At 44.6% G+C, this 283,297-nt stretch overlaps 9 protein-coding genes and 1 non-coding gene across 17 annotated transcripts; 8 read left to right on the forward strand and 2 right to left on the reverse strand.

The window, feature by feature from the left end:
- Positions 1-31,271: 31,271 nt before the first annotated feature.
- RIC3 (RIC3 acetylcholine receptor chaperone) lies at positions 31,272-92,729 on the forward strand. Of its 8 annotated transcripts, none has more exons than XM_019975333.2 (6): positions 31,272-31,458; positions 65,107-65,333; positions 66,512-66,587; positions 68,801-68,894; positions 79,143-79,291; positions 90,460-92,729. In XM_019975333.2, exons 1-6 carry the CDS (start codon positions 31,335-31,337, stop codon positions 90,894-90,896), a joined length of 1,107 nt encoding a protein of 368 aa, XP_019830892.2. In that variant the 5' UTR covers positions 31,272-31,334; the 3' UTR covers positions 90,897-92,729. The 8 variants fall into 8 exon arrangements, with proteins under 8 accessions (XP_019830892.2, XP_019830893.2, XP_070659821.1 ...); XM_019975334.2 differs by having other exon boundaries at positions 31,274-31,458; positions 79,146-79,291; XM_070803720.1 differs by lacking the exon at positions 31,272-31,458 and adding an exon at positions 40,922-42,094 and having other exon boundaries at positions 90,499-92,729.
- A 2,791-nt stretch (positions 92,730-95,520) lies between these two features.
- TUB (TUB bipartite transcription factor) lies at positions 95,521-162,451 on the reverse strand. The gene is given in 14 exon segments (XM_070803717.1): positions 95,521-100,119; positions 100,564-100,735; positions 100,949-101,047; positions 103,279-103,396; positions 104,256-104,368; positions 104,630-104,827; positions 105,264-105,391; positions 106,593-106,760; positions 107,946-108,089; positions 111,087-111,243; positions 111,700-111,751; positions 161,709-161,756; positions 162,280-162,392; positions 162,395-162,451. Coding segments are annotated over 14 exon segments (1,686 nt in total). The 5' UTR covers positions 162,437-162,451; the 3' UTR covers positions 95,521-99,985.
- On the forward strand, positions 151,854-151,926 carry TRNAE-UUC (transfer RNA glutamic acid (anticodon UUC)). The gene has a single exon. It is a non-coding gene; the product is annotated as a tRNA-Glu (tRNA).
- A 33,234-nt stretch (positions 162,452-195,685) lies between the features above and the next one.
- Positions 195,686-204,025, reverse strand: EIF3F (eukaryotic translation initiation factor 3 subunit F). The gene is made up of 8 exons (XM_019975413.2): positions 203,601-204,025; positions 199,367-199,437; positions 199,050-199,129; positions 198,485-198,622; positions 197,051-197,142; positions 196,534-196,670; positions 196,302-196,415; positions 195,686-195,921 (listed from the first exon to the last, which is right to left on the reverse strand). The coding sequence occupies exons 1-8, from the start codon at positions 203,998-204,000 to the stop codon at positions 195,844-195,846; spliced, it is 1,110 nt and encodes a 369-aa protein (XP_019830972.2). The 5' UTR covers positions 204,001-204,025; the 3' UTR covers positions 195,686-195,843.
- A 16,893-nt stretch (positions 204,026-220,918) lies between these two features.
- NLRP10 (NLR family pyrin domain containing 10) lies at positions 220,919-223,873 on the forward strand. Its single transcript, XM_019974211.2, is given in 5 exon segments — positions 220,919-221,006; positions 223,048-223,382; positions 223,385-223,540; positions 223,542-223,842; positions 223,845-223,873. Coding segments are annotated over 5 exon segments (909 nt in total).
- Positions 223,874-238,995: 15,122 nt separating this feature from the next.
- On the forward strand, positions 238,996-239,940 carry LOC109569372 (olfactory receptor 10A3-like). The gene has a single exon (XM_019974720.2). The coding sequence runs from the start codon at positions 238,996-238,998 to the stop codon at positions 239,938-239,940; it is 945 nt and encodes a 314-aa protein (XP_019830279.2).
- A 12,729-nt stretch (positions 239,941-252,669) lies between these two features.
- On the forward strand, positions 252,670-253,614 carry LOC109568833 (olfactory receptor 10A3-like). The gene has a single exon (XM_070803144.1). The coding sequence runs from the start codon at positions 252,670-252,672 to the stop codon at positions 253,612-253,614; it is 945 nt and encodes a 314-aa protein (XP_070659245.1).
- Positions 253,615-262,210: 8,596 nt separating this feature from the next.
- On the forward strand, positions 262,211-263,155 carry LOC109569461 (olfactory receptor 10A3-like). The gene has a single exon (XM_019974822.2). The coding sequence runs from the start codon at positions 262,211-262,213 to the stop codon at positions 263,153-263,155; it is 945 nt and encodes a 314-aa protein (XP_019830381.2).
- Positions 263,156-268,278: 5,123 nt separating this feature from the next.
- LOC109569476 (olfactory receptor 10A3-like) lies at positions 268,279-269,223 on the forward strand. The gene has a single exon (XM_019974837.2). It carries the CDS (start codon positions 268,279-268,281, stop codon positions 269,221-269,223), a length of 945 nt encoding a protein of 314 aa, XP_019830396.2.
- Positions 269,224-277,979: 8,756 nt separating this feature from the next.
- LOC109568835 (olfactory receptor 10A3) lies at positions 277,980-278,930 on the forward strand. Its single transcript, XM_019974212.2, has one exon. It carries the CDS (start codon positions 277,980-277,982, stop codon positions 278,928-278,930), a length of 951 nt encoding a protein of 316 aa, XP_019829771.1.
- Positions 278,931-283,297: the final 4,367 nt, after the last annotated feature.

Below are 283,297 nucleotides of genomic sequence, written 5' to 3' on the forward strand. Positions count from 1 at the left end.
GCAACATGGCCTGCTTGGGTCTGGCTTGAGTTTCCTCAAATGTGAGCCTGAGCCCATTGACAGGTATTTGCATGGCTGGCCAGAGTCCCCCACCCTGTTTTGCTGGGAGGTTGAATCAGGTCTTTGTAACCGTAAGTGAGGTCCCTGGACCTGCAGCATCCATCACCCCGGAGCTTGTTAGAAATGCAAATTCTTGCTGCCACCTCAGGTCTTGAATCTGAATATCAGAAGAGAAGGCTTGGGAATCTAGGCTTTAATCAAGTTCTCTAGATGTCTCTGATGCTTGTTAAAGTTTGAGAAGCAGTTGACAAGACCAGAGTTCCCACTCCTGGCTGTCTTAGAGTTACCTGAGGTGGGGGATAGTTAAATATACAGATTCCCACTGAAGCATGTGTCCTGAGCACTAAGGTACTCTGGGAACACAAGAACTGGCCAGCAAAAAGGCACAGAAACAGGCTGCCATGGTCAAGGCCCTCCAGGGGTAGGGTGCTGGGTAGGGAGGACTTGTCCAGCATGGAGCAAGGCTGCAACAGTGTAGACAAGCTCTGGCTACATGGGGTTTGGGCTCCAGGAACCCACTTGGGAGCCATTCTCTATAGAAATGATGTTCCTCATGGGAGAATGTGTCCCTAGACACTTTGAGACCCATAGTGAGGCTGTCTCAGCACATCTCCTTAGCAGAAGGGGCCATGGGATGGGGAAAAGAAGAGAAGGAAGTAGAGCTAGAGGAGAAACGGATGGAAAAGAAACTTGTCAGTTCTCTTCTCTGGGCTCACAACATAGAGTCGGGCTTTAGGTGCTCTCCAAGTGGGCAGGTTCCTCCATGTGCCATCCTCCCCCATCTTCTCTCTTCACCCTATGGGGCCATTCTCTATCATCATATCCTCTCCAGTCTGCCTTCGTATGTAGGGCTCAGAGTCCCAGCCTTTTGAGGCCTGCCCTCTCTGCAGTCCAGACACATATGTCCAGAGTCCCAAGTACTCAGGGAGCAACATGGTCATGTCTCTGCATATGAAAGAGTCATGAGGATAGAAGGGCTTTGGGGGACCTGGACTTGGAGCCCTCCTAGGATAAGGTGGTTGGGAAAGTCCCCTGCCCTTATCGCACCCCACCTTCTCTCCAGGGCTGAGTGAGAATTAGCCATTAATTAGCAATAGAAACCAGGAGGCCACAGGGAGGGCCAATCACCAGGCATAAGGTTCAATGCCCTGATCCCATGCAGTGCAGAAGGGATCTGCAGGTCGAGGAGCTTGGTGGTAGGAATTCACAGCCAGGGCCAGGTGCAAGGAGGACTGAGCATCAGCAGGCAACAGGGCCCCAGCCATAGGGGCTGTGGGCAGGGCTGGTGGGGCAAACTGCTCTAAGCAATGAGCAGGACCAGGTGGAGCCTCAAGCCTCATAACACGTTAGGATAGACAGCTCAGCCCAGGGCTGGAGGCTGAGGCCCAGTGAGACCAGAGGGATGCCCCCTGGGCCCACTGAGGCCACAGGTGCGGTCAAGGGGCTGATGAAGGGAAGCATCGAGCAGCCAATCCAAGCAGTGCCTTCGTCTTTAATGTGGCTCAGCAGCAAGGGCTCAACATGCTGTTCCTCCCTGGTCATTTCCAGGGGCCTTTCGACCCCGGGGCCTTCTGGGCCTTGACCGCTGTGTGAGAGGACTGACAGGCATTTCTAGAGCTGCCCCAGGCCTTGGGGGAGGCTCAGACATGTGCTCCATCTGTGTGGAGGTTACTGGCATGCCCCACTGGAAGAAGAACAGCTGAGACTTGGATTCCTGACTAAATGCTCCCCATCAGTGCCTTCTCTGGGGCTCCTGGTGCATTGAAAGGCTGTCGAAGAATAGCAAAGGTAAACACCCATCACCTGTCACTCTGCTAGGTTAAATGACTGCCATTTTGATATTTGTACAAACCCGAATAAGGAAAATAACTTTCTGTTAAGTAAGCAAACCAGTGACTTGAACCCATGGATTAACCCAGGCCCTAACCTACTAAGTGAATAGTTCGCTTCTAAAACTGCCCAGTGCAATGAAACAGTGCCTTGCTTCCCCTACACATGTGCACACACATGACTTTTGCCTTTGTGGTGACCCTTAATCCCTCACTGAGCAAGTTTGCTCCTCTGGGCAGCTTAGCTTTGGCCCATCTCATCAGATCTTGGGACTGGAGGCCAAATGTGGGCTGGGCTGTACACTCCCTTTGGGGAGTGAACATGTGATTCCAGGTCAGGGGTGCTGCCTTGCATGAGCTGGTGCAAGAGCAAGACACCTCAATCCTCCTTTCCTAGATCAAATCTGCTCTGGTTTCAAGAGGGCCCTGAATGCTGGCCTCCTTTGGAGAGGCCTCCATAGCCAGCTGTTGGCGGGAAAGAATGAGAAACAGTGAGAGACTCAGAGACAGAGGAGAGGGTCAGAGGGAGCTGGTTGGTTTGTGTGAGAGTTGGGGGGAGCACTCATCATTGGTTAAATTATCTGGACTCTCCTTTGGCTGCCCCAGAGACTTGCTGTGTCTATGATGACAGTGGTCAAGGTACAGGTCATAGCAGGCTGGGACCTTGCATGCTTCCCAAATCTCTATTCTGATCGAGTCACTGACTTCCTTCAAACTCAAAGTGAGTTCTTTCTTGAGCAGGTAAAAGGCTGAAAAGTGAAAGTGCAAGTCACTCAGTCATGTCCAACTATTTGCCACCCCATGGATTATACAGTCCATGGAATTCTCCAGACCAGAATACTGGAGCAGGTAGCCTTTCTGTTCTGCAGGGAATCTTCCCAACCCAAGGATCGAACCCAGGTCTCCCACATTGCAGGCAGATTCTTTACCAGCTGAGCCACCAGGGAAGCCCAAGAATACTGGAGTGGGTAGCCTATCATTTCTCCAGTGGATCTTCCAAACCCAGGAATCAAACCAGGGTCTCCTGCATTGCAGGTGGATTCTTTACCAGCTGGGCTACCAGGGAAGCCCAGGAAAAAGGCTGAACTTACTCCCAGTCCCCTTTGCCACTTGTCCTTGAAACACTAGACTATTGGGAACCTCAGACCAGCGTCCACCCCAATTTACAGATGAGGAAACTGAGGCTGCCCAAGTACACACTACACACATGGGGTCAGGGCTGGGCTGGGCTGGCACTCTAGGAACTCTCTCTTTCACCTTTATCCATCTACCTACTGCCCACCTTCTCACACCCTTCACGGGTCTCCATGGCGGGGGAGTCCAGGCCCCACCAGCAGCTGAAAGGAAGTCCCACTCCCCTGAAAACCAGCCAGGGAAGCAGGAGCTCTGAGTGCTCCTGCAGAGTTTGGAGCTCCCTCAACTTCAGGACTAATTGCAGAGAGGCGGTGGGCGGGCTCTTGGCAAGCGATTAGCTGTCCCACTGCATGAATAATTTGCATAGAAAATGCTTTATTTTGGCAATCTATTAAAGGGCCCACAGTGCTGTGGCTTATCTCCGTCTCACAGCAAGGAGAAGGCTTGGCTATCTCGTTAAGTTCTGTTGATGCATAACAATTTGAAATGGGCACAAGCTAGTATGACATTTAAAGATGCCTTCACTTAATTATATTACACAAACATGGGGTTGTTTATCCTTGGGAATAAAGTCTTTTTGAAGTCGAAGTTGGCATGTGCATAAAGGAAGGCATTTTAACTGATTTTTTCAAGAGGGGGCCTCCTCACTTCAAACTTGGGGGGTTGCATTTCCCTAGGGCCTCGTAACACAGAGGGCTCTGTGGCTGAGATGCAGGCTTTGAGATTGGTTCTCTCCTTCTTCTTCTCTGGGGGTGGCCTACAGTTTGGCACTTAATACAGAATTGTAGAAAGAAAAGCTTATTAGAGCAAGGAAAAGAGATGTGCTGTGTGACCTTGGGCGAGCCCCTCCCCTTCTCTGAGCCCCCAATGTCTCACGTGCAACATGTTGGGGTGGGACTCTCCAGCCCCAGGCAATGACTGCCAAACCGCAGTGCAGTTTTGCTTTCTCTCTGCCTCTGCTTGTTGACTCTGTAAATAAAAATACAGCCTCTTTGGTAAAAGTCAAATGAGATTCAGGGTCCACGTCATACTCTAAGGACTAGAAACGTGCTGGAAGAGGGAAAATAGGAAGGGGCTTGCTGCTGCAGCAGGTATCGGTATGTTTTTGCTCTGCCAAGCCCGAAAGCCCCAAGAGACTCCAGAGCTAACAGCCTTGCCTCAGTTCCCTGACAACTAGGAATTGGGCCCTGGCTGGACGAAATGCAGGGAGAGCCCTAGGACATTGAGAAAATCCCTGAAGTCCTGAGAAGCCTACCTTGCAGACCTGGGGCTCTGCATCAGAGCAGAGACGTGGGAGGAGCCCTGGACATGAGGTTAGGCGGGCTGGTTTCTGGCACAGTAGGGTCTTTGATGTTTCCAGTGACTGTGCTGCCTGAGTAGGTCACTCGAGAGAAAAAGATGCAGAGAAAGGAGGCCTTTGTCCACAGCCCTGGCTTCCGGGCTCTGTGTTCCTCCTGGATTCAAGCTTTCTGGAAAGCAGACTCTCATCCCTCTGTCCACCTGCTTTCTTGCCCCTCCAGGACTGAGGACTGCATTCTTCTTCACTCACAATGAACTTGCTCCTGCTTCTACCTCTTCTTGGCTTGAAAAAAATACATGTGATTAATGGACGTGTTATCTGTGATTAAGTGTAGAGACAATTCCCATTCCATTATGATTTTCTGGAAATACAACTCTTAAAATAATTGAGGATATTAATTAGCATTAGTAGTTAACTTTATATTTAACTGTGCACCACTTTGAATAAGACCTAAAGGAATGTCAACTCCAAGGCACAATTAGGTAGCTCCCTGGCTAGTCTTTAGCTGTGGCAGTCACTGCCTGCTCTAAGGTGATTGTCTCCAGTCTTGCGTAAAACAAATCCACTGAGTGTGTAAACCTTGAGTCAAAACCTTCCTGGTGGTGCTAGAAAGAGCCTCCTCTCCAAGTATCAGCATTGACAAACAGTTGAGGTAAAGGAATTAACTGTTAAGCCTGTACCTTCTGGAAAATAAGAAGTGAAGGTACTGCTTACCAGCAATTGTTCTGTACCAAGTCCTGTGCTAAGTGTTTTGTTAAGTTAAAACTGTATGTCATTAGTGTTCTTGTGGTTCAAAAGGGCCAGCTGGTGGCAATTTCATATTGTTCAACCTCAGATCTCGTTTGATCCTTCCTATGGTTATTACTCTTTACATATTACATATTAGGAAAATGAGGCGCAGAGAAATGAAATAATTTACCCAGATTACGGAGCAAGGCAGTGGGGCCAGGTGCCATCCAAGAGCTCTGATTCTGTAGGCATCCATCTCTGATACTTCACTTTTTACCAAAATGTTCCCACAAGTAGTTCACATTTCAATCAACAAAAGTGGTCAGAATGAACCTGGTGCATATTGTGTGCTCAATAGTGCTTATTAAATAAGTGGCTGAATAAATCCAGGCCTGACTGCAGGGGTGCCCAAGGCTCCAGAATCAGGATGGTGTGCAGGAAAGGGGCTGCTCGGGTCCTGCCGAGCCATTGAGTGCTAGACTGTGATTCCTCACACTCTGTTCTCCCATTCTGACCCCCCACACTAGGTTCACTCCAGGAGTTAAATACAGATCAGACACGGCTGGAGGGGTGGAGTAGAGAGCAGACAAACCTAGAAGCTTCCTATCAGGGCACAGCACTAGAACTTAGGTCTTTTTGGAGGAGAGAGTGAGAAGAACCATCGTTCCATGAGATGTGTGCTTCAGCTGGGAGAGATACCACCTCCCTGGATCTAGATTCGCCCTCCAGATCACCTGCAAAAGGCTGTGAAGTGTCCGTGAAGACATAATTATATGCAACTGAATGACTTCGGATAACAAGAAACAGACGTACTTAGCATACTATAGCTTTTGTTTCCGTGTGACGTAGTGTTTCAAAAGGGAGTGATTGATTAGCAGATACTGGTGTGGTGCATTGCTCTCCCTTTGGGTCATCAGCAACATTGTACACAGTGATGATAACAGCAGTCCAGAGGAGGCAGCTGGTGAAGAGGGAGGTTTCGGATTCCAGGCTGTTTGCTTGAGGCCCAGATAGATGGCTGCATGGGTGCCAAAGCAGGAACAGCTAATCCCCCGGAGGGCAGCAGGATGCAGAGCCTTGCCTTCTTTGGTCACTGTGCATGTGTATGTGCTAAGTCTCTTCAGTCATGTCTGACTCTATGAAACCCTGTGGACTGTAGCCTGCCAGGATCCCTGGGATTTCCCAGGCAAGAATACTGGAGTGGGTTGCCATGCCCTCCTCCAGGGGAATCTTTCTTACCCAGGGATCGAACCCGTGTCTCTTATGTCTCCTGCATTGGAAGGCAGGTTCTTTACCACTGAGCCAGCCACCAGGGAAGCCCCCTAGGTCACACTAAGGGTCTTTTGAAGAAAGAAATTTAGTCCTGCTCGACAACTTACTCAGCATCCATGAACTGCAACAAGGGCAGTGGGAAAACAGAGGTCAGTGGGGTTAAGTGTGTTGACAAGACAGTGGTAAAAGTGATGGATCACTGGAAAGATCAAGAAGCAATAAAACCAGGATATGACTGAAAGACTTCTAGGAAGAGGACTTGAAGAGCTGCCAGGCACAATAAGGACCAAGACAGTAGAAGCAGAGGCAAGGACACATGAATACCCCAAAATATGAGGTTGTGGTCCGAGACGAATACTAGAGAACAAGGCTTCAAAAAGTAAAGCAGTTGGGGTAAGAGCAAGGTTAAGAGTGTGCCTATAGAGAAGGAGGGTGTAGGTGAGGGATGGCATGACGTGCAGACAAAGGAAGGAGGTGGAGACACCGAGAGGCCAGGGTATTGACCGGGTCCCCATAGATATTAGAGTTTCTCACCTGATCCCCATGATGGCTAAGCATGTGTTCTCAGGGGCATCAGTTTCAGGGAGCCGTTGACAACTATGAGCATTTCATGTATATGAATTGTGAGAGCAAAGTCGAAGCACTTAATGAAAAAAAAAAAATCTCCTTGGTTTCCTTTCCCACCACTGACACCCGGTTAAGCCTACATCTAAAAACACTGGATCTGAATACAAGGCTTAGGAGCAGTTGCATGTATTTCTGAGCATAAGAGCTCCCTTGGGCTGTGCATAGGTCCCCTTTGGTCACCATTTCTCTGCCTGCAGTGGAACCTCATGGTCAGAGTTGGGATGTATGGTAGGTTGTAAACACGGCTGCACATTCTTCCTCTATTTGCCCCTTTGAAATGCACTTTGCAGCACCTCCCACCAAGAGTCTTTTTCCCTAACCCTTGAATCTAGGGTGCTTTTGTGACTCACTGGCCAAAATAATATGGCAAAAGAGATGTTGTATGAATTCTGAGCCTAGACCAAACCTTGCAAGCTTCCACTTGATTTCTTTGAAACTTGAGCAGCCATATGGACAAGTACCTTACTAGCTGATGACAGACATGTAGCCCAGTTGCCACTGTTCCCTCAATGACAGTCTTCCAATGTCCAGAATCAGAACTATCAACCATGCGAGTGAAACCATTCTGGGTTATCCAGCCCATAGCTAAGCCTCTAGCTGAGGGCAGACACATGAAGAAGCTTAGCCTAGATCAGTGAAACAAGGTGCAAATCATCACAAACACCCAGGAACTCATGAGCAATGATAAGTGGCTGCCATTTTAAATCACTAATTTGGAGGACTGTCTGATTCAGCTTGAGCTGAAAAGACCAGAGAACGGATGGCTCAAATTGCAAGTTCATATTTCTCACAGTGCTGGAAGCTGAGTTGTCCAAGATCAAAGTGCTGGCTGACTTGGTTCCTGATGAGATTCTCTTTCTTGTCTTAGGTGGGTGCCTTTTTGTCATAACCTCACACGTGGGAGAGAAATCATCTCTTTGTGACTCATGATTATGGCACAATCTCATCATGAGGGCTCCACTCTCATGACCTAATTATCTCTCAAAGGTCTCACTTCCAAATGCTATTACACTGGACACATTGGGCTTCAACATGTGAATTTGGAAGAGAAACCATAGCATGAAGAGTTGGTTCGTTATGCAGCAAAAGCTAGCTGATACAGGGTGGTATGAAGAATAGATAAGAGATGCATTGTCCTGAGTGATAAAAAGATTATGTGCTAATCACAGTATCTGATGGAGCCACTTTTCTTCAGCTAGAGGCTTCCTTCCTCTGGGCTGGTGCAGCCCCATACAAAGCTGTATGGTTTGCTCAAGAGTGCGGATGGAACGTCAGCCCCCTTCTGCCCCTTTGGCCAGGCACTCTTGGGCAGGACCCCCCTCACCCAACCATAAGCAGCCCTTTTGCATGCCATCCCAGTGTCTGATATCACCCCCTCCAGGCAGCAAGTGTTGTGCTGTGTAATCTCCCAACACAGCCAACTGGACAAGACTGGTATCTGACCAGGAGATGCTTTTGGCAATCTGGATTATAAAATATGGAGAAAATCGCTTTGTAGCAAGAGTAAGAAGGTAAAAAGATATATCCAGAAAGGCCTTGCAGTAGAGTGTGAGGTCAAGAGTCCTGAAGGCCCATTGAGGGTTAAGGCAAGTGAAAATTCAGAAAGTACAAGTAAAGAGGAGCTGGAAGCTCCGCGGGCATACAGATGGTGTGTGGGAGAGGAGATGCAGACACACAGGGTTAGCGATGGAGCCTTATAGTGAGGGATGTGAAGATCAGCCACACGGGACCTGACGCCTCCCAGGCCAGGCTCCTGACACCTTGCACCGCTAGCATTCTGTCCTTGTGTTGCCAGAAGATAGAGATCCCCTGCTTTTTGGCCTTCCTTATTTGGATGCTCGGTTCCTTCTGCACTAAAGACTACTGAGTAAGAGAAAAGCTTATCCTCCACCATCTGAGGCCTCAAAGTCAGATGGACTCCACCACTGCTCATCCGTTACCTCCTCTCTGGTCCAGGCTTGGGGGCCAGTGCGGGGCTCCAGGGGCAGGACAACAAGAGCCACTGTTTGCTTCTCTGGGCCCATTTTTCAGGGCACGATGGGGGACATACAGATTGTGCCTAGGGAAGGGGTTCCTGAGAACAGGCTAAGGGCCCACGACCCACCCATGCTTCAGGACATGGAGTGGATGGACAGAGAAAAGAAGCTTTAATCTGAGAGCTGGGATGCATCTGCAGCCTCAGAGCTAGTACACAGGGGCAGGCTTCCCCTAAGTGGGGGTGCCCTGAAGGCCTGTGGCCAATCCTGACCCCACTCAGGCCCACACTCGCCTAAGCACTGGACAGGGCAGGTGGGGCTGACCCCTGAGAAAGAGAGAAGGGACCTGCCATCATCCGGCCCAGCACCCCTGGACAAGCTTCCCCTTAGCAGCAGCTCACCAGGGCAGTTGGTGTCTCTTCAGCAGGATAGAAGACCCCTTAACTGGTTATTCAGCTTTTTGCCAAGAGGAACAGTGGTCCTCTTCCTGCCCTCTTGCCTGCAAAATTGCTGGCTGGCAATCCCAGAAACTGTTGCGTTGGTTCCCATACGCACAGTGCCATCTGCTGGGAGGACGGAGAAGTGATCCAGGGGCTGCCCGGCGCTGGGCACAAGCCAGAAGTCACATCCTAGGAAAGCCCCTCTCTCCTGACAGTCCATCTGGAAAGTCCCAGCTTCCCTGCCTGCTTCCTCTGGCCTCCCAAACCGTCTCTCACACCCGCTCTGGGTACCCACCGGTCTGTCCTGGGTTTCTCTCCCCTCACTCCTTACTTTATATAGTTGCTGCCTGAGGATGGATTCACACTCAAGCATGGAGGCAGAGGCTCAGAGTAGGAGCTTCGGGGCACGTGGCCCCTCGGGCAGAAGATGATGTCTGTCCCTCTGTCATGCCAGACCAGGCCAGGCAAGGGGCAGGGAGCCACAGGGTTTGACCTATCACAGGTCTGGAGGGAAGCCTACAAGGATGTGCTGCCTCCAGTCAGCCCACGGGCTGCCAGGCCACAGGTCCAGGCCCGTTCTAGAGCCAACTGCAGCTGAAGCTGGGAGGGGTGAAGCAGAGTGTGCCCCCGATTGTGAACTCTGCCAGGAAGTCAGGGGGGTCAGAGCCACACAGTAGAGCAGGAAAGAGAGGGAAGAGACCTCTGAGACTTCCCACAGCCCCCACTTTATGGATGGGAAAACTGAGGCCCAGAAATAGGGTACATCACACTAAGCTTTTGGATAAGAAGAGCTAGGAAACCACGTTCCTGAAGGATTCAGAGGACATCTAGTCTAATCCTTTCCTCTATGGATGTGAAAGTGAGGCCTGGAGGGGAGCAGAGGAGAGGGTTGCTGACCCACTCCAGGTTGCCCTGCTAGTTTGTGTCTGTCCTGGGCTTTTCTGTGCCCCAGCCTGCCCCAGGTGGAAGAGGTCAGCTCCTATTGTAGAAACTGCTTGAAGACAGGGGTCTCGGGGACAGGAGGTGGAAGGCCTCCTAGCCTACTGGGGAGGAAGAGTGCTGAGGCAGCAGCCACCGCCGGCTGCCCTGTCCTGCTGTGAGTTCCTAGTGGTTTCCTTGCTGCTCAGAGCAAGGCCAAGGTGGGAGGCTTATTTATTCCTGTGCTTTTATTTATTCATCTTTTATTCATTCCCATCCTGTCAGTGTATATTGTTTACATTATAAATCATATGTATTCTCACACTCCCTCTTAAGGAAAAGGCCCAAGAATACAGATTGTTGAAAAGCTGTGAAAATGGTGGCAGCTGCAGCACTCTGTCTGCATCCCCCTTAGGGGCTCCCTACAGGGCTGTGGAAAGCCGTCATTATACCAGACTGAGGGCTGGGACCATCTAGGCCTCCCCAAGCACCCACTCAGTGCAGCATGCTCCCAACAGAGAATGCACGAGAAGGAAGAGGAATGAGAGTAGATGGCGGTCTGCAGGGGAACCCAAGGATGGCATTTTTCCCCACGCCTCCTTCCTGAGCTGGCCGGGTTGGGCTGGGGCACCGGCTGCTTGAAGCCATCTGGAGGAGTGAGCCACATCCAAGGTTGTCTATAGAAAAGCCTCAAGTCACCAGAGACATAGATTGCAAATGCCAAGGCCAAAGGAGAAGTAGATTTGTGAAGAAGAGATGGGCCTAGAACTGGTAACCTGGCAGGGCATGGCATTCAAGCAGAAGCAAGTAGGCACAGAAGCAGCAGGCTAGGGAGGGGTCTGCTCGGCTATCACACTTTGCATTTACAGACTGACTTGAGTGGAGGGACGACCTAAAGTTCTGGCCAGACTGGGATTTGAAGAACTAAGCTGAGCAAATGTGTCTTGCAGCTGTGAGACTGAGCAAATGGGACCTGTATCTCTGAGCAGGAAAAAATTCGGTATTTTAATTGCATATCAAAACATTTGAATATGTCTAAAGCTATACTCAGAGGAAGAGTCATAGCCTCAAATACATTTCTAGACAAGTAACTAAAAGCTATCACTACAGGCAAACCCTCAAATTGCAGTGGTTTAACACAATAAAGGTTATTTCTTGTTCACACTACACGCCTGTTTCAGTTACTTGGGGATGCAGGCTTTTTACAGGACCTTTTGTCTTGTTGCTGAGCCATCCAGAATACAAGGCCTTTAAGACTATGATAAAAGCATAAGGAAGAGGAGGGAGAAAACATACTGGCTCAGTTCAAATAAAACATATATCACTTGTGCTCACAGTCCATTGGCTAGAGCAGCAAATCAAGTGGCTGAAACCAAACTTCAAGGGCTCTGTGATAGATGAATAGCATATATGTATCCAGCGAGCACTGTCTCAGCTACATGTTAAACAATAGACAAGAAACAATTAAAATAAATGACTTAGGCATCCAACTAAACAAACCAAGAAAAAATATCCTAAGAAAAGTTGCAAGAAGAAATTAATAATAAAAGTAGAAATTAATTCATTAAGAATGAAGGAAGGAAAAACATAAATATAGTATACTAACGCATATATATGGAATTTAGAAAAATGGTAACAATAACCTGGTGTATGAGACAGCAAAAGAGACACTGATGTATAAAACAGTCTTATGGACTCTGTGGGAGAGGGAGAGGGTGGGAAGATTTGGGAGAGTGACATTGAAACATGTAGAATATCATGTAAGAAACGAGTTGCCAGTCCAGGTTTGATGCGCGATACTGGATGCTTGGGGCTGGTGCACTGGGACAACCCAGAGGGATGGTGTGGGGAGGGAGGAGGGAGGAGGGTTCAGGATGGGGAACACATGTATGCCTGTGGCGGATTCATTTTGATATTTGGCAAAACTAATTCAATTATGTAAAGTTTAAAAATAAAATAAAATTAAATAAATAAATAAATAAATAAAAAGAAAAAAATAAAATACACCAATACCTGGTCACCCCCCCCCCAAAAAAAGAATGATTTATTAACTGCCCAATTGACAAAAAGACTAAAATAAAATAATCAGGTTTAAAAAGAAATATTATACAAAACAGGGAAATAACCACAAATAAGTATAAAATTAAAGTAATTCTAATTTTTAAATGTTATAATTATATGCTATTATATTTTTAAAGTTGTGAAATTACTTCTAGAAACTATTATAAAAATTGACTAGCAATATAATAATCATAGAAAGTATTGAGAAAATTGTCAAAAAAGAGATTCTCCTGTATGTATACACACACTTGCATGTACACAGCTTCAGAAGTGAATTTTTTCCAACCTCTGAGGAACAAATAATTCTGGAGTTGAACTGTTCCACTGCATAAAAAAAAAAAGGAAGCTCCAGGTTATTTGTAACAAAGCTAATAAATTATTGATAGCAAAATAGGACAAGGCACAAAAACAACTATAAATTAATCTCACTTTTGAATAACAAAGCAAAAATCTTAAATAAAATATGAGCAAATAGAACTTAGCATATACTACACGATTATCAAGTGAAAGGCATGCCAAAAATGCAAGTGTGATTTTAAATTAGAAAATACAATTTACCATATTAACACATCCAGATATATGTTCTCAAACTAAAAGTTAGCATCATTTTTAATGTTGCTTACTGTTTGACAATAGAATAATTTCTATCAAATTAAAACTAAGACCAGAATATACTCTAATACTACTACTTTTTAGCACTGTTGTGCAGTTATTGACTAATAGAAACAGATTGCCCATCTCCACTTCACTTAGTGGCTCTTCCGGGGTTTTATCTTATTCCTTCATCTGAAGCATATTCCTCTGCCACCTCATTCTAAGTTGTTATTTGTATTTTTATGTCTGTGGTAGGTCAGCTCTATTTCTCGTCCTTGGAAAACTGGCCCTCTGTAGGAGGCATCCTACACATCCCAGCAGTGCACTCCCCTCTTCTCCCCCAAGCTCTATGCTCTTGGGCTCCCCCTAAGAGGGCGATGTGGGTCCTTCTCTTGTGCTGGGCTGACTATGTGATGTGGGTGGTCTGGTGGGCTTGGTTGACCCCTAGTCTGGTTGGTTGCCAGGCTCTGCCTCCTATGCATGTGGCTGGCTGCTGTTTAGCAGGGCCTGGCCACAACGTGGCTTGTTGTGGAACGTTTGGGGATCCTGGGGCTAGTACGGGCTCACTGCTAGGCAGAGTCAGGGTCCTGGAAGACTTTGGGGCTGCTGCCCACCCACTGGCAGGTGAAACCAGGGCCCCGAGTTAGTGCAGGACTACTGGCAGGCAGAGCTGGTTCCTGGAGTCTGGCTACAAGCCAGGGATTGCTGTTGTTCAGTTGCTCAGTAGTGTCCAACTCTTTGTGACCCCATGGACTGCAACATGCCATGTTCATCATCTCTTGGAGCCTGCTCAAACTCGTGTCCATTGAGTCAGTGATGTCATCCAACCATCTCATCCTCTGTTGCCCCCCTCTCCTCCTGCCTTCAGTCTTTCCCAGCATCAGGGTCTTTTTCAATGAGTTGGCTCTTTGCATCAGGTGGCCAAAGTATTGGAGCTTCAGCTTTAGCATCAGTCCTTTCAACGAATATTTAGGGTCGATTGCCTTTAGGATTGACAGCTTTGATCTCGCTGCTGTCTGAAGGACTCTCAAGAGTCTCCTTCAGAACCACAATTCTAATTAGGCCCTGCTGGCCATCAAAGCCACGTGTCCTGGGGGTTCCTCCCCTCCCCATGCCAGACCCACAGGCTGGGGAGCATGACATAGGGCTCAGAACTCTTACTTCTATGGGAGAACTTCTGCAATATAACTATTCTCCAGTCTGTGTATTGCCTACCTAGGAGGTATGGGATTTGACCATATTGCAAGTGAACCCCTCCTACCATCCCACTGTGGTTTCTTCTTCATATTCTTGGATGCAGAACATCTTTGGGGGCAGGCTCCAGTCCTTCCATCAGTAGCTGTTCAGCAGTTAATTGTCTCCCTGGTGTGTTAGTGAGAAAAGATGAGCCCAAGTTCCCTTAACTCCACCATCTTTGGGGGCTAGAATTGACCAATACAAATAGCCAAGAGAAATTAATACAAGATAAAATTGGAAAGAAGAGGTAAAATTATGGTTATTTTTAAACAATATGAAAAATCCAGACAATTCAATGGCAACAAAAAATGGTAAATGACAATTAGAAAATTGACATATAAAATCAGATTTTTCCTATGTGAAAAACAACAAGTTAAAGAATAATACCAGGGAGAAGTTCACATTCAAATAATAACAAAGAAATACATGTAAGAGAAAATATTCAGAACTATAAACTTCACCTAAGGAATTAAAAGACTAGAATGAATGATACAACTAGTATACTGGTATTTGGCTGGAAAAATTCAATTTTATAAAGATGATAATCATTAATAAATGAATTTATACATTAATTGTGATACCAATGCTAACAATCAGTTTAGAAAATGATTCTAAAGTTAATCTGGAAAAATATAAGAATAGGCAGTAAAACTCTGGATAACAAGAGAAAAGAGAATTAATCAGCTCTACCAGAAAATAAAACATAAAGCTTTGGTAAATAAAACAGTACACTACTGGCATAATAGACGATCATTGGCCCAGAATGGAGAGTCCAGAGAGAAGTCAAAATATATATCTACATTTATAGTAAAGCATTTTGAATCAATGATTAAAATATTGTATTATTCAATAAAGAGTGCTCATCCACTAGCTAGTCTTTTCTTGGGAGTGGGTGGGGAGGAGGATGGGAAGAAGAAGCAGGATTCCTGCCTCATTCAATTAGCAAAGTAAATTCCAGGTGGATCTAACATAATTGTGGAGCATAGAATCATAAAAGTACCAAGAGGAGACATGGATGGATGCTTTTCAAATTCTTAAAGTGAGGAAAGCTTTCTTAAGCATATAACCCCAAAGCCTTAGATGAAAGTCTAATAAATCAGGCTATTAACAAGACAAAATCTATTCTTCAACAAAATCTGGTTATTTCCAAGTAGCATAGTTTGGAGTGGATATTAGCTTTCTTCTTTGTACCCTGCATTGTTTCTTAAAATAGACATATATCAGTTTTATAAAAACAAAATCCCTATCTTTAAAAAATGATTTACTTTTTTTTTTTTTAAAGATCAGATCAGATCAGTCACTCAGTCGTGTCCTACTCTTTGTGATCCCATGCTATGAGTTTATCTTTGTGTATGGTGTTAGGAAGTGTTCTAATTTCATTCTTTTACATTAGCTATCCAATTTTCCTAGCACCATTTATTGAAGAGGCTGTCTTTGCCCCATTTCTTGCCTCCTTTGTCAAAAATAAGGTACCCATAGGTGCATGGCTTTATTTCTGGGCTTTCTGTCTTGTTCCATTGGTCTGTATTTCTGTTTTTGTGCCAGTACCATACTGTCTTGATGACTGTAGCTTTGTAGTATAATCTAGAGTAATGGAAATAAAATCAAAAGTAAACAAGTGAGACCTGATTAAACTTAAAAGCTTTTGTACAGCAAAGGGAACTATAAGCAAGGTGAAAAGACAACTCTCAAAATGGGAGAAAATAATTGCAAATGAAACAACTGACAAAGGATTAATTTCTAAAACTATACAAGCAGCTCATACAACTCAAAACCAGAAAAACAAACAACCCAATCAAAAAGTGGGGAAAAGACCTAAAAAGACATTTCTCCTAAGAAGACATACAGATGGCTAACAAACAAATGAAAAGATGCAAACATTGCTCATTATTAGAGAAATGAAAATCAAAGCTACAATGAGATATCACCTCACACTGGTCAGAATGGCCCTTATCAAAAAGTTTATAAATAATAAATGCTGGAGAGGGTGTGGAGAAAAGGAAATGTTCTTGCACTGCTGTTGGGAATGTAAATTGATACAGCCACTATGGAAGACAGTCTGGAGACTCCTTAAAAACTAGGAATAAAACCACCATAACCCAGCAATCCCACTCCTAGGCATATACCCCAAGGAAACCAAAATTGAAAGAGAAACATGTATCCTATTGTTCACTGCAGCACTATTTATGATATTTAGAACATGGAAGCAACCTAGATATCCATCGACAGGTGAATGGATAAAGAAGTTGTGGTACATATACACAATGGAATATTTCTCGCCCATAAAAAGAAACACATTTGAGTCAGTACTAATGAGGTGGATGAACCTAGAACCTATTATACAGAGTGAAGTGTGTCAGAAAGAGAAAGATAAATACCGTATTCTAACGCATATATAAAGAATTTAGAAAAATGTTTACAGGGCAACAGTGGAGAAACAGACAAAGAGAATAGACTTATGGACATGGGGAAAGAGGAGAAGAGGGTGAGATATATGGAAAGAGTAACATGGAAACTTACATTACCATATGTAGAATAGATAGCCAACGGGAATTTGCTGTATGGCTCAGGAAACTCAAACAGGGGCTCTGTATCAATCTAGAGGGGTAGGATGGGAGGGGATGAGAGGGAGGTTCAAAAGGGAGAGGATATATGTATACCTAAAGCTGATTCATGTTGAGGTTTCAGAGAAAAGAGCAAAATTCTGTAAAACAATTATCCTTCAATAAAAAATAAATTAAAAAAATTAAAAAATTAAAACTACAAACAATTAAAACAAATGATCACTTTGAAATGTCAAGAATTAAAAGCAACCATATAAAAAATGAACTCAAAATAGGTAATATACATAAATGTAAAACTATAAAACATATAGAAGAAAACAAAATCTGCTTGACCTTGAGTTAGGCAAAGAGTTCCTGATATAAAATCCAAAGGACAACCCAGAAGAGAAAATATTGATAAGTTGGACCTTATCAAAATTAGAAACTTTTGCTCTGTAAAGGATACTTTTAAAAGAAGAAAAATATCAGCCACAGGTTGGCATAAAATATTTGCAAATCATATACCAGATAAATGGCTTGTACCCAGAATATGAAAAGAATTCTGAAAACTCAACAGTAAGAAAGCAATATAATTGTTTGTTTAAATGGCAAAAGTTTTAGATAGACACTTTGCCAAATAATCACATGAAAGGATGTGCTTTCAATACCACTAGTCATTAGATAAATATAAATTCAAAATATCATGACACTCTAATATATACAGAATAGAGTGCATAAAGTTAAAAAAGAAAAACTGACACTACCAACTTCTGATGAGGCTGTGGAGCAACTAGAATTCTCATACATTCCTGGTAGAAAAGCAAAATAATACAACCTTCTGGAAAACCTAGTGTAGCAGTTTCTCAGAATCCCATTTCTTTGTTTTTATCATAGAGAAATGAAAACCATGTTCATACAAAGACCTGTACAAAATTGCTTATAGCAACATTTCTTAATCACCAAAAACTGAAAATAACTCGTGTCCTTCTATGGGTAAATAGCTAAACTGTGCTATATCCACATAAGAGAATACCACTCAGCAGCAAAAAGCTATGAACTATGACACACACACCAACTTGGACGAATCTCAAATGCATTTGGCTAAGTGAAAGAATTCAGTCTCAAAAGATTACTGCCTGGTTCCATTTATAAGACATTCTGAAAAAGGCAAAAGCATAGAAACAGAAAACAAATGAGTAGTTGCCAGGAGAAGGTACAGAGTGAGGATCTGAAGACAAAGATGCAGCACACGGGGATTCTCTGGAATGCTGGAGCTGTATCCCGAGGTGGCGGTTAGAAGAATCTACATTCCCTGGTAGCTCAGACAGTAAAAAATCACCTGCAATCTGGGAGATCTGGTTCAATCCCTGGTTTGGGAAGATTCCCTGGTGAAGGGAATGGTAACCCACTCCAGTATTCTTGCTTGGAGAATCCCATGGACAGAGGAGCTCGGCAGGCTACAGTCCATGAGATCGCAAAGACTCAGATACAGCTTAGTGACAAAACACACACACACACACACACACACACACACACACAACCCTGTAAAAACTCATAGGAACAAAAGTGAATTTTACATCTGTCAATTTTTAAAAACAAACCAACCAACCCAGTGATTCAGTTTTCCACATTCAAAGCCCTGATGGAAATGAACGGCTGTATCAACCCAGAAAGTGAGGGAGAGTATAAACATCTATAGGGTACCAAGACTTTATAAAAACACGAGACTGTCTCCTTGTGGTGGCAATAGCTTATCCATCCACATAGCTGCATCAGTTTTATAAGAAAAACAAAAACAAAAGAAGACCACCCAAATAATTACAATTTCAAAAAGTACTGAAAGCAAGGGCTATTGAGAGTTTCTGCTACTTACCAGTTTTGGCACCCAATTTATTTCTTCCTTTTGTTTTGATCACATAGTAGTCAGAATATTCTGATGCTAGAGGAATGTAGTGAAAATGACAATATATTTTAAGTTCACCTTGCAACCTCAAGATAATCTTCAATTAACCCGTTTCAGAAGCTTGAAAGTAAACAGTAGAAAACTTTTTTCAATAGAGAATCACCAAAGTTATCTGTTTGCATTCCTTATTGAATAAAGTGTCACAAATGAAGAACTCCAAACTTATCATTTTTATGAACACATTTATAAGAAGTCCAAATATATTTATATCAGTGGCAGAAGAATGAAGAATCTTTATCCTCAGGCTATACTTCTTTAGAATGAGTTAACTTGACAGTGCTCATTAACACATCAGAAATTGTCATTGTATTCAAATTTAATGTATACTGCATTCAAGTCTGTTCTATTCTCAAATAGTCAAAAATATATTTAAAAATAAAATTCAGAACACACATCGAAGGAAGCCCTGCAGCACCTGAATTTCTACAGAACATCGTTATAAACCACCCAGCCACAGCACGAGGGCTTCCTAGGTGGCTCAGTGGTAAAGAATGTGCCTGCCAATGCAGGAGACACAGGTTTGATCCCTGGGTAGGGAAGATGCCCTGGAGAAGGAAATGGCAACCCACTCCCATATTCTTGCCTGGAGAATCCTATGGACAGAGGAACTTGGCGGGCTACAGTCCATAGAGTTGCAAAGAGTCAGACACGACTAATCATGCACGCATGCCTCCCAACCCCCACCCCAGCCACAGCATGATACACACCATTTGAGTCAAACATGAGAATGTGGATAATCAATCATTCACTGTAAACCTGTTACCACTTTATTTACTCAGTTGTGGTTTTCAACTGGTATATAATAGGCATATAAACTGATTTCCAGTCAATTTAGGAGTTTTCCCAAAACACATCTTCATTCATTCATCCAAAGATTACTGAAGTTTACCATGTGCCAGGTACTGTTCTAGAAACTGGTTATGCAAAAGCAAACAAACTCCCTGCCCTCATGCAGCTTGTACTCTAGAAGGGAGGGGCAGGAGACAGCTGAAAGTATTTATAATAAGCTGAAGAATGTGATAAGTTAATGTGATAGATTGAATGTGCTCACTGGCTTCAGTCATGTCCGACTCTATGCAATCCTATGGACTGTAGCCCGCTGGGCTCCTCTGTCTATGGGATTCTCCAGGCAAGAATACTGGAGTGGGTTGCTGTGCCCTTCTCATAGACTGAATGTGTCCCCCTGAGATTCATATGTTGAAACCTAACCCTCTATGTGATGGTATTTGGAGGTGGAGACTTTGGGAGGTAATTAAATCATGAGGGTGATGAGTTTCATTAGTGAGATTAGTGCCTTTATAAAAGAGACCCCCAAAGAGCTCCCTTGCCTCTTCCTCCCTGTGAGAACACAGAAAAGACGGATATCCATGAACTAGGGAGCAGGCTCTCACTGGACACCACATCTGCCAAGGCCCTGTTCTCAGAGCTACAATCTCCAGAGCTGTGAGAAATAAAGTTCTGTTGTTTCTAAGTCTCTGGAACTTTCTTATAGCAGCCTGAAAAGACTAAGACAAGTGCCATAGAGGAAAATAAAGCAGAACAGGGGCTAAGGAGTGTTTTACTTTAAAAGGATTGGCCAGGGAAAGTCTTACTGATAAAAGTGACTTTTGAGCATAGACTTGAAGGAGGTGAGGGGTCAAGCCATGCAGATATCTGGGGCAAGACCATCCCAGCAGGGAGCATGGGGCAAGGGTTCAGGGTGACACTACCCAGGCACACGTGAGTGACAGCCCAGAGGCCAGCGTAGCTGGTAGAGACTCTCAGGAGATGTGCTCAGAAAGGTGAGGATTTTATGAACCCGGGCTGCTTGGGACCCCTAAGCTCATAGCAGGATCCAGTCCCTCTCTTTGCCTCTTCCCTTGAGGGGTCACCATCTTCCCATGCATTTGGGAGAAGCAGAATTTGTCTTAAGTGCATTCTTGACCAGACACACTGCAGCCTGCTTCTCTGCATTCACCTGACTAGCCTGCAGCCCTGCAGGCTCATTGCTTCAGGTCACCTTGGCTGCTGTTGTTTAGTCACTAAGTTGTGACCGACTCTTTGCAATCCCATGGACTACAGCCTACCAGGCTCCTCTGTCCATGAGATTTCCCAGGCAAGAATACTGGAGTGGGTTGTCATTTCCTTTTCCAGGGGATCTTCCAGACCCAGGGGTCAAAATCACGTCTCTTGAGTCTCCTGCATTGGCAGGCAGATTCTTTACCACTGAGCCAACAGGGAAGCCCTTCCTGTCACCTTAGCTGTTGGGATTAGAATTCTCCCCTGATACAATGTTGCTACCTCTGCTCTGGCCTTACAAAATGACAGTCCCTGCTCCAAGTGGGGCACAGCATCAATGACACAGACGTGGTGTGTCACAGACTTTTCTAAAGGCTTGAAGAAATCATAAGAGGAATCAGTGCAGGAGGAAAACTAGGATATCACCATACTAAATCCATAGTCTACCAGGCATCGCCCGTCCCAGGAGTTTTTTCCCAGCTAATTCTCTATTAACCCAAGCTCCTCCACAAATCACCAACCTTCAAATATTGTTTTCTTTTACCCAGACCTGAAGCTATAAAATTCCTATCTTTGGGCCACTAGAAAGAGTCCCAAATTTTACAATATAGCAACCTCTCATTGAAAGAAAATACCACTTGAATTTATTCGGAGAAGCCGAATAAATAACCTGCTTGCAGGTTGGACTTTGAATAATAATTATAGGCTGCTGTTGCTAAGTCGCTTCAGTCGTGTCCGACTCTGGGCGACCCCATAGACGGCAGCCCACCAGGCTCCCCCATCCCTGGGATTCTCCGGGCAAGAACACTGGAGTGGGTTGCCATTTCCTTCTCCAATGCATGAATAACAATTCGTCTTTATTGTTTCAACTGAGTTCAGACTACTCTCTGGGCCTTGCCTGTGCCTAACTAAAAGTTTCATGGAAGCATTTTTCCTCTGCCAAGATCAAGTCTTCTGCCATGCCCAAAACACACACACATCTGCTGGCAACTTTTCTAAAAATGGCAACATTTTACTTCTAGGATGCTTGATACAATTAAAACCTGTTATATGTGATGGAAAACAGAAAAAAAGTAGCAGCTGCATTACTAAACATTCAGAAAACTAAGATCATGGCATCCGGTCCCATCACTTCATAGCAAATAGATGGGGATACAGTGGAAACAGTGTCAGACTTTATTTTTGGGGGCTCCAAAATCACTGCAGATGGTGACTGCAGCCATGAAATTAAAAGACGCTTACTCCTTGGAAGGAAAGTTATGACCACCTAGACAGCATATTAAAAAGCAGAGACATTACTTTGCCAACAAAGTTTCGTCTAGTCAAGGCTATGGTTTTCCAGTGGTCATGTATGGATGTGAGAGTTGGACTATAAAGAAAGCTGAGCGCCAAAGAATTGATGCTTTTGAACTGTGGTGTTGGAGAAAACTCTTGAGAGTCCCTTGGACTTCAAGGAGATCCAATCAGTCCATCCTAAATGAGATGTCCTGAGTGTTTATTGGAAGGACTGATGTTGAAGGTGAAGCTCCAATACTTTGGCCACCTGATGCAAAGAGCTGACTCATTTGAAAAAACTCTGATGCTGGGAAAGATTGAAGGCAGGAGGAGAAGGGGACGACAGAGGATGAGATGGTTGGATGGCACCACCGACTCAGTGGACATGAGTTTGGGTAAACTCCGGGAGTTGGTGATGGACAGGGAGGCCTGGTGTGCTGCAGTCCATGGGGTCGCAAACAGTCGGACACGACTGAGCGACTGAACTGAACTGAACAGACCATTACTAAAATGTTTTAATTTCTCTTAGAAGGAAAGAAGAATTTTTAGGTAGAAAGTGTCTTTATATTTTTTTGGATGCACTGTTTGGCATGTAGGATCTTAGCTCGCCAACCAGGGAGCGTGGAGTCTTAACCACTGGACTGCCAGGGAAGTTCCCAAAGTGTCTTAATATATCATACTAATGTATTTGTCTTTATAGCAGTGCAATCATAAAACATAGTTTAAAAATTTTCTTTGGCAGATGGGGCTTTCAACAGTCCTGCTGTAACCATGCAGCCAGTCAGAGCTGCCATGACTTGAACCTTAACTGGGCATTCATGCTGAGAAGTTTGTCTAAACCATTCAGATCTGGTAACAAAATGACAGCAAAACCAATGTGATCCTTAAAAAAATAGAATAATATTTAATTGCTTGTTGTCAGTGATCAATAAGAAGACATTAAGGCTATAGTTATTGATTACATAAATATCTCCCAGTGAGAGAGAAAGTGCACATCAATCCAATCAAGTTATGAAAGAAGACAAAAGGGAGGGAATTAGCTAGAATTAAACTGACTTCTTTATGACTCCTTTCTAGGCTCTAGGTCATTGATCCATAGTCATTTCTGGAAGCAGGTTAGACTTTGAATAATAATTATAGGCTGCTGCTGCTAAGTTGCTTCAGTCGTGTCCAACTCTGTCTGACCCCATAGATGGCAGCCCACCAGGCTCCCCCATCCCTGGGATTCTCCAGGCAAGAACACTGGAGTGGGTTGCCATTTCCTTTTCCAATGCATGAAAGTGAAAAGTGAAAGTGAAGTTGCTCAGTCGTGTCTGACTCTTAGCGACCCCATGGACTGCAGCCTACCAGGCTCCTCCATCCATGGGATTTTCCAGGCAAGAATACTGGAGTGGGTTGCCATTGCCGTCTCTGAATAATTATAGGCACTTAATAATAATAGCAGCAGTCATGGTAGTAGCATTTAAACTGAGGCAAGCTCTATTCTAAATGTTTTGCATGCAAAGTCACTTGTTGGTTGCAAGAGTCATAGTACTTTCAGTTTCAAGAGATGGAAGTCCAACTCAAGCAAGCTGAACACACACTAAAATATTGGTTGATATTGAAGGAAGGGTTCAGGACAGACCAAGAAATCAAAGGAGGAGCAGAAGCAAGGAGAGTCCTGGGGCAGAAGCAGGCTCAACGCCAGTAGGTTCACTTGCTATCCTCCCCATTTCTGCCCATTTCCTCTGGTTTCACTCTCCTCCTTCAGACAAGCCTATTCCACACAGTGGAGAATAGTTACCTGAAAACTCCAACTGTGCATCTATCTTAGTTTGGGCTCCCCCAAAGCAGACCCTGGGGCTTCCCTGGTGGCTCAGAGGTTAAAGCGTCTGCCCACAATGCGGGAGACCCAGGTTCAATCCCTGGGTCGGGAAGATCCCCTGGAGAAGGAAATGGCAACCCACTCCAGTATTGTTGCCTGGAGAATCCCATGGATGGAGGAGCCTGATAGGCTACAGTTCACAGGGTCGCAAAGAGTCGACTGAGCGACTTCACTTCACTAAAGCAGACCTCAAGGCAAGAGTTTGGATGCACTGTTCTACTGGGGAGATGATCTCAAGAAGTATCATGAGGGAGTGGGGAGGTGAGACAAAGGAGGAGAGCCGCCACATGCATGTGTGGATGAGCAGTTACAGCTGGGGATGGGAGCTCTCTAGCAAACCTAGCTTGCTCCCCAAGCCAGAGAATGGCCTTATGCAGAGAGACGCAGAGATACCCAAATGGTGTATAGGAACTTCAGCAGGTGACCTCGAGTCACCGTATCAAGGGATATGGTGGCACACTTGTAAGAGCCACAACAACTCTTTCCAGTGCCATGGCCCCCAAAGCAGTGTGGAACTGCTTCTCTTCCAGGTCCAGGCCCAGCGAGCCCTGGAGGAACCCTGATCTAGCTGGCTTAGGTCACACGCCCACGATGGACCAGTCACAGGTCCAGCAGAGGGCTGCGTCCTAGGAAGGTGAGGAGCTTCAGCTGTTGGAATGGGAAAGGTTTCCTTGGTCCTCTCCTCCATCCTCTTCAGTTACCAAAAGCCATTCACTACCCAAGGACCAGGTCATGAGGAGAAAGTCAGACAGGCGCAAAACTGCCTGGTTCTCCAGGTTTCACCAACTTGATCTCCCTGTAGAAAGAAAACAGTCATTATCAAAAAGCCAATTGTCATTCTGCCTCTTTAGAGAAATTCCCATTAAAGATAAAGCAAATTTTAATTAGATTAAGTATCCAATTACTGTAATTACATTTTTTAAAAATTCACATCATGAAGATGACCCTTTTTAAAAGGGTTACAGGAATAATTAGTGTATTCATATTAACTAAAATGTATTGGATAATATTTATACCCAGAAGACAAAGTACATTACACACATTTCACCTTTGGGGAAAGCCTGCAAATGTTTTGGCAGTGGCATGAATATTTATAGGCGAGAGTGTGCTTTAGCAAGATTATGTGAGGAAGCATTTAAATGCTCACCAATTTTTACCCAGGGGTAAAGTATACAGAAAATGTAATGCACAGATTATGGATATGCAAAGTGTGACTTTAGTGGGGAATTTCTATCAGTTTGCTTAATTAGTTGGAACCAAAGACTATTTCTTCTCATTGAAGGCAGAGAGGCCCAAGGTATCCAACTGTGACCTCTCTCTGCTCTGTGTCACCAGAGGCAGGGGCCAGTAAGGAGCACAGACAGCAAAGCAGGAAGGACATTTTCACCTCGACCCCTCGCCACCAGGAAGTACGGATCTTCATGTCCTTGACCTTGACCCGCGCAGTCCCATTTGGGTAAAGCTTCAGGGTGAGGAATATGGGCCTTCTAGAAGCTTCCTCCCTATACATTTCCCTCCAAAACCATCTACGCTTTCCTGATTCCAATTTGTTTTCACTGGACTCACTTAGAGCTGTAGCTCCTACTGCTGTTTTTGTCTCACGCACAGTTGCCTTCCAGGCTCCATCACATTTGTTAGCTCACAGGAGGGAAGAAGACGAGGGTGGTGGCATAGACTCCATTTCACAGGTGAGAAAACTGGGGCTCTGAAGCTTGGAATAACCCCCAGAAGTGGCTGGAAATAACTCCACAGAACTAACCTTGAAAGGGAGCTGCCACTGGCCCCAGACCTGTAGGGCCTCTGCTCTGCCTTTAGGAAGCTACTTAGGGCCTCCACCAACTGCAGGAATATCCACTCTGCTACCACTTACAGCCATCAGAAAAAACAAGACAGCCCAGAGACAACCCCAGTGGCCCAGTGGTTAAGAATCCACCTTCCAATGCAGGGGACTCAGGTTCAATCCCTGGTCAGGAAACTAAAATCAGCCATGGGGCAACTAAGCCCACGTGCAGCAACCTCTGAGTGCACGCTCTAGAGCCCTCATGCCACAATGAAAGATGCTGCACGCCACAAATAAGATCTGAAGCAGCCAAATAAGTAAATGTATGTATATATATATATATATACATACATACACACACACATACATATATATATATATACATACATACATATCGGAGAAGGCAATGGCATCCCACTCCAGGACTCTTGCCTGGAAAATCCCATGGACGGAGGAGCCTTGTAGGCTGCAGTCCATGGGGTCGCTAAGAGTCGGACATGACTGAGCAACTTCACTTTCACTTTTCACTTTCATGCATCGGAGAAGGAAATGGCAACCCACTCCAGTGTTCTTGCCTGGAGAATCCCAGGGATGGGGGAGCCTGGTGGGCTGCCGTCTATGGGGTCGCCCAGAGTCGGACACGACTGAAGCAACTTAGCAGCAGCAGCAGCAGCAGCATACATACATATTTTAAAAAGCAGCCCAGGCATTGATGTTTCCTCTCATAGATAACTTCCAAGCTGAAATCTGGGTTCATCTGACTGGGAAACAGAGTTATGTATCTACACCCCAGTGGCCAGGGGAAATACAGTTTGTTGGATTCAACATTGAGAAAGTGAGGTTCTCAATGTGGATAACATCTGACAAAGAAAGGGTATTCAAAAGGTGTTTATCAAATCTCCTTATCCCTGATAGAAATGTCACCCATCTCTAAATGCCCTGGTCCAATAGAGCCTCTTGTGTGTGTCCTGTCCCATCTCTTGCCTGCCTCCATTAGCCTTTCCATTCTGTGCTTTGGAGTTACATGCTTTGCTCCCTTCTGCTCAGTGTTCTGGATATTTGGGTATCACTTCCCTGCTCACCACCCTGATTTCTGCCTTTAACAAGGTCTATGACTCTACAGTGGGGCTGCCATGGTTCCTTATAGGCTCTTTAAAATTGTTTTCAGAGGCCAAGGTATAGCCTTGGAATCTCCCCTGGGATAAAGAAGCCGCAAAAATAGAAGAATTACATTTTCAGAAATAGCCAAAGTCACTGTATTAAAGTTCCCCAGAGAAACAGAGCTAACGGTATACTCCTCAGTACATATTTCACTCTGACTCCATCTCCTATCCTTAACTTCCCAAACTTGCTCCTTACTGTGCTTTCTGGATTCAAGATCTGTCATCAGAAAAAAACCAAGTTTGAAAATCACTAATGTAAGTCATAGAAGTAAGTCAACAGTTTATTGACAGCAGGCTAAACATTAGGTTATGATCAACAACTATGAATATGACTTCAGGCTGAGTGACTTTTTGATGTCCCTCATGGAGGAACAGTTCAGGGTACCTAGGCGGGCTCAGTTGGAAGCAGCTGTAGTTAAGTGGCTCTAGCTGCAGGGCCTTGAGGGACTTATGTCAGGGAGCCCTGCCGGTCATCACAAAGCAGAATGGAAATAGATTCCAAGGAGGAGGCAAAGAGAGGTCCCCTCTTTTGCGGCCTAAGGCTGAGAGAGCCCCTCTTAACCACTTACTGCACATCAGAGGAAGGCAGGTTCTCTTCCCTGGATCTTGTGGCCTATGAGCAGTTTGTTTCTGTTCTGAAATTGGGTGTTAAGAATGACGAAAGGAGGTAAATCAGGAGTATTGGGAAGGTAGTTATCACGAAGGTAAGAATGCCAGCAACATAGGAGGAGCTGCTAGGGAACAATTTACAAGTTCCTCAGCAGTGAGATTGCAGGTGAAAGGGAAAAAAGTTTGTTCTCTGTGTAAAACCATGAACAATAGAATTAGTTACTGACAGTGCTTCCCAGGTGGCGTTTGTGGTAAAGAACCCACCTGCTAATGGAGGAGACTTAAGAGATGTGGGTTCAGTCCCTGGGTGGGTAAGATTCCCTGGTGGAGGGCATGATAACCCACGTCAGTATTCTTGCCTGGAGAATCCCATGGACAGAGGAGCCTCGGGGGCTACAGTCCACTGGGTTGCAAAGAGTTGGACACTTCTGAAATGACTTAGCATGCATGCATGCGGGTACTGATAAGAACTTGCATGTATTCAGGAAGTTCTGTATAAACGTCAATGTATTTTTGTACATAAAGCACGTAGAAGTATGCCTCTGAGTGGTTACTGCAGCCACTGCTTGTTGTTGTTTAGTTGCTAAGTCATGTCCAACTTTTTGTGACCCCATGGACTATAGCCCACCAAGTCTCTCTCTCCATGGGATTTTCCAGACAAGAATACTTGAGTGGGTTGCCACTTCCTTCTCCAGGGGATCGTCCTGACCTGGGGATCGAACCCACATCTCCTGCATTGCATCCTTCACCACTGAACCACCAGGAAAGCCCACCACCACTGCTACACGTCCTCTAAAAACCAACTACAACTCCTTAAAAGAGAAGGTCATCTGACTGCTCATTATACTCTCTGTTCCTGTCACCTTCCAGTGTCTTCATTCATTCAAGACTTTAACACCTGAATCACTGTCTTCTTTTCCATCCCACTTTTGTCATAATACTTGGTAACTTCAACAAAAGGGTGTAACCCAAGTTTCCATTGTGGCTTATCATTTACACGAGCATTCTGGCTGATCTTATCTTCTCCCAGACTTCATTTACAATTGATAGACTGATCATTTCTATTTTTATTTCCAGTCCAAACATCTTTTCTGAGCTTCAGACCCATCTATCCAACTGGATAGCTACCTCCAGGCTCCTCTGTCCATGGGATTCTCCAGGCAAGGATACTGGAGTGGGTTGCCATGCCCATCTCCAGAGCATCTTCCTGGCACAGGGATTAGACCCACAAGTCTGCCTGCATTTGCAGGCAGATTCTTTACCACTTGTACCACCTGAGAAGCCCACCTGGACACTTCATGGACCCTCAAACTCAACTCATCAAAATCTGAACTCTCACAAATTTCTCAGAAATCTGATTCTTCTGCTCTCAAAATCTTATTATATGAAGTCAATGTCTATCCAATCACCCAAGCAAGAATTTGGGGGTAATCTGAGATTCCTCTATGTCTCTTAGAAGCTATATCCTATCAGTCATCACCCTCCTAAGATGCATCTGCTCTCTGTGAGCCCAGAGCTTCTCTGGTTCCCGAAAGCAAAACTGGTAGTTAAGAGAGCAAGTCCTGGAGTAAGCATGCATGCCCAGTCATGTTCAATTCTCTGTGACCCCATGGAATGTAGCCCAGCAGGCTCTGTCCATGGCAATTTCCAGGCAAGAATACTGGAGTGGGTTGCCATTTCCAGGAGTAAGCCTGCCTGGATTCAAATAAAAGCTTCCAATGTATATTGTGCAGTTGTGGGCAAGTTACTTCAGCTTTCTGTTCCTTAGTTTTCTCATGCGTAAAGTGGGTACATAATAATATTTCTTACTTCATAAAGTTAAGAGAATCAATTGTTATGGTATGGAAAATACCTGGACAATAGGAAATGCTCAATAACTTTTAGTACTATTGATGACATCAATAATGATGATGCCCGAGTGATGCTAGTAGGGGCATCCCCCTGGCTGCAATAATTGAGGATTCCGACTTGGAGGATATCAACTGCTTCTTCACAGACTTTCAATCATTCTTTCTTCATTCAATCCCACTCCACATCTTTGTCTTTAAAGGAACTCAGTGCTTTAAATTCCTAATACTTTATAGGTTCTGAAAGCCAAATTGGTTTGCTTCTTAGAGTCTTTCTCTCTGTAGGCACTTCACTTTTTATTCTCTAAACCTGCACTGTTCAATATGGTAGCCTCTAGGCATATTGCTACCAAGTCATTGAAATGTGACTGACTAGTGTTACACATGTGGAAATAATAATATTTGGGATATTTTGGGTTAAATAAATTAATTTCACCTGTTTATTTTCACTTCTTAAATGTGTGGCTACTAGAAAATTTTAAATTATTGATTGACTGAAAATTTTGTTCAGGTTTTTAATCCAAACAAAGTGTTTGACAAACCCAATACATAAGTAACTGGCATTTTATTTCTATTGGATAATGTTGCATCTTATAAACATTTTGACATCTTTATCTGCTGTCATGTTTTCTCCCATCCTCTTCAGTATTTTAGTTGATACACTTTTTTTTTTTCATTTTTGAGGTGTCTGGAGAAAGCAAAGATAAATGGGTGTGTTCCATCTGCCATGCGTGTGTGCACATGAAGTTGCTTCAGTCGTGTCTCTTTGCGACCCCACGGACTATAGGCTCCTCTATCCATGGGATTTTCCAGGCAAGAATACTGGAGTGGGTTGCCATTTCCTACTCAGGGGATTTTCCTGACCCAGGGACCAAACCCACATCTTTTGTATCTCCTGCATTGGCACGAGCACCATAGTGGTACTCCGGCACCACTAGGAGCACCTGGGAAGCCCTCCATCTGCCATGTTCAACTGGAAATTATGTCTAAGCTTCTCATAACCTAGTTACTGCTATATTGTCTTATCACTTTATGTCACTGACCCTAAATGAATTACAACCAAAATGAATTACTAATAGTTTTCACAGCACATAAGGAAGCTTCAAGCTTTCACGTCTTTGCTTTCTCTGCAACCTTTTCCTGGACTATCCTTCGAACTCCTCTCACCTGTCTGCCTAGTAACTTCCTCATTCTTTAAACACTCACTCAAATTTCACCTACTTTAAAAAGCTCTTTCCTTATTTCTCCTCCTTTCAGTTGAACTGAGTGATCTAGAGTCCAGAATATTTGCTGCATTTTCTTGTTTCTATGACTATCTACCCTATAGGGAACCTATTGTATTCGTAAGAACCAAAAGAATGTTTGTTAAAGAAATTTATAAGGACAGTAACAAGAACTGTGGGGACACAGAGGAAAGAGAAGCTGGCTAAAAATGTTTCATGAAGGCAGTACTTTTCAGCTGTTCTTCAGAGAAGTTTTTAGCAGTGGAGATGTGTTAGGAATTTTCCAGGCAGTGTGAACAGGATAAGCAAAGATTCCCGGAAAGCAAGAAATATGTTAGGGAAATAGCAAATGATATAATTTGAGCATTGGTAAAACCACATCAGGGAGGGCCTTGAAGTCACAGAAAGCAGTTGGACCTTTCTATGAGGATAAAGGGGAGTTTTTCAAAGATTTGAAGCTATGGAGAGCTTTAAACGCATTACACCTGAGTTTTAGTATTATCACCTTGGGCTTCAGATGGAGAATGGATGTGCGGGGTCTTCCAGAGGGGCTGGAAGCTTAACCAGTTAACTGATGGGCGGTTAAGGAGGGGAGTGAGCAGTGTGGTGATGAAGATGAAAGGAAGGGCGCGGCCATCCGTAGTTAAGGTGTAGAACGCCCCTGTGGGCGTGGGTTACAGGGAGGAGTTTCTAGCTGGAACGAATGAGAGGGCGCGGGTACCATTCAGCGCACCTGGAGACCGCGCGGGAGGAGCGAGTCAGCCCCACGCGCCGTGCTCGCGTGTCCCTCGCGCGGCGCCGTCCGCGCAACGCTCGGTGGGGTTGGCGGAGGCCGCGGGCGCTGCGGTTCCGGTTCCGGCGGGAGCCCGCACCTGCGGCGGGGGCGGGCGGTCATGGCGTACTCCACGGTGCAGAGGGTGGCCCTGGCCTCGGGACTCGTCCTGGCTGTGTCGCTGCTGCTGCCCAAGGCCTTCCTGTCCCGCGGAAAGCGGCAGGAGCCGCCGCCGGCGCCCGAAGGTAAGCGCGGGCCGGCTCCCCTACCCCGAGCCGCAGGGCGAGCACGAGCGCCTAGAGCCCTGCTGGAGGGAGGGCGGCCGCGGGGGTCCCCGGCCCCGCGGAGTTTGGGAGGTGCCAAGCGCCAGGGTTCTCTTGGCCCCAGCGGGCAGCGGCCGGACCAGGTCCCTTCAGGCCTCCCCTGCAGGAGCGCACGCAGACGAGCGTGGACGCACTGTCCGGTTGCTCTCACCTCTTCCCCTCGCTGGCCTAACTCGACTAGTCACTATCTGCCCAAGTGCTTTGAGTCAGGAGGGCTCCCACTTGAATTCCCCTTTTTAGGGTGTCCGTGTGCTTTCTCTCGTGCTTTCGAATGGAATAGTTGGACTGGGTATTGTTAACCTTAATTTGTTGTGAATTTTCAGTTTGGTGTCGAGTGCTCACTGTTTCAGGCTCTTTTTGTGCCTTCGTAAATATAACGTGAAGATTTTAATAATCCGAGTTTCAGTTACTGAGATGAACATGGTTCTGCCTTCCCGTTACGTGAACAAGTATTTGTTAATCCTTTGTTACTGGCATGATGTATGTGGTGGTTAAAAATCCACCCTGTGGTTTGCATTCTGGGGCTTTTGCATAATGGGTGAGTGTGACAGGGCAGGAATGCCAAAGGCTGGGAGAAGAACTACAACAGTTCTCTGTAGATTGTGAAGTTCTGGTAACTTTTTTCTGGAAATTGTCTGTGTAACATCCTTGAGACACGGTTTTACAGTTTTCGAGCTTCCACTAATATTCAACCTGTTGATGTTGGACAGCTCCTTGAACTGAAACTCATTTCCCTCTAATTTGTGCACATTGACTAACTCCACCCTCTTGTACATCATAGATTATAAATACAAGAAATGCAAAACATCAAGCTCTAGGGGTGAAGGGCAGATCCAACCCAGCATTCTGTTCATAGACTTTGCTTGATAATCTTTATGTTTGTAAAACTATCTCTCTGGGAGAAACTTCTTATTAAAAAAAAAAAAAGCAAACTACCTCATTTGTTGGGTTTTCTTTTCTTTTTTTTCCCCTTTCTGTCTTAGTACAAAACTCCAAAGGTTTTACTCACTTTGTCTAATGGTGAGGAAGAGTAAATTCACGATGACCCTAAGCGGTTAAAGATTCGTCTACAATAGTGTCTTACCACGTAAAATTTTCATCATGCTGAATTGTCTTGAAAGTTCTCTTCAATGCGAGTGGGAGATACTCTTCTAAATGTTGTGTAGAGAGACGATCAGAGATGGCTTTTTCTCCTAAGAGCTCAAGTAATAATAATCAGTGTTCTTATCTTAGAAACTTTGCAGTTTCTGTTCTCTTCATTCCTGAAGTGTTAATTTCTTTGGCATCCTTCCCATTGCTCAGCTTAAATGTAATCTCCTCAGAGACTTTCCCTGATGACTCTAACTAAAGTCACTCTTTACACTCCCATCATTTCCTATTCCTGTGCTTTATTTTCTCAATTGAAGGTGTTATTGTATCATATGACATTTTCTTTTATATTTTATTAGGTTGTTTTTTTTTTTTGTCTCCACTTTGTAGAGTGTAAGCTCCTGAGGGCAGGCAGTTTGTCTTGTTTACCACTATTTAGCAGTTGGCATATAATGGACAGTATTTTTAAATGAATAAGATGCTCTTTTTGCATTCATTATCAAAGTAGTACAATCTAGGTAAAAGTAAGTTAGTGTTAGTTTTTCAGTCATGTCCAATTCTTTGCAACCCCATGGACTGCAGCCTGCAGACAGCCCCTCTGTCCATGAAATTCTCCGGTCAAAAATACTGGAGTGGGTGGCCATTCCTTTCTCCAGGGGATCTTCCCCACCCTGGGATTGAATCCAGGTCTCCTGCATTGCAGGCAGATTCATTACTGTTTGAGTCACCATAATCTATGTAAAAACCTACCTTAACTGACGTATTCCAGTAACTGAAATTTGCTAACTAAAATCCTTGTCTTGGTACACTGATATTTTAAAAACGGTGACTTCTAACCATTATTGGGTTATATACCCATTTGAGAATCTAATGAAAATTATGGATTTTTCCCCCAGGAAAAATGCCTATACTTTTTGTACATACATCGAGAATTTGAGTATCAACTCAGAGAAACCACAGAATCCAGAAACCCCTGCTCTGAAGAAAAGGATAGCCCTGATTATTTGAAAATTAGTGTCATCCGTGTCTTAAAATTTGTGTCATTATAGCTTCCACCTCTGCCCATTGGGATATATGAAATGAGCATTGTCCCTTTCCCACATGACAGCCGTTAAGGTAGTCTTCAGCAAATATTTATGATGTACCCTTTAACATAGCTTACACACAGTATAGAAATACTATTTAATTCTTTAAAAAAAAAAAAAAGAGCCAAATCCCTGCCTTGAGGAACTCACAGTTTAGTAGAGGGGAAAAGACATTGAATAAGTGCAAAAAAGTGTCAATTGCAGATACTCAAATCCTTGCAGGGAAAGGAGGAGACACATGTTAGAATGGTTAGTTTTATTGGTGTCTCAAGAAAGGTCTTATGGAAGAGAAGAGCCTTTTTTTTTTTGGTAATAGCTTTCTTGAGATACAGTTCACATACCATGCAGTTCATGTATTTAAACTGTATGACTGAATCAAAAGATACTCAACATCGATTATTATTAGAGAAATGCAGATCAAAACTACAATGAGGTATCAACTCACACTCGTCAGAATCAGTTCATTTCAGTCACTCAGTCGTGTCCGACTCTTTGCAACCCCAATGGACTGCAGCACTCCAGGCTTCTCTGTCCATCACCAACTCCCGGAGCTTGCTCAAACTCATGTCCATCAAGTCGGTGATGCCATCCAACCATCTCATCCTCTGTCATCCCCTTCTCCTGCCTTCAATCTTTCCCAGCATCAGGGTCTTTTCCAGTGAGTCAATTCTGGTCAGAATGTCCATCATCAAAAAATCTGCAAACAATAAATGCTGGAGAGGCTGTGGAGAAAAGGGACCCCTCTTGCATTGTTGGTGGGAGTGTAAACTGATACAGTCATTATGGAAAACAGTATGCTATGCTAAGTCACTTCAGTCGTGTCCGACTCTGTGCGACCCCATAGACGGAGCCCACCAGGCTCCCCCGTCCCTGGGATTCTCCAGGCAAGAACACTGGAGTGGGTTGCCATTTCCTTCTCCAATGCAAGAAAGTGAAAAGTGAAAGTGAAGTCGCTCAGTCGTGTCCGACTCTTAGCGACCCCATGGATTGCAGCCTACCAGGCTGCTCTTTCCATGGGATTTTCCAAGCAAGAGTACTGGAGTGGGGTGCCATTGCCTTCTCTGGGAAAACAGTATAGAGATTCCTTTAAAACTAAGAATAAAACTACCATATGCATAAGGATGCAAAGCAACTGAAACTCTCATATTGCTGTTATCGATGTAGAATGGTACAACCACATTGGAAAACAATTTGGTAAATGCATTTTAATAAAATTAAACATATGCTTCAGTTCAGTTCAGTTGCTCAGTTGTGTCCGACTCTTTGCAACCCCATGAATTGCAGCACTCGAGGCCTCCCTGTCCATCACCAACTCCCAGAGTTCACTCAGACTCACGTCCATCAAGTCAGTGATGCCATCCAGCCATCTCATCCTCTGTCGTCCCCTTCTCCTCCTGCCCCCAATCCCTCCCAGCATCAGAGTCTTTTCCAGTGAGTCAACTCTTCGCATGAGGTGGCCAAAGTACTGGAGTTTCAGCCTTAGCATCATTCCTTCCAAAGAACACCCAGGACTGATCTCCTTTAGGATGGACTGGTTGGATCTCCTTGCAGTCCAAGGGACTCTCAAGAGTCTTCTCCAATACCATAGTTCCACATTAAAAAAAACAAAACTACCATATGACCCAACAATCCCACTACTGAGTGTATGCCCTGAGGAAATCATAATTGAAAAGACACATGTACCCCAGTGTTCATTGTAGCACTATTTATAATAGCTAGGACATGGAAGCAACCTAGATGTCCATCAACATATGCTTGGGTAAAGAAGCTGTGGTACACATACACAATGGAATATTACTGTGTCCATAAAAGGACACACAGTTGACTCAGTTCTGTTGAGGTGGATGAACCTAGAGCCTATTATACAGAGTGAAGTAAGTCAGAAAGAGAAAAGCAAATATCATATATTAATGCATATGTATAGAATCTAGAAAATGGTACTGATGAACCTATTTGCAGAGCAGCACTGGAGACACAGACATAGAGAACAGACTTGTAGACACAGTGGGGGAAGGAGAGGGTGGGACACATTGAGAGAATAGCATGGAAACATATACACACTACCATGTGTAAAATAGATTGCCAGTGGAAATTCACATGTGACACAGGGAACTCAAGCCCGTGCTCTGTGACAGCCTAGGGAGGTGGGATGGGTGGGAGGTGGGAGGAAGGTTCAAGAGGAAGGGGACATGTGTATACCTATGACCGATTCATGTTGATATATAGCAGAAACCAACACAATATTGTAAAGCAATTATGCTCCAATTAAAAATAAATAAATTTTAGAAAAAGCAGTAGCCATTTGCAGCAATATGAATGGACCTAAGAATATGCATAGTGAAAAAAGTCAGAGACAAATACTATGTGATATCACTTATGTGTGAAATCTAAAAAATAACTCGAATGTGTATGCAAAATAGAAACAGAACCACAGATATGGAGAACAAACTTGTGGTTACCAAACAGGAGAGGAAAGGGGGGAGGGGTAAATTAAGGGTATGAGATTAACAGATAAAAACTGCTATGTATTAAATATAAAATAGATAAGCAACAAGGATATACTGTATAGCCTGGGGAATTATAGCCATTTTCTTGTAAAAAACCTATAATGGAGTATAATCTGCAAAATGTGGAATCTTGAGCTGTACACCTGAAATGAATATAATATTGTAAATCAACTATGCATCAATAAAAAAGTAAGCAAGAAAAGAAGTGTGTGAATGGTTTTCAGCATGGTCACAGAGTTGTGCAACCATCGTCACTATCAATTTTAGAACACTTTATCATTCCCGCTCCCCCCCCCCGCCGAAACCATCTTTAGCCATCTTTAACCTCTTTAGCCATCACCCATTAACAGTCCACCACCCTGAGCCCCTTCAGCCTTCAGTTCAGTTGAGTTATTCAGTTGTGTCTGACTCTTTGCGATCCCATGAACTGCAGCATACCAGGCATCCCTGTCCTTAGCTCAGAGCAATCTCCCTGAGTTTGCTCAAAGCCATATCCATCAAGTTGGTGATGCCATCCAACCATCTCATCCTCTCTCGTCCCCTCCTCCTCCTGTCTTCAATCTTTGCCAGCATCAGGGTCTTCTCTAATGAGTCAGTTCTTCACATCAGGTGGCCAAAGTATTAGAGCTTCTTAGGCAACCATTAATCTGTCTATAGATTTGCCTGCTATGGGCATTTCATGTAAATGGAATCATACAATATGTGGTCTCTTGTGACTGGTTTCTTTCACATAGCATGTTTTCAGGTTTCATCCATGTTGTAGCATGTATCAGTGCTTCATTACTTTTCATGGCTGAATAATAATCCATTATGTGGAATATTCCATCTACATTTTATTCATTTATTAGTTGGGCATTTGGGGTTTTGATGATTATGAGTAATGCTGCTATTAACATCCCTGTACACATTTTCGTGTGGATATATGCTTTGATTTCTCTTGAATATATGCATTTGGGAAATGTGAACATTTTAGTGTGGCTGGAACTAAGAGTGGAATTTTGCTCATATTATTACTCTATGAGCAGTTTTGAGGAACTGCTAGATTGTTTTCCAAAGTATCTATCATTTTACATTCCCACCATTAATATGTGAGGGTCCCGGTTTCTCCATATTCTCTCTGATGTTTGTTATTGCCAGCCTTTTTATTATAGCCATCATAATGGGTGTGAAGTGCTATCTTTTTTTTTTTTTGTATTTCCATGATGACTAACAACTTTAATATATTTTCATGTGTTTATAGGTTGTTTGTGTAACAATTTAGAGAAATGTCAGTTCAGACTTTTGCCCATTTTTAAATTGGGTTTCTTGTCTTTATTGTTGAATTATAAAAATTCCTTATGCATTTTAGGTACAAGTTCATTATCAGATATGTGACTTGCAAATATTTTCTTCAACTCTTCACTTTCTTGATGGTGTCTTCTTAAGAAAAGTTTTTAATTTTGATGAAATCTGACTTATTTACCACCTTCTCTTCTTGATATCAGACCTAAAAAAATAATTGCCAGATCCAGGGTCATGAAGATTTATGTCCATGTATCCAAGTTTATAGTATTTACTCTTATATTTAATCCTTTGATCCATTTTGAGTTAATTTTTGCTTTTGATATGAGGAAAAGTCCAACTTCATATGGATATACAGTTATCCCAGCATCATTTGTTGAAAAGAATATTCTGTTTACAATGAATTGTTTTAACACCCTTGTTGAAATTCAGTTGACTAAGTGTGAGAGCTTATTTCTGGACTCTCAATTCTGTTCCATTGACAAACATCAGATATAGAATATATACCTGTCCTTATGTCAGTACCACACTGCCTTGATTACTGAAGCTTTGTAGTAAAATTTTGAGATCATGAAGTGTTAAGTCTCCAAACTGTGTTCATTATCAAGGTTGATTTCTGAGTGCTGTGGCTCAGGATTTCCATACACATTTAGGATTAGCTTGTCAGTTTCTGCAAAAACCAGCTGGGATTTTGATTGTGTGGAACCTGTAAATCATTTTGAAGAGTAGTGCCATCTTAATAAGTCTTTTAATCTATGAATAGGATTTTTAAAATTTTATTTAGGTCTTTAATTGATTTCAGGCTTCCCTGATAACTCAGTTGGTAAAGAAATCCACCTGCAATGCAGGAGACCCCGGTTTGATTCCTGGATTGGAAAGATCTGCTGGAGAAGGTATAGGCTACCCATTTCAGTGTTCTTGGGCTTCCCTTGTGGCTCAGCTGGTAAAGAAACCCCTTGCAATGCGGGAGACCTGGGTTTGATCCCTGGGTTGGGAAGGTCCCCTGGAGAAGGGAAAGGCTACCCACTCCAGTATTCTGATCTAGAGAATTTCATGGACTGTATAGTCTGTGGGGTCGCAGAGAGTCAGACACGACTGAGTGACTCTTGGTAGTTTTCAGTGTACAAGTCTTCTTTTGTTAAATATATCCGTAAGTATTTTATTCTTTTTGATGTTACTGTAAATTGAATTATTTTATTAATTTTAAGACTATTCATTACTCAGTTTTAGAAACACAATCTTTGTGTATTAATACTGTATTCTGTAGACTTGCTGAATTGTTTATTGGCTGCAATAAATGATCGTGTTGTCTGCTGCTGCTAAGTCACGTCAGTCGTGTCCGATTCTGTGCGACCCCGTAGACGGCAGCCCACCAGGCTCCTACATCTCTGGGATTCTCCAGGCAAGAACACTGGAGTGGGTTGCCATTTCCTTCTCCAATGATCGTGTTGTCTCCAAACAGAGATTGTGTTACTTCTTTCTTTCCCATCTACATGCTTTTCTTTTTCTTGCCTAACTGCCTGGGCTAGAACCTCTAGTACAATGTCAAATAGAAATGGTGAAGAGTGAACATCCTTGATTGTTCCTAATCTTAAGAAAGCTTTCATACCATTAAGGATAGTGCTAGCTATGGATGCATTAATAGAACTAAAGAATTTTTAGAAGGGGGTCTGTTGAGTATTTTATTATGAAGGGATTGAATTGAATTTTGTCAAGTGCTTTTTCTGTCTATTAAGTGACCGTGGGGTTTTTGTCCTTCATTCTATGGATATGATACATTACATAATTGATTTTTGGATGTTAAAACCTTGCTTTTTTTTTCTTTTTTCTGTTTTTTTTTTTTTTTTTTACTAAATTGAGGAGGTAACTCTAATGTGTTTTTATTAGCCAGATTAACAAGGATATTTCAGGCAGAGAGAACACAGCAAAATCAATACCCAGAGCTTTGAAATAGCTTTAGAGTTGTAAGAGATGAGACAAGGGGCCAAACTGTAAAGATTTTTTTCACGCCATACTTAAGGAGTTTGGATCTTATTCTAAAGATCGGTGAGGCCATTATGAGTTTGTTAGTAGAAAAGAAACTTACAGTCTGAAAGGACATCTTGGCAACAGTGTAGGGGCTGTATCAGTGAGGGTTTCTTCAGGGAAAATGTTGCAGTAGTTCTTTTGAGACATCATGAACATCATTGAGGCAGTGTGTTTGGGCTCATCAGTTTAGGATTCTCATGGTAAGTAACAGAAAATTTAGCTGAGTTGTCAAGTTGAAAGCAGGATGTATTGACTAGTGCACATGAAAAGACTTTGTGTGAGAATTGGCTTCCTGTGTGGTTTGATCCAGAGGTTCACAGTCCCATCAGGGCCTCTGTCTGAGTTTCTTTGTCCTTTTTACTTCTGGGTTCCTTATGTTGGCTCTGTCCCCTGGCTTCTCTCTCAGGCTAGCAACACTAGTTGCAACGATTCCAGATATCACTTCCTCACATTTAATTGTCCAGAGAAAGAATGCTTCTTTTCTTTTGAACTCTTCCTTCACTGCCATCTCACTTTTATCCGCCCACCCCCAGTTCTTTCCCAGTAGTTCCAGCTAACATATCCACCCATCTTACTGACTTGAGTAAAGTTATTTGCAGTGCTCTGGGTAGAAAGAATATGCTGATCCACTGTGGAGTTGAGAGTGGTTCCCAGAGGGAAATAGGGATACTGGAGGAAGAAGGAGTAAATGGAGCAGGGGAAGTGTCCACATTGAACAGGAGGGAAAAGAACAATTTTCACAGACATTTTAAACTAGAAGTGGAATGTGAGGCAGAGGGAGGCATCTTGAATTATTCTCAGCTTATTGGCTTAGGTGACTATACCATGTATACTTTTACCAATATAGTAATGAAGCAAAACAGATTAAAGGGGAAAGACAAGGAGTTCAGAAATTTGTAGAGTAGTATCACATCCCCTTTTTCCATCTTTTTTCATCTGTGACATCCCTAGGTCCCACATCCATTCCTCATGTGATGTAGTCACAAGTATGTAAGTTGGCCCTCTCAGAAGGCAAACAGTAGCAAGTGTGAGCCAGTTAGCTCATGGAAGAGCAGCCTATTGCATCCCCCATCCCCCTTTTTAGGGGGTTCCCTGGTGGCTCAGCAGTTAAGAATCTGCCTGCCAGTGCAGGAGACTCACTTCCCAACCTGGGGATAGATATTGGAGCAGGAGGAAGTGGCAACCTGCTCCAGTATTCTTGCCTGGAGAATCCCATGGACAGAGAAGCCTGGCAGACTACAGTCCATGGGGTTGCAGAGAGCTGGACTTGACTTAGTGACTAAATGCATATCCCCCTTTTTAAAATTCTTTAGTTCTATTAATGCATCCTGGGGATTGCTTTAGACTTTGGGTGTTTTACTTGCTGATTTTGCTGTGTATTAGAATTTTAACTTTTTTTTTTTTTTTAAAAGGAGGTACTCCTATAGGTTTGTCCATTTTGTACATTCACTTGGTGTTTTGGAACCAAATAGAGAAATATAGCTTTCCTTATTGCATTTGATCAAATTCTGGATCAATTTGATCCAGAATTCTAGCCTCTTTTTTCCAGAACATTTATTGTTTCATTAATTGTATTTGTTTTTACCATCTCTCTCAGCTATATATCATTCTTGATTTTTAAACAACCTTTTTTGTTAAAGACATTTTCAAACATAAGAAAAAGTGAAGAGAGTAGTATAATAAGATGAATCCACGTCATCCTTCTTCAGCAGCCATCATCTTGTATCATGAATATCCCCACTTACTTTCCCCCCTATGCAAATACCAAATCCCAGACATTGGGATTTCATTTCATCCTTAAGTATTTTTGTATACATCTCTAAAGCATAAGAAAATAAAAATTATTTTAAAAATATAGCCGCAATATCATTATCACACCTGAAAGTCAGTAATTCCTTAATGTCATGAAATCAGTATTCAAATTTCTCTCAGTGCCTCATATTTTTTTTTCGTGATTTCACCCTTGATTGTGATTCGCATATCTTCTTGATCATTCACATTATCCAAAAAAAAAAAATCTGTCCGTCTTTTGAAACTGCTCTTAAGGTCACCCCATTCTCTTCATGGAAACCCATTTGTGTACAGTCATTAAACCAGTTGGTTTGATTGCTTTATTCCATCTTATTCTGCCCAATATAGGCTTATCTGCATGCTTCCTTTCTTCCCCCTTCATTGTATTTTCAACGTAGAATCCATACTAACCCTGTTAAAGCTTAAGTCTCCCTCCACAGAACCCTCCAATGGCTTCCTGACTCACTCAGATGGAAAGACACAGTCTGTACGTGATCTACTGCTGCTGCTGCTGCTAAGTCGCTTCAGTCGTGTCCAACTCTATGCGACGCCATAGACGGCAGCCCACAAGGCTCCCCCGTCCCTGGGATTCTCCAGGCAAGAACACTGGAGTGGGTTGCCATTTCCTTCTCCAATGCAGGAAAGTGAAAAGTGAAAGTGAAGTCGCTCAGTCGTGTCCGACCCTCAGCGACCCCATGAACTGCAGCCCACCAGGCTCCCGTGTCCATGGAATTTTCCAGGCAAGAGTACTGGAGTGGGGCTCCATTGCCTTCTCCGGTACGTGACCTGCAAGGCCTGCTTAATCCTCTTCCTGTTGCCCTCTTTCCCATTTTGCTTTGGCCGCACTGGCCACCGCCTCACTATGGTTTGAACGTTCCAGCTGTGCTCTCGCCTCAGGGCCTTTGCATTGGCTGTTTCCTCTGCCCGAAATGCTCTTCCTTAGATAGCTGTGTGCATTTCCTTTATCTGCTTTACATCTTAACTTAAAAGACATCTCCTGAGCCTTCTCTGGATACTCCTGCTAAATCTTTACTTTCCCCCAACACATCCTATCCCCTCTGCCTACTTCGTTTTTTCTCTTAGTATTTATCATTACCTTGTGTATCATCTCTTTTCTGGTTGAGATAGGAGGCTCCATGAGGGTCAGGATTTTTGTTTTGTTCATTGCAGTATCTCCAGCTTTAGATCAGGCCCACACATAGTAGAAAATCAATTAAAGAATTTAATCAATAAATTAAAGAATTAGAATTAAGTGAATTAATGAATTCGCTCCCAAGGATCAGGGTTTCCTCTGTTAGCATTTATAAGCCATTATTGTTTAGTTGCTAAGTCATGTCCAGTTCTTTTGCAGCCCAGTGGACTGTAGCCTTCCAGCTTCATCTCTCCATGGGATTTCCCAGGCAAGAATACTGGAGTGGGTTCCCATTTATTATTATTTATGGCTGTGTGAATTATTGTGCATCCATATGATAGACTATTATGATTCTAGTACGTTATATTCATGAACTACTTTTTTGTGTGTGTGGCCAGGTTTTTTTTTCTTTGAAATCAAAATATCGATTTCTCTGGAATCACTAAACCAGTGGTATTGATTTATAAACAGGGTGGACAATACAAATACAGAATAAATTATACCCAAATTTGAAATCTGGTACTGTGCACCTATTTTTTGAGACTATTTTAAGTATAGTTGACTTACAGTATTGCACTAATTTCTGCTGTTCAAAGTGATTCAGTTATACCTGTATCAGTTCAGTCAATCATGAACTGCAGCACGCCAGGCCTCCCTGTCCATCGCCAGCTCCTGGAGTTCACCCAGACTCATGTCCATTGAGTCGGTAATGCCATCCAACCATCTCATCCTCTGTGTCTCCTTCTCCCCCTCAATCTTTCTCAGCATCAGGGTTTTTTGAAATGAGTCAGCTCTTCGCATCAGGTGACCAAAGTATTGGAGTTTCAACCTCAACATCAGTCCTTCCAATGAACACCCAGGACTGATCTCATTTAGGATGGACTGGTTGGAGAGTCCAAGGGACTCTCAAGAGTCTTCTCCCAACACCACAGTTCAAAAGCATCAATTCTTTGCCACTCAGCTTTCTTTATAGTCCAACTCTCACATCTATACATGACCACTGGAAAAACCATAGCCTTGACTAGATGGAGCTTTGTTGGCAAAATAATGTCTCTGCTTTTTAATAGGCTGTCTATGTTGGTCATAACTTTTCTCCCAAGGAGTAGGAGTCTTTTAATTTCATGGCTGCAATCACCATCTGCAGAGATTTTGGAGCCCCCCAAAATAAAGTCAGCCACTGTTTCCACATCTATTTGCCATGGATTGATGCGACTGGATGCCATGGTCTTAGTTTTCTGAATGTTGAGCTTTAAGCCGACTTTTTCACTCTCCTCTTTCACTTTCATCAAGAGGCTCTTTAGTTCTTCACTTTCTGCCATAAGGGTGGTGTCATCTGCATATCTCAGGTTATTGATATTTCTCCCGGCAGTCTTGATTCCTGTATATACATTTTTAAATATTCTTTTCCTTTTCAGTTTATCCTTGGATACTGAATATAGTTCTGTGTGCTGTAAAGTAGGACCTTGTTTATCTGTTCTGTGTGTAATAGCTTGCATCTGCTAGCCCCAGCCTCCCACTCCATCCTTCCCCCAACCCTCCCCCTCAGTAACCGCAAGTCCGTTCTCTATGTCTGTGAGTCTGTTTCTGTTTTGTAGATAGGTTCACTTGCATCATATTTTGGATTCCACATGTAAGTGATATCATATGGGGTTTGTCTTTCTCTTTCTGAATTCACCTAGTGTGATCATCTGTAGGTCCACTCACATTGCTACAAATGGCATTACTGAGTAGTAGTCCGCTGTATATGTGTACCACGTCTTTATCCGTTAATCTATCAGTGGACATTTAGCTAGTTTCCACGTCTTGGCTCTTGTGAATAGTGCTGCTATGAACATAGGGGTGCATGCATGTTTTTGGATTAGAGTTTTGTCAGGATATATGCCCAGAAGTGGGATTTCTATATTTCAGATATTTTCTCCCATTCTGTGGGTTGTCCTTTTTATTTATCATTTCCTTTGCTATGAAAAGGTTACAGGTTTGATTAGATCTCATTTGTTTATTTTTGTTTTTATTTGTGTTGCCTTGGGGGACTGACCTAAGGAAACATTGATACAGTTTATGTCAGAGAATGTTTTGCCTGTGATCTCTTCTAGGAATTTTATGGTGTCGTGTCTTATGTTAAGTATTTCAGACATATTGAGTTTATTTTTGTGTATGGTAAGAGAATGTGTTCTAACTTCATTGATTTACATAAGGCTGTCCAGTTTTCCCAATACCACTTGCTGAAGAAACAGTCTTTTCCCTATTATTCTTGCCTCCTTTGTTGAGGATTATATATAGTGAAGTCGCTCAGTCGTGTCCAACTCTTTGCGACCCCATGGGCTGTAGCCTACCAGGCTCCTCTGTCCATGGGGTTTTCCAGGCAATAGTCCTGAAGTGGATTGCCATTTCCTTCTCCAGGGATCTTCCCAACCCAGGGATCGCATTGTAGACATACGCTTTACCCCACCAGGGAAGTCTGTTGAGGATTAATTGACCATAAATGTGTGAGTTTCTTTCTGGGCTCTCTATTCTGTTCCATTGATCAATGTGTCTGCTGCTGCTGCTGCTGCTGCTAAGTCGCTTCAGTCGTGTCTGACTCTGTGCGACCCCATAGACGGCAGCCTACCAGGCACCACCATCCCTGGAATTCTCCAGGCAAGAACACTGGAGTGGGTTGCCATTTCCTTCTCCAATGCATGAAAGTGAAAGTGAAATCACTCAGTTGTGTCCGACTCTTAGCGACCCCATGGACCACAGCCCACCAGGCTCCTCCCTCCATGGGATTTTCCAGGCAAGAGTACTGGAGTGGGGTGCCATCGCCTTCTCCAATCAATGTGTCTGTTTTTGTGCTAATACTATGATGTTTTGATTACTGTAGCTTTGTAGTATTGTTGGAAGTCTAGGAGAGTTACACCTTCTATTTTGTTCTTTTTCCTCAAGATTGCATTGGCAATTCTGAGTCTTTTATGGTTCTAAATAAATCTTAAGATTATTTGTTCTAGTTCTGTGAAAAATGTCATGGGTACTTTGTTAGGAATAATGTTAAATCTGTAGGTTACTTTGGGTAGTATGGCCATTTTAACAATATTAATTCTTCTATTTCCAAGAGCATGGGATATCTTTATGTTTCTTTGAGTCATCTTCAATTTCCTTTATTAATGTTTTATAGTTTTTAGTGGGTAAGTCTGTCACCTCCTTGCTCAGATTTATTCCTAAGTATTTTATTTTGGGGAGTACAATTTTGAAAGTTATACATGGACATCACCAGATGGTCAACACCAAAATCAGATTGATTATGTTCTTTGCAGCCAAAGATGGAGAAGCTCTATGCAGTCAGCAAAAACAAGATGAGGAGCTGACTGTGGCTCAGACCATGAACTCCTTATTGCCAAATTCAGACTTAAATTGAAGAAAGTAGGGAAAACCACTAGACCATTCAGGTATGACCTAAATCAAATCCCTTATGATTATACAGTGGAAGTGAGAAATAGATTTAAGGGCCTAGATCTGAAGATAGAGTGCCTGATGAACTATGGAATGAGGTTCGTGACATTGTACAGGAGACAGGGATCAAGACTATCCCCATGGAAAAGAAATGCAAAAAAGCAAAATGGCTGTCTGGGGAGGCCTTACAAATAGCTGTGAAAAGAAGAGAAGCGAAAAGCAAAGGAGAAAAGGAAAGATATGAACATCTGAATGCAGAGTTCCAAAGAATAGCAAGAAGAGATAAGAAAGCCTTCTTCAGTGATCAATGCAAAGAAATAGAGGAAAACAACAGAAGGGGAAAGACTAGGGATCTCTTCAAGAAAATCAGAGATACCAAAGGAACATTTCATGCAAAGATGGGCTCAATAAACGACAGAAATGGTATGGACCTAACAGAAGCAGAAGATATTAAGAAGAGATGGCAAGAATACACAGAAGAACTGTACAAAAAAGATCTTCACGACCCAGATAATCACGATGGTGTGATCACTGACCTAGAGCCAGACATCCTGGAATGTGAAGTCAAGTGGGCCTTAGAAAGCATCACTACGAACAAAGCTAGTGGAGGTGATGGAATTCCAGTTGAGCTGTTCCAAATCCTGAAAGATGATGCTGTGAAAGTGCTGCACTCAATATGCCAGCAAATTTGGAAAACTCAGCAGTGGCCAGAGGGCTGGAAAAGGTTAGTTTTCATTCCAATCCCAAAGAAAGGCAATGCCAAAGAATGCTCAAACTACCGCACAGTTGCACTCATCTCACACGCTAGTAAAGTAATGCTCAAAATTCTCCAAGCCAGGCTTCAGCAATATGTGAACTGTGAACTTCCTGATGTTCAAGCTGGTTTTAGAAAAGGCAGAGGAACCAGACATCAAATTGCCAACATCCGCTGGATCATAGAAAAAGCAAGAGAGTTCCAGAAAAGCTTCTATTTCTGCTTTATTGACTATGCCAAAGCCTTTGACTGTGTGGATCACAATAAACTGTGGAAAATTCTGAAAGAGATGGGAATACCAGACCACCTGATCTGCCTCTTGAGAAATTTGTATGCAGGTCAGGAAGCAACAGTTAGAACTGGACATGGAACAACAGACTGGTTCCAAATAGGAAAAGGAGGACGTCAAGGCTGTATATTGTCACCCTGCTTGTTTAACTTATATGCAGAGTACATCATGAGAAACGCTAGACTGGAAGAAACACAAGCTGGAATCAAGATTGCCGGGAGAAATATCAATAACCTCAGATATGCAGATGACACCGCCCTTATGGCAGAAAGTGAAGAGGAACTAAAACGGCTCTTGATGAAAGTGAAAGTGGAGAGTGAAAAAGTTGGCTTTAAAGCTCAACATTCAGAAAACGAAGATCCTGGCATCCGGTTCCATCATTTCATGGGAAATAGATGGGGAAACAGTGGAAACAGTGTCAGACTTTATTTTTTGGGGCTCCAAAATCACTGCAGATGGTGACTGCAGCCATGAAATTAAAAGACGCTTACTCCTTGGAAGGAAAGTTATGACCAACCTAGATAGCATATTCAAAAGCAGAGACATTACTTTGCCAACAAAGGTTCGTCTAGTCAAGGCTATGGTTTTTCCAGTGGTCATGTATGGATGTGAGAGTTGGTCTGTGAAGAAGGCTGAGCGCTGAAGAATTGATGTTTTTGAACTGTGGTGTTGGAGCAGACTCTTGAGAGTCCCTTGGACTGCAAGGAGATCCAACCAGTCCATTCTGAAGGAGATCAGCCCTGGGATTTCTTAGGAAGGAATGATGCTAAAGCTGAAACTCCAGTACTTTGGCCACCTCATGCAAAGAGTTGACTCATTGGAAAAGACTTTGATGCTGGGAGGGATTGAGGGCAAGAGGAGAAGGGGACGACAGAGGATGAGATGGCTGGATGGCATCACTGAGTCAATGGATGTGAGTCTGAGTGAACTCCAGGAGTTGGTGATGGACAGAGAGGCCTGGCGTGCTGTGATTCATGGGGTCGCAAAGAGTCGGACATGACTGAGTGACTGATCTGATCCGATCTGATTATTATTTTTTACATTCCCTTTCTGATATTTCATTATTAAAAGAAGTACATCTGATTTCTGCATGTTAATCTTATGTCCTGCTACCTTGCTGAATTTCTCAGTTCCAGTTTTTGTATGGAGTCTTTAGGGTTTTCCATTAATATATATAGTATCATGACATCTGTATATAATGACAATTTTACCTCTTCCCTTCATCTGAATACCTTTTATTTCTTGTCTGATTGCCGTGGTAGGACTTCCAGTACTATATTGAATAGAAGAGGTGAAAGTGGGCATCCTTGTCTTGTTCTGGATTTTAGTGGGAAGGCTTTCTGCTTTTCACCATTGAGCCTTGTATTGGCTGTGGGTTTATCATAAGTAGCTTTCATTATGTTGAGGTACGTTCCCTCTATACCCACTTTGGTAAGAGGTGTTTTTTTTTTTTTAATCATGAATGGATGTTAAATTTTGTGAAATGCTTTTTCTGCATCTGTTGAGATGATCATGTGGTTTTTGTCTTCTCATTTATATGCTGTATCACATTGATTTGTGTATGTTGATCTATCCTTGTGAACGTGGAATGAATCCCACTTGGTTGTGGTATATGATCTTTTTATGTGTTGTTGAATTTGGTTTGCTAAAATTTTGTTGAACTTTTGCATCTATATTCATCAAAGATATTGGCCTATAATTTTCTTTTTTTGGTGGTGTCTTTGTCTGGTTTTGGTATAAGGGTGATAATAGTGGCTTCATAGAAAGAATATCTTTGGGAGTGTTCCTTCCTCTTCAGTTTTTTGGAAGAGTTTGAGAAGTTCTTATTCATATGTTTGGTAGAATTTGCCTGTGAAGCCATTTGGTCCCAGACTTTTGTTTTGCACAGAGTTTTTAAAGATTCTATTTTACTTCTAGCGATCAGTCAGCTCAAATTATCTATTTCTTCTTGATTCAATTTTGGTGAGCTATTTATTTCCAGAAACTTACCCATTTTTCCTAGGTTGTCAAATTTGTTGGCATATAATTTTTCAAAGTATTCTCTTAAGGGTTTTTGTATTTCTGCAGTATTATTTGTTAAGGCCCCTTATTTCTTGTTTTGTTCTTAGTGAGCCTGGCCAGAGGTTTGTCAGTCATGTTTACCCTTTCAAAGAACATGCTGTTGGTTTTACTGATTTTTTTTCTTTTGTTGTTTTTTTTAATCCCTACTTTATTTATTTCCTCTGTGATCTTTATTTCCTTCCTTTTACTGACTTTAGATTTTGTTTGTTCTTTTTCTAATTCTTTTAGTGAAAGGTTAGGTTGTTTATTTGAGATTTTTTTGTTTCTTGAGGAAGGCCTGTATCACTATGAATTTCCTGATTATCACTATGACTTTCCTCTTAGAACTGCTTTTGCTACATCCCACAGATTTTGTATGGTTGTGTTTTCATTGTCATTTGTCTCAAGGTATTTTTAAATTTCCTCTTTGGTTTCATTATTGGCCCGTTGGTTTTTTAGTAGCTTGTTTTTAGTCTCTGTGTAATTGTTTATTTTCTCATTTCTCTTTTCTGTGGTTGCTTTCTAGTTTCATGACATTGTGGTCAGAAAAGATGCTTGAGATAATTTCTATACTCTTTAATTTGTTGAGGCTTATTTTGTGCCCTACTGTGTGGTCAGTCTTAATGAATGTTCCATGTGCACTTGGAAGAAATATGTATTCTGGTTTTTTGGATATAATGTTTTGGAAATTTCAACTAAGTCTAACTAGTGTATTGCATAATCTAGGATCTCTGTTGCCTTATTGAATTTTTTGTCTAGAAGATCTATCCGTTGATGTGAATTGTGTTTTAAAACCTCCTACTATTATTGTATTCCTGTTATTTTCTCCCTTTATGTCTGTTAGAATTTGGTTTATGTATTTGGTGCATATATGTTAACAAGTGTAAATTCCTCTTTTTGTATCGATCCTTTTATTATTGTATAATGTCCTTTATATTCCTCTGTGGCCTTTGTTTTAAAGTCTGTTGTGTCTGATATGAGTAGTGTATCTCCCACTTTCTTCTCATTTCTGTTTGCATGTAATATCTTTTTGTGTCCCCTCACTTTGATTTTGTCTGTGTCCTTTGCCCTAAAGTGGGTCTCTTATAGGCAGCATATTGTAGCTGTTGTTTTTTCAATCCAGTCTGCTACTCTGTGTCTTTTGATTGGAGCATTTAGTTCATTGACATTTAAGGTAATTACTGACAAATATGAATTTGTTGCATTTTAAGTTGTATTTTCCTGTTAATTTTATATTTATTCTTTTTCTTTTTGCTTTTCCTTTTGTGGTTTGATTTTCTTTTGCATTATACTTAAGTTTTCTCTCTCTCTTTTTTGTTTTTGTGAATGTGTTATGTGTTTTTGTAGTTATTCTGTTTTTCAAGTATGTTAATTCCATCCTTTATCTGTGTACTTTAGACTGGTCATATAGGCTCAGACACAGTCTAGGAAATGAAAAAAAAACTACATTTTTTACTCTTCTCTTTCATTTTGTGATTTTGATATTTTCTTGTACATCTTCGTATTCATCCATTTGTTTTTCATTGTGGTTATCATCACTTTCACAGAAATTTTGAATTTTTAAAAATCTGTACACTGTCCTTATTTATCTTTTTTAAATTGTAATATTGAGGTTTTTTTTAATTAAAAAAAATTTTTGACCATACTGCACGGCTTGCAGGACCTTAGTTCCCCAAACAGGAATCAAGCCCAGGTCCCAGGCGGTGGAAGCCTGAAGTCCTAACCACTGGCTCACCGGGGAGTTCCCCGTGTATTGCTTATTTATTAGGTGATTTGCTTTCCAAATGACGTAAATAAGTGATTTAGGTGATTTTGTCTTTCCTATATATTTATAACTTCATTTCTATTTAGAGAGGATCTTTCAATATTTCCTTTAGGATAGGTTTAGTATTGCTGTGTTCTTTTTATCTTTTGCTTATCTGAGAAATTCTTTGTCTCTCCGATTCTAAATGATAATCTTGCTTGGTAGAGTATCCTAGTTTGCAGATTTTTCCCATTCAGAACTTTGAATATTTCTTGCCATTCCTTTTTGGCCTGCAACATTTCTGAAGAGAAATCAGGTGATAGCCTATCGGAGTTCCCTTGTAATTAACTCCTTGTTTTTTTCTTGCTACCTTTAGAATCCTATTTTTAACTTTTGAAATTTTTATTATTATATGTCTTTTTGTAGGTCTGTTGGGGTTTACCTTGTTTGAGACCTTTCTGTGTTTCCTGTACCTAGATATCTGTTTCCTTCTTTAAATTTGGGAAGTTTTCAGCCGTAATTTCTTTTAATATATTTTCATTCTCCTTTTTTCTTTCTTCTCATGACAAGTTCTAAATAATATGCAAAAATTGTATGCTATAAATAAAAAGTAAAGATGTGTTCACTCTGCATAGTCACTAGAAAGAAGCAGATCAACATTTTAACAGTGGTTATTTTAGGAATTATAGGTGGTCATTATTTATACTTTTCTGTATTTTTTCAGTTTTCCATAGGTATGCATTTCTTTTACAACCAGAAAAAAAAAGTTTCTTCCTTCTCATGTCCACTCCATAAAAAAGAAAAGAATCATTTTTAGAATTGAGCCCAAGAGCTACACAAGATGTTCACTTCTCTATTAGTTGAAAAGTCCACTGTCCAGCTTCTGCTTTTTGCAAACTGGAACAATAGTTATCTATTGCCATTCGTTCAAAATTTTTCTTTACCAATTTAATTTCTAAATTTTTTTTTTAGTTCAGTGACCTTATTTGCAAGTTTTACCAGTCTTCCTGGAGGAAATTATTTAGTGAATGAACTTATTTTCCTCACCCATCTGGGACATTTTCCCCCTCTATAATTGTTAATTCTCTTCCATTTAACCCTAAATTCATATCCTTTGATAGAGAATATGGAAGTAAAATAGAGGTTCTGCTTTCTCAGCATTACATTTTATCATCAGGTAAATTTGCTTTTTTTTATTGGAGGATAATTGCTTTACAGTGCGTCGGTTTCTGCCATACAACAACATGAATCGGTTTTGTGTATATGGGCTGGGCTCCCTGTGTTACGCAGCAGCTTCCCACTAGTCATGTATCTTACACATGACTGTGTGTATAGGTCAGTGCTACTTTCTCAGTTGGTCCTGCCCTCTCCTTCCCCTGCTGTGTCCATAAGTCCATTCTTGATGTCTGCATCTTCATTTCTTCCCTGTGAATAGGTTCATCCATATTATTTTTGTAGATTCCATGTATATGCATTAATATGTGATACTTGTTTTTCTTTTTCTGACTTATTTCACTCTGTATAACAGGCTCTAGGTTCATTTACCTCACTAAAACTGACACAAATTTGTTCCTTTTCATGGCTGAGTAATATTCCATTGTATATATGTACTACATCTTATTTATCCATTCATTTGTCAGTGGACATTTAGGTTGCTTCTATGTCCTGGCTGTTGTAAATAGTGCTGCAGTGAACATTGGGGTACATATATCTTTTTGAATTGTGATTTTCTCAGAGTATATGCCCAGTAGTGGGATTGCTGAGTCATGTGGTAGTTTTAGTCCAAGTGTTTTAAGAGATCTCCATGGTATTCTCTGTAGTGGCTGTATCAGTTTCTATCCCCACTAACTGTATAGTAGGATTCCCTTTTCTCCACATCCTCTCCAGTGTTTATTGTTTGTGGTTTTATTTTGTTTTAAGTCTTTTTATTTTGGGTTGGGATCTAGCCAGGTAACAATATGGTGATAGTTTCAGGTGAACAGTGAAGGGACTCAGCCACATGTATAGAGGTATCCATTATTCCCCAAACCCACCCGCATCCAGGCTGCCACATAACATTGAGCAGAGTTATATGTGCTGTACAGTAGGTCCTTATTATCCATTTTAAATATAGCGGGGTGTACATGTCTATCCCAAGCTCCCTATAAATTTTGTATTTTCACTCTAAAAATACCCCTTTTGCTTTTGCTAGCCTTTTGTAAACTTATTTTGAACCTTGGCCTCCTTGTGTGGTTCTTCCAAGTCTTGCTACTCTTTCATTCTGATTTCTTGTGTGTTCTTCTATTCATCTTCTGTCTTTTCTTTTAGAAGAACTACCAGTACATGTTTCCCAGGAAAACAGTAGTTTTCTGTTTCTGTACCAGTTTCTATACCAGAAGTACTGGTAGCTCTTCTAAATATCCAAGCAAAAGTGCATTTCAAGAGCTTTCTTCTTAGAGTTTCATGCCATGGAACTATATGGCTTTATTTTTAGAACTTCTTAATTCTGCCTTACTAGAACCTGTGCCACATAACCCCTACATTATTGCCACAAATTCTAAGATGGGACGGTCTCTTTTTCCTATGGTTCTCCTTTCATTTCATCAACCAGTTTCTTCTTTGGCCAGAATAGCCATTCTCCTACTCATCTTAATCACCCGTGGAACATGAAAATGTCAGCATACTAGGTCGGGGGCTTGTCAGTTGCTCCCAGTTACCTGACTAAGACTTTGCACAGGTGCCAGAGTGTTTGACGTCTTCCACAGTGACAGAGTGCTGCTTCTGTGCTAGAGTTGACCCCAAGAGAGTCCTGCCCTCCGTCTCTGTTGGCTGGGGCCCATGGCGCTCAACAGTAATGTCACACCTGGCATCTCTCCTGCTGACCCTGCCTGCCTGTTTTCCATTGAGCATCTCACTTTGAATGCCTATAAACAGGGTTCCTCATCATCCCCCCCTCAGGAATCCTGTTTCTCTGGAATAGTTCAGACTCCTCTCATCCCCGGGTTCTCCTCAAGTGAGTCCTACTCACTGACTCTTAATCTCATGTATACATATGTTAGGTATGTATATAACATCGACATACATACATAATTGTAAGTGCCTGAAACAAATTATTTTGGTCCCTTACTTGTTCTTCTCCTAAGGAAACATCAGGCATCTACTCTGAAAGTGTACACAAAGAAGAGAGGAGACAATTTGAGAGACTGTGAGTGCATGTGAATTAAACACTTTTTCAAATTCAAAAACTCAGAGGTGTGTGGGTGTGGAGCACCTTGATCAGTCACCCTGACAGCTGTTTTCTTTTCTCAAAACTGTGAAGTTGAAAACACTCAGGATAATGAAGTAAACGTTTAGCCTTGAGAGTAACTGGGCTGGGTCTTGAGATTCCAGAAAGGGCCAACAGGCCTGTATAAGTCATTCAGATCAGTTCAACAAAGTGTATAGCATGTGAGACCCAGAGCATGCCCTGTAGGCATAAAGAAAATACTAGACTTTTATTCAAGAAGTTCATAGTTTATCCTCCAGCCAGGGTACCAGGAGTGCACCTGTAGTTGAGTAAATTGGATTTATTACCTGTTCAGCAAAGGAAGATGTGTACCATGACGAAGCATGCAGTATCTCAGCAAGAAGAGTGTTAGAAAAGTCTTACTGTAGAGATTGAGGCTTGTGGTAGGTGATTTTGAAGAAGGTTCAAGGACGTGGGGCTTTGCTATGAATTGGGTGCTGTCAGAAAGTTGGGTGAATTCTGTGACTGTGTGTCTTAGTAGAGTTTATGTAAAGAGAGATATAGCTATAATTAACAAAGTGGCAGCAGTCAGCAGTCACTCATTATCTAGGAATAGGGGCTGTTTTATATATATATATATATTTCTTTGGGCAGTGCTTGTGTTTTATGTGTGTTCAGACATTACAGAATGTTATTATTATTTTTTTTTTTTGCTTTGATCCATCATGGTCACAGAATGGGCTTGTCTGCTGTTGATGTCTGAAATTGCCTACAGTTAAGAGAACACCAAGCGCTAACTGTGAGTGCCAGGCCAGCTGGTAGCAACGCCAGATCTTTTCTTGTTCTCAGATGTGGTTTGTAGGTTTCGATTAGCACTAACTAAAGTTGAGTAGAAATGGTACTTAGTGGGAGTTGTTACCCATTTCTGTTCCAGTCCATTCAAGTAGGACCTATAAGACACAAAATTTCAATATAACTCTTGATTAAGGCCAGGTGTGATAAGTGTAATTAAAGAAGTTCAGACAGTGTATTCTTAGCAATGGAGATGATAAGAGAAAATGCTTCAGGGACAAGGGCAGCATTTGGCCTGGGCTTAGAATAGGTTGGATTTAGGTATGTGAAGTTGGACGGAGAAGCAAAACCATTGGAATAAGCAGATTTTGGGGCTAAGAGGCAAGACATCAGAAGGCAGGCTCAAAGCATGGTGAGAAGTCTAGTTTGGCTGAATCGGGGGTATATAATGGGAAAGAAGTGTGAAGAGGTACTTTTGGGCTAGATTATGGAATTTGGTTGTTTAGGAGTTCAGGTTGTAAGGAGGGAAGATCAGAATTTGTTAAGTACCTACTGTGTGTGCTGGGTGCTTTGTATATGTTATCTTACTTAATCTGTAACCCTTGTAACAACTCCAAGAAGGAGGTCTCATGATAGCCATTCTACAGATGATGAAACGAGCTCTAGAAAGGTTGATTTAGCCTCCACTCAAATGTTGGGTGCACAGTGAGAATCTCTGACTAAAGTGGTGGTTCTCATTTTACTTCCCTCTGCCTCCTCCTGCATGATGCAGTCCCTTGTCGATAATGGGAACCATTGAAAGCTTTTGATCAAAGATATGGCAAGACTAGTTAGAATTTTGCTTCAGGAAGATTACTCTGATAACAAACAGTAATGGTTAACATCTATTGAGTATGTGGACCAGACCCTGTGCTAAGCAGCTTAGACCCACAAATATCTCCTTTAGTTACATGTAGTATGAATTGGGAATGGAGAGGTTGGTAAGAGATGAAGAAAGAAATCTGACTAAACAGGCAGAAAACATTAAGGAAGTGGTCAGCAAAGTAGAGTTAGGTAGGAGGGGAATGTGACAAGATGGGCCCTCCGAGGAGACTGGTGAGAAACAGTCAGCTATTGTTGGAGCCGCCACCTTAAGTAATGCTGAATTAAATATGGCCTCGAGAATGTCCTCAGTATTTCGGGAGAGGCTTTCATATCTTAAAGGACTGGCCATTAAGACCTTTCTTGTATTGTGGTAATCAGAAATATAAACACATCCAGTTCTTTATTGATTTACTTGCCCTGAGAATGAAATGCTGCAGATGGTTTAATGTTGCTTTCAGAAAGCTCTTTTGTTAACAGCGCTAGAGTTTCTGTTTTTGTTTTTAGCAGTGGGGCTGGTTATTAACAAGGGAAAGTAGAGCTTCACTCTGTAAAATCCATTAAGTTTTTAGTCAAGCTTAAATGATTTGCTAAGTGAAATTTTAATAATTAAATAAACCTAAATATGGGGAAAGCTTTCAATAAACAATTGGGATTTGGTCAAGTCCACTTTATAGAATACTTAAGTACATATAGAGATAGGAAACACAGCTGTTTTCTATTTTGGAAGGTCTGCAATTTTAATGTTCTGACATCTTTAATGTTCTGATCTCTCTAGCTGTTTGTTTTAAAGCTTTTTTTTTTTTTAAAATCACAAATCCCAGCTTCCTAATTTATCCCTCTCCTCCTCCCTTTCCCTTTTGGTAACCATAACTTTTCCTATGTCTGAGTTTCTGTTTTATAGATAAATTCATTTGTATCTTTTTTAAAGATTCCATATATAACTGATATCATATGATATTTGTCTTTGTCTTTTTTCACTTAGTGTGATAATCTTTAGGTTTATCCATGTTGCTATAAATGGCATTATTTCATTCCTTTTTATGGCCAAGTAATATTTCATTGTGTATATATTGCCATATACATGAGATTAGTATGTGCACACTGCTGCTGCTAAGTTGCTTCAGTCATGTCCGACTCTGTGTGACCCCATAGACGGCAGCCCACCAGGCTCCCCTGTCCCTGGGATTCTCCAGGCAAGAACACTGGAGTGGGTTGCTGTTTCCTTCTCCAATGCATGAAAGTGAAAAGTGAAAATGAAGTTGCTCAGTTGTGTCCAACTGTGCAACCCGATAGATGGCAGCCCACCAGGCATCCATCCACGGGATTTTCCAGGCAAGGGTACTGGAGTGGGTTGCCATTGCCTTCTCCAATATGCACACTACTATATATAAAATAACCAACAAGGACCTACTGTATAGCACAGGGAACTATACTCAATATTTTGTAATAACCTATAAGGGAAATATGAAAGTGTGTGTATATGTGTTTATATATATATACACACACATATGAAACTGGTTCACTGTGCTGTATATCTGAAACTAACATGACATTATAAACCAACTATATTTTTAAAACCCACAAATCCTTCTATAATGTAGCTGTAAAGTAATTTTAATATTTTGTAACATTTATAATAGTGGAAAATTGTGATAAGATATATAAGGAGATGCTATAAAGCAGTTTGAGTGAATGAACTAGAGCTACGTATATTGATCTGGTTACATTTCTAGGTCAAAATATTAATCCTCACCCAGAAAAAGCAAAAAGAGTTGCAGAAACATCAGTACAGTGTGATACTGTAATATAAAGGTTTTTTTAATTGTTAAAATATACATGACATTTATCATTTTAACCATTAGGTATACTGTTCAGAGGCACTAAGTATATTCACAGTGTTATACTACCAGTATCCATTCATCATATAAAGTTTTAAAATACTCAGACAATATTGTGTATTGTTCATGGATGTATACTTGCATAGTGAAGCATACATTCTGATAATAAGCATAATAAAAGCATACATTCTGATAATAAGAACTAAATTCAGAGATGTGGCTATCTCAGTGAGGATGGGAGGAAGAGACACAAGGGGCTCCAGTTAACATCTGGTGGTAGGTAGTAATACAAGTGCTCATGTATTATCATCTGTAGTTCTTTTTGTATACTTGCGGTCTTTTCTTTAAATTTTTTTCTTAAAAAAATCATTTCAACCAGACATCTCCAAGTGTTTGCTTGCCATTGACTTTTTAGGCATCCTGGACTGTTCAGTTCTAAGAAATGTGGTGGTACCAAGATCTAAGAGGTCAGGTTACTCCCTATTGAGAACAGTTAACTTTATGGAAAAATCTATTCCAGATTCAGCATTCTGAACTTAGCCTGCCATCTCAAGTGTACCTTTGGTTACAGGTGTCAGGGGTTATAGATCCAAAGCCTAATTGACTCTACAAAGAAAAGAAAATACAGGAGGAGAGCAGGTTTTGAAAGGTGAAAACGAATTTCATTTCATAGCTTTGAGTTGATAGACACACCAAAGGATATATACTAATGGGATTCAGAGATAAGAGATAAGAGCTTGGAGGAAAGGTTAGAACTAGAGCCTGTACATTTTGGAAATTATAATGTATGCTTTGAGAATGAATGAATTTACCAAAGGAAAAAGAATGAGGAAAAAACAAAAGATGAAACTAAATCTTGAGGAGAGAGGATTAAAGAACAGGTGAAAGAGATGGAAAGAAATAGGTTGACGGACAAGTCAGTGGGCCAAGATCAGGAGAGTGATATGCCACAGATGTCAAGGCAGGGAAGTTTGAGAGATTTGTTCAGATTAATCCAGTATTTATGGAACGACTGCGGTGATCATTTTTTTGTGTAGCAGAGGAATCTTATCAGTGAGAATTGAGTAAAAGCCATTGGACTTGATAGTTACGGTATGTTACCCTGTTGCTGTAACTATACTTCTTGTCTATAATCTCTTTAAATGCAGAAGTTCTTTTTATTTATTTTAATCTGTGTCTGGCATATTGTTAAGTGTTCAGTAGTAAATATGTAAAATGTTACATTGAATATAAAATGCACAGATTTATCCTAGGACATAAAATATGTTTTCACCGTGTAGCCTCTCTCTTCCATTGCTGTCAATTCCCCCTCCTGCCTTTGAAAATAGTATTCTCTACTTTTTCAGTGTTTTTCCCTAGGGATCTTAGTTCCCCAGCCAGGGGTCAAACCTGTGCCCCTCATAGTGGAAGCAGAGATTCTTAAGCGCTGGACCACCAGGGAAGTCCTTTTAGTGCTTCTTTGATTCTAATTGTAATCTCCAGTTTGTGTATGCTAAGTTGCTTCAGTCACGTCTGATTCTGTGCAGCACTATGGACTGTCCAGGCTCCTCTGTCCATGGGGATTCTCCAGACAAGACTCCTGGAATAAGCTGCCATGTCCTCCTCCAGGGGTCTTCCTGACCCAGGGATTGAACCCACGTCTCTTAAGTCTCCTGCATTGGCATGCAGGTTCTTTACCACTAATGCCCCCTGGGAAGCCCATAAACACCAATAATCTCCTTTAAAATCAGTTTTATTATGTTTCTCTACTTCTGGCCACATCCTTCAGTGTTGCTTTTTAAACCCCTGTATTACACTTCCTTTCTTCCTCCCATTCAGTTCAGTTCAGTTCAGTCGCTCAGTCGTGTCCGACTCTTTGTGATCCCATGAATCGCAGCACGCCAGGCCTCCCTGTCCATCACCAACTCCCAGAGTTCACTCAGACTCATGTCCATCGAGTCAGTGATGCCATCCAGCCATCTCATCCTCTGTCGTCCCCTTCTCCTCCTGCCCCCAATCCCTCCCAGCATCAGAGTCTTTTCCAATGAGTCAGCTCTTCGCATGAGGCGGCCAAAGTACTGGAGTTTCAGCTTTAGCATCACTCCTCCCATTACTCACCCTTTAACCCAATATAAACAAGACAAATCTAACAGTCACGGCTGTACAGAGGTGGCATGGGCTTCCTGGGGGGCATACTGAGTTTTCTGTTTGGTATTTGGCAGAATCATGACCGCCGCTTAAGGGAAGTTGAGGGTATTGAACACAGGTGGTTAGATAGCTCTTTTAAAAAATGTCAGCCTTACTGAGATATAATTCACATACTGTGTTACATAATCAGTGGTTTTTAATAATAGTCACAAAGTTGTACAACCATCATCGGAATCAATTTTAGAACATTTTAATCATCACCCCTCAAGGAAAAATAAAACCCATACCTGTTAGCAGTCACTTTGTTCTGCTCCCTCTCCACCCTCCTTCCCTCTCTCCACCAAGCAACCATGAATCCACTCTGTCTCTGTGGATTTGCCTAATCTGGACATTTCATATTAATGGAATCATATGTGGTCTTGCATGACTGACTTTTTTCCCTTCACTTAGCATTATGATTTCAGAGTTCATCTCATACTGTAGCATGTGTCTGTACTTCTTTCCTACTGTATGGCTGAGTACTATTCCATTGTATGGATATAGCACATCTGTTGATTAATCAGTTGATGCACATTTTACTGTTACGAATAATGATGGCTTTAAACATTTGTACATAAATTTTTTGTGTAAGCACATTTTGGCGGCATTCTGGCGGCGGCAGCCTGAAGAGGCTGGGTAGAATTGCTGGGTCACAAGGAATTGTTTACCTTTTTGAGGAACTGCCAGACTATTTTTCAAAGCAGCTGCATTATTTTACATTCCCATCCAGCTGAATATGATAGTTCCTTTCTCCACATCCTCCCCAACCCTTTTTATTATCTTGTCTTTTTGATTATAACATCCTAGTGGGTATAAAGTTGTATCTGATTGTAGATTTATTTACTTTACATTTCTTTTTCTTATATATTTGGATACTTGACCTTTATGAGATATGATGTTTTCTTGCATTTAGTGGATTGTCTTCACTTTTTAAAAATGGTGTCCTTTGCAGCACAAAAGCATTAAAATTTGATGAAGTCCATTTAATTTTCCGTTGGTTGCTTGTGCTTTTGGAGGCATATCTAAGGAAGTGTTCCCTAATATAAGGTCACAAAGATTTATGTTTATGGTTTTTTCCTAAGACTTTTATGGTCTTGGCTCTTATATTTAAGTCTCTATTTTGAGTTAATTTTTAGAAATTTAATGTGGTGTGAGGCAGGGGGTCCAACTCATTCTTTTCTATGGATGTCTTGTCCCCATAGCACTTTTTGAAAGATTGGATGGCTTTTAAGGCTCCTTCTGAGTCTGAAGTTTCTATGATCCTTTGTATCATAGTGATTTCTGTTACTGCCATTATTATCCAAACAGATGTACAGTCAAGATTTCATATGTTGGCCATCCTTTTCCCAAGAATACATTGTGTCTAAAAGCAGGGATAACTATTATTAGTCTTTTATCAGTTTGTTCTAGATTTCTCAGTTGCTTTCAAGTCTGTCCTCCTCTGACTTTTCTGATACTGGTTTGCTTCTGGATGCCTTTGACCAGCTAAGGGTTTTTTTTTTTTTTGTTTTTTGTTTTTGCTCCTTTTGCACATAACTTTCACATATCCCTCCACCGTTTTTTGGCATGGGGACTGTTCACTCAACTTAATTTTATTTATTAGCTGTGTCATTTAGATAGCACAGGGTTTCTTCTCAAGCCTAAATACAATCAAATAAAAATTCCCTCTGGATGTGCCACCAACACCTAGAATTTAACATGTGCAAATAGGTGTTCAGTCTTCCCCTAACCATAAGCCCTCTCAGTTTTCCTCATTGTTCTCTCTTGGTATCTTAAACCAACCTTTAAGTTTTCTAAACTGTCCCCCTCATTCATTCTTAAATACTGCAGATCATTACAAGGTAAAAGCCCTTGGATCCATTCTTTCCTTTCTATAGGTATAGCTGTCACCTTGCTGATTTTCTAGATCCTAGTTTCTGTGTTTGGTCTTTACTCAACTGCTAGAATAATCCCCCTCAAACACCCTTCTTGTTAAATCGCTTCCCTGATCCTAGACCCACAGTATTGAATCTGTATGACACAAGTTAGCATTTAATCTACCTGCTTTCCTTTCCTTGCCTCTTGTTGCTTCCCTAGAAGGACTTGGTAGTTGGCCTTGTTTATTCTGTCTTTCTTTGTTCGCACCCTTTTCTCATTGCACACATTCCTCTTCTAGTGTGCTTTTGCTTCTCTTCTCTTCTGAACCTCATTCCCTCCAATGATTGATCCCATCTGACTCCTTTCCTTTTTTTGGCATTCTTTGAATACTTAGACATTTAGTTTGTCTGGTAATAAGATCCATGATACTCTGTTCATTTTTTGCTGTTTGTTTTGGGTATACTACTTTTTAAAAGCCTTGCTTCATGTGGGAACCATTGTTTCTATTTCATTTATGTCTCTCCTCCTTTCCTACCTACAGTACAGAGTAATAATAGCTGTCCAGTACATCTTCTTGGTTGATGGAGCTATATAAGTTTTGGGGGGAGGGAAATGTGTGATGTTTTGCATCATCATCGTTTTTCAATTTTAGAAATGCAAAATAAAGCCTTTTGTGCCATTACTTGGTTTTAATTTTTTATATTTTGTTTTATGCCAAGTTTTGAAAATGGTGTTCTCAGTACAGTAAGATGGAACTCAACAACATATTACTACAGACAGTAAATCTACAGTAATCTCCAGCTATATCAGATTCACTCAAGAAGATGGTTAGCTTTTTGGATGCTGGCTAAGTATTTGTTCTAAGTGCGTGATAGCCTTAAAGCTAGTAGTCACCATTTAAACTATTAAGATCCTTGACAGTTTAATAGCAAAATAGTCACCAGCACCCAGAATAAACTTCCCAGGTGGCTCAGTGGTAAAGAATCTACCTGCCAATGCAGGAGACCTGGGTTCGGTCCCTGGGTTGGGAGGATCAACTGGAGGAAGAAATAGCAACCCACTCCAGGATTCTTGCCTGGAGAATCCCATGGAGAGGGGAGCCTGGCAGGCTGCAGTCCATAGGATCTCAAGAGTCGGACACAACTGAGTGACTGTGCACATGAGCACGGCACCCAGGATAAGGGGTAGTGACCTGCTGTCTTTCTTCTATTGTCTGAAGCTGTGGTTTTGTTGCTGACCTCCTCTTAAAAAGAAGCATTGCTTCTCATAATTTCCATGTCATCCAAAGTCATTAACAGGAGGGAAAAGAGGATCATTGGGGTGGAGCTTGTCCAAGAGAAGGTACAAAGCAGAGGGCAGCTCCTGGCCAGTGGCTAGCTGTCCACTCTGTGCCTGCCCACTCACTCTCTCTCACCTCAGGAGCAGCAGGTTGACTTAAAGATAGTCCTCAGTTCATCACATCTGATTAACATAGTCAGTGCAGGCTTGCTTTCTTCATTATTTTCTTTTTAATCCTTTACCTTCAGTCTACATGCCTGTTCCTTTCTCCTGTTCATATGCACCCACTCTAATGTGTCTGTTTTATGTTCTTATGCCTACATATTTGTTTGAAAGATAATGTAGTATAATTATGGTGTGTCTTCAGCTTACACATGGTATTTGCTTATTTATTGTTTAACTCAGTGCTGTGCTTTTAAAAATATGTTCATGCTTCTGTAGGTACATCTAAAGTGTGTTTTCTGAAAGCTACATGAAATTCCATGTTTGTATCTACTCCATTTTGATTTTACATTCTAACAGTTATGGAGATTAAAGTTCCTTCAGGCTCCCTACTACATCATCACAGGGAACATTCTCACACAGGTCTATAAAGCCTCTTGCTTGAATTCAGATATAGACAGCCTTATCTGAGAATTTCTCTGGAACTTATCCATCAGTGTGGGATCACTGGATCATAGGATATACCCTTAACATCACTAAGTACGGCCGTGTCACTAATAGAAGCCTGCGTCCGTGTACATTCTTACCCATAGTGCACGAGCGTGCTTGCTTCCCACATCTTGCCAGTACCTGCTCTTACCCACCATTCTGATTTTTGCCCTTCTGATAGGTATAGTGCTATCTCATTGTTTAAATTAGTATTTTTCTTGTTGGTTTTACTTTGATCATCTATTAATATACTTGTTAACCATTTGAGCTTCTCTTTCTGTGAGTTCCCTACTCATATCTTTTGGGCATTTTTCTATTGGGCTTCCTCTGATGTTCATATTAAATTGTAGGAATTCCTTGACTATTCCAGAGGTTTAATGCCTTGTCAAGTTTAGATACTGCAAAAGCTTTTCCTTCTGTGTCATCTGTCTTAACCCTGTTCATGGTATTCTTTATTGAACAGAAATCCACAGTTTTATTGAAATCAAATCCACCAGTTTTTTTTTTTTTTACCATATAGTCTGTATTCTCAGAGCCTGAATCAGGAAGTCTTTCTGCTCCTTAGTCTTTTCTGTCAGTGGTTTATCCACAGAAGCCTGTTTACATGGCTTTTGAAGACATGACCTTCCTTTATTTCTCACCTATGACTTGGAGGAGGCTTGACAGTTGGTGTTTATGTTTGGTTCCCCGATGGAGGAAAACTGTGAGAAAATTGATGTGCGCTCCTTTCTCTAAGCCCTGTTCTTCCACCCACAGAGATGAGCCCCTGTGACCCTGTTTGTACTACACGAATCCTGTCTGCTCAGCTGCCGCTGATTGGAAAGTGTCACATACCTACCCAAGCTAAGCCCTCACAATCTTCCTGCAGGGAATTTGGAATTATGACCAATCTGCTGACCCCTTGAAGGACATGCAAATTGAAGGGTTTGGGGGTAAACATCTTCATGTTCAAGGAGAAGCTAGTACAAAGTAACAGAGAAAAAAACAAAGTAACAGGGAAAAAAAGCCTTCTGGCCCCATAGAGAGGGGGAATGATTGAGGTACAGTGTGAGAGGAGCTGTCTTGAATCCTGATGGCTTTCCTATTTCCAGTTGTATTCTCTTCTGAGACCAAAATTATATATATTGCATTTCCTTACATGTATTAGTTGGGGTGGCTAACTGCGCTAATAGATAGACTCTACAGTATATCATGGCCCTAACACAATAGAAGTTTATTTCTTACTCACATGAACAGGTCCAGATGGTGCTAAGTTGGTGGGATGGCGACAGTGGAAGGCTCTGTGCCACACAGTTATTCAGGGACTTGGGTTGATAGAGGCTCTGCCGTTTTCAACACTTGACTCCCAAATGCCTCCCTAGGTGTCAGCATCCAGCCTGAAGAAAGGAAATGAACACAGAATTCAATACATGAGAAGTTGTATAGCCCAGGCCTTGAACTGGCACCTGTCATTCACTTTGCTTTGACTGGGTCTCATTCACATGGCCGTATTTAACTGTATGGGAAGCTGAAAAATGTCATCTACCTGTGGACCAAAAAAGGAAGAAAAAATGGGTTTAGTGAATAGCTAGAGATTGCCACATAGTGTTTATTACTCTAGTGATACCTGTAAATCCTTATAATCAAGTTCCAGTTTTTTCTTAAACTTGTTTGAGTTGGCTTCTATTATTTGTATCTCAGTATGTGACATGTTTCAAAATAGCTGTATTTAAAATAGTAGAAGAAATAAAGACTGATTCATCTATTTTCTCAGGGAAGTTGGGTCGATTTCCACCTATGATGCATCAGCAGCAGGCACCCTCAGATGGCCAGACCCCTGGGGCTCGTTTCCAGAGGTCTCACCTCGCAGAAGCCTTTGCAAAGGCCAAGGGATCAGGTGGAGGCGCTGGAGCAGGAAGTGGTGGAAGAGGCCTGATGGGGCAAATTATTCCCATCTATGGTTTTGGAATTTTTTTATATATACTGTACATTCTGTTTAAGGTAAGTGGAATCATCCTGATTGTATTACATCAGTGAAAATCTATTATCATCATAATGAGAATCATTGTCAGCATTAAAACCCTTTGTATTTCAGAGTCCTTTTTCAAATCTACCGTCTCTTTAAATTTTGTCTCTTCTTTAGAAGATACTTAAGATAGCTGTTATCTCAGTTTCATAGATGAGAAAATCTTCACTCAGAACCCAAATAATTTGCCCCAGAATTCACAACTAAAAATGTAGAAGCAGGGCTTGAACCTGGATCCTTCTAATTCCTAATCCATTGAGCAATAAAGTTCAAAGCCTACCCTCTTGCTGCCCTACCTGGTTTTTTGACTGGGCATCTTTGCAAGCTGTAAAGGCATAAAGAAGTTCTAAGAAGAACTTTATCATTAGGGTTGGCATTGTGATTTCCAGGTAATCACTGAGGCCAAATAGTGACTGTGCCAACACCACTTTTTCCTCCTTTTACCAGGAGTGCTATTTTTAATGTCAGTTGGAGTAATTCGCTCAGTCGTGTCGACTCTATGACTCCATGGACTATAGTCTGCCAGGTTCCTCTGTCCATGGAATTCTCCAGGCCAGAATACTGAAATGGGTTGCCATTTCCTTCTCCAGGGGATCTTCCTGACCCAGGGATTGAACCCGGGTCTCCTGCATCGCAGGCGGGCCCTTTACCATCTGAGCCACCAGGGAAATCCTAATAGTAGTGGTTCTCCTGAAACAGAACTGCCACATCCTGAAACTAAGCCTGATATTTCCTAGTTCTGAGGAGACATGATTTGGGTCCTTTTGAAAGTAGACTCCTAATTAAGTTCCATGTCTAGGCAGGCCACAGGCCTTAGCGCTGCAAGCAGAGGAAGCAGATTCTTTTTGACCTCCTAACTCGAGTACGAGGTCACTTTTCTCCTGCCTAGGAATTCTACTGGCAGCCTAGGTTGAGTCTTCAGTGAGCATGGGCAAAGCACATGACTTGTGAAGAGAGTGTTTTCTTGTGCCTCAATAATTTTTTACTTGGGAACCTTCTGTTGGCTTTTGTTTTTTGAGGTGTTTCTCTAACGTTGCTGCTTGATTTGATTTCTCCCAACCTTTTTGTTTTTTTTTTTAATTTAATATGAGGGGTTCCGTGACTTTGAGGTTCTGAGCTGCTGTTGATGTGCTGTACCTCCTTCACTTCTCAGCTCTCAAGGGGGAAAAGTACTGCAGAGGATCGGAAGTGCTCTACTGCCACACCTGGAAACACCCACAGGAAAATTAGTGAGTGCCCTTTCAGTATTTCTTAAGTTTCATTGAGTCAGACAGCTGTAAAGCAGCCAGAGTGACAGTCTGTGGATATGCCTTAAAAGCATTTCTCAAAAGTTGTCCCAGTTTAATCGGATGGTGTTTTTACCTTAGCTGGCTTCCCTGGTGGCTCAGATGGTAAAGAATCTGCCTGCAATGGGGGAGACCTGGGTTCAATCCCTGGGTCAGGAAGATCCCCTAGAGGAGGAAATGGCAACCCACTCCAGTATTCTTGCCTGGAGAATTCCACAGATGGGGTGTAGTCCATGGGGTTGCAAAGAGTCGGACACGACTGAGCAACTAACAAACACACACTGGGAATTCTCAAAAGTTTCCATGTTGATATTGGGCTTTTAAGGGACAGACAGTTATGCAAAGTACAGAACTGTCAGTTCATTTTTTGTTAACATATATTACAAATTAATATTTTACACTTAGAATGGGTTTCTTCTCATTTCCAGACTTCAGAATATTGGCAGCAAATCTCTTTATTTCACATAGAGGAAAACTGAGGCAGTGAGATCAAGTCAGTTGCCAAAGTAAGTTATTAGATCTAGGGATAGAGTTTAATACTTCTGACTCTTGAAACATGATCATCAATTATTTATGGACCAACTAGCATATTCTATGCTCTCTGGAAAAATGAAATGTATATGGCATGACTCTTCACTCTGAGAATTTATAGTCTAGGATGAATGTTAGGAAGATACAACTGGTGAAAAGTTTATTGCCTAGAAAAAAGGGAGTTGGTGAAAGCCTTCTGGGAAATCATGTCTAGCTGTGGAGGAGGCCAGATAGGGAACTTGAGTAAGACACAGCCTGAAACAGGGCAGCTGTGTGAAAGAAGGCATGAAGAGTAGGTCAGTTAAGCTGTATTGTTGAAGGCCTTGGAGGCCAAACTATCCTGTGGATACTGAAGCCTCATCAGAGGTTTTTTAAAAGAAAGACATCATCAAAATGAAGAAAGGCTGCGCTACTGAAGCATCTGCCCTCAGCCATAGTTGCTGTTTGTATTTACTCTAGAGTCACTATGAAAATAGATATCCCAGTGGCTTCTGCATCCTGAAATCTTAAATATTCAGATTTAAGTGACTGTAATCCTTGCTGTATTCTTAATTGAGATAGCGTCTAACCAAAAGTGATGGTAAACACATCATAAAATTTTTGAAAAAGATTTGTGAGCTAAAGAGTAACAAATTCATAATGTCACATAATGCATTTAAAACAGAAAGAAGTAAATAAAATGAATTCCTAAGAGCAGCTGTCTTATGATGTAGTACCAGTTGTATCAACTTTTTACTCTTTGATTTTGAATCATACACAAAATAAAAATAACCCAAGCGTTTACATGGCACAGGTGTTAATTGGATGCAGAAAAATATGTTATAAAAGTACTAAAAAGCGCTTGAAATGTTATATTTTATAGTGACCCTCTAAATATATCTCTGTGGGATGACACTCAGATATGAAACAGAATGTCTAGATTATCTACATAATGAACAACATTTTATTTTCCTGTTGCTTTAAAGTTTATTTCATGTACTGATTGAGTGATTTACTTTTTTGTTCTCCTTTTAGGACCGTAGCATTAGTTTCAGTAGATGTGCTCCTTTCTGACCTTTTTTGAGAAGAGGGCAAGGTTACACAGTTCAAGCACAGATGACTGAAGTGGAAAACCTGGGGCACGAATGTGTCAGACCTAGTTCAAGTCTTTTTCTTTTGAAGAATTAAACTGTTATCTTCCATATGTTTTCAGATCTTAGGTACAGATGAAACAGTGCTCATTTCAAGGCTTTAATACCTTTTCTGAAGACCTTTACCAGATTTGGTACTTCATCCTCAAGTATTATTTGAATTAGAAAGATGATGTTTACCTTCATTTCTTCTTGGCTGACTGTGTAGGGCTGTGTTTTTCACTTGTAGGTGTTTCTTTGGCTGGTCCTGCTGTATTTCTGTGTGTAAGAGCGGGTGATTTATTCATCAGTTTCTCAACGTGTATCCTTTAGATCTTGGTACCTAGACCTCAGTACCCTTTGTGTCCTGATTGGATTAGGTGCACAGCCTGTCAGGCTCTTCTCTGAGTCTCAGGACCAGCCTGGATTATTGTAGAATGTCACAGCCAGCTGTGTTTCAGAAAAGAGCTTAAGGGGTTGTATATGATGGTTCTCAGATTGATGCTTATTTTTCAGCCAATTTTGAGCTTGTTCAACTGCAAGAAAAACTGAAGGAAACAGAGGAAGCCATGGAAAAATTAATCAACAGAGTGGGGCCTAATGGTGAGAGGTATGTTTTCACATAACAGGGATCAGACTGTTGCCCATTTAGAGAGTTAATTCAAAATTTTATTTTTCTTTGATTTCTGGCCCACTTGATTTCACTTTATATTATTGGTATTATTCATTTGCATATTATTTTTCATTTAACATTTCCATTTTCACACTTTCAAGTGTCATTTTCAAGAGTATATGTTCTCTGTTGTGCAACGTTATTGTGAGAGGGAGTAAATTTGTGAGTGGATGCCGCAAGGTAAAATGACTGGGTTTTAAGGAAGTCATTTCCTAGCTGTCTAAAAATGGCATTATCTTAAGTAAAACAAGAAAGCTATTAAATAGTGTGCTTTCTGTTTGAGACAAAATGGAGGAGCCCAGGTATGCTCAGAGTAGGCATTTGCTTTTTGTTGACTGTGCCAGAACAGAACTGGGTGTGTGAAGTAGGTGTCAGGAGCCAAACTAGCCCTTTAGGATGCACCATGGCGCAGACACACTCCTTTTGCTGCAAGGCTGGCTGAGGACCTGAAATGGTGGCTTTGGGGATTAGTGGAAGTTGGCATCAACTAAGAAAACGCGGGTGTAGGAACGCGAGAGAGGAGAAACCAGAATGTGAAATTGAGGACAGAGGGATTCGGTTCATGCTAGGCCTTCTGACAAGGATGGGGTAGGAACTGGGGTGAATGGCATGCAGGAGGTCCCATGCAGGAGGATGTCTTGAGAGGTCCCTCCTGTAGACTCAGGGGCTCAGTGCAGAGTCTTGGCCTCAGAAAACTGCTCTACCTTGGCCCCTTCTGTTTGCCATCCATGGTGCTGTTAGTGCCCCGTACTCTTTTTCCCTGCTTTCTGGCTCCTGCCTTGCCCATCTTTGGCTGGATATGAAAAAAGTAAACATCCTCAAATTATAGTCCCTTGGTTTGGCTTTTCGCTGCAATGTCTACATTGCTGCTGAAGTGACCTTTTTAAGAGTGATCCCTGCCTAGCTGGGCCCAGCACCCTTGACCTTCTTTTGGCCCAGAAAGCACAGTGACCATCTGGCCTTCTCCAAAGCAGTTGAGGTAGGTGTACATATCTATACATGAGTATATCTGTGTGAGTGAGTAATACTATTTGGTGTTATTAGCAGTTACTAATAACCAAGCTGTAAGCTAAATACGTACATTATCTGTTTCAGTGTTTCGTATGAATGTGACTAAACTAGTTTGTGCAACTATATGTTTCTGGCCTTTTCTGCCCTTCCCCTATACCACACAGTCTGGGTGGGCAAGTACCAGACTTTTATAGACCCTTGTGCCTCAGAAAATATCATACCCTGGCCTGGTCTGTTTGAAGCCCTGCTGCTGCTGCTGAGTCCTTCAGTCGTGTCTGACTCTGCATGACCCCATAGACGGCAGCCCACCAGGCTCCCCCATCCCTGGGATTCTCCAGGCAAGAACACTGGAGTGGGTTGCCATTTCTTCTCCAATGCGTGAGAGTGAAGTCGCTCAGTCATGTCCAACTCAGCGACCGACCCCATGAACTGCAGCCTACCAGGCTCCTCCATCCATGGGATTTTCCAGGCAAGAGTACTGGAGTGGGTCGCCATTGCCTTCTCCAGTTTGAAGCCCTAGGCAACACCTAAAGGTCAGAAAACTATCAGTGAGTATTTGTGGGCAGGGCCTCCTACCTGGGAGACCCAGTCACTTGGCCTTGGGATAAAAAACTACGTGAAGATATTTTCTCAGTATTATTCACTGCTGTTCAGACTCCCTTATCTCAGATCAAATAATGCTACCATGCATCCCATCTGTCCCATTGTCCAGGCTAGGGGTGCAGTACTGTGACTCCTAACTACTGTCTGTCCTCCTTGTGCCAGCCAGCATTGCGTCTCCACATTTCATGTGCAAAAGCAGAGGAGTTGTGTGTCTCCTCCACCACCCTGCCATCACCATTGCATATGGAGTTGTGCCATGATCACTGTTTGTGGGGCAACAGGCCCTAGCTCAGAGTATTTACTCCTTGTCAGATGCTGGAGTGGGGACTCTCTGAGGACACTTGGATTGCACTGCCTCATGTCAGCGGTTGTGTAAAATAAATATTTCCACAGTACCTATCAGGAACCAGGGATCAGCTCTCCTTTCACTCAAGAGAGCATAGCTTGTGTCTCCCTTTCCCAGATCTCATTTTCCAGTCCACAGGAGGTGACTTTCTCTCTGAAACGCCTTAATCTAAAACCTTTTATCCTTATGGGTAGGCCCTATGGGTCTTACATCTTCAAAATTGCAAGGGCTAGGTAGCCACATGTTTTATATTCTTGTCCTTTTTATATTTAAATCCTTTAACCTTAGTTTCTGTAGCATTTGTTCTTTTACAAGTCTGTGCTTCTAGGGTTATTAGAAGAGCCCAAAATAACCCAGTATTTTTTCTATCAGATCAAGATTTTGTCACATTGCCAGGCTTCTGGGGGTCAAGGAGAGGATTGAAGACAAAGAAGACATGTTCATTTGCAGCCTTCCAAGTCCTTTTATATAATATCACTCCATAACTGTAAGATTTTACTTAAAATTCCCAATATATGCCACTTCTAATACTTTACTTAGTGCTTATGAAAGAATCAAAATATGGGAAAACTTTTCAGACAGCTTTCCCCTGTGAGCAATATAAGTCTGCACACATTTTAAAATAATTAGGCCTCCTAGAAGGTTGGTATTGAGCCATGTTATGTCTGATATTAAGCAAACTCTCTAGTCCTGGGACACAAAGACTAAGGAAAGGATCTCGGAACCAGAACTGAGGTGTCCTTATTTCTGTCCTTGTGATCAGCAAAATTTCCTTCCTGGAGCAGCATATTCAGCTGTAATTATTTTCCTAGAAGCATGGAGCGCCCCGAGAGGAGACATGAGGGTGCAACCTCTGGCAGCAGACACCTTGGCAGGCATGTTGTATATGTGGGACTGCACGTTTCTGGCAGGCATCGTTGGGATATAAACTCTGCGAGGACAGGCTTAGTCTCTTGTCTGTTCACTGCGTTCACATAGTAGGTACTAAGTAAATACTTGCCATTGAAAGAGTATATAGTCACTTTTGAGGTGAGCATTTGTACTTATCATGGTAGAAGAGTAAATGCTACCCGTTCCCTGTTGACATCCTTCTCTTCCTTTCCTGATCTTTGTACTCAGAGTTCTGTAGGACATGTCACATAGATAGCTGCTCTTTTCCTCATCAGACAGTAAATGTCCTTTGAGTGAATGAACATCCAAAACAGAGCTCATCATCTGCCCACAGATGAGCCTATTCTACCTGTAATGTTCCCTGTCTCAGCAAAGAGCTCCACCAGCTACTTAGTTGCCCCAAAGAGAAATTAAATGTCATCTTAGATTCATCTTTTCTTCACTTCTCATATGTCATTAATTACCTGTCCTGTCATTTCTTCCTGGTTAATAAGTGTCTCCTTGCAAAACATTCTAAACTCTGCCAGGGCAGGAATCCTTCTTATTCCTGGTGCCTAGCACAGGACAGCAGTAGGCTCTAGAAAAGTATTAGTTGAAATGGAAGAATGAGTGAGAGAATGGAGAATGCCTTAACTTTTTCCTTAAAGAAATTGGTGTCTTTTAATTTTTTTTTTTTTGGTCCATGTTGTGTGCTATGTAAGATCTTAGTTCCCTGACCAGGGATTGAACCTGGGTCCCCTGTATTGAGATTATGGAGTCTTTGGACTGTCAGGGAAGTCCTGAGAATGCCTTTACTTTTGACGTAGGTCAGAACTAACTCATGTGGTTTCTTTTCCTCTAATTTGCCTCCCTTCACTTTCTGCTTTCCAAACCAGTGGATTACATCTTTCAGCCTTTCATTAGGTCCCTGTTGCTTTTGATTAAGAGTAGAATGTTTTACATGACTTACATAGTCTGGGCTCTGCATATCTCAGTTGCTTTATCTTTCCCCATTACTCTTTCTCCATGTCTGTGATCCAGCCACACTGAATACGTGGTTTTCCTCTGAAGTACCTGTGCATTTTTGCTTCTAGGACTTTGCATATACTTTTTCCCTTGGCTTGTGTGTTGCCCCAACCCCCTCCCCACAGACACTTATTTTATTTCTTAGTTGTCTTAGAGGTCTCAACTTAGTCATCATTTCCTCTGAGAGCTTTTCCCTGGACCCACAACTTGGTTAGGTGTTCCTCCTACATGCTCCCAGGCCACCTATGTTTACTGGATATTGTAAGCATCGTGTTACTTCCTAATCTTTTGTTAACTTTTCTGGCTTCCCTAATGCCTTATAACCTTCTTGAGAATAGGGAATTTTCATTATTCAGACTTGCATTCCTAATGCTGGCACATTTGACAGTGTCTGTACATGTTAAAAGAATGAATGAGGTAGATGTAAAGAAAGTACTTTAAAGCAGACATTTTCAGCAACAATTAGAATATTTTTGGTACCTATTTTGATTTGTACAACCCTCTATGGTTGTCAGTTGCAAGTATTATTTTCTCTGTAAGGCACTGCATCTCAGAGAGAAGAGGTGTGCTCTAGGAGTGTGTATTAGTTTTCTGTGGCTGCTGTAATGAATTATCCTGACCTTAATGCCTTAAAACAACACACATGGTTATCTTACAGTTCTGTATGTTAGAAGTCCTACATTGGGCTAAAATCAAGGTGTTAGCCAGACTTTTCCCTGCATTCTAGAGGCTCTGGGGTACAATCTTTCCTCGCCTTTTCCAGATTTTAGAAGCTGCCCATATTCCTTGGCTCATGAACTCTTTACTTTTCACAGCCAGCAACAGTGAGTTGAGACTTTAGCTTCTTCTGCCTTCCCCTTCTACTTTTAAGGACCTTCATAAATGCATTGTGTCCTCCCAGATAATCCAGAATACAGCCCAGACTGGTAGGAATATTATAGCATCAACCAAAATAAAGCACAGAAGAATGAAGATAAGGCTTTGCAATATGAGTCATGAGTTCAGCTTTGAGTATGGTTGAAGAAACATCAGAGCATCCGTGTATTGTACATGGATGGCTGAGTCCCTTCACTGTCCACCTGAAACTATCACAACATTGTTAATCGGCTCTGCTGCTGAGTCGCTTCAGTCGTGTCCGACTCTGTGCGACCCCATAGACGGCAGCCCACCAGGCTCCCCCGTCCCTGGGATTCTCCAGGCAAGAACACTGGAGTGGGTTGCCATTTCCTCCTCCAATGCATGAAAGGGAAAAGTGAAAGTGAAGTCGTTCAGTCGTGTCCAACTCTTCGCAACCCCATGGGCTGCAGCCTACCAGGCTCCTCCGTCCATGGGATTTTCCAGGCAAGAGTACTGGAGTGGGGTGCCATCGCCTTCTCTACCCCAATACAAAATGATATGTTTGAAAAGAAAAAAATAAACAGAACGTCCATGTATGATATATAGCAGCAATAGTAAATTGGGGTATTGTGGTCAGAACAAAGGACTCAAGTTCGGAAGTGTCCATTTGGCTGGGAGTATGAGGGGGAAAAGATGAGATTACCAAATCCTTGAAGCATGTTATGGCATGTGGCCATTGCCAGCAGTCTTCTGCTGGTCTGATTTCTTTTCTCATTTGAGTGATGTTGTAAGACACTGTTTCATTCTGTGTTTAACTCTTGGATTCAGAACTTGATGACTCCTCGGAGTTTTGAAGCATTCAAAAGTCTGAGTTGTCTCCCAACTTGACCTTTTATTTTTCTAACATCTTGGAATCAGCCATACCCAGCCTCGCCTAGCTCACCTGTTCGTGCAGTTGCTAATGATCCTGGGCCACTAGGACATGGTTTTGAAGGGTGAATTTAAGATTAGCTTTAGTATAGTGACAAGGCCTCCAAGTAGAAATGCCCAGGAGGTAACTGGAGTTATGAGACTGGCCTTTGTGTGAGAAGTCAAGATTAGAGGTAGAGTCTGAGCATCATGTATGTAGAGGTGATGGTTTAGTCTGTGAATTGGGTCTGCTTCCTGAGGACATGCCTATAGGAGTGGATAAACAGGAGCCCTAGGATTCAGCCTTCAGGAAAACCATGTTGTAGGAGGAGGACATTTCAAGGAGAAGATGGGCTGTAGTACAGAGAAGTCAAGAAGAATGAAATGTGATAAAAAGACTTTTGGACTTAAGAGTAAAGTGGTCGTTGGAGAATTCCTTAGTGGTTCAGGGGTTAGGACTCCATGCTTCCATTGCAATGAGTACAGGTTTGATCCCTGGTTGGGGAAATAAGGTCCTGTGTGCTGTGTGACAAAAGGGACAAAAAATAAAGTGGTCATTGATTTTCACAAGGTTTGGTAAAATGATGGAGTGGCAGCCAGATTTCAGGGAGGTAAAAGAAAATGGATGGTGAGGAAGTGGGGACCAGTCAAGCGAACACATTTATTGAGCACTTAAAATGTTCATGGCAGTGTGCCTATACTGTAGTGAACTTTATCTCTGACATCCAGGATTATCAAACCAAATTGAGACAATGAGGAATCCATGAAAGTGCTTATTGCAGTAAATTCAGAAGATGTAAAGTGGACCATGATTAATTGCCTAATGCATGATGCAGACACTGAGTACATTTGAGGACACTTTAGTTTGGAAATCTCTAAGCAAGCTTCTCTCTCCTGTTTCTGCTTTTCTTAGCCTACCCATATCCCTTTAAATTAAGGGCTCTGATTTTCCGTGAATTAGAAAACAAAGTCAAGATTGTTGTATTCAGTAAAAATCAGAATGTACTAAGTACAGTCCAGAGAAGTACATGTGCAATGTGTCGTGATAATCACGTAGGCTCTTTGAGCTAAGGGTGACCCAGCTGCCCCAGAAGCCTCCCACAAAATGAGTTGTCATAACAATAAGAGTTAGGGGTTATGGAACAGATGCGTAGTTAAGGTGAGTCAGGTCTCCTCTGCTGATGGAAAGTATAAAGCAGCTGTTCACATCCATATAGAACAGACAGGCTGTCCTCAGTTCATGGCTTTGAGACCATTTATTGTAGAAAAAGTGGAGCTCCTGGGGTTTTTATTTTCCTCCCACTGAGATTTGTAAAAATGTTGCACCTGCATTTTCCTCAGTTAACATCTTAATGTTGACAGGACAAGCAGTTTTTTCTTCTTACCTGTTAGTCATTAAGGGTAACATAATGTAGGTTAAATGTAAAAAGAAACGTAGGCTCGGGACTGGGAAAGACTGATGACACCTCCATGAGGCTGGTACAGAATATATCATTTTTTCCTCTTCATGGGTGTTATATTGACTTCGAGTGCTTTGGGGTTTTAAGAGGAGAATAAGTAGCCTCTGTTAAATCCTGCCAGTAGATAAAACTGGTCCCAAAGCAGACAATTCTCAGTCTTCTGAGTGGGGCCTTGCCTGCCTGTCGATACGACGCAGCGCTTCCCTCTCAAATAGTCACATGTTATCCTTGAGCCTCATCTTACTCATGCAGGCATTTCCCCAGAGCCAACACAGGTGAATGAGGGGGTCACATACAGGTTTTCTTAAACTGTGGAACTTGAGCACTGTGCTTCAAGAATTGCACCGAATGTTATTACAACTTAGGAGACTAGTTTTAAGTAGAGTGCTGACATTAACTAACAGTGAATAAATATATAATTTCTTCTCCATGGGCCTCAGTTTCCCCAATTCCTTTGGTCTAGATGATTTTTCAGAATGATCCAACTCTCACATTTTAGGATATGTCTTTATTTCTGCACAAGTAGGTTCAGTCTGGCAATTCTAGGGTTGGTCTGAGATCAGATCAGATCAGTCGCTCAGTCGTGTCCGACTCTTTGCGACCCCATGAATTGCAGCACACCAGGCCTCCCTGTCCATCACCAACTCCTGGAGTTCACTCAGACTCACGTCCATCGAGTCAGTGATGCCATCCAGCCATCTCATCCTCTGTCGTCCCCTTCTCCTCCTGCCCCCAATCCCTCCCAGCATCAGAATCTTTTCCAATGAGTCAACTCTTCGCATGAGGTGGCCAAAGTACTGGAGTTTCAGCTTTAGCATCATTCCTTCCAAAGAAATCCCAGGGCTGATCTCCTTCAGAATGGACTGGTTGGATCTCCTTGCAGTCCAAGGGACTCTCAAGAGTCTTCTCCAACACCACAGTTCAAAAGCATCAATTCTTCGGCGCTCAGCCTTCTTCACAGTCCAACTCTCACATCCATACATGACCACTGGAAAAACCATAGCCTTGACTAGACGAACCTTTGTTGGCAAAGTAATGTCTCTGCTTTTGAACATGCTATGTAGGTTGGTCATAACTTTCCTTCCAAGGAGTAAGCGTCTTTTAATTTCATGGCTGCAGTCACCATCTGCAGTGATTTTGGAGCCCAGAAAAATAAAGTCTGACATTGTACAGGAGACAGGGATCAAGACCATTCCCATAGAAAAGAAATGCAAAAAAGCAAAATGGCTGTCTGGGGAGGCCTACAAATAGCTGTGAAAAGAGAAGCGAAAAGCAAAGGAGAAAAGGAAAGATAAAAACATCTGAATGCAGAGTTCCAAAGAATAGCAAGAAGAGATAAGAAAGCCTTCTTCAGTGATCAATGCAAAGACATAGAGGAAAACAACAGAATGGGAAAGACTAGGGATCTCTTCAGGAAAATCAGAGATACCAAAGGAACATTTCATGCAAAGATGAGCTTGATAAAGGACAGAAATGGTATGGACCTAACAGAAGCAGAAGATATTAAGAAGAGATGGCAAGAATACACAGAAGAACTGTACAAAAAAGATCTTCACGACCCAGATAATCACGATGGTGTGATCACTGACCTAGAGCCAGACATCCTGGAATGTGAAGTCAAGTGGGCCTTAGAAAGCATCACTATGAGCAAAGCTAGTGGAGGTGATGGAATTCCAGTTGAGCTGTTCCAAATCCTGAAAGATGATGCTGTGAAAGTGCTGCACTCAATATGCCAGCAAATTTGGAAAACTCAGCAGTGGCCACAGGACTGGAAAAGGTCAGTTTTCATTCCAGTCCCAAAGAAAGGCAATGCCAAAGAATGCTCAAACTACCGCACAATTGCACTCATCTCACACGCTAGTAAAGTAATGCTCACAATTCTCCAAGCCAGGCTTCAGCAATGTGTGAACCATGAACTTCCTGATGTTCAAGCTGGTTTTAGAAAAGGCAGAGGAACCAGAGATCAAATTGCCAACATCTGCTGGATCATGGAAAAAGCAAGAGAATTCCAGAAAAACATCTATTTCTGCTTTATTGACTATGCCAAAGCCTTTGACTGTGTGGATCACAATAAACTGTGGAAAATTCTGAAAGAGATGGGAATACCAGACCACCTGATCTGCTTCTTGAGAAATTTGTATGCAGGTCAGGAAGCAACAGTTAGAACTGGACATGGAACCACAGACTGGTTCCAAATAGGAAAAGGAGTTCGTCAAGGCTGTATATTGTCACCCTGTTTATTTAACTTATATGCAGAGTACATCATGAGAAACGCTAGACTGGAAGAAACACAAGCTGGAATCAAGATTGCCGGGAGAAATATCAATAACCTCAGATATGCAGATGACACCACCCTTATGGCAGAAAGTGAAGAGGAACTCAAAAGCCTCTTGATGAAAGTGAAAGAGGAGAGTGAAAAAGTTGGCTTAAAGCTCAACATTCATAAAACGAAGATCCTGGCATCCGGTCCCACCACTTCATGGGAAATAGATGGGGAAACAGTGGAAACAGTGTCAGACTTTATTTTTCTGGGCTCCAAAATCACTGCAGATGGTGACTGCAGCCATGAAATTAAAAGACACTTACTCCTTGGAAGGAAAGTTATGACCAACCTACATAGCATGTTCAAAAGCAGAGACATTACTTTGCCAACAAAGGTTCGTCAAGTCAGCCTAGTAGCGTATTTTTCTCTCATTGAGGCAAGTGCTCTAGCATGTTTTCTTTTGATGACATTACTGCAGAGAAAAGTGGCTTGTAGTAATGGAGTAATGTAAGTAATGGTGAAACTGCTTGAGGATAGGGAATCGGGGCAGTGAGGTGTACTGTGAAAGAATCTGAAGGCGGAGACTTCTGGAGTCTTGTCCCAGAACTGACATTAAATCATTCTGGGACCTCGGACAATCACTTGCTCTGTTCTGGGCCCTAGTTTTCCCATTTATAAAATCAAAACATTGAACTAACATCTCTGGTTCCCATCTGTGCAGTTCCAGAATCAACTCCTAGAGTAATTATCTGTTGCTATTGAACTTCCTATTCTAGAGTCCAGACAGATCATAGTAATGTTTATGTTCATCGCCTAGGAGTATTTGCTACTAACTAGCTGGATTGTCTGCTGTTTCTAAGCAGAGCACAGACTGTGACTTCTGACCAAGAAAAACGATTGCTGCATCAGCTCCGAGAAATCACCAGGGTCATGAAAGAAGGAAAATTCATTGATAGATCCACTCCAGAGAAAGAAGCTGAGGAGGCCCCTTATATGGAAGACTGGGAAGGTAAACAGTGTTTTCTTATTTCTTTGTTAACCATCAGTCCAGAAAAGAGACCAACAGACTTTTTAAAATAAGCTTTATTACTGAGTTATAAGATATACAGAGTTCATCAATTTTAAGTGTATGGTTGGATAAGTTTTGACAGATATATAGAGTTGTATAATCATATCACAGTCATGAAATAGTCATGATACTTCCATCGTCGCAGAAAGTTACCATTGCCTTTGCTGCTAATCCCCTTCTGCCCTGGCAACAGCTGAACTGCTTTCTGTCCCTCTAGCTTTACCTTTTCCGTATAAACGGGTCATCCTGCACATGTTCTTTTGTATTCTGGCTTCACTGATTTAGTGTAATGCTTCTGAGCTTCATGTGTTGAGTGTATTAGCAGTTCTTTCTTCTAATTGCAGAGTAGTGTTCTGTTGTCTGGGTAGAGTTTGTTTCTCCATTCACCAGTTTAGGAACTTTTGGGCTGCCAACTTTGAGCTATTATGAATCAAGCTGTTGTGAACTTTTGCATACACATTTTTATTGGAACATATATTTGTATTTATTTTGGTATATCTCTAAGAATGAAATTTTTGGGTTTTATATGTGTGTGTTCAACTTTGGAAAGTAGGTTGATTATTCTAAAATTGTTCTAAAATTTTGCTTTCCCATTTTGCAGTGTATGAGAATTGCAGTCACTCCACATCCCTGGTATCACTTGGCATCATCAGTCTTTTTAATTTTAGCTATTCTACTGAGTGTGTAGTGGTGTCTAGCTTGTGACTGTGGTATCAGTTTCCCTGGCAACTAGTGGTGGTGAACATCTTTCAGTACTTATTTGTCATCTGTGTGTCTTTGGTGAAGTGTTCGTTCACACTGTGTGCCACTTTCTTGAGTTGGTCATATTTGTATTGAGTTGCAAGAGTTTCTTCTATATTCTGGATATAAGTTGTCAGTTATGAATTTTGCAAATATTTTCTCTTGATTTGTGATTTGCCTTTTAATTTCCTTAGTGGCATCTTTCAAAGACCAGAAGTTTTTTTTTTTTTTTTCCATTTTGATGGAGTGCAGTTTATCATTTTCTCTTTTATGATTCACTTTATTTGTGACCTTTTAAGAAATCCTTGCCTTACTCAAAGTTACCTAAGTCTTCTGCCTTCTTCTAGAATTGTATGGTTTTAGCTCTTACATTTAGGCCTATGATCTGTTTTTTAGTTTTTGTATATGGTGTGCAGTATCAGGATGAGGTTAATATTTTTCCATATTGATATTCTATTGTTCCAGTTTATTTTGTTATATTTAATTATCTTGGTGTGTTGGTTGGAAATCAACCAACCCTTCCCTTTTGGAAAATGGAAAAATCATTTAACCACATATAGGTGGGTGTATTCTGGATTTTCTGTTCTGTTTCATTGATCTTTGTGTGTATACTTATACTGATATCACAGTGTCTTTATATTGTCTTGAAATCTGGTAAGGCAAGTTCTTCAGCTGTTTTCTTCCAAAATCATTTTTGTAATTCTGGGCCCTTCACATTTTCATATAAATTTAAAATCAGTATGTTCAGTCGCTCAGTCATGTCCGATTCTTTGTGACCCCATGGGCTGCAGCACACCAGGCCTCCCTGTCCATCACCAACTCCTGGAGTTTACCCAAACTCATGTCCATCGAGTCAGTGATGCCATCCAGCCATCCTCTGTCATCCTCTTCTCCTCCCGCTTTCAGTCTTTCCCAGTATCAGGGTCTTTTCCAATGAGTCACCTCTTCGCATCAGGTGGCCAAAGTATTGGAGTTTCAGCTTCAACATCAGTCCTTCCAATGAATATTCAGGACTGATTTCCTTTAAGATTGTCTGGTTGGATCTCCTTGCAATCCAAGGGACTCTCAAGAGTCTTCTCCAACACCGCAGTTCAAAAGCATCAATTCTTCAGTGCTCAGCCTTCTTCACAGTCCAACTCTCACATCCATACATGACCACAGGAAAAAACCATAGCCTTGACTAGATGAACCTTTGTTGGCAAAGTAATGTCTCTGCTTTTGAACATGCTATGTAGGTTGGTCATAACTTTCCTTCCAAGGAGTAAGCGTCTTTTAATTTCATGGCTGCAGTCACCATCTGCAGTGATTTTGGAGCCCCCAAAAATAAAGTCAGCCACTGTTTCCACTGTTTCTCCATCTATTTGCCATGAAGTGATGGGACCAGATGCCATGATCTTTGTTTTCTCAATGTTGAGCTTTAAGCCAACTTTTTCACTCTCCTCTTTCACTTTCATCAAGGGGCTCTATGTTACTTTCTACAAAAAAAAAGCCTGATGGGATTTTGATTGGCATTGTATTGATTCTTTAGATCAGTTTGGAAAAGTTGACATTATAACGATAAATCCATTAACATTTTTATCTTTCCATTTTTAGATCTTGAGTTTCTCAGCAGTGTTTTATAGTTTTCAGTATTTAGGTCTTGTACATGTTTTGTAAATTTATCCTTAATGTTCATATTTTTGATATCATAAGTGATATTTAAAATTTTTTAAATTGCTTATTGCTATCTGCGTAGAAACACTATTTTTGTTTTCTGATCTTGTATCCTGTGACTTTCTTAAACACAAAGTAGCTTCCTTTTTTTTTTCTTCAGATTTTTTAAGATTCAATTTCTTTAAACTTGCTATGTAGACAGTCTCAAATTATTTATATAAGACAGTTTTACTTCTTTTTGCTATATAGGTCTTTTCTTTTTCTTGGCTTACTGCACTGGCTAGAACCTCTTTGCACAATATTGAACAGAAGTGGCGAAAACAAACATCCTTGCTTTCCTGATATTAGGTAGAAAGTGCTCACACATTCTCCATTAATATGATGTGAGCTCTTGGTTTATCATGGATGTTCTTTTTCAGTTGAGGAAGCTTCCTTCTAGTTTTACTTTGCTGAGAGTTTTTCATAATGTATGGGTGTTAAGATTTTATGAATGCTTTTTGTTAATCATATGAACTGATCATATTATTTTTCTGTTTTGGTGACTTAAGTTAGTGAATTATGCTGATTTCTTTTGTAAAGAAGAGTTTGTGTAGGATTACTTGTTTGTTCCTTAAATGTCTGGCAGATTTCTCCAGTGATACCATCTGGGCCTGGAGTTTTCTTTGTGGCAAGACTTATATGACTGAATTTAATTTCTTAACATGAATTGCACTGTATCAGTTTATTTCTTCTTGAGTGAACTTTGATAGATTGTATCTTTCAATGAGTTTACATATTTTATTCTCATTATCAAATTTATTAGTATAAAATTATTTATAATATTCCCTTATTTATTTAACATGTGTAAGGTCTATAAGGATGTGTCCTATTCTTCTCCTGATATAGGTAATTGGGCCTTTGTGTAATTTTTTTTTCCTGATTAGACTCATCAGAGGTTTATCAACACTGTTGATCTTTTCAAGAACTATACTGTGGTTTGGGTTTTTTATTTCCTATTTCATTGATTTCTATGGCTCACTTAGGGTTTGACATTCTTTTTCTAGTTTCTCAAGGTGGAAGCTTAGATCCTTGATCTATTTTTGGCCATTGTTTCATTAATGAGATAGTTCTCTTGAGCTTCTGTGCTCTCTTGATTCTCTGGTTGCATGTTTGTTAGATTTTTTTATATTGTTGCACAGATCACATATGGCCTCTTTTTTTTTTTTTTTTTTCCTCTTCAGTCTTTTGTTTCCACCATGCTTGATTTTGGATCGTTTTCCTATGTCTTCAGCTTTATTAATCTTTTTTCCCAGTATATAATCTGCTCTTAGTCTCATTCAGTGTGTTTTTAATCTCAGATATTGTATTTTCATCTCTCGAAGTTCTCTTTGGGTTTTTTTATGTCTTTCATCTCTCTCATATATTCATATTTTCTTCCACCTTCTTGAACATATGAGACATATTTATAACAGCTTTCTTAACAGACTTGACTGCTGATCTTATTTTCTGTGTCATTTCTAGATCTCTTTCTAGTTATTGATATTTTCTCCTTGTTATGGGTCCTCATTTCCTGCCCTTTATGCATGCCTGGTAAATTTTGATTGGATGATGGGTATTGTGAGTTTTACATTGTGGAATGCTAGATTTTGTCTTGGTACTTTAGTGTTGGACTTCTTTCTAATACGCAGTTAAGTTACCAGAAATCAGTTGGATCCTTCAGTGCTTGTTTTTAAGGTTGCACCCTACTCCAGTACTCTTGCCTGGAAAATCCCATGGACGGAGGAGCCTGGTAGGCTGCAGTCCATGGGGTTGCTAACAGTTGGACACGACTGAGCGACTTGACTTTCACTTTTCACCTTCATGCATTGGAGGAGGAAATGGCAACCCACTCCAGTGTTCTTGCCTGGAGAATCCCAGGGACGGCGGGGCCTGGTGGGCTGCTGTCTATGGGGTTGCACAGAGTTGGACACGACTGAAGCGACTTACCAGCAGTAGCAGCAGCAGCAAAGTGGGTCCAAAGCAACCTTTATTCTGTGGCTAATTTAGCCCTGTTAGTAAAGTAACATCTTTCACTGGACTCTGCGTGATGCTTCACAAGGTCTTTCCACTTTGGCTAGTAAGGACATGAACTGTTCCCAGCTGTGTGTGAGCTCCAGGAATTTATAGGCCTAATGCTTTTAGCATTTCTTTTCCTGGCCCTGGTTGGTTTTATCCCATATATGCACAGATCCGAACACAGTTAAAAACATTAGGAGTTCCCTCTATAGATCTCTGGAGCTCTCTTTGCGAAACTCCTTTCCTTCCAGTATTTTTCCCTATATATTCTCACTGCTCCGGTCTCCCTGACTTTGTGTTCCAAGCTCAGTGAGACCACTGGGCCCTGCTTCCCTTTTCTCAGGATCCATGACTACTTTTGTTATTAATGTTTGAAAATTGGCTCTTCATAGATTTCATTTGATTTTCTAGTTGTTTAACGGGGGAATCCTCATGCCTTCATTATTGCCAGAGCAGAAGTAAGAGCGTACATATTAACATCAGAATAACCCTAGGTATATTAAATAGTAAAGGATGGAGGGGAGGAACCTTAAAAACTAGAAAAAAATAGTTGTGAATAGGTATTTGCTCTTAGCAGGAAAAAATTTCTTGAGCATAAAAGCAGTGCAAGATCTGTTCATCATAAAAACAGAAGTTAGGACTAGAGGGGAATTTCTTCAGCTTGATAAAGAGAATCTATGAAACCTACAGTTAATGTTACATTTAATGGTGAACAGTGAGTGCTTTCTCCCGAAGATTGGGAACAGGCAAGGATGACTACTTTTATTCAGCATGGTGCTGAAAGTTCTAGGCAGTACAGGAAGAAAAGGAAAGGAAATAAAAGGCCTGCTTGCAGGTCACATGATGGTCTGATAGAAAACCCTGAGGAATCTTATTTTAAAAGCTAAAACTGATAAATGAGTTCAGCAAGGTAGATAAACATACAGAAATCAGTTGTATTTCTGTACACTAGAATGAATGTGCTGGCATCAAAATGAAAACTTTGTAATCATTCGAAAAAATGAATGACTTAGGTGTAAATTTCACAAAACATGTACAGGATTTGCATGCTGAAAAACCATACAACACTGATGAAAAAATCAAAGATCTATTAATAAATAAATGGGGAGACATACTGTGTTTTTCTCACTTGCATTCATTTCACATGCTAGCAACATGATGCTCAAAATCCTTCAAGTTAAGCTTCAACAGTATGTGAACAAAGAACTTCCAGAAGTACAAACTGGATTTAGAAAAGGGAGGGGAACCAGAGGCAAATTGCCAACATCCACTGGATCATAGAAAAAGCAAGAGAATTCCAGAAAAACACCTACTTCTGCTTCATTGACTACATTAAAGCCTTTGTGTGGATCACAACAAACTGTGGAAAATTCTTAAAGAGATGGGAATACCAGGCCATCTTACCTGTGGCTCTTGAGAAACCTGTATGCAGATCAGGAAGCAACAGTTAGAACTGGACATGGAACAATGGATTGGTTCAGAATTGGGAAGGGAGTATGTCAAGGCTATATATTGCCATCCTGCTTATTTAACTTATATGCAGAGTACATCATGAAAAATGGCGTGCTGGATGAAACACAAACTGGAATCAAGATTGCCAGGAGAAATATCAGTAACCTCAGATATGCAGATAACACCACCTTTATGGCAGAAAGTGAAGAGAAACTAAAGAGCCTCTTGATGAAGGTGAAAGAGGAGAGTGAAAAAGCTGACTTGAAACTCAACACTCAAAAAACTAAGATCATGGCATCCTATCCCATCACTTTATGGCAAATAGAAGGGAAAACAGTGGAAAGTGACAGACTTTATCTTCTTGGGCTCTAGAATCTCTGCAGATGGTGACTGCAGGCATGAAATTAAAAGATGCTTGCTCCTTAGAAGAAAAGCTATGACAGACCTAGACAGCATATTAAAAAATCAGAGACATTTCTTTGCTGACAAGTCTGTATAGTCAAAGCTATGGTTTTTGCAGTAGTCACATACAGATGTGAAAGTTGGACCGTAAAGAGGGCTGAGCACCAAAGAATTGATGCCTCTGATCTGTGGCGTTGGAGAAGATTTTTGTGAGTCCTTTTGGACTGCAGGGCTTCCCTGGTGGCTCAGATGGCAAAGCATCTGCCCGCAATGCGGGAGACCCAGGTTTGATCCCTGGGCTGGGAAGATACCCTGGAGAAGGAAATGGCAACCTCTTCCAGAATTCTTGCCTGGAAAATCCCATGGACAGAGGAGCTGGTAGGCTATAGTCCATGGGGTCGCAAAGAGTTGGACATGACTGAGTGACTTCACTTTCACTTTGGACTGCAAGGAGATCAAATCAGTCAATTCTAAAGGAAATCAATCCTGAATATTCATTGAAAGGACTGATGCTGAAGCTGAAGCTCTGATACTTTGGCCAGGTGATGTGAAGAGCCAACTCATTTGAAAGACTCTGTTGGCTGGGAAAGATTGTAGCAATAAAAAGGAATGGACTACTGATAAATGCAGCAGTTTGGATGAATTTCCAGATTATGTTGAATTAAAAAAAAACCTAATTGTAAAAGGTTATTATGTAATGTGATTCTATTTATATAACAGTCTTGAAATGGCAAAATTATAGAAATGAAACTTGCCAGAGGTTAAGGAGGGAATTAGGGGCAGGAGGGAGTAGATGTGGCCATTAAAGGGCAATATAAGGGATCCTTGTGGTGATAGAAATGTTCCTGTATACTGACTATATCAGTATTAACATCCTGGTTGTGACATTATAGTGTATAGTTTTGTAAGGTGTTATCACTAGAAAAAACTAGATAGAGAGTACATGGGGTTTCTGTATTTCTTATAACTACACATGAATCTACAATTAACACAAAATTTAAAAAACTAATTAAAAAACAATGCAAGAAATTATAAGGGAGAGGATAGTATAACATAAAACTTATATGGTATACATAAAATTTTTACTTTCTGTAGATCAGACAAGGTCGAAAAGTTTTCAGAACCAACACTAAATTGGAAAAATATCTGTAACAAATATGACTGGTAATCAGCAAAGAAGCTGATATCTTTAATATATAAAAAGTTCTACAACTAATTTAGGAAACACTGATATCCACCTAGCTATGTGGTGCACAAAAGAAAAAAATTCAACTGGCTCACAAAACAGAAGAAAAATTATTTCATTCTCAGTAGTAATCAATGAAATGAAAAATGGAATTATTTATTTTCTTCCAAATTGCAAATCTTCATTATATAACATGTTCCCAAATAAGGTAAAATTATTCTTATTTATTTTCTACCTACTACTTAGGTTTTGTTGAAATTATATAGAGTTTAAGCTCCAAATGATTTGTGTAGCTTTTAAAGATATTAGCCTTTTCTGAGAATTTAACAATGTCATTAAATTTCTAACCACATTATTAATAATTATTTTACATTGATAATTCTTACAGATTTCATCTTTTACCACTTTCTTGTATACAGTATCTTCTTTCTTTAATTTAAACTTTTGATTAATTTTTGTATGTCAGAATACTTCCTTAAGGCCCTCCCCCAGCTCCCCCAAAATAGAAGGGTATGCTTTCTAAGTATTGGACTTAACCATTTTTCATCTTGATACAAGTAATTTTTTGGATGGATATAAAATTATATGATCATTTTTTGCCTTATAAGTTTTCCCTTATAAGTCTGAAAACATTGCTTCATTCTCTACTTTCATTTGATGTTGAAAATGATAACTCTTATCCCAGTCTTATTCTTTTTCTCAATGGGCATCCTGTTTTTGGTTAGCTAGTATCGTTTTCTGTCTGGAAATTCGTATTCTTTTTATATTTAAAAGTTTGAATTTGTACAAGTTCATCAGCATATATCTGACTATGTATTAATGTATGGATTTTTCAAAGTATTTTTACCTAGCATTTATCCATCTGAAGACTTGGGACTTTTTTTCAACTCAAGAATATTTTCTTATAATTTCTTGGTATTGCTCCCATTTAATCTACCGTGCCCTCTCACTGTAGAATTGTAGTAATTCTAAGATTGGATCTTGGATAGGTCTTCCGTGCAGGTTATCTTTTTTCTCATAATTTCCATTTCTTTGTCATATTTATCTTTGTCCTAGGAGAATTCTTCACCTTGAACTTCTAATAATATATTAATTTGGTTCTCAGTCATGTCTGTTTCAACCTACTCTTTTCTTCCTTATTCAGGTTAATTTTTTTTTTTTTGCAATTAGGATTTTCAGTTTCTGACAGCTCTTTCTTATATTCTGTTTGCTCCTTTTTTTATACTGAAGCCTGATTGGTTTTATACATAATAACCAGTTGAATATTACTGGAAATGTCAGTTAAAAGCTGACTGATCTTAACTCCTGTTTCCTGCATTGACTTTTTTAAGGGGCTCTCTACATGGTTTTGGAGAAGGCAATGGCACTCCACTCCAGTACTCTTGCCTGGAAAATCCCATGGACGGAGGAGCCTGGTAGGCTGCAGTCCCATGGGGTTGCTAAGAGTCGGACACGACTGAGCGACTTGACTTTCACTTTTCACTTTCATGCATTGGAGGAGGAAATGGCAACCCACTCCAGTGTTCTTGCCTGGAGAATCCCAGGGACGGGGGAGCCTGGTGGGCTGCCGTCTATGGGGTCGCACAGAGTCGGGCACGATTGAAGCGACTTAGCAGTTGCAGTTACATAGTTTGCTTAGTTTGGTTCCCATTTTGAACTGCGGACTTCCTCGTAGGACCAGTGAGTTTTTGTTTCTTGCTTATGTTTTAAGTTCTTGCATAATCAGTACGTTGGCTGATATGGGCTACTCAAGTAGTTATGAGAGTCACTGTTTGATTTTCTTCAGCAGGCTTCCCCATCATAAACCAAGGCAGATAGTCATGAAATTCCAACATAAGCTTTGTTCTTGGTGTAGGGAGAAGGCAGAAACATGCCAGAAAACAGACTTCACTCTTAAGCATTCAGTGGCTAGGAGCTAACTAGAAGTGGACCTCCCCAGCCTCTGCCTTTGACCAAAGAGACTGTGAGGACCTTGGGTAGCTAAGCTCCAGTTCATCCAGCATACTGTCCACAGTAAGTTAAACCTGGGAACTATCAGACTGCATTGGTGAGATTCTTGACACACTACTGTAGTGCTGGTGAGGATGCGAGAAGATGGAGTTTTTTTTATCACTGGTAGGACTAAAAATTTATACCATTCTTCTGGAAAGTAATCTGGCAGAGTATAAAACAGGCTTTTAAAATGTCCATCCCGTTTGGTCTAGTTTTCATATTTCTAAAAGTCTATCTTAAAAAAATAGGGAAATGGACATGGATTTATATTCAGAGATCTTAACTAATATGAAACTTATAATGGAAAATTGGAAAGAATCTGAATGTCTTACAGAAGGGGCATGGTAAATCATGTCAGTTATGTAGCTGTATGATGGGATATTTTGCAGCCAACTTTTAAATGCCTAATAATATGAAGAAGTACTCATTATATAATGTTGAAGGAAAAGAATCTGGGTACAATATTTTATGTACAGTATGATCCCTCTTTGTTACAAAAGAGAAAAATATATGTTATCACTTGCAGTGATAAAAAGGCCAGAGGTGGTACAACACATTGTTATCAGTGATGGGATTCTAGGTGATTTGTTTTCTTTTTTAAAACTTGTCTGGGTTTTTCAGATTTTCTACAATAAGCCTGTGTGACTTTGTTTTTTCCGTCTTGATCATAAATGTTGTAAAAATGTGTCTCCACACTCTGCATGGCACCAAAAAAGACCCCTACTTTTCAGAATTTGTAGGCAAAAAAAAAAAATGGTTTATGTTAGGGTTCAATTTGCCAATTATCATAATGTGCAAATGGGTTTTGGATTCTCTGGCTTTCACGTTGTACGGTGAGCACGGCTGCTGTTGCCAACAGCGGCATATGAGCTCCAGCCGGCCCATCTGCTGCTTAGGCTCGGCTTGGCTGACACAGATTTATTTCATTTCATTCTTTAATTTGGCAACATTTTCTCTTTTCTCATTATCATTGCTGGGATTCATTTTGTTTACCAGTTTGCTGTTTTCTTTTGTTCCCTGTCGTGAAGACGAAGAAGCCAACAATGGGAATTCTGTCTTCTCAAAATGCAGTCCTTGTCCTTGGGGATCTTGGGCATGTCTTGCTAAAGTGCTCTCTATTTCTGACACTTGCAAGCCATTTCTATTGTTTTGATTAGTAGAAGGCTTTGTGGTACATTTTTCAAAGAGCTCAACATTCCTTTCCTCCTCCCCCTACCTCCCACCCCGCCCCTGGGAAGCTTTGGAAACGGTTCCAGATAGAAATTATAAACATTAGCCTTGAGCTATGCTTTCTCCATCTGGTGTTTGGCACTTTTTTTTTTTTAAACTGAGGATCATGTTGTTTGTTTAATCTTCATCACTACTGCAGAAGCTTGAGGTGTGAGACTTACACTCTGCCCCAAGCAACCTGCACTTGAGAAGGGATTTTCAGCTGAATTGGTTTGTACTTCATAGAGCTGGTGGACAGTCAGCCGGATCGCCAAGAATTTGCTCAAGTGAAACTTGAGAACTGTTAGTCATCTTAGAAATTTCTTGAATGGATTTGTTGGGATAGGATGGCTGCTGCCTTGAGAAGCCTCTTTGAGCCTGACACTGTTTATTTGGAAGAGACATTCTTTGTAAGACTTTGTGCTACTTTTTTCTCTAGGTTATCCCGAAGAGACTTATCCAATTTATGACCTTTCAGATTGCATCAAGCATAGGCAAGAAACAATCCTGGTGGATTACCCTGACTCAAAAGAGCCCTCTGCTGAAGAAATAGCTGAAAGAATGGGAATGCTAGAAGAGGAAGAATCAGACCGTGTGGGTTGGGCAATGCCTACTGAGCCCAGAGCTCAGGAAGATAATTCTGTTACCTCATGTGACCCAGAGCCAGAACCATGTTCCTGCTGGTCTCCTGAAGAAGAGGATCCCGCCGTCTTGGCAGAGAATGCTGGATTTGGTGCCAACAGTTACAGTGAGCAGGAGGAAACCACCGATGAAGTGTGGCCCTACGACTTGAGAGGTGAAGGGTCAGGCATCAGTGCAGATAAAGCGGATCCAGGAGGCATGCTGAGGAAGCGGCATCCCCAGGGTTTAGAGTGAGAACGGTTAGTCCAGGACCATTACTGTTGTCCCAAGGTGACCTTTCTCTCCTCTCTGATTTTATCCTTGGCCCTGTGCCCTGTACTTCATTGTCCGTGTTTAAGTATCATAGCCAATCAGGCCACTGCCATGGATATCATGTATCCTTCCTGGTGCTTGCACACCTGTCACCTTATAAAACATCATAGAAATTAGTATGAACACAAGACAACCTCCCTCTTTCTCTTCCTTCTTTGCTCCATCAGAGATTCGATCCACTGAGTAATTTTTGATCTATCATAATTACAGATGGGACCACTCAGGGCAGAGGTCTGACTCTCCATGTTAGAAGTAACAGATGGTTTACCTGTGATGAACATCAAATTACACATGATGAGGACTTAAGGTTGCAAGAGTGAAGATTTCAGAGTCCAGGGTGCTTTATTCTGTGGGCCTTGAGCAGGTTAGTGGTCTGCTGGGTTCAAGGAGGAGAACATTTTGTTTGTGGGGATGGTGGGGCCAGAGTGGGGACTCCTGCCTGAGCTGAAGTCCCTTACAGCGAGGGCCTTTTGCAGAGCCCCGAGGCTGCCTCAAACCTCCACTTTTCTCCGGCATAGAAGACTCTCACTGACCTGAGAATGAGCCCAGAGGCTTGCTAGTAATAGTAGTAGTAGTGTTAGACACTCAGTTGTGTCTGACTCTCTGTGACCCCATGGACTATAGCCTGCCAGGCTCGTCTGTTCATAGAAATCTCCAGGCAATAATACTGGAGTGGGTGGCCATTTCCTTCTCCAGGGACAGGCCGGGAAACAGTTTTTCTCTAATAATGCCTGGATCTTTAGCTTCCTTTGTCCTTGTTCTGCTTAACAGAACTGCCAAACATAGAAGCACCTTCATACCTCTGGTCTTCTGTGGCTAGAGGAAGCTTGAGATAGAGACTTTAGTCCTTACCCTGTGGAGCCAAGGTTTGAAGCTTCAGGAAAGGCTGCTGAAGGGTGGAAGTCCTGCCATGAGATGCTCATGGGGCCGAGGGGCAGCTGACAGAGAGTAAACCCACGCACTGACAGGTAGTCCTTGCTTAGATGCTGTTGCTGAATGTTGTGCCCTCTGGGAAATTTGTTCTTACAACAAATTAAAACAGAAACGAGGAGGATTGAACTTGTAGACCACGTGCTGTCCTTGGTCTAAGGACTTTGGACCCAAGCTATTGGGTCCCTATATTGTAGGGACCCAATATAGTAGTGCCTGGGAACAGACCATGTGTTCCATATTTGGATCTGAGTCTATTGAGAAAGTTGGGCAAAGTGGGAGGTATTAGGACAGGGAGGACTGTGACCAGACCCAAAGCCTAATTTCTGAGCTGCCATCTGTCATGTGTCTCCTTGAGGTAAGATGTATTCTGTATAGTAAGGATGAGTGCATTCAGTTTACTGGTAAGACCTGAGAGTTTCAAGAGGACATATTCCCAAGGACCACAAAATGTGGGAGACTTGAAAACTAAGACATCGTGTAAAGGTGGACCTGGCTTTTAGAGTTCCACTATGCCTGGACTGAGTCAGAGGCCAAGAAAATATTTAATACCTGTTGAATCACACATAAGCACACACTGCTGTCACAGGTACGGGACCATATTAAGATCATGTGTCAGCTGCAGCTGTGCATTTTTTGTTAATGACTACAGAGAAAAGTCAAGGAAGACTGAGTCCATAGGAAGCATATTGTGTCTGTCTCTGTGTGGAACATTGGATTCACTTGTAAAGAAAGGAGTTTAAAATGTCCTGAGAATAATCTAGATGTAATATAATGCTGAAGGTGAAAAATAACATAGGTGCTCTTTCCTGTTTCGATAAATTATTTGCCGTGTTCTCTGTCTCCATTCACAGTGGGGGGCTGATTTATTGAGGAGAGTTCTGGGCCTCTGGTTCAAGTTTCTTTTTTGCCTTAGGATATGATTCCCTTATTAGAGGTGGATATTTGTTTCCTTCTGCTTATTCTCTCATTTATTCATCTTGCAGACCACTGCTCAATTCCTGCCTTTGAAAAAGAAAAAACAGTTGAATATGAGAGCCTTATCCAGTTTATTTTTTAAAATGAACTGTGAACTGTAAAGGGGCTCAAGATGGTGAGTTCTGCAGGCAGAGAAATATTGGTCACGGTCCCATACTCGTCTGTTCTGGTTGTAGAATCTGGCCAGCTCCTTAACCCCGGGAACTTTGGCTTCCTCATTGCTAAAGCTGGGGAGTCAGAGTCCAGGTCTTACAGGGTATGAGGATTAAATCACAGTCACAGAGATTAAGTGAAATCATCATTGCCTATAAAGCAACATTGGTCCTGTCTCATGTAGGATGACCACTCAGCAAGCGGTGGCTACTTTATTGTGCAAGATTTTATGCTGTAATTGCAATACGGACCCAAATCCATATGAGCACAGAGGAGGAAAAGGTCACTTTTGCTAAAGGACTTCCAAGAAACTCCACCCTCGGAGATGGGTCTTGAGGGATGCTACGAACTTCTCCAGATGTGCAAGGAAGAGAAAGGATACAGTTGGCAGAAAGAGTGGTGGTAGAGCAGTGGGTGTGAGACTAGATGGATGTTCAGGTATTTTGGTATTTGAGGCTGGTATGTAAGGTGTCACATAACCAGCTCTTTATTTGGAATGTTCATCTCTGGGGGCAATTGGCTTGTAGAAACAGTTCTGCCCCAAGTACTGAGACCTCATGATGATTCTTGCTGCCCTGATTCTTGGTGGGCTTATATAACAGGAAACCATTTATGTATTTATATTTTAAAAAATTTACTCTTCAGTCATTTCAGATTAGGCAGTTCTTTTTGGATTTTTCAGAATTATGTTATTCTTCAGGGATGAGATTATATGTATATATACAGTCCAGGAGGACCAAAGTCATGGGCCTGGTTTTTGTCATCTCTCTTCTCCTGGTCTTCATTTCTCCAGAACTGATCTGGGTTGAGAACTGGATCAGCCCCCTGGCACTAGGTCTGCAGTGACTCCTGGGCACCGTGGCAGAGCACAGAGTCACACCTCTGGGGTCAGAGAGTTGGCCTAGGAGATAACTGCATCACGCAGGGCCATGCTTAGTAACTCAGGTGGGTGATCTGGCCTGGAGGGGCCCTTTCCTGGTCAGACCAGGCGCACAAGGAGAGCACCTCCCGAGCTCCAGGACTAGTGCTGTGGGAGCTCGGGAGCCAGGGTCAGAGAGCTGCAGTGAGGAGCGGAGGCCCGTATGGGCTCTCGAAGAGCTGCCTGTGAGCACCCCATGCACCTTCCATGGCCTGGGTCATCCAGCGACTTGTAGTCCAAACTGGGACACTTTAGGAAAAGGGAGCTTTAATAATAATTACACCAGGATAATAGCTGTCAACCAGGACTCTCCATGGACCCTGTCCAGAGCTGTTAAAGAGATCATGTTTAACCTGATCACTAAACCACAAAACCATCTTCCCTTTTTTCATAGTAGTGTCCTTCATATGCTATTTCCCAGAGGCAAGCCATGGAAAGAGGCCACAGTCCAGGTAGGTTCTTGATCTGGGGTAATAAACCAACACTACTCATTACCACATTAAATTCCCTCAACCCAGACTACATTCCAGAGGAAACTCGAACACTTCAGCTACCCAGAAAGGAGAAAAACAAAGTGTCACAGACTTTGCTTTGATGATTTTCATACAAATCTTTCTAAAATGTACCTAATGTTAGGTTTTTCCTTTCCCATTTTCTTATACAAATTAAATAGGCCAAATTTCTTTATCTTAGACTACTCCTTAACTTCTCTAAGTACCAGTTTCCTCAGTTTTGAATTGAGTAGCTCTCCAATTTTGAATTGGGAAGCTCTCCCCTTGCAGAGCTGTTGGGATGAAATGAGATGGTATATATAGCATCTGTCCAGGGTAGCCAGTGCTGGGTGCTCAGGCCAGTGCCATCAACAGCATAGCACTCACCAAGTTCCTGTGCTGCCAGGCAGTTGGACTTGATGCTCCAAGGCTATCCTGACTGCCAGGAATGGCCCAGATCCCAGGTCCTGCAGTCACTGGGTGACTTCAGTTTTGACCTCCCCATGTAGGACCAGACCTGTAGCTGTCAGGCATAACTGCAGCCTCCCTTGCTCTTGACTTCAGATCTGCCACAGGCTGAAAAGAAAAGCATGTAGCATGTCCAGGTTCTGTTCAAACAGGTTGGGCTGCTCTGCATATGGCTAGAGGAACCCAGTGGCTAGGTCTTCATGTTATTTCTACCACTTTGGCTTTCCCTGCCTTTTTTCAGCTCCACAGCCCTGCGTGTGTTCCTCTGGGCCAGGCCCACAGGGTTTACTCGGAAGCAGCAGCCTGCTCTTCCAGCTGGCACAGCTGAGCCTGCAAAGGATGCGCTAACTTAGTACTTCCTGTCCTTGCCCTTCCCAGCCTGTGTGTGTGGGTTCTGACCATCTTTAAACTTGAGGAGCACAGCCAGAAGGAAGACAGTTTCCTCCCACAGGTGACTGTTTCCAAACCAGCTATGATCCCCTTGTTACCACCACCCTCCTGCCCTCCCCTGAGGCCCTTAGGGCAGAAGGAATGAATGATGTAGAAAAAAACTTCTAGGTAAAGAAACATGTTTTCTCTTTCATAGGGGGAAAAAAGTGCACAGCAGTGTTGAAACAGTTCAAGTTTAATTTGTTGATATATGGTTTGTACTTAGACAAACATTAAAGTTCTACAACATACATAATGTCAACATGGGAAAATACCACCTTTGTCATTGCACATACCAATAAATAAATACATTTGCTCCAGAATACCAAAGAGTTTATTCAAAAAATCACTTAATAAAAGCACAGTTTTGCAAGTTTGTCTAAAACTCGATAATTTTGAACAAAAATAAAATGTCTAACCACTCCAAAATAGGAAAAGACAATCTTGTGCAAACAGACATACACATTCTAGGCATTATGCAAACTGGCTAAATGTACGCTCTCAACAAGAGAAGTGTCAGCATTCTAAGTCCCCTTTGTCACCAAATGCAGGACTAGGGAGGCCAGAGTTGGGCTTCCCTTTCTATGTCACTCTGTTACTCTCTAGGAACCTCTGGATCTCAGCCTAATCTCCAGCTCTGCCTGGATCTTGAGAGGGAAGCAGGGAGGAACGAGAGAACAGAGGAGGAAAGAGGTGTGACATCTTTCTCAGGAAAGAAAAAAGGCACAGTGATGAGCCAGAAAGTGATGGAGCAAGGACCAACCTTCATTCAGCCCGAATCCTACCGCAAGCTGTGACAGTCTAACCTTCTCATTCTGTGAGAAAACGGATCTAGAAAAACCCCACGGTTTACTCAAAATCACTTGATTACTAAGTGCTGTAGTGCTTCCTGTAAGAACCAACTTGCTTCTCAACCTGGTTGGAAAATTCAAAAACCAAACCTGTCCTAAAACTTCTGTTGGACTTTCCCCCCCATATCCTGAGATGAAAGAAAACTGCAGAACTAGAGGCATGGAAGGACAGATGACCAATAAACTCAAAAACAAGAGCCCATAGTTTGGCCTGTTGTGGGGCTGCTCCAGTTCTCCAGGCCAGGGCCCAGGGCAGTGTAGGGTCGCGGCGCTGGGCCCTGAGTGCCAGGGAGTCAGGCCCCCCTTAGCGCTGGGCGTCAGAGCAAGCGGCCTCCTTCAGCTCTCTGGAAACGTGTGCTCTGAGCGCCCCCTGGCATCCTGAGGTGACAGAGCTATCTCAGCTGGGGTAAGGAACGGTAGAGAAGGGAGGGCCAGGGTTCCCACAGGAAGGGGAAGCCAGGGACCCCACCCTGGAGATGGAATTTGTGCTTGCGTTAACAGAGCCGTGGACACGGCCAGCCCACCCACCCCCCTCACCTACTGTAAGGAAAGCACAGGCATCTTAGTTTGAAATCATCACTGGCTTGTTAAGTTCAGAACTACCTCTGAATATATGGTAAATTCATTTAGAGGTAAATGCCCCACTATTTCCAGAGGGGAAAAAAAAGACATCTGCTTCTACAGTTTTGTTCCTTTTTGTCACTGCAGGAGGCGGGCCCCAAAGGTTCTCTTCTAGCCTGTGATGATAACACTCCTTGGCTTCTAACACCTGTCCTCAACATGGGTCTGAACCTCACATGCTTGTTCTGAATTAGTATCATGATTTTTAAGGCACATTCAACTAGAATAAGTTCAAATTCATCCAAAGCACGCATGCAACACACCAATTTCTCCAGCTAATGCAGAGTGGAAACTGAAGAACTAAACTTTTCTGGATAGCGTCTTCCCAATAAGAACCTCCGGAGAAGGGGTTGGTACTTTCCCAGGTACGCTTTCTGATCAAAGGGCATGAAATGAAGGAACAAAATCCACAGGTGATCACAGCTACATCCTCATTCCTTTCCTATTCATCCACAGAAATATGATAATAGGAAACCTTGATTGTTCACCGATTGCCCTTGGCCCCAAATACACACAGAGACAAAGAGACAGACACAGAGCACCTTAGAGCCAGAAGGAAAGAAAAGCCAGGACTGGAGAAGAGTTAGGGATGTGAACCTTACTGCTCTGCAGGACTGTGTAGGGGCAGAGATGGGGTGTAGCCCCAGGAGGAGCTGGCAGCAGGAGCAGTTACAGAGGAGCTGCCTAAGGCCCCAGCTACCCAACTCCCGTGGGGCATGCTTGCTCCATCACTAAGTTCCCTGCCCAACCAAGGACCATCTGGGCAGTGGGTATGAAGGGCAAGGACTCTTAACCGTGTGAGAGACTGAGCCCAGGTGGTCTCCAGGGGTTCCAGCAGCTTTAGGAGTCTGGGCCCATGGTTAAACCAGCATCACCCAGAATGGGGTCTTAAAAAAGACCTTGTGAGGCTGGGTCTCCAGCAGGTGATGAGTGCTCTTGCCTGTCACTCAGTACCTAACAGCGTTTTGTCGTTGAGCTACCCTTTGCCACACCCAGGCTGGAACTCTGAGGCCACACTCCCGACCCTAACGAAACACCCGTCAACCCATCCTCTGTGTACTGGAGGAGTAAGCAGGCGACACGTTTTCCATCGTATGTCTAATGAATTCTCCACTCTGCCACCAGGATCCTCCATCTCACAAAGATCCAGAATCAACCTTTCTACCTTAAAATCACTGACCCAGAGAAACAGCTTGACTAGACATTAGGGGTCATCTCGCTTCTGTCATTCCAAATGTCAGCAGGTCTCCAAAGTCAAGACAGGAAGAGCCAAGCTGGGACTATGGAAAGGAGGGGAGCACAAAAGTATTTCCCTGGGAAGCGGGCCTGCTCCAGGACAGAAAGTTCCAGTGCCCTCAAGAAGGTCCCAAGTCAGAGTGGTCTAGGTACCAGACCATGTTAACAACCAGAGATGGATGCCCCAGGTGTGGCCAGGTCCCTGCTAGGGCAGGAGGCCTCGCTTTAAGCACTCAACGCATGAAAACCTAGATTCCTAGGAAATGAGAACATCCTAGTTCCACTGAAGTCAAAACAGCTCCACCACCTCACTCAGGGCCTTCCTAACATGTTTGAAGTATGACTCCTAAAAAACCCAACTTCTGTGTAGTCTTTCCAAGCACATCCATCTACTCTGAAGTGAGGAACGACTCTCGCTTGCTTTCCATTGATTTCTGATCTCCATCTGGGCCGGCAGCCTCCGTCAGGATGAATGACACATACGCCAAGTGTTCCCAAGTCTGCAGCGTAGATGGTGCCATCCAAGGAGGAGGGTGGCAGAGGGAGAGGTCAGGCCACTCACAACTACCTGTCACACCTGGATATAAAACTGGGCTGCAGCCTTGCTGAAGCCTACCCTCGGGGAGGCGGGGGGGGGCAGACACAGGCCAGTCCTGATCAGACGGATGTGCAAAATCAGACAGCTTTCAGCAGGGAACTGCCTGGTTTCCCACTGAAATGGCCTCAATCTCACCACCTCTTGACATTTCTACACCTCTTGACATTTCTAAGTCTGGAATCAGGTGCACGGGCATGCATATTGTGCCCCAGGAAGGCCAGAGACAGCAGTTTTTTGGGAGGAGAGTGGGAACAAGGAAATGAAAGGAGCTGAAATCCAAATTCTGCCCTTAATCAGCCAGGTGACTCCAGGCAAGTCCATCTTCTAGGTGATCTAAGGGTTGGTCCTGCCACCTCTGATCCCTTGTGGTTCTAACATGTCTCCTGCTCTCCTCACCCTTTCCCATTCCCAGCTCACAACTACACACACGCCCTCAGTGGCCACAGCCTAGGCTTTACTGTAGGGAGCTGAAGCACAGGCAGGAGCCCCAGGCACACCTACCTGTGTGCAGTCTGGGGCTGGCATCTTGGGGTTCCCTGGGTCAGCCGACAGGGCTCCTGGACAGCCCTGGCCCACGTGCCACCTGTATGCTCAGTCTGTATGGATCCTACAGACCCTACCTGCTAAGACGTTTGGCCTTGGGGGCCGGCCTCCTGCCGCCTCTGTGCGCACAAAGAAATCCTAAAGAAATCAAATGAGCCCCAACTGCAGGCCGCCAGCCAATTCTCACAGCCACAGCCAGGCCCTGCAACCCTGACAGGGGCCTGCCCCTCACCTTTCCACCCCAATTCCTCCCAGGCCTGGCGGAGGCCAGCTGACGCTTGAGGACTTTCTGCAGTTGTAAGAGCCAGGCTCAGCTACCCAAGCCTGTGCTATGTAAAGCTGTTGTGCCCCAACACTCACACACGCTCTCACACACTCACACATACACACACTCTCACCGAGCCCCTCACTGCTGGGGCCCGTGGTCATCGGACCCCGGGCTGAGTGGACGCTGGGCCACAGCAGCCCTGCCTTGTGCTTCCTCTCCCTCTCCACCTCTTCACGCCTCCCCTGCTGAAGGGGCTGCTCCGCTTGGCAAACAGGACTGCAGCAGGACACGAACCCGAGAGTGGGGGCACAGAAAGGATCTGTGCTGGTCCCCTCGTGCCCCCCACTCCTCTGCCTCAGCAGCAAAGGCAGAGGAGCCCGTTCCCGGATGGCTGAGCCCGGGGCCCACCGAGAGCCACAGGTTCACCTGGCAGGGGGCCTATGTACAGGGGTCAGTGGGGCTGCTCCACAGGCAGGCGGGCAGCGCCACTCCAGGCTGGGCCACCCCAGAGGGCACGAGGTGGCCTCTACTCGCAGGCCAGCTTGCTGTCGAAGCTGGACAGGGCAATGGCAAAGGCCTGCAGCGCACACAACGGGTAGTTGTAATCCATGGTGAACACGTCCTCTGCTACGCGGCCAAACTGCATCACGATGTAGTCCGCTGGAGACAGGCAGAAGTGAGGACACAAAGAAGGGCAGAACAGGGATGCAGACGGACAGACGGACACCCAAATCATGGGAAGAGAGGCCAGAAGCAGAGATGCCAAGAGGATCCCAGAGGCGGCAAAGCACAGACCAAATGGGAGCAGTGGCAGGAGAGATGAGCAGGTGACAAGATGCAGACACACAGCAGGAGATGGGGAAGGAGAGGAGGCCGTTCAGAGGTGCTCCCCGCCTGAGACTCTGCCGCGCGCACAGAATCCAGGGTCAGGGCTCCAGGGGAGGCTCTTCCAGGGCCTCCCAGTCATTAAGGTCACAAAGTCCTTTACCAACCCAATAACCCATGTCCTTAAACTCTGAGCTCTACAGGCAGGGCTGAGTGGGCTGAATCCTGAGCTAAGGGCCCCGGTGTCACGCAGTCGTGAGTCAGGGCAGAAACACTCACGGTCATTGCCGTGGATGATCTGGAAGTTCTTCACCGAGGCCTGAGTGACGCGCCCGTGGAAGTTGAGTACGTAGGACTGCGTGTCGTCGTTCCAGACGGGCGTCTTGTTTTGCAGCTCGATGATACTCTCTGTGTTCTTGTTCTGCCAGCGCGCTAGCAGCGTCTCATGCTCCTGGGAGGGCAGCCTTGGCTGAGCCAGGTGCGGGCCTTGGCCCCATGACCGCCCCAGAGTGATCTGCCCCGGGGTGGGGCTCCTTAGATCTCCCTAAGACCCCCAGGGCTTCTCATACTGTTTACACATGCACAGCCGCTGGAGCTGTGCCCTCAGAAGTGCATGCAGAGGCTGGGAGGAGGGGGAAAGCGGGTGGGATGGGTGGAGACTCACGTTGCGGGGCCGGATGGAGACTCTCTCATGAACCATGGTCATGCCCGGGACAATCACACTCATCTTCCGAGGCCCCTTAAAACCTAAGACGTTTGTCTCCTGGGAAAGAGAGAGAAGCTCACTCAATAGTGGCCATCTGAAGACACTACCTACCTGCTGGACAGACTGGAGGAGCGATAGAGATGAGCTAGTCAATCGCCACTTGAAGGTACAGGAGGCATCTGTAAACTTACCGTGTCCAGAATCGGCTCCTTAATCTCCACTTTGCCCAAACAAGCTGCTCTTACCATCTTCCTCGCTCCAGTGAACGACATCTCCATTCTTTCATCTGCTCAAACTACCTGGAGTCATAACTTAACTCCGCCCACCCTCACATACCTCTTCTAACCTATCAGCAAATGCTGTCAGCTCTTCCTTCAGGTTATACTCAGAATTCAACCACTTTTCAACCACCATCATCTCTCAGCAAGAACACAGGACCAGCCTTTAGCTGGACCCTGCATTTCCTCAGCCCCCACCCCACCTCCTTGTCATCTGTTCTCCACACAGCACTGAGCGGTCCTGGTGAGTCAGGTCATTCTTCTCAGTTCACTCAGTAAAAGATTGTGGTCTTACCTCGTGCTGCAAGGCCTCACGAAATAGGGCCCCATCACCCCCTCCTCTCTTCACCACCTACTCTCTGCTACATTCCCTGTCCTCCTTCTGCTCCCCTGACATGCCAGCATTTTTGCTCACCATCTCAACACCTGCACAGTTGGCGCTCACTTCCTTCTGGCCTTTACCCAAGCACTACCTCAGTGCTTGGTAGTGCTTGGGTAAAGCACTACCTCAATGAGGCCCTCCCTGCCATCCTTCCTAAAAGAATATTCATAGCCCTCTTCCTCTTCCGGCGTGCTGCGGTTCATGGGGTCGCAAAGAGTCGGACACGACTGAGCGACTGAACAGAACTGAGCCCTGTTCCTGCTTTATCCTTCTTCAGTTCAGTCGCTCAGTCGTGTCCGACTCTTTGCGACACCAAGGACTGCAGCACGCCAGGCCTCCCTGTCCATCACCAACTCCCAGAGCCTACTCAAACTCATGTCTACTGTGTCAGTGATGCCATCCAACCATCTCATCCTCTGTTGTCCCCTTCTCCTCCCGCCTTCAACCTTTCCCAGCATCAGGGTCTTTTCAAACGAGTTGGTTCTTCGCATCAGGTGGCCAAAGTATTGGAGTTTCAGCTTCAGTATCAGTCCTTCCAATGAATATTCAGGATTGATTTTCTTTAGGATTGACTTTGGGATTCCTTTAGGATCTCCTTGCAGTCTAAGGGACTCTCAAGAGTCTTCTCCAACACCACACTTCAAAAGCATCAATTCTTTGGCGTTCAGCTTTCTTTATGGTCCAATTCTCACATCCATACATGACTACTGGAAAAACCATACCTTTGACTAGACGGACCTTTGTTGGTAAAGTAATGTCTCCCCTTTTTAATATGCTGTCTGGGTTGGTCATAGCTTTTCTTACAAGGAGCAGGTGTCTTCTAATTTCATGGCTGCAGTCACCGTCTGCAGTGATTGTGGAGTCCCCCCAAAATAGTCTCACTGTTTCCATTGTTTCCCCATCTATTTGCCATGAAGTGATGGGACCAGATGCCATGAATGTTATGTAACTGTTCTATATCTTTCCCCCCCACTCAGGGTTCAGGTCCCAGAAGGGTACATCTTTGTTCACTACTGTCTCTCAGTGCCTCAAATGGCACCTGGGGCTAAGTATCACTTCAAGAGATTCAGACTGCCTCCCCAGAGCTGACCAGCAGGTGGCACCACTGGATCATACGAAACAGCTATGAAGTCCCAAGCTAATGGTACCAGTCCCTCATTTTGAAATTAGACGGAGAAATTCCTTGTGTTTATATCCCAGTTCGGTATCTATGAGCTGTGTGACACTGGCAAGTGACCCAACCTCCGACCTTCAGTTTCCTCATCTATATAATAAAGAAGATAGGCTTGAGTTCTTAGGTTGAATGTTCAGTGAGATGTTTATGCAAAGGGCCTTACAATTCATTTAGGAGCTGAATACTGGAGGGAAGACTGGAGGGTTGCACCAACATGAACCCAGGCCTCCTGCCTCCTCCTTCCCAGGAGGCACCCAGGCTGGGCTGCAGAGAGGCAGGCCTAGTTCCCAGAACTTGCCCGGCAGGTGGTCAGCTGTGTTCTGTCCCAGGCAGGGGCCACTCCACTGCCCTCCTTCTCTGCCCACAAAAGTAGATGGAATAGGCCACAGACAGGTAGCAAGTCCTGAGTGTCATGTCTAGCTTGAAGCCCAGAGACCCAGGGCCCACGACTCACATAGCAGACAGCAGCCAGCTCCTGACGCAAGGTTCCACTTTCCAAAGTAGAGGCTGATGCTTTCTGAGGGTTGACTCCATTGTCATACACGGTGAACTTGGTGCCCATGAGGTTGGACCTGAAGGACAGACACAACCATTGTAAGGTCGTGCATCCTCTGTCCCTGGGCAGGGAGTAGCTCAGAGGCTATCCTAGGGAAGGAAGACTCGAGGGGACCTTTGTGACCTTTGTGGGCAGACAGCAGCGGACCTGGGGGTACACTGTTCACAGAATCATCTCAGAAGGCACTTCATGGACAGAAGGCCTCGACTTGCTCCGAGTTTAATCAAAGGGCATCTCAGCTGAGCTCAGGGAAATCGGAGTTCCACAGAAGGTCTCCCTGGAGGAACTGGAGTGGCCCCCGTCATGGAAGGTGAGCCACCACAGGGGCACCTGGCAAGACTGCAGAGGGGACTCAGCACCCCATGGAGGGTGGAGACGATCCGCTCTGTCCCGTCAGCCTGGGAGTTATGGTCCAGCCCCATCTCCAGCTCTAAGCTTGAGTTATGCTCCCGAATCTGCCACACTTCTCAGCACGCCCTCCCTCACCTGAGGCCTAGCTCAGAGCCTTCGCCCCACCCCTAGGTTGGTTCCTCTTCCCTCAAGGGCTCACTCCTGCCCCTTGGCACCAACCATGAGACCAAGACGGCTCTTCCAGGGTGGCCTACATCATCCCTGACATTGTGGAGTTTGACTTGTCCCCCCTAGTGGGCCTGCGCCCCCTCTACCTGGGAGCAGCTTAGGGTAGGATGAGTGAGGCTCATCTTCAAATCTGGCTGTAAGCTAGCACAGATCTGAGCCTGTGGTTGATCTGATGGACAGAGAGAACCCTGGGAGAGGATCCAATGCTTGACCTCCTTCAGGGGCAGCAGCAGCCCTCTGCAGAGCCTGCCCCAGCCTGCCCCACCCCCGCTGGCCTCCTGGGGGCGCGCTGGTACCGCAGTTTCCCGATGTAGCTGTCCCCTCCTCTAGACAAGTCTGTAGGGTCCACGGAGATGAGGTAATTGGAAGTTTTACTCTTCTTTCTCTTCCTTCCCGCCAGGAGGAACACCTTGGGGAGTGGAGCAAAGTCATGCATGTTCCAGGCCCAGCCTCCAGTCCACATGCAATCCCAGGACCACTCACACAAGCGATCCCCTCGCTTCAGCTCTTGAACATACACATGTGCACACATATGCACCAATGGGGACACAGGCTTCTGTCTCTTTGGGGGAACTGGCAGGTCAGTGCTACAGCTGAGGCTTCCAGTCCCACTCCAGCCCCCAGGACTTCAAGCCCACAGGATGAAACTGCACGTCCAAGCCAACCTCACCTTCTTCCCGTCCTCACGGTCCAGGTGCAGGAAGTAGGTGGGGTACATGCCCCGGTCCATGCCCTTCTTGTCCCGTGTGATGCGGCACTTGATGGTGATCCCCTGGGGGGCCGGCCTCAGGGCAAACTCTTCGAGATCCTGGACCTCAACATCCACCGACGGCTCGGGGGCTGTGGGGCTGGGGGCCGAGGCTGCCTCCTACCAAGGAGAGAGGAGGAGCCTAAGACCCAGGCAGGGACCCCGAGCTGCTGAAATTGATGGTCTGGAATCCAAAGCTGCCCCCATGTGGTGGTGGTGGGAGACAGGGCTGGCACCCTGGGATGTGGGCACAGAGATCTTGCCCCTGGGCCAGCAGCTGGCTTCCTAGCTGTTCCTTCAGCTCAGCACCCCAGGGTAGGGATGGAGGGAACAGGCAGGCTCTCAGAAGCCATGCTGTCCAACTCCAGCTCCCCCGCCCTCTGGCTTGACTGAAGACTGGGAGGACAGAAGAGCCCCAGGGGAAAAAACTCTTGACAGGCACCTCGGCCCAGCCCTCGGTCCCGGAAAGCCAACTCCGCCTCACTTCACTTCGTTCCCCTCCCACCTGGGTGGCACTGCTGTCTGCCTTCCTGCTGAGCAGGAGCTCCTCACTCACCCTGGTGGACTTCCTGCTCGTGGCGGAGCTGGGGCGGGTGTTGCTATTCAGCTGGGAGGAGCTGGAGCTGTTCTCGTCCTCCTCCTCCTCCTCCTCCTCCTCCTCGAAGCTCATGCTGCTGGAGATGCCTGGGCCGGGCAGAGGAGTGGGAGGGGACGAGTGGTCACACAGGCACACCCAGTCACTCACCCGTCCACTGGCTCCAAGTCACCCATTCACACAACACACACGGACACACACACGCAGAGTGGCACGTACACACGTACATCCACGCACTCCCACGCACACATTCAGATGCACACTAGGATGCTCTCTCTCTGGTGCATATGTGAGCTGGGGCTGGTCACTGTCCCCGGGTGCAGCCCCCCGCCCAGCCTCAGCTGTCAGACCCTATCTGACAGCCAGGGTGCCCTGTCTCCTGGGTAGCAAGGCCTGAACTGAGCTGGCCCTGCCTGGGAGCCTCCGTCTCTGGCCTCAAGTCTACTGGAGGCCTTGGCTGGCAAAACCTATAAAATCTCGAGTAAGGCCCAACTCCTCACTCAGTCTGATGCTCAGGTCCACCAATCCTCTCCAAAGAAAGTGAAAGTCGCTCAGTTGTGTCTAACTCTTTGCGACCCCATGGCTCCTCTGTCCACGGGGATTCTCCAGGTAAGAAGACTGGAGTGAGTGGCCATTCCCTTCTCCAGGGGATCTTTCTGACCCAGGAATCGAACCAGGGTTTCCAGCACTGCAGGTGGATTCTTTACCAACTGAGTTACCAGGGCGGCCCATCCTCTCCAAAACCTGCCCTGTCTACATGCCTTCACATCTTCACCCCAGCTCAACAGCCCTTCCTCCAGGAAGCTGTCCCTCATGCAACGTCTCAGAACGTGTGCACTGTGGGCTCTCCCTACACCACCTCCCTGGGGCAGAGCTCACTCTCTGGGCAGCAGGTCTCCTGGGACGGTATGCCTTGCCTCTCAGCCTCCTGGCCCTGCTCCCTCTAGCTCAACAGAGTGGGGACATTTTGTAAGAAAAGAACTTTCTCAGAGGGACAAAAGGGAAAGGAAATCTGTCCCCACACCTGGGCCTCCCTGTGGGCAGGAGATGGGGATGGGGACCCAGGGCTGGGTTGTGGGCTGACTGGTTCCTTGAGCCACACTTCTCTCCCTCAACGCAGCCTTCTCAGGGGTCCCTGCCCAAGCTGCTCACTGGTCTCCAAGTGTGCCCCCAACCAGGGCCTGGGAGGAGCTGAAACAGACACAGGAGGGCCATGCTCCCTGAGAAAGGTGCACCGGAGAACCTGGGGCTGAGCTTTGGGGGGTGTCTCTGGACCCCCACGGGGCTCACCCTTCCTCTGCATCGTGGCACGGATGTCCTGCCCACCGGGCCGTGTGCCGCCACCTGTGGCCGTCTCCCCCGCGTCCTGGGCCTGGTCCGACTGGCCCACAGTCAGGATCTGCACAGGGCCTCGGGCCTCAGACTTGTCTTCAGCCAGTGCTGCTGGCCCGCCGGAGCCTGCAGGCCATGGACACTCCTGAGTCCCATCCAGGGGTGTGGAGGGGGCGGGGCAGCCTGGATCCCCAGGTGTCCAGGAAGAGGGTGAGGGAAGAACGGGGACACCTCTGAAAACTTTATTTGAAAAACCAATTTTTAAAAAAAAGAATGACCACTGTCAGCCTCTTAATGATGGATGAGCTAGGAAGGGGCACAGGCTCCATTTCTTCTGCTGTTCCCCCACATCTGCGGCTGAGGGGGGCACTGAAATGCCTCGCGTCCCTAGGCAGCCGGCTCCAGGTACATGGTGAGCAGGAGAGGAGGGAGAACGAGGCCGGGTCCAACACAGCGAGGCCACCACTCAGCTCGGACACGGCCAGCTCTGCACTCTCAGTGCCGGCCTGCTCTCTCACATGCACACACAGACTCACACACATCAGTGGAACGCACAGGGCCCCTGGAAAAAGACAGGTCGGCGTACACTCGCCTTCCCAAACGGAGGAGCTCCCACCTCCCCCATCAACCTTCCTGCCCAAGTTGCCACAGCTTTGGGACCAGAAACAAGGCCTGGCCCACACACCTGGGCTTGGCCTAAAATGCTGCAGTCACTCCACAGGCCCTCGGACCCAACACACCACTGTCGACCATGACATGGAGGCCTGGAAGCCCCCCAGGTCCAAGGGCTGAGGAGTAGGCTGGCCAGCAGAGACGGGACTCAGGGCAGGGCCACTGTAACTGGCCTTGATCTCCAGGGATCTTTTCTGGAGAGGGAGGAGCAGAGGGAACAGACTGGTCTGTGGGCCAAGAGGAAGGAAATGGGACTGGAGAAGTGAAGAAGCCCACAGGACGACTGAGCACTGCCCAAAGGGGAAACAGGCTGCCCGGGAGACACTTAGGCTCCCAGAGGAAGTGTCCTGATCAGGGTGGAGGTGCTTGGGCGGGCGGGGAGGGGCTTCCTGGGCCACAGCTGAGCTGGACTTCACATCCTCCGGCAGCGGGAGAGTCTTGCCCAGGCCCACGGGCCAGCCGGTCCCACATGAGCAGGAGGAGGCCAGTGAGCCAACTGGGGGATCCTGAGTGCCATTTGGGGCTCTCCCCGAGGACTCTCACCCAGCCCCTCACCCCCAAGCCTGGAGGACAAGCATCCTGCCAGCCCCACAGTGGGGGCCGGGCCTCCCGAAGAGGGGGCAGTAAAGGCAAGCCAACCTTTGTGCTTCCCCTTCCTCTCCTTCCTAGAGGCCCCGCCCTGGCCCCCTGCCGCGGCGGCCGCCTTGGTTCTCTTGGCTGAGGCTGGTGCTGTGGGGTGGGCAGTTCCCAGGGGCACACTGGCAAGCGAGTCGGCCTCTTGAACTGCTCAGGAGAAGGCCGGGGAGGGGGAGGGAGAGAGAGAGAGAGAGAGAGAGAAATGCATACAAGGTGAGACCAGAGCTCCAGCACAACACTTCCCAGCTCCCCCACCAGGGCCTCTGTACCATCATCCCTCCAGGCAAAGGTGTGCAGGGCAGGCCAGGCTGGAGGGAGGTGGCACCCCCCACCCCAACCCAACAGGGTGCTAAAGTCAACAGCCTGGTCTGGTCCACGACCACCCCAGAAGCAGAGCAGTTGGGGAGGCAGAGGGAGTGTGCCTGCAAGAGTGGGGCTCACCGATGATGGTGGGTGAAGACAGAAAAGGCGGCAGTGTCCAGAAGAGACCACAGTGAGGGCGAGCACCCCAGGGACTGCACTGCTCTCCTGGGACAAGCCCTCGAAGCAGAATAAATGGATCCCAAGAGCTGCCTGCCGAGTGCAAGGTCTCGGAAGGGCCACCACTGGGGATCTCCACCCTCTCCAGGCATCAGAAGCCCAATCTGTCAAGGCCCTTGAGTGGCTTCTCACTGCTCACTGCTCTTAAGATGACGACCAGTGTCCTCCCGCAAGCCTGGCCTTCCCCTTGGCCTAACTGTGCCCTTGGCACCTGTTGGGCATCCCAGGTCCCAGACACACCCCAGACTCCCTCCTGCCTGCCACGGGCCTGCTCTTGCTGTCTCACCACCTGGAGTGCCCTCACCACACAGCCCCCGCTCCCACTAACTCCCATCAGCCTGCGAGTTCCAGCTCAGACGTCACCTCCTAGGGAAACCCTGCTCCGGCCACTACTCTGCCATATACTCGCCGAGCTTGGCTTCCTTCCGCAACCCACACCTATGACAGTCTGTTTCATCCTCTCCCTGCTCCTAGATCTTAAGGTCCATGAGAGAACAGAGACTGCATCGGTTTGTGCTCACCCTGGACCCCCAGCCTCTAACCCAGAGCCTGACACAAACAAGCTCTCAATAAATATTTAAGAAATGGATAAATATATACATGAATGAACACAGCCAGTAGGTCAAAAACTCTCCACTGGGATAAAATGCTGGTTCTGATTTATCTCATCTTCTTCTGGAGTTCCCTAGTTGCTCATATGGTAAAGAATCGGCGTGCAATGCAGAAGACCTGGGTTCAATCCTTGGGTCGGGAAGGTCCCTTGTACAAGGGAATGGCTACCCACTCCAGTATTCTTGCTTGGAGAATCCCATGGACAGAGGAGCCTGGCAGTCTACAGTCTATGGGGTCGCAGAGTCAGACACGACTGAGCAACTAATACTCACTTTTTCACATCTTTCTCTGGGAATGATCCCTGTGTATTTTACATCAACAGCCAGCAGAGGGCAGAGCAGAGGCAGCAGAGGCTGCAGGGGGCATGGCTCCTGGAAACCCGAATCCCACATTGGCCAGCCTGGTGAGCAGCCTCTAGAGCTAGGGAAGCCTGGACCTGAGACGCTGCCCTCACCCCGCCTGGTCTGGAGTCTGGGCAGGGGACAGCATTCAGCTGACTGGACCTGGGAACACAGCACAGCTGCTCCAACCTTCAAAGCCCTGGGACAGAACTTTCCTCACTTTATAGGGAAGGAAACAGACTTGAGAGGGTAGGCAACTGGCTCACAGTGACAAGTGAGCAGGTGACCCACACGACCAGAAACTCTGACTTTGGCTATGCACTCTCAGAGGCGCTGCGGTCTTTCTGCAGGCCTGGCCCAGCCCAGCACACAGTCAGTGCTCGTGAAATACCTGCCAAAGTGACTGCACAGATGTGACCTGCCAGACTCTGTCTCAAAGTCTCAAGATGTTGGCTCTGGCACAAACTGGCAGGGCCTGAAGTCCCTGGAGCAGGCTCCCCTGCCACGGGCAGACTCAGATGGCCAGGTGCCAGGCTTGGCAGAGCTGGGGCGGTGATGCTGGGCTCCAGTGGATGCACACTGAACTCCACCAAACCCAGAACGGCGGGGGGCCTTCTCTGCAAGACACTGTGGCCGCCCTTGGGGCAGCACCCATGGACGAGGAGTGAGGGGAAGGCTGCCAGGTAAGGCTGGGGCTGGGGGCCGTGCCGGCTGGAGCAGCTGAGGCTGCCTCCCACAGACCATCCCCTTCTCTAAAGGGCTTCTGAGGTGGAGCAGACACATCAGCTGCGGCCCACGTGCTGAACTGAAGCGCACACGGGGGCATTACTGTGAAGGAGCCCCACGGCGAGGCAACTACCAGTCGTCTGAAGTGGCTGGAGGCCGCATATGCATATCCCGAGGAAGCCCGGAAGGAGGGGAGCCTTCCAACTGCAAAGCCAGAGGCCTGCAACCTTCTTATAGTCACTTGTCGACAGAGGAGCTGCCGTGATCACTGGCCACCAGCAGGGGGCAGTGGGGACTGAGCCTGAGTCCTCCTTTCAGGCTCAGAGAGACCCACCCTCTGCCCAGCCTGGGGTTCTCAGCAGAAAGGAGGGTCCTGAGCACTGGGATGAAATCGAGGCGTCCCTGCCCCCAGGATGAGCCGCAGAGAATTCCCTTCCCAGGAGACTCCGCTGAGAACCAATGTGTACACAGCTGGGAGCTGGAGGCTGCTGGTCATCACGGCTCCATGCAGGGACCCGTGGGCCAGAGGCTGGGCGCACTGAGGGTTTGGGGAACCCAGGAAGGGGAGGCGACAAATGTCTGTCTATCTGTGACAAGAGGCATGGGTGAGCAGCATGTGAGATGGAGTCTTCTCGAGAGACAGAAAGCTGGCGGGGAGCAGACTGTTCTGCTCCTGAGAGGTGCCTCCTGCTTTCAGGGAAATGTTCCAGATCAGAAACCTGGGCTTTTGAAGTCCCAGGCCCACAAAGCTGTACCTTCTGGCCCCACACCTGGCATGGGAGCCCAAGGCTCTAGATCCCAGCCTCCCTCTGCCTGTCCCACCACTCTGCCCACTGGGCACCCCCAACAGGATGGGCCCCTCAGCTATCCAGGCCAGCAGGAAGTCCCTGAGGGCCCCCGCAAGCAGTCCCAGGGTGGGGTGTACCTTGGTAGCCGGTGCTGCCGCTGAGGTAGGACTCCACCAGGGGGGCCTGCTCCTCCGACTGCCGGGCCCGCCGGCTCCTGGGCCGCCCGTCGGCATTGGCCTGCACCATCAGGGGCTCCTGGCGCTTCTTCTTCTGCTTCTGCTCCAGCAGGGCCCGCTACAGAGGCAGTGGACACACACACGGGTTGGCGGGCCCTGAGACAGCCGACCACCTCCCCAAGGGAAGGCGCCCAGATGAGGACTTGGGGGACCCTGCTGTCTCCGTATGGTTCCAGAGGTCACAGTGGGGTCCACGGCCCACTCTGGCCTTGTGCCCCAGGACTTGGGGTCCAAGGGAGGCAGGCACGTATCAGTCCAGGTAGTTGCCCTGGCAGGGTCACAGCACAGTGGCCTGAGCTGCCTCCCAGCAGGAGCCTTAGGTGCCAGGGTGGTGCTAAGCTGGTGAAGGAGAGAGCTCACCACTTCTCCCTGGGAGGGCCCCCTCTCTCCACCACACAGGATCACCCAGGAAGGAGGACCGCTCCCCCACCCCCCGCCCTTGGAGACCCCGCCCAGACTCCGGCCTGGATGGCGCGTGCTGGCCGCCCTCCCACCCGCCTCCAGCCTCACTCACCTGCCTATCAAGCTTCTGCTGCCGCAGGTTGCTGCCCTCATCATCTAAGACACTGCAGGGGGAGAGAGGGTCACTCAGGGCTGGCCTACGAGGAGCCAGGACCACCCAGAGCCCTCTCCCAACATATCTGGGTTCTTTCAGCTCCTCCCATCATGGCTGCTGGGCATGGGTCGGGGCAGAAGGGTGAAGCTATATTCTGGGAACTGGCTAGAGACATAGACATGAGCTGTCTTTCTGCTACTTCAGGGACTTACCTCCTACTGCGATCCCTGCTGCCCAGGGACTTCCCAGTCTACCCCGCCCCGGTTAACTGAGGAGGAAACTTTCCCGTTGGGCCCATTAGGGCCCGGCCTGACTGAGATCCAGGGGGCATCAGTCACAAGCCGGGCCCCAGGCGGGGCTTCAGACTCAAGAGCCTGCCCCTCTGGCTCAACCCCTCCATCTTTCCATCCTTCTGGTGGAGGCTGGGTCTTCTGGGGCAGACTCTCGCCATCCATTCATGAGCAACTCCTGGCTCTCCAGGTGGTAAAGCGGAGCTGCTGACACTGCCCACCTCCCTGCCCCACTTCAAGAGGACCCCGGGATTTGGAGACTGAAACTGAAACACCAGCCAGTCCCTCCAGGCACGGTGAGGGCTGGGTGCAGATGTGTGCAGGGCGGACACAGCACATCGATGCACAGCCCAGCAACCAGCCGCTGGGTCCTTCCTTGGCTGCCTACACGGAGTGGGTGGCATCAAATCCTTGAGTCCTTTAACTAAGGTCGTGGGACGGGCAACCTCATCTCACAAGGACTGGCCCTGCCTCCAAGTAAGGCAGAGCATGAGGAGGGAGCGCCAAGCACTTAAGCTTTCTTTCTAGTCTAACACATGCATGAGACCTAGACCCAAGCCTGTAGAGCCAAGGTCAGGCCAGCTGCATGGGGGCAGGGCTGGAGCCTGAGGATGCGAGCTCTGGGAACCCCCAGACTGCCCTGGCCCCCTTATTCCAGAGCCTGCCACTGAACCAGACCTTGTGTGGGTACCTGCACAGGTGTGTCCAAGTGTGCTGGGTTTGTGTGTGAGGCTGTAGAAGTATCTCATGTGTGCGCACACTGGGAGATGTCCACATGTGTAAGCATGTACCTGGATATACATGCATGCAGACACCGTGTCAGAGGTGGGTGTCCTGAGCGCAGCCAAGCACGGTCGCACGTAAGGAAGTCACATCACCCTGCAGACAAGGTGAGGTGATCCACCTCCTCCTGACAGCAGCAGCCCTTTCCAACTGGAACAATCATTGACCTGAAATGTCCTTTCAGCTCAGCAAACTGCTTGTGCTGCAGGGGCTGGCTGGGGTTGGCGCGGAGTCCACGGATTGCAGACGACCCACCACCCAGCCCGCTGGCTTCACCGCCTCCCTGGCCACGACCTGTGAAGACTGCGTATTTTGAACTAGCAGCTGTCCTACCTACTTGACATCTGGGAAGGACTTGCCCAATGCCCATGGGCTGCTCTACACACAAGAAGAGCCCGATTGTGATCTGGGGCCCTTCATAGATCAGCCTCATTCACTAAACCCTCAGCAGCCAGAGCACAGGAGAACACACTACTCAGACATGCTTCTAGTCAAGGCCTCAGTCTCCCTAAAAGAGCCTACCTGCCTAAGAGCACGCAGCTGCACGTGGGCCTCCCCAAGGGCAATGCTAGGCCCAGAGGACAGAGAATAGCTCTGAAAAATCCCAGCTGGCTGGGACAGTGAGGGTCCCGTCACAGGAGGCCACACACAGGACAGGCAGGGCAGACGGTGAGCAGGGTGCCTGGGAGTCCAGCCAGGTCCAGAGGCTACAACTCTTCTCCTGTCTCTCTGCCTCCAGCCAATGGCCTGACTGGAGAGTTCAAGGGCCACACATCCTCAAAGGCTCAGTGTACCAACACCACTGTCCTCATGGTCCATGGTGCTACCTGGCCGAGAGGAGCAACGGGGCCTGAAATCCAACTGTGCCCTGCCCTCCATGCTTTGTGCCTTGGCACATGTGGGGCAGCGGGCGTCTCAGGCATGTTGGCCACCTCTGCAAGGCTGTGCTGCCTCCCCTTCCTGCCAGCAGGAGAGGCTGTTTCCTGGCTCACCGGGATGACGTGAGCCAGTCATCTAGGTCATCCCTGGCCCTGGGCTTGGCTGAGCAGGACACAGGCAACTATTTCCATGGTGCTGACACCATGCAAGGAGCTGACGTCTAACATGAAAAGGCAACATCCTACTGAAAGGTAAGCTCACATAGGCAATGCCACCTCCAAACTGCGGATCACAGTGGTTGCTCAACTGACAAAAGGTGGTTCCTGCCGCTGTGGCCTCCTTGCCCAGTGCCCCCCACCCCACCCCAACAACCTCATCCACGTGGAGAGGACATCTTCCTAGCACAGGCACTGTCCCACTGCCATGGACTTTCCACTCCGTTCCATCACTTCCTCTTCCTCTGTCCCCACCTCCATCCCCCAATGGGGGAGAAAGACAAAGAGTACGACTACAGGTAGAATGGACTTAATCACCGGCCTTCAGAGAAAGATCAATGAATGCAAGGGTGAGGCTTCTGAAGAGATTCCAGAAACTCAGATACCCCAGAAGTGCCTGGAGAGCCACCCCCCTCCTGAGTGGAGGATGCAGGTGAGTGCGGGATGCAGGGCAGGGGGCGGCAACCGGGGAGAAGCAACACGTGCCTGGTGAGCAAGACCCATCCAGGAGGGCCGACAATCAATCCAGCTAAACGAGGAGGCTCTGAGAGCAGGCAGCAGCCCGTGCAGGGCAGCAGGGTGCTTTCTGAGAGCCACAAAAGCAAAGGGTGGACCACATCACCTGGCACCCGCCAGCTGGTAGTGGGTGGTGTTTCTGCCTGACAACAATGTACCCGGAGCACACAACATCTGTCGCTGGTGAATAACAAAGAATCCCCTGCACACAGCGCAACAATGACAACAATGGTGGCCGTCTCCAGGGAGAGCAGAACCAGAGCTCCTCTCTCACCCCGAAAGCAGCCCAGCCAGTCCTCCCCACCTCACCTCCCCCAGACAGCCCTGCCTCCTACAACAGAACCTCTCCCAGGCATCTTCTTTCCTCACTCCCCGGCCTGCCTCCTTCTGCCTCTGTTCTGGACAGCACTAAACGATAACCATGAAAGGAGACAGTAATGGCCTTTTAATGACTCGGGCTCCAATTATGGAATCACTGCCAAGCCCAGGCTGCCAGCTGCAGCCCCGCCAGGAGACTCGGACAGGAGACAGGGCACTGATGGATGGGTCTTCCAGCTGACCCCGGCGGCTGCTTCACGGCGGTAACCAGAGGGGCCGGGAAAGCACTGGCCACTAGCTCGTGAAGGCCAGAGAAACCTAGTCTGCGGTATCCATCCATCCATCTGCTCTGCCCAAGGCCAATCAAGTGACCCCTGAACCTCCCAGGAGATGGCCCCTCCACATCCCCCAGCTTCAAAGCCACCAGACAGATATCTGAGAGTGAACCATGTATGACAGCAAGGGTCAGGGACACTTCTTCCAGGGGCTGGAAAAGCCAGACTTGGCCAACGTCGCCAGGAACCCAGGTCCCCCCTCTCGTTAGACCCCACCTCCATTCTCCGGCTAGTCCACCAGAGCCGACCAGAGGCCAGGCCCTCCTCGGAGCAGACCCAGTCTCCAGGCCCACTCCCTGCCCTCTGCTCCCTTTCCTCCCGCTCAGCCACAGTGGGGCCGGCCCTTGCTGGACTCGGGCCGTCAGGCAAGTGTGTTGGCAGGGGAGGAAAGACCACCTGCTTGGCTGTGAACTCTGCCCAATGCTGGAACCTCCCCACTTCCCAGCACGTCCAGACCTGTGGCTTCTGTTGCCCAGTGGCTGCTTGGAACATTGTGGGCAACATGGTGGAGGTGGGAACAGAGGCAACCCCAGAAGAGAGAGGACCACTACTCACAAGAGCCAGCCTCCCAGGATGAGGCTTCTCCATGCCAGCCACTGGCTCCCAAACTTACCAGGTCAGTCCCAACTGCTGGGGGCACTCAACCCTGACTTGATAGTTCAGACCTGCTGGGGAAGCTGCCCCAGAATCAATCCCCCCACCTCACACTTTTCTTTTTCAAAGCCAATGACACATGGGATTCTAATGCTCAGCCATGCAAATAGAGACCAGGAGTCAGAGCTTGCGATCTCTAAAGAACAAAAAAGAAACTGAGAAGTTGCTCTAAGGCTGGAAGCATGCAAGCACAGTCTTCTGTTCAGATGCGGGAAAACATTATAGTGTGCAGAACAGGGTGGAAGGGGTCAACTGAATATCTAGACAGGATGTGACCATTAGGAGCAAGGCCAAGTACGCTGGTAGGTCAGGACACATGTCCTCGGGCCTATCAGAAAAGATGGGAGGACAGTACAGCCAGGCCTCCGCATGGAGCTGCAGGGACCGGTGACCCTACCACAGGGGCAAGACGAAGCCATGCCCGTGGTGTGCTGGGTCAGTCAGATGATAAAGGTGTTGGCAACAATCGGTCATGTCATCATCAAAGGAGGTTTCTATTAATAGCACCATGCTTCTCTTGGTTAGCAGGTTTTTCGATGACCTGACACAAGGCAGGGCTCTGAGCAGACTTACAGGTGAAACGTAGAAGAGATACTAACTGTCCACTAAGAGAGTGTGAATTCAGAAGACCCTAGAAGCCTAACAGGAAGTGGTCAAATCTTACAGGTGGGTCCCCAAACACCCCGTCTTCCCACACAGGCAGAATGGAGAAGACAGGGCTTGACATCAGCCTGATGAAAGACTCCGCAGTTTTGCTCACAGAGGCCTTGAGAGGAGTGGTCAGTATCAAAGCCACCCCCCGGGGTGGTAGGGCTGGAGGGCAGAGGTCCACTGTGAGGAAATAACACCTCACTCTGCTCGATGCTGGACATCTGGACAGGCCACAGCCAGGACGCCGCCTGCGGCTCCAGGAGTTGGAGGAGGGCAGAGACCAATCTGAGCGCATCCACAGGCTCCCTGCTCCCTGGATCGTTTGTCAACTTTGTGCTCCTGCTCCCTCCACCCCGGGCAGCAGCAAGACGACTTCCCAAAGACGCTCGGGGTGGGAGAGGAGAGAAACTCCATGTGGAACTACGGGCAGAGGGTCTGCTCTTCCCTCCTGCGGCCAGAGGCAAAGCAGCGGGCCAGAGTCCGGGCACCTCTGAGGCAGAACTGAAAGACGGGAGTCTTGCCTAATGAGCAGTCATTCCTCTCCCCGAGAAGCGGAGTGAGAAGGGCAGTACCAGGAGGATCTTAATGAGGACCAAAGGAGGGGAAGGGCTTCCTTGGTGGCTCACACAGTAATGCAATGCAGGAGAACCTGGGTTCGATCCCTGGGTCAGGAAGATCCCCTGGAGAAGGGAATGGCTAACCACTCCAGTATCCTTGCCTGCATGGACAAGAGGAGCCTGAGGGGCCACAGTTCATGGGGTTGCAAAGAGTTGGACGTGACTGAGCGACTCACACACAGAACAAGAGGAGGGGAAACCCAGAGACAGGAGTAGGCTCACTCTAAGGGAGAGTTTTCTAATGGTCTCGTCCATCGGAAGTGAGGCTGCTGGCAGGGATGCTGAGGGGAGCGTTCACACAGAAGACTGGGCAGTCTGTGAGGGCCCTTCTTGCCTGAAATTCTCCTTCTCTGACCTAGAGCTGTGCTTTGCCAGTAGCACTCAGGAAGCCCCGTTTTGACGGGAGAGTACTGCAGCCCTCAGGGGTGCTGAGAAGCCAGGTGTGGGGCCAGGAGAGCTGGGAAGTCCTACAGTCTACCGGGGAATGCCACTTTGATTCAAAGCAATGGGCACCGTGTCCATGCACGGTCATGCCAGGCATGTGCCAGGCTCTTCAGGTGCATTCCCCACTCTCCAGGAGTTCATGGCCGGTGAAGGAGGCGCCAGGCAGCGGGCACAGGACGGTGCAGACAGAGCACAGAGGACAAGGCTGGTCATCACTCCCTCCCTCCAATACACCTGCGGCCAGCAGGCTCTCCTGACTCTCACTGCTCCTCCTTCAGCCCATAAAACGTAAAATCATGAACCAGGGACGGTTAATACTCCTCAAGAACACAGGTGAAGGAAGAATGGCAGAAATAAAAATCAGTAGTAGTAATAATATGGAAAGAAAAAAAAACCCAAAAAGTTATAACAGTTGTTACACTTTATAAACTAAATGGCTCCCTTCTAAGTCAGAATGTGAGGTTAATCCATGATCATTACAAATTGAGTCACAATTACCCTTAAGAAGATTAACACCAGCTGTCACAGCTTCAAAGAAAACGCGCCAGGTCTGGGCGATGCAGGTGCAAACCACCACTGAGGCAGCAGAACCCCCACCAGGAGAGCTAACAAGATATCGACCCACCTCTGGTCCCCAAGCCAGATGATACCCTCCAGTTCCGACATGCTGTGACACGAGGGAAACCTCACACCAAAGCACGTGCACACCCGCCTCTCCCCCTCATCTCCAAGTGCATCGCCTCACCATCTTCTGCCCCAGTTTCCTCTGTGATCAGGCAGGCATGTGGCTATGACTGCGATCAGCAGCCCTGTGAGTGCAAAAGGCAATTTGCATCTGCTCCTCTGGGCCAGATCTCCTCATTCTGGAAGTCTACACCCAAGTTCAGTGCTTTCTGAGGCTCACAAAAGCTCAGAAAGACCCCAGCAAGGTGGGAGACACCGACAACTTCTAACTCCAGCTCACCTCCAGCTAGACACCTACCCTCCCCGCCACAGAACAAGAAAGAGGGTGGCAGAGCGATGGGACGGTGGACAAGGCAGGGCTGCAAGGGGGCCAAGATGTTCCTTGGGGCTGGGCTTCAGGGTGGCAGGATTCTGTGCTCCAGATGGAGTGTGTGGGCTCAGGAAAGGAATGAGAGGATGGGGTAGTTGGGCCTGAGCTGGGGCAAGTGCCAAATCCCTCTCTGCAGGATGCCACTGCCTGGGACTCGTGGGAAGACTGAGCACTCCGGGAGACAGCCCCACCTCCCTAGTGCCCTCTCCCCTAGAGGCAGGCTTAAGCCTCCCCAGTATGAGGCTGACTTTCTCTAAGACCTGAGCGCTCCCTTCACAAGTTGCTGTGGTTCTTGGCTCCTGGGAGAGGCTTCCTTGAACCACGATCTGGCCTGGTCCCCAGCCTGCGGATCCTAAACATGCCATCACATCCCAGCTCCACGCGCTGCCCCTTTTCTCCCTTCCTCGTCAGTCAGTCTGTGGCCACCAGCCTGCCATCAGCACCCTGGGCAGGTACTCCCACAGCACTCATAGCCTCTAATCTCACAGGCACTGCCCAGGCATCCCTGCTGGGTGGTTAGAAGAGGTTAATGACACTCTGTGAGCTGCAGTGTCTTGTAGAAAGCCCTCAGCACACACGTGTCAAGAAGGCCAGGATGCTCCAGAAACTACTTGCACCCCCAGCCAAGATGCCCTGTGCGGGGTGACAACCCTTCTGAGTCCACAGAGCCCCAGTCCCCTGATGGGACTGTCTCCTGGTCTATATGAGACTGCAGTGTGACTGCATATGTTCACAGGAAATCCTGGGTTGATGTGTGTGTGTTGGTGGGAGGGGCGCCCACAAAAGCTAACTTGGGAAACGCTGAAGCCCCCAAAGCAGCTGAGATTAGAGACCACAACAATTCTCAAGAGAAAAACTGAAGTCTCAGGCCAGGGACAGGTGCTTGTTTGTAGCAGGATCTACTTTTAACAAGCCTCAGGCAGTTTCAGCTGATTTCAATTTGGATGCTGTCTGGACAGACTCATCGAAGAGCCCTGTCAGAATTATTTTCTATCAGTGACTGGAATCAGGTCTCTTTAAGAGCAGGCTGTGTTACAGGCAGGTCTGGAGTCTGTGCCTGCCAGCCACAAGCATCTGCACCTGGGCTGGCAAGAACATGGTGGACCTTAGAAGTCCAGCACCCCTTTTACACACATGCCTCTCAGGGGAGGCCTGGAGATAGCCCCGTAGCCCATGGCAACCAAGGAGCCAATGGGTGGCCAAGGATCTAGTGCTGCCATGGCGATGAGCTCTTTTCCAGTGGTAATGGAGAGAATGGAGTAGAGTGGATGGGGAAAGGCCTGCACCTGTGCAAGCTCCAGAAACCGCCCCCCGACCACCCCAACCTCCACACAGGTGTGAACACTCAGCTGTCCTTGGGACAGACCACAGCATCCGGGAACACAGGCAGGCCATGCTTCCCTGAGTGTGCCCAGGGTTCCTAGGTTCGCTCTCTTGTGCATGTGAAGGCAGTTCTCATGTACTGAGTTGGTTTGTATGCAGGTGTTTAAACCAGTTAGCAAGTGGATTTCTGTGTCTTTGATAGATACCAGTGGTACCTGTGTGTGGGTAGTGGGAGGCAGGTATTCCACCAAATACAGGATGTGTGTGTGTACAGATAGGCAGGAGTACACCTGTGTGATCCCGAGAATCAGTGAGTGTGTGTGTGTACACGCACGCAGCAATACATGGAGCATGAATATAGAAGCAGCCTGTGCTTTAGGTTCAGAATGGCTGTCTCCAGGAATTCATGCTCTGACTGTGTGAACCGACCAGCAGGAGCGTCTTTGGTCCAGTGGACGTCCGATGGGTGCATGTCTGCAGATGTATGTGTGTGTGCACGCGGCTATACTGGCGTGTGACCAGTATGCTGGGCCTAGGAGGGGGCTCAGCACGGTTAACTCCCTCCCCAGGCAGCCACATGGCGCTGCCCGCCCCAACAAGGCCCATACAGGCCCAGAGAACTGGCCTCTTCCAGCAACGCCGGCCGATAAGTGGGGAGGACAGAGCAGGCAGGTTCACTGGGGGGCCCCCAAAGTTGGGGTAGGAAGGCCCAGCGTCTCTAACCCGCGCCCCTAGGGTAGGGCCAGATGGGGAGGGTACAGCTGTCCTGCGCCCCAGCCCTGCATCCGCAACCAGCCCTGCTCCCGGAGTTCGAAGTGGTGGGCATCCCGACCCAGCACCCTCGACCCTGCCCCGAGCCTTCAGCACTGAAGGGTGGTGGGCTAGTCCCGCGCCCGGGGGAGGAGTGAAGGTGGGGGCCGGCGCCCGCGTACCTGTAGGGAATCCAGTCGGAATGCGGCTTGGAAGTCATGTCTCTCGGGGGCGGGGCGCCAGCTGCGGCTCGGAAGGCCGGGGCTCTTGAGGGCCGGCGCGGGGGCCCTGCTCAGCTTCCGGGCCGCCCAGGGCCGCATCCTCCCGGGCCGGGGCGCTGGGCCCCGCCGAGGCCCGCGCTGCACGCCAGGGCCCCGGCCGCGGGTTCGGAGAACGACTGCTTGCGCCGCGCGATGGGCGAAGCGGCGGAGTGCGCGGGGCCGCCACGGGCGTGCGCGCGCGTGGAGGCGGGAGAAGTCGCCCGCACCGCCACTCGCCGCCAGAGGGGCTGGGGCCCGCGCCGGGGGCCCGGCCTTGGCGTGGCAGCGGCGGCCCGCCCCTCCTCCCTCGCTCCGCCCCGCCCCCGGCGGAGACCCCACCCCCAGATCGGCTCCGGCGTCCCAAACGCCCCCGCCCACCTCACAGAAAGCTCGGGTCCTCTGGCTCCGCGCAAGTGAGAGCGCCTGCGCCCACTTTGGGTGAATAGAGGCGCTGCCACTGGGCGGGTCCCCGACCTCCAAGCCTCAGTTTCTCCTTCTGTGAAACGGGGATAATTCTAACACCTACCTACCTGAACTACCTATTTCCGCTAAGGGATGGGAAACCGTTGCTTAAATGGGGTGAGGGAGAGAAGTACAGGGTGGGATCCAGTTGTGTAGGAAAGGAATGATGCTCCAAAAGACCGAAAGAGCTCCAAGGGGACCTTCAGGTGCCGAGCACGGAGGTTGGCCTTTCCCCTTCCAGGTAGCTCCATCCGCCTCCCCGGGGAACCTTCTTCGGTTTTAGTAAAGGAGGTGTCTTCCCACTGCGGAGGAGTCCTTCCCCTCTAAGCTATAGCCGTCAAGACAAGGATAACATTCAGTCTAGTGCATCCTTAGCCCTTAAATTTTATATTACTTAATCTCCACAGCAGCCTTGAGAGGCAAGTAGTTGCTGCTGTTTCCCAGAGAATAAAGCTTTGGGAAGGCTAAGATGTCCAAGGACAGAAAGCTCCCAGCGATCCGGCTTTAAAGGACCCAGCGTCTGTCTTCCAAAGCCCTAAGGACCACATCTAAACGGAGGCAAAACCTCTCAACAAAGATAACCTTACAGTCTCTGAGCACTGAAGTGGTTCTGGCTGTGACGAGCACCGAGTTCAAACCGTGTTGAGGTGAAGGGCAGCCAATCCACAGTAGGACTGGCTGAAGCTGGGGGAAACCCGGGGATCGAGGAGGGGTCTCCACACTACAGGTGGGTGTCCTCACGTGCACCGCTGGATTGGGCAGCTCCATCCCCCAGCCAGGCCAGGGGAGTGTCCTTGACTGCCTGGCTAATGGTGAGAGCCTGGAAGGGCAGCCCGCTGTCCTTCCATATAGGAGGGCCCCTACAGCCGCCCTGGGTCCACAACCAGGAGCCCCCATCTCAGGACTCGCCCCACTATAAAAAACAGTAACCAGGATCTTGGTGGGGTGGGGGTGGGGGGCGTTTGCTGAGCATCAGGTGCCAGCTGTATAATTTGTGTAATCCTCACAACCACACAGTGGTAGGTGCTCTTATCATGCCCATTTTGTAGCAGAAAAAACAGGCACCGAGAAGACAAAGATCTTGCCCGAAGTCACACACCTGTCAATGGTGAAGCCAGGATTCACACACCAGTGCCCACAGCCCTTGTCCTTAGCTTCCTCCTGCCTATCACAGTTCTTGCAGTGAGCATGCACGCACGCGCGCACACACACACACACACACACACACACACACACACGCACGCCGCCTCCCTCTTCAGGCTTCTGGCGCACAGGGCAGTCAGATCCATCTCTGTCTACTGCAGCATCAATGATCGCCAAAGGCTGTGACCTCTGATTATTTATCAACCTCCAGAGCTATCACTGTCAATGAGAACAGAAAGCAGACAAAAAAAAAAAAAAAAAATTCACCCCAGAGTAGGGTGCAGGGGCAGAAGATAGGGTAGTTTCCTTGTCTGCTGGGACCCTTGGCCTGGGCCTCTGTTTTCACTCCTGTCAGGTTCTAGAAGGGCTGCAGAAAGGGGCTGGTCCCTGCCCTGGAGACCAAGGCAGCACAGCAAATCACTACCCAAGGCCTCTATCTGTCAGGACCTGTGGACGGAACACTGCCTAGAAGCAAGAGGTCAGTACCACCCTCCAGACCACTAGCAGCTACCAACCACTTCAGAGATGAGCTGAGAAGACTGCCTCTTCAAGAACTTCAGGCTACTTTCCTCCTTTTTTCCCAAATTATCTGACACCTTAAAGCAATCAGAATCAAGTTGGAAGGTCTCAGGAGCCTGGAGTAATTGAAACTATTAAATAGACACTTTAAGTTCTGTCCTAAGGGAACATAAACTGGAGGCAGAGTGAGGTGCAGAAAAAAGACAGTTCTCCATGTCTCTTTCTGTGGAGGCTGTGTGCGCCCATGGGATGTGGGGGAGCCAGAGGGGCTGTGTGCCATGTATGCGTGAATGTGTGTGTGTAAGGTATCCTTGCAATCATAATGGGCCTGCACAAGAACATTTGTTAGTTGATATGTTGATATGTGTGCATGAGGAGGATCTAAGCATGTACTTCTGTGAGTTCTACAGGGATGTGTGAGTTTCACACTCAATTCAGAACTGGTGATGGGTTTTGCTGCTCAGATGACTTCCCTGGTTGACATTTTAAGCGTATGCCCTTGGCTTCTACTAAAAAACCACTCCAGAAAGGCATGAGAATATTGTGCTAAACTGTGGTTAAAATACAGCTGTGCTGTACAGTGACCCTTGAAGAAGTACCTAAGCTTTTTAAATTTAGCCCAGGAACAAGGGTATCTCTACTGAAACAGAGCAGCCCACACGCCCTCACCACCTGTCCCATTCCTCAAAGATGAGGTATTTGCTGTGAATTTAAATTCTCCTCCCGGCATGTTAGGCATTTTCGAACATGGTCATGGCTTGTCAAGGGAGAGGAAGAATACATCGGGACAGAAACAGACTGAAGGAACCTTCACCAGCTGCCACCCACCTGGAAGGGACCCTAGCGCAAGTTCCCCTCAGTAAGGCTTGTTCAGTTAAGGAAGAAGGTGAGCATGTTGGCACCTTGCTACTTCCATGTGGAATCTTAAAATTTTCTGTTCCTAATTTAACAGTTTGAGTGTGGGCCACCTTGCATCAATTTTGGAAGCAAAAGGATATGAAGAATAAATGAACATGGATTCAGATTGGGCACCAAGTCCCAAGGTGTCCTCCCAGCTTCATAGCTTGGCACAGTACCCTTGTTTTCTGAGGGAGACAGTGCAATCGACCAAACATCAACTCGACCCAACTGGGCTCAAGGGTCCTTGCAGCAATTCAGCAGGTGTCAGGCTCAAGCCTGCTCTCAGGGAGCTTTCAGTTTGGCAGGAGAGACAGAAAGCACCAACACACCGGTATCACAGTCCAGGTATACAAAGTGCTGGGAGCAGCCAGTGATTCTAAAGGGAGGGACATCAGGTTAGGATAAGCCTTCCCTGAGAATGAGAAAGGATGGCAGTTGAATTGGGCCTTGATGGATGAGGAAGTTTTTTGTTTTTGTCAGCCAGGGAAGTCCCCAGGAGGGTTTTGATAGACAGCTGAGGAAGGAATGGGTGAAGTTTAACAATTCCTGAGAGTCTATGACTGGCTTGGCATGGTTCTGGGCTCTTTTACCAAAGGGCATTCTAGACAGAGAGGATGACATGAGCAAAGGCAGGGATGTGAGAGTCTGTGACCAACGCACATGAAAATCTAAGTGCAAATCACCTAATGGGGTAGTGTGTAGGTGAGTGGTTTGGTGTGGCAGAAAGGCCTAAAAAGTTAAGGTAGGACCAGATCACATGGTCCTCAGAGCATCCGACTGGTGGGCTTGGATTTTATCCTGTAGCCAATGGGGAACCACTAATGGGTTTTAAGCCACGGGTAATCCAATCACTGTGGACGGTGACTGCAGACATGAAATCAGAAGACAACTGCTTCTCTGCAGGAAAGCGATGACAAATCTAGACAGTGTGTTGAAAAGCAGAGACATCACTCTGCCAACAGAGGTCCATACAGTCAAAGGCTACGGTCTTCCCAGTGGTCATATACGGTTGTGAGAGCTGGACTGCAGAAGGCAGAGCACCAAAGAATCGATGCATTCAAACTGTGGAGCTAGAGAAGACTCCTGAGAGTCCCATGGACAGCAAGGAGATCAAACCAGTCACTCTTCAGGGAAATCAACCCTGAATACTCACTGGAAGGACTAATGCTGAAGCTGAAGCTCCAGTATTTTGGCCACCTGATGCAAACAGCCGACTCATTGGAAAAGTCCCTGATGCTGGGAAAGATTGAAGGCAGGAAGAGAAGGGGGTGTCAGAGGATGAGATGGCTGGATGGTATCACCAATGCAATGGACATGAACTTGGGCAAACTTTGGGAGGTGGTGAGGGCCAGGGAAGCCTGGCTTGCTGCACTCCATAGGGTTGCAATGAGTCGGACATGACTGGGGGTGCAACCGAACAGCAACCTGCCCACATGCACCTTTTAGAAAAAGAGAATTGGGAACAAAATGGGGGATAAAGAGAGACAAGCCCAGAGGTACTGAAACCTGCTAGATGATGGATGGGGAAGTCCAGGGCAGAGATAGAAGGCCCTACACCAGGGACCAGTGCTTTGCAAAGCTGTGGGGCAGACATCATGGCAAGATGGCAGCACATGTGTGGGCAGCCAGAGAAGCCCTCTGAAATTCCATTCAAACTGCAGAATATATGGAGACCACTGCTCCATTACACATGATTAAAGTGAGATAAATAGGCTTACTGATGTCTGTGAAAAAAAATGTAGGGTAACCACTCATAAATTAAAAGCAGTATGTCTATTTTCCAAATCACTGCAGAAGAGAGTAGCAAATAAAAATCTTCCGAACAACAGAAATGGTCACAGTCTAGGGACTTCTCTGGTGGTCCAGTGGTTGAGCCTCTGTGCTGCCAAGACAAAGAATTCCGTTACTGATTGGGGAACTAAGATCCCACATGCTGCACAGTGCAGCCAAAACAGAAAAAAATGCTTATAGTCTAAGGGAAACATAAAACTCAAAGTATAAAACAAAGTAATAGGAAGAAAACCAAATGTAACAGTGAGGAAGTCAGTGTAAATGAGTGCCTATAAGACTGGCAGACGTGACTGTCATTTGTGGAGGATGCTCTCTATGCTGGGCACCCTCTGTGTGTTTCATAAAAGCAAAAGGGTGATGAAATGGAACTGTGTGGTTGAGGCTCCAAGGTAATCACATTCCAGGGTGAGGTGGGGCACCACCAAATGTGACATGGAAAAGAGGCTGTATCATGAGCTGGCACATCTCTGATATATATAAAATAGGCTGAAAAAAAAAAGGTTATTGGAGGTTCAACAGGAATTTTAGGAAGAGCTCCCAAGGTCCAGTGAGCCCTGAGTAGGAAGGGTGGAGAATACTATGTCCTTCATCTCCAACCTGAAGGGTGGAGCTTGATGGAAACCCCTATGAGAGCTTAGTGATCGACTCTTTGCAATCCCATGGACTGTAGCCCGCCAGGCTCCTCTGTCCATGGGATTCTTCAGGCAAGAACACTGGAGTGGGTTGCCATTCCCTCCTTCAGGGAATCTTCCCAACCTAGCAATTGAACGTGGGTCTCCTGTGTTGCAGGCAGATTCTTTACTGTCTGAGCTGCCAGGGAAGCCCAGGATGGGGCCACAGTGCTGGGGCATCTGAGTCACACCTGCCCTGATGGCTGAGAGGGTGCTGCTGCCCCAGGGTCAGCCTGTGCTCTCAGGTTAGTGGGGGTGATGGATACAGTGTGGGCCCCTACACAAGGAACAGGTGTGATTGTCTTAGATCCGAGGCCAGAGGGCCCCCTTGTTAGGGGAGGCCACAGTAGGGGAGGGGATGAGTCCAGCTGCTTTCCCCGGGCCTGAGAATGGGGCCATAGGGTGAGCCATAGAGCAGAAGCACCAGCCACATCAAAGGAGCTGTACTTGGGGAGACACCCCAGTGATGGAATGATCGCCAAGAATCCACAAAAACACCCCACACAGAGAGATAGCCCAGAGAGTGTGACACCAGCTCATCAGAATATCGTATCTAGTCAGGGGAGAACTTTCCTCTCATCTCCTCTCCTTGCTTTGTACCTTCATCTTGGACCCTGGAGAGGGTCAGAACTGCTGAGTGGACCCTTGCCTACAAGCAGCTGGCTTGAAGCAGGCTGGGGTGGACAAGAGAAGCTGATGTTATGCCGGAGTTCCAAGATTTTTTTAATCACAATAGATAGAACAGACTAATGGCTGACAGGACCACCTTTGGTTACCTGCAAATGGCCAGAAAAGTCACGGACTTACCTTCAATTTCATCTAGGTTTTGGGGAGGGGGGAACAGCATCGAAGAAAAAAATTAGAGACCACGGGAGACAAAAATAAAGTTGGCTTTATGATTCCATCTCATGAGTCATGCCTATTCAACCCAACAGCTACACATGGCTTCTCTCATCTAATCCTCACAACAACACAATGAGGTAGGTACTATTATTATCCCCATTCTGCAGATGAAGAAACTGGAGGTTACATAACCTGCTCAAAGCCCCACAGATAATAAGTGAAAGAGTTCAAACTCAGGCAGCACAGAGTTCTAGAGCTCACAGCTCAATGGCTATCATTTAGAGAAAACCCAGTGATGAGGGCTTAGCCCTTTGACTCATTAATTCCTGTCCTAGAAATTCAGCCAAGGGAAACATGCACTGGAGCCGAAGTTGATGTACAGAGATAGTCATCCCAGCTTTATTTCTATGGGGGAGATTGGCAGGAATTGGGTGGATGGGGGTGGGGTAACAAAATGTATGTCATCTGGGACTTGGTTAGGTCAACGATTCTACGTTCACAGGATGGATCTCTAAGTATCCTTTAGGAGGAATGTAACTACAGAGCAACAGGTTCATGAGGTAAGGTACAGTATCACAGGAAAGTATAACATCCTACAAAGAAGCTCCACACTAACACATGCACACATGGTCTCAGAAAAAGTTGCCCAGGCTGAGAAAGACACAGTCTAGTCCATTGCAAAGCCACCCTAGGACCACCTTCCAGGTGCTGGCTTCCGCTTAACTCTAGCTTGTGGCTCCTTGGATATCCTTTTGACCCCTCCATAACACAGACAGCACCCTGCCAGTGTGGTTAGGGAGGCAGGCAGTAAACAAACACTTGGTACACAACGGGTTTAGGGAATTAATAAATAATATTCTTAAAGCTGTACAACTGAAATAGCCTTCATCGTCCTATGTAGTATGATCTGTTACCAAGATGGCACCCAGGTGGCCACTCTCCAGTCCACGTGGGCATTAAAAATGTTTGCACCTTTGAGCTAGGTATTAGATGATTTATCTTGGACGGGGTGGGGAAGTGTGGGAAGGAGGCTTAATACCTGCTCTTGGCCCAGTGTACCAGCTCTGCTCTGAGGATCTGCTGAGCATCTTCTGCTCCGAGGACCCAGACGTGGGTGGGGTGTGGCTGGGGGACCCAGAGCCAAGGCACAGGGTCTCTGCCCACTTCCGCACAGGGCATCGAAGGAGCAGGGGCTGTTAGAAATAGGGAAAGACTCTGAGGAGGAGCAACCAGGCCCCCGTGCTCAGCCTGCAGGAGGGGTTTGTTTTATCAGTGTTATTGAATTTGCAGATAAGCAACAATGAATTAAGCTGATCAGGAAGAGAGGGAGCGAGTTCTCATTTGTTCATAATGTAGGATTTATCTAGCAGAGCTCTCTCCTTTGTCAAACAGAGAGCCACTGCCTTTATATCCTCCAGCAAAGAACATTTTATTTTGTAACCTTTCAGAAAACCTATGAGTTTGCGGTTTTGACCTTTTTTTTTTTTTCCCCCTCATCTAAGAAAACCATGGTTATTTAAAATGTGAGGTGCATTTTAAACAACCCTACTCTGAATGTGCTAACCCATCTCTCTAGCAAGAGGAATCAGACCCTGAAATGCAATTTAAACTATTTGCAAAGTTTATTACCCCTAACATACCATCTTTTCGCTCCATGGCCCTTCTCTTTTGCTGCTAATGGTTCATAAATATCAAATTCTAATCAGATTCTAAAGCTACCAGGTCACTGAAGCAGCAGTGTCCTCTAAGGTAAGAGCTATGGGATTGGAATAAAGCTGGTCTACATTTCTGGCTCAGTTTTCCCATCTCTGAAATGGAGAGAAAAGTCACCAAGACCTATAGAGGCAGCAGGTATAGGAGAAAGAACACCAGACCCAGAATTCCAGTCCTGGCTTTGTTATTAATATGCTGTGTGAGTTTGAGTGAGTATGTTGCCTCTCTGTGCCTCAAGAAATTCAGGGAGTGGGATGTTCTCCAAGGCTACCTTCCAGCACTACACATCTCTCTGATATTTTAACTCCTTACAGCAGGGCTGTTAGGAGACAAAAGAAGGTGATTAGAATTTGTCCAACTCTGAAATAAGGATAAAAGTCTTACATTTTATAAAAGAAACACACAGCAGTGAAAACACACTAGACTTGAACTGAATTCTTGTCTTCTCTGTGCTGCTAACTCATTGGATAGCCAAGGACCACTTGCAGGGCTCGCCTCAGTTTCCTCATCTGTTATGTGGGGACAATGCACATCTTGCCTACCACATAGGGTGTGAGAGACTGAACACAGAGAAGGAATGTGAACCTGCGATCACTGTTCCAAAGCACCACGGAGATGTGACAACACATAGTAATTAGAGCTTCCACTTATTGAGCCCTGGTGTGGAGCCAGCACTGTGCTGAGCGTTACCTGTATTATCTCATTGATTGCTCACAGCAACCCTGAGGAGCTATTACACGAAAGGAAGCATAAGCTCTATGGGTGGTCACAACAGCAAGGATTTACTAGCTTTGGTGGAAGCCTGGGCTTTGGGGCCTGGGCCCATCTCAGAGGAGGATGAGAACAGGCAGTCCCAGCAGCTGCTGCCCTGCCTGGGCTCTGCGGGGAGGAGAGAACCACTCCACCTCAGCATCTCTGAGCTCTGGGCAGCTCCTTCTAGACTTCCTCAGTGAGACAGTGCCCGGGGCTGGTGGGGCTGGTGGGGCTGGGTGGGGCTGGTGGGGCTGGTGGGGCTGGGTGGGGCGGAACCCACCTATGCCTTTCTCCAACTCCAGGCTGCTCCTGACCTCTCTGCATCTCTCTGCCTGATTCTCAGTCTTCCTCCCAGGCCACCCTCCTTCACATCTCTGCTGCAGGCACCATCCCCTTCCACGGCCTTAAGGCTGGCATGGGGCAGGTGGCAGGGAATGAGGGGCCCTGCTCAGCAGGACAAGGCCCTGGATTTTGGCTTGATCTTCTCAGGCCAGCTGGCTCTGTCCAGGCCCTCATACTCATCACTACTTCTGGGATCTCCTTGGAGATGGGCAAGCTGGGCTGGCCCTCAGAATGGGCTTCAGAGGTCTCCTCTCCCAAGCAGGCAGAGTTTGGAGAGGTGTTGTGTGTTCCTCTAGCTCATGTCACCCTCCACTCTTCTCCAGCTTCTTGGAACACCTGATCCAAAATCCCACAGGCCTCCCTGCTGGGTCCCACCTCTGCATACTTACACCTCAGCCTGTCTGGTTTTCATGGGTGATGGGTACCCATTTCTCTAGCTCAACCCAACCTATTTTTTACTTTGCCCCATCCCACCTCTTGGCTCTGACACACTGTAAGATCTTCCTGGGGACCCCCACCAGAGCAGGTGACTGGACACTTGCTGATGCTGTTGGCTGACATCCTCGCTCATCCAAAGATACTTTTAGTATCTTGGATGTTGGGACACCTGAATCTAAGTCCCTGGCCTCCTTTCATGACCATTGACAAATCTCTTCCCAGTTTTCCTGGCCTCAATGTACCAATCCGGAGAAGGCAATGGCAACCCACTCCAGTACTTTTGGCTGGAAAATCCCATGGACAGAGGACCCTGGTAGGCTGCAGTCTATGGGGTCACTAAGAGTCACAACTAGGCAACTTCACTTTCACTTTTCACTTTCATGCATTGAAGAAGGAAATGGCAACCCACTCCAGTATTCTTGCCTGGAGAATCCCAGGGACAGGGGAGCCTGGTGGGCTGCCGTCTATGGGGTCACACAGAGTCAGACACGACTGAAGCAACTTAGCAGCAGCAGCAGCAGCAGATGTACCAATCTATAAGATGAGGGGACTGGATTAGATAATGTCTAAGGCCCCTAATATCACTGGATTTCCAGTATCCAGGCCCCATCTGACAATTTACATGAAAAAGATGCACATTTCTCGCCTCCCACTCTAAATGCCCTGGGAGAGCTGAATAGGGAACACTCAGAGCAGGTTCACTTGGCTCTCACACCCTTAAGCAAAAGTATAAAGAGCAGAGACCATATCCCTCACCTGGCCACACACCCAGAAGATACATGGGAGATTCAGAATGGACCCTGGCAATGGATCTGAATTCTCTCCTTCCCCAGAAAACGAGTAGAGGTGATAAGCATGTACAAATAACTCAGTAGAAAAGTAAATAGGCAAGTCCCACAAAAACTCCAAATCACCACAAGTACATAGGAAAAACTGGAACCATGATATTTCCTCCCACCACCCTACCACATGAAATCCATCACCAGGTCCTGTGGCTATGAGCTCCTAAGTATCTCTTCAATTGGTCCCCTTCGTCAATCTTCCCACCATTTCCAATGCCACCACCCTGGTCCATGCTACTTCATCTGAGGTACATGGGATCACCTGTGCGCTTCAGGAGTCCACTCTGGAGCCAGATCTGTGGCTTCAAACCAGGCTCTGCCACAGACTCCCTGTGTACTTGGAGACTTAATAGTTAATATACAGAAACCACTCAGAACAGCGCCTGGCATGTTGTAAGGAGATGTATGAGTTAGCTGCTATTACATAATGAGCTGCACCCTCTTTCCCTCTGGCTCTCCTGCAGTCTGTTCTCACATGGCATTGAGAGTGATCTCTCCATAATGCAAATCTACCATTGCACCTGCTGCGTTAAATCCTTCACTGACTTCCCTTGCTTGCAGACCAAAAAAAAAAAAATGTTTAAGTGTCCACACAACAGAACAAGTTTCCATTCTCCAGCCATACTGGTCTGCTTTCAGACAAGCCAGGCTCACACTCTCCCAACCTCAGCAGAGGCTGTCTCTTAGGTCTAGAACCTACCTCCCACCCTCCCCGCTTCCAGTTCAAGGCTCTATTGCTGAGACTGAGGGTGATGGTTCAAATGGGATGCAGCCAAACCAACTACCTCAATTTTTAAAAGTTCCTGAAGGCAACACTGAGGAACAGTCATTCAGTTCAATTCAGTCACGCAGTCGTGTTCGATTCTTTGTGACCCCATGGATGGCAGCACACCAGGCTTCCCTGTCCATTACCAACTCCTGGCACTTGCTCAAACTCATGTCCATAGAGTCGGTGAAGCCATTCAACCATCTCATCCTCTATCATCCCCTTCTCCTCCTGCCTTCAATCTTTCCCAGCGTCAGGGTCTTTTCTAGTGAGTAAGTTCTTTGCATCAGGTGGCCAAAGTACTAGAGCTTCAGCTTCAGCATCAGTCCTTCCAATGAATATTTGGTACTGATTTCCTTTAGGATTAACTGGTTTGTTCTTGCAGTCCAAGGAGTCTTCTTCTAAGGAGTCAAGAGTCTTCTTCAACACCACAGTTCAAAAGCATCAATTCTTCGGCACTCAGCTTTCTTTATAGTTCAACTCTCACATCCATACATGACTACTGGAAAAACTATAGCTTTGACTAGACAGACCTTTGATGGCCAAGTAATGTCTCTGCTTTTTAATATGCTGTCTAGGTTGGTCGTAGCTTTTCTTCTAAGGAGCATCTTTTAATTTCATGGCTGCAGTCACCATCTGCAGTGATTTTGGAGCCCCCCAAAATAAAGTCTGTTACTGTTTTCATTGTTTCCCCATCTATTTGCCATGAAATGATAGGACCAGATGTCATGATCTTGTCTTCTGAATGTTGAGTTTTAAGCCAACTTTTTCTCACTTTCATCAAGAGGCTCTTTAGTTCTTCTTCAGTCATTAGTCTACTATAGTAGACTATATGTTAGCCTATAACAGTCCTTAGTCTACTATATTAGAAAGTAGAGTCATAATTTACATTGTTGCAAATGGGATCAACCCAGGGATCAAACCTGCAATAATTTACATTATTGCAAACGGCACTCTGTACTGGGTTCTTGAGAAAACTAAAGTGGATCAATGAGAAAATCTCTAGAATCAGAAAGTTCAATAAAGTCACCACATAAAAAGATGAAAAGAAAATACTCAATATTTATATTATAATTATAAAATAATAATCATTTACAGCTTGAAAGATCTCTCATCTACAATGGAAAGATTATGTGTGAAATGTTTTAAAATAATATTAATGAAACTTATTTGTGATCCATATGAAGAAATTTAGGCAATATAATTGAGATTTATAAAAAGAACTTGAATGGAGATTCCTAATATATTCCTACCTGATAAGAAGAGTATTTTAAAGATAGCAATTTTTCCTAAATTAGACTTCACTTAATTCAAAGCAAAAATTGAAGGGAATTTTGAAACTTGATAATGTACAGGGATTTCTTAAGATTCCCTTAGGTGATGACCTGAGGAAAGGAGGGCACAGGCCAAGATGGTCTACGAACCAGGCTTCTAAGACAAGAAAGGCAAAGTAGTCACTTTGCCTTGATGACTAGTGCCAATCAGCAGTGTTCCTAAAAACAGGTCATCAACAAGGATTTTCTGTAGAGCCCAGGGAACTCTCAACACTTTTTAATAACCTACATGGCAAAAGAATCTGAAAAATAATAGATATATGTATATATATATATATATATAACTGAATCACTTTGCTATATACCTAATCACTTTGCTATATAATATAGCATTATAAATCAACTATACTCCGTTCAAAATTCTCCAAGCCAGGCTTTAGCAATACGTGAACCATGAACTTCCAGATGTTCAAGCTGGTTTTAGAAAAGGCAGAGGAACAAGAGATCAAATTGCCAACATCCGCTGGATCATTGAAAAAGCAAGAGAGTTCCAGAAAAACATCTATTTCTGCTTTATTGACTATGCCAAAGCCTTTGACTGTGTGGATCACAATAAACTGTGGAAAATTCTGAAACAGATGGGAATACCAGACCACCTGACCTGCCTCTTGAGAAACCTATATGCAGGTCAGGAAGCAACAGTTAGAACTGGACATGGAACAACAGACTGGTTCCAAATAGGAAAAGGATTATGTCAAAGCTGTATATTGTCACCCTGCTGATTTAACTTCTATGCAGAGTACATCATGAGAAATGCTGGGCTGGATGAAGCACAAGCCGGAATCAAGATTGCCAGGAGAAATATCAATAACCTCAGATATGCAGATGACACCACTCTTACGGCAGAAAGTTAAGAAGAACTAAAGAGCCTCTTGATGAAAGTGAAAGAGGAGAGTGAAAAAGTTGGCTTAAAGGTCAACATTCAGAAAACTAAGATCATGGCATCCAGTCCCATCACTTCATGGGAAATAGATGGGGAAACAGTGTTAACAGTGGCTGACTTTATTTTTCTGGGCTCCAAAATCACTGCAGATGGTGATTTCAGCCATGAAATTAAAAGACGCTTACTCCTTGGAAGGAAAGTTATGACCAACCTAGATAGCATGTTAAAAAGCAGAGACATTACTTTGCCAACAAAGGTCCATCTAGTCAAGGCTATGATTTTTCCAGTGGAAATGTATGGATGTGAGAATTGGACTATAAAGAAAGCTGAGTGCTGAAGAATTGATGCTTTTGAACTGTGGTGTTGGAGAAGACTCTTGAGAGTCCTTTGGACTGCAAGGAGATCCAACCAGTCCATCCTAAAGGAGATCAGTCCTGGGTGTTCATTGGTAGGACTGATTTTGAAGCAGAAACTCCAGTACTTTGGCCACCTGATGTGAAGAGCTGACTCATTTGAAAAGACCCCGATGCTGGGAAAGATTTAGGGCAGGAGGAGAAGGGGATGACACAGGATGAGATGGTTGGATGGCATCACCAACTCAATGGACAAGGGTTTGGGTGGACTCCAGGAGTTGGTGATGGACAGGGAGGCCTGGCGTGCTGCGGTTCATGGGGTCACAAAGACTTGGACATGACTGAACGACTGAATTGAACTGATACTCTGACATAAAATGAAATTTTTTTTAACAAAGAGGATTCCTAAGTTTTGTCTTACAAAGCAGTTGGGTCGCTGATAAAATTAGGTGTCCATTCTGTACCTCAAGTAAGTGCTTTTAAGGGTAACTGGTTAATAAGAGGTGAGGTGTTAGTTTTGAGGTACCAACTTTGAGAGAGTGGGCAGTGAGAAGCAGACTCCTGCACCAGAGCACAAAGACCTCAGGGTGCAGACAGACTGCGCCCCTGCCAAGGAGGTGGGATGGCTGCAGGGCTGGCGGTGCAGGTTCAGAGGATGTGTGGGCTGGGCCTGCTCCCCCGACTCCCCACCCTACACAGGAAGCTGCCAATAGGCTCCAGGTCTCAGGCAAACCCATAGTTGCCGAGTGATCTCCCGCACCAGCTACACCCACCCCGAGGAAGCACATCTATCACCGTGCGGCCCTCCTGCCCTGCCTCCCAGGACAGGAGGTAAAGGGCAGTGGCAAGGGGAGTTGGTGTCACCACTTCCTTTTTTGCCTATTTTATCCAATCAATGGGCCTCTTTTTCATTTTCAGAGCCGTGAGTTGAGCACACAATTCAACTGATCTGTGTTGATGCCCAAGATTAGGGCAGCCTGGGATAAACTATTTTCCTGCCCTTGATTCCCCTAGGTAACCCAGGTAAAAATTATCTGGAGGCAAAGAAAAGTAAGAAAAGCAAAGAAAATTCTGATAATGATGGCTAATGAGAGGAGGACCAGTCTGACTAGATGTTAAAATATATTATAAAGCAATACCAACTAAAACAGCATGCTGACAGATAGGAATCTCACATGAAATGTCAGTGGACAAAGACAAGCAACAAAGAAATATACCCCATTTTCTATAAGAACTTAAATATTACCCCAAAAGTACTAAACAAGAAAACAGGAATGCAAACTTGTGATGACAGCTGTATAAAATGAAGTGTACATGGAGTTATCTGGAAGGGGAGAGGGAAACATTCCAGAGCCTTGAGATTTTGGCTGATTTTCAGTGGAAGGAATTGAGGTTACCACAGCACAAAGTTTATGTAGAGAAAGAGCAAAGAAAATAAAAAATCTAACAGTTCAGCAAACAAAGAAGTATGCTGGGATCTGAATTCTAGTCACAACTTCTCACTGATGAATGGCCTGGGACTAGGTCTTCCCCTTTCTGGGCCTCAGTCCAACAATTCAAAGATAAAGGATTAACATAGATGACCTCCACTGGCCCTTCCAGCTCAGCCATTCCTCTGGGATTGACAATATGGGAAATCATCCCCCATTTCTGGTTTCTACAGCAGGATATGATGGGAAAAAAAGAAAGACCCTCAGACCTTTCCTGATCCAAACTGCTGAGTGACACTGGAGGTTGGCTCTATTCATCTGAGCATGGAGACTCCCTCTGCAGCCAGCCCTGTTAGTCTCTGGCACCCAGAGATAAGTAAGACATGGTGCCATCCTATGAGAATCACAGGGCAGTGGAGGACACCGGTGAACACAGACACAACAAGTGATAATCCTGAGCAGAGTGAAGGTCTGGACCAGTGGGGTCCAGCGTTGTGGAGGCATAGGGGTGGGCAGTAGAGTCTGGCCAAGGGTCAGGCAGAGCTTTGCAGCAGAGGCACCACTCAGGCTGGATAGAGGTTTAATGAAAAGGAGTAAGGGAGACACGGGAGGCAGGAGAGCACTGGGGTGGGTGGGTGGCGTATGGAATGAATGGGGAGGTTATTCGGGGCCAGGCTGAGGTCTTGAATCTCTTAGCAGCAATAGGAAGTTGGGGAGACACATGGTCCCGCTTGTAAGGCAGATCACAGGCAGCCCTTGGAGCAGGGTCTGGGGTGAGGCAAGAGGGATGCAGAGATACAGGTGAGTGGGCTCTTCAACAGCCCAGAACAGAGGGGCCTGGCCTCTTCTGAGAAGGGGACCAGGGTGAGGGGCACAGCTGAGGTGAGCCCACTAAGAAAGGGCTCGGGTCAGGGCGCACAACCAGAGGGAAAGCAGAGCCTTTGGAGACAGCTTCTGAGGCCAGGCTGCCTCAAGCTTTTGTGTTTGGAGTATTTTTTGTTTTGGGGTTTTTGTTTGTTTTTTTTTTTTTTTGGCTAATAATCCTGGCTCTGCCATTTAGAGTCATGGAATCCTGAACTATTCATGTAACCAGTCTTGCCTCAGTCTTCTTATCTGCAAACAATTGCAACTATTTCTTAGGGATTTCAGGAGATTAAGTGATTTAATAAATGAAAGCCTTTGGAATAGTGCCTGACATAGTAAGTGCTCCATGAGAGGTGATGATGACAATGAAGATGACGGAGGAATGGCTGGAGGTGGGGCAGGGATCCCCACAGGAAACACAGTGGGAGAAGAGGTTTGGGAGGGGGGTTGGATATGTGAGTTCCAATTCAGATATGCTAGGTTTGCATGTCTGCAGGACACACATTTTCGGTAAGTGGAAGAGCATACACAGAGGATGGGCCAGGAGATGAGTTCAGGGAGTCTTGAGGGAGGAGGCTGAGGGAGAGAGGGCAGAGAGGTTGCCCCGGGGGAAGATGCAGAGAAGAGGCTGACGGAAGAGGGGGATTTTGTGGGGGTGAAAACCATCAGAGTGAAAGCTCCCAGGGCAGGGATTTCCTCAGCTTTGCTCCCCAGATTATCCCCATTACCTAGGGCAGTGCTGGAACAAAGCATATCAATATTTCTTTGCTGGGTATATAAATAAAGATAATCGTCCCTATCCACTCCATAAATTTTCTTAGGCACAAAGTAATACAGAAGCTGCTACTGCTGCTAAGTTGCTTCAGTCGTATCTGACTCTGTGTGACCCCACAGACAGAAGCCCACCAGGCTCCCCCGTCCCTAGAATTCTCCAGGCAAGAACACTGGAGTGGGTTGCCATTTCCTTCTCCAATGCAGGAAAGTGAAAAGTGAAAGTGAAGTCGCTCAGTTGTGTCCGACTCTTTGTGACCCTGTGGACTGCAGCCTACCAGGCTCCTCCGTCCATGGGATTTTCCAGGCAAGAGTACTGGAGTGGGGTGGCATTGCCTTCTCCGAATAACAGAAGCTAATGTTTATTAAACATCTACTATGTGCAAGGACCTGTGCTAAAAACCGCATCTACGGGGTCTCACCAAGTTTTTATGGTAGCCCTACACAGGAGGTACTATCAGTGTTCTCATTTTACAGACCAGGAAACAGGTTTCAAAGGTAAAGCAACTTGCCCGAGTTCACACAGCTAGGAAGGAGCAGACAGGGTCCAAACCTGGGAATCTGTGACTCCTTGACACTGGCTGAACAGGATGGGAAACTGGGAAAGGACAGCCCATCAACAGCTTCATCGCACTAACTCCCAAGTGCCCCATAAAGAGTGACAGTTCCTGGATCTTGCTGGAGGAAGGGGGAGGCAGAGGTACGAGCCAGAGATGCAGGACCTAGTTAGTGTAAGACTGGTGGGGTAAGGCCATCGACAAACCAATATCTTATGCAGCCAGACGCTGGGAGGACAGAGAAATCAGATCAGGAAATCAGAGTGGAGCTGCTGGAGTAAGAGGTTCAGAATGAAGGGCAGAAACAGAGAGAGGGAGGGGTCCTATCTTCACGTGGTGATGGCTCTGTGCATGTGTGAGTGTGTGTGTGCTGGAGAGAGGTGATGGGCTACACAGTTGCCCAGAGGATCCTGGCAGGTCCAGACAGGTCCAGGGGTGTCCTGGGGGGAAAGGGACTGAGGGCCATCTGCCAAGTGCAGGTACTGCACACCTGAAAGGGGCAGAGCTTGTGCAGGTGGCTTCACACCCCTTCAGAGTGCTTTTGTAACCACTGCTGAAGTCCTCAAACACCAGCAGTTATTACTGGTGTAATTTACAGGCTAGTTCCTAGACCAAGGAGTCCAGAACCAGGGATCACGTCTGATTCTGGCCCCTGCTGCGTGCCCAGTACAAGCACAGCACCTGATAAACGAGCACATTTCCAGAAAGGGATACAAACAGTCACATAGGCTAGACTTGCCCTGGATCTCCAACTTGCAGGTGACAGGCTGGGACTCAGGACCCTGGAATCCTCTTGCCCCAGGGCTGTGGTGCCCAGAGCAGGGGTCCTGGAGGAAGTCTGAGGCAGCTTCAACCAGACTCTTCCCAGAAGTCTGGACCCTCTACATGGTCCTCCTGCCTCCAGAGAACAGTCCACCCCCTGGTCCCCTGTGCATAGCAATGGACCAGGCCTGGGATCAGGGCTCGGGCACAGGCAGCTGACCGCACGGAACTGCCTGCCCCGCCGCGTCCTGACCCCATGCTGGGCCCCTCCTGACTCCTTCGCTGTGCTGCCTGCCTGCCTCCGGTGATGCTCCTGCAGGGGAAAGGTGGTTCCGTGCTGTGCCAAGCAAGACTTCAGCCCAATCCTGGTGAGACCTGCTGGCTCTGCCACTCTGGGAACTCCCGGTGTGAAAGAGAACTGCTGAGAGCCCGCTTTGCCCCTGGCAGGACCCTGGAGTCCCACAGGTCCCGGGCCTCAGGGCAGCATCTGGCTGTGCCCTCCCTCCTCAGCCAACTCAAGGATAATACGTTAGCCACAGACTACTTAGCCACAGCACCAGCTGGAGCACTCACCACCATGCATATACTTGTTCTCTCTGTGACCCCGGGGTCACAGAAGTGTCAGCAGTCACAGAAACCACACTGTCACATATGAATGGACCTACTATATGCATGGCTGGTGTGAGTGCTTTCCACGCATCATTGTGACTCCTCATGCGATTCTGGGTTCGAGATGTTAATAAACCCATTTTCAGATGAGGAAACAGAGGCTCAGGAACTCGCCAGGATTTAACCATCCACTGGGCTAAACTCACCATAACCCGCAGGTCAGATTAACCCAGAAGCTGAGATTCTGTTCCAGCTCTGCTCCTGGGCTTTGCCAGTGCACATGCTGCCCCCTCCCCTCCCCCCACCCCGGGCCCTCCTGCTGAGCACAGAAGCACACCTGAGACACACATGGCCCAGCTCTAGAAGCTAAAAGAAGCAAAAGGAGGGAAACTGGCATTTGTTGAGCAACAGCTATCTGTGCTGAGCACTTTCATTCATTCCTTTCTAATTCAATTCTTTTGAATTCCTCTGTAATTCAACCACCCTATAGTGAATATCCCCATTTTACAGAAGAGGAAGTGGAGGGTGGGAGATGGTAAACTAAAGTGACACAGAAACACACAGCACCAGGGTCAGACTCAGTTATCCGAATCTGAATCCACATTTCTGCTGCACCAAACCACTTCTCGGCTCTGTCTAGTTGCCATTTGGGGGTCCTGGGGCCATGTCTCGCCTGTCCATGATCATCTGCTCCAGCCCTACCCAAGCCCTGGGTCCATGAGCATTAGGCCAGGAATGAGAGGGAAAGGAGATTCATTTCTGGCCCAAAGGCCGGAGGACACAGAGCCCAGGACGGCTCCCGGCTGCACCCCCTCAGCTCCACGTCCATGAGCCAGGCCTTCTCTCAGCAGATCCAAACCCAGGTGCTGGGCTGGAACACTGATCCTGGCCAGCTTCTGCCAATTCCCCTCCAAGAGGCCGGCCCCTGTTGTCTGTATCACACACTGGCCCTGTGTCCTCCCCTCCCCCAGCATCCTGCTTCAACACAGACAGGCCCTTGGTACAGGAACTCCCAGATGCGCTTGGCTCACAAACGGTCCCGTAACTCCATCCTACCCAGGACACCCTTGAATGTCCACGTGTGACTGCGTTCTCAAATTTTCTCAGTACTTCGACATTGTGACTGCCAGCCTCACACTCTAGTTTCCACTGCCCACCAGTCAGGTCTGCCTGGACTTATTCTCCTCCCTCACTCAGGCCTGTTCCCTCTGAGATCCCAGGGTGTCCCGTGGCCCTGCCCACAACGACCACAGCACCCAGTTGCCATCACCGGGTTTTATGCCCTCGAACCTCACTGTCTCTGTCTTGAGAGCCCCTTACGTCACTGGCGAGCCCTCCTGACATGTGCAGGCCACAGTGCTAGACTCTGATGTGGGTCAAGGCTCCCTAAGACTGTCCCAAACTCAGCAAGCCTGAAGCCCAGCCAAGGCACGGCAGCCCAAAGCTTACAAATGTTCCTGGCCTTACCCAGATGGCCTTGCGGGCCACAGTCAAAGCCCTGGCTTGATAGGCAGTGGACAAACTCCTGGTGTAGCTCCCCAGGGGTGGTTGAGATCAAACAACAGGCAGGTAGACCACAAAGCCCAAGCAGAGTTTAACCCCAGGACCACAGCCACAAGCACAACGTGGTAATCTAGGCAGCCAGAAGGCCACAGCTGGGGCAGGCAGCTATGGCTCAGTCCCAGAGCAGGTGGAACTGGGATCCCGGTGCCCTACCGCGAGGGGCAGAAAGACGAAGTCTAGAAAACCAGCATTTTCCATTTCTCAGCCCTAGTCTAACTCTTTGACTCAGGACTGATCCCACCATAATCCCTGCCTATCAGGTTCTTAGGGTCCTTCAGAGAATGCTCAGCTCCACTGATAATTTCGGGAATACATATGGGAACAACTTTACTGCATGGCTCCTAGCCAATATGGCAAGACAGGAAAAATCAAATCAAAATAAAACAAACTCGTGGAGGAGGGAGGGTGGGGGAGGAATGGTGTGGGAATCTGGGATTAGCAGATGCAAACTATCACACACAGAATGGATAAACATCATGGGCCTACTGTATACACAGGGAACTATGTTCAATATCTTGCAACAGACCATAATGGAAAAGAATATGACAAAGAATATATATATTTGTACATAAAACTGAATCACTCTGTGGTACAGCAGAAAATAATACAACATTGTAAATGAACTCTATACTTCAATAAATTTTAAAAATAAAAAACAAAACATCTCCAAACAAATAAAAACAATGAATCTTACTACTGGAGGGCTGTGTAGACTGGCCACACATAATAGGCATCATGGTAAACGGGTTCAATATTTCCAGAGAACTATCTAGTAATATGTGACAAGAACTATAAAATTGTGCACATCCTTTGACCCAGTGATTCCGCTCAGGGATTGCTTCCCAGTAAAATACTAAGAAAGTAATTTGTACAGAGATATTCATAGCAGTGATATTTATAATAGCAAGAAATTGGAAAGGGCCCAAAGGTTCAGCCCTTGGGAAGTGACTCAGCAAACTGGGTCGGGTGAGCAGCTCAGAGGCTCCGCAGCCAGGAGGTGTGGACGTGCCTGGGGTCAGGGAAATGAAGGTGCAGCCCTGGGCAGGCCAGATGGGAGGCGACCTAGCTCACAGCACCTCAGACTCCAGCTCTACCATGCAAACATCCAGTTAGTTACTTTGTGTTACTTTCACCTTGATTCAGTGAAGTCAGTAACCTTCACGTTAATCAGGAGAGCTTTTAAAGGTCATTTTCCAAAAGACATTAAAAATACTAAAATTGAACTCTACTGACAAAATTCCATAATGATCCTCGGGCATGCTCGCCTTCCAAGACAAGCTCTCTCGAACCTCTATTCTCCAGTTTCTCTGCTGAAGGAGTCAGGCTCACGGGACCGGATGGGGCGGGGGAGTCAGGCTGGGGATGGGGGCAGTGCGGGGGCTGGTGTGGACCTGGGTGCCCTGGGCCCTGAGCAGGCTATGAGGACCACAAGCCTGGGCGCGAGGCCCCGGACACTCAGGTGCAGGAGCCCCATTCTTTCAGGCTTCATCCTTCTCTTCCTCAGTCTTTCTCCCTCACGGGCCCACCATATGCACCATTCTTTCTCCTCTGGGCCTCAGGAAGAGGCTCCCGAAGAGGTCTTCCACCCTTCACGTGAGATTCTGGGTGACCAGAACGTCTCCAAGAGTCAAAGCCTGAGTATCTACGGGTGGCACTGTGGGCAGGGGCCTGCCTATGGTAGGACTGGGCCCGTGTATGAGTCCTCACCCAGCCACAGAGCTCCATCAGAATCACCTGAGGGGCTTTCAAGAACTAGACTCCTGGGCCCCAACCAATACTCTGTGGGAGTGGGGCCTGGGAACATGTATAAAAGGCCTGGGAACATGTATAAACTCTCCACAGGCCTGTATGAGGCAAATCACTGTCCTAGCGCCTCTCATGCCTAAGAAAGAAGTCACGGGCCTGTCTTCCTGGGCTCCTGGGTTCTCGTGGCTCTTATCTGGACCAAAGGCCAGCTTGCAGTCAGCAGTCACGGCAGAGACCATAACCTCCCCACCTCCACACGACCCTCAAGGGAAAGCCCTAGCGCAGTAGCCTAGGACATCTCAGAAGGTCCTCCACAGGCCCCTGAAATGGGAACTAGGCTCCTTAGCTGTCCACAGACTAGTTCCCCACCCCCTGCCTTGGCCCCAGCATTGCACATCCCTGACACTGGCAGCCCCCCAGCTATCTGGGTTGCCCCATAGCAGCTGCAGCTGCTCCTGGTCCACTCCCACATCCCAGGGTGGGGCAGAGGGGCCTACGGCCCCACCCACCCAGTCCATACTTACGGAGTCATTTTATAAAGCTGCGTCCTCCTCTCAAACAGTGACCCTCCCCAGGCCCAGGGCCACACCCCGGCCACGGGCGTGGCCTGGGCAGACTCGGTCTCACTGCCCCCTGTCTCCACGACTCTCTTCAGCTTCACATTGGTGCTTGAGTCCCCCAGCCTGTTGTCAGAAACACCAAGAGTCGTCACCCCACCTCCATCCAACCACCCTGCCAAATGACAACTGCTGAAGTGGCCTCCATGGTCCTGGGAACCGAGAAAGCAGGGGAGGGAAAAGGGAGGGGTGGGGGGCTCATCCCAGGGGTCCTGGAGCAAGCTTCTGAGCCCTAGCTAGGACACTGAGAGGGTGACAGGGAGGAGGCCACTTCTGCTGAGCTCTCCCTCCAAACTGTTCCCAAGGTAGCAAGAGACCTGGGGACCCTGGAACTCCCCAAAGGCACAGCCTTCAAGCCTGGGATCCTGGGGTCCAATGTGGCCTGGTCTGGGCCATCTGGATGCCTTAGGAGGTAGGGGCAGGGGCAGTACCACCTTCCCAGCAATGGGAGGGCGGTACATGCTGGGCCATGAACTTGGGCTGAAGAAACAAGGGGCAAACAGGCATGAATGCTGGCCCCTCCCAGATGACCACCTCATGGCAGGATCCCAGAGCCAGGGTGTGGGCAGGGGCCTTCCACAGCTCAGGGGCCCTGCCTGGAGAGAGGGAAGCCAGGCATGGGCTTCTTGGGTTGTGAGCGCAAACAGGTTTGAAGGGTCTGGGTTTTCCCTAGGGGGCACTGTTAAGGCCATTTCTGCTCCTGTCTCCACTCATCTCCCTCCTGCACACAGGTCTAGGCCCAGCCTCCCTCCAGTTTGCTGACAGTGCCTAGCTTTGAGGGGCATTGGGGGACAGCTGGGTGAGGTGGGGAAGTCTTAACCAGTGGAGGTCTCCAGCACTCAGTGGGCATCATCATGGAGACCAGACTTTAGGAAGAACCCAAGTGTTCTCCATCCTGTTCAGAGAATCCCTTTGGCGCTTCACAACCAACCTCACACTGTGTTGTCCGCAGAAACTGTGGGGAAGGGCTGGTGTCACACAGACCCCTATGGAGGTGGGGCACTGATGGTTGAGGCTGGTGACCCACCAGCCAGGAGGAGGGAGCAAGCTGAGCTGCTGAAATTGCCCACAGCCACGCAGAGTCTTGGGTAAGCATGGGCATGACCACAATTGCGCTACATGGGACAACAGGCATCAAGGCTCACACAGTATCTGAGTGAGGCTATTTCGTTTCCTCATCGTGTTTTATTACCCTTCAGTCTCCACAGTGTCTGTGTGGATAAGGCTTCACAGACTTGGGATTCTCTGACCCAGTGGTTCCAGGTGGAAACCAACGCAGAGACTATAAAAGCTCTGGTGGCTCTGGACGAAGCGGGGGGAGGCCAGGGGCTGGAGTGCCTCACCCTCAGCCTCTCCCTCCCACTCCAAGGATGCCCTAGAGTTAGTTCTGGGTGACTCTGGGGCTTCAAATGTCATGTGAAAACCACTGGTCTGGTCCAACCTTCCCACTTTCAAATAAAGAAGCTGAGGCCCAGAGTGGGTAGTGATTTGTCAAAGGTCATACAGCAAGTTGGCAGCAGAACCAGGACTGGAGCTAGAACTGAGACCCTGAGACTCCTAAGTGCTGTGACCTCCTGCTCTTGTGGAAGGCAGCTGCCCGCCCATGGTTCTGAACTACTCTAGCCTCCTCCAGCCCCCTCTCTGGCTCTCTTGAATGGAGGGACCGGAGTCTGGGCCACCTCTTCCAGAAATAAGGCCAAGTCAGGCACCTGAGCTCCTGGCCCTTCAGGACTGGATTTGTTCTGTTCTGGACCTGTTCTGAGGCTCTTCTCATTGTGTGTTCTCCCAGGGAACCTCTCCAATCCCACCCCAGGCCCCCATCTACCTTCTGGGGCTCCAAATCTATATCCTGCAGGTTCCCCTGAGCTCCAAGTGTCTTGGGGTCCCTCCAGAAGCACCCCAGCTCTCCAGGTTCAAAACTGAATTCATCTCACTCCAGACCTGCTCCTCCTCCTGTGTTTTCTGGCACCATGAATGGCCCTGCCATCTACCCATTCACCCCCAAACACATAGATGCCACCCTAACTCATCTGTCTTTCACCTAGCCCTGTGAGTTCAACCTTCAAGGCCCTCCTATAGGTCCCTCTCCTCTGTCCCCCATGCCTCTTTCTGGGTTTAGGCCTCACGTGACTCCAGCCTCCTTCCAGAATCCAGGACCTCCAGTCCTGCCAGCTCTAAGGGCACCATACTTTTCCAAAGTCAACCTGAGCAAGTCGCCTCTCTGCTAACCAGGATCTTTCAACAGCCCCTCATTCCGAAGGACAGAATCCAAACCCCTTGTGAGGCTATGTGAGCGGCTCCCTCTGCCTCCTGCTTCTCCCCGCCCTCCCCTCCAGGCTGGCCCACCTCCACTTTGCTCCAGCCCCCTCTCCCCTCCTCTGCCCCCATCAAGTCTCATTCCAGATTTCCCAGCATGACTTCATCTTTCTCATCCCTCTGCCTCTGCATGCACCCTCTTCTCTCCCCAGATCAAGACTTCTCCAAGTGTAGCCTGAGGGTCATGCCACACCCAAGCACACTGCAGACTCCTGGGCACCAGATTGCCCAGACCTACTGAAAGAGTCTCTGCCTGTTTAACAGAGAGCCCATGGGTACTGTGCACCCAGTACTGAGAAGCGTCTGTATCAGGCCAGCTGCTCTTGTCCCGGCTTCCCTCCTTCTCCAGCTGGGTGAGGGGTCTCCTTTCTGCCCTATGCTCTCAAGGGGGTGGCTAGCTGGGACTGGGTGTCTCCTCCTCTGGGCTGTAAGTTCCATGTAGGCAGGGACCATGTCCTCCTCTTCCTTGGGAATGCCCAGCACCTGGCAGAGAAGGGGCTTGGGTAGCTATTGCTGAATAAATGGGGCTACCAGGTGAGCCCCAAAGCCCAGGAGCAGGAGGAGGTCACAGCTGAGCTGGTGAGCTGCTCCAGCTTGTCTGGAAATCTGAGAAGCAGCTCCCAGTGTCTCTGAGGTTGCACCTGCACTCTTCCCCTCATCCCGTGTGCCATAAGGGAGACGTGTGTGGAGGGGGTAGGACCTACTGAGAGCTCCAGTGATGCTTAACACCCGGGTCTCCAGAAAATGTCTGCATGCCTACATACATAAGTTTATCATAAATTTTGCTGATATAAAGGATGTACAGCACATAATTTACAAATAAAAATTCCATATAGCCAGTTGATTGTCCCCCAATTAATGCATTCATTGATTTCTTTTTTTTTTAATTTTATTTTTAAACTTTACAATATTGTATTAGTTTTGCCAAATATCAAAATGAATCCGCCACAGGTATACCTGTGTTCGCATTCGTTGATTTCTGCTTTCCCCTTTAGCTGGAGCCAACCTATGATTACAGTGGCAGATGGTATAGTTCTGATGCACATGTTGGTTGATGATTTTGTTTAAAAAGTAAGATGAAAGTGAAACAACAAAGACGTGTCAAAACGTCAGCCATTCACCAGTGATTTGAGTGGCTTCTTTGCTGAATTGGTAAACAGCTTTTGAATTCTTAAAAAAAAAAAAATTGTTCAATAGTTAGTGCTGTTGACAATGAAGCAGCCACAGACATTTCAAACTTGAAAATCTGATCTGCATTCATAAAACTGTTTTCCGTCCCTTTCTGAAGTCTAGACCATCAACAAAAGCAAAAATCAAGTCTTAACTTGTAGCATCTGTTGACTTCTGGGGAAGGAATCCTTGCATTGAGACATGATTGAATGTGGAGTGAGGAACAGATGCAAGGCAGTGCCTCACAACAAGACCAGCCGTAAGAGTGGCTGGACTGAAGATGCAGTCCAGCGTTGGAAAAAAACTTACAAAGTGGGGAGTTTTGAGTATTTATCACCTTTTTTTAAAAAACATAATTTAACTTTACATTTATATTATTTAAGTTTCAATAACAGCTATATTCGGAAAAGGCAATGGCACCCCACTCCAGTACTCTTGCCTGGAAAATCCCACGGACAGAGGAGCCTGGTGGGCTGCAGTCCATGGGGTCGCTAAGAGTCGGACACGACTGAGCGACTTCCCTTTCACTTTTCACTTTCATGCATTGGAGAAGGAAATGGCAACCCACTCCAGTGTTCTTGCCTGGAGAATCCCAGGGATGGGGGGGCCTGGTGGGCTGCCGTCTATGGGGTCACACAGAGTCGGACACGACTGAAGGGACTTAGCAACAACAGCTATATTTAGCAGCTGGCTTACAAAACTTTTTCTTTATTGCACAATTGATCCTCATGGAGTGTGGGAGCCAGCTCCAGGACAATAACCCTAAGGGACTGAACATGACCGGCCATAACCCACCAGCACCAGGCCACCAGAGGGGCCAGTCTCCTCTCAACCCTCAAAAGTCTGGGTTGTGAGCTGCTAGGCATAGGGCCATGCTTATTTCCCTACTGAGCTTCAGGTTCCCCAACTTGGAGAAGGAAGACCATGGCCACCAATGCCTGTCCCTTCTTCACGCACTCTCCGCATTCTCACATGCTAGTTCATTTTCGTTACTTCTCCGACACACACTAATGGACACACCATGCATGCATGCAATCTGGATCCACATGTGGCCCTCCCCCTCCCAAGCCACATATACTAACATGCCAGCTCTTCTGGCACAGTCAGGCTCACACGTGTACAGCTGCCTCCCACACGCCACCTCGGACACTCCACAAACATACTTTGCCTCCAGCTCTATTTCACACTATCCATACACCCAACTGTCACACACAATACCCACACACGCATATGTACTTGAAATTCCTTCACGTACTTCATACGCGCATACCCTCCAACAAAGACCTGTCAGCTTCCCACTCAAGGCATTTCACACATCAATGGATACCATACTAGCTCATCACATACCTCCACCGTTCCAGACACACCACACACACTTCCTTCCCCACCGCACACACACACACACACACCATGCACACATGTACACCATCACCTGCCTCATCTCTTTTCATGATCACTTAGCACAGGCACTTACACCGGCCACCCCACACACAGAGCTCATACTTCAGGCATCCTCATATCACCCCCACATTTCAAGGCAGGAGACTCCCCCCAACCCCTGCCAGAACTCTAAGCCCACCTCCTGGGTCAATCATGAGGGTGACCCTGACATCAAGGGGTGGGAAAGCTGGAGGGAGCCTCCCTGGGATCACAGCTCCATTCCTGGAGGTCAGGCCTCCTTGGGGCACAGGGACGAGGTGGGACAGGGAAGGGATGGACAAGCGCTGCTCGCTCAACACTTCTGGGTCCTTTAGACCCAGCCTCGGGCACCACGGGTGGCTGTAGCAGCCCACCTCCTTCCTCTCTCCCCAGCACCTCACCTCCCAAATGAAGACACCCCACCTGCTTCCAGAAACTCATCCCGTGCCTGCCTGGGGAAAGCCTCCCTGGGGCCTGTGGCCCTTGCTCAGGGGCAGTTAGTTCTGGGCTCAGGCTCTCCTGGGCTGGCGGGGAGGGATCAGAAGGCAGGAGGCTCAGGACCCAGGTGGGCAGGAGCAGGCGGCAAGGCGAGCAGGGAAGGACTCCCAGCTACAAACTCCACAGATGCTCACAGGACTCACGGGCCTCCCCTTCCTGAGTCTTGCCAGACTGAGGCTGTGAAAGAATCACATGCTGGCCTTGGCTGTCCCAACCCTGAGCTCCATCTGAAGGTCAGGCCCTGTCCACTTCTCCTGACCATACCCTGTGAACTCCAGCACTGTCCTTGCCACCTGGCCCATTATCAATGGAGATGAGTCTTGGGGTGAGAGGTCAGTCTCTTCTGTCGTCATCCCAGGGTCTGTGTGGCCTGGGTGGGGGCCTCCCTTTGGGCCTTGAGGGAGGAAGAACCAGTGTCCAGCAGATGCCAGCTGGACTCCAGGTCCTATGATGGGTAGATGCTAGCACTTCTGCCTAGAGTGCTTCCAGCTCACTCTAAGAGCAGCTTTGGACACCCCTTCTTACAGCACCACCCAGTGTCAACCTAGAGTACGGCACCAGACCTTAGTAGACAATGATGAAGTGGGTACGTCTCTCTTTAAAAAGTGTTTCCCTCCCTTTCTCTCTCCCCACCCCTCTCTCTCATACATACATACACACACACACACACACACACACACACACACACACACGCACACACACACCCTAGACTGGTCCCATCCTAATGCAGTCTGTTCTCTCTAGACTCTACATCCTGGTCGTCCCAGAAGATGAAGCCTCTAGGTTTCCATGGCAACAGTAGTTGGCTCCCTGATTACTGAGTTACAATGAGCCCTTCTCTCCATCTAACTTAGGAGGTTTCTAGGGGACACAGACTGGGAATCTACTCCTGGGCTCCAGATTCACCTTATGACCAGAGGCAAGACCCTACCCCTCAGGCCTCAGGGTCCCCTGGGCTCAGTGAGGATGAGGCTACACCCTGATCCTTCAGTTCTGACACACCTACTCCAGTTCTGACACACTGACTTACATAATTATCTTACATATCAGAAACATCTAGTTATAAATATAAAACAAGATATTCTAGCCTATTCACATATCCATGAAAACTTCATAAGAAATGTCTCACATATACATGAAAACATACTAAAATTCTAAAAAAACACAAGAAATCTTACCTATACAAACACTCCTGATTTAAGGAGATGAATCCTCTGTTCCTGTCTGGTATTATAATTTTGGTATTCATGTCTACAAATGAATATATAGGTTTGATGCCATTCTAATCACAAATGCAGTCGAATTTTTTTAATTGAACAAATATATCCCAAAAGTCAACTGGAAAAAATAAGCCAATATCCCCAAGATATCCAAGAAAAATTTATAAAAGAACAATAATAAGAAGGGACTTGTCATACCAGTTCTCAAACTGTATTAAAACTCTGAAATAACCAAAATAATGGTACTGGCTAGAGAATGACCAAACAGACTGATGCAGTGTGGAAAGAGACCCACGTCCATAGAGGAAATTGGTTTATGATAAAGATGGCCTTTCAAAAGACTGAATAAATGTTGTACTATTTGCCAAATGGTTTAGAGATCAATTTGCTATCTGGGGGAAAATAGTGTATCCCTACTTCATATCAGACATAAAAAAAAATAACAGATGGACTAAGGTTTATGTAAAAAGGAAAACATTTCTACAAGGAAAAAATATTAGACAATAGTGTTCTAATCATGTGTAGAGAGTAGAGGAGCTGCTCTAAGCAAGTTCCTAAATCCAGAAGCCAAACAGATTTTACAAGGTTTGAAACAGCAGTCTTCTCATATGGCAAGAGACACTGTGACTGAAGCGAGTGCAAAGCTGGTGGACATCCAAGGGGGTGGCGGGTCATCTACTGTCATATATTTCTGAATGATGCTCTTTCCATAAGAAATGTCTCACACTGATGTATCAGAGACCGTTAAAGACATTCACTCTGAGCCATTAATTTCGCTTCTCTGAAGCTATTCTAAGAAAGTAATCTAAGTGAGCATGGAAATTTACAATAAGGACGTTCATCATTGAGAATTTAGAAACTATTGAAATAACCAAAACAGGAGAGTGATTAAATAAGTTTCAGTAAGTCTATTAAAAAAGCTATTCTAGAGACACTAAAAGTTTTAAGTGTTAAATGATATGGGAAGACATGCTACAAGAAAACTTTAGATGTTAGTCTACACAACTTTGTGAAAAGGATATCTGCACACACGAACATATATAATTGTCTTGTGGATAAATTCAATCTGTATATTTTTTCAGATAATGCCCAGGAAGATTTTTCCCCCTAAAGCATCTAAAGAAAACTTAAATCCATTTTTCAATTAACAAACAATTTCTGCATAGCAACACAAAACAACCTTATTTCTAGAATTTGCTCTGCTGTGTCCACAGTTTGACTTCTACTTCACTCTGCAAAGCTTCTACTGTTCCCAGGGGAATGACAGTAACTTGTTCTGGGCATTGGCTACGCAAGGCTTCCCTCTCTCAGCCTGAATTTAAGTTTCTCCTTTGTCACAATAGCTTTTCTTTGAAGAATATTAGTGCAAAGTTTATAAAATTGCATCCCCCACTCCCAAAGATACAAATGCTGCCAGTAAAGCAAGTGAAAATTAAGTGGTTGAGAGAAGCACAGGAAGAAAGAGCTAAGAGATGTAACAACAGCAAAGCATATATTTCCTTTAAGGTCTGAAAGTCAGACAGTGTTTATTTTTAATTGACAGACTTCACTGAAGGGGAAAACAACATAGTACTTTACTCTGGTTTTTATTTAACTTTATCAGATTTTTCTTTTGTTTTATGGTTTGGGGTGTCTATCTTTTTCTGTTTTTCTTTTTAAATGAACTAAGGGTTGCCAGAGGTGAACACAGAGTAAAAGATTAAAAAGAAATACATGAAGGGTGGGGATTCCCTGATGGTCCAGTGGTTAGGACACAGTGCTTTCATTGCTATGGGCCCAGATTCAACCCCTGGTCAGGGAATTAAGATCCCATAAGCTGCATATTGCAGCCCCCAAAACCAAAAACCATGAAGGAAAAGATGCTCAACTTCAGTATTTACCAAGGAAATGCAAAGGAAAACCCCAATGTCACACACTATGCACTCACCGGGATGGCTAAAATAAAAGACAGATTTGGTGAGGATGTGGCACAAGCAGAACTCATATACTGCTGGCAAAGGTGCATTTGTAGCGCCATTTTGGAAAACTTGGGCAGTATCTGCTAGAGCTGAATGTAAAACTCAGCAATTCCACGCCTAGGTACATACTTCACAGACGTGCAAACACATGTGCGGCAAGAGAAAGGTACAAGAAGTTCATAACAGCCCTAGTCACAGTTGCCAAACGCTTTCAACTCCCTAAATGCCATCAACATTAAAATGGACATATAAACCGTGCTACAGTCACACAAATACTATACAGAAGCAATAAATGAACTACTAGAGAAGGCGATGGCACCCCACTCCAGTACTCTTGCCTGGAAAATCCCACGGACGGAGGAGCCTGGTGGGCTACAGTCCATGGGGTCACGAAGAGTCGGACACAACTGAGCGATTTCCCTTTCACTTTTCACTTTCATGCACTGGAGAAGGAAATGGCAACCCACTCCAGTGTTCTTGCCTGGAGAATCCCAGGGACGGGGGAGCCTGGTGGGCTGCCATCTATAGGGTCGAAGAGTCGGACACGACTGAAGTGACTTAGCAACAAAATACATTCTTAACACAGAAGAAGCTCACAAATATAACATCAGCAAAATAAGCCAGACTCAAAGAGGAGATAAGAAATTATCCATTTATTTAAATATCAATCATAGGCAAAATTATACAATTAATGGGGTTCTCACGGCAAGAATACAGATGCTGGGAAAAATTGAAGGCAGAAGGAGAAGAGAGCAACAGAGGATGAGATTATTGGATTGCATTACTGATCCAATGGACATGAGTTTGAGCAAACTGCGGATGAGGGACAAGGAGGCCTGGTGTGCTACAGTCCATGGGGTCGCAAGGAGTCAGACACAACTTGATGACTGAACAACAATAGGCAAAATTAACTAGTAATGTTAGAACTCGGTTTAACTGCTTTGAGCTTCCCTGGTGGTTCAACTGGTAAAGAACCCACCTGCAATGCAGGAGACCTAGGTTCGATCCCTGGGTTGGGAAGATCCCCTGGAGAAGGGAAAGGCTACCCACTCTAGTATTCTGGCCTGGAGAATTCCATGAACTGTATAGTCCATGGGATCGCAGAGTCAGACACGACTGAGTGACTTTCACTGTTAATTACTTTGGAGGGAGAAGTTACCAGAAAGGAGTTCAAAGGGAGTTTCTTGAGTGCTCTTGATGTTTTGTTCCTTGGTCTGGGTTTTGTTAACATAACTGTGTTCAGCTGTGAAAATTCATTATAAGCTGTGTCCCTAATAGTTGTGCATTTTTATGTGTACGAATATACACTTTAAAAAAAAGTTTAAAAAGAGAAATAAATCAAAATGTTAACAGGACTTGCCTCTAGGTGTTAGGATTATAGGTAATCTTATGTTTCTTCTTTATATTGTTTTATGTATTCCAAATTTACTACAAGGTTTTCTAATATTATTTTCCAATATATGTTCACACCACATGAGGCCACTATTTCTAAAAGGTAGTGTAAAGTTGGTCTGGGAAAGAACCCCCACTTCTTTTCCTAAGGAGTATCTATTTCCTCTTTCCTGAGCCTGGGCTAGTGGTTCCCAAATCAGTCTAGACATCAAAGTCACCTGGGGAGCTGTTTAAAAATTCAGATTCCTGTACCTCCTCCCTGAGGTTCTGATTTAGTTGGTCTAGGATGGGTTCCAATATGGCACCCCTCAGGTTCTAAGGGACTAGGACGACCCACCACAGTGTCTGAACTGACGAAGTGTCATCTCTCCCTACTGGACAGGGGCTGGGATGAACTGCCTGGGGCACAGGTATTCCCCTTGGATAGTGCTGTGAAGTGGGGACCAAGCCCTGGGATTTGGGAGTTTCCTGGAACAGCGAGAGCTTGGCAAGCCCAAGACAGCCCCTGCTTCAGCCAGGCTGGAGAGGGGAGTACAGCAAAGGCCTTAAGAGCACAGATACGGCGTCAAATAGCCAGGGGCTCAAATCTGGCTTTGTGATAAGCTCTGTGACCTTGGGCTTGACCTTTCTGAGCCTTAGATATACCACAGGGATTCTAACACCAATTTCACTGAATTGTGAATATTAAATAAAGCAATTTATATAAAACACTTAACACAAACCCTGTCAGGCAGTAAGATCATGATGTTAATAGTGATGATATATACTATATGTGAGCATTACTTAACACTTAATACTTACAGAATTATTACATTTAATTGAATATTTAATGTTATACATATATAATATAGAGCGACATTATTTAACATTGTGTATGGATACTCAAAATTATGGGAAGTCTGAGGTTCTGATGATTGTTTTAGGAACTACACCTTTCCCTATTGTGGTCCCCTTTTGTAGACACTATATATCAAAATATTCATTCATTCATTCAGTGATTAAGGGCACACCCCTTTGAAAGCTTGCCTCACTACTTATATGACAATGTGACCTAGACCAATTTACTTAACCACTGTGTCCCAGTGTCTTCACCTCTTATTGTGAATGACAACAGTACCTACCTCATAGGGTAGTTGCAACTTTTTATGAGTTAATATATGTAAATGGCTTAGCACTGTGTAAGTTCTCAGGAAATTTTGGTTATTATTGTCCAGTCAACGTTTATTGAGTGCTTACTGTGTACATGCACTATAGGCTGAGGACAGACAGTGAAAAAAAAACAGACATAGCTCCTGCCTTCATGGAGCTTGTAATCGAACAGCAGTAAAGTATATAAACCATTTTTTAAATGGATGAGAGAATGGGACGTTCTTAGCAGAGCTACACAGCATGGTAGTAAGACCTCAAGCAGAACATGAAAAAGACTATACCAAGATACTTCATAATCAAACTATTGAAAGCCAAGGATAAAGAGAAAATCCTATAAGCAGCCAGAAAAATGGATGTGGGGGAGGGGGGGGGGGGCAGATACTGCAAACAGGAACAAAGAAAAAAACGGCAGAGGATTTCCTCAATCTGACAAGGAGCATCTTATGAAAACCAAAACTAACATCATACATAAAAGTAAAAGGCTGAATGCATTCCCAATAGGATCAAAACAAATCTATTCAACACTGTACTGGAGGTTCTAGCCAAGATGAATAGGCAAGAAAATGAAATAAAGGCTCCAGATTAGAAAGGAAGAAGTAAAATTATCTCTATTGATAGATGACATGACTTTATATAAAGAAAATCTAAGGGATCTACTAAAAACCATTAGAACTAATAAACAAGTTCAGCAAATTTGCAGGATATAAGACCAATATACAAAATTTGTAACACTTCTATACACTTACAGTGAACAATCCAAAAAATGAAATTAAGAATTACTCAATTTACAAAAGCATCAAAAATAGTTAAGAATGAATTTTTTAAAAACAAGTATAGATTGTTCATTGAAAACCACAAACTTCTTTCAAAGAGATTAAAGAAGACCTAAATAAATTAAAGATATCCTGTGTTTATGGATCAGAAGATTCAGTGTTGTTAAGATAGCAATACTCCTCAAATTGACCTACAAATTCAACACAATCCCCAATCAAAATACCAGCTGGTTTCTTTTCAGAAATTAACAAGTTGGTCCTAAAGTTCATACAGAAATTCAAGGGACCCAGCACAGAGCCAAAACAATTTTGAAAAAAGACAAATTTGGAGAGCTCATACTTCCTAATTTCAAAACTTACTATGAAACCACAGTAATCGAGACTGTATAAGGTCAGACTCATAAATCAACACAGTAGAACTGAGAGTCCAGAAATAAACTCACATTTACAGTCAGTTGATTTTTGGCAAGGATGCCAAGACTGCTCAATAGCAGAAAAATTAGTGTTTTTCAGCACATGATACTGGGAAAAACTAAATATCCAAAATGAGAAAAACCTGGGACCCCTCTACCGCACACTATATACAAAAACTAACTCAAAATTAATGAAAGACCTTAGTGTAAGAGCTAAAACTATAAAATTCTCAGAGGAAAACATAAATCTTTGTGACCTTATATTAAGCAATTAGATACGACGCCAAAAGCACAAGCAACAACAACAAAACAACAGATAAATTAGACTTCATCAAAATTCAAAACTTTTGTGTTGTAAAGGCACCATTAATAAAGTGAAAAGCAACCCGAAGAATGACATAAAATATTTGCAAATCATTATCTGATTAAGGATTTTCATCTAAAATGCAAAAAGGTTTACAACTCAGTAACAAGACAAATAGTCCATTTAGAAATGAGCAAAGGATTTTAATAGGCATTTTTCCAAGGAAGACACACAAATGGCCTATGGGCACATTATCACTCATTATTAGTCATTAGGGAGAGATAAGTCAAAACCACAATGAGATACCACTTTAGACTCACTAGGATGATTATTTAGTCAATACCACAGCTAAAACATGTATTGGCAAGAAAGTGGAGAAACTATATCTCTTATACATACACCGCTGGTGGGAATGTGAATTGGTCCAGCCACTTTGGAAAATAGCCTGGCAGTTGCTCAAAAGGTGGAACATATAGTCTTCCAGAAGTTCTACTTCTAGGCATGCACCCAAGAGAAATGAAGCATGTCTGCAAATATTCACAGCAGCATCATTCATAATAGCTAAAAAGTGGAAAAATGTGAATGTCCATCAACCAATGAATGGATAAACAAATGTAGTAAATCCAGATAACAGAATAGCATTTGGCAATGAAAAGAAATGCAGTATTGAGACATGATACGACACGGATGAACCTTGAACACACTGTGATATGTTTGAAAGAAGCCAGTCACAAAAGGCCACTTATGATTCCATTTATATGAAATATCCCCAATAGGCAAATCTACAAAGACAGAAGGTAAATCAGCAGTTGTGCAAGGCTAGGGGAAAGGCTAGTTGTGTGTGGCTAGAGGGAAGAGGAACGACTACTAACGGGCATGAGTTTTCTGGGGAGATGGGGTAAACGGAAATGTTCTAAAATTGATTGTAGTGTTGGTTGCACAACTTAAAACACATTGAATTGTACACTATAAACAGGTGAATTATACGGTATGTAAGTTATATCCCCCAGAAGTTGTTTTTTAAAGATAATTCACTGTTTAAAGCAAATATAATAAACTGATAGTTGGGTTTATAAGTAAAAGCAAAATGCATGACAACAGCAGCCCAAAAGACAAGAAAGGGGACCTAAAGTATACTGTAGCAAGTTTCTTATGATATTCATGAAGTACTGTAACATTTTAAGGTAGACTATGACAAAAGAAGGCAATGGCACCCCACTCCAGTACCCTTGCCTAGAAAACCCCATGGACGGAGGAGCCTGGTAGGCTACAGTCCATGGGGTCACAAAGAGTCGGACACGACTGAGCGACTTCACTTCACTTATGACAAGTATAAGGTGTATATTGTAAACTCTAGAGAAAGCTTTCTCCTTTGAAGGAAAGCTACGACAAACCTAGACAGGATATTAAAAAGCGAGATATCACTTTGCCGACAAAGGTCAGTTTAATCAAAGTTAAGCTTTTTCCAGTAGCCACTTAGGGATGTGAGAGTTGGACCATAAAGGAAGGCTGAGCACTGAAGAACTGATGCTTTCAAATTGTGGTGCTGGAGAAGACTCCTGAGAGTCTCTTGGATAGCAAGAGATCAAACCAGTCAATCCTAAAGGAGATCCACCCTGAATACTCATTGGAATTCATTGGTGCTGAAGTTGAAACTCCAATACTTTGGCCACCTGACGCAAAGAGCCAACTCACTGGAAAAGCCCCTGATGCTGGGAAAGACTGAAGTCAGGAGGAGAAGGGGGAGACAGAGGATGAGATGGTTGGATAGCATCACTGACTCAATGAACACAAGTGTGAGAAACTCCGGGAGACAGAGGACAGGGAGGTCTGGCGTGCTGCAGTCCATGGGGTTGCAAAGAGTCAGACACGACTGAGTGACTGGACAACAACAGAGCAACCACTAAGAAAAACGAACAAAAATGTGTTACAACTAATAAGCTAAGAATAGAGATAAAATTGAATCATGAGAGACATCCAATCTCAAAGAAAGTAGGAGAAGAAAAAAGAACAAGTGTGACAAATAGAACACTGAGAGCAAGACGGTGGATTTAAATTCAACCATATTATGGTAACAGTGAATGTAAATGTTCTAAATATTCCAATTAAAAAGTCAGATTTATCAGACTGGACAAAAATGACACAATGATGTAATTCCTAAAAAAAAAACCCGCTTTAAAGTCAGAGGGTTAAAAGTAAAAGGATGGAAAATGATACACCATGCAAACACTAGTCAACAGAAAGCTGGGGTGACTAGATTAGCATCAGACCAATGGAACTTCAGAACAAGTACTGCCATCGATAAAGAAGGACATTTCTTACTGATGAAGGGGTTAAGTTCTTGAGAGGACATAGCAATCTTAAATGTTTATGTACCTATAAAGAAAGCTTCAATACACATGAAGCAAAAACTTATAGAACGAAAAAGTAAAATTAAGGAGAAAGGTGTGAAGAGCAGCTCTAGTCATCAGTGAGAGATGAGGCTGAAGCCAGGGTAATCCATGAGACCACCAGGAACAAGTTTATGGGAGAAAAGAGACCAGGACAGACTCCTGGACCACATCAGCATTTCCAGGATGAACAGAAGGAAATCTCATGAAGAAAACTGAGAAATATTTATCAGGATGGCAGGCAGAAAAGGAGTGTGTGTGGTCATGGCATGCAAGGAAGAGAGCTTCTAAAGGCAGAGCACGTTCCGTTCTATCAAATGCAGCTGAGAGGTCAACTAGGCATGGAAAGGCTTCAGGGGGATTTATAGCAAGACCCACTGGAGACACAGGATGAGAAGCTCCGGTGGTGAAATGGGGGCAGAAGCCAGGTTGTAGCAGATTAATCAGCAGCAGGTGGGGAAGTGGAGATAATAAACACTGACTTTGATTTTAATAGGCTTGGCTGAGAGGGCAGGAGAGAGAAGAGGCTATAAAGTCAAAGTACTTGTTTCATTTCTTAACTGAGTTACAAATGAAGGAGCCAGGAGAGGAGTGGGGCCAATGAAGATGCAGAGGAGAGAAGGAATAAGCAACAGAGCGGGGAACTTGGATGGAGAGGCAAGGTGGAGGGTCCCCAGATCTCTTGTGGAGAGGCTAACTGGAAGAGGAACACCCATCTCTCAGTGTGATGGGGGCCAGAGGCGTGGATAGGAATGGATGCAGGAATGCTGCCCAGAGCGGGGTTAAACAAATTTCTTCCTGGGGGTGGGGTGGGAGGCAGGCAGAATGGATCCAGGTATATGTATGGCTGAGTCCCTTTGTGTTCACCTGAAATTATCACAACATTGTTAATCAGCTATATGCCAATATGAAATAAAAAGTTTAAAAAAAAGAAAAGAAATGTCTTCCTGGCAGATTTTCTTTATAAAGAGAGAGCCCGTGTGGCCTGCTAGGAATGAGGGGGGAAACTGTGGTATAGAGGGATTATGTGAGAGCTTAGAAACAGCTGAGGGGGCATTGCAGTGGCCGAGGCCGGAGGACTGCTGGGAGCTCAGGTGAGGCTATGGACCGTGAGTTTGGACTAGTGTTCATTCATGAAGGGATTCCCACCCGCCCCCCTTCCTTGTAAGTCAGGACTAAAGAAGGCAGTCAGTTACCATGTTCTAGGGGCGGTGTGGGAGACTAAGGGCCAGGTGGTGACTGGTAAACAGCTGAAGCAAGGTCATAGCATCCAGACTGGATAGGAACAAGGGTTGATTCAGGGTCAGGAAAAACACTAGGAGGCAGGAGCCTGAAGGTCTCTGTGAACTGATAGTGCAGCCAAGGGAGACAATGCCCAGGAGGTACAGAGAGACTGAGACTTTGGAGCTGGAACAGTTTCACGTGATGATAAGATCCCAGTAATGGGTGACTAAAGTAAAGGTGACAGTCAGTGAGTTGAGGAAAACAAAAAACTCCGAGGCTAGGGTATGGAGGAATGTCCTCGGGGACTTGGAAGCTCCCAGGATGACTGGGAGAACCTGCAATAAAAACGCTGTGACAAGATTCCTTTATTCTGGCTATGTCCTTCCACGGCTAGACCATCAAGCTTTATCATCAATTATCAGCCTTACTACTGAGGCTGCCTGGCTCCCTCGTCCATCTACTCGCCACCCCGCGAGCCCATACAGGACTGGCTATTGGGAGCAAAATGTCATGCTTGTTGGCACCATCTCGAATAACACAGCTTTAAAGGGATACTGGCAGAGCCTTTCAACACAGAAGAGCCAGAGTAGCGGCAGTGGGAGGAGGTCCTGGGTAAAGTAGCAAGGCACCCAACCCCAGAAAGAGTCATACCTGGTATGGCCAGGAGTCCCTGCCAGCCAGGCATCACTGTGGACATATAGCCCACAGTAAGCTCAGGGCCTCCATGCACAGGAGGAAAGGTCATAACCAAAGGACCACTCACTCCTAACAGGCCCCTTGACTCCTACACAGTGAAGTGGCTCCCAGGCCTGCACTGCAGAGAAAGAGCCACGAGCAGGGCGCCTGGGTTCAAATCCTGACTCTGCTGTCAACTTGCAGTGTGACCCTACCCTGAGGCCTTTGTTTTGCTGTTAATCAAAGGGTGATCTCAGAGGTTCTTGTGTCCTTGACAGTGTATGGGTGGTGGGTGCCAGAGGGGGTCTCATCAGCTCACATCACTCAAATTGCATCAGCTGCAGAAGACAAATGAGCTGAAGTCCTCGAGCCTCATTTGCGTCATACAGCAGAGTCTGCCCCCTGGGGTTCAATCCTTACACCCCTCCTCCTCCCCAGAAGCCTCTGAAGTAGGCTCAAGGGATACACCATGTCTCCTCCCCTGCCTCCCATCTTTCTCTTCAGGAGATTTTCTTTAGGCTAAAAAGCCAACCTGGTTTTAGGCCATGTGCAGAAAAGAACAGAGGGCCATAGACACATGGTTCTCCACAGAGCTCCTCTTTGAGGACAGCTCACCAGAGACCTCATCAGAAACCCAGGACCAACATGCCAGAGGGCACAAACCAGAGCCCCAAATGCCCCCCTATGTCTCTGGCCTGGTCCCTGGAAGACCTGATGCGTTCTGCAGGTTCTGGGAACCCTCGGCAGCCACATCGCACCTGGGAAGGGGATCCCACATCTGGTCTCACCTATGAGGCAAGCTCCCTCCTTCATAGGCAGCTCTTCCTGCCTGTCCTCTGGGCCAGGAAATATATCCCAGGGACCCTGCCATCAGTAAGGCACAGAGGAGGCTCTGGTCAAGAGTCCTAGAAAAGACCCATCTCTGGACTATGAAGACAGGCCTTGGGGATGGCAGCCTAGGGCAGGGAGAGTGTGGGTCTGGGAACGCCTGGCCAAGTGACCCAGGACAGGCTGGGGAGTGGAGCCCAGAACTCTAGGCCCTCTCAGCAGCATCACCAGGCTGAACTTGGGCAAAAGGACCACAGGAAGGGCCAGGAGGAACAAACCAAGCCCACAACAGCCACAGAGAGGGCACACTTCACTTCGGGGTCACACCTCCCTCCGGACTTCATTTCCCACGCACGTAGCCCAGCACGTATGGGGTCCATGGCCGCAGAGGTGCCCTCCCCTGCCCACACCCTCCCCGCACAGGCTTCTGTGGGGGCCTTTCCCCAGCCAGCGCTCCCTCCTCCCCTGCCAGCTCACCGAGCGATCTCCCTTCCTTCCTTCCAGTACTTCCTCCTGGTTGTTCTCCTGAGGACAAAAAGCAGGGGTGACTCCACGGCCTTGTACCTCACCTTGTCATTCCTGCCCCTGGCCTGGCCAGACCGTGTGCTCATCAAGGCCTCCTCCAGGGCGTCAGTCCCAGCTGCTTCCGGTGGGAGTTAAGTGGGATCAGCTGGAGGGACTTCCGGCAGGTGCTGGCTCTGTGGGGCCCGGGACAGCAGGCAGGCAGCTCACAAGGAGGGCGATAATGACCAAAGCCAGGGGAATGGAGCACAGGGGCCGGGTGGAGGCAGAGGGCAGGAGCGTGGAGCAGCCAGGAGCAGGGGCCTCACTCCCGTGGTGGAGGATTCCCCTGAGATTTGGGTGAGCAGAGGCGCAAAGGTCCCCATTGACCTGTCCAGAGCCTGAGATTTTGGGAGGGAAGAGCCATGGGACCCCGTGTGGTGGGGGAAGGGAGGGCCTTGGGACTGCAAAGGGAGGAAGTCATGGCGGGTGCCGTGGACACAGGGTTGGGGTCCATGGGCTAAAGGAGAGGGTGTTAAGAGCTTACCGATCTCTTCGGTGGCCCCGTTTCAGGGGCCCAGGTTTCCTGTGTTGCTTTGAATGCTGAGATCCCATGGGCCGGGGAGTGCCTCCTGGGAACAAAATCCCTATCTTGGCAAAAGGGTGCAAACCCAAAGAGAAAGCAAAGAGGTCCTTGTCCCCATGGCTGCCAGAGGGTGGGGTGAGTTTGAGGTCTGGTCCTGTCCAGGCTGCACAGAAAGCCCGTTGCAATGCTTTGTCTCACCAGCTCAGTACTAAAGCTAGTCACCTGGGTGTCTTTCTCCTCACCGTGGCAACAGTCAGGCTAACAGCTGCCATCACTGATTCATTAGGATATGGAAACCCTCTCTGCTGGTCACAGTCTCCCTCCCAAACCCTTCAGAGCAGACTGAATCCTCAAGTTCTCCGTAGCTGTGCCACTGAGGGACACGCAAGTGTTTGTTTCCATGACAACACAGAGACCATGTATCCCTACATTTGTGGTTACTATGGCAACCCTGGCAGATCCAGGTACATTAAGGACAAAGACCTCATCTGGGGGAACCACAGTCAGACACATGCACTGATGTCCTCTCTGTGGTCAGCCCTGGCCTAGGGGTCAGTGGCAGGCCCTGTGCTGGGGGACACACACAGTGTGCCTTTGAGGAACTGATGGGGGATCTAGGTTTCCTAATCTGTGTCCTCAGCCTCTTGTCCTCTCAACCCACCTAGAGTGTACAGAGTGATCTTAGCCCCTCACAGGGCTTCAAGTCCCACAGCCCTGCCATAGAGAACATCCATGCCTGCATCATGGGTTCACCTCCTCCTAAGCTCCAGACCCTTTCATCTACTTGCTCTCTGGACACATACCCCTGGATGTCCTGCAAAACCTCACACTGAGGTACACAGCTTGGGACTTCCTGTGGCTCTGAACACTTGTTCTATATATTCTCTCTCTGTGAGTGACACATCCAGCCCCCCAGGTGCTGTTGTCGCTTCCTCTTTTCCCTGTCCACATTCCTCAACCAATGCAGACAACCATCAAGCCCTTCTGAGGTTACTGACCCAGCATCACTCAGCTCCCCATTCCCTCTTGCCTGGACCCCTATCCTCTGTAGGGCCTCCTCATCTGTTGCCCAGATCTCGGCATCAGGATGGTGTCTGCTTCCAACTTACTTCTCTCAAATCCATCCTCCAACTGGCACCAGAGTGAGCATTCTAAATGCAAATCTGATCATGCCTCCTGACCCTGCTTAAACCCCTCAGAAGCACCCTGTTCTGCCTCAAGGCAGAATCTAAGCTGATTTCCTCTGCCAGCCCCTCAAACCTCCTCTGCTCCCAGGCTTCTCTTTGCCTCCTGCTCACGTCACCGTCAGCTCGAGTTGTTCCCTTTCTTATCCATCCTCAGCCACACTCTTGTAAAAATTATACTCAGATTTTCAATGAGAGCTTAGAATAGTAATTAGGAATAGTGGGACTTTAACTTCAAATTCCTGAGCAGGAAATGATGCCTAGTTGCAAAACCAGGCACTTCTGACCCTACCCTAATGGGATCCCAGAGCCCTTGGCCCCCACGTCTGCCAAACAGACAGAGAAACACTTGTGGGGAGACTGTGAGTGGCCCGGGAGGAAAGTACAAAGATGAGCCCATTCTATCAACTCTAATGGCCCCCAGAGAATAGAACACAGATTGTCAACTGAGAAGGCATCTCATACCCTGCCCTTTGTGTCACTGATGGCTCAGTGGGAGGAGGGGTCAGAACTGCGCTCCCCAGCTCTCAGTCTGCTGTTCTCTCCACTTTGACACATGCCTCAAAGCTCCGAAGCCAGTGCAGGAAGGCAGCACAAATGCAGAGTGCAGACATGCTGCACGTAGCAACTTCCAGGAGGGTGAGTATACGTGTGTGGCCACCTGGAACCAGAAACCACATCCCTCCACATCCCAGGAGCTTCTTTCAGATGTCTTCTGTCCTGATTCGGGCAGAATGGAACTTTGCAGCCAGAGTCAAAGGGCATCTCAAAGCTGAGGCTCAGGCTTTGCTGCACTTTGCTGTACTTTCTCAAGCACAGCGTCCCTCGTGGTCCCCTTTCTGCCCAAGCTCTCAGGTTTATATACTGGTCCATAGGAATGTGGACCAGAAAAAACCTTATCAACTGTAAGTGAAGTTGGCTTTCCCCAAGGAGGCCATTCTCACTTTATGGCTGGCCGTGGGGCCCAGCGGCACAACCCCCCAGGAGAGGACTGGGGAAGGACGGACAAAAGCAGTCACGGAACCTCGGGGCTGGATAGACTGCATCCCTCAAGGGTCACACCTCCTGGGGCCGGAAGCCCTTTGGAAGCTAAGCTGATCAACATGGGATTATAAAACCTCCATGCGTGCTGCCAGCATCAGGGTGCTCATTCTTTCCAGAGCAGTCCCTCCACCTGCAGTCAGCAATTACTTCTTCCCTTTAAGCCCAGACACACACTTCCCTGTGATTCTCCTTCTGTCCAGCAGGGCCCCACACAACATCCATCTCAGGACTTGGCCAATTCTGACCTCTTTTATATATATTAGCTCTTTTACTGGTGAGCACAACCCTGAAAGGAGGGCGCTGTTCTTGATTCCTTCCCAGGAGAGGAAACCGAGGCTCAGAGGGGGAGTGACTTGCCCAGTAAGTGGCAGAGCAGGCATGGGGTGACCAACTGCCAGGCTGGGGGACCGGACAGCATGCAGCTCAGCAGGGCTATGGAGCCTCAGCAGGGAGCTGCTGCAGCAGAACAGCAGGGGTGGAAGGCTTCCCATGCATTTCATCTGGGACCCTCAGACCTCCCACTGGGACAGCATAGGTCTGGACCATGACAGGACAACGCCTCAAGTCCAGATACAATTTGGTGTCCTGGCCAGCCCTTCAACATTGATCTTTCTGAAACATTTATTTAGTGCTTAGACAAGCTGTGCACAGCTGGAGGGCTGGGCAGTGGGGACAAGTGTCCCTGGGCTCAGAGGCCCTGTTCAGCAAAACAAAAGCCCTTCAGTGAATTCGATCTACCCCCTGCAGAAGGCTGGTTGGCCAGCACCCATGTTTTCCTGTCACAAACAGGTCATCACAGTCTTCCTTTAGCCACATGCCTTCTTAACCCACTCCTGCCCGGGGAGGAGTTATTCTCTCCAGACACCTCCAGCAATGTTTTAACTTCTTTTGAGACTGATGCATCAGGGACATTGTCAGGCACGCCTGCATGCCTGGCGTGCAGGCCCTGCCTGGACGGGATTATAGGAGTGGGGCAAGACCAGCAGTGTTCTGTCCTGCAGTTACCACAGCAGTTACCATGGCAACCTCGAGGTACCCTTTGAGATGCCTGAAGGCTGAAGCAGGGTCCAGAGGGATGGAGTGGAGGAGGGGCCCTGGGAAGGATGGCCCATGGTAGGGGCTCCCATTCAGAGATAAGTTGAAACCTCCCCTACCTGAAGCAGTGGACAGTAAGAACTGAAGGCAGCAGCGGGGAGGGGGCCAACAGGAAGTGGGAGAGCAGGGCCAGGACGGGGGTGAGCTGAAGGAGGCACTCACCTGAGGTCCAAAATTTAAGAAGGTGCTCCCAAACCCAGTGATCAAGATAAATTATATTTAAATCAAAATGAATGCAAAAATATCCTGGATAAAATATCACAACTGTAAACAAAGACAGGATCCTATAAAGCTGGAATTAGAGTGAGGCAAGTGAGGCCAAGTCCTGCTATCCATGGTTAGATCCTGTCTTTTTTTTTTTTTTTTTGGCTCTTTGGCCTGTGGAGTCTTAGTTCTGCAACCAGGGATTGAACCCAGGCCCCACGCGGTGGAAGCTTGGGATCCCAATCACTGGACTGCCAGGGAAGTCACTGGATTCTGTCTTTACTAAAATTTTTATTTTGTTCACTGTGGATGTTTTCACATTCCTTTTGATTTTTAAAAGTCACTGCTTTAAGATATTTTCTGTGGTAAAGGCCTCACTGCCTCACCCTAGTCTGGGGCCTGGAAGGGAGGAGGGACCCTATTAAAAACATCATCATGTGACAAGTCACTAGGAGACATGGGTTCACTAAACTGCAGGGATTCCTCTCAGCTCTGATAGAGCCAGATTCAGCTTTTACAAGAGTCTGCAGCATGAAGATTGCTCTTGGGGAGCAGAGATGCCAGGCACATACATGGGCCCCCTACACTTGGGGGTGACAGTGACTCGGAGGTGGCCCCCATCTCTTGGCCTCTCTCAGGCTGGCTGCTAAGGGGAGTGGAGGGGAGGGGAGCGGAGGGGGCGGGCGGGGAAGAGACTGGCAGTTTTGCACGGCTGGGAGCAGGAATGGCAGATTAGCTGTAATTGCCTGAAGCTGAGAGGCTGTTGATAAATGTTACTAATAATCAACCTTCAGATCTGACACCAGCTCAGGCTGGGATTACTGTTTTGAATGGAAATCGAACCCAAACCAGTAATTACCCCGGTGAGCGATGCCAGTCTCACTCTGGAGCCTGTTCTAGGCAGGGAAAAGGCACCTGCATGTCAGTGTCAGCCCTTTAGATAGGGTATTCTGCAAGTAGCCCTTTCCCAAGAGCACAAGCCTTGTGCTGGCCTGGCCTCCACTGATCCTGCGGGACACAGTCAATAGAAATACCCACTCTTCTTCCAAGAAACGTCCACCCAATATGCACAGCTTCTAAACAAAATCAGACCTCAGACATCACTGGCACTGTCCATCCCCCTGGGGTGGATCGGGTCCCTGCTGACATCTTCCTGAGCCGTCAGAAGCAGCTGCATGGTGGATGGAGGTCATCCCCAACACCGATGTAGCCCTCTAAGCCTCTGTCTGGGAACCCTGGGGGGCCACACAGTTGTTCCCTGTTAGACTGAATGGCTCTTGGAATGGGCTGAGCCAGGGCCAGGAGAGAGGGATGAGGCGGCCACAGGCACCAGAGCCCACCCCAGCCTGTCTCATCCCTCATAAGCTCATTCTTGCTCCCGGTACCAGGCAAGAGCCAGGAAGCTGGTTCTCCCTGGATACAAGCGGCACTCTCTGGCCCTGGCCTGTGTCTCCTCAGCACCTCTCAGCCCATCTCGAGAACCCCTAGAATGTTGGCCCCACCTAGCACAGGACAGAGTGGGACCAGCTCCCTTCCCAGGGTGCACTCATGCCCAGGTCCTTCTCCCTCCCCTTCCACCCCACTCCATTCCCCCATCCTTTGAATCCCCACACCTTTCCTTCCCAGCAGGCTAGCTGGATACTAAAGAAGCACCAGACATACCACAGTGGTAAACAGTTATGGCAAGGCTGTCTCTTGTTTGCATGTCATCTCCCACCAAACACCTTCTGCCCCTCCACTGTGCCAGGTCCTGTAGCCCAGAGGAGAAAAAATCAACCTCCCTCAAGCTGCCCTGATGGGGAGGAGGAGAAGTAGGCAGGTGATGTCAGATCATCACAACTGCAGGTTGTCCCTGATGGCCTCTCCCCACAACCCAAGTGAAATGCCCTGAACTACCAGTCCATCCTAAAGGAGATCAGTCCTGGGTGTTCATTGGAAGGACTCATGTTGAAGCTGAAACTCCAATACTTTGGTCACCTGATGTGAAGAGCTGACTCATTGGGAAAGACCCCGATGCTGGGAAAGATTGAGGACAGGAGGAGAAGGGGATGACAGAGGATGAGATGGCTGGATGGCATCACTGACTCGATGGACATGGGTTTGGGTGGACTCTGGGAGTTGGTGATGGACAGGGAGGCCTGGCGTGCTGTGGTTCATGGGGTCGCAAAGAGTCAGACACGACTGAGCGACTGAACTGAACGGTACAAAGTCTGGAGGTGTCAATACGCTGCCTCAGGGGGTCAGATAAAGCTGGTCAGGGTCAGTGGGATTCAGAGTATGTGTGAATAGTCTGAATAGTCACAGTCTTTGAGGCTGGAACTGGAGGGTGAACAGAGGGCAAGTGGCAGGACAGACAGGGCCCTCCCCAGAGGGAGCCAGTACCTCAAGGGTGCCACCTAGTGGCAGTGCATCAGGACTGCAGCTCTGTTTTCAGGCCCTGGCGTTTTCTCTCTGCTCCTGTCCTTTCCCTAAAACAGACCCCTGAACTCAATTGGGCAAAGGAGAACCAAGGGAAAAGGCTTAGTTTTGTTTTTGAAGACTCAAGGCTTAGAGAAAAGAGGGAACAGGGGCCCCAGGTCTGCCATAGGGTAGCAGGCAGGGGAGGAGCCTTTTCTCTGGAGCTCCCTGACTCCTTCTAGGGCTTACTTGCACCCTCTAATTACCTGCTCACTCAGTAGTGTCTCCCCACTGCACCGCTGGGACCTCAGTCTGTCACCTGCTCCTAGCCTGGCCCACAGGGAGAGGTGACAGGAAGCCCCCACACCAGAACTGGCTGCTGTGATAGACGTGGGGGCCCGGAGAAGCTGTGCTACCATCCGCTAACTTGCCTTGTTCCTGGGGCCTAGGAAGGGCTCACTTTCTGCTTGGGGTCAGACACAGGTGCTGCAGGCACTCAGCCCTCAGCTCTTAAATATCCTATTGACTCTGGAATGCCTGTTGCCCCCCGTTATTTTCCTCTCTTGCCAGAGAAAGAAGTAGTGAAGAGACACGAGGTGAATGGTCCCCACAGTAAAGTTCCCAGGTGTGCAGAGCACTCAGCCAGGGGTGAGCCAGATGTGTGTCGATGCAAACGTAGGGGGAGAGGAAGACAGCTGTGGAGAGAGAAGGAGAGCCTGCCCTGGGGGACAGCTCAGAGAGGTAAAGCTTCTCTTAAAGGGCCAGATAGTACGTACTTTAGGCTTGCAAGCCGAACTGTGTGCAACTCTGAGGCTGTAACTGAAAGCAGCCGCAGCTAATATGTAAACAAACAGGCATCCCTGGGCTCCATCATACTATTTACAAAAACAGGCTGCCAGCCCGCTGTCCATAGTTTGCACACCAGTCAAAACTTGCTGCCCACCAGAGAGGCTGTCCACTCTCCACCACCCAGGACTTGGCCCAGGAATAATCTTATCCTCAAGGCTGCCAGCAAGTACACATGCTCAATGGACTACCAGTTTGCTGTGCCCCTGCCACCTAGGGGGAGGCCGGGGTGGTCACAGGGTTAAGATGCAGAGGCTGGAGTAGAGAAGGTCAGGGTGGTGAGACGCTTGGACAACCAGGACCCCCAGATCTCAGTCCTGCCCTCCTCTCCCCTCTGCCCAAGCACTCGACACTCACCTGGAGGGAGAGGCTCTCCGTAGCGGCAGCTACTCCCCCACCTTCCCCAGGGGGATCTCTCTCCCTCTAGCTGATGCCCCTCCAGCCCCTTCCTGAGCAGGAAACCCCCAAAGCCAGGCGGGGGGAGGGGACTGAACTGGCCCAAGGACACACAGCCGCCGCCGGACAGATGACACCCCAGGGAGGGCGAGGTGGCCTGAGCGGGGAGGACGGGTAACCCAGCACCGGGCCCCACGGGCCTAGGAGCGGCCAGGCTGGAACCGACCCCAGCTCCGCGAGCGCGGGCCGGGCAGGACCCCACCCGGTCCCCGTCCCGGGACACAGCACCAGAGCCTGCGCCAGCCTCCCTACCCCGGCCCCGGTATCGCCGAAGGTGGCGTCTAGAGAAGTTCGCGAGTCACCGGCTCGGGCAGGGCCCTGGGTGCTCCAGTTACACTAAAAGTGAGACCCAGCAAGATGGTATCAAGGCCGCTCTGAGGCAGCGCTGGCTCATCCAACATTGATGCGGCCACGGACTGCCCAGAGCCCCTCGAGGCGTGGAGGACGCAGGGTCCCGGCTCCAACTCCTTTGGGATGGGCGGGGCTGGGGTGGTGGTCCGCCTCCCCTCCCTGCCCACGATCACACCTGCACCTTGATCTAAGTGGGCACCTGGGGCGGGAAGTGGGGTGAGTAGTGGCTCGGTGGGTCAGGCGGGCGCTTCTACAGCCCACCAGCCCCGCAGAAAGTGCCCAGGCAAGGCAGTGTCAGAGCAGGCTCCTGGCCCAACCATGCCTAGTCTTGGGCCAAGACAAAGGGCAATGGAACCGTCTTCCCTCCACTTCCCAATCGTCCCTACCAGAGGCAGGAGCAAAAGATGGTGGGAGGGAGGGAGGGGGAAGACAGGGAGGAAGCTGGCCAGTCCCACACAGAATCAGTCCTCTCCAGCCACTACTTCCATTCACACCCGGGGAGAACCACTCTTGGTGGTGACACATTCTTCCCTGCAAAGATGTACAAACTCATCAACAGGCACCATGGTGCACACACTCCCCAGCACAACAGGCACACACCCCAGATACACTCTTACTGGCGCACACACTCAGTTGCACGTGCAGGGAAACACACTGACAGAAGCCTTCTCCCAGTGGAGCCCAACCCATCACTTCATCTGCTCTCTGCCACTTGGTGTTGGAGAGGAGAGGACCCCACCCAGAACCTCCCACCCAGGGCTGACCAGACTGGAGGGAGGGGCTGACAGGAGGGTGGTGCCCTCTCTGTGCCCTGTGCCTTCCTGGCCTGATGGTTAGTTGGTCTGCAGTGCCAGAGAGGGCAGGGAGGAGGCACAGCCAGGCTGGGATGAAGTCTTTGCTGAGGTTGGGGAGCTGGTCAGAAGATAATCCTAGATCCCCATTACCCTTCTGCAGGCCCTCCCTGATTTCAAAGGTTGCCTGACCTGAACTCTGCCCCCCATTCTAACGCTGCCTTCCATTTGGGTCTGGCCTGATTCACCTGCAGAAGTCTGCCTCCATGGCAACAGCATGGGCAGGTTGTCCCCTAAAGCCTGCTGGCTCCCCACAGCTGACAGACCCATGCACATACACACATACACACACACGCAGGGTTTCTTTTGTTCATATTCACATTAGAAGACCAGATCATCTGCCTGAGACCTCAGAGGGGGGCTGACGGGGAACACACACCTGGCTCAGGATGGAGGGCACAGATGGGCATCTCACCCAGGCACATGCTGGACCAGAATCTCCCAGAGGGGACCCAGGCTCAGCTGACATTTATCTACTGACAAACCACCAATTTTGGCAGGATAAAGGAATTATCCCAGGGGCCCCAGCTTGGCAACTGTCCTCCAAACTGTGGACATAGCAGGCCCTTCCTTCCTCCTCTGGTCACAGATATGTCTGTTTCAGGGTCTTTCTGCTTTTGCTTAAATGCATCCAATGATATTAGGGCTTCCCTGGTAGCTCAGCGGTAAAGAATCTGCCTGCTGATGCAGGAGACCCGGGTTGGATCCCTGGGTCGGGAAGATCCCTTGGAGGAGGAAATTGGCAACCCACTCTAGTGTTCTTGCCAAGGAAATTTCATGGAGAGAGGAGCCTGGAAGGCTGTAGTCCTTGGGGTTGCAGAGTGACTGAGCACACACTAAATAGAAATACATCCAGTAACCCTACCTGGGAAACCCCAGTGACTGATGACTTCAAACCCGAGTGGGAGTAAGTCCTAAAGTCCTCAAGAAGTCCTTGTCCACAGCCATGACTGACTTTTCTCCCCACGCCCTAATCACCCTGAGCCTCAATCATTCCAGCTACATGGGAGACAGACCATCCCATACTCACCACCCTCCTCCAGAGCTCTCCTCCACTGACCCCTGGACCATCTCTCGCCTTTGACTCACCCAGTCCAGCTCTCTAGATCTTGTACAGCTACAAATTCATCTTAAAAAGAAGAAGAAGAAGCTATATGCTAAAAGCTCTGGAACAAGGCAAGTCTTCAATCACCTACCTCTGGCAGCCACTGCAGCCTCCCCTGCCCAGCAACCCCTAAGCTGGCGCTGCCATGGCCAGGGTCACAATCCCAGCCCCCACCTCCTCCTCTCTCCATCCCAGCCTTCCCAATCACAGAGCAAACACTGAGGCTGTAGGCCATGTACTCACAGAACACCAGAACTATGAGTGCTTCAGTAACCAGTCCACCTCCTTCTACTACAGGGGAAATAGGCCCAGAGAACCAAGGGACTAGCCCAGAAACAGAATGGGAACGAATGGGGTGGACTCAAATCCTAGACTCCTGACTCCCTTAACAGTGCTCTGTGCAACACATCATAAAACCATGTATAGACAGCAGAAGGATCCCATCTTTATTTTGGAATAAGCTGCCGGTGAACTCACAAGCTACAGTGATCAGCCCCCAGGCCTGGTCAGCCCTGCTCCCCAGTCCCTTCTAGCTTCTCTGCTTATTCTGGCCCACCAGCACTGGGGATTGGGCTTAACTGATTCATCCTTACAGATCACTCTGCAGTGGTCTCTCAACAGTGATGGCATGGGTCCAAGTCCTCAAAGAGGGGTCTGTTTCCATGTCCTGATGTACTTGTGGATTCTCCACAAGTACTGAGGCTCAGCCTAGCCCCAGTCCTTCTTGGGGAAGCTGAACCTTGTCACCCACACCTCAGGCACTGGATAAGGTTCTTGACTCTCAAGTCCATCTGCCCCTGGGTCGGAGTTCCTACAGCTTTGCCCTCTCATCCACTTGGTCTCAACTGGTGCCCACTGGGTCTTCATTAGCCTCTGTAACCCCTGGACTACCTCCCTCAATGTACTCCTGACCCATCTCTGCCTCCTCCCTTTCCTGCCCACTCTCCTCACAGAGCTGCTCCTGCCTGGGTCACCACACCTGTCCCTATGCCTAGGAATGGCCCAACTTTCAGATTCCGTTGGACAGAATACTCCTGACATTAGCCCTGCTACATGCCAGTTCATAATGACAACAGCTAACACTTAAATAGCACTTGCTATGTGCCAGGCACTGTCCCAAGCACTCGGCACTTATTAAGTCTCCATATATTCATTCATTTAACCCTCACAACAATGCTGTGAGATGAGTACATTATGTCCATTTTAAAGAAAAGGAAATGGAGGCTCACAGCAGTTAAGGAACTTTTCCAAGGTCCCACAGGTACTGTGCAAGTGATCTGAACACTGTGAGGAAAAAGCCAAAGTTAAGGAACATCTAGACGTGGCTCTGGCTGCCCCACCCCCACCCCCTAGTCCCGCCCCCTCCCCACCAAAAGTATGTGGTTCTGCTGACATCAAGCTAGATTCAAGAACAGGGAGAGACTAATTTTTTTCCCTGTGACAGGAGGGCCTACTTTTTGAAAACAGAAGCACATATTTTGTTAGTGTCACGTTCTCTCGGCATGGTAAAGTAAGCCTTAAATACAAAAAGGCTATTTTTATAAGAATTTGGCTGCTTTCTCAAGTTGACAGAAACCTACCTGGGCAGAGCATCACCAGAAGCTTCGTGCCGTGTGTGGCAACCTAAGAGCAAAACATGCTGTGAAGACCCCAGCCAGTGTGGTCCCTTGTCACCAACAATCTCCAGGCCAATTAAGTTAGGAAATTCATTCTCTCTAATCCTATAGTGGATATGTGTGTGGTCTATTTCTGCTAATCCACAGCCCACCTGAAAGGGTACACAAGCATTATCTCAGCCAATTTTCACAAGACCCTTCACTATAAGAAAATCATCACCCCATTTTACAGATGGGGATACTGAGACTGCTGCTGCTGCTGCTAAGTCACATCAGTCATGTCCGACTCTGTGTGACCACATAGACAGCAGCCCACCAGGCTCCCATCCGTGGGATTCTCCAGGCAAGAATACTGAGATGGGTTGCCATTTCCTTCTCCAGTGTAGGAAAGTGAAAAGTGAAAGTGAAGTCACTCAGTCCTGTCTGACTCTTCTTAACCCCATGGACTGTAGCCTACCAGGCTCCTCTGTCAAAGGGATTTCCCAGGCAAGAGTACCGGAGTGGGTTGCCACTGCCTTCTCCCAAACTAAGACTAAAGAAGATTAAATATCTACTTGATACACTTCTAAACTGTTCAACCTTTGTTTCTTTTATTTTCACAAGTGGCAGTATGATTTTTTATAATCAACCAAAACAAGAAGGATTTTCCCTTACTGTGCTCCATTTACACAAAAGGCGATGGTGGGTTCTTTACCACTAGCGCCACCTGGGAAACCCCCACTCCTAGGTATATATTCAAAGGAACTGAAAACAGGGACTAGAGCAAAACGTTGCACACCAATGTTCACAGCAGCATTTTCACAGTAACCAAAAGGTGGAAACAGCCCAAGTGTTCATCAACAGATTAACAGATAAATAAAATGCAGTATATCCATATAATGGAATGTTGTTCCACCACAAAAGGAATGAAGGGATTTCCCTGGTGGTTCTGTGGCTAGGACTCCATACACTCAATGCGGGGGGTCTGGGTTTAATGCCCAGCCGGGGAGCTAGATCCCACACGCTGCAACTAAAGATCGTGCATACGGCAACTGAGACCAGGCACAGCCAAATAAATAATTTTTTAAAAAATTTTGTTTAAAAAAAAACAAAGAAATGAAATCTCATACATGCTACAACATAGATGAACCTTGAAAACATTATCCTAAGTGAACTAAGCCAGAGACAAAAGAAAAAATATTGTATGATTCCTCTTATATACAATATCTACAATAGACAAATTGATAGAGAAAGAAAGTAAGTTAGAGGTGCTGGGAGAGGGTAATGAGGAGTTATTTGTTAATGAGCACACAGTTTTTGTTTGGGGGTGATGAACAGTTTCAGAAATCTGCAGTGGTAATGGTTACACAAAATTGTGACTGTAATTGATGCTACTGAATTAGGAATCACCAAATGGCTAATTTTATGTTACATATATTTTGTGTATGTGCTCAGTTGCTTCAGTGGTGTCCAACTGTGAAACCCTATGGACTGAAGCCTCCCAGGCTCCTCTGTCCAAGGGATTCTCCAGGCAAGAACACTGGAGTGGGTTGCCAGGCCCTCCTCTAGGGGATCTTCCCGACCCAGGGTTCAAAGCCTCATCCCTTATGTCTCCTGCACTGGCAAGCAGGTTCTTTAGCACTAGCTTCCACCTGGGAAGCTCAAATTGATCTACAGTCCTCAACAAAATCCCAGTAGGCTTTTGTTTTGCTATTGTAGAACTTGAATATCTCATTGTAAAATTAATGTGAAGTTTTAAAAAAGGACCCAGAATAGCCAAAACCTTGAAAAAGAACATCCTGGTATCTCCAGGGCTTCGATGAGAGGCCCTCTCCAAATCATCCTTCTCACGTGGTTCTGACTCCACACTCTCCAAGAAACCACCCGATTTTATCTGTTGTGTAGCTTGATTCTGGGTTGGGGATGGGCCCCAGGTAGGACCACAAACACTGTAATAACTGGAAAGAAATCTTCACAATTGTGGAGTAATAGATGAGTACTGTGGTTTGAAAAAAAAAAAAAAAAAAGAACCAAGTTGAAGGTCCTAAATGACCTGATTTCAAGACTCATAAAGCTATAGTAATTAAGACAGTGTGGTATTGGTCTCAATAAATACAAGATCAGGCTTCCCTGGTGGCTCAGTGGTAAAGAATCCACCTGGCAATGCAGGAGACACGTGTTCGATCCCTGCTCAGGGAAGGTCCCACATGCTGCCGAGCAGCTAGGTCCATGTGCCACAACTATTGAGTCTGTGCTGTAGAATCTGGGAGTTACAACTACTGAGCCCACGCACTGCAGCTACTGAAACCTGTAGGTCCTACAGTCTGTGCTCCACAGGAGAAGCCACCCCAGTGAGAAGCCCACACACTGCAACTAGAGAGTAGCCCTCACTCACCGCGTGTAAAGGAAAGCTCATCAGCAACAAAGACCCAGAACAGCCAAAAAAATAAATCACTCACTAAATAAATAATTTGTTTAAAAGACAGACAAGATCAGCAGAACAGAGAACACAGAAATAAATATATAGACACATGATAAAGGAGAAAAACGGAGAAGGCAATGGCACCCCACTCCAGTACTCTTGCTTGGAAAATCCCATGGATGGAGGAGCCTGGTGGGCTGCAGTCCATGGGGTTGCTAAGAGTCGGACACGACTGAGCGACTTCACTTTCACCTTTCACTTTCATGCATTGGAGAAGGAAATGGCAACCCACTCCGGTGTTCTTGCCTGGAGAATCCCAGGGATGGCGGAGCCTGGCGGGCTGCCGTCTATGGGGTCGCATAGAGTCGGAAACGACTGAAGTGACTTAGCAGCAGCAGCAGCAAAGGAGAAAAAAGTAGTCCTTCCAACAAATGGTGCTGGAACAATTGAATATTCATTTTAAAAAATGAACTTCATACCATAAAGAAAAGTTAACTCAAAATGGAGCACAGATGCAAAATGTTAAACCTAAAACCAGAAAACCCTTAGGAGAGAAGCTTTGTCATCTTGAGTTAGGCAATCATTTTTTAGATATGACTTCAGAAGCACAATCCATAACAGCAGAAAGTGATAAACTGGACTGCATTGAAAGTGAAAACTTCTGCTCTTCAAAATACATAAGAGAATGAAAAAAAAAAAAGCCATAGACTTAGAGAAAATATATGCAAGTCACATATCTCATAAAGAAATGTATCCAGGATACGCAAAGAACTCTCAAAATTCAACAATAAGGAAGAACCCAATTTTAAAAATGGGACCCCAAAGGAGATATATAGATGGCAAATAAGCACATGAAAAGGTGCTCAGTAAATAAATGCAAATTAAAAATCACAATGAGATACTACTACGTACCTACTAGAATGGCTAAAATGAAAGAGACTGACCCTGTAAAGTTTGTGAAAGGATGTGGAAGAATTGGGACTCCACTTGTGGGAATGTAAAATGCTACAACCACTTTGGAAAAGTTTCACAGTTTCTTAAAAAGTTAAACGTACACCTACCGTATGATCCAACCAGTCTGTCTCTAGGTGTGTTTACCGCCGAGAAATAAAAACACGTGTCCACACAAAGACTTCTATAGTCACAAAGCTTTAGTTGTAATAGCCAAAAAACCCAAGTGTTTACAATCAGATAATGGATTAACAAACTATGACATCTACATATAATGGAATATTACTCAGCAACAAAAAGAAATGAACATGGAAAGAATAAAAACATGGAAGAATATCAGAGTAACTATGCCGCATGAAAGAAATCAGACCAAAAAAGAATACATACTGAAAGAGTCCCATTCGACAAAATTCTAGGAAATGCAAAGAAATCAGACCAGTATTTCCCCGAGGATGGGGAGAGTAGGACTTGGTGGGGGAGGGGGAGTCGGAAGTAAGCATTCCCAGGTGGGCTTCCCAGGTGCTGCCAGTGGTAAAGAACCTGCTGGTCGATGCAGGAGATATAAGTGGTGCAGGTTTGATCCCTGGGTAGGGAAGATCCCCTGGGGGAGGGCATGGCAGCCCACTCCAGTATTCTTGCCTGGAGAATCCCATGGACAGAGGAGTCTGGTAGACTATAGTCCATGGGGTTGCAAAGAGTCAAACACGACTGAAGTGACTGAGCACAGCACATTATAAAGAGGCACAAGGAAACACTTGCCTCTGTGCTGTTCCCAAATAGACACTGGGCTCATTCTTATCGCAGGACCTTTTTACTCGCTATTCCTCTTCCATGGAACATTCTTCCCACTAGCCACACGATTCACTCTCTGGCTCTTTTCAGGTCTCTGCTGAACCATCACCTTATCAGCAAGAGTTGCCCTGACCACACTATATAGTACAGCATACTCACAACCACCCCAGCCCCCATGTAATCAGACTCTGTCCTTATACTGCTTTACTTTTCTTCTGTACACTAACCAGATCATGTTTCACTTAGCACTGATACATACATATATATATAATATAAATATATATATATAAATATAAACATAGACCAAACTATTATATGTAATTATAATTATATATATATATATATATATATACATGGAGAAGGCAATGGCACCCCACTCCACTGTTGCCCAGAAAATCCCATTGGTGGAGAAGCCTGGTAGGCTGCAGTCCACGGGGTCGCTAAGAGTCGGACACAACTGAGCGACTTCACTTTCACTTTCCACTTTCATGCATTGGAGAAGGAAATGGCAACCCACTCCAATGTTCTTGCCTGGAGAATCCGATGGACAGAGAAGCCTGGTGGGCTGCAGTCCATGGGGTCTCGCAGTCGGACACGACTAAAGCAACTTAGCAGCAGCAGCATATATATATAATAGTTTGGTCTGTGTCTATCTCCCCTCACTAGACAGTAAGAACTCTGGGACCAAGCACTTTGTTTTGTCCACTGCTCTGTCTCGAATGGCTAAAATATTGTCTGGCATTTAGAAGATGCTCAATAAATACATATTAAATGAATGGACCTACTCAAGAGGCAGGTACAATTATTATTATCTTTTTTTGTAGCTAGAAGCTGTCACTGCTCTAAAGTTACATAACCAACAATTGAGGAGCTGGGCTTCTAGGTCAGGTCACTTTGGCTCCAAAATCCAAGTCCTGAACAATTATACTACATAGTCCCAGAGTCTGGGAAGTCAAACTCACAAATACATAATCATACAACCATGTCGGTAAAGTGACTAAATGTGAGAATACAAATCACTTCACTCCTTTTGGAGAAAAATCTGTCAACAATCCCCAAATCTGAAACTAACAACCCCTCTTTTAATCAAATAATCAATCATGAGAAAAAAAAATGTTATCTGGGACTTTCCTGGTGGTCCAGTGGCTAAGACTCCACATTTCCAGTGCAAGGGGCCTGGTTTCAATCCCTGGTCAGGGAATTAGATCCCATTTGCCACAACTAAGAGTTTGCACACTGCAACTGAAGATCCCACATGCCATGAGGAAGATCAAAGACCCCACGTACTGCAACTAAGACTGCTGCTGCTGCTGCTGCTAAGTCGCTTCAGTCGTGTCCGACTCCGTGCGAACCCATAGACGGAAGCCCACCAGGCTCCCCCGTCCCTGGGATTCTCCAGGCAAGAACACTGGAGTGGGTTGCCATTTCCTTCTCCAATGCAGGAAAGCAGAAAAATGAAAGTGAAGTTGCTCAGTTGTGTCCGACTCTTAGCGACCCCATGGACTGCAGCCTACCAGGCTCCTCCGCCCATGGGATTTTCCAGGCAAGAGTACTGGAGTGGGGTGCCATTGCCTTCTCTTGCAACTAAGACTGGGCACAGCCAAATAAATACATGAATGAATATTTTTAAAGATATAAAATAAAAATAAAGTTTAAAAAAGTGTTGTCTTAAGGATGTTTATCATGGAATGGTTTCTAACAGAAAGATGTGGAAACAATGAAAAAGTCCCCAGAAGGGAATGACTGAAGTGTAGGAGAAGTGATGTGGAGGCAGAAGTTACAGAAGATCAAGCTGGATGTGACTGATTTTTCTCAAAGGCAATATCATTTGCTTAGAGTCTGGGGACATGGAGAAAGGGTCAAGTGAGAGGAGTCTTGAGTACGACGCTTTGGAAAAGCTGTTGTGGGAAATGAGAGTGAAGGTAACCCAGGAGAAATGAAAAGATTGAGAGATGATGGAGATAGCCAAGCTGCGATGAAGACCATGAAAGTGAGGACAACCCGCATAGCTGTGTAGTTCACGTGATAGGGTTCTGGCGCCACCATAAGAAAGGGGGGTAGAGATCCAGACAGGGCTAGGGTAGTGGTGAGCATGTGTGAGGAAATACCAAGTGATGGGAGCAAGTGATTCAAATGACCTCTCACGTGGTCCTGGCTGGGAAGCTAAGAAGAAAGGCCAGGAAAGGGCTGCAGAGAATATGCAGAGATGAGGCACTAAAGGACACTATAGTATCATCCTAGAGGATGGGATGATCATGTGTATGATAGCAGAAGTCAAGCAATTCCAGGTATCAACATCTAGGAATGTATCCTGTAAATAACTGAAGAGAAGCCTCTAGAATAAGAAGATCTGGAAATTGGAAGGAGTACGTTTAGTCATTGACATAGGCATTGAAAGCTCTAGGGATAATGACTGGAGCCTCAATAGATACAAGGTAGTTAGCCAAGTGCCAAGTTGTTGAGAACACATGGAGTTAATGATACTTTGTGCCAGTTATTTTGGATATATTCTCTCATTTTATGTTCCTAATCATCAGTTGTAGAGGTAAGGACAGACAGATGAAATGACTAGACTTGGAAAGTTCAAGGTCAGTGTCAAAGTCTTGAGTTGTTTATTTGACTATCAGGGAATCTAAATAGAGAATACAGGTTTATCAGGGAAGGGTCTGATTTTGAACATCTTGAGTTAGTTGTGAGATGTAGAGATGTAGGGCTAGGCTCAACATAAAGACTGGGGTTGAGGAATTCCTTGGTGGCCCAGAGGTTAAGAATCTGCATGCCAATGCAGGAAACAAAGATTAGATCCCTGGTCTGCGAAGATGCCACATGCTGTGAGGCAACAGAGCCTGTATGCCATGGCTACTAAACCTACACTCTAGAGCCCACACCCTAGAATCTGTGCTCTGCAACAGGAGAAGCCACGGCAATGAGAAGCCTATGCACCTCGACTAGTGAGTAATCCCCACTTGCAGCAACTAGAGAAAGCCCTCACACAGCAACGAAAGACCTAGTGCAACAAAAAATTTATCTTTTAAAAACTCTATTAAAAAATTGGGGTTGAAGATATGGATTTCTATGTTAAAAGCATTGAGTTGATAACTGAGAATAGAATGGAATGGAACAGAATGGAAAAGGGGAGAGAGCTTTGGTGTGTGCTCACATTTAGAAGGTGGGAAATAAGAGGAGGCAACAATTTTTAAAATGTAGGTAGCATATTGTAACAAATGGCCATGAATTCTTTGCAGCTCCTCCCTTCAAGAGATGAGGCTTATTTCTCTACCCTTTGACTTATTTTGGCCAGTAACAGTGTGGCAAAGTGATGCTGTACAAGTTCTAAACCTAGGCCCAAGAGACCTTACAGCTTCTTTTCTCTCACTGGGAACCCTTCTAGTAGTATGTAAGGAAACCTGAGTTAGCCTGCTTGAAGGAGAGAGGCCCCAGATGGACTAGCCTTAACAGCTGAGGCACCAAACATGTGAGCCAGTGTAGCCAAAAAAAGCTGAGTTTGGCCCGGACCACAAAAACTACCCAACTGCAAAGCCCAAACTGCTGATTCACAAAATCTTGAGCTAACTCAAACAGTTATTATCCTAAGCCATTAAGTTTAGGAGTGATATGTTACGCAGCAATGGATAACTGATACATAAATGGCCTCAGAAGCCAAGGGGAGGGAATTCCCTGTGGTCCAGTAAGGTTAGGGCCCAGCACTTTCCCAGTTGTGGACCCAGGTTTAATCCCTGGTCAGGGAACTTAGATACAGCAAGCTGCATGGACATGGTAAAAAAAAAAAAAAAGAAATCCAAAAACAAAACCAAACAAAAAAGAAGAAGCAGCAAAGGGGAAAATAGCTTATATGAATAGGTTACACACAGCACAGAGGTCAACTTCAATGGGAATGTGATGGAGAGTACCTTCCCACGTTCAAAGATGTGGTGGGGACAGAGGCTAGAACAGGGTTGGAAAGTGAGGGTTAACTGTTAGCAGTGGTTTTCTCCTAGGAGTTGGGGGTGGGGGGCTACAGAATCACTGAACTTCACTTTTAATATCTATGCACTATCTGTGTTTGTTGATTGTGTAATCTTTTTAACACCTTTTTTGAGGATTGCATAACTTTTTTGAATAATTCAATTCTTATGTTTTGAACTAAGTAGTAACTAGAAAATGGAAATGGGTGGTATATATCAGTGGTTTCAGCTGTCCCAGAATCATCTGGGAAGGTTTACCCAAGTATTGATTCCAAGGGCCCATACTTGGACGTTCAGATTCAGTTTCTTTGGAAAAGGGCCAGGGAACCTGTTTTTCTTCACTCAGCTCCCCAGGTGTCAAGGTTGTCAGAGTGAGAAGAAAAGAGTTCTGAGGACAGAATTCCTGGAAATATCTTAATGTGGGGGGCTTATAAAGGAGAATAATGATTTTCACATAGTTTCTGTGGAAAACCAGGGCTCCCAAGAGACATTTACAATACATGCGTGCTCAGTCGCTTCATTCACATCCAACTCATTGCGACCAGGGATTGAGCCTGCATCTGTCTCCTGCACGGGCAGGCGGTTTCTTTACCACTAGCGCCGCCTGGGAAGCCCACAGGAGACGTTTACAATATTTATTAATAAAACAGCAATGAAAGTTGCTTAGTTGCGTCCAACTCTTGGCGACTCCATGGGGTGTAGCCCAACAGGCTCCTCTGTCCATGGGATTCTCCAGGCAAGAATACTGGAGTGGGTTGCCATTTCCTTCTCCAGGGGATCTTCCTGACCCACAGATCAAACCTGGGTCTCCTATATTGCAGGTAGATTCTTTACCATTTGAGCTACAGGGGGTTCCCAGCAATAGGTTCCACTTTTTACTATGTACCAGGCAGAATGCTAAGGCCTTTATATTTATTAATCCATCTAGTGCATGATATTTCTCCATTTTACAGATGAAGGAACAAGTTCAGAGAGGAAAAATAATGTGTTTAAGCTTAGCTAGGTAGAGTCAGAATTTGAATTCAGGCTGTGTAATTCTAGAGACTTGCTGCTTTTGTTTGTTTGTTTATGCAGGGGGAAAAAAAGTTTAGTTACTATATAGAATTAATTTAATTTAAATATTTCCTCCCATATATGTATTAGACCTTTGGTATAATGCTACTCCCTGGAGAAGGCAATGGCACCCCACTCCAGTATTCTTGCCTGGAGAATCCCATGGACGGAGGAGCCTGGTGGGCTGCAGTCCGTGGGTCGCAAAGAGTCGGACACGACTGAGCGACTTCACTTTCACTTTCACATAATGCTACTGTGCATTTCTTTCTTTCTTTTTTTACCCCAAATCAAACAGATAATCTTAATTTCTTATACAACAGACAGTAACATCAACTTTTTTTTTTTTAACACAAATCTCAGGTCATTTGAAAGGCCAATTAGATCCAAGGAAGAAAGACAATAAACAGTTGAATTAATCAATAGGCACTATAACACCACCTAAAACCTACTACCGTGGTGGTAGTGGGCTAAGGGAGATTAAGCTACAAATAATCTCATGTTAATGTTACAGATTATATAGCAGGAGTTTGAGCTTGCTTTCCAGAAGACTATGGTACAATCACATGGCACCAAGGGATATTTGGCCGGGGAAAGAAGTTCAGGCCAAATGAAAAGGAAAAGGGACAAAAGAGAATCCAAGTGACAGAATCCAAGCAAAGGGTGATGGATCATGCTTTTTCGTGCACATGCATTTTATTTCTCTGAGAATCTAAACAGTGAGCTTAAGTCGGGGAAGGAAGTAATGTACTTTTTTATATCCTTATCTCCAGGGCCCTTAGTTTGCACTCAATACATGTTTGTTGATTAAGTGAATGAACGTGTGGTTTGGGATCTGAAAGTTTTGCTATTTTAAGGTTAATATTTCAATCATTTTAGAGTTCCTTTCCATAGACAGCACTGCTTTTCAAAAGAGCAAGTTCACTGGAATTGTGAGGCAGACTGCAGGCTGATTACTAGGGCTGTGCAATGAAGGGCGGATGAGGAAACGGCATCAAACCGATCCTTTTCAAAGGAGGCAATGAAAGCCACGAGAGGGGCGACCCAGGTGCGCCTGTCCTGCGGAGGGAGACAAGACAGGTTTGACGAGGTTTACAGGCTGAACGGAGGGGACCAGTAAAGAGGCAAAGATGAAGATTGATGGGGTCAGTGGGAGGTGAGACCCAGGAGGGAGGGAAGGAGGGGTCCCAGGGGAATTAGCCTGAGGCAGGAGGGACACCTGTTCCTTTGAATCTTTGAACACAGGGCTGTCAGAGATGCAGGAAGGTTTTAAGCAGAGGAGAGAGGAGGAAGGCAGGAAGCAAGACTTCAGGGAGATGAGAGCAGCCTGGCTACTGAAGTTTCTCTTCCAGGCCTCACCATAAGGGCCACTACTGCTGCTGCTGCTAAGTCGCTTCAGTCGTGTCCGACTCTGTGAGACCCCATAGACGGCAGCCCATCAAGCTCCACCGTCCCTGGGATTTTCCAGGCAAGAGTACTGGAGTGGGGTGCCATTGCCTTCTCCGATAAGGGGCACGGATCAAAGCAATTAACTTCAGCTTTCTGGAGACTGACAACGGGTTATGAACTTTAACAAAAGCAACATAAAAAATCCATTTACCACCATCATGACTTCATTAAAAAGAGGGGTGACATTTAACACACCAAAAAAGGTAGAAAGAACCAAATCTCAGAATAAATCTACTCTGCTTTATGACCGACTCATTCCGTTGCTTATTTTTCTCATTTCTTCAGAAGGATGGCTGATCCTTCCTGCCGGACCAGTGCGTGGGGAGCGCGGCTTCAAACCGCCCACGCCGGCAGCCGCTTTGCATCCCCGCGGGGAGGATACTGAGCCTGGCAACCCGGCGGGCGCGGGTGCCTCTTCTGGGGCCCCAACAGCCGGCCTCGGGCTGCCACCTCTATCCGCCCAGCAGGCAGCGACTAGCGGGTCCCCGACAGTGACCCGGGGCACTCCGCCCTGGGCTAGCCCTGTCCCCGCCGAGGCCCTGCGGGGCGCAGACCCAGGCGGCGACTGCAGTGCCAAGGGGGGCGCGGCCCGTACTCGAGGGGCGCCCCTTCTCGCCCCATGCACCGCGGGCCCGCCCCGCCCCGCAGTCCCTGGAAGCTCTTTTGCGCCGTTTCAGCGCGGATAGGCCCCCGCAGGGCAGCTGGGGTGGGGTGGGGGAGGGGTGGGAGGTGAGTGCCAACTCGCGGGTCCCAGTGCCCCGGTGCCCTCCTCCGACAGTTCTGCCCCGCATGTGTGAGGACACTCTCGCTCGGCTCCGGGTTCGGATAGCCGAGGCTCTCCGTTCAACCGTCCCGGATACTCAAGCGTCCGAGTGCACCCTGATTGCGGGGTTGGGGGGGCGGTGGTCTGGACGATCACACCCGCTCTCACCCCGCGAGGACCGGCTTCTCCCGCAAAAGTGCGAGCTTCGTAGAGCGCCCACTCAGGGCCGCCCGGAGGGTCCTTGCGATGCCCATCCTCCAGGCGCCCGCCCTACCTGTCGTAGCTCCAGCGGCTGTAGGACAGGGTCCGGTGGCTGCTGACTCCCTCCATCTCCGTCTCCCGACTCTGCTTCGGACTACGCTGGCGGCGGTGGTGGCGGCGGCGGCGCCGTGGGGATCCGAGCTCGCCTGCTTGCAGCGGGCCGGGCCAGGGCGCGGGCGGAGGACTGTACCATTCGCCCCCCCTCCGGGGGGTGACCCCCCCCCCTCCGGCTCTGCCAATGGCGGGGACGCGCGGGCTGCGGGGACCCGGGCCCGCAGGGGCCCCTCCCCCGCGCTCGAGTCCCGCGGGGGCGCGGCTGCTGCAGCCAGAACTGCTTATTTATTTATTTCCGATGTGTGCTCTACGTCGCCATAGCAACCGTTCCATCTTTTCCGGAGTCACAAGGGCACCGCTGTTTTCAAACCTTCCCGGGACAGGGACTACTTAGAGGTTTTCCCTTCTTATGCGGGCATAGGAGGCCGGGATGAACATCGGATAACACAGACCACCCTGGACAGATATCCCCCCATCGCCCTCCTTCTGCGTGGGATCTTTATCCATTAAACCTGTCACGATCTATTGCCTCCCTTCTCAGGAAAGGGAATACCTATCTCAGAATTTCAAAGATTCCCGCCGTGTCCCCGCTCCCATGCCTTCAGCAGGGAAAACCTTTAATCACTGGAGTGCCCCCTCTCCTAAAACTGTCGCAACTCAGCCTCCTCCTTACCCGAGAGAAAATCCACTTCTTCCTCCCTCTAACCCAGCCAGATTCCCTTGACATATTGTGTCCCCCTTGGGCTCTGAAGACCAAGTTCTGTAAACACTCCTACTTCAGGGCCATAGCTTTCTGTTTATTTTCCTTTATGCTTTCCCTCCATTACCACTCAAACTCCTTTGGGAAAAAACCCCCAGGTATATTGGCTTAACTTCGTCTACACCTGGCTGAGGGTGGCCCAAGGACGAGTGTCTACGGGAGAGGAGCCCGTTGGGTGGGGCGGGCTGGGTGCAGAAAGCCGACCGCGCAGTGGTTCTGCCCCGCCCCTCCTTCCATTCCCTTCCCCCACCCCGGGCTCCTGGCTTGGGGATTTACAGGTATAATCTTCTTGAAGAGGTCGTGGAAGCCTAAGAAGGCCCTTCCAGTGCCTCAGCTGTGGGGAAGCTGCGCTAACAGGCTGAGGCAGGGTCCGGGTGGAGGTGTCAAGGTTCCCTAGAGGTGGAGTGCGCTGCCTTAGGGCCCAACCTATCCTAATCCAAGGATCGGGGTCAACTCCCTTGAAACTAGCCTTGCCTGTTAACCTCCTGGATCACAGGGCTTGCCACTAGCAGCTCACCTGTTGCATCCAGCTCACAAACGTATTTTCATTTGTCCTGAGCAGGTTTTTCTTTTTCTTTTTTTCCCAGTAACTAAGCAGACAACACTGGAGAAGGAAATGGCAACCCACTCCAGTATTCTTGTCTGGAGAATCCCAAGGACAAAGGAGCCTGGTGGGCTACAGTCCACAGGGTCACAAAGAGTCAGACACGACTGAAACGCCTTAGTACACATATATCAAGGTTTTATTTTCATTCCAAAGAGCCAGGTGTTGACCATCACATCACTGGGGGCACTTCCTTAATAAATCACTTGTGCTTCAGAGTCTGGTTCTGGAGAACCCAGCCTTAGAAAGGGACTATGTTGGCAGTTTATTGAGTGACAGGGGGTTTGGGAGGTAGGATTTATTATATGAGACCAGAGAATGCACTATCTTATCTCTTCTAGCTCTAAATGTGGACTAAAGCAAGAAAGGCATCTTTAGCAGGTTCAAGCTGAGGTCCCAGCTGCCGAGTCTTGGGTTCAATGACCCAAAACTCTAACAGTGCCAGAGGCCTCTGTTTTAGATGAGGACACTGAGTGAGTCTGTGGAAAGTTCCAATAGGAGATCTTTTAGGTCTGAGAGCTAAGCCATGCCTTCGGCAACACAGAATTACTCATTTGAAAAAGCAGCTCACGATGTGCTACGGGCCTGGGTAGCCTGTAGACTTGAAAATGGGATATCAAGACACCATGACCAGAAACGCCCATCGTAGTCTGGGTTAGCAGTCATTAAGTTGGCCCAGTCATTAGCGGGGTGATTATGTTCACTAGTCTTAAATGGACGATTCATTGTATGATGACAGTGGTACTTTTGGGTCAGTTCAGAGAGTGCAAGGACGCTGCATGGAAAGGAAAGGTGGTTTAGACTCCATGTCATCCCCCTATTGCACTAACCTACTCTCTCAGCTCACATTCACACCTGGGGGTGTGTGTGTGGGGGGTGTTTCTGACTGCTATAGCTATAGGAGGACAAAAATTTGAGCCCCGGCCTATGGATGGGTTGGCTTCATACGATGTGCAAAATAAAAATGAATTGCAGCAATATCACACACCCACTCAGGAGGACTGCTAAATGTGAGTGGTGAGGGAAATCCTTCTCGTGGGCAGTACACTTGGCCATCGGCTTTGCAGGTAGGGAGGCACGGCCTGAGGGGAGAATACACATGGACTCTGGGCAGTGGGGAGTAACTCAACTGGGTGGTCAGAGGCTTGGATGAAGCAAGACTGGAATCCTGGAGAAGGAAGTCTGGGGAAAAGGGGTGTGGATGGACTAACAGGAGCGGCTTCAGACTGGGCAGATTTTTGAATCTCAGTGCTCATCAGAAAGCGTCTGTTGCAGAGGAGGGGCCTTCAACAACTAGGTGCTCAGAATGATGTGTCTGGTGGGTATCAGTTTCTATCCTCGACTAAGAGTTTGGGCCCACGAACGGAGTGGGAAGGTGACAAAGATGGAAGCTCGGCATAGGCCCAAAGACAGGGCTTCCTCTCAGTGAGGCAGATTTCTGTACTGCTGCTGCTGAATGCTCATTGCAGAGGCTGGCTCCTCATTATGCTGTCGTTTCTTGAGACTGCCCCAACTCCAGGGAAGTTGATTGCATCAGACTCCCTCCACCCTGCAGAGGGCAGCAGGGTGTCATTACTGGAACTGAAAGCTTTTCTGAATATGGACTCATCTTCCCTGCTGTAGTCTTTTCTCCAGTGATTTACAGAATGTTTACTATCAACCCGGGATCCTGTAGAGTGAAATCTCAGTTGAAGGGTGTGTTTTATGGCGAAGGATTGTGACAATGGTTCTGTACAACAATGGGTCTTACCATATTCTTCATCACCTGGAAGCCAAGGGTGGAAAATGGGAATGCCCTTTCAAAGACTTCACCTAGGAGCCAGCTTTGGGATGACAACCGTGGATGAGGTCACTCACTGTCTTCCAGGATGTAGTACATGTATTAAGCTATTGGCTGATAAACAGCGCTGCGTCCCTGGTAGTTAGAACACACAGGGCCAAGCAGTCAAGGGGTGAAGTAGAATTGACCCCTTTCATCATCACCCTGGGGACTTCCTTGCAGGAACTATGTTCTCCATTTCTGTGACTGGTTCTGGTCCTTGAGGGGATGTCTTCCACTGGTTAACATGGAAAGTTCTCCATTTGGGGCTCTCCGTGCCAGTGAACCATCAGGTAAAAAAGAATTGCTATATTTGAGGGCGTGACCACCCCTGACTGTCCAGAAGAGAGAGGTAAGGATAGTCTGTCTGATGGGGTCAAGGAGGGGTCATCTGACACCTGGGTGCTGGAGGGGCTCTTGGTGCTTTCAGGCCTGGTGATGGCAGCGGCTAGGCAACCACAGCCAGCACCACCTGATGACGGCAAAGCCAAAGGCTCACACCCTCAGGACTAGCAATCAGACCACCTTTGGCAGCTGGGTTGTGGGGAAAGAGATGATAAATATTAATAGTGGCTTAGGAGCAACCACAGCAGGGGAACTACACTTACTATACTTTATTCTACAGTCCAGTGGTTAAGACTCCATGCTTCCAATATAGGGGGAGTGGGTTCGATCCCTGGTCAGGGAACTAAGATCCCATGTGCTGTGTAGCACAGCCAAAAGAAAAAACAAAACAAAACAAAAAAAGTCAACGACAGAGTGGACTGACTTCTTGTGGGTCATGAGCAGATCTGAGCAGTGTAAAGGGTGTATCTTCACAGACACTTTTGGTTCCCTGTGCCATAGCCCATATCTCCCTGACTTCAGCACGGCTGTGGTGGACAGCTCTTCGCACAGTGCTTGCATCCCACTTCAAACTCTCCTGATTAGCTGGAAAAGTATGCTCAGTCCACCTGTGCAAGCAGCCTGCAAGTATGAGGAAGTTAATCTCCTAAGAAATTCTTCAACCAATGGGAGAACTGGTTAAATGTCCCAGCTTTCAAGTGTTTCTGCAGGATAATTCTCAGTGAGATGGAAATGACCAGCTTAATACCATAGATTGTATTTCTTCCCCTCCTTGTCTCCATTCACTTGTTTCTTGGAGGATATTATTGGTTGATTGTGCCCTCCTCTTCCCCAAAGATATGTTGAGGTCCTAAGCCCTGGTATCTGCAAATGTGACCTTATTTGGCAACAGAACCTTTGAAGATGTCATCAAATTAAGATGAGGTCAGTAGGGTAAGACCTAATCCAGTATGATTGGTGTCCTTACAAGAGGGATATATGGACACAGGCCACAAGGAGAATGCCGTATGACAACAGAGGCAGAGACTGAAGTGCTGCAGCTACAAACCAAGGGACAGCTGGGCCTACCAGAAGCTGGAAAAGGCGAGGACGGAACCTCTTCCAGAGGCTGCAGAGGGAGCATAACCCTATAAACCCCCTTGACTTCAGACTTCCAGCCTCCAGAACTGCGAGTAAGACAGCAAGTTTGTGGTACTTTTTAAATGACAACTCTCAGGACTCTAAAACAGATTGCCTTCCCCATCAGCTACCTTCCCCCCCAAGTCCTTGCCACACACTTTACTTTCAGAGGACTCAAACTAAGTAGGTCCCTTCTCCAGCATTTTAGGTCAAAATTTGGGGTTTCTCAGCTACCCCTTACCTCGATCCATCTCTCACACCCCCATCAGCTGAGTAGTCTTACCTGGGACTGTTTGGATGTGACCCTGCCTCACACCATCTTCTTCCAACCTCCAGAGTTTGGAGAGGGCCCCTCAACCACCTGCCCCAAACTCTAGTTAAACATACTGACAGGCTGGGCTCTTTCATAGGATGCCCGGGACTACTCATGAGCTTTGGTACCACTCATTACCCTGGATGGAAAGCCCTAGGAACCTCATTTTGATAATCAAGGCCTGGACGAGAGTTCCTCCTGAAAAGTGGAAGCTGTAAGATTTTTGTATAGAGGGTCTTGTAGATTACAGTCTGATGGGAATGAAAGTGGGCCCTAGATTTACGAAGAGAAGCATCTCCAGGAGATTTGTTCACCTATTTTGTACCAAGCTAGCCTCTCCAAAGTAGAAGATGCTTTTTCTTTACCAGGCCCTTGGAAAACCTACTCAGAAACTGTAAACTGGCAACCAAAAGACTTCAGTTGGTGCCAGGGCACCCTCTGGTGGCCATGACTCAGAAAGCCTCAGCCTTACAGCAGTGTTCCTCATGGGACTAAGTGGTCCGTTATCATGGACATAGAGGCTGTTACAAAACTGATGGTCATCATCACGAGACAGAAACATCAGCACAGGACTAGCAGCCTGAATGAGGCAGAAGATAGATCAAGATGGACCAGACAGACCATCATGGAACAAACGGACCTAATCATAGGCTAGATCAGCACCAAATGCAACTGTTTTCCCTTTTGTGAGACATCACTGGGGAAAAGGGGGACAAAGCAGGATTTTATTAGCCCTCTAAGAGCTTGAATGGATTCCTAGACATTAGTGAGTGTAAAAGCAACTCAGTTCCAGCAGCTGGACCCTGTTTGAACATTCCTGGCAATGCTGACCATGGCTAGTATGTGGGAGAAATGCTGATTTCATCAGATAAGACTGATGTCGCAGCCACAGCAGGGCTTGCTGGAGCACACCCTGGCCATTGCTAGAAGTTCTGTGGATGCTGGAAGGTGAAATGGTCTTTCTGCCTAGAACAGGCTGAGCAGAGCCAAACAAGATGCCACCCCCTGCTGAAGCCTTGCCTCAGACTCCCCGCCTTAGGAGGTGGGGGGACTCAGTGGATCTGTTCAATCCTTCTTGGCCAAAGAATCCAGTAAGACCCTATGCCTGCTTCCCTCACCAGTGATTATGGGCCATGTTCTTCACAGGATCCAGAACTTTCTGGTCCTTGCCAGAGACCTCTTTGTAAAGGCCTCCCAGTACTTCCCTGGTCCAGCTTTTCCCAGGGACAAAGCTCTAAAGTCATTCCCTCTCTAGGGACTCCAGCAGAGCCCAAGGCCTTGCTTATAGCCAAGCAGCCCACAGGCTCAACTGAGAAGGCAGGCTGGAGTCAGGAACAGGGAACTGTGTGCAGATTTCCATGTCCCTCCCATACTCTCCAAAACTACTTTTTTTTTTTCACAAGGACTCTGGTTTGGGCTGACGGAGGAGAGGTTTATGGTTATTACGGACCCAGAGAGGGCAGAGGCTGGGGTCATATGGTCTCTGGTCCCCTCAGCCTCTCCCTCCCTCCACAGTGGAGAGAGGGCAATTGGAAGCTGTGATTTATTCTCACAAAGGTCTCTTCCCCTTGCAAAGGCTGGGCGGTGCTGTGTGGACTTCCTCGGTGACATGTGTCACAGAGTACAGGACATAGATTACTCCAAAGAAATGTAAAGCCAGATATTCATATCTGCACACAGTTGTTCACCAAGGAATGTTAGCACAAGACTGGAAATAACCCACATGTCCAACATTACAAAATTATTTAGTCTGTCCACATTTCATAAAATTTAGTTGAAATTTCAAAAAATTGACTCCTGATTCAAAGAACTTGAGATTCTGGGAGGATCTGAGGAAGCAGGTGTCCCCAGAGAGGACAGGTAACAGAAACTGTTGTGGCTTTTATGGCAACTCTATTTTTACCTCTAGGCTGCTACATCCTTGGAAATACAACTCCCTATACACAGACCATTATAAAACTGAGTAATATTTTGATCTTTATCCCACTTTCTTCAAAGCACTTCCTCTTCTGTGCCCAGTCAATTCCTAGTGTTTTTCAAGACTGAAGTCCCTCTCTAGCTTTCAGGCAGATTTAAGCCTGCCCTCTACTGTCTTCCCAAGACTTATTCCTATCTTTTTATAGCAATTAATCCATTTTGTCCTATTTATTTTTGTCTCTACACTTGAAGACTGAAACTCGGGCCAGGGGGTAGAGAACATGGTTCACCGACTTCTGTGTCCCCAGCTTCTGATACTGTCTGGCACACAGAAACATCACTAAATACCGATACTTGTAGGGCGAGTTAAACAAATGACCTCCCTCGTGTGCTCCCTCCCTCTGGCCCTTCTCCAAAGGATCCCAATGCCCCTGATGAACTTACTATGTCCAGTGTGTCTCGAGGTAATTATCTTACAAGCCATCCATTCATTTATTCATGTCACACACATTCACTGAGAACACACATTTTCTGGTATCTAACAGCCAACAGAACAGACAGTCTTGGCCCTCACAGAGCTTATGTTCTAACAGAGGGTAAACAGACAAGTCCAAAATGGTGAGACAGATGCTGAATAGGAGACAGTTGTGGGATCAAGGCATGGGAGCACTTTCCAAGAGGAGGCAGCATCTAGACTAACCTAGAGCAGCAGTACTAAGCCAGCCAGAGGTGCCGTATTCCAGGCAGAGGGCAGAGCAAAGGGAGTCCAGCCTGTGAGTTTATGGACGAAGCCGAAGAGCCAGGCAAGGCCGTGCTGAGCCTACAGACTATGGCACAAGTGTGACTTCACCCTGGCAGTAGACACCTATGAACTTCATCAGCAGTTTGTCCTGGTTGGATTTATAAGAGCAGTGTGGCTGCTTTGAGAATGGATGGAAGAGGGGGAACAGGTCAGCTGTCTCCCTCTACTCCACACTACCACATCAAACACTTCTATGACCGGAAGTGCAGCTGATTTCCTCACATCAAGCGATGCCCAGACACCAGCTGAGTGTTCTCCAACCTAACTCAATTCTGACATCAACTGCCTAGTCAGCACCAGATCCTAAGGCCAAAGTCTCAGTCCCACAAGACCGCCTCCCCTCCATATTCCCCTCCCACCTCCATTTCAGATACCAATCACAAATCCAGGTTGACACCAGAGCTTCTTGTCCACTGGCTATGAACTGGAGGTTCCCACAACTGTCTCCTCAGATCCAGTCAACTTGCTGGAGCAGCTCACAGAACTCAGGAAGTCTACCTACCATTACTGCTTTGTTACAAGACATTAAAGGATGTGACTCAATGGCAGATGAAGAGGCACAGGGTGAAGTCTGGAGGGTCTAGAGCAGAGGTCCCTATCCCTGTGAACTTTATGTGCCCTGTCTTCCTGGTATGTGTCTTGTTGCTGGACACGTGCCTGTTCACCAATCCAGCTCCCCAAACTTTGGGCTTTCAATGGAGGACTCATCACATAGTCACAAGTGATTAAATCAGTGGTCATTGATTGATCCAAACTTCAGCCCCTCTCCCCTCCCTGAGCTGAATGTTCTAAGCTCCAATCACATGGTTGATTTACCTGGCAACCAGCCCCCATCCTGTGGTGATCCAGATGCTATACAAACATCGCTCCATTAGCATAAACTCAGGTGCAGTTGAAAGAAGTTGGTTAGGGATAAGATTCTCTCTTTATAGGTCTTATTACCTAGGAAATTCCAAAGGGTTTAAGAACTGCATGCCAGGAATCTAGGAACGTGGATGGAAAAATTTATTTCTTATTGTATCACAGAGGGCAAGAGGGATGGCTGAGTTGTGATGAACTGTTTGAGGCATGATGGTGGGTGGGGGAATTAAGGATTCACCCAGGGTTTCTGGGCTTTGACAACTGCGTACATGGTTGTGTTATTCCCTGAGGAAGTGATTTGCTGGGGAGGAAGACAGTCAACTGAGTACGAAACATGCTGAATTTAAGATGCTTCTGAGACATCCAGGTGAGAGACATGGTATTTCTGGAATCAGGAAACCAGTTCTGAATTTCAGCCAGAGTTGGAGCCTAGGCATCATTAACACAGAGGGAGTAATCAGCCCCAAGCTTCTCTCAGCTCCTCCAGGCAGAGGGCTCAAGATGGAAGCCTGGGGAATGGAGCTTGTTGGGGGTGGGATGGGATGGCGGATATCAGAGGAGGAAGGACCAGTGTGTAAGAGTGTTGGGAGAAAATCAGGAAGTGTGGTATCACAGGACTCAAGTAACACATGATGTCACACCCAGACACAATGCAGTGTTTTCAGCAAAGGCACAACCACATACAAAGAGAATGTGTGAAAACACATTTCATAGAAAAAACAAATGTGCACATATAGGCAAAGGCTAGGGAAAAAAAAATTGAGCATCCTTGTAGGCACAGAGGACTGTTCGTGTCTTATAAACAACTCTGTGGCCAGGGTGGGCAACAACAGAGCAACGCTGAGTGACAGTCTTTCTCTAAGCCTTTGCACATACTGTTTTTTGTCTAGAATACCCTATTTTCCTTTCTTTTCTTTTTCAATCTGCCTCTTTCTCATTCTTCAAGTCCAGCTTAGATTTCATTTTCTAACTGGAAGTCTTCCATGACCTGTAACATCTTATGATTCCCAAAGTGATGGGCTCTTTGTCCCCCCTGCAGGTTCTAAGCAGGCACCAGGACCTCTTGCTTAGCACACTTAGCATTTGATAAGTATTACATGAGCCAACATGTAACTTGAATTCTTCAGCCTTTCCTCAAAACATCTGGTGTGGCCCCTGTTTACAAAATAAGTCACATTTATTTGCATTTAAGACTTCACCATTTGGTAAACTACCCTGTAACCCTACCTCTGCATCCTCAGCTTCCACCACTCTCGAGCAGCCAGGGTTTTCATGTATCACCAGCCCTTCTATACCTTTATCAGAAACCAGGCAACATCCCAAACTGCTCCCATCTCTCACCATCCAAGTGTCAACCAGACTTCAGGTCCTCCCTGGATCTGCCTCCTGAACCCAAGTCTCTGTCACCATCCCCAAGGCCCGGCCTGAACCTCTCATCATCTCTTGACAATCACAGTGACCCTCTGCCTCTCTCTCTGCCTACTGTTTTTCTCCCTTTCCCTCCTTCCTCTACCCAGTACCCAGTAATCTTCCTGAAATCCAAATCTAATTATCCAATGCCTTCCCACAACTTCCAGGATAAAAATCCAACCTCCACAGGTTGTGGGCCCTTGTGGTCTGGCTCCTGCCTTCTTAGATTCTAAACAGGTTAAGCAATTTTCCATGTACTTCCTCTGTCCCAGTCACCCCTTCCGGATTTCCTGGTTAAAAAAAAAAAAACATCAGCTCAGATATCATGTCTTACATAGACTCCGACAGACTCTGGTCAGCCCTTATGTTTCCGTTATGTTGTATTTTTGCTTTATGAGAGCAATTATTTCACTGGGCCACTAAACTATGAAGCAGACAGTGGCCCAAGAAAAAAATCCAGAGCTGGATTCAGGCCACTCACACACGACCAGCTTCCACCAAGGTACTCACTTCCTAGTTCCTGGGTGAGCTCCAGAACTGCCTTTTCTCTTCCACCCAGAGGGAAACTCACATTAGATGGAATTCACTTAACAAAAGGTAGTCTATGTTTATTTAGAGTCACAAGCAGTTGATTGACTCAGTGTGACTCAGACCACAAAGACACCATTTCTCCTTCACTCCATTCTGGGTCCTGGGCTTGGCTGGGGCCCAGCATGGCAGGAGGGCTGCCTGAGGCCCCTTCACAGGTTCACAAGCTTCTCATTGAGGGCAATTTGTGACTGTGTGAGGTTGGCCAGATAGGTCACCATCAACAGGTCCTAGAAGAGAAGGAATCCAGGATGAGTGTGGGGCTGGGTAGAGAGTAAGCAGAAAGGCTAGCCAGCTGTATGATGGACACTGAGGGTAAGGCAGTCCTGGGCAAATGAAAGCTGGGAGAGGCTGGTCATGAGGAGGAGGAAGACAAAAAGGAAATGCCTGAGAACACCTTCTCATCTCTGACACACCTGAACCATGGGAAGCACAGAAACGGCAGGAGGAGAATCTGAGCACCTGTGCTTTCTTCCTCACAGCTGGGACTGCAAGGGGGCCAAAGGTGCTGCCCTGCCTCCTCTGTCCTCTCCAGGCCACCTCCCCCACCCCCTTTCACACGTGTGTGTGCTGAGGCGCAGGCTCCCAGAAGCACAGGGACGGCACTCACGTTGATGTTGCTGTTGAGCATGGTCTCGAAGTCCTCGGGAACTATTTTGGGTACTTGGTTAACCAGACTCATCAAGAAGCGGCCCACGGTATTGTCGGCTGACACCTTTCCAGACTGAGCACCAAAAGAGTCAATGCAGCACAGTTAATTCTTGTCTCTGAGACCGTGGCTTCGCCAGTGCAGCCCCTGCCGCCCCACAGTGGAGACCACGCCCTCCTCCTCCAGTCCTCACCAGCACGTCCTCCGCATACTGCAGCACTGTGCTGAGGGCGTCCTGGATGCGCGCGGAAGCCCCGCCCACTTGCTGCAAGTCACTGGAGAGGCCGATCACCCGGTTGGGGCTAAAACAGGTCTTCATGATCAGGTCAACTGTGGGAGCGGGTGGGGTAGAAGAGACATAGAATTCAGCCATCCCATTAGAAAAGCGAACTCTAACTGCCTCCTTCTGGACTCAGTCAGCTTCCCCAAACTTCCCCCACTCTGCCCTTAGTAGCTTTTCTTCCTTCTAAGAGAGTTCAACCCCTGCACCCAGGATGCTAATCACTGGTTTTGGTCTTATATGAATGGCCACGTAGCCTCTGGGGCTGATGATTTGCCACCTCTAACAACTTCTCAAATAATTCCTCGAGTCCCATACAAACCTTAGATCAATGGTTGCTCTTAACCCACCCAAGGTCCTCCATCCTTGTTATATAGAAATCCCCTCCCTTGAAAAATGTCCAGGACCTAGAAATGGGGAGGTCACTTACCTCCAATGCGTTCAGTGTCGTAATATGTGTATTTCACTGTCAGAGGGGTGAACATCACCCCCATGGTCCTCCCAGGAACACCCATTAAAGTGCTGGGGAGACAGAAGTCAAGGTTAACAGATGGCTTTGGGGGACAGTTTCCATGTTTGGTCCCGGCTGGGAAAGCAGTCATATCAAGAGTATGGCTTCCAAGGTTCTGATATGAGAAGGTTGGACCAGATGAAGCCCAGAGGTCTAAAGAGAACAAGCCACTTTTCTCCCTTAGCTCTTTCCACACACCAAACTCTTGGCCTGAGAGAATGGACTCAGCATTTGGATGGGGCCTGGACCCTTTACAGAGGATTACTTCACACACTGAAATCTCAGTGAAGAGGACAGGACACTGAACATCCCTGTGGAACTGGGTGCCTAGACATCCTTCCCCACAGAAAGAAGTGACAGCACAGGTCTCTTCTGGGACCGAAAAGCACTCATCAGCACTGAAAAAAAAAAATCTATTCTGGTCCATCAAGATTAGACTGGGTGCAATAATTAATCTCAGTAAAGGTGACTGCCTTTACTTAGTCAACTATCCACTTTCGTTGGATCTGCAGGAGTCTGAAATATTTGGAAAGGCTAAGAAATCAGGCAACAGCTTAGAGTTTAGTGGTACAATAACTGGCTTGTAAGAACTGACATGCACCACCTCTGTCCCACCACATAATGGTTAACCAGTCACTTCAGTGTCAGACACAGAAACAGCACAAAGTTAAGTGTTGTAAGAGACGCACTAACAGAGGGTGTCATTCCAAGGAGAAAATATAATCCTTTCAACTCCTACAGCCGCCGCTTTTCTGGCATGCCACTACAGCCTTTCCCAACATCCCCCATCACCCAGCATTCCAGCTGCCTGCAAGCTCAATGTGCCAACAGAACAATGTTACTGTCATTCAAACTGTACTATATCCAGGATTAATAGACATGTGTAAGGTAAGGACAGCCATTCTTTAATATGTACTGCCCTGTGTTCTATGCACAGTTTTAGGAATAATGACAAAAGGGCAATTCAGAAATTCCAATGAACATGGAGAAGAATCCTGGCCAGCACACCATGTGAGGATCGGCAGTAGGAGCTGTGTATGAGTTAACTTCTAGAAAAGATGACAAGAAAGACAAGCTTGCTCAAATACCTAAAGGGCTGCCCTTGGAAACTGGCTATGAGCAATGAGCAGAAGTCTGGGCAGGCAAGGGTCAGCGAGTGGTAACTTCAGGGACAGTTTCTTTCTGAGTAAAACCTCTCCAGTGATAACTGCCGAGAGTGAGGCAGGGGCTTCCTTAGGAGGCAGCAAGTTGCACACTGAAGGATGACACCGGCATGGGGTGGAGGCGGGTGTCACCCAGGCTTAGCATGAACAAAGGAGCCTTCATGCCCTTGTGGCCCAAGCCCCCGGTCACCTGACGTAGGCCTTGATGCTCATGCGGCCGTTCTGGAGGCTGGTGTCCACCGTGAGGTGAATGGGGTTGGGGGCTTCTCGGCTATAGTACTCATGGATCAGCACTGAGTGCTCCGTGATGTCATGGCCTGTAGCGTACCTGGAAAACGGAAGACTTGTGGACTCATGTCTACATGTGACATCAATACTAAACAGGATGGTGGCATGGGTGTCTCTGGGTACCTGACACCCTTGTAGTGTTATATCCCCAGGGACAACATTGAGAGGGAAAAAAAAGCACGCTGATAGTTTTATTAAATCAATTAAAACAAGGCTGACTTAAAAGCTCATGAAAAACTCTAAGTCACCAGCGAGGCAAAAACGACTCACTCAGAAGCTGCAGCTCAAAATGAGTATTCCTGGCCTCACAGGATCAGAAGTGCCAGCAAAATACACAGAATTCCTGGCTCCTTGAGATAACACACATTCAGTGCCCTGTCTCCGAAAGGGGAAGTACGATAGCTAGTCAGCTGGCAAAAGGTGCTGGCGATCAACCACTGAGACATTCCACCCCCGTCCCAACTCACCAGCCCAGGATGAGCTCGTTTGGAGAGACTTTCTTGTGCAACTCATACATGTTCTTAGCAAACTCCATGTCAACAGCCACCTAATAAGAAGGGCAGGAAGAAGGCTAAGAAGCCACAAGTCCTCAGCAAAATGGGTGAAGAGGACGAGGCCACTCCCAACAAAGAGAAGAGGCCCGGCAAGTGTGTCCAAATGGAACAAAGCTCTTTGAACTGCAGTTCTAGTTATGAGCATGGCACACTTGGTGTAGGAGGGCCTCACAGACAGCCTGGCAAATGAATAGCTATAGACCTTATGGGGGCCTCAAATCCCCACTCACCTCATCTTCTGACTCATTGTGTGGCACTGAAAAGCAATTGGTGACTTCCACTGAGTGCTTGTCAACGGTTCCTGTGGGAGAGAATAGTCCAAGTGTTACAAAACCTGGGCTTCCAACTGCCCCAAACGCTTTCAAGAGGTCTCCTCAAAGTCAAGGAACAACAACAAAAATCCAAACTGGGCTCATAAGCTCCCAAGTTTCAGCCATGTGCTCCAATGGAAGCTGGATTTTCCAGAGAAATGAAACTCCAGAGTTATCGCCAACTCTCTTCTTTAACGATCAGCAAACAGGGTCTATTCTTCCTTCCCAGGGCCTCCTTTTGCCTCACTTCCTGCTACCTGTCCTGCTCCAGATCTTCACTGTAAGATCTTCGTCTTTTGGCCTCTGGACTTTCTCCTTAATATAATTTCACCTGAGAGCTGCCTGGAGGATTCCAACCGTGTCTACGTAGACCACTCATGTAGTAGCCCATCCTCAGAGCACACTTTTAGGGAGCTTCCCCTGTACCTCCCTGCAGCCATATGGTCCCAGTTATAACCTTAACCCTACCATCATCCAGAAAACTTCTCCCTGTGAACCCTAAACATCACACCACAAACTTTTATTTTCCTAGTTCTGATATTTTTATTCCTGCTACATTGTTTCTTGAGCTCACTAAGACTCCCAGTCCCCGGATTGCTCCATTTTTACTCTAACCTACTAGCCCCTCCTGCTAGGCTTCCAGACTACAATGTTGCTCCCCACCAATCAGTGTCTGTTTAATCCCACTTCACTGTGGTTTCTGCCCTCTTGGCTGAAACTATATCCCCAAACCCAATTATACTTTTTATTTTTAATTGAAGTACAGTTGATTTACAATGTTACAAGTTTACAGAAAAGTGATTCAGTTATACTTGTATATACACACATATTCTTTTCCAGATTCTTTTCCATTAATACTAAGTATAGTTCCCTATGCTATACAGTAAGTTCTTGTTGTTTATTTTATATTTAGCAGTATGCATACATACTCTTTATCTTATTTGACCTCTTGTCAACAGACTTGACCACTCTGAGCTTCTGAAATACTGAAGTCTTCTATATTTGCATGCCATTATGGCACCCTTCTATTACAGCATTTATCACATTATACTCCAGTTACTTGCATATAAGAGTATATCTTCATCTTGAATCTAAGGTTAAGAGTAGCATTCATTTTATCAGCTTTTGAATTCTAAGTATGTAATAGTTTTATGGTACATAAAAGGTACTAGTGATTTAATTTAACCAAATGGAATACGTCTCATGAATTGCTTTCTAACTTAAAATTTCTAAGTTCTTAGCAAGCAGAATCTGTGCTTCACTCTTCAGTAGGCATTGCCTCTGTAACAGCTAGCATCGTACCATGATTCCATTCTGGAAGAGGAGCTGAAAATCTAGATTACAGTTGGTCTAACTTGGGTCACTGTAATATTTGGGGGCACCTAATAAAAACATCTATTTCTGCTTTATTGACTATGCCAAAGCCTTTGACTGTGTGGATCATGGAAATGAGTCTGAGTAAACTCCGGGAGTTGGTGATGGACAGGGAGGCTTGGTGTGCTGCGATTCATGGGGTTGCAGAGAGTCAGGACGCGACTGAACTGAACTGAACTGAACTGAATACAAACCTATTTCTGCTTTATTGACTATGGTAAAGCATTTGACTGTGTGGATCATGGAAATGAGTCTGAGTAAACTCTGGGAGTTGGTGATGGACAGGGAGGCCTGGTGTGCTGCGATTCATGGGATTGCAGAGAGTCGGGACATGACTGAGCGACTGAACTGAATTGAACTGAATACAAACCTATTTCTGCTTTATTGACTATGCCAAAGCCTTTGACTGTGTGGATCACAATAAACTGTGGAAATTCTGAAACAGATGGGAATACCAGACCACCTGACCTGCCTCTTGAGAAACCTGTATGCACGTCAGGAAGCAACAGTTAGAACTGGACATGGAACAACAGACTGGTTCCAAATAGGAAAAGGAGTACATCAAGGCTATATATTGTCACCCTGCTTATTTAACTTATATGCAGAGTACATCATGAGAAACTCTGGGCTGGAAGAAACACAAGCTGGAATCAAGATTGCTGGGAGAAATATCAATAACCTCAGATATGCAGATGACACCACCCTTATGGCAGAAAGTGAAAAGGAACTAAAAAGTCTCTTGATGAAAGTGAAGGAGGAGAGTGAAAAAGTTGGTTTAAAGCTCAACATTCAGAAAACGAAGATCATGGCATCCGGTCCCATCACTTCATGGCAAATAGATGGGGAAACAGTGGAAACAGTGTCAGACTTTATTTTTTGGGGCTCCAAAATCACTGCAGATGGGGACTGCAGCCATGAAATTAAAAGACGCTTACTCCTTGGAAGAAAAGTTATGACCAACCTAGATAGCATATTCAAAAGCAGAGACATTACTTTGCCAACAAAGGTCCGTCTAGTCAAGGCTATGGTTTTTCCTGTGGTCATGTATGGATGTGAGAGTTGAACTGTGAAGAAGGCTGAGTGCTGAAGAACTGATGCTTTTGAACTGTGGTGTTGGAGAAGACTCTTGAGAGTCCCTTGGACTGCAAGGAGATCCAACCAGTCCATTCTAAAGGAGATCTGGGTGTTCATTGGAAGGACTGATGCTAAAGCCGAAACTCCAATACTTTGGCCACCTCATGTGAAGAGTTGACTCATTGGAAATCCCTCCCTGATGTTGGGAAGGATTGGGGGCAGGAGGAGAAGGGGACGACTGAGGATGAGATGGCTGGATGGCATTACCGACTCGATGGAAATGCGTCTGAGTAAACTCTGGGAGTTGGTGATGGACAGGGAGGCCTGGTGTGCTGCGATTCATGGGGTCACAAAGAGTCGGACATGACTGAGCGACTGAACTGAACTGAACTAAATACAAACCTAGGGTGGAGAATTGAGTATTGTTTCTTACCATACAGTCCATGGGGTCGCAAAGAGTCGGACAGGACTGAGCGATTAACATTTTCACACTTTGGGAGATTATGAGTAGAGGTGAGGGTGGGGGTGTAGGATGAAGGACAGAGTGAAAATTTTTCCTGGGAACCTGCAAAATGAGTGGAACTTAAAGGAAAAAATAAAGGAGAACAAGCAAAGAGAATACAAAGGCTTGGTTTGAGATAGCTATGGGAATGTTTGTAAGATAATGGATCAACTGAAGTTTCCATAAAATGCTACACTCTCAAAGATAAGAGAGAGAATGGGTGTGTCAGGAGTGTGCTTGATGTGGTGGAGGACAGCAACCAACAGCTGCTTCATACCTAGTCTGTGTCAGCACAGTTAGATGTCTTCAGCAAGTCCCTGAAGGTAAGAGACTTTCCTAACGTTTGCATAAGTCTGGCTACAACTATTGTCCTCTTCTTAATACACCAATTGTCTTTTACAATGGAAACTATTACAAGTTCAAGGGTTAAGAAACAGAAATCATAAATGTGACTAAAGTGGAATCACAAAAGTGCCCCATATCTGTAATCAAGATGGAGTGAAAATTAATTTGATGGGACCAGAAGTCCCCAGAGAAAAGAATACATTGTCAGAAACCCCTTTTTATGGTTTCTTGGTTTTACTCTAACATAAAATACCCATTCCTCAAATTTGGAACATGGCAGGGAAAAACGTTATTTCTCCATGTGATCGTTAATACAAAGAATAGATTTGTATTGTATTAATTGTTTGTGTCCAAACAAAGAATCAGAGTCTACACTGGGGGAACGGGGGTCTATATTTCACTGGTGACTAGTATTACAGCGAGGAAAGGAGGATCAGGCTTAGACGTTTAAGAAAGCAGAATATTGAAATTCAAATGGGTTCCTGCCAAACTGGTTAGCAGCTGAGAGGGATATCTTTCTATAGATGTCCCCACTCCGTTGCCAACTAGTTAGAAAAAACTTCTCGGTTAACACTTGGAAAATAAAGACCAGTAGTAGCTAAGGGGGAAAACTTGGTCACTGGGTTTAGGGAGTCAAAAGGTTTTTGACGTCCCAGTAAGGGTGTGAACACATTTTTCGTCGATCGGGACTAGTAACACTTGAAGTGAAATGTTACTGTGAAGATTAAAAATAAAACGTGAGTCACTTGGCACACGATACTTATTCAACAAATAACTACAAGGGAGTGAGAAGAGAGGGGAACAAGATAAAAGGAGGTGGGAAATAGAGGAGAACGTCAATTTCCCCTGACCACTCACCCAGCAGGGTCCCGATAACTCGGGCAGCTCCCTCGTTGCGTCGCTCGTAGCTGTCCACGATGGAGGCCAAAATGACCGGGTGCAGCCGGACCACGCGGCCGCCGGGGAAGGGGCCTGGGAGAGCAGGGCCTGACAGAGACTGTGCGGGGGTCTGCGCTGGGGCTGGCGCTGAGGCCGGGGTCTGGCCCGGAGCCGCGGTCGTAGCCGCTGCTGCTGCCGGGTCTGAGGATGACGCGGGAGCCGGCGATGGAGCTGCAGCCGGAGCCGGCGATGGAGCCGGGGCCGAGGCTGAGGCTGGGGCTGGGGCCGGGACCGGGGCCGAGGCCGGAGATGAGGCCGCAGCTGGGGCTTCGGATGGGGTGGCGGGAGGCGCGCTCGCCGGTACTGCCGGTGTGGCCATCTTGTCGAGAAAGAAGGAGCGAGGAGCGGAAGGGAGCGAGTTGGAGAACATTAGGAGCGCCATAGGCTGAACCTGCACCACGTGAACTAGGTGCTTCTGCTTACTGGCTACTGATGATGCTTCTCAGAGCTACAATTTCCTGCTCTGAGTTTGTGCTCTTTGATTTTGGTCCGATGCGCACTCAGAGAGACTCAAGCTAAGTAGTTCCGAGTAAACTTGGGACCGCCCTGGGAGGAGAGAGACACTGCCACCAGATGGAGCCATACAGCGGTGCAAAGGTCGCAGCTGGCACTTCAATGGGATAATTGGCATTAAGGAAAGAGCTTTGTTCTTGACTGCATCCTAAGGTGTCCATATAGTGTGTCATTCATTAAACAATTTGAATATGAGCCAGACACTTTTAGGAGATATCAGAGAGCAAAACAAAGACCATTGTCCTTGAAAAGTTTACGTTCTAGTAGAGAGAGACAAATAAGTATTTTATAAATGTGTTAGTGAAGAGGAAAAGTTAAAATTTTACATAAACTCCTGCTCGTTCTGCCTCTGTAACTCAGTTTGCTCCTTGCAAAGTCTGGGTCATGTAGGTCATGTAGCCTCAGAAAGTGAGGACTTAAAATACTAGGAACTGGAGCTTATCTCACGCACCCTTGTCCCGCTCTTTGCAATTGCCCAGCCCCTGCAATGCTTCTTAATCACGCCTGCCCATGTAAAGGTCAGCCATTCAGCTCCCCGTTTTGACCCCTGTTCCTGTGCGTGTGAAACGCCTTAGTTTAAATCAACCTGTCTGTCTATAAAAACTCTGCAACTCCTTTGTTCAGGGCTCAGAGCTTGGACTGTTAACTCCTCAGGGCCTGCTGGCTTAACAAACCTGAGTTCTCCAACTCTCCGAGTGTGGTGCTTGGTTTATCCATTACTGGTTTCTGCAACACTATGTGTGGAAGGAGCTCTGATCCTCACTCCTTGTGTAACTTTGGGGAACCTCAGTTCTGTCAGTCAGTTCAGTCGCTCAATCGTGTCCGACTCTTTGCGACCCCATGAATTGCAGCACGCCAGGCCTCCCTGTCCATCACCAACTCCCGGAGTTCACTCAGACTCACGTCCATCGAGTCAGTGATGCCATCCAGCCATCTCATCCTCTGTCATCCCCTTCTCCCCTTGCTCCCAATCCCTCCCAGCATCAGAGTCTTTTCCCGTGAGTCAACTCTTCGCATGAGGTGGCCAAAGTACTGGAGTTTCAGCTTTAGCATCATTCCTTCCAAAGAAATCCTAGGGCTGATCTCCTTCAGAATGGACTGGTTGGATCTCCTTGCAGCCCAAGGGACTCTCAAGAGTCTTCTCCAACACCACAGTTCAAAAGCATCAATTCTTCGGCGCTCAGCTTTCGTCACAGTCCGACTCTCACATCCATACATGACCACTGGAAAAACCATAGCCTTGACTAGACGGATCTTTGTTGGCAAAGTGATGTCTCTGCTTTTGAATATGCTATCTAGGTTGGACATAACTTTTCTTCCAAGGAGTAAGCGTCTTTTAATTTCATGGCTGCAGTCACCATCTGCAGTGATTTGAGAGCCCCCCAAAATAAAGTCTGACACTGTTTCCACTGTTTCCCCATCTATTTCCCATGAAGTGATGGGATCAGATGCCATGATCTTCGTTTTCTAGAGGGTTTTTATTTTAACTTCCTGAGCCTCAGTTTCCTTTATTGTGTGAGGGGTATAACATCTGGACAAGGAAACTTGTCAATTCCTTTAGTTGGGTCATGTGCCAGCTTCCAGGTGGCAAGGTGGGTGGGTGAGGTTGGATTTCTTAGCCCGGACTCTCATGCCCAAGAACTACCTTCTCCTTGGATCTACCTTTTTTGATTAGAATTCCCACGATCCTGCGCTTTTGCCGGTATTCTGGGTACATTGTTTCTTTCCATTCCCCTTGAGAAATGGAATATTTCCTGACATATCACTAAACAAAGGAAGTCACAGCCATTATCGATTAGCCACCACAGATGGAGAGCTGATGAGCTTGAGGGAATTTAGGAAGGAAAGAATACCAGCCATTTAGCAGCCTCAGACTATAGCCACGCCCCATTGTGAGCCCCAAGGAAATTCAGGATGTGCAAACACAGAATACGGGCCCCAGATAGGTGGATGCATATCAAAGGAATGATTTCTGTGAGCCTAGACTCTTGCATCTTCCCATACAAATAAAAGTGCTAAATTCCTTGAGATATCTGGTTTTCTTTAATTAACAATAGTCTTTTGACATCAGACTTACCAGCCCTTTGTTACAAAACTGTGTAACCTGGCCCCCTGCCTGGCTTCCTTGGAGCAGCTATATCAGGGTTACTTGAGATGTTGCCTCCTGGGCTTCAAGTCCTAAAAATTCCCATTGAATAAAACATAACTTTTAACTTGTAGGTTGTGAATATTTTTTAAGCTAACACCCCAAACACAGATAAAGAGCCAACCCCAGGATTGAAGTGATCCTTGCATTTGATGACTTAGATGTTTAGCAGTCCCTGTAGAGCAGTGCCAGTGGGTTGGGTTGGATATAGAAGCCAGAATTCAAGAGTGAGGGAAGGGTCAGGTTGACTTATGGTATGAGTGCTGGCTACTCTCTCAAAGAAACTGCCTGGGAAGGAAAGGAGACAGTTAAAGCAGTAACAGAGGGAACAGCAGGATTGAGATGGGGACAATTTAGGCTGGAAGAGTTTTCAGTTCAGTTCAGTTCAGTTCAGTAGCTCAGTCGTGTCCAACTCTTTGCGACCCCATGAATTGCAGCACGCCAGGCCTCCCTGTCCATCACCAACTCCTGGAGTTCACTCAGATTCACGTCCATCGAATCAGTGATGCCATCCAGCCATCTCATCCTCTGTCGTCCCCTTCTCCTCCTGCCCCCAATCCCTCCCAGCATCAGAGTCTTTTCCAATGAGTCAACTCTTCACATGAGGTGGCCTAAGTACTGGAGTTTCAGCTTTAGCATCAGTCCTTCCAAAGAAATTCCAGAGCTGATCTCCTTCAGAATGGACTGGTTGGATCTCCTTGCAGTCCAAGGGACTCTCAAGAGTCTTCTCCAACACCACAGTTCAAAGGCATCAATTCTTCGATGCTCAGCTTTCTTCACAGTCCAACTCTCACATCCATACATGACCACTGGAAAAACCATAGCCTTGACTAGACGGACTTTGTTGGCAAAGTGATGTCTCTGCTTTTCAATATGCTATGTAGGTTGGTCATAACTTTTCTTCCAAGGAGTAAGTGTCTTTTAATTTCATGGCTGCAGTCACCATCTGGATTTTGGAGCCCCAAAAAATAAAGTCTGACACTGTTTCCACTGTTTCCCCATCTATTTGCCATGAAGTGATGGGACCGGATGCCATGATCTTCGTTTTCTGAATGTTGAGTTTTAAACCAACTTTTTCACTCTCCTCTTTAACCTTCATCAAGAGACTTTTTAGTTCCTTTTCACTTTCTGCCATAAGGGTGGTGTCATCTGCATATCTGAGGTTATTGATATTTCTCCTGGCAATCTTGATTCCAGCTTGTGCTTCTTCCAGCCCAGCGTTTCTCATGATGTACTCTGCATATAAGTTAAATAAGCAGGGTGACAATATATAGCCTTGACATACTCCTTTCCTATTTGGAACCAGTCTGTTGTTCCATGTCCAGTTCTAACTGTTGCTTCCTGACCTGCATACAAATTTTTCAAGAGACAGGTCAGGTGGTCTGGTATTCCCATTTGTTTCAGAATTTTCCACAGTTTATTGTGATCCACACAGTCAAAGGCTTTGGCATGGTCAATAAAGCAGAAATAGATGTTTTTCTGGAACTCTCTTGCTTTTTCAATGATCCAGCGGATGTTGGCAATTTGGCTCTGGTTCCTCTGCCTTTTCTAAAACCAGCTTTAAGTGTATTTTAAACCAAGGGTAAGGATTCAGAGGAGAAAGAAAGATTGACTATACAAGTGCAAACAAGGTGAATTGTCTCCAAGGGAGGAAGGAGGACTGGATGGGAAAAGCCTAGTTTAAGAGGGAAGGTCTTGCATGGCATGAGGGACCTGCTTGAAAGGCTGCCATGGGCTCTGGCCTGCCTTCTGGATGCCTGGGGGTGGGGGGGAGGCATCTTCCTTAGCCAGGGCTGGTCCCCTGAGATCATCCCATGGGAAAAAGTCCAGAGGCAAGAAGCACTCCAGTGAAGTGTTGCTGCTCCCAAATGACCATGCAGAACCTTGGGACCTCATCTCCATGTGTGGGTTTGAGTTGGCTGTGGACACTGCACCCTCAAGAACTTTGCCTTTATATCAAGGGATTAAGGACCTTTTTTTTTTTTTGGAGGGACAGAGAAAAGGATGAATCGAGATTCAGAGACATTTGAATGGGGGAGAGAAGGGACATTGCAGGAACTCCTGTCAAATGCTTTTCTCAAGAAGGTGGAGGCAAGACCATCTGCTGAGAATGGCCATGAGCATGGACTTACTCAACATTTAGGCAGGGAGAGTTCACTTAATTTGAGAGAGGGTCAACCTTTTTGTTCTATTCAAGCGTTTGGCATTACAGAAGGCAATCTGCTTTACTCAGTCTAGCAATTTAAATGTTCATTTCATTCAAGAGCACTCATAAACACACCCAGAAAAAATATTTCATTATTTGGGGATCCTGTGCCCAGTAAAATTGACACATAAGATTCTCCATCACACCTGGGTTCCTGGCTGTCCTGAGGAACATGCTTGCTAGTCCTGCCTGACAAGCCCAGGGTCATAGCTGCAGGCTCATGTTAAAGGTGGACCTATAGCTTGGTGCACCCCCCCCACCCCGCCCCCTGACCCCTGTGATGGCTGGAGTGGAGTGAGCCCCAACTTCAGTGACAACCCATCACTTCATGGCAAATAGAAGGGGAAATAATGGAAACAGTGACAGACTTTATTTTCTTGGGCTCCAAAATCACTGTGGATGGTGATTGCAGCCATGAAATTAAAAGTCGCTTGCTCTTTGGAAGAAAAGCCATGACAAGCCGAGACAGTGTATTAAAAAGCAGAGCCATCACTTTGCCGACAAAGGTCCCTATAGTCAAAGCTATGGTTTTTCCTGTAGTCGTGTATGGATGTGAGAGTTGGACTATAAAGAAGGCTGCGCACCAAAGAATTGATGCCTTTAAACTGTGATGCTTTAAAAAGACTTTTGAGAGTCCCTTGGGCAGTAAGGAGATCAAACCAGTCAATCCTAAAGGAAATCAACCCTGAATATTCATCGGAAGAACTGATGCTGAAGCTCCAATATTTTGGCTACCTGATGACTCATTGGAAAAGACCCTGATGCTGGGAAAGATTGAAGGCAAGAGGAGAAGTGGGAGATAGAGGATGAGATGGTTGGATGGCAACATTGACTCAATGGACATGAGTTTGAGCAAATTATGGGAGATAGTGAAGTACAGGGAAGCCTAGCATGTTGCAGTCCATGGGGCTGCAGAGTCAGACAAGACGGAAGCGACTGAACAAGAACAGAAACATGAGAGAACCTCAAGGGGGAACCCCAGGCTCTCTCAATTCTGCAATTGGGCCTTGCTTGGGCTGCCCTGTGGGACAGAGCCTACAGGAACCACTCCCTCAGACAGTGGCTCAGACAGTAAAGACTCTGCCCGCAATGCAGGAGACCCAGTTTCAATCCCTGAGTCAGGAAGATCCCCTGGAGAAGGAAATGGCAACCCACTCCAGTATTCTTGCCTGGAAAATCCCATGGACAGAGGAAACTGGTGGGCTGTGTACAGTCCATGGGGTCACAAAGAATCAGACACGACTGAGTGACTAACACTTTCCACTTTCTGGCTGCCCTTGTGGGGCAGAGACCACAGGAGCCACTCGTTAGTGGAAGTCACCCCATCCTTCTACAGACTTGGACTGGCACAGGCAGGCTGGTGGGTTGCCTCCCACCAGTAGTTGGTCCCTGACCACTACAGGCGTTTTCAGGAAGCCATGCTCCTCAGCCAGTCTCCACGAGCCTGAGACATTCCCGTTACACTGAAATTCAGTGACATTAAAGCCCTCTGCCTGGAGACACTTTCAGTGGCTGCTGCAGACCTGCTTCCTGCAGGAGGAATGTTCTACAGCAACCAAACCCCATCAGCTGATTGGTCACCCTGTCAAAAGCCAGCCTGACCAGGCGACCCATGGCTTATAGCACTTGCCTGTCTCCGGGGCTCTCCAAGACCAGTCTCCTTCTTGTCTTCTTGGCTTGGCACTCCCTTCTCTCGATTCTCTGGTTTTCTGATATTCATATCTTAGTTTCTATACCTGCCGCTGGCCTTCCCTCCCTCCCCCCTGGTTTTGGGTCAGTGTAGCTTCTTTCTTTGGCTTGTTAACCTTAACCATCCCTGACTCCTGCCTCTCCAGGATGCTTAGATTCTAGCAGCAGTGAGCCTGACTAACCCCCTTGACTTCATGCCAAGTTGCAGACAGTGGTATGCTACTAAGTGTTCAACAACCAGCTACCTGAAAAAAAAAATGTGGCTCTGGTTTTGGTGTTTACTTATTTCCAAGGTGTATGTATATATATGGTGTATATACATAGTTGACTGCAAACTATGAGCAGTCTAACAACTGGCTCTCAAAATACCAGAAAATTTAACAGTCAGCTTTTGTGAGACAGGACGAGCTGGCTGTAGCATCTTTGTTTCATATACTATGTCTTCCTTTCCAATATTTCATTGCTTCACTGCCCACACCTTAGAAATGACCATCTATTTAGGGACTTCCCTGGTGGTCCAGTGGCTAAGAGGGTTGAGTTCAGTCCCTAGTCAAACTCAATCCCATATACCACAACTATCAATGGGAGACTCCACATGCCACAACTAAGAAAAAAAACAAGATCCCACAGGTCACAATTAAAGACCCCGCATGCTGCAATGAAGATCAAAGATCTGTGTGCTGCAACTAAGACCCAGAGCAGCTAATCAATAAATCCTAAAAAAAGAGAGAGAGAAATGACACTTTACCTGAATTTTGTGTCTATCATCATTTACTTAAAATCATGGCTTTATTTAAATTATATATATGACTAAATAACATATTCTTTAATTTTGCTAGCTTTTGAACTCTATAAGAGTATAATACTGAAAGTGGTAAACTTCTGGAATAGTCTTTTCTTCCCAATCTCAGTTCACTAGGATGTATTCATGGTATTGCATTTAACTATATTTCATTCGTTTCCCTTGCTGTATAATATTTTGTTGTTTAAATATATCAAATTTTATTTTCCAATTTATTGAGTGGGCATGGAGTTGCTTGCATTTCTTGATATTATGAACACCACTGCTTTAAACATCCTTCTGTATATGTGGCCTTGCTACTGCTGCAAAGTCGCTTCAGTCGTGTCCAATCTCTGTGACCCCATGGACGGCAGCCCACTAGGGTTACCCCCGTCCCTGGGATTCTCCAGGCAAGAACACTGGAGTGGGTTGCCATTTCCTTCTCCAATGCATGGAAGTGAAAAGTGAAAGTGAAGTCGTTCAGTTGTGTCTGACTCTTAGCAACCCCATGGACTGCAGCCCACCAGGCTCCTCCATCCATGGGATTTTCCAGCAAGAGTACTGGAGTGGGTTGCCATTGCCTTCTCTGATGTGGCCTTGAGCACCTACCTGGTAATTGGTGTTACTTGTCCGATGGCGGCTGCGAGCGGCGCTCTAAGCGGGGCCGAGAGGAGCTTCCCCACGTCCGAGGTCAGGGGCGGAAGCCGGGAGGGCGGCCAAGAGGAGTTACCCCACGTCCGAGGTCAGGGGCAGCAGCTGAGAGTGCCAGGCTGCAACGGTGCAGGAACGGCAGAGAAGAGCTACCCAAGTCCGAGGTCAGGGGCGGCAGCCGGGAGGAGCTACCCCACGTCCGAGGTCAGGGGCGGCGGCCGGGAGGACCAACCCGACGTCCAAGGAGCGGTGGCTACGCAGGCACAGGAGAGCCTAGAGGTGCTATCCCACGTTGAAGGTCAGCAACGGGGGCAGTGAGGAGATACCCCTCGTCCAAGGTAAGGGGCAGTGAGGAGATACCCCTCGTCCAAGGTAAGGAGCAGTGGCTGCGCTTTGCTGGAGCAGCCGTGAAGAGATACCCCACGCCCAAGGTAAGAGAAACCCAAGTAAGATGGTAGGTGTTGCAAGAGGGCATCAGAGGGCAGACACACTGAAACCATACTCACAGAAAACTAGTCAATCTAATCACACTAGGACCACAGCCTTGTCTAACTCAATGAAACTAAGCCATGCCCATGGGGCAACCCAAGACAGGCAGGCCATGGTGGAGAGATCTGACAGAATGTGGTTCACTGTTGGGAATGGCAAACCACTTCAGGATTCTTGCCTTGAGAACCCCATGAACAGTATGAAAAGGCAAAATGATAGGATACTGAAAGAGAAACTCCCCAGGTGAGTAGGTGCCCAATATGCTGCTGGAGATCAGTGGAGAAATAACTCCAGAAAGAATGAAGGGATGGAGCCAAAGCAAAAACAATACCCAGCTGTGAATGTGACTGGTAATAGAAGTAAGGTCCGATGCTGTAAAGAGCAATATTGCATAGGAACCTGGAATGTCAGGTCCATGAATCAAGGCAAATTGGAAGTGGTCAAACAAGGGATGGCAAGAGTGAATGTCGACATTCTAGGAATCAGCAAACTGAAATGGACTGGAATGGGTGAATTTAACTCAGATGACCATTGTATCTACTACTGTGGGCAGGAATCCCTCAGAAGAATTGGAGTAGCCATCATAGTCAAAAAAGAGTCCGAAATGCAGTACTTGGATGCAATCTCAAAAACGACAGAATGATCTCTGTTCGTTTCCAAGGCAAACCATTCAGTATCACAGTAATCCAAGTCTATGCCCCAACCAGTAATGCTGAAGAAGCTGAAGTTGAACGGTTCTATGAAGACCTACAAGACCTTTTAGAACTTATACCCGAAAAAGATGTCTTTTTCATTATAGGGGACTGGAATGCAAAAGTAGGAAGTCAAGAAACACCTGGAGTAACAGGCAAATTTGGCCTTGGAATATGGAATGAAGCAGGGCAAAACTAATAGAGTTTTGCCAAGAAAATGCACTGGTCATAACAAACACCCTCTTCCAACAACACAAGAGAAGACTCTATACATAGACATCACCAGATGGTCAACACTGAAATCAGATTGATTATGTTCTTTGCAGCCAAAGATGGAGAAGCTCTATACAGTCAACAAAAACAAGACCAGGAGCTGACTGTGGCTCAGATCATAACTCCTTATTACCAAATTCAGACTTAAATTGAAGAAAGTAGGGAAAATCACTAGACCATTCAGATATGACCTAAATCAAATCCCTTATGATTATACAGTGGAAGTGAGAAATAGATTTAAGGGCCTAGATCTGACAGATAGAGTGCCTGATGAACTATGGAATGAGGTTTGTGACATTGTACAGGAGACATGGATCAAGACCATCCCCATGGAAAAGAAATTCAGAAAAGCAAAATGACTCTCTGGGGAGGCCTTACAAATAGCTGTGAAAAGAAGAGAAGTGAAAAGCAAAGGAGAAAAGGAAAAATATAAGCATCTGAATGCAGAGTTCCAAAGAATAGCAAGAAGAGATAAGAAAGCCTTCCTTAGCAATCAATGCAAAGAAATAGAGGAAAACAACAGAATGGGAAAGACTAGAGATCTCTTCAAGAAAATTAGAGATCCTAAGGGAACATTTCATGCAAAGATGGGCTCGATAAAGGACAAAAATGGTATGGACCTAACAGAAGCAGAAGATATTAAGAAGAGGTGGCAAGAATACACAGAAGAACTGTACAAAAAAGATCTTCATGACCCAGATAATCACAATGGTGTGATCACTGACCTAGAGCCAGACATCCTGGAATGTGAAGTCAAGTGGGCCTTAGAAAGCATCACTACAAACAAAGCTAGTGGAGGTGATGGAATTCCGTTTGAGCTATTTCAAATCCTGAAAGATGATGCTGTGAAAGTGCTGCACTCAATATGCCAGCAAATTTGGAAAACTCAGCAGTGGCCACAGGACTGGAAAAGGTCAGTTTTCATTCCAATCCCAAAGAAAGGCAATGCCAAAGAATGCTCAAACTACTGCACAATTGCACTCATCTCACACGCTAGTAAAGTAATGCTCAAAATTCTCCAAGCCAGGCTTCAGCACTACATGAACCGTGAACTTCCTGATGTTCAGGCTGGTTTTAGAAAAGGCAGAGGAACCAGAGATCAAATTGCCAATATCCGCTGGATCATGGAAAAAGCAAGAGAGTTCCAGAAAAACATCTATTTCTGCTTTATTGACTATGCCAAAGCCTTTGACTGTGTGGATCACAATAAACTGTGGAAAATTCTGAAAGAGACGGGAATACCAGATCACCTGATCTGCCTCTTGAGAAATCTGTATGCAGGTCAAGAGGCAACAGTTAGAAGTGGACATGGAACAACAGACTGGTTCCAAATAGGAAAATGAGTATGTCAAGGCTGTATATTGTCACCCTGCTTATTTAACTTATATGCAGAGTACATCATGAGAAACGCTGGACTGGAAGAAACACAAGCTGGAATCAAGATTGCTGGGAGAAATCTCAATAACCTCAGATATGCAGATGACACCACCCTTATGGCAGAGAGTGAAGAGGAAGTCAAAAGCCTCTTGATGAAAGTGAAAGTGGAGAGTGAAAAAGTTGGCTTAAAGCTCAACATTCAGAAAACGAAGATCATGGCATCCAGTCCCACCACTTCATGGGAAATAGATGGGGAAACAGTGGAAACAGTGTCAGACTTTATTTTTTTGGGCTCCAAAATCACTGCATGGTGACTACAGCCATGAAATTAAAAGACGCTTACTCCTTGGAAGAAAAGTTATGACCAACCTACATAGCATATTGAAAAGCAGAGACATCACTTTGCCAACAAAGTCCGTCTAGTCAAGGCTATGGTTTTTCCAGTGGTCATGTATGGATGTGAGAGTTGGACTGTGAAGAAGGCTGAGCGCCAAAGAATTGATGCTTTTGAACTGTGGTGTTGGAGAAGACTCTTGAGAGTCCCTTGGACTGCAAGGAGATCCAACCAGTCCGTTCTGAAGGAGATCAGCCCTGGGATTTCTTTGGAAGGAATGATGCTGAAGCTGAAACTCCAGTACTTTGGCCACCTCATGTGAAGAGCTGACTCATTGGAAAAGACTCTGATGCTGGGAGGGATTGGGGGCAGGAGGAGAAGGGGACGACAGAGGATGAGATGGCTGGATGGCATCACTGACTCGATGGACGTGAGTCTGTGAACTCCCGGAGTTTGTGATCGACAGGGAGGCCTGGCGTGCTGCAATTCATGGGGTCACAAAGAGTTGGACACAACTGAGCGACTGAGCTGAACTGAACTGTCCAGTGTGGCCTCCCCAAATTCATCATAAACCCCAATGGTTATGGTGCTTTATCTCAAGATAGGGTCTTTAAGAAGTAATTAAAGTTGAATAAGGTTATGAGGTTGGGACTTTAATTTAATAGGAATGTGGTCTTATAAGAAGTCCACACTGTGAGGATATAGTGAGAAGATAATGGTCTGTGAGCCAGGAAGAGAGCACTCAAAAGAAACTGACCTTGTTGGCATTCTGATCCCAGACTTCCAGCCTCCAAAGCAACTTGTTTTCCTAGGGGTTTTACCAATTTACCCTACTGTTAGCAATATATAAAAGTACTCACTGATGAGTGAACTCTGAAACATCTTAATTTTTCCCAGTTGAATGAATATTTAATGGTATATCTACTTGTGGGCTTAATTTGCATTTTCCAGGTTACTAATGAGGTTGAGTATCTCTTTATATGTCAGTGGCCATGCCTATTTTGACTTCCATGAAAAATCTTTTCATGTCATTTGCTCTGGTTTCTATTAGGTTGCTTATTTAGTTACTTATATATTATTTATTTTATTTTTAAAAGGGATTTCTTTACATACCTTTATACCCATCTCTTATCAGTCATAAATGTTTCAAATACATTCTGCAAGTTTATATATTTTCCTTTCACTTCCCATGAGGTATTTTTTGAAGAACCAATCTTGGTTGTAGTGTAGTAAAGATTGTCAATACTTTCTTTATGGTTAGAGCTTTTTGGGTCTGGTTTAAGAAATCCTTCCTATTTGAATATCATAAAGATAGGCATATATTTTCTCTATATTTTAATGTTTTTTTAAAATTTTGTTCTAACCCCTTAATTTATCTGGAATTTAAAAATTTTGACTTTTGAATTGTTATTTCTTTCCTCATTGATCTGCCATGATTATATCAAAGTTTCATAAATGTCAGGTACTAATCCTGGCTCTTTTTTTTCTTTTCCATTTTGTCTATTCTACACAAATATAATGATTTATTAATGACTATATCTCTGGTTTTAGAATAAGTCTTGGTAATTCCCTGGTGGTCCAGTGGTTAGGATTTTGGACTTTCACTGCTGGGGGCCCAAGTTCAATTCCTGGTCAGAGAACTAAGGTCCTGCCAGCTGCACAATACAGCCAAAAAAAAAAAAAAGTCTTGAAATCTAGTAGAGCAGGCCTGATATTAGGTTATTTTAATTGCTGTAGTTTTGGAATATGTCTCAGTGTTTGGTAGGGCAGGTTCTTCCTCCCTTCTGCCATCTTTTTCTTTAAAAGTGTTTTGCCTATTCTTGGCCTTTTGTTCTTTCCTATATGTTTTAGGGTAAATTTGTAAAACATTTTTTAATTAATTTTTTTAATTGAAGGATACTTGCTTTATAGAATTTTGTTGTTTTCTGTCAAACCTCAACATGAATCAGCCATAGGTACATTTATATCCCCTCCTTTTTGAACCTCCCTCCCATCCTATCCCCATCCCATCCCTCTAGGTTGATACAGAGCCCCTGTTTGAGTTCCCTTAGCCATACAGTAAATTCTCTTTGGCTATCTATTTTACATATGGTAATGTAAGTTCCCATGTTACTCTTTTCATACATCTCACTCTCTCCTCTCCTCTCCCCATGTCTATCAGTCTATTCTGTATGTCTGTTTCTCCATTGCTGCCCTGTAAATAAATTCTTCAGTACCATTTTTGTAGATTCTGTATATATGCGTTAGAATATGATATTTATCTTCCTCTTTTGGACTTACTTCTGTCTGTATAATAGGTTTTAGGTTCATCCATTCGATTAGAACTGACTCAAATGCGTTCCTTTTTATGGCTGAGTGATATTCCATTGTGTATATGTACCACAACTGCTTTATCCATTCATCTGTTGATGGACATCTAGGCTGCTTCTATGTTCTAGCTATTGTAAATAGTGCTGCAATGAACAATGGGATACATGTGAATTTTTCAATTTTGGTTTCTCAGGGTATATGCCTAGGAGTGGGATTGCAGGGTCATATGGTGGTTTTATTCCTAGTTTTTTTTTTTAAGGAATCTCCATACCATCTTCCATAGTGGCTGTATCAATGTACATTCCCACCAACAGCGCAAGAGCATTCCCTTTTCTCCACACCGTCTCCAGCACTAACCATTTGCAGACTTTTTGATGATGGTCATTCTGACTTGTATGAGATGATATCTCATTGTAGTTTTGATTTGCATTTCTCTAATAATGATGGGGAAACAGTGGAAACAGTGTCAGACTTTATTTTTTGGGGCTCCAAAATCACTGCAGATGGTGACTGCAGCCATGAAATTAAAAGACGCTTACTCCTTGGAAGGAAAGTTATGACCAACCTACATAGCATATTGAAAAGCAGAGACATTACTTTGCTAACAAAGGTCCATCTAGTCAAGGTTATGTTTTTTCCAGTGGTCATTTATGAATGTGAGAGTTGGACTGTGAAGAAAGCTGAGCACCAAAGAATTGATGCTTTTGAACTGTGGTGTTGGAGAAGACTCTTGAGAGTCCCTTGGACTGCAAGAAGATCCAACCAGTCCATTCTGAAGGAGATCAGTCCTGGATGTTCTTTGGAAGGACTGATGCTATAGCTGAAACTCCAGTACTTTAGCCACCTCATGTGAAGAGTTGACTCATTGGAAAAGACTCTGATGCTGGGAGGGATGGGGGCAGGAGGCGAAGGGGACGACAGAGGATGAGATGGCTGGATGGCATCACTGACTTGATGGACTTGAGTCTGAGTGAACTCTAGGAGTTGGTGATGGACAGGGAGGCCTGGTGTGCTGCAATTCATGGGGTCGCAAAGAGTCAGACACAACTGAATGATGGAACTGAACTGAATAATGAATGATGCTGAGGATATTTCATGTGTTTGTTCGCCATCAGTATGTCTTCTTTGGAGAAATGTCTGGTTAGGTCTTTTTCCCACTTTTCGATTGGGTTGTTTGTTTTTCTGGTATTGAGTTGTGTGAGCTGTTTGTATATTTTGGAAATTAATCCTCTGTCAGTTGTTTCATTTGCTATTATTTTCTCCCATTCTGAGGGTTGTCTGTTCACCTTGCTTATAGTTTCCTTTGCTGTGCCAAAGCTTTTAAGTTTAATTAGGTCCCACTTGTTTACTTTTGTTTTTTATAAATTTGTAAAATTTGATGGATTTCGATTGCATTGACTCTAAAGATTAGAGCTGAACTGACAACTTTGTGATATTAAGTTGACCTATTTGTGAATATGGTACGTAATTTATTTAGGCCTTATTTGATGTAGTTCTATAAGATTTTATAATTTTTTTGTGTATAGTATACACATATTTTGTTTATATTTTTGTTGCTTTTGTAGATATGGCATTTATAACTATATTTTCTAATTTTTTATTGCTAATTCATAAAACTGCAACAGTTAATCATCTGTCAGCTCTATTCACCTATCATTTTTAATAATTTATCTATTAATTTTTTTGTTTTCTATGCAGATAATCATTCTTTGCAGAAAATAGCTTTCATTTTTTCATTCCTAGTCATTATACCTTTGTCTTCTCCCTCCCCCCACTTTTTAAATTGTGCTGTCTACAGACTCTAGAAAAATAGAATTAGAGTGGTGATAGCAATTGTGCCTGTTTTGGTCCTGATTTTAAAGGGAATAATACTTTTTCTAATCTTTTCTAATGTTTCTAATCTTTACCTATTTGAATAATGTTTACTGGGGCTATTTTTGTAGGTTCCATTAATGATGTTAAGTAATTTCTACAATTCCTAATGAGTTCAAGGAATTCCTTACAATATCTAGTTCACTAAGAAAGTTTCTTAAAAATAGTTATGAATAGTTTTCAGTTTTATAGTTTTTTGCTCAATTATGATTATACATTTTATTTCTTTAATTTTTAATGAGATTAATATTTGTAGATTAAAAAAAATTAAAACAGTCTCCCATTCTTTTTTTTTTTTTTAGAGTTGATGTTTTTTCTTTTTTTTTTTTTCTAATTTTATTTTATTTTTAAACTTTACATAATTGTATTAGTTTTGCCAAATATCAAAATGAATCCGCCACAGGTATACATGTGTTCCCCATCCCGAACCCTCCTCCCTCCTCCCTCCCCATACCATCCCTCTGGGCCGTCCCAGTGCACCAGCCCCAAGCATCCAGCATCGTGCATCGAACCTGGACTGGCAACTCGTTTCCTACATGATATTTTACGTTTCATTGCCATTCTCCCAAATCTTCCCACCCTCTCCCTCTCCCACAGAGTCCCTAAGACTGTTCTATACATCAGTGTCTCTTTTGCTGTCTCGTACACCGGGTTATTGTTACCATCTTTCTAAATTCCATATATATGCGTTAGTATACTGTATTTATGTTTTTCCTTCTGGCTTACTTCACTCTGTATAATAGGCTCCAGTTTCATCCACCTCATTAGAACTGATTCAAATGTATTCTTTTTAATGGCTGAGTAATACTCCATTGTGTATATGTACCACAGCTTTCTTATCCATTCATCTGCTGATGGACATCTAGGTTGCTTCCATGTCTTGGCTATTATAAACAGTGCTGCGATGAACATTGGGGTACACGTGTCTCTTTCCCTTCTGGTTTCCTCAGTGTGTATGCCCAGCAGTGGGGTTGCTGGATCATAAGGCAGTTCTATTTCCAGTTTTTTAAGGAATCTCCACACTGTTCTCCATAGTGGCTGTACTAGTTTGCATTCCCACCAACAGTGTAAGAGGGTTCCCTTTTCTCCACACCCTCTCCAGCATTTATTATTTGTAGACTTTTGGATAGCAGCCATTCTGACTGGTGTGAAATGGTACCTCATAGTGGTTTTGATTTGCATTTCTCTGATAATGAGTGATGTTGAGCATCTTTTCATGTGTTTGTTAGCCATCTGTATGTCTTCTTTGGAGAAATGTCTATTTAGTTCTTTGGCCCATTTTTTGATTGGGTCGTTTATTTTTCTGGAGTTGAGCTGTAGGAGTTGCTTGTATATTTTTGAGATTAGTTGTTTGTCGGTTGCTTCATTTGCTATTATTTTCTCCCATTCTGAAGGCTGTCTTTTCACCTTGCTAATAGTTTCCTTTGATGTGCAGAAGCTTTTAAGGTTAATTAGGTCCCATTTGTTTATTTTTGCTTTTATTTCCAATATTCTGGGAGGTGGGTCATAGAGGATCCTGCTGTGATGTATGTCGGAGAGTGTTTTGCCTATGTTCTCCTCTAGGAGTTTTATAGTTTCTGGTCTTACGTTGAGATCTTTAATCCATTTTGAGTTTATTTTTGTGTATGGTGTTAGAAAGTGGTCCAGTTTCATTCTTTTACAAGTGGTTGACCAGATTTCCCAGCACCACTTGTTAAAGAGATTGTCTTTAATCCATAGTCTCCCATTCTTGAGCTAAACCCAATTTGTTTACTACATATTACTTCTTCCACACAATACTGGATTCAGATTGCTAATATTTTGTTTAGGATTTTTGTATTTAAATTTATGAGTGTAATGGGTCTGGGTTTTATATTAAGTTCATAAAGATAAATTTAGATTGGATTTGCATTGACTCTAAAGTAATGTATGGAGCCCAGCAGGCTGTGAAAGTGGTGCTCAGGGTCTCAAAGGTCGTGAACCTGTTGGAGCTCAGCCACGTTTGTCTGGATGGCGAGTGTAGCAGGGGACAGAGGAGGCCCTGGCACTCTCCCTTGGTCCATGGTATTTCCAGAGACTCCTCCCCTCCCAGCCTATAATTCCTGCCTTGCCTCACTCTTGCCCTCTGCCCTTGCCTGGGAGCTCCAGTGCCCCAGGGTCCTAGTGGCCTTGAGCTGAAGGCTCTGACTGATTTTGGGTGGCCTTGGTTAGCAGTAAGAGGAAGCAGGATGTCAGTTCCCTGACCAGAGACTGAAGCCAGGCCACGGTAATGAGAGCTCCAAATTCCAACCACTAGACCATGAGGGCCAGTGGCTACTGGCAAGGCCCTGGCTTGTCTGCTTTGTAGAAATGAATTTCAACAAAGAGATGGAAAATGGTGAAACAAGTGTTTATTAGGAAGTAAAAAAAGTACGTGTGAATAGGCACACATGGATGGGGTCAGAAAGAGTTGTGCTTCTGTGTATTTTATATGGGGCATTTCTTCTGGGTTTCCTCTGGCCAATCATCTTATTTTGCCTGGCTCTGAGTCTGTATTTGGTATACCTCAGGATTCTCCACTCTTAGCCAAGGTGGATTCCAGTGCAGAGGCCTGTGGGAAGCTTGACACCATCTATTATGGGGTGACACCCTCTCCCTTTTTAGCCCCCCAAGAGCTTTTCTGTGCATGGATGGCTGGAAAAGTCTCCTTGACCTCAAGAGTTGAGAAATATGTATTTTCTTTATCTTTTATCTGGGCAGGTCTTGGCTCCTCTCTGCCCCTGTTATTTTGTTTATCTTGGAGTATCTGCCCACAGGGGATTCCCAGGAAGCTCAGTGGCAAAGAATCTGCCTGCCAGTACAGGAGATGGAGGGATGTGGGTTGAGTTCCTAGGTTGCGAAGATCCCCTGGAGTAGGAAATGGCAACACACTCTCGTACTGTTCCCTGAACACTTCCATGGACAGAGGAGCCTAGTGGGCTATCGTCCATGAGGTTGCTATATTCCAAGAATTGGACTCAACTGAGCATCCGAGCATATATGCACACATCTGTCCACAGGGAACAGACTTTAGGTCCTCAGCCTGGGGCCCATCTATCTTCTGCTTCATGGTCACTGCCAGGTGGAGGGTGGGTATTTATTAATAGAAAGACTAGAGTATCTTCTAATGCCCTCCCGAATCCAGTTGTCATACTAGAGGAGGGGAAAGTATGAGGAGCTTAGAAGTTGGGGGTGGTGTTCGTGAAGGTATTCTGCTAACTAGAAGAAGCAGCCTCAAGCAGTGGGCTCAAACCTTTCTCCAGCATCTCTCATACAGGCAGCTCAGGCTGCTTCTCACAAGGAACCAGTGGACTGATGCCCCCTAGAGGGCGGGGCGGTCATGCAGCCTAAACAGCCCCCATCCCTTCTAGGGTGCTGGATGAGAAAGGAGGGTCTGTGGAACCAGTGCTTCCTCCACAGTCTCCTTTCATGCCTGGTAGCTCCTCTGACACAGAGACAGGAGGGTTCTGTAGACCAGGAGTTGGGGGGCTCCTGCTCAGAAGCTGGTTTATCTTTAGCACCTGGCTTACCTTTACCAGGAATGGGCTCCTATGAAGTCACCATTCTCCAGTTTCCCTTTCTCCTCTTTCTGTCTTCACCAATTCACATGGGGACATTTCACATGAACACTCAGACATTTACACATACAGTGACTTTTTCATATACATATATTTTTACAAAGATACATGCTGATGTACACTGATGCCTTCCCTATGTAAAAATACACAAACTTCCATAGCACACTTTCATGAGCATGTGGGGAAACACGGATTCACTCACACTGCACGAACACCCACACACACACAGAACACAGCCTTGCACACTTATATAGCTGGGCACAAGCACACCACACATGCATATATGCACAGGCACACATACATACACACACTCACATACACATACTTGAAACGGGCCCTCTCCATGTTGCTAGAAGTATAATCTTCAGAGCAGAACACAGAAGATAAGAATAAAGGACAGAGGCCAGCGTTACTCTCTTTTTATTCCCATCTCACTACGTAACACCCCACTTGTCTAGCACAGATTATGGACAGGAGAGCATGTGTGCCACCTACAGGAGAGTCAAGAAGGGGCAACAATGGCAACCATGACCAGCTTCTTCCGGTGTCCATGCCCAGCTCAGGGAGCCCAGACTCATCTCCCTGCCCCAGCTGGGAGCTGGAGCTGGACTCTGTCGCAGTGAAGGCTGTATTTGATCCATGAGAAGAGCCCTCCAAGGTCCCACCCAGAGTGGCACTACAGGGGTCAGCTGGCATAGGAAAGATAACCCTGGCCAGAAAAATGGTGCTGAACTAGACCACTGGCACCCTGTACCCAGGCTGGTTTGATGATGTCTTATATGTGAGCTGTAGAGTGGGTCCTTATATGTGGCCCTGCTGGCAGAAGGCAAACTGGACCAGCTCCTCCTCTGGTGTTGTAGGGACAATCAAGCAGCTGTCACAGAGCTTCTGAGGCAGCTGGAGTGGTTCCAGTTCATCCTGGATGGCTATGATGATCTGCAGGGGCCCTTGTGCAGAGAGGTTGAAGAGGCCGAGGTCCAGTCTCATGGAGTATGTGCTGCACCCTTGAATCAGGAGGACGGTACTGCCGAGGTCCTCCCTTCTCATCACCATCCAGACCCTGGCTTCGTGGAATCCAGAGCCCTTGCTGAGACAACCACACTCTGACCACATCCTTAGAGGTTTCTCTGAGGACAAGAAGAGGAGTTATTTACGCTCGTATTTCACAGATGAGAAGCAAGTTAGAAATGCCCTTGACATTGTGCAAGCAAATGATGTTCTCTACAAAGCATGTCAGGTTCTAGGAATTTGCTGGTTGTCTGCTCTTGGCTGAAGGGCAGATAGCGAGAGGCAGAGAGGTCTCAGAAGTGCCCAGCACAGTGCCCAGTCTGTACTGTGGTGTAATGTGATCAATTGCAGCTTAAATAAGTAGTGGTTTCACAAATTTTGAGAAACTTCTCAAATTTCCATGTTGGAAATGAGCCAAGGCTTGTCACAGACCTTTAGTCTTGGAGGCTGTAGTGTGACTTGATTTAGCTCCACGCTAATAACATATCATGACTATCCCCAGAGGTGCCTTTACCTAACTTTTCTTACTGGAAATATCAGTCAGTTCTAAGTGCTAACTCATAATCTCTTTTTTCTGCTTTGGTTCCCTCTGTAGAGAAAAGAAGAAAAACGGAATTCTAGATGTAGATGTGGTCAGTTCCCAGCTCTCATTCTATTTTTAAAAAAAATCTATTTATTTATTTATATATTCATCAGCCATACCACCTGGCATGTGGGACCTTATTTCCCCAACTATGGATTGAATCCACGTTCCCTGAATTGGAAGTACAGAGTCTTAACCCTGGACCACCAGGGAAGCCAGCCAGCCCTCATTTTACAGATGAGGAAATTGAAGTTCAGTCAGGGGCCCCATCAAGTTCTGGGGTTCCTCAGGCAGCTCTCTAGTCTCCCACACCTCAGCCCATGGTGTAGAGCAGAGGTGCAAAGACTGTCCAGGCGCCGCAAACCTAACCCCATTCAGCAGTCGCCGAGAGCCCCAGTGCAGCTGAGAGTTTTGACACTGCCTCGGACCCTCAGACATCCCTCTTTTTGCCTTTCACACAGTTTTATTGCTGTTATGACTCCTCACAAGTTGAGTTCATGTGGACCAGTTCCAGAAAGTTGCTGGACATGCTCAGATATATGAATCCAAGTTAACTCAGCCTTGAGTGATCAATGTGGGACTCCATGACACTCATTATTATGAACTCTTCTTCACACGGAAAGTTTGGTGGCTCCACATTTGATAATTATATACATACCTGTTGAACACATAGACTGTGTGTATATACAGAATCTGTGTAAGAAACTGCATGTGTGTGTGTGTGCTTGCCCAGTTGCTTTAGTCGTGTCCAACTCTTTGTGACACTACGGACTGTAGCCCGCCAGTCTCCTCTGTCCGTGGGATTCTCCAGGCGAGAGTACTGGAGTGGGTTGCCATACCCTCCTCCCGGGGATCTTCCTGACCTAGATGCGGGACTGATCCCGCACCTCTTATGTCTCCTGCATTCGCAGGTGGGGTCTTTATCACCAGCACCACCTGGGAAGCCCGAAAGTGTGCACATGCACTTAATTAAAGAGCAGTTTGTACTGGGTTACTGAGGAGGCTAGTGGAATCCACTTGGCTAGCTTGTGTTGGCCCCTAGAGAGTTTGAGTGTTCTCAGCAGAGCAACTTCTGAGAGTCATAGATATTTGGGGAACAACAAAACAGGTGCCCAGTCATGTTGCTGGTTTTTCGTGGGAACAAGGAGACCTGTTTTTTTTTTTTTTTAAATCAACTCACATTTATATTTATTCTTGGTTATTTAGCAGTCTTCTTTCACATTTTATTTTTTTTACTTTACAATATTGTATTGGTTTTGCCATACATCAACATGAATCCGCCATGGGTGTACATGTGTTCCCCATCCTGAACCCCCCTCCCACCTCCCCATACCATCCCTCTGGGTCATCCCAGTGCTCCAGCCCCATGCATCCTGTATCATTCATCGAACCTAGACTGGCGATTCGTTTCACATATGATATACATGTTTCAATGCCATTCTCCCAAATCATCCCACCCTTGCCCTCTCCCACAGAGTCCAAAAGACTGTTCTATACATCTGTGTCTCCTTTGCTATCTCGCATACAGGGTTATCATTACCATCTTTCTAAATTCCCTATATATGCGTTAGTATACTCTATTGGTGTTTTTCTTTCTGGCTTATTTCACTCTGTATAATAGGCTCCAGTTTCATCCACCTCATTAGAACTGATTCAAATGTATTCTTTTTAATGTCTGAGTAATACTCCATTGTGTATATGTACCACAGCTTTCTTATCCATTCCTCTGCTGATGGACATCTAGGTTGCTTCCATGTCCTGGCTATTATAAATAGTGCTGCAATGAACATTGGGGTACACGTGTCTCTTTCAATTCTGGTTTCCTCAGTGTGTATGCCCAGCAGTGGGATTGCTGGGTCATATGGCAGTTCTATTTCCATTTTTTTAAGGAATCTCCACACTGTTCTCCATAGTGGTTGTACTAGTTTGCATTCCCACCAACAGTGTAAGAGGGTTCCCTTTTCTCCACACCCTCTCTAGCATTTATTGCTTGTAGACTTTTGGATAGCAGCCATTCTGACTGGCGTGAAATGGTACCTCACTGTGGTTTTGATTTGCATTTCTCTGATAATGAGTGATGTTGAGCATCTTTTCATGTGTTTGTTAGCCATCTGTATGTCTTCTTTGGAGAAATGTCTATTTAGTTCTTTGGCCCATTTTTTGATTGGGTCATTTATTTTTCTGGAGCTGAGCTGCAGGAGTTGCTTGTATATTTTTGAGATTAATTCTTTGTCAGTTGCTTCATTTGCTATTATTTTCTCAGGAGACCTGTTTTTTAAAAAAAATGAATGTAATATCCAACTGAAATTTAGACATGCTATTTTACATAGGATTCACATTCAAATCAAACTAGATTAAGCAAAAATTAAATGACCCACTATTTTCTTTCTTTTCTTTTTTTAAAGCTGATTTCTAGTTAGGTCTGTCTGGCTCTTTCTAACAATGTTATCTGGGCTTCCACTGTCTTTCCCCTCTGTTGCTCTTTCTATAGTTGCCTTTTGCTCTTATATGTCAGAGAAGATGGCCACAAGGGGCATCAACCTAAACCATTCTTACAGCCAATAATTCCATAGGGAGGGAATAGTCTTTATGAATAGCTCCTGCAGGGAAGTTGGAGAAGGATTCTGACCTGACCCTGAGCAGGTGTCAAGCCTTGAACAATCTCTTTGGTCTGGACAATGAACTCTGACTTGAGTGACTCTCATGGCCTAGGTCACATTCGAAGGGCTGAGTAAGAAAGGACCAGCACCTTCTGAAACATAGGGAATGGAAAAGTGGATCCCCTAAGGAAAGAATTCTGAGCAGACAATATATCATACTGTACACTGATAAAGTGTCTACATACTGAACACAGACAAAGGCTAGGCTGGCCTCTAGTCTGGTTGGTTGTCAGACTCTGCCTCGTGGGAATGCTGCTGGCTGCTGTTAAGCAGGGCCTGATAAGAGGTGTCAGGTGTGGAACCCTCAGAGGCCCCCAGGCTAGTGCTGGCTCACTGGTGGGCAGAGTCAGGGTCTTGAAGACTCTGGGGCTGCTGCCCACCCACTGGCAGGTGAAACCAGGGCCTGGGGTTAGTGCCAGACTACTTGCAGGCAGAGCTGGTTCCTGGAGTCTGGTGGCAGGGCATAGGGATTTGAGGGCCCATTTCAGACTGTATGTGGAGATGGGGAGGTGGCTCCTGACACAGTTGTGTATGACATCAACTAAACGCAGCTGTTGTTCAGTTGCTAAGTCATGTCCAACTCTTTGAAACCCCATGGATTGCAGCATGCCAGGCTCCTTTATCCTCCACCATCTCCCAGAGTTTCCTCAGATCCATGTCCACTGAGTCAATGATGCTATCTAACCATCTCATCCTCTGCCACCCCCTTCTCCTTTTGCCTTCTATTTTCCCCAGCATCAGGGCTTTTTCCAATGATTCAGCTCTTTGTGACAGGTGGCCAAAGTATTGGCGCATCAGTCCTTCCAATTGAGTATTCAGGGTTGATTTCCTTTAGGACTGATTCATTTGATGGGATCTGGAGTGTCCTGAAGTTTGCGTTGCCCTGCTAGTGGGGAGAGTCTGGCCTAATTCTGTCTGCCCTCCGGTGGATGAGGCCGGTCTAGAGGTCTGCGCAGGCTTCCTGGTGGGAGGGGCCCGTGCCTGGCTACTGGTGGGTGGAGTTAGGTCTTGGCCCTCCGGTGGGCAGAGTGGCAGTGGGCTTAGGAGGTCTTCAGGCCCCTGTCTGCAGAAGGCTGGGGCTGTGTCCCTGCCCAGTTAGTTGTTTGGCCTGAGGCATCCAACACTGGTGCCTCCAGACTATTAGGTGGGGCCAGTCTTGGCCCTAAATGCTGGAGGAAGGAGCCCACACAATGGCGTCGGCCTGTCAGCTCCTCCTTCAGCGTAGGATGAGCTCCTAAATATGGGTGCTGCTGGCGTCTATGTCCCCAGGGTGAGCTGCAGGTGCCTCTCCAGGAGACTCTCCAAGACCTGCAAGTAGGTCTGGCCCAGGCTTTTATCAATTACTGCTCTTGCTCTGGGTCCCAGAGTGTGTGAAATCTGTGGAGTGGAGTCTCTATTTCCCCTAGTCCTGAGGGGCTCCTGCAATTTAGCCCTGCTGGCCTTCAAAGCCAAATACCCCGAGGGCTCGTTTTCCCAGTGCTGGACCTTCTAGATTGGGGAACCTGATGTTGGGGCTCAGAACTCGTGCTCCTGTGGGAAGGCCCCTGGGATACAATTAGTCTCCAGTTCGTGGGTGTCCCACCTGGGGGTGGTCCCTCCCCCCATGGGTCTTGGTCTCGTTTCTTCTTTATGCTTGTAGCTGTGGAAGGTCTTTTCTGGTAGGTCCCAGTCTTTTTCACTGATGGTTATTCTGCAGATAGTTGTGATTTTGGTGTGCTCTTTTTTTGTTTGTTTTTAATGAATATTTAAAAAAAAACCCTTTTATTTATTCATTTATTTTTGGCTATGCTGGGTCTTTGTTGCTGCATGGGCTTTTCTCTAGTTGTGACAAGCAGGCACTACTCTCTAGCCGTGGTATGCGGGCTTCTCATTATGGTGGTTTCTCTTGTTGCTGAGCATAACTCCAGAGTGCTCAAGCTTCTGTAGTTGTGGCTCCCGGGCTCTGGAACACAAGCTCAGAGGTTGTGGTGCATGGGCTTAATTGTTCCTCAGTACGTGGGATTCTCTCAGACCAGGGATCGAACCCGTGTCCCCTGCATTGTCAAGTGCATTCTTTACCACTGAGCTACCAGAGAAATCTGATTTTGGTGTGCTTTTAAAAGGAAATGGCTCTCTTAAAAGGAAGCTCTGGGTCTCTGTCTAGTCTCTTGGCTGCTCTCCTCATCTCCTTACTTAGCTTCCCTTTGCAGGGTGGGAGGTATGAGCCATGAGAAAAAAAAGGCTATGGTCAAAAGGAAAGAACCAGGAAACAGCTCTCGGGTCCTTTCTGAAAGAGTGGGGTTTGACAGTGGCAGGTGGAAGGTGAATCAGATGAAATATAAGATGTCTAGTTAAATTTGAATTTAAGATGGACAATGAATATTTTTTTTTTACATGGGACATACGTTGAAAAATTATTTGTCGTGAAGGCAATGGCACCCCACTCCAGTACTCTTGCCTGGAAAATCCCATGGACGGAGGAGCCTGGTAGGCTGCAGTGCATGGGGTCACTAGGAGTCGGACACGACTGAGCGACTTCACTTTCACTTTTCACTTTCCTGCATTGGAGAAGGAAATGGCAACCCACTCCAGTGTTCTTGCCTGGAGAATCCCAGGGATGGCGGAGCCTGGTGGGCTGCCGTCTATGGGGTTGCACGGAGTCGGACACCACTGAAGTGACTTAGCAATCTGAACCTCAGATTCAGACTGGTCATCCTGTGCTATTATTTGCTCAATCTGGCTGCCCCATTCGGAGGAGGGTCGTGCAGAACAGGCAGTGGCCGTGAGCCAGGTGGAGTAAGGTATCAGCTGCTGTAGCTCCAGTTACCACTGAAATCCACTGCCACCTCTCCTTGCCTTCCCTGGGACTCAAAGCAAAAAGGCCTCTGTATACAACTCACAAACTTGTGAGGATCTGTAGGAGGTTAAAATGTGAATGCTTCTCGGTATACTTGGGAGTATTTGGGAAAGGGTTGCCAGGAAACTAACACCCAAAACAGATGTCCTTTTCATTATAGGGGACTGGAATGCAAAAGTAGGAACTCAACAAACACCTGAAGTAACAGGTAAATTTGGCCTTGGAATACAGAATGAAGCAGAGCAAAGGCTCATAGAGTTTTGCCAAGAGAATGGACTGGTCATAGCAAACACCCTCTTCCAACAACACAAGAGAAGACTCTACACATGGACATCACCAGATGGTCAACACTGAAATCAGATTGATTATATTCTTTGCAGCCAAAGATGGAAAAGCTCTATACAGACAGCAAAAACAAGACCAGGAGCTGACTGTGGCTCAGATCATGAACTCTTTATTGCCAAATTCAGATTAAATTGAAGAAAGTAGGGAAAGCCACTAGAGCATTCAGGTATGACCTATATCAAATCCCTTACAATTATACAGTGGAAGTGAGAAATAGATTTAAGGGACTAGATCTGATAGAGTGCCTGATGAACTATGGATGGAGGTTTGTGACATTGTACAGGAGACAGGGATCAAGACCATCCCCAGGAAAAAGAAATGCAAAAAAGCGAAATGGCTGTCTGGGGAGGCCTTACAAATAGTTGTGAAAAGAAGAGAAGTGAAAAACAAAGGAGAAAGGGAAAGATATACCCATTTGAATGCAGAGTTCCAAAGAATAGCAAGGAGAGATAAGAAAGCCTTTCTCAATGATCAGTGCAAAGAAATAGAGGAAAACAATAGAATGGGAAAGACTAGAGATCTCTTCAAGATAATTAGAGATACCAAGGGAACATTTCATGCAAAGATGGGCTCAATAAAGGACAGAAATAGTATGGACCTAACAGAAGCAGAAGATATTAAGAAGAGGTGGCAAGAATACACAGAACAAGTGTACAAAAAAGATCTTCACGACCTAGATGATCACGATGGTGTGATCACTCACCTAGGTCTAGACATCCTGGAATGTGAAGTCAAGTGGGCCTTAAGAAGCATCACTACAAACAAAGCTAGTGGAGGTGATGGAATTCCAGTTGAACTATTTCAAATCCTAAAAAATGATGCCGTGAAAGTGCTGCACTCAGTATGCCAGCAAATTTGGAAAACTCAGCAGTGGCCACACGACTGGAAAAGGTGTTTTCATTCCAATCCCAAAGAAAGGCAATGCCATAGAATGTTCAAACTACCACACAATTGCATTCATCTCTCACGCTAGTAAAGTAATGCTCAAAATTCTCCAAACAGCCTTCAGCAATATGTGAACTGTGAACTTCCTGATGTTCAAGCTGGTTTTAGAAAAGGCAGAGGAACCAGAGATCAAATTGTCAGCATCTGCTGGGTCATCAAAAATGCAAGAGAGTTCCAGAAAAATATCTATATCTGCTTTATTGACTATTCCAAAGCCTTTGTGTGGATCACAACAAACTGTGGAAAATTCTGAAAGAGATGGAAATACCAGACCACCTGATCTGCCTCTTGAGAAATCTGTATGCAGGTCAGGAAGCAACAGTTAGAAGTGGACATGGAACAACAGACTGGTTCCAAATAGGAAAAGGAGTACGTCAAGGCTGTATATTGTCACCCTGCTTATTTAACTTATATGCAGAGTACATCATGAGAAACGCTGGGCTGGATGAAGCACAAGCTGGAATCAAGATTGCCGGGAGAAATATCAATAACCTCAGATATGCAGATGACACCACCCTTATGGCAGAAAGTGAAGAAGAACTAAAAAGTCTCTTGATGAAAGTGAAAGAGGAGAGTGAAAAAGTTGGCTTAAAGCTCAACATTCAGAAAACTAAGATCATGGCATCCAGTCTCATCACTTCATGGCAAATAGGCAGGAAAACAGTGGAAACAGTGTCAGACTTTATTTTTTTGGGCTCCCAGATCACTGCAGATGGTGACTGCAGCCAAGAAATTAAAAGATGCTTTCTTCTTGGAAGGAAAGTTATGACCAACCTAGACAGCATATTAAAAAGCAGAGACATTACTTTGCCAACAAAAGTCCATCTAGTCAAAGCTATCGTTTTTCCAGTAGTCATGTATGGATGTGAGAGTTCGACTGTGAAGAAAGCTGAGCACTGAAATTTGATGCTTTTGAACTGTGGTGTTAGAGAAGACTTTTGAAAGTCCCTTGGACTGCAAGGAGATCCAACCAGTCTGTCCTAAAGGAGATCAGTCCTGAGTGTTCATTGGAAAGACTGATGTTGAAGCTGAAACTCCAGTACTTTGGCACCTGATGTGAAGAACTGACTCATTGGAAAAGACCCTGATGCTGGGAAAGATTGAAGGTGAGAGGAGAAGGGGATGACAGAGAATGAGATGGTTGGATAGCATCACCAACTCAATGGACATGAGTTTGGGTAAACTCCAGGAGTTGGTGATGGACAGGGAGGCCTGGCGGAGAAGCCAATGGCACCCCACTCCAGTACTCTTGCCTGGACAGAGGAGCCTGGTAGGCTACAGTCCATGCGGTCGCTAAGAGTCAGACACGACTGAATGACTTCGCTTTCACTTTTCACTTTCATGCATTGGACAAGGAAATGGCAACCCACTCCAGTATTCTTGCCTGGAGAATCCCAGGGACAGGGAAGCCTGATGGGCTGCCATCTATGGGGTCGCACAGAGTCGGACATGACTGAAGTGACTTAGCAGTAGCAGCAGCAGCAGCAGGGAGGCCTGGCGTGCTGCAGTCCATGGGGTTGCAAAGAGTCGGACACCACTGAGTGACTGAACTGAACTGAACTGAACTGCCAGGAAAAGACTGAATTTATATAAGTAAATCCACACAGCTTTGAGATTGGGTTGGTGTGCTACACTTGACAATAGCCTGCACTGTCCAATGACATCTGGGACATGGTTACCATGTAGGAAGTGACTGGCAGAGAACACATTAAGTCAGATATACCTGAGGTGGCTACATGCTTAGAAAGATCACCCAGCTCTTCCTGCTTTTAGTGTGTCTTTTTCACAGCAGTAGGTGGACAGATACAATAAAACAGATAAATATCAGGGCTCCCCCAGGTGGAAATAATGCCTCAGAATGAATTTCACCTGCGACAAAATCAAATGCAACAAAATAACTTTATAAGCATGTCAAAACCATACCAGAGGTAGTAGAACATTCTTGATGGCCTAGAAATAATAAATGTAAATTACTTGTTCTCACTGTTGCTAGTTGCATATACATAAAATATCACCGATGTGAAAATCAGAGTGATTTACTGGACACTCAGTGAAAGCAAAAACAATTAGTTCCAAATGTTGGATCTGCCACTTTCTAGATGTATGTATGTTTTTGTTAAGTTATTTATACTTTCTGAGCATCAGTTTTTAAAATATGATATTATAAAATAATAATTATAAGTTCATAAAAATTATAAAATCAAAACCTTATAATAATAGCACTTTCAGTTCAGTTCAGTTCTCAGTCATGTCCGACTCTTTGCAACCCCATGAATCGCAGCACGCCAGGCCTCCCTGTCCATCACCAACTCCTGGAGTCTACTGAAACCCATGTCCATCGAGTTGGTGATGCCGTCCAACCATCTCATGCTCTGTCGACCCTTCTCCTCCTGCCCCCAATCCTTCCCAGCATTAGGGTCTTTTCCAACGACTCAACTCTGTGCATGAGGTGGCCAAAGTATTGGAGTTTCAACTTCAACATCAGTCCTTCCAATGAACACCTAGGACTGATCTCCTTTAGAACAGACTGGTTGGATCTCCTTGCAGTCCAAGGGACTCTCAAGAGTCTTCTCCAACACCACAGTTCAAAAGCATCAGTTCTTTGGTGCTCAGCTTTCTTCACAGTCCAACTCTCACATCCATACATGACCACAGAAAAAACCATAGCCTTGACTAGATGGACCTTTGTTGGCAAAGTAATGTCTCTGCTGTTCAGTGTGCTATCTAGGTTGGTCATACCTTTTCTTCCAAGGAGTAAGCGTCTTTTAATTTCATATTAAAGTATATTTAATATATAAATAGACATATTTATAAAATATAGTATATATTTTCTATTTATATATATATATATAAATATATATATATATTGAATATATACTATATTTTATAAATATTCTGCTGGATCATGGAAAAAGCAAGAGAGTTCCAGAAAAACATCTATTTCTGCTTTATTGAGTATGCCAAAGCCTTTGACTGTGTGGATCACAATAAACTGTGGAAAATTCTGAAAGAGATGGGAATACCAGACCACCTGATCTGCCTCTTGAGAAATTTGTGTGCAGGTCAGAAAGCAACAGTTAGAACTGGACATGGAACAACAGACTGGTTCCAAATAGGAAAAGGAGTTCATCAAGGCTGTATATTATCACCCTGTTTATTTAACTTATATGCAGAGTACATCATGAGAAACGCTGGACTGGAAGAAACACAAGCTGGAATCATGATTGCCGGGAGAAATATCAGTAACCTCAGATATGCAGATGACACCACCCTTATGGCAGAAAGTGAGGAGGAACTAAAAAGCCTCTTGATGAAAGTGAAAGTGGAGAGTGAAAAAGTTGGCTTAAAGCTCAACATTCAGAAAACGAAGATCATGGCATCCGGTCCCATCACTTCATGGGAAATAGATGGGGAAACAGTGGAAACAGTGTCAGACTTTATTTTTTGGGGCTCTCAAATCACTGCAGATGGTGACTGCAGCCATGAAATTAAAAGACGCTTACTCCTTGGAAGGAAAGTTATGACCAACCTACATAGCATATTGAAAAGCAGAGACATTACTTTGCCAACAAAGGTTCTTCTGGTCAAGGCTATGGTTTTTCCTGTGGTCATGTATGGATGTGAGAGTTGGACTGTGAAGAAGGCTGAGCACTGAAGAATGGATGCTTTTGAACTGTGGTGTTGGAGAAGACTCTTGAGAGTCCCTTGGGCTGCAAGGAGATCCAACCAGTCCTTTCTGAAGGTCAGCCCTGGGATTTCTTTGGAAGGAATGATGCTAAAGCTGACACTCCAGTACTTTGGCCACCTCATGCGAAGAGTTGACTCATTGGAAAAGACTCTGATGCTGGGAGGGATTGGGGGCAAGAGGAGAAGAGGCCGACAGAGGATGAGATGGCTGGGTGGCATCACTGACTCGATGGACGTGAGTTTGAGTGAACTCCGGGAGTTTGTGATGGACAGGGAGGCCTGACGTGCTGCGATTCATGGGGTCACAAAGAGTCGGACATGACTGAGTGACTGATCTGATCTGATCTGATATATTGAATATAGTACAATATATATTAATATATTGTACATATAATATACATAAATATTTTATAAAATATAAATAAAATATAAATGTAGTGACAATTTTCAATTTATAGCAGCAGTTATCATTGGAAAAGACTCTGATGCTGAGAGGGATTGAGGGCAGGAGGAGAAGGGGACGACAGAGGATGAGATGGCTGGATGGCACCACCGACTCAATGGACGTGAGTCTGAGTGAACTCCGGGAGCTGGTGATGGAAAGGGAGGCCTGGCGTGCTGCGATTCATGGGGTCGCAAAGAGTCGGACATGACTGAGCGACTGAACTGAACTGAATGATGACAATTTTATTTTATTTATTTTTTAACTGATAAGTTTGGTTTTTTCGTTGAAATACATTTAACATATAACTGTGAAAATTTAAGGTGTACAACATGATAATTTGGCTGTTCTTGTCAGCATAGACTGAACATTGGTTCTAACACATACCTTGTGAAATTAGTAACATTATTTTAGCAGAAACGTAATAGAGGCAGAGAAGTTACATATTTGCTCAGTCATAAAACTAGTCCAGATATTTTGACTTCAAAACAAAAAGCCCCAATTATAAAATCATCTGATTGACTTTTTCTCCATTAAAATTTCAGTATTACTATATTTGTACTAGAAAATATCAAACGCATTGGTAAGGACATCCAGGCTTTCTACAAAGTAACTTCAATCAACTTAATGTATTTCGTATTACTAATTAAGAATTTCTTAATTGGGGAGGTCATGGTGGAATTGAGCCTCTTGAGTGAAGAGGTGTTTATGCCCCATAGAAACTGAGAATGTTGCTCCAAGTTTGTGCAATTGAATTTTCTTAGGTCCATATGGGATATTCTTATGAGCAAATCTATATAAATTGGGAGTAAGTTTTTTAGAGAAAGATTCTCCTACATCAAACAATTCAATGCTGTATAATATTATAAAATCAGTGCATTGAACAACTGAGTTGCTTTTATGGGAGCATTTCTCCAGTAAAGAAGTGAAATATATGTTTAAATGAGATGAAAATCAGAGGCAGTCATTAGGTTAGGAATTGGAGAGTCTACTTATGTACCTGTCAGTGGGTTTACTGTTTACAGATTTTCTCGATGATAATTGGAGACGCCTATCAGTGCTCAGGTAAGAATGCCCACTACACCACCTTTCATATTCAAGCATAAGTTTGGGCAATAATTAGAGCTCTAAGTAGTTTGCTTGCACTAATTATCAGTTCATAGAGGTTTGTAGCTGGAGTGGCAGATGGTCATAAATAAGGCTAGTCATGGAGAAAGATGAAATCCAGAGGAGGAAGTGGTTTGCCCAAGGTCATTTACAGAAAGTTAACATTAGAGTCAGAAGAACACGTCAGTGAATTCGGCCAGCATTTTAGTTTATATTGAAAGGAAAAGATGGACCATTCGGGTTTAGTTTTTTTTTTTAATGAAGACAGCACATTTAAATTTGTTTCTAACTTTATCAGCCCCAGGAGTTTGTATATTTTTAATATACTCTGAATTTTCTCATTTTTAAAACTAATTTGGTTTTACCCACCTGGAGTTTAATATATACTTTTGCCTACTAGAAATGGTACTTAAAAAGTTTATTTTTCCTGTAGAGTTTACTAATTTGGAAATTTTTTTGATATCTAAACTATAATTATTAAAGTTGATACAAACATTTGATTTTAATTTATCACTATGGCCAAATTCAGTAAATCACCTTGCCTTTTATTCTCTGCTATTGTCCTAATGATCTGAACTGAAGACAACATTACATGTCTTTAGATTGCTTGTCTTTCTGTCCTGGCTTCCTCATGTCCTACAGTGAAATTCTGCTAGTTTTCAAAGCACCCTCCAAAGGCTAATTCTAGTACTAAGATGTCACTGAATAAATACCTTTGATTTCAGCAAGCCAGCCTTCCTGCTTCCACTTCATGGCCCTTCTACCATGACATCCTGTGCTTATGGTTGTTCACTCTGCTTTTCCATTCAGAAGTAATATTTCCCTCTTTAAATTTCTAGAGTACTTGTCCTGACTCTGGTTTCCCTTAAATGACAGGCTGAGAAAAGGCATTTTATTTTACTGACAGAAGGAGACTCTGAAGGTTTGGGGAGGGAGGGTATTATTTTGGCTGGGATATGAGGGATAGATTGGAGGAGAAGTTACAAAACCTGGAGAAGCCAGTTTGGAAACCATTTAACAATGGGAGGGAGGTTGAAAGGAGAGGAAAAGAGGCAGTGAGCTGGAGCAGTGAAAGTAGGGATGAACTTGCTGAGCCCAGAGGGACTCCAGATTTTAAAGATCAAAGCGTCCAAAAGTGAGGAGGATGCTAGAGGCAGGGGAGAGTTGGTGTGGATGACTGGAGGGGAGATCAGGGGAGAAGTGAGGTGCTCTGCCCAGAGAGGGGCTCAGGAAGATTGGGGGGAAGATGATCAGCTCTGTTTGGGAGCTCAGACAGCACATGTGCCTCGTACATGCTCATCCACCACGATTCCAGTGTTCCTTCAGCTTGTGTGTCATCTGCATGGAGGGGAAGCTTTGCAGGCTGCAGTTTTCCAAGAACAAATCGGAGAAACACTCACGTCAGAACCAGAAGAGATGTCTTGGGTTATTTGTCTGCTCCCAACCACACAGGGGAACCTGAGTGCAGAGAGAAGCAAGGACTCATCTTGGAGGTAGTGGCAGTCTGGACTAAAGCTCATTCCTCCAATCTAGTGGTATTTCCAATCCTATAAGAAGCCTCAAACTTCTACAAAAGCCATGGATTAATTCTGGGGCTCTCGTTTTGAATTTGATTTATTTTTCCTTTAAACACTACATTCCTTAAGGGCAGAAAGCCCATTCCCTGGGCTTTCCTAATTTTAATATTTATTATTCCATCTATTCAGTAAATATTGGTTTATTATCTATTATATCATTTAGTATCTATTCCAGGCACTGAGAATACAGTGAATAACAGAACAAAGTTCCTGTGCTCCTGGAGCTTGTATTCCAGAAGGGGGAGTTAAATAATAAGCATAAAACTCTAATAAATATGTGGTATTTCAGTTGGTGATGAGTGTTACAGCAAAAAAGAAATCAGGGTGTTGGGAGTCAGTGAATGATGGGGTAGAGAGTAGTGGGGAAGTGAGAGAGAGAGAGAGAGATTGAAAGAGAGAGTGGTTGTGTAAACCACAGGATCAGAATGACAAAAATGGTATTTTTTTATATCCTTGAAAGTCACTTTAATGGTCACAAGGATAGGCCATGGAAAACTGACCTCTAAAGTTTCTCATTCAGGCAAATTTCAGTATAATTAGTCAGATCAACTCTGACTAGAAACTGGAGTGCTTGAAACAATTTACTTAGGTGTATCTGAGATAAGTGCCTTTAAATTCAACCTCTTAAATGTTTCTGTATTTGTTGGGGTATATTATTCATATATGTTTTTTAAACAAAGTTATTATAAATGAATTTTGAACCTTAGCATTTATAGTAAATATTCACTGAAGTTTTGTTTTAATTTTGAATTACTAATTAGAATTTTTTTCCAGATTTTTTTTGCTATTTGCTATTTGTTTATTTGAAATACTTAATTTGAAAGCTCATATATAAACATGAAATTGAAAATAGCAGAGATGCATACATCAATGTATTATAATAGACCATAGATTTTAAATAATATAATGTCTGTGTATATTTTAAGGAAAAGATTAATTTTCCACCTAGCAAAAAATTACTGGTGAACATCTGCTATTATTTTGTACTTTTGAAACAAGATTTCTGAGCCAAAATGCTTCACTTCTTTATTTGTACTTGGAAGAGTCCCTATTCCAGTATATTAGCCATTGTCAAAATTGCCAACTTGATTCTTCAGAATGAACTCATCATTGTATCTTCTGTCAAGAATATCACACTCAAACTCTCATCTATTGGATTTTTACTTTATAATTTACATACATGGTCCATAAAAACAATATACGCTTCACTACTGAAATGAAAAGTGGAAACGAAAGCTTTGTGGTTGACTTCATCCTCTTGGGCTTTTCTAATTTTCCTCAACTCCAAGGGCAGCTCTTTTGGGTGTTCTTGGCTGATTATCTGGTGACTGTGCTGGGAAATGCCATCATTATAGTCGTCATCTCCCTGGAACAGAGCTTGCACGTTCCCATGTACTTGTTTCTCCTGAACCTGTCTGTGGTGGAAGTGAGTTTCAGTGCAGTCATCATGCCTGAGATGCTGGTGGTCCTCTCCAGTGAAAAAACTACGATCACTTTTGCAGGCTGTTTTGCACAGATGTACTTCATTCTCCTTTTTGGGGGGACTGAGTGTTTTCTCCTGGGGGCAATGGCTTATGACCGATTTGCTGCAACCTGCCATCCTCTGAGCTACCCAGTGACTATGAACAAAAGGCTTTTCACAAAATTAGTTATAGTCTCATGGGTCTCATGGATCATGGTGGCTACTGTGCAGACCACATGGGTGTTTAGTTTTCCCTTTTGTGGCCCCAATGAAATTAATCATCTCTTCTGTGAGACTCCCCCAGTGTTAGAGCTTGCATGTGCAGACACCTTTTTGTTTGAGATCTATGCATTCACTGGCACCATTTTGATTGTTATGGTTCCTTTTGTGTTGATAGTCTTGTCTTACATTCGAATTCTCTTTGCCATCCTGAAGATGCCGTCAACAACTGGGAGGCAAAAGGCCTTTTCCACCTGTGCCTCCCATCTCACATCTGTTACCCTCTTCTATGGCACAGCCAATATGACTTACTTACAACCCAAATCTGGCTACTCCCCAGAAACCAAGAAGCTGATGTCCTTGGCTTACACGTTGCTTACACCTCTGCTGAATCCACTGATCTACAGCTTGCGAAACAGTGAGATGAAAAGAGCTTTGATGAAATTATGGCGAAGAAAAGTGGATTTACATACATTCTAACTGTGGTGAGAAGGCATGGGGTATTTGGTCACTGCTCAATGGAACTCTACTTAAATTTAACAAATGACCACACATTTCTCAGCATGAACATATATAATTTGTTTAGTTTTTCAAGTTTGACAGTATATTAGGAATTTCTCTCTTTTGATTGTGATTCAGTTTTTATTGAGAATGTGTTTTGATAAAATGTAATAAAACAGTTTATCTGTTTCTCTATTATAAATATCCAAGATATTACTGGATTATTGTTATTAAGATGAAGGCTCAATAAATATCAAGTTCCATATGTTCATGGTCTTCCCTGGTGGCTCAGAATGTAATGAATCTACCTGTAATGCAGGAGACCTGGGTTCGATCCCTGGGTCAGGAAGATCCCCTGGAGAAAGGAATGGCAATCCATCCAGTGTTCTTGCCTGGGAAATCCCAGGAACAGAGCAGTCTGTCAGACTACAGTCCATGGAGTCCCAAAGAGTCGGACATGCTTGAGCGACTAACACTTACACTTTCTCTCTCGTTCCATACGTTCATATGTACTGCTATTTTATTCCTATATGACAGATTCCTCAAAGTGAGTCTGATGAATGAAGAGTATGTGCTTATAAATTTTAATGGTTATGGCAGAATTACTTTTCAAAATCATTGTAATTCTTCAGACTTATCCAAAGGCTCACTCTGCTGCTGTAACAGGGTAGAGCTTCAAGAGACCAAAAAAATAGATGAGATTTTACTTTCTGCAGTGAGAATCTTCCATAAATATGTAAATAAAATTTAGCTATTTGGGGGAAACCAAACTGTTCTACTTAAGGGTCTCACACAGATTATAATTCAAAACAGAACTTCTCTTGATATTTTCCCATATAGTCACCCAATGTTGGGGACCAGAGAATTCCAAGGGAACTTCCTGAAGCCTCACTTGATACTGTTAGTATCTTTCTTCACTTGTAGACCACAGTTTTTAGAGACTTTTGTTAAATTTTCCTTTATAGTTTCAGATTATAGACACTTTGTTTATCCACCTAGGATGGTTCTTCTTCTTTTTTTATTGTGGGAAACTAAGTGATTTTTGTGCATGTTTTCGTTGAGTCATATCATCAGTGGTGTGATCTTCCTCAGGATAATTTCTCATTTTGCAACATCTGGAACATGTAATGCTTGCTTTCTCCTTTAATGTTGCTGTTTGTACATAGAGAGGGGAGTGCATTATTGAATCTACATCATAGGAGCTTCTGCTCTCCTTAATTTCTGCTCCAGGGGTGGTAATAAAGGGATAAAAACTATTTCCATTGTCATTCAGCTGTGAGAAAAACAATTTGTGATTACTAGAGCCTCTGCCAAAAAACTGGAGCATGAAACTGTGAAATCAGAATTTCACACACACAATAAAGAAATTTCATCATCAAATGGTTGTAACCAGTTTGAGTAACATTTGAATCTTGTATAATCTTCTTTTCAGTAGGGGCATTAAACAGGCGTTTGGAAGTCCTTTTAATCAAATGCTGTCTCTGAGTGAAGTTTCCTTCTCATTGCCCTTAGAGGGGCCAGTTAAATAAGGCCATCTAGGAAAAAAAATCTCTGAAGCCTAAACCCAAGCCAAATATGCAGCTTTGTTTTGATATTTGTTATTTTTTTGTTTTGTTTTTGTTTTTGGTATACACTTTCATTCATTGGCATATACCATTCATTCATTCAATGAATTTTTGTTAAGATGAGTTTTAATGAGACTGTGCCTGGGGAAATACAGTTTCTGACCTTGATGAATTTACAGTTTATTGGATGACCACTAACTTTGGAATATCACAGAAGTCACATTGATCTGTCTCCATCCCAGGGGAGGAATAGAACTGGATCTTGTAAGGTTCAAAGTTTGATCACACATGTGATGATTTCAGAGTTACATTGTTTCTTCATTTGGTGCCAACTGTGACAAAATATAGCTAGTTTATAATTCTACTCCAAAGAGTAGCAATTCAGGTAACACCAGCTTCAACCTCATGGCAGCAGCTGCTGCTGCTGCTAAGTTGCTGCAGTCATGTCCAACTCTGTGCAACCCCATAGACAGCAGCCCACCAGGCTCCTCCATCCATGGGATTTTCCAGGCAAGAGTACTGGAGTGGGTTGCCATTGCCTTCTCTGCTTAGTTGGATTAATGTAAGACAAATGCTTCAAAGAAGTTAATCTTCACAGCATAAAATCTGTTTTTTTTTCCTTCACATTTTATTCTAAAGCCAGATCATCCTCATCTTCTTTACCTCTGAAGATTTCCGCTTGCCTTCCTTCCCCAACAGTGGGAAGCAGAGAAAACATGGAAAATGAAGAAAAGTACCTATACTGGGGTAGCATCTTATGGGTGAAGGTCTAACAGGCCCCTCTGATAACCACAGAGTTGATTATGAGGTCTCCTCTGAGAGTCTAGCATGTGACCCCCACACGTGGCTCAGAGACTTTAGAGGAGCTGCTGCTGAGTCTTTCCTCTTGTGGACTTTGTACCACTTTGAAATATGTAACTTGAAACTGTAGTAAAAGACAGGATTGATATTCTTTTTGCTTTTGAATTTACAGTTGCCTGGCTGATTTTAGATGCATTTTGTAGATTCTACTTCTCTCATTTCTATTATAAGGATATTATTAGCTTGAATTTTCCTTATATAATTATTAACAAATGTGTGATCCGTGTATTGTTTGGTTGCTACACTCCATAATAGAAGTTTTCCGAGGGTAGTGACTATATGAATTTCTTCACCCCTGTGTTCCAATTGCTTCATACAGGGCCTGGGATAGAATAAGTGCTAAATAATACTTTTCTAACAAATAAGAAGATGGCAGTCTGAGGTCAGATGTTAGTCTCAAGTCCTGGAGCAGACCTAGAGGACAGGACAGGCACAAGAATTAAGCAGGAGCTGGTAGTAGAACAGTCCCTGAGAGGAAATCTTAGGAGGGATCTGAGGGGAGTGGGTGGAAGAGATTGTTCAATAAACTTTTTTTTTTTTTAATCTATGCCCAAGTTACCTAGAATGTTCTATTGTATTCAGCTCTTTCATGATGTAGTCCATGTCAATAAAATGATTTGATCAGGGGACTCACAAGATATTAGGAATCTCTTGACATGTTGGTGTAGCCAGTTATAGGGGATGTTCACTTTTCTTTGACCTCAAATATGACACATCTGTCACAAGTTTCAGTATCTTAGAGCAAAAATCATCTTAAGTATCTTAGAGAGTATGTGATGTTTCAGCTCAGTTCAGTTCAGTTGCTCAGTTGTGTCCAACTCTTTGTGACCCCCACGGAGTGCAGCACTCCAGGCCTCTCTGTCCATTACCAACTCCCAGAGTTTACTCAAACTCATATCCATTGAGTCAGTGATGCCATCCAGCCATCTCATCCTCTGTCATCCCCTTCTCCTCCTGCCTTCAATCTTTCCCAGCATCAGGGTCTTTTCCAATGAGTCAGTTCTTCGCATCAGGTTCCAAAGTATTGGAGTTTCAGCTTCAGCATCAGTCCTTCCAATGAACACCCAAGACTGATCTCCTTCAGAATGGACTGGTTGGATCTCCTTGCAGTCCAAGGGACTCTCAAGAGTCTTCTCCAACACCACAGTTCAAAAACATCAATTCTTTGGCGCTCAGCTTTCTTTATAGTCCAACTCTCACATCCATACATGCCTACTGGAAAAACCATAGCCTTGACTAGACAAACCTTTGTTGGCAAAGTGTCTCTGCTTTTTAACATGCTATCTAGGTTGATCATAAATGTGATGTTTGACTTCCCCTATAATAAACATGACAAGCAGTAGTTTCATATCTTCTTGAATTCCTCTCCTATGGGAACTGTTTGACTTTCAAAGTACTATTTACTATTCTAGCATTCAGGGGAGCCATCTACATTCTTTTTGGGTGCAAAGCTGGCTCCCCAGGCTGACAGTCAACTAAACATATGTATTCAGAGACCTTGTTAGAGACCTATATCCTTCAGATACACACACACATTCATGCATGCACACAGGCCATCACTTGGCTGTTGCCAACAGAAGCTGGCTAAATCATTTAATCTACATGATTGGATGTTAATGTAGGGCACAAAGATCATCACACTTCATGCCTACTCTATATGTCCATCTACATGTATCTATCTTAGATCTCCTTACTGCCAAACTTCCTTTCTTTTCTTTCCAGTCCAAGGCAACAAACTCTCTTTCTCCAGTCTAATGTACAGTACTAGCCCCCTGATCCAGTACCCTCAGGCTCCAGTACTATGGGTTTTCCTGCCCTTCATTGGTATAGGCCAGCTAGGTCTTGCAGTTCCTTTGTGATACAGTCTCTTTTTTCATTATCTGGTCCAGTGTCTCTGACTGGGTTTATATGACTTAACTGTATGTATAGGACTGGATTCCTAGAGCGGAGATGAAGGTCATTCATGATTATCTTCCTGAATCTACCTTATGTAGTCTTCCTGCTCTTAATGGGGGAGGGATTGGCAAGTTCTGAATCATCAGAAGGTTCAGAGATATCTTGGAGGGAAAGTCCTTGGAGACATCCATCCAGATTTCCCATTCCATATGTCAAGCTCTTAGATTTTTTCCAATTTCAACTCCAACCTTGGCACAACACACATTTCTTGATTAAGCATTGAACTATCTTTGAAGTCTAGCCATTTAAAACCCTGGATTTGATTTAGCTTTTTCTGCTTGGCCACAGCAAGAGATGAGGGTTCTTGTGAAGTACTGAAAGACTCTTTGGCTCTCATACTTAGTTTTCTATGGTGTTGATTATGGTCACCTTTTTGTTGTCTATCTGCAGGGATCAAAGTAATATAGTAACAACTGTGTAATTCTATTATTCTTTGATTTATCAACCCCTATTCCTTCTTACCTTTCAATACCTGAATCATTTCACTATCCAGACATTTCCCACCAGGGCTACATTATTCCAGGTCACCATCTTGAAAGCTTTTACTACGAACTTTTCAGTTGTGCCAGGAGATGTCTATGTTTCACATAACAAAAGGAATGGGAACTATAAGACCAGTCAGATGGTAAGATTCAGTCACCGAACACTATTTTATAGCCTCCTGGTGCTAACTACTTTGAGTACTGTCTGTGTTCCCTGGATTTTCTAGGTAGCAGATACTTAAATGGAGTTAGAAGTGCAAACATCTGGAAAAGAAAAAGCGCTGAAACAGGACTGGGCAGGAGGCCTGGAAAAGTCTTCTGACCCCAATAGGGAGCTCTGGATTGTCCATTGGAGTTATTCTTATGGGTCAGAGATGGATAGATCCTTGTTCAATATTCGACTCTGAGAAAAGTGTGGTCTTGGCAATCTTGATCAACAAGAGCAAAGCTAGAGGAACCACACTTCCTGATTTCAAACTATATTACAAACCAGTGTAATCAAAAGAGTATGGCATTGGCATAAGAAGACACATATACAAATAGAACACAATAGAGAATCCAGAAATAAACTCATGCATATGTCATCAATTAATTTTTAACAATGAACCAAGAATGCACAAGGGGGACAGAATAGTTTCTTCAATAAATGGTATTCAGAACACTGGATGTACACAAGCAAAAGAATAAAATTGGACCCTCATCTTATACTAAACTAAAAAATCAACTCAAAATAGGTTATAGATTTGAATGTAAGACCTGAAAGAAAAAGCTCCTGGAAGAAAATCTAAAGGATAATCTCTTTGACATTGATCTTGGCAATGATTTCTTGAATTTTGACAACAAAAGGAAAAAAACCAACAAAAGCAAAAATTAACAACAGGGACTATATCAAACTAAAAAACTCCACCGCAAAGGAATCATTCCATCAGCTAAATGATAGGCAGTCTATGAAATGGGAGAAGCTATTTGCAAAATAGATATCTGGTAAAGGAAAGTTATGACCAACCTAGATAGCATATTCAAAAGCAGAGACATTACTTTGCCAACAATGGTTCGTCTAGTCAAGGCTATGGTTTTTCCTGTGGTCATGTATGGATGTGAGAGTTGGACTGTGAAGAAGGCTGAGTGCTGAAGAATTGATGCTTTTGAAGTGTGGTGTTGGAGAAGACTCTTGAGAGTCCCTTGGACTGCAAGGAGATCCAACCAGTCCATTCTGAAGGAGATCAGCCCTGGGATTTCTTTGGAAGGAATGATGCTAAAGCTGAAACTCCAGTACTTTGGCCACCTCATGCGAAGAATTGACTCATTGAAAAAGACTCTGATGCTGGGAGGGATTGGGGGCAGGAGGAGAAGGGGCCGACAGAGGATGAGATGGCTGGATGGCATCACTGACTCGATGGATGTGAGTCTGGGTGAACTCTGGGAGTTGGTGATGGACAGGGAGGCCTGGCGTGCTGCGATTCATGGGATCGCAAAGAGTCGGACACGACTGATCGACTGATCTGATCTGATCTGAAACTGTTAACATTCAAAATGTATAAGGAGCTCACACAACTCAAAAGGGAAACACAACCTGATTAAAAAAATGGGCAGAGGAACTGAATAGACAATTTTCCAAAGTAGACATACAGATGACCAACAGGTACATGAAAAGGTAGTCAGTATCACTAATCACAAGGGAACTACAAGTCAAAACCATAGTGAGATCTCTTCACACCTGTTTAATAGCTCTCATCAAAAGCAGGAGATAAGTCTTGGTGAGAATATGGAGAGAAAGGAACCCTTGAACACTGCTGGTGGGAATACAAATCAATGCATGACTGTAGAAGGCAGTATGCTGCTGCTGCTGCTGCTAAGTCGCTTCAGTCGTGTCCGACTCTGTGCGACCCCATGGACGGCAGCCCACCAGACTCCCCATCCCTGGGATTCTCCAGGCAAGAACACTGGAGTGGGTTGCCATTTCCTTCTCCAAGGCATGAAAGTGAAAAGTGAAAGTGAAGTCGCTCAATCGTGTCCGACTCTTAGCAACCCCATGGACTGCAGCCTACCAGGCTCCTCCGTCCATGGGATTTTTCCAGGCAAGAGTACTGGTGTGGGGTGCCATTGCCTTCTCCGAGAAGGCAGTATGGAGGTGCTCAAAATAATTACACCTAATATTAATATATGACCCAGTAATTCCACTTCTGGGTAAATATTCTAAGGAAAGGAAATCACTGTCTTAAAGAGACAGCTGCCCCGTGATCATTGCAGCACTATTTACATGAGCCAACACATTGAAACAACCTAACTGTGTCTATCAATGGGTGAACAGTTAAAGAAAATGTGGTATTAACATAAAAATACATACACAATAGAACATTATTTAGCCATAATAATGGGAATTTTACCATTTGTGACAACATAGTGGACCTCAAAGGCATTATGCTAGGTGGAATAAATCAGAGAAAGGCAAATACTGTATGAGCTCACTTCTATGTGGAATCTAAAATAACTAAACTTGGAGAAACAGAGAACAAATGGAGATCAGCTGAGTTGGCGGGGGGAGTGGGGAAAATGGGTAAATGAAAAGGCACAAACTTTTAGTTATAGGATAAACATTTCTGAGGCAGTAATCTATAAGATGATGATGATAGTTAACAACCCTGTATTATATATCTGTACATCTTGAAAATTCTCATCAGAAGGAAAAATTGAGGTGATTGATTAAATTTACTGTGGTAATTATTCTGCAAATATACATGTATGAAAGCATTAAATCATGAACCTTAAACTAACTCAATATTTTGTCAATTATTTCTTGATAAATTTAGATAAAACACAAAACAGCAAAAAAAATTAAGTCTATGACTCATTACTGCTCAGGTGATACGCATAAAGTAAAGAAGCATGGCTAATTGAACATACAGGGAAAGTGCAGCCAGGACTGAGTAAACCTAGATCCCTATACCAGTCCTGCTTGCCATGTTCTGCTGCTGCTGCTGCTGCTAAGTCACTTCAGTCGTGTCGGACTCTGTGCGACCCCATAGACAGCAGCCCACCAGGCTCCCCCGTCCCTGGGATTCTCCAGGCAAGAACACTGGAGTGGGTTGCCATTTCCTTCTCCAATGCATGAAAGTGGAAAGTGAAAGTGAAGTCGCTCAGTTGTGTCTGACTGTAGCGACCCCATGGACTGCAGCCCACCAGGCTCTGTTCATGGGATTTTCCAGGCAAAAGTACTGGAGTGGGGTGCCATTGCCTTCTCCATGCCATGTTCTAGGTTTTTTATAATAATAATGACAACAACAATAATAAATTTGTGCTCTATTAAGGGTCAATTATTTTCACAATAATAATAATGAGTTTTAGGGTTTTTTTGCTAATTGTTGTTTTGAAGTTTTATTCCAAAGTATATTGTGTGTATGACTATCAAATATTTGCATTTATTGCTCTTTTCTCACTGACAAATAATCAATTTTGTAAAGATCCCAGAGATATTTTGGTGGGAAAATGTACAGTTAGCAAGGTAGAAAGTGTTCTTTCTGTTCCATAGTTACTCTCTCATTACCATGTTAAATGAAAATGTTATTAAAATATTCCCATTTCTATGTCTTTGTTTTTTATTTGTTTTGCCAATCATTGAGGAAATATGTTAAATCTCTATTTTGATTTTTAAAAATAAATTTATTAGTATTGGTTTTGAATTATAGTTTAATATTAATCTTCCTTCCTTTGTATCCCCTTGCATGTATCTGAAATGGATTTATCTGGTCTAATATACACACTGGAACATGTATCAATTGTGATTCTACATCTTGATGATTTCTCACAAACTGCACATCACCTGGGTTACCATCACCTACCTCAAGAAATAGAATATTTTAGTATGTCAGAAGGCCCTGGGATGGGACTCATGGGGTATGAATCATGGAACTCTCATATTAGACGTCCATTCACATGCCTGATGCTTGTGACGAGTTCATGTGTGTGGTGTTATCCCATCATAATGAATGATATGGAAGGGATCTTTGGATTGGATTTTGTGATGAAAATTCATTTTCCTCCACATAACTGGTACATTTCTCACCAGACACAGATTGGATAGAATGAATCCCTAAGTGTTGTCAGCCTTATTGCTGTTGGAAGGGGGAAGCTTCGTTGAGAATGGAACAGCCTACTCCAGGAAAGCAACAATAAGAAGCAGACAAAGAGAATCTGCAATCCAGCCTCATCATCCAGTTCTAGACAAAGACCAGCCTGCAGATTCATTAATCTTTTCACTCCACTGGACTGAGCCAATAGTCTCCTGAATTGTTTAAGCCAGTTTAGATTGATCCCAGAATCCCCTGATTTTCAGGTGTATTCAATAAGTATAATAATGCAAAATATCAAAATCTTTGTGGGAGGTGGGGTGGGAAGTCAGCCAGGCACTTTACAAAGAGTCGTCCATCTACCTGTCCTAATTTATAGCTCAACACTGCACAGCTGTACCTCCATTCAGCCATTCCCTCGCCTCTGGCTCACCTATCTTTGCTCACACCTTCCCCTCACTGCTTTCTTCTTTTCCCCTTTTAAACCTTTACTCAATCATTATTTCCACCTCCTATCGGGAGATGTCACGGTGCAATTGAATCCCTTGTGTTGGGAAATGTTTATTCCCTGTAGGAATATGAGGGAGTGGTGCTCCAGGTTTTGTGCTCTTGAGCTTTGTCACCTGAGGGGGCAAGTTTAAACCTCTTTAGTTATTGTGCAAAAATACAAGAAAGCATGTACGAACTGACTGCAAGTTCTCCAGGGATGGGTTCTTCAGGGCATGTGATTCAATGCCATATAATGTTCTAGAATCAGTGCACTGAATCACTGAGCTGTGTTGTGAGGATGTGGCTTTTGACTAGAGGCAAAGCTTCTAATCATGTAGCATGAACATTATTATATTGCAAGTTCACCCCTTCTACTTGTTTTGTTGTGGCTTCATCTTTATGTCTTCAGTTGTATAAGATCTTTTGTGATAGATTTCTGTCTTTTTCACTGATGGTTGTTTTACACGTTGTGATTTTGGAGGTGAGCTTAAGTCCTTCTACTCCACCATCTTGATCCTCCAGGCTCTTTTACTTGAGAGATTCAAGGTAAAAAAGTGAAGATTCTTGCTATATGCTTGTTGGTGGGTTTTTCATTTACAGTTTGTCTTCTATTGATAGTTGGAGATGCTGTTGAAGTGATCTCAGTGATCAGGAATCACTGAACACAGCTGAAACATTTGAATCAGTAAACTCTTTGGTGTTGATGCTATTCAATTTTGCTCTTTTCTTTTCAGAGAAAAAGTTTGGACAATAATTAGAGGTGTGTATTCGGAGGGCACCAATCATCAAGTCTTAGAAGATTTTCACTGGGAAGGCATGGGTAAATAAGTCCAACTCAGACCTTTTTCAACTGGAAGGCTGAAATCTAGAAAAGAGAGTGATCTGCCTAAGTATTGCATGTCAGAGAGCTATTAAGACAGCATTATGGTCTCTAAGTTATTAAGTGGAGCATCTATAGTCAGTTGCTATTTACATCATGAACATTTTGTTTTATAACATGCTTTTCATCAGTCCTTTAGAGGTTTTCCACTTTGTGTTGTTGTTGTTCAGTTGCCAAGTTGTATCCGACTCTTCGAGACTCCATGAACTGCAGCACGCCAGACTTCCCTGTCTCTTTCCATCTCCCGGAGTTTACCCAAGTTCATGTCCATTGCATTGGTGATGCCATCCAACCATCTCATCCTCTGTCACCCTCTTCTCCTTCTTTGTATGTTTGTTTGTATGATACTCCGAATTTTCTAGCGCTCAAATCCTATCCACTTTGAAAATTTGTAACTGAATATGTATTGTTATTTCCCTCCATTAGAAAGTAGTTTAAATACTTGGCCTGCAGAGTATATTTTTTTTAATTTAGGAGTCTTTCAACAACAAAAATATAATTTATAGACGTTTGATTTGAGTACATGTCTATAGCCAAACTCAGGAAGAAGTCAACTTGCCTTCTGCTGTTTGCTAATATTCTAATGACCTTTTTTTAAGACAACATTACATGTCTTCAACTTGCTGTCTTTGTCTTCTTGGATTTCTCATCTCCCACAGTTAACTTCCATTGATTTTTACAATGTCACAGAGAACCAGAAGATCTCCACTGTAGTGCTAAACTGTCACCAGATACATTTTGATTTGAGCAAGTTAGCCTTCCTTCTGTCTTTCTCCTGCCTCATTGCCCTTCCACCCTTGACTGCTTATGAGGTAGTTGTTCACTCTCATCCCTCATTCAGAAGTAATCTTTTCCTCCTTGAAGTATCTAATATGTTTGTTATTATCCTTTTTCCCAATACTGTTTATACTGATTTTACTTTTCATGTAGATAGAACATTCCTATAAAGTTGAGTCTGCATTTTCCTAATTTTTGTTTTCATTTATTCAAGAAAAAATTGGTTTAGTATTTGTTATGCATCAGAAAGTCTTGTAGGCATAGTGAATATAAAGCATAATCTTTGCAATCCTGGGATTTATATTTAGTGAGAGAGATAGTGTGTGTTATATGTACACAAATATAAGTGTAAATGCAAATCAGTAGGAGCTATTGAAGAAAATAGAGCACAGTGTGAGAGGCAGGAGTTATAAGTTCTGGCTTGGGGAGTGAGACCTTATTTTCCATTTTAGGTTGTGTGGTTTGCTCTCTGTTGAACTCTCGTATCCAAGGTTTGTCTCAGAGTATATAGGCTAAAGATGGTAGGTGCTCAGTCAGTGTTGAGTAATTAATGATTAATTGAACACCTTGATGAGAAATTTAATGGTGAGAAAGAGAAGAGAATGAAAGAGAGAGAGAGAAGGGAAACTTTAAATTATAAGTTTACAGTGAATAAAACATGGGCTTTTCCTTAAATCATTATGTCTCAAGGTTCCACCAATGAGAACTGACACCACATGTTTCTCATCTGGCAAGTCCCAATATATTTGACCTATTGGCAAAAATCAATGGGTATAAAGCCAGTTCACATAGTCACAGATCATGTCAGGTAAGAACATTTAAATTACACCTTCTTTGTGTGTTTCTGCACAGAGTTGTCACCTTAACCAAGCCAAGCACAGTCATTTTGAACTAACTAATAGTTAAAGTATATATCATCTTTGTTGTACTTAGACTTATTAGAATTTTATAAAATTTTTTTGTGGGTTATCTTTTTCCATTTGTCATTTTTGAGGCATTATTTTTAATTGAAAATTTTAATCCATTGAACTTTTATATGTAATATAAGTTTTACTACTTTTAAGTGTACAATTCTGAAGTAGTAAGTACCTACTGCATTTTTATATTTATGGAAGTTCAAATTGTCTTACCTGTTCTATTTTCAAAATCTTAAAGTATTTCTTAGTTCAGAGCCTTTTGAATGAAATGAGGAATGCTAGCCCACATTTGCTTTCCTCTTATGGCCCTATGTTCTGATTAGCGTAAGCAAACATGAGCTTTATTTTTGTGGTCTTAAATTTCATATTTACATAAAGTTGAGAAAATAGATGCTACCTTTAGCAGTGTTTTATGAATGGGATCTAAGTTATGGAATATTCCTATTTGCTTGAACACTGAATTTGATTTTCAAACTACATGGTGTTTGCAATAAAACTCTGATATTATTTGTGTGTATCAGACAAGATTTCTAAGTTAGAATAATCAGCCATTCTCCAAAATTGTCAAAATAGATTTCTATCAGGATGGGCTCCTCTTTATATATTTTGTCAAGATTGTTTGGGTTGAATGCAGATGCTGGCTCAGAACTGTTAGATTGTGACTTGGTACTTTGTAAACTATGTTCCTAAAACAGTATATGCTCCACTGTTGACATGAAAAGTCAGAACCAAAGCTCTGTGTTTTACTTCATCCTCTTGGGCTTTTCTAATTTTTCTGAACTTCAGAGGCAGCTCTTTTGGGTGTTCTTTGTTGATTATCTGGTGACTGTGCTGGGAAATGCCATCATTATAGTCGTCATCTCCCTGGAACAGAGCTTGCATGTTCCCATGTACTTGTTTCTCCTGAACCTTTCTGTGGTGGAAGTGGGTTTCAGTGCAGTCATCATGCCTGAGATGCTGGTGGTCCTCTCCAGTGAAAAAACTACGATCACTTTTGCAGGCTGTTTTGCACAGATGTACTTCATTCTCCTTTTTGGGGGGACTGAGTGTTTTCTCCTGGGGGCAATGGCTTACGACCGATTTGCTGCAATCTGCCATCCTCTGAGCTATCCAGTGACTATGAACAAAAGGGTTTTCACGAAATTAGTAATGTTCTCATGGGTCTCAGGGATCATGGTGGCTACTGCGCAGACCACATGGGTTTTTAGTTTTCCCTTTTGTGGCCCCAATGAAATTAATCATCTCTTCTGTGAGACTCCCCCAGTGTTAGAGCTTGCATGTGCAGACACCTTTTTGTTTGAGATCTATGCATTCACTGGCACCATTTTGATTGTTATGGTTCCTTTCGTGTTGATACTCTTGTCTTACATTCGAATTCTCTTTGCCATCCTGAAGATGCCATCAACCACTGGGAAGCAAAAGGCCTTTTCCACCTGTGCCTCCCATCTCACATCTGTTACCCTCTTCTATGGCACAGCAAGCATGACTTACTTACAACCCAAATCTGTCTACTCCCCAGAAACCAAGAAGCTGATGTCCTTGGCTTACACGTTGCTCACACCTCTGCTGAATCCACTGATCTACAGCTTGCGAAACAGTGAGATGAAAAGAGTTTTGTTAAAAGTATGGCGAAGAAAAGTGGATTTACATGCGTTCTGACTATGGTGAAAATGCAGGTGATATTGATTCACTGCCAGACTGAACGTTATTTCAATTTAATAGTGGTGAAAATAGTTTACATTTCTTGATACTAATAATATATTTAATTTGTTGATTTTTCCAAGTTTAAAAATATATCAGGATCCCTCTGTTATGATAGTATGTTCACATTCATTTTCTATATGTGTGTAAGTTCTTTTTTATTGGCTGCTCTGCAGGGCATGTAGGATCTTAATTCCTTGACCAGGGATGGAAACCTGAGTCCCTTGAATTGGAGGTGGAGTCTTAATAACTGGACCACTGGAGAACGCCACATAGGTGCATAACTTTGATGACGTGATATAGCAATTTATTTATCTGTTCTTTTATCATGAATGTTCAGGTTGTTACAGGATTATGGTCATTTAGATGCGATTTAAATACAGAACTACTTCTGTTTGTTCATATGTACTGACTTTTTGTTTCTGTATGATAGATTTCTCAGTCTAGGCCTGATGGGATGAAGAGTATGTGTATTTATGAATTTTAATATCTATTGGGGAATTACTTTTCAAAATCATTGTAACTTTTCAGACTCTTCTGAAGGCTCTCTCTGCTGCTCTAACAGGGTAGAGATTCAAGAGACCAACAAATAGATGAGATTTCAGTTTAGAGTGAAAAACCTGTTTCATGGATGAGTAAACAAAATCCAGTTATTTTGGGAGACCAAACTGTTTCTACTTCATGAACTCCTCAGATTATTATTCAAAACAGGATTTCCTTTGATATTTTTCCAGATATTCACCCAAGGCTGGGGATCAGAAAACTCCATGGAAACTTCCTGAAGTATCACTTGATACTACTAGTATATATTTTTTCACTTATAGACCACTGCTTTTAGAGACTTTTATTAAATTTCCCTTTCTAAGTTCAAATTGCCCCCAGACACTTTGTTTATATAGATACAATAGTTTTTTTTTTTTTTTTTTGTGAGAAAATCAGTGAATAGCCATTTAGGTATGTATTCTATGGTCTTTGAGTCACATCATTAACAGTGTGATCTTCTCCAGAATAAACTTCTTATTCTTGCAACATTTGGAACATTTAATGCTTGCTTCCTGTCTTAACATTGCTGTTTGAAAGCAGCTGCTTTGTTGAACCACTTTCCCATGAGGTTGTTCCCATGTCCTTAGTTTTTGCTCCAGGGATAGTATTAAAGTGGTATAACATTATTTCCATTGTCATTCATTTCTTGAATTTTACATCAAAATAAAAAACAACAAAAGCAAAAATTAGCCAGCAGGACTATATCAAACTAAGAAACTTCTGCACAGCAAAGGAATCCATCAACAAAATGATAGGCAGCCTACAGAATGGGAGAAAATAGTTGCAAATTATACATCTAGAAAAGGGTTAACATCTAAAATATACAAAAGGCTCACACAACTCAACAGGAAAACACAATCAATCTGACTAAAAAATGGGCAGAAAAACTAAAGAGATAATTTTCCAAAGAAGACATACAGATAGCCAACAGGTACATGAAAAGGGGGTCAATATCAGTAATTACAAGGGAACTACAAATCAAAATCACGAGATCACTTCACACCTGTTATAGCGGCTCTTATCAAAAAGGCAAGAGATAAGTGTTGATGAGGATTGGAGAAAAGGGAACACTTGTGCACTGTTAGTGGGAATATAAATTGATGCATGGCTATGGAAAACAGTGTGGAGTTATGTCAAATAATTAAGATTTACTAGTAAAATGCGTGCATGTGTGCTAAGTCGCTTCAGTTGTGTCTGTCTCTGTGCGACCCTATGGACTGAGGCTGTCAAGCTTCTCTGTCCATGGGATTCTCCAGGCAAGAATACTGGAGTGGGTTGCCATGCCCTCCTCCAGGGAATCTTCCTGACCCAGGGATCAAACCCTCATCTCTTTATGTCTCTTGCATTGGCAGATGGGTTCTTTACCACTAGCACCACCTGGGAAACCCAGCATTAACATATGACTTAGAAATTCCACTTCTGAATATATATTGTAAGGAAAGAAAAAATCATTTTCTCAAAGAGATAGCTGCCCCATGACCACTGCAGCATTATTTACATTAGCCAAGATGTTGAAACAACCTAAGTGTATCTATCAGCAGTTATAAAAAATGAGATATATACGTATTACATACATACTTACATATATACTAGAACATTGTTTAGCCATAAAAAGAAGGAACTCCTGTCATTTGTGACAACATGGATGGACCTCGAGGGCATTATCCTGAGTGAAATAAGTCAGACAGATAAAGACAAATACTGTATGATTTCAATTCTATGTGGAACCTAAAATAGCTGAAAAAGAAACAGCAACAGATAATGATTGGCAGAGTTGAGTGGTGGGGAGGGGGATAAATGGCTGAAGGTTGTGAAAAAGTACAAACTTCCAGTTATGAGGTAAATAAAGTCTGGGGAAGTAACATACAGTATGGTGACTGTAGTTAATAATACTGTATTGTATATTGTAAGTCACTAAGAGAGGACATTTTATAAGGAAAAAAATTTGTAACTGTGAGGCGATGGATATCAATCAAAGTTTTGGTGGTAATTGTTTTGCAATATATACATGTATGAATGCTTTAAGTTGTAGACCTTAAACTAATACAGTTGTCATTGTTCAGTCACTCAGTTGTGTCCAACTTTTTGTGATACCGTGGACTGCAGCACACCAGGCTTCCCTGTCCTTCACCATCTCTGGAGCTTGCTCAAACTCATGTCCATTGAGTCAGTGATGCCATCCAACCATGTGATCCTCTGTTGTCCCCTTCTCCTCCTAACTTCAATATTTCCCGACATCAAGGTCTTTTCCAGTGAGTCAGCTCTTTGCATCAGGTGGCCAAATAATTGGATCTTCAGCTTCAGCATCAGTCTCTCCAATGAATATTCAGGATTGATTTCATTTAAGATTGACTAGTTTGATCTCCTTGCAGTCCAATAGACTCTCAAGAGTCTTCTCTAACACCACAATTCAAAGACATCAATTCTTCAGCGCTCAACCTTTTTGGTGGTCCAACTCACATCCATACATGACTACTGGAAAGACCATAGCTTTGACTACATGACTTTTGTCAGCAAAATAACGTCTCTGCTTTTTAATATGCTATCTAGGTTTGTCATGGAGAAGGAAATGGCAACCCACTCCAATGTTCTTGCCTGGAGAATCCCAGGGACGGCAGAGCCTGGTGGGCTGCCATCTGTGGGGTCGCACAGAGTCGGACACAACTGAAGTGACTTAGCAGCAGCAGCAGCAGGTTTGTCGTAGCTTTCCTTCCAGTGAGCAAGCATCTTTTAATTTCATGGCTGCAGTCACCATCAGCAGTGATTTTGGAGCCCAAGAAGATAAAGTCTGTCACTGTTTCCATTGTTTTCTCTTCTATTTGCCATGAAATGATGGGATTGGATGCCATGATCTTAATATTCTGAATGTTGAGTTTTAAGCCAGCTTTTCACTCTCCTTTTCACCTTCATCAATAGGATCTTTAGTTCCTCTTTGCTTTCTGCCATAAGGGTGGTGTCATTTGCATATCTGAGGTTACTGGTATTTCTCCTGGAAATCTTGATTCCAGCTTGTGATTTATCCAGCCCAGCATTTCTCATGGTGTACTCTGCATATAAGTTAAATAAGCAGAGTGACAATATACAGCCTTGATCTACTCCTTTCCCAGTTTTGTACCAGTCCGTTGTTCCATGGACTGATCTGTTGCTTCTTGATGGGCATACAGATTTGCAGAAGGCAGGTAAGGTGCTCTGGTATTCCCATCTCTTGAAGAATTTTCCACAGTTTGTTGTGCTCCACACAGTCAAAGGCTTTAGCGTAGTCAGTGAAGGATAAGTAGATGTTCTTTTGGAATTCTCTTGCTTTTTCTATGATCCAACAGATGTTGGCCATTTGGTCTCTGATTCTTCTGCGTTTTCTAAATCCAGCTTGAACATGTGGAAGTTCTTGATTTATGTACTGTTGAAGTCTGGCTTGGAGAATTTTGAGCATTACTTTACTAACATGAGTGCAATTGTGTGGTAGCTGGAACATTCTTTGGCATTGCCCTTCTATGGGATTAGAGTGAAAACTGACCTTTTCCAGTCCTGTGGCCACTGCTGAATTTTCCAAATTTGCTGGCATATTGAGTGCAACACTTTCACAGCATCAGCTTTTAGGATTTGAAATAACTCAGCTGAAATTCTATCACCTCCACTAGCTTTGCTTGTAGTGATGCTTCCTAAGGCCCACTCGACTTCACTCTCCAGGATGTCTGGCTTTAGGTGAGTGATCACACCATTGTGGTTATATGGGTCATTAAGATCTTTTTTGTATAGTTCTTCATGTGTATTCTTGCTGCCTCTTCTCCAGGAAATAGCATGTACACCTAGCAAAGGGTATAATTCATGGCCCTACATCTTGATGAAATCTCAAAACTGCACATCATCTGTGTTACCATCCATCAACTACATCAAGAAATAGGACATTTCAGCATTTATAAGGACCCTGTGATTGCTGGGGTGAAAAGTGAAAGTGAAGTCTCTTAGTCATGTCAGACTCTTTGAGACCCCATGGACTGTAGCCTACCAGGCTCCTCAGTCCATGGACTTTTCCAGGCAAGAGTACTGGAGTGGGTTGCCATCTCCTTCTCCAGGGGATCTTCCCAACTGAGGGACTGAACCTGGGTCTCCCGCATTGCATGCAGACCCTTTACCGTCTGAGCCACCAGGGAAATAGGACATTTCAGCATTTATAAGGACTCTGTGATGGGATTGCTGGGGTATGAATCATCAAAAGTACATAAACAGGCTTCCCTGCATCTGGTGCAAGTGATTGGTACATGCATGGGGTGTTATCCCATCATGGTGAATGATATAGGAGGGGTTTGTATTGGAGTCTGTGATGAAAATCCCTTTTCCTCAGCCTAAGTGGGACATTTCCCACTGGACACAGATTAGATAGAATGAATCCCTAGGTGTTGTTGGCAACCTCATTGCCGCCAGGAAGGTTGAACTTCCTTGAAAATGGAACAGTCTACACCAGGAAAGAAGAAATAAAAATAGACAAAGGGAACCTGCATTCCAGCCTCATTGTCTAGTTCTGGACAAAGACCAGCCTGCAGATTCATTCATCTCTTCATACTTTTGGGCCAATGACCTTTTTAATTGTATAAGACAGTTTAGACTCATCTTTGAGTCCCTTGATTTTCACAAATACTCAATGAGATCAGTGATTTATGATTATTTTACAGAGAAGGTAATATAATCAGGGAAGTTAAAATATTTGCTCAAAATATGCTAGCAAGTACAGATATTTTGATTCTCAGTTTAAAAGTTCTATCTGAAATCATTTGTAATGACATTTTTCTCAAAAATTTTCAGTGGCTCTATATTTCCTGTACAAAGATCAAGAGTTGTTTATTGGGAGGGTGGGAGGATATCCAGACTTTTTACAATGAGATATCCGTCTACCTGCCTTAACTGGTTTTCCACCCCTGCATAAATTATACATGCCATCCAGTCATTCCTCCCCCTCTTGCTCACCTGCCTTTGCTCACACCTTTTCCCCATTGCTCTCTTCCTTCCCCATTTACAACCTTTGTTAAGTCATGGTTTCTACTTCTATCTGGAGATGTCATGGTGACATTGAATCTCTTGTGTGAGGAGGTATTTATTCCCTGTAGGAATATGAGGGAGTGGTGCTCTAGGTTAATCCTCTTGAGCTTTCTCACCTGAGGGCCCAAGTTCAAGCCTCTTTAGTTATTGTGCAGTTATTATACAAGAAAGCATGTTTAAAGTGATTCTCTGTGGCATGTGATTCAATATTATAATGTTCTAGAAACAGTGCACTGAATCATGGAGTTGTGTTTATGAGAAGGTGGCTTTTGACTATAGGTGAAACTTTGGACAAAGCACTGTAAACTTTAAACTGACAGATTCAATAGGTAAGAATGTGAAGGTTCAGGTGTGTGCTTGTTGGTGGGTTTTCCGTTTGCAGTTCATCTTCCACTGATAGTTGGAGATACTGTTGAAGTATTGTCTCAGTGTTTAGGAATCACCAGACACAGATTATATATTTGAGTCAGTTGATGTTGATGCTCATCAATTTTTTTTTCTTTTCAGAGAAAAATTTGGAGCAATAATTAGAGGTGAAGTACTTTGCATCTAGTAGTAATCAAATCTTAAAGACTGTCACTGCAAGGAACTTGGTAAATAAGTCCAACCCAACCTTTTTCAGCTGGAAGGCTGAGATCCAGAGAGGAGTGTGCTACCTAAGTATTCCATGTCAGAGAGTTATCAAGACAGTGTTAGGGTTTTCTAAGTTATATAGAAAAGACAGATTGGCCATGGTCTGTTGCTCTTTCCACCATGAATATTTTGTTTCATATACACTTTTAATCAGTCCTTTGAAGGTTTTCTACTTTGTTTATATGATTCTGTAAACTTTTAAATTTTCAAAATCTATTTACTTATAAAATTTGTACCTGAATAGTTATTGTTCTTTCTCCCCATTAGAAATGAGTTTAAATATGTGATCCTGCAGTGTCTATTTATAAATGTAGGAGATTTTTGACATCCAAAATATAATTATTATGGTTAATACAGACATCTGATTTTTAAAAAGTTTTGTTTTTTTAATTGGTGGAAGATTACCTTACAATTTTATGTTGATTTCTGCTGTGCAACAATGCGAAGCAGTCATAATTATATATATATATACATATATATATATATGTATATTTGATTTTGACATGTGACTGTGGCTGAACTCAGAAATAGGTGAACTTGCCTCCTGCTGGCTGCTAATATGCTATGATCTGTACTCAATGTGTGTCTTCAGCTTGTTGTATCTTACAGTCTTCTTCTTGGGTTCCTCATCTTCCAGTTAACTGGTTTTCAAAACATCACACAAAGCTAGCAGGACTTCATTCTATGCAAGCTGTCATCGAACACACTTTGAGTTGAGCAAGTCAGCCTTCCTCCCCTCTCCCTCCAGTCTAATTGCCCTTCTACCCCCCACTTTCTTGTGATGTAGTTATTCACCTTCATCCTTCATTTAGAAATAAGCTTTCTCTCAATGAAATGTCTGAACCCCTTGTTTCCCAATAGTGTTTATATTGATTTTACTTTTCATGTAAACATAACATTTCTTAAAGGTACAGTCTGCATTTTCCATTTATTCAAGAAAAAATTGATTTAGTACTTGTTATGAGTCAGAGACTGTCATAGGTATTGTGAATATAAAACATAATCTTTGTTGTCCTGGAGTTTATGTTTAGTGAAAGAGTTAGTTTATACATAAAAAATATACATAGAATATCAGTAGGAGATAATAAAAGAACAGAACACAGTATGAGAGGTAGGGGTTAGAAGTTCTGGGTTAGGGAGTGAAATCCTATTTCCCATTTAGGCTGTGAGGTTTGCTCCTTGTTGAACTCTGGTAGGTGCTCAATCAGTGTTTGTTTAGTAATTAATGATTAATTGCACAATTGGATAAAATTTAATAGGGAGAAAGAAGAGAGGAAGGAAGAGTGAGATAAGGGATTCATTAAAATTACAAGTATAAAATTCCTACAACATGGGCTTTTTCTTAAATCATCATGGTCATAAGGAAGCACCATGGAGGAATGACCCTCCAAATTTCTCATCTGGGCAAATCCCAATATATTTGGCTAGGAACAGTCTGAGCAAAAATCTGTAACTCTAAAATTAATGTACATAGTTTACAGATCACCTAAGGTAGAAACATCTAAAACAAACCCTCTTTGTGTGTTTCTGCAGATCGTTGTCACTTTTAATCAAGCCATACAGAGTCATTTTGAACTAATGAATATTCATAACAGTTACATATTTTCTTTGTTGTATTTTGAATTATTAGGTTTTTTATCACAATTTTCTGGGTGGCTTTTCCAATTTGTCTCTTTTTGATACTTTCATTTTTAAAAATTTAAACTTTAATCTATTAATTTTTACATTGTGTTAAATTATCCATTACATAAAATTTACCATTTTTAGGTGCACATTTCCCTAGTAGTATCTGTTGAATTTTTATACTTGTGGAAACTCAAATTGTCTTATCTGTTCCATTTTAAAAATCTTTAAATATTTCTTAATCCAGAGCCTTTTGAATGAAATGAGGAGAGCGCTAATCCACATTTGCTTTCCTCGTATGTCCGTACTTTCTAATAAGAAAATGTGAGCCCAGACACTTTTTGTGGTCTTTAATTTCATTCTTATATAAAATTGGGAATATAGATGATAACTTGATCAATGTTACATGAAAGGGGTCTAAGTTACAAAATATTCCTATTTGCTTTAACATTAAATGAGGTTTTTAAACTACTTAATGTTCAATTTGTCATAAAAGTTTGATGTTATTTTTTGGTATTATTTTGTATATATCAGACAAGATTTCTAAGTTACAATAATCAGCTCTTCTCCAAAATTGTTAACCTAAATTTCTATCAGGATGGGCTCCTGATAGAGCCCATCTTTATGTCTTCTGCCCAGATTGGTTTGGTTTAAGCTATTGGACTGTGACTTTGACCTTCCAAGCCATATTCGTAAGAACAACATATGCTTCACTGTTGACATGAAAATGCAAAACCAAAGCTCTGTGGTTGAATTCATCCTCTTGGGCTTTTCTAACTTCCCTGAACTCCAAGAGCAGCTCTTTGTGGTTTTCTTGGTGGTTTACCTGGTGACTCTGATGGGAAATGTAATCATTATAGTCGTCATCTCCCTGGAACAGAGCCTGCATGTCCCCTTGTACCTGTTCCTCCAGAACTTGTCTGTGGTGGATATGGGTATCAGTGCGGTCATTATGCCTGTCATGCTGGTGATCCTTTCCACTGAGAAGATGAGGATTTTTACAGCGGGCTGTTTTGCACAAATGTACTTCATTCTTCTTTTTGGTGTGACTGAATGTTTTCTTCTGGGGGCAATGGCTTTTGACCGATTTACTGCAATCTGCCATCCTCTGAGCTACCCAATGATTATGAACAAAATGGTTTTCATGAAATTAGTTACATTCTCATGGGTCTCAGGGATCACAGTGGCTACTATGCAGACCACATGGGTGTTTAGTTTTCCCTTTTGTGGCTCCAATGAAATTAATCATCTCTTCTGTGAGACTCCCCCAGTGTTAGAGCTTGCATGTGCAGACACCTTTTTGTTTGAGATCTATGCATTCACTGGCACCATTCTGACAGTTATTGTTCCATTCTCGTTGATACTCTTGTCTTATGTTCGAATTCTCTTTGCCATCCTGAAGATGCCATCAACCACTGGGAGGCAAAAGGCCTTTTCCACCTGTGCCTCCCATCTCACATCTGTTACCCTCTTCTATGGCACAGCCAGTATGACTTACTTACAACCCAAATCTGGCTACTCCCCAGAAACCAAGAAGCTGATGTCCTTGGCTTACACGTTGCTCACACCTCTGCTGAATCCACTGATTTACAGCTTGCGAAACAGTGAGATGAAAAGAGCTTTGATGAAATTATGGAGAAGAAAAGTGGATTTACATACATTCTGAGTGTGTTGAGAAACCTTGTGATAATTGATCTTGTCTGACTGCACTGTACTTAAATTTACTTATGGTGAAAATAGTTTACCTTCCTTTCTGTCAATGTATCAATCTGTTGAGTTCTCCAAGTCTGACAATCTATTAAGGAAATATATCTCTTTAGATGATGTATTCACATTCATTTTTCATAGATGTATAACTTTGATGACATATGATATAACAATTTATTTATCATTTCCTCTATTGTGAACATCCATGTTGTTACTGGACTATTGTCATTAAGATAAAACTTTAATAAAAAACTTGATCCATAGGTTCATATGTATTGACATTTTATTTCTGTATGATAGATTGCTCAAATTAAGCTTGAGGGGATGAAGAATATGTGTAGTTATAGATTTTAATAGCTGTTACAGAATAACTTTTCAAAATCTTTGTAACTCCTTTTGACTGATCTGAAGTCCCACTCTGGTGAACTACTGAAGTAGAACTTCAAGAGACCAACAAACAGATGAGATTTAATCTCTAGAGTGAAAATCTATCCCATGAACATGTAAAGAAAGTTGAGTTATTCTGGGAGACCAAACCATTCTACTTAAGGAACTCACACAAATTATAATTCAAAACAGAATTTCTCTTGTTTCTGTTCTACATATTTATCCAATGTTGGTGACTAGAGAACTCCATGGAAACTTCCTAAAGTCTTACTTGATAATATTCATATCTTTTTCACTTGTAGACCACAGTTTTTAAGACATTTTCTAAATTTCCCTTTGTTGGCCTAAAATGCCCCTGATACCTTTCTTATTAACAATAGATAATTTTTTTTCCTGTGGGAACCAATATGGTAAATAAATGAGCATATTTTCTATGGTTGCTGAGGCAGACCATAACTTGTGACCTTTCCAGCATGATTAATTTCTCATTTTGCAACATTTGGAAGCTTTAATGCTTGCTTCTAATTTTAATGTTGCTACTGAGTTGGACAGGACTTTGTGACTAAACAATTGTGAATAGAGAAGGACCCTTTCATTGAATTGTGTTACAGGAGCTCCTACTGTCCTTAGTTTCTGCTCCAGAGATATTAGTAAATGGGCAAAACATCCTTTGCATTAAAATTTTTTTTTAATTTTGGCAGAAAACAGTCTTTATGGACAACTATTTCTGCCAAAAATGAGTTGTGGAGATAGAAACCTGATTGTGTTTTTAAAAAAGGATCCCTGTGATGGGATTGATTGGGTATGAATCACTCAAAGTACGTATTAAGCAGGCCTCCCTATGCCTGGTGAACTTGACACATTTGTGCTTGGGGTGTTATCCCACCATAATGAATGATATAAAAGGGATCCTTGAATTGGATTCTGTGATGAAAATCCCCTCTCCTCAGCATACGTGGTACATTTCCCACTGGACACAGATTAGATTGAATGAATTTCAAAGTGTTGTTGGCAAATTCATTGCTGCCAAGAGGGGTAAGCTTCCTTAGAGAATAGAGCAAACTGCTCAAGAAAAGCAGCAATAAGAAGTATACAACACACACACACACACACACACACACACAAAGAGGTATACAAAGGGAACCTTCATTCTGGCCTCATCATTTGGTTCTGGACAAAGCCCAGCCTGCAGATTCATTAATCTCTTCACTCTTTTGCAACTGAGCCAATGGTCTCATTGTTCAAGATAGTTTAGGCCCTTGATTTCCACACATACTCAGTGAAATCAATAATTTGTGATTATTTTACAGAGAAAATAATGGAATTTGGGAGGTTAAAGTATTTGCTTAAATTATACAAACAAGTGTAGGCCTTTTGATTCCCAGTTTAAAAGGTCTGTTTGAAATCATTTGTAATGATATTTTTCTAAACAATTTAAAGTGGCTGTACATTTCTAGTACATATGATCAAAAAATTCTTGGTTGAAAGGGTAGGTGGGAGGGTACCCAGGCTTTTTACAAAGAGGCTTCCATTTTCTTGACCTCGCTTGTATTAGGCCCTGCATAAACTGTATGTTCTACCCAATCATTCCTCACCCTCTGGCTCACCTGCCTTTCCTCATGCCCTCACCCCACCATGCTCTTCTTTCCCCAGTTAAAACCTTTATTTAGTCTTTGTTTCTATCTGCTATTGGGAGATGTCATGGTGACACTGAATCTTGTGTGAGGAGGCGCTTGTTCCCTATAGGAATATGAGGGAGTGGTGCTCCAGGTTTAGCTCTCTTGAGCTTTCTCAACTGAAGGCCCAAGTTCAAGCCTCTTTAGCTATTGTGCAAAGACCTGAGGAAGCACATACAAATTGACTGCAAGTCCTCCAGGGATGGATTCTCTGGGGCATATGATTCAGTGTCATAATGTTCCAGATTCAGTGCGAAGTACACAGTCACTGAGTTGTGTTTATGGGAAGGTGGCTTCTGACTGGACGTGAAACTTCTGACAAAATAGTGAACTTTATTGTCAGAGTCTATAGGTAAGGAAGTAAAGGTTCTGCTGTGTGCTTGTTAGTGGGTTTTCCATTTGTAGTTCATCTTCTACTGATAGAGATACCATTGAAGTTATGTCTCAGTGCTCAGGAATTACTAGACACAGATAAAGCATTTGAATAAGTAAGACACTTTGGTGTTGATGCTGCTCAATTTCTTTTTTCTTTCAGAGAATAAGTTGGGGCAATAGACATGTGTACTTGGAATGCACTAATCCTGAAAACTTAGAAGATTGCAACTGGGAAGGAACTTGGTAAATAAGTCCAACTCCAACCTTTTTCACCTGGAAGGTTGACATGATCTTCCTAAGTATTCCATGTCAGAGAATAATCAAGAGAGCATTAGGATGTTCTAAGTTACAGAGAAAATGTGGAGCACCAATGGTTTGTTGCTCTTTCCATCGTGAACATTTTGTTTCATATATTCTTTTAATTAGTCCTTTACAGGTTTTCCACTTTGTTTATATGATACTCCAAGTTTTCTATTTTCAGTGCTTATCCACTTTTAAAATTTTTAGCTGAATACATATTTCTCTTTTTTCCCCAACTAGAAATGGGTTTAAATATTCAATCCTATTTTTATTGATTTAGGTGATTTTTGACAACCAAAATATAATTACTATGGTTGATACAGACATTTGATTTTAATACAAGACTATAGGCAAATTCAGATATATATAAGTCAACCCACCATGGCTGTCTGCTGATATTTTAATGATTGGTACCCAAGGCAACATTTTATGTTTTCAATTGCTCCTGCTGTCTTTCTGGATTCCTCATTTCCCACAGATGTCATTCCCTGGTTTTCAAACTATCACAGAAACCTAGAAGGCCTCCATTCTAGTGCTAAGTTGTCATCAATTACATTTTGACTTGAGTAAGTCGGCCTTCCTCCTGTCTAATTGCCCTTCCACCTCTGACTTCTTGTGATGTAGTTTTTCATCTCTCCTCATTTAGACTAACATTTTCCTCACTGAAAACTCTAAGACCATTGTAATTAATCTTGTTGCCCAATAGTGTTTATACTGATTTAGCTTGTCATGTAGATAGAATATTCCTTAAAGGCAGAGTCTGCATTTTCCTAAATTTTGTTTTCATTTGTTCAAGAAAAAATTGGTTTTGCATTTGTTATGGGTCAGAAACTGTTGTAGGCATTCTTAATATAAAACATAATCTTTGCCCTCCTGGAGTTTATATTTAATGAAAGAATTATTGTGTATCTATACATATATATATATGTATATGTCTGTATATGTGTCCATGTCTGTATAGATGTATATATAAAAGTAGTAAATAAAATGTCTGTAGGAGATAATGAAAAAATAGAGCATGGTATGAGAGGTAGGAGTTAGAACTACTGGCTTAGGGAGTGAGGCCTTGTTTCCCATTTTAGGTTGTGTGATTTGCTCTCTGTTGAGCTCTGGTGTCCAAAGTGTGCCTTGGAGCATGGAGGCTTAAAAATGGCAGATGGTCAATCAATGTTGGTTGAATAATTAATGATTAATTGAACACTTTGATGAGAAATTTAATAGGAAGGAAGAAAGAGAGGACAGCAAAAGGGAACTAGAAGGGAAACTTTTAAATTATAAGTTTACAATGAGTAAAACATGAACATTTCCTTAAAACATATGATTACAGGGATATACCAATGAGAACTGTCCCCCCCACCAATTTCTCCTCTGGACAAATTTCTATGTATTTGTACAGTCTGAGCAAAAATCAAGTGTAAAGCAAATTCACATAGTTATGGATCACCGAAGGCAGGAACCTCAGAAATAAACCCTCCTTGTGTCTTTCTGCAGTGTTGTCACATTTAACCAAGCCATACACAGTCCTTTTGAACTAATCAATAGTTATAACAACTGCATATCATCTTTGTTAGACTTAGACTTATTAAAATTTTATAAAATTATATGTGGGTTATCTTGTTCCTTTTGTGACTTCTTGAGACTATATTTTTAATTAAAATTTTTAATCTGTTAACATTTTTATTATGGTACAATATATGTAACATAAGTTTCACTGTCAGCATATAATTCTGTAGCAGTAAGAACCTACTGTAATTTTATATTTAAGGAAGTTCAAATTGTCTTATCTTTTCCATTTTTGAAAATATTTAAATATTTCTCTGTCCAGAGCCTTTTGAATGAAATGATAGCCTTGGCCCACATTTACTTTTCATTTATGTCTCGACTTTCTCATCAGCACAAGCAGATATGAGCCTGGACACTTTATTTTTGTGGTCTTAAATTTCATATTTACATAAAATTAGGAAAATAGGTGATACCTTTAGAAATGTTATATAAGTGACATCTAAGTTACAATATATTCCTGCTTACTTTAACATTAAATTTAAATTCCAAACTATTAGTATGCAAGTTACAATACAACTTAGACATTATTTTGTGTATATCAGATAGGATTTCTAAGCTGCAATAATTGGTCATTCTCCAAAATCGCCAAGCTTCTATCTAGAAATTTGCCAAAATTGCTAAATTTCTATCAGGATGGGCTTCTTTTTTCATCTTCTGCCCAGATTGTTTGGGGTGACTGCAGACCCTGACTCAGAGCTATTAGACTGTAACTTTGTACTATAATTTATACAATATGTTTTATAACTATGTTCTTAAAAACAATATATGCTCCACTGATGACATGAAAATGCAAAACCAAAGCTCTGTGGTTGAATTCATCCTCTTGGGCTTTTCTAACTTCCCTGAACTCCAAGAGCAGCTCTTTGGGGCTTTCTTGGTGGTTTGCCTAGTGACTCTGATGGGAAATGCCATCATCATAATTGTCATCTCCCTGGAACAGAGCCTGCACGTCCCCTTGTACCTGTTCCTCCAGAACTTGTCTGTGGTGGATATGGGTATGAGTGCGGTCATTATGCCTGTTATGCTGGTGATCTTTTCCACTGAGAAGATGAGGATTTCTATTTTGGGCTGCCTTGTACAAATGTATTTCATACTCACTCTTGGTGTGACTGAGTGTTTTCTTCTGGGGGTAATGGCTTTTGACCGATTTGCTGCAATCTGCCATCCTCTGAGCTACCCAATGATTATGAACAAAATGGTTTTCATGCAATTACTTACATTCTCATGGATCTCAGGGATCACAGTGGCTACGGTGCAGACCACATGGGTGTTTAGTTTTCCCTTTTGTGGCTCCAATGAAATTAATCATATCTCTTGTGAAACTCCAGCAGTGCTAGAGCTTGCATGTGCAGACACCTTTTTGTTTGAGATCTATGCATTCACTGGCACCCTTCTGACAGTTATTGTTCCATTCTCGTTGATACTCTTGTCTTACATTCGAATTCTCTTTGCCATCCTGAAGATGCCATCAACCACTGGGAAGCAAAAGGCCTTTTCCACCTGTGCCTCCCATCTCACATCTGTTACCCTCTTCTATGGCACAGCAAGCATGACTTACTTACAACCCAAATCTGGCTACTCCCCAGAAACCAAGAAGCTGACATCATTGGCTTACTCTCTTCTTACACCTCTGCTGAATCCACTGATCTACAGCTTGCGAAACAGTGAGATGAAAAGAGCTTTGATGAAAATATGGCAAAGAAAAGTGGCTTTGCATACATTTTGACTTGCTGAGAAGCCATGTGATATATATTCGCTGTCTGACCAAACTCTAATGTAATAATGATGAACTAGTTTATATTTCTTGATATAAATATATTTAATTTGTTGAGTTCCCCAAGTTTGAAAATATGTCAGGGGGCTCTCTGTTTCTAAAGGATATTCACATTCATTTTCTCTAGCTGCCTAAGTTTGATGACATATGATGTAAGAATTTATTTGCCTATTCCTCTATCATGTACATTCTAGTTTTACCAGATTATTGTCCTTAAGATGACGCTTTGATGAACAAGTAGTTCCATATGTTCATATTTACTAACATCTTATTTCTGTAGGACATAGGCCTGGGCCTCATGGGATGAAGAGTATGTGTGTTTATAAATTTTAGTAGCTTATTACAGAATTACTTTTCACAGTCACTATAAATTCTTCAGATGGACCTGAAGGCCCACTCTGCTGCACTAATAGGGTGGAATTCCACACACTAAGAATAGATGAGATTTTAATTTCTGGAATGAAAACTTGTTCCATGAATGTGTAAACAAGGGGCAGTTGTTTTGAGGAGACCAAACTGATTTGCTTCATGGACTCACACAGGTTATAATTCAAAATAGAGTTTCTCTTGGTATTTTTTCATGTATTTTTACAATAGAAATGGGACCTAAGAAGTGGCCCAAGGTGAAGAATTGATAGGACAAAGAAACAAAGTTTTGGGTGCTCATTCATAAAGAAATAGTTGCTTGATATACTTTGTAGCCGTATTAATGGATACTTGCAGGTTTAGTATTTTTACATATTTTTGGAGAACTGAACCTTTTCTCATTATATAGTGACTCTTTTTTCCTATTACTGGATCTAGATTTGGGTCCACTTGCCCAGTGCACAGCAATGAAAATCTGTGAACATTAGATTGTTGTGAAAGAAAGCACAGGATTTATTGCAGGGTGCTAAGCAAAGGCAATAGGCAGCTCGTGCTCAAAAGACCTGAACTCCCTAATGGCTTTCAGGGAAGGATTTTTAAGGTGATATGAAAAGGCGGGCCAGAGGGTGCATGATCAACTTGTGCATGATCAGATTGCTTGGTATCAAGGTGAAATTTTGAGCATCATCAACCTTCTGGTCAACTGGTCTTGGGACTATGTGCTGTGGTCAGCAGTTTTCATCTGGTAGGGGTCAGCTTTCTATCCAAACAACTTAGGAATGTGTGTCAGAGCTATATCTATATCTTTCAGGAAGCTAGGAGTCTAATCACTCTGCTATGTGGTTGATTTATAGTCAAAGTTATTACCAGTTTCCCAGTCTAATAGCTATTCTTTGTTACTACATGATCACATTTCATAATCATTAACTCTGGAGCCAGGATTTTGACACTTAGGGGAGGCCTGAAGCAAAGTCTTTTACTTCAAGACACAGGGGACACACACAGGGTGGGGAGCGGGGGCTATATACCCAAGAAGGTCCTGAAGAGTCCAGTTCAGTTTATCCCTAATAATACTTCATCCTCTGCAGTGGTTTTTTTCTGGTAGTATTGGGTTGACAAAAAAGTTTGTTTGGTATTTTCCACAAGCTGGCTCTAGTAGCGCTTAGTTGTCTTTAACTTCATTTGAAACAATTGACGACAGAGGATGAGATGGCTGGATGGCATCACTGACTCGATGGATGTGAGTCTGAGTGAACTCCGGGAGTTGGTGATGGACAGGGAGGCCTGGAGTGCTGCGATTCATGGGGTTGCAACGAGTCGGACACGACTGAGTAAATGATCTGATCTGATCTGTGACAGTTGTCACATTAGTGTGCATTAAGAAATGACACAACTGGTGAATTTTTGTGTAGTCACTTCAATACTGAAGATGGAAGAAAAAAGCAACATTTTTGGCTTACTATGCTTTATTATTTTAAGAAAGGTAAAATGCAACTAAAATGCAGAGAAAAGATTTGTGCAGTGTATGGAGTTCTGTGACAGATTAAATGTGTCAAAAGTGGTTTGTGAAGCTTTGTGCCAGAGATTTCTCCATGGATGATGCTCTAGAGTTGGATAAACCAGTTGAAGTTGATAGTGATTAAATCAAGACATTAATTAAGAACAATCAATGTTGTACCACATGGGAGATAGCTGACACACTCAAAATGTCCAAATCAAGCATTTAAAATGTTTTGTACCAGCTTATTTATGTTTATCACTTTGATGTTTGGGTTCCACATAGTTTAAGTGAAAAAAAAAAAAAAAACCACCTTCTTGACCATATATCTGCATTCAATTCTCTATTTAAACGTAATGAAAATGTTCTATTTTTAAAACAAATAATGATGGGAGGTGAAAAGTGAATTCTATACAACAATGTGGGATGGAAGAGATCATGAGGCAAGTGAAAGGAACTACTACCAACCATGCCAAAGGCTGGTCTTCATCCAAAGAAGGTGATGTTGTGTATATGGTGGGATTGGAAGGAAGTCCTCTATTATGAGTTTCTTTGGGAAAACCAAATGATGAATTCCAGCAAGTACTGCTCCCAATTAGACCAACTGAAAGCAGCACTCAACAAAAGCATCCAGAATTAGTCAACAGAAAATGCATAATCTTCTATCGGGATACCACAAGACCACATGTTTCTTTGATTACCAGGCAAAAACTGTTACAGCTTGACTGGGAAGTTCTGATTCATCCACTGTATTCACGAGAAATTGCACCTTCAGATTTCCATTTATTTCGGTCTACAAAATTCTCTTAATAGAAAAAAATTTCAATTCCCTGGAAGGGTATAAAAGGCACCTGGAACAGTTCTTTGCTCAAAAAGATAAAATTTTCAGGAAAATGGAATTATGAAGTTGCCTGAAAAATGGCAGAAGGTAACAGAACAAAACAGTGAATATGTTGTTCATTAAAAATTCCTGGTGAAAATGAAAAATGTGTCTTTTATTTTACTTAGAAACTGAAGGAACTGTGTAGCCCACCCAATAATATAAACCTGTCTTTATGATTTGGATGTATCTCTTCTGAGGAATATTGTGGAGAAAAATAAATCAGGGTAGTAGAGTTGGGTTTGAGGTTCAATTTAAATAGGTTGATTTGGGAAGTTCTCCTGGAGAAGATACCCCTTGGGCAAAGGGACATGAGGGAGTAAGCGTTTTGGAAAGGAAGAGCCCATGTTCAGGAAAAGCAAAGCAATAACTGTGGGTGAGAACATAGCTGGGGATTCGAGAACTAGCAAGACCTTGGTTGGATGAGAGTAAGCAAGGCGATGTAGTGGAGATGAGCTCCAAGAGCAATGAGGGAGCACATCTTTTTTTTAAAAAAATTTTTATTTATTTTTGGCTGTGTTGGGTCGTTTCAGTGCATAGGCGTCTCATTGTAGTGGCTTCTCTTGTCGCCGAGCATGGACTCTAGGGTGTGGGGGCTTCAGTAGTTTCAGTGTGTGGGCTCAATAGTTGTGGTTCCTGGGCTCTAGAGCACAGGCTCAACAGTCCTTGCTCATGGGCTTAGCTGCTTCACAGCATGTGTGATCTTCTCAGATCAGAGATCGTCTCCTGCATTGGCAGGCAAGTTCTTTACCACTGAGCCACCAGGGAAGCCTAGGGAAACAGATTTTAATCTATGTTTGTAAGTTTGACTTCTGCAGTGAGTGGGATAGGGTGCTTTAGGAGGGCTTGAGCAGAGGCATGGGAGGAAGAAGGGGGAAGTTCAGAGGCTATGGCAATAATTCAACTGGGAGACAAAAGGAACTTGGATCAGGATATTAGCTTTAGGAAGGGCGAGTGCATGCTCAATTGCTCAGTCATGTCCAGCTTTTTGTGACCCTATGGACAGTACCCTGGCAGGCTCCTCTGTCCATGGAATTTTCCAGGCAAGAATAGTAGAGTGGGTTGCCATGTCCTCTTCCAGGGGATCTTCTTAACACAGGAATAGAACTTGTGTCTCCTACATCTCCTGCATTGGCAGATGGGTTCTTTACCACTGAGCCAACTGGGAAGCCCTTTTAAGAAGAGTGAGAATGTTCAAATTTTATACACTGTACTCAGAACACTTTAGATAGATTATGGATTTACTATGAGTTGGGAGGAAAAGGGGATGACAGAGGATGAGATGGTTGGATGGCATCACCGACTCAATGGACATGAGTTTGGGTAAACTCTGGGATTTGGTGGTGGACAGGGAGGCCTTGTGTGCTGCAGTCCATGGGGTTGCAAAGAGTCAGACACAACTGAGCCACTGCACTGAACTGGGAAGAAAAGGGTTTCCCTGGTGGCTCAGATAGTAAAGAATCTGCCTGCAATGCTGGAGACGGGGCAGTGGAAATGAATTCAAGGATGACTCTTTGGTGTTTGGTTTGTGTAACTAGAAAATTTAAGCTACTACTACCTGAAATGGGGGGATGCTGAGGGTGAACAGAGTTTAGGACAAGACTAGAAATAAAATTTTGAAGACATTAATAAATGAAAATCTGGTCATTTAATTTAAAAGTTCATTTCTTAATAGTCTATAGTTCATGTCCAACTTTGAGTTAGCAAAAGATAATTTCAGAATGTTTCTGAATTTCCAAGACCTTAGTTTCCTTTTGTTATATTTGGTTGTTGTTCTGCAGTTTTATTGCAAAGTGTATTACGTGTGTGAGTGCCAAGAATTTGGATTTATTGATTGTTTTCTTTATGACAAACACATAATCCATTTTTATAAATATTTTATAAATATTTTAAGAGGAAAATATAGTTAGCCACAGAAAATGTGTTGTTTCTGACTTATATTTACTCTCTCGTTATCATCTTATAGATAAAAATTTTATTATTAAAATATTCTCATTTCTATGTCTTTGTTGTCTATATTGTCAATCATTGAGGAAGGTGTGTTAAATCTCCAGATTATTATTTTCTTCATCTTAGTACTATTGCCTTTAAGATATAGCCTGATATTAATATTATTTCCTTTTTATCCCCTTTAGCTTGTATCTGCAATTTTTCTATACAGTTTTGATTGAATTCTAATGTACACATGGGAAAGTGTGCAAATCATAGCTCTACATATTGATGACTTCTCACAATCGGCACATCACCTGTGTTGCCATCACCTACAGCAAGAAATAGAGTATTTCAGTATTTCAGAAGCCCCCATGGAGTTGATGGGGTATAAATCATATATTAAGTAGCATTTCCCATGCCTACTACACATGACTGTCCCATAAATAGGGTGTTATCGCTATACTGAATGATTTGGAAATGTTCCTTGGATTGGATTCTGTAAAAAAAATCCTTTATCCTCCAAGTAACTGGTACATTTCCCATGGCACAGAGGTTAGATGGAATGAACCTCTAAGTGTAGAGGGCAGCTTTATAATTTCCAGGAAAGGTGAGATTCCTTGAGAATAGAACAACCTACATCAGGAAAGCAACAATAAGAAGTAGACAAAGGGAACCTGCATTCTAGACTCACCATCCAGTTCTGGACAAAGCCAAACCTGCAGATTCATTCACTCTTCACTCTTCTGGGACTGAACCAATGGCTCTAATTGTACAAGACAGTTTAGACTCATCCTTGAGTCCCTTGATTTTCACAAATATGCAGTGGAGATCAAAAATGTTAATGATTATTTTACAGAGAAAGTAATATAATCAGGAAAATTAGATGATTTGCTCAAATTAGACAAACTAGTCCAGATTTTTTGACTGCTGGCTTAAAGATTCTGTCAATGAAACAAATTTTAATTACATTTTTCTCATAAAATTTTCAGGGGCTCTATATTTCTACTACAAAAGATAAAATGTTCTTGTTGGGTGAGAGAGCATCCAGGCTTTTTATTTTGCAAAGAGTCTTCTATCTACTTATTTCCCACTACTGCACTAACTGTTTTTCCCACCACTAACTTATTTCCCACCGCTGCACTAACTGTACAGTCCATCCAGTCATTCGTTGCCCTCTGGCTCACCTGCCTTTGCTCACACCCTCTCCCCACCACTCTCTTCTTTCCCCATTTTCATCCTTTATTCAGCCATTGTTTCCACTTCCTGTTGGGAGATGTCTTGGTGAAGCTGAGTTTCTTGAGTGAGAAGGTATTTATTCCCTGTAGGAATACAAAGGAGTGGTGCTCCAGTTTAGCCCTCTTGGGCTTTCTTACCTTAAGGGCCAAGTTCAAACCTCCTTGGTTATCATGTGAAAATACAAGAAGGCATGTATAAAGTGATTGCAAGTTCTCCAGGGATGGATTCTCCAGGGCATGTGATTCAGTGTCGTATAATGTTACAGCACCAACGCACAGAATCTCTGACTTGTATTTATGAGAAGGTGGCTATTAACTGGAGGTAAAATATCTAATAAAGTAATGTGAACTTTAAATTGACAGAGCCAGTAGGTACGAAAATGAAGGTTCTGCTGTGTGCTTGTTAGATTTTCACTTACAATTCATCTTCATCTTATAGTTGAAAATGCTGTTGAAGTGATGTCTCGGTGCTCAGGAATCACTAGACACAGATCAAACATTTGAATTGGTAGACTCTTTGGTGTTGATGCTGGTCAATTTCTTTTTCTTTTCAGAGAAAAATTTTTGGTAGTAATTAGAGACGTAAATACTTTTCATGCACTAATCATCAAATCTTAGAACATTGCAACTGAAAGGGAATTTGGTAAACGAGTGATCTGCCCAAGTATTCTATGTCAGAGGGTTATCAAGACAAGATTATAATCTTCTAAGTTATAAATAAAATGTGGATCATGTGTGGTTATTTGCTCTTTCCATCATGAGCAGGCTTTTAAAAAGTCCTTTAAAAGTTTTCCATTTTGTGTATATAATATTCTAAATGTTCTAGTTTAAAAACCTATCCACTTTAAAATATTTGGAACTGAATACACATTATTTTTTTCTCTGTTAGAAATTTAGGTATTTGATCCTGCAGTTTAAATTACTAAATTTAGGAGAATCTTTACATACAAATAAAATTATTATGGATGATACAGACATTGATGTTAATATATGATTAAGGTCAAATTCAGGAATAAGTTAGCTTGCCTTCTACTGTCTGCTTATGTGATACTGATCTGTACTGAAGACTTGTTTTCTGTCCTTTTCATCTGACACAGTGAACTTCCACTGGTTTTCAAGATATCATACAATGATTGGTAGGTCTTGATTCTAGTGTAAGTTGTCATCAAATGCCTTTTCACTTGAGCAATTCAGTCTCACTCACATCTTGATCTTTCCACCTGATGTATCTTCCACACTTGACACCTGTAATTATGGTTATTCACTTTCCTTTTCCATTTAGAAGTAATGTTTTTCTCATTGAAATATCTAAAACACTTATTACTCTTGCTTCCCAATAGGATGGTGTGCTGATGTTATTTTTCTTTCTGGCACTCTATGCCTTTAAAATACTGTCTCGATTTCCTGTTTTCTGTATTCATCACATATTTGTTTAGCATATATTATGGGTCATGGATTCTTATGGGTATTGTGAATACAACAGAGAACAAAAGAAAATCTTTGCCTTCCTGGAGTTTTCACACTGGAGATGTTGGGCAAGACATAAATGATAGAAGTTAGAAGGTGCTGAGGTATATGAGTGAGTAAGTGGAAGTCACTCAGTTGTGTCCGACTCTTTGGGACTATACAATCCATGGACTTCTCTAGGCCAGAAAATACTGGAATGAGTAGCCTTTCCCTTCTCCAGTGGATCGTCTCAACCCTGGGATCAAATGCAGGTCTCCTGTGTTACAGGTGGATTCTTTACCAGCTGAGCCACAAGGGAAGCCCAAGAATGCTGGAGTGGGTAGCCTATCCTTTCTCCAGCAGATCTTCCTGACCCAGGAATCAAATGCTACTTCATGTTGTCAGCTCTTTGTTGACCTGTGAAATCAAAAGTTCCACAGATTATTGAGCCTAGAAAATGGTAGATGTTCTTTCTGTGTTTGTTGAATAAGAAATAATGAAATGAACTTTTTGATGAACCTAGTGATAGAGTAGGGAAAGAGAGAGAGGAAAGGAGGGAGGGAGGGGAAAAGAATCTTTAAAATCACTGTTTCACAATTTTCAAAACTTAGATGTTTTTCTTAAGTCATTGCGGTTCACAAGAATGGGCCATGGTGAAGCTAGTATCAACACAATTTGCCATGACCAGTTGAGGAAGTTATCAATAAACCCGAAGTCAATTATTCACTTAGTTTACAGATCATTGAATGTAAGTAATACTACAACCTCCATTGTATGCTTCTGCAGACTGTTGTCACATTTAACTGAGTCACATACAACAATTTTTAACCTATGAATATTTGTAATAAACATGTATCAACTGCGCTGTAACTTTAAATTGTTTGGTTGTTATAAAACTTTTTTGGGTATCTTTTTCCTTTTGTCACTTTTGATACTTTATTTTCTGTGGTATTAGATTTCATACTTATATAAAATTGGGGAAACTGACAGCAATGTAATAGGAATGTGACATAAGTAATTTACGTTTGCTTTCAAGTTATGCTAAAATATCAAAATATATAGTGTATGAATTGCACTAGAAAATAAGAACTTTGATATTATTTTGTGCTATTCTGATAAGATTTATAAGCCAGAAGTGTCCATTCTCCTTTTATATTTGAAAGATACATTTATTTCTTGTAACCGGCCATTTTTCAAAATTGCCAAAATAACTTCTGTCAAGATAACGTCCTCTTTACAGCTTTCATCAGGATTATTTGAGGTGAATGGAGACCTAAACTCTCTATTATTGGATTGTGGCTTCATAATTTACATTTTTTTGCCATAAAATATTACATGCTGTACTACCAAAATGAAAAGGCAAAATCAAAGCTCTGTGGTTGAATTCATCCTCTTGGGCTTTTCTAATTTCCCTGAACTCCAAAGGCAGCTCTTCCAGGTTTTCTTGGTTATTTACCTGGTGACTCTGATTGGAAATGCCATCATTATAGTTGTCATCTCATTGGAACAGAGCCTCCATGTTCCCCTGTATCTATTTCTCCTGAACCTGTCTGTGGTGGAAGTAGGTTTCAGTGCAGTCATCATGCCTGAGATGCTGGTGGTCCTCTCCAGTGAAAAAACTGTGATCACTTTTGCAGGCTGTTTTTCACAGATGTATTTTATTCTTCTTTTTGGTGGGACTGAATGTTTTCTTCTGGGAGCAATGGCTTATGACCGATTTGCTGCCATCTGCCATCCTCTGAGCTACCCAGTGACTATGAACAAAAGGGTTTTCATGAAATTGATTACATTCTCATGGGTCTCAGGGATCATAGTGGCTACTGTGCAGACCACATGGGTGTTTAGTTTTCCCTTTTGTGGCCCCAATGAAATTAATCATCTTTCATGTGAGACTCCCCCAGTGTTAGAGCTTGCATGTGCAGACACCTTTTTATTTGAGATCTACGCATTCACTGGCACCATTTTGATTGTTATGGTTCCTTTCCTGTTGATACTCTTGTCTTACGTTCGAATTCTCTTTTCCATCTTAAAGATGCCATCAACCACTGGGAGGCAAAAGGCCTTTTCCACCTGTGCCTCCCATCTCACATCTGTTACCCTCTTCTATGGCACAGCCAATATGACTTACTTACAACCTAAATCTGGCTACTCCCCAGAAACCAAGAAGCTGATGTCCTTGGCTTACTCTCTTCTTACACCTCTGCTGAATCCACTGATATATAGCTTGCGCAACAGTGAGATGAAAAGAGCTTTGATGAAATTATGGCAAAGAAAAGTGGATTTACATACATTTTTAAATTAACTTTTTATTTTGAGATAATTATAGACTTACATGTAGTTACAAAAAATAACAGAGATCTCTAATGTTCAGTTTAGAAGGTTCTTTATATATTATAAATACTAGTTCTCTGTTGGATATATAATTTGCAAATATTGTTTTTGTATTTAAATTAATTAATTAATTAATTTTAATTGGACGCTAATTACTTTACAATATTGTAGTGGTTTTTGCCATACATTGACATGAATCAGCCATGGGTATACATGTGTTCTCCATCCTGAACCCCCCTCCCACCTCCCTCCTTATACCATCCCTCAGCGTCATCCCAGTGCACCAGCCCTGAGCACCCTGTCTCATGCATTGAACCTGGACTGGCGATCTATTTCACATAAGATAATATAGATGGATTTACATACGTTTTGACTGTGCTGAGAAGCCATGTGATATTGGTCACCGCTGCTGCTGCTGCTAAGTCTCTTCAGTCGTGTCCGATGCTGTGTGACCCCATAGATCGCAGTCCACCAGGCTCCCCCGTCCCTGGGATTCTCCAGGTAAGAACCCTGGAGTGGGTTGCCATTTCCTTCTCCAAGGCATGAAAGTGAAAAGGGAAAGCGAAGTCGCTCAGTCGCGTCCAACTCTTAGTGACCCCATGGTCACTACTACTAAACTCTATTTAAATGTAATAATGGTAAAAATAGTTCACATTTCTTGATATGAATATATTTAAAGTTCTCCAAGTTTGAAAATATAGCAGGGATCTCTCTCTTTTGACAATGTGCTGTTGTCCTTATTTTTCATTGATATATAATTTTTGATGACTTTTAATATAATTGTTCATCTGTTACTGTATCAGTTCAGTTCAGTCACTCAGTCGTGTCCGACTCTTTGAGACCCCATGGACTGCACACGGCAGGCCTCCCTGTCCGTCACCAACTCCCAGAGTTTACTCAAACTCATGTACATTGAGTCAGTGATGCCATCCAAGCATCTCATCCTCTGTTGTCCCCTTCTCTTCCTGACTTCAATCTTTCCCAGCATCAGGGTCTTTTCAAATGAGTCAGTTCTTTTCATCAGTAGGCATCTGTTACTGTATATGAATACCAAATCATCACTGTGCTATGGTCATTTAAACAAAGCTCCAATGAACACCTACTTGCATATGTTCAGGTATACTGATGTTTTATTTCTCTATGATACATTCCTCAAAGTGGGCCTGATGGGATGAAGATCAATTGTGCTTATAGATTTTAATAGCTATTATAGAATTACTTTTCAAAATGTTTGTAGTTCTGTCAGGTAGACTTAAAGGCCCACTCTGTTGCAGTAATAAGGTAGAGCTTAAAGAGATCAATAAATAGTTGAGGTTTATATTTTTGGAGTGAAAGCTGTTCCATGAATAAGTAAACAAAGTGCAGCTGTTTGGGGGAGATAGACATGGCTCTCATTCATGGGATGAAACAGGTTATAATTCAGAAGAGTATTTCTCTTGGTATTTTTCAAGATGCTCATCCAATGTTGGTGACCAGAGGACTCCATGGGAACTTTCCTGAAATACCACTTGATAGTACTGGTACCTTTTCCCTTATAGGCATCTATTTTTAGAGATTTGTATTAAATTTGCTTTTGTAGGCCCATACTACCTCTAGACACTTTGTTTATAAACAATGGGTAATTTTTTTTTAATTGTGTGAAAGTAATATGATTAACTAATTGGGCATATTTTCAATGATTCTTGAGTCACATCACTGTGTGGTCTTTCTCAGCATGAATTATATCCCAAATTACAATATTTGAAACATTTCATGCTTGCTTCATATTTGAATGTTTCTATCAGTGAATAAAGAGGGACCATTTATTGAATCTATATCATATGAGCTCTTACAGTCCTTAATTTCTGCTCTTGGAATGATAATGAAAAGGTAATACATTATTTCCATTCAAAGCTGTCACTCAATTGTGAAAAAAATGTTTTAATTGCTATTACCTCTATTAAAATCAGAAATATAGGTATAAAATTGATTGGATTTTCACAATGAAATTTCATCATCAAATATTTGAAATTAGTTTGAGTAATATTTGAATGTTGTATACTTTTCAGTAGGGCATTAAACAGGCATATACAAATTCTTCCAACAGGCTCTGTTTCTGTTTTTCCAAAATACCTCAAAAGATTATCATTTGAAATATATGTTGTAGAAATCACAGTAAGAAAAGAGAGAGAAAGCAACAGGAAGTCTAAATAAATAATGGCTAAAAATATTTCAAACTTAGGGAGAGAAATGAACAGCCAGATTCATGATGATGGAAAGTGCCCAAATAGGTTGAGCTGAAAAAGAATTGACCAAGACACATTATAATGAAATTGTCAAGATTTGAAGACAAAGAGAGAATTTTGAAAGAAGCAAGAGAAAGTGATTTGACACATAAAAGGTTTTCCACTTAAGATGGATTTCTCAATAGAAACTTTGCAGGCCAGGAGAGAATGGGATGATATAGTCAAAATGTTATAAGAAGGAAAAAAAGAAAACACTGACAAATAGGAGCATCCAGCAAAGCATCCTTCACAAATGTAGAAGACTTATTTTCCCCCCAAAAAAACAAAATGAGGGAGTTCATTACCATTCGAATTAGTAATCTGAGGGGTAAGGTAAAATGAAAGGATATTGACAATGTGAACATAATATAAAAAACAAAAATGGAGTTAAGTACATTGTAAACTTCAGATTCTCCAGTATACTAATAATAATCTATGAATCACTTTCAACTCTTATTAAAAATAACTATAGGGGGGAGGAGCTAAGATGGTGGAGGACTAGAATGGGGAGACCACTTTCTCCCCCACAAATTCATCAAAAGAACATTTAAACGCTGAGTAAATTCCACAAAACAACTTCTGAATGCCAGCAGATGACATCAGGCACCCAGAAAAGCAACCCATTGTCTTCGAAAGGAGGTAGGAAAAAATATAAAATACAAAAAAAGAGACAAAAGAGGGAGGGACGGAGCTCCGTCCTGGGAAGGGAGTCTTGAAAAGAGAGAAGTTTCCAAACACCAGGAAACACTCTCACTGCCGAGTCTGTGCCGAGCGTTGGAAGCACAGAGGGCAACATATGGGGAGGAAAAATAATTAAACAATTAAAACCCACAGATTACGAGCCCAGCGGTAACTCCCCCAGCGGAGAAGCAGTGCAGATGCCTGCACGTGCCACTAGCAAGTGGGGGCTGGGCAGGGAGGCACGGGCTGCATCGCTTAGAGTAAGGATCAGGCCTGAATGCCCGGAGCGCTATCTGAGCGAACTAATTTGGGCTAGCAAACCAGACTGTGGGATAACTACCATGCCAAAAGCCAGCCCTAACCTAAAACACCACCAGGCCCGCGCACAGAACAAAGGACTGAACAGAGATAGCCGGCTGCAAACCATCCCCCTCCTGTGATAGGCAGCCAGACCTGGAAGGGGGCAATTGCAGCCCCAGAGAGACATTATCTACAAAACTGTAAGCAGGCTTCTTTGCTAACTAAGACTTCTTGGGGTTCTGGATGGTCAATATCCACCTGAGAAGGTGAGCTGGTTGTACACCTGGAAAACCGAGCAGCGGGGAGGAGAAAAGTTGCAGCAACTGTGCTCGCCAAACACCTCATCACCTGAGCTGCTCGGACCTGGGAAGGGCACAAAACGCAGGCCCAACCGAGTCTGCGCCTCTGAGGACTACCCGAGTGCCTGAACCTGAGTGGCTTGAACCTGGGAGGTGCAAGCAGCCCAGGGCCGGCCTCAGATGGTTCCTGGCAGAGCAACCCAGAGCCTGAGCAGTGTGGGTAGGGAGGCTACAAGCGCCGTGAACAGGGGCAGGCCCAGTGTGGCTGAGGCACTGCGAGCACACGCCAGTGTTATTTGTTTGCAGCATTCCTCCCTCCCCACAGCGTGACTGAACAAGCGAGCCTAAAAAAAAAAAAAGTGTCTACCACAGCCCCCTTTCTATCAGGGCGGAAGTCAGACACTGAAGAGACCAGCAAACAGAAGAAGCTATAACAGAGGGAATCGCCTTGGAAGCGACAGGCAATAGATTAAAACCCTGTCGTTAGTACCGACTACATAGGAAGGGGCCTATAGATCTTGAGAAATATAAGCCAGACCAAGGAACTAGCCAAAAATGAACTGAACCCACAATACCCACAACAACACCAGAGAAAGTCCTAGATATATTTTTACTATTTTTACAATCATTCTTTCTTTCCTTTTTTTTTAATTAAAAAAAAATTTAAGTCCTCTATTACTCCTTTAATTCTCACTTTTATAACCTACTATTACTTTGCAAAAAAAACAAGACCCTATTTTTTTTAAAAGCAAACTTCATATATATTTTTTTAATAATTTTTGTGACCTTGTTTT

The sequence above is a fragment of the Bos indicus genome, chromosome 15, assembly GCF_029378745.1.
Source record: "Bos indicus isolate NIAB-ARS_2022 breed Sahiwal x Tharparkar chromosome 15, NIAB-ARS_B.indTharparkar_mat_pri_1.0, whole genome shotgun sequence".
NCBI classification, from domain to species: Eukaryota; Metazoa; Chordata; class Mammalia; order Artiodactyla; family Bovidae; genus Bos; species Bos indicus.

Excerpts from the sequence above, each read along its gene's own strand:
- LOC109568833 (XM_070803144.1), top strand. The coding sequence starts at position 252,670 with ATGAAAAGTCAGAACCAAAGCTCTGTGTTTTACTTCATCCTCTTGGGC.
- LOC109569461 (XM_019974822.2), top strand. The coding sequence starts at position 262,211 with ATGAAAATGCAAAACCAAAGCTCTGTGGTTGAATTCATCCTCTTGGGC.
- LOC109568835 (XM_019974212.2), top strand. The coding sequence starts at position 277,980 with ATGAAAAGGCAAAATCAAAGCTCTGTGGTTGAATTCATCCTCTTGGGC.
- LOC109569476 (XM_019974837.2), top strand. The coding sequence starts at position 268,279 with ATGAAAATGCAAAACCAAAGCTCTGTGGTTGAATTCATCCTCTTGGGC.
- EIF3F (XM_019975413.2), bottom strand. The coding sequence starts at position 204,000 with ATGGCCACACCGGCAGTACCGGCGAGCGCGCCTCCCGCCACCCCATCC. Across the intron at positions 199,438-203,600 it reads AGTTATCGGGACCCTGCTGG|GAACCGTTGACAAGCACTCA; the intron begins GTGAGTGGTCAG and ends TCTCTCCCACAG. Across the intron at positions 197,143-198,484 it reads AGCATCAAGGCCTACGTCAG|CACTTTAATGGGTGTTCCTG; the intron begins GTGACCGGGGGC and ends CTGTCTCCCCAG.
- RIC3 (XM_070803718.1), top strand. The coding sequence starts at position 41,860 with ATGCGACGCCATAGACGGCAGCCCACAAGGCTCCCCCGTCCCTGGGAT. Across the intron at positions 66,588-68,800 it reads AAACACCCACAGGAAAATTA|CCAATTTTGAGCTTGTTCAA; the intron begins GTGAGTGCCCTT and ends CTTATTTTTCAG. Across the intron at positions 68,895-79,142 it reads GTGGGGCCTAATGGTGAGAG|CAGAGCACAGACTGTGACTT; the intron begins GTATGTTTTCAC and ends GCTGTTTCTAAG.
- LOC109569372 (XM_019974720.2), top strand. The coding sequence starts at position 238,996 with ATGAAAAGTGGAAACGAAAGCTTTGTGGTTGACTTCATCCTCTTGGGC.